Genomic DNA, 269,479 nt, shown 5'->3' on the forward strand with positions numbered 1-269,479 from the left:
CATCCCTGCACACCCCCATCCCTGCACACCCCCATCCCTGCACACCCCCCATCCCTGATCCCTGCACACCCCATCCCTGCACACCCCATCCCTGCACACCCCATCCCCGCACACCCCCATCCCTGCACACCCCCATCCCTGCACACCCCCATCCCTGATCCCTGCACACCCCATCCCTGCACACCCCATCCCCACACACCCCATCCCCACACACCCCCATCCCTGCACACCCCATCCCCGCACACCCCATCCCTGCACACCCCCATCCCTGCACACCCCATCCCCGCACACCCCATCCCCACACACCCCATCCCCACACACCCCCATCCCTGCACATGCACATGCTCTGCACCTTCTGCCGCATGCCCAGCCCACCACACGTTCCCCCCACACTCCTGTGCCTCACTGGGAGCCCCCCTGAGCCCCCCTGAGCCCCTGCCCGGGTACGGGCACGGCCGCCCCAGGCACACAGCACCCCCACACAGACACCCCTGTGTGTGCAGCCTGGGCAACCCCCAACACCCAGCCCCTGCTCGCTGCCCTCTAGGACCCCCATTCACCCTCCCCCAGCATGAGCCCACTCTCCTCTTCCCTCCCCACTCCCACTGAGGCATTAGGTGAGTCTTTGCTGGCGGGTCTGGGCAATGCAGTGCTTTCCCCTTGCCCCAGGATAACATTTTTCTGCCCCATTTCCATGTCTGCTGACATCCTCCTGGTGGAAAGAGACCCTTAATCCCCTGCAAATACTGCAGGAAGATTTCAGATGCCGGATAAAAAGCTTAAAGATGAAACGTTGTGAGGGTTGAAAATGCTTATAAGCATCACCAAAACAGTTATTAGCTGGGGGACAGTGCCGGGTCACTCCTGCCCAGCCTGGGGACTGACACTGGGTCCTCCAGGGTTCCAGGCCAGCCTTCACCACAGAAGAGGCTGGGCAAGAGGAGCTGGGGAGGAAGGAGGGAATTAACCCAGCTGTCCCCTCCAGGCCAGGGCAGAGAGAGATCAGATTGGCTCTCTGTGATGGCACTTTCATAAAATCCTCCATTTTAGAGGAACTCTGACTTTTAGCACCTGTGGGTTCATTGGCCCGGTGGCATCTGACAGCAGAGCCAAGTGTGAGGCATCCCTTGGATTCTGGGTCAGTCCCCAGGACCCGGGTCAGTCCCTGGGACTGTGGATCAGCCCCAGGACACCACAGCCCCGGGATCCTCTGCTGTGGCAGAGAGGATTATGCCTTTGCATAACCTGGTCCTAGGGCCACGCTACCTTCCCATCCCTCCTTTTACCTGTGCATCCATCCCTGGGCTGGGGACACGTGTGGGGCCCAAAGCCCCCGTGCCCCTGTAACTCTGCAGTGCCCAAATCCCCTGTGCCCCTCTAACTCTGTGGGGCCCAAAGCCCCCGTGCCCCTCTAACTCTGCAGGGCCCAAAGCCCCTGTGCCCCTCTAACTCTGCAGCGCCCAAAGCCCCCGTGCCCCTCTAACTCTGCGGTGCCCAAAGCCCCTGTGCCCCTCTAACTCTGCAGGGCCCAAATCCCCTGTGCCCCTCTAACTCTGCAGTGCCCAAAGCCCCTGTGCCCCTCTAACTCTGCAGTGCCCAAAGCCCCCGTGCCCCTCTAACTCTGTGGGGCCCAAAGCTCCTGTGCCCCTCTAACTCTGCGGTGCCCAAAGCCCCCGTGCCCCTCTAACTCTGCAGGGCCCAAATCCCCTGTGCCCCTCTAACTCTGCAGTGCCCAAAGCCCCCGTGCCCCTCTAACTCTGCAGTGCCCAAATCCCCTGTGCCCCTCTAACTCTGCAGTGCCCAAAGCCCCCGTGCCCCTCTAACTCTGCGGTGCCCCTTCAGGTGCCACCATGTTCCTGAATAAGTGCGAGGGGGACCTGGGTGACCTGCGGAAGCCGGGGGACGGCGAGAGCACCCCGCCGGCCGCCGCCGAGGAGGAGCAGCCCAAGAAGAAGCACCGGCGGAACCGCACCACCTTCACCACGTACCAGCTGCACGAGCTGGAGCGCGCCTTCGAGAAGTCCCACTACCCCGACGTGTACAGCCGCGAGGAGCTGGCCATGAAGGTCAACCTGCCAGAGGTCCGCGTGCAGGTAGGGAGGACAACGCCTCGGCCCCCTGGATCCGTCCCTGAGTGGCGGCAGAGGGACCCCAAGGTGCCGGAGAGCTCCGCTCAGCTCTGAGCTCTAGTGCCAATGCCTCCCTCTGTGCCTCAGTTTCCCCACAGCTTCTGATGGGAGCGGCATCTCTGCAGAGCCAGCTGCTCCCAGCAAAGCCAGGGAAAGGGTTTAATGGCTGAGCCTTGCTCCTCCACGGGGTCCCAGTTTGATGTACAAGGTCTCAGTTGGGCCCATGGGCCAGAGACTCCATTAGGGCACAGAGATGGTTTTCAGAAATTTTCCCCCCTTCTGGTGGTGGCTGCTCCCATCCCTCCTGCTGCTCGCGTGGGAAAGTGTGCACAAAGCCCACCTTGGCTGACTGTAGCTCCTTCCAGGATTTTGGGAAAGCACAAGATCCTCTTGGATTTGAGGGTTTTAAGCCTGTTGGAGCAGGGCAGATTGGCAAGGCAGTGGGGCTGGGGAGGCTCATGCAGGGACAGCAGAGCCAGGGAAGAGCCTGGGGTCCCACAAGTCTTCTTCTCACCATGCCTGGACTGATGGGGGGAGATGCAGGAGGCAGAAAGGGTCAGGGAGCTGAAGTAACAAACCCACTGTGAATGAAAGCAGTAACCCCCAAACAAATGAACTGAATTTTCCAGGCCTCAGCCCCAGTGCAGCCTTTTTTGTGGGGGTCCAAACCATAAAAATACCTCTGCTGAGCTCTCTGAGCAACAACCAGTTTCATAGAATCACAGAATCATTCAGGCTGGAAAAGTGCTCTGAGTCCATAGAGTCCAACAGCTCCCACAGCACTGCCAAGGCCACCACCAATCCATGTCCCCAAGTGCAGTGCACATCTACATGTCTTAGAAGTCCCTCCAGGAATGAGGACTCCACCACTGCCCTAGGGAAGAAGTTTCCACTAATCTCCAACCTAACCCTCCCCTGGCACAGCTTGATGCTGTTTCCTCCTCTGCTCTCCCTTCCTCCCTGGGAGCAGAGCATGACCCACCCTGAGGCTGTCCCCTCCTGTCAGGGAGTTGTGCAGAGCCAGAAGGTCCCCCCTGAGTCTCCTCTTCTCCAGGTTGAGCTCTGCAGCTCAGTGTCCACCAACAGCTGTGAGCAGCCCGTGGAACCCTCCCCTTTCCCACCCAGCCATTCATCTTTCCTCCCCTTTGCCTCCTGCAGCAGACCCCCGTGCCCTGTGCTGCTCTGGGAACATGGGGACCAGCACTTTAATGAGCAGTTCCCACAGGGCCAGACGTCCCCGCCGGATCTGGGTCGCCGGTCCCTGTTGTTCCTGCTGGTTTTGGCACAACTGTGGCTGTTTAACTTATAAAAGCTGTGACCAAGGGGCTGGGAAGGTCAGATAACATTGTCCCATGGGCTGCTGGGAGTCTGCAGCGCTGGGGTGCAGCTTCCCATGGAGCAAAAGGGGCTGTGTGCTTAGACCTCTCACTTCCACACCTTGGGATGTCCCTGGTCTCTGGGGCTTGTAAAGAGGTCTGGCAGAGGTGCTGGGGTTGCAGGAACCCTGTAGGACAGCCCTGGTGGGATGGGGTACCTCATATGGGACACCCCCACCTCGAGTGCTCCCTGTGGGGTGCCCCACATGGGACACTGCAGAATGGGGCAACCTGCATGGGGGCAGAGACATGGGGCACCCTGCATGGGACCCAGCACGTGGGGCAGACTGCAGGGGTCCAACTGGGCACAATGAGCTCACCTTGGCTCTCACCTCGCAGGTCTGGTTCCAGAACCGACGAGCCAAGTGGAGGAGGCAGGAGAAGATGGAGGCCAGTTCCATGAAGCTCCACGACACCCCTGTGCTGTCCTTCAACCGGCCCCCCATGACCCCCAACGTGGGGCCCATGAGCAACTCCCTCCCGCTCGACCCATGGCTGACATCCCCCATCTCCAGTGCCACCACGGTCCACAGCATCCCTGGCTTCATGGGAGCCCCCCAGGCCCTGCAGCCCCCCTATGCTGGGCACTCCTTCCTCAACACGCCCCCGCCGATGGCGCAGGGCATGCAGCCCATGGCCCCCGCGCCCTACCAGTGCAGCACCCCCTTTGTGGACAAGTACCCGCTGGAGGAGGTGGACCAGAGGAGCTCCAGCATCGCCTCGCTCCGCATGAAAGCCAAGGAGCACATTCAGACCATTGACAAGACCTGGCAGCCCATTTGATGAACGCTCCCCTCCGAGCTCCCCAGCCGCCGTCCTGGCTCGGCCCCGCGGCGGGCGAGGGGGGACAGCGGGTGCTCAGCAGGACCGAGGCTGGCACCGGGCAGGGATGCTGGGCTGCCTCTTCCCCACGCTGACCCAGCACCCGTGGGGTCAGGGGAGCCACTCGCTGTGCTGGCAGGACCCCACGGCTGGGGGAAGCACTCCAGGAGAGCTCCTTTGCCTCTCTGAGGCACCAAGATCAGCTGAGGACCTGGCTGAGACTCAGGCATTCCACTGTGCCACCTGGCTACCCACCACACCCCAGCTGGACACCTCCTTTCTCCACACCCCCTCCCCTTTCCATTATTATTAATTTTTTTTTAATGCTGCAGATTTAAACAAAACTGAACAGAAAGCTCTAGTTTTGTAGGGAGTACTTGGGGGGATGTTTTAGCTGCGTTGGGGCACGCTGCTGTCGTGCCAGGAGATGCGCCGAGAGCACGGGTGTATTGTGAGTAAAGAGATAAGCTGGACGGCTGCTGCATGCTGGAGTCGGGTGCTGCGGGGCCTCGGTCGTGCAGGGTGGCTGCCAAGCCTCTGCCAGAAAGGAGCTTTCCATGGGGCCACAGGAGCACCATCCCTGCCACCCTCCTGCCCTGCTCCCTCGGGATGCTGCGTGCAGGGCTGGGCCAGGTCCAGGCACAGGTGATCTGGGACTGGCTTGTGCTGCTCCGTGGCCTCAACAGCTTGTCACAGGTCCCTTGGGGGCTGTGCCCACTGCCCCCCGCCTTAACACCCCCAGAGGCGCCAGTGGCAGAGGGCTGCTGGAATTGTGCTGATGGGAGGATGGGTAGCAGTGGGACCCCCGAGGGCCCATGGTGAGAGGAGGCGGCCAGTTGTGAGCCCTGGGGTCACCACAACAGGGTTCTTGGGGCACACCACACCTGGCTTACCCCTTGCCAGTGTTCCTTGCTGGGTGGGAGCTGGGGTGGTGTCAAGGTGCCATGTCCTCAAGGCGTCTTTGCAGCTCTGTCCCATCTGCCCACCCGCTGGAGCTCAGGGCACAGCCAGTGGCACCAGCACCCTCACCATGGCAAAGGCCAGCAGAGCCCCAGCACACGGCTGAGTCCGCAGTGGATTTAAGGGGCTTAAACACAGCTGGGACGACAAGACAGGGGGGCTTATCCCTGGGTGAGTGGGTGCCCCGGGTCCCTGGGATGCCCTGAAATGTCCTAGGTTCCTGGGGAGCCCCAGTCCCTGGAGGAGCCAGACGAGGGACAACCCGCCCCCCACCAAAACTTTTCAAGGTTTTCCCCAGAAAATCTTCCCACTCCGGACCTGACAAGAGCCGCCAGCCGGGGCTGTGCTGGGGCAGCCCCATCCCCACCGCGTCCCCCGGCCCAGACCCTGCTCAGTGCCAGCGCCGCCGCCTGCAGCCCCCCCAGCCGGGGTCTGACCCGCTCCAAACCCCCCGGGCCGGACTTTGACGTCTCCAGAGCCGCGGGGTCGGGCGGGTCTGGCCGGGATGCCAGGGGGCCAGGCGAGGCACTGACCCCGGCGAGACCCTTCTCCTTGTGCCCCGTCCCCCGGCTGCTGCTGCTCCTCCGTTTCGTTAGCGACAATTAAACCTCTAACAAGCCATTAAACGCATAATCGATGCTCCCCGGCTCCCCGGCCCGCCTAATGGGGTGAAGCGCCCCGGCCGAGGCGCGCTCCGGCCGGCAGATAATGAAGGCAGGGCTGCGGAAGTAATGGGGTTTGATCCGGGGGACGGGACGCGCTCAATGGGGCTGCGCTTTTCACATGACATAATTGCCGAGGCTGGCGCCAGCCCGGGCGCCCCTCGCCTCCCGAGCGCCGACAAAGCGCGGCCGGCGCGGGAGCGGCCGCGCCCGGCCCGTTTGATCCCGGACTAATTGGGGCGCGGGTGCTCCCGGGCCGCGCCGAGGGGCCCCGCGGGGAGGATGCGCCGCCCCGGCCCCTTGGCGCTGGGGCTTGTGTCAATTATGGAATTGAGCTGTTTTCCTTGGGGTGGCACGGGGAATGTCGGGGTACCCGCGCTGGGTACCCCTCTTCCCTCCCGTGGGTGCGCCCGGTTCAGTGCCGCACCTCCTGCAGGGACGGGCAAGATTTCTGGCCCCGAAAATGTCATGTAAACGCAGGGAGGGCGCAGAAGCGCCGATCTGCCTGGCCGGACCACTTTATTGGTGCTTTCCTCGGTGGACACCCACTGGAGCCTGCCCCAGCATGTGGGAGTTTGTGTGGGAAAAATTCAAGCAAAAAGGCAATTTTTTCCCCGCTTAGATCCCAATCCTGTCCTGAAATCGCTCACTGCCCAGCTGGGGCTGGTTGCTGGGGCTGTACTGTGAGCAGTGGGTGCTGCTGGGAGCGCTGGGGGTACCAGGGGATGCTCCCACCCCCTCGTGGCCGAGCAGGAGCCCTCCCGCTCCCACCCCCTGTAATCTCCTCCCGCAGGATTTGCCCCCTAAGCTGCTTATTTCTCTCTGTTTCTCCCAGGCCTGAACGAACCTAGCCCTGCCCAGGCATGACGCCTCGAGCCTGCTGAGCCGTGGTCTCCGGGCACTCTGCCCCTGGCACTGCCTGGTGGTGGCCTGGCATGTGGGGCGGGCACTGCCCAGGGACATGAGGGTGGCACTGCCATGCCAGGGATGTGGGACTGGCCCTGCTCAGGGATGTGGGGGTGGCACTGCCATGCCCAGGGACGTGGGACTGGCACTGCCCAGGGACATGGGACTGGCATTGCCATGCCCAGGGATGTGGGACTGGCCCTGCTCAGAGATGTGGGGGTGGCACTGCCATGCCCAGGGATGTGGGACTGGCCCTGCTCAGGGATGTGGGGGTGGCACTGCCATGCCCAGGGACGTGTGGCTGGGGCCCACAATCCCAGTCATGCTGTGCTGTGAGACCTGCACCCCTTGGCACAAGCCAGGACGAAGGCCAGCCTCTGTGCATGTCACCTGCACCCCCTCCATCCCCTGGCCTCCCAGCAGGACAGGCGTGGCACCAGGGGACTGCGGTGATGGGGATGGGATCTCCCTGTCCTCTATGGGGTGTGGGAGCTGGGGCCCTCGGGGCTCAGGTTCTCCTCAGGGGTGTTGACCCATGAGCTCTCCCCTACCCCCCAGCTCCCGGGGGCAGAGGGGCAGAGGGGGCTGTGGGCTGGTGACGGGGGGGCTGCCCACTGCAGGTTGAGCTTGGCGATGAGCGGCCGCCCCACGTTCACCCGCTGCCGCTCCTCCACAAAGTCATCCATGCCCTGGTAGCGGTACTGCAGGCACACGGTGAAGGCCAGCTCCTGCTGCAGGAACAGCAGCACCGTGGGCTCCTGTCCTGGCACGGCTGTCACAGCGTGCCCCTGACACCAGCCCCGCTCGCCATGGCTCTTACCCGCAGCTTCTGCAAGCCACAGATCCGGCTGTAGAGGCAGCAGGAGGGGCAGCTGAGGCTCCAGACGGGCGCCAGCGGGCTGCCCAGCTCCTCTGGGCTCTCCTTGTTGGCGCACTTGAGGTCCACATCCAGCTCCTGCCATGACAGCATCCACGTGAAGAGCAGCACGGTTCCCCCCCGTTCCCCAGCGCTGCCCTGGCGGGGGCTTCGGCAGCTGCTCCCACCTCGGGAATATCAGTGAGCCGGGCCTCACACTGGGCGATGTCCTTGGGGGCAGCCACCACACGCGTGTAGATGATCATAATGTTGGAGAACTCGGCAGCGAAGCCCAGCTGGACGGTGACACCGCAGTCAAAGCGGAGGTGCCGGCTCTCCGGCAGGACTGGGGAGGGGACACGGAGCACAGGGCTGGGACCTGCAGGGCCTCAGGGCCGGAACTGTGCCCACAGGCAGGGCTGCCAACTCATTGTTCCTGTCTCCAGGCTGGTGGCTCTGTGCTGGCAGTTTCTCCTCCAGGTGGGAGGAACCCAGCGGATGTTCACAGCCTCTTTCTGCTCCTGGGACTGTCCCCCCCTCTCGATGCCAGCTTGGGACAGGGTGGCCGTGACTCACCATGAGCCTTGGCCCACTGCAGGTTCCTGGCAGAGGACTCATCCTGGCCCGGGGGGCAGATGGGGTCTGTCAGAGCCCGTCTCTCTGAGAGGTTGCTGCGAAGCTCCAGTGCCTGTCGGCCCCGTGTGATCTCCAGAGTGCCCATGTCTGCAGGGGCACAGGGGTTGGCAGGGGCCACCAGGGGGGTCATTGTTCCCCACTGCCCCTCACTCACCCTCAGCCACCTTGTCCAGCAGCACCGTGATCTTCTCATCCTCCAGCAGCCAGCGCTTGAGGAAGGTGACGAAGATGCCGTTGGAGAGCTCACCCTGGCTCAGCTCATAGGCTTCGGCATCCGCACACCTGCGGGGACAGGGCAGTGGTTGGATCTGTCATGGGGTCTGGCACTCCCTGGGAACTGGCCCTCAACAGGGTGACAGCTCTAAGGAAGCCAGAGCTGGGTGCCCAGCACTCTTCCTGTTCTTATCACACCATCTGGCCACTGTGCTGGGCACAGGCGAGAGCATGGCCAGATCCTGAATGCTTAAAGCATCACCAGCCCAATCCCCTGTGCTCTGGAGGAGTCTTGGAGCTTCATGCAGGTGCTGCACAAAGCCAAGCAGTGCCATTGGCACCTCCCTACCCGGTGAGGGACTGCCCAACTTGCCCAACTTGCCCAGCCCCTCCAGCATCAAGGGTGAGGGATGCAGCCGTGGGGGTCTGAGCCCCTGAGCTAGGCAGGGAGACTCAGTCCCACTGCCTGTGCCAGGGGATGGTGGGAGGGGACCCACGTGGCATAGCCAAAGACGATGTTGGCCGTGACCTCCAGCACCCCAACCTGCGGGATGATGTCATCATTGAGGTTCCTGCAAGAGAAGAGAAGCTGGACAGAGTGAGAACCTGTCCCCCCACCAAAACCCACCCCAAAGCACACCAAACCTTGAGGGTTGCTCTGTGCCCCTCTGCCCCCCCATTACAGCATGTGCTAGCTCACAGGGGCAGTGAAGTCTTGGGGCATTTAGACAAAGACAGTGGGTTTAGATGGGACCCTGGGGGTGCCCTGCTACCCGCCCCCAGGAGCCACCACCAACAGCCCCTGTCCTGGCTCTCCCCGAGTGGCAGCTTGTCCCAGGCGGGTGGCAGGGCTGGGTCACCTCTTGCGGCACATGTCAAGCAGGAAGATGTTGAGGCCGGTGCGGCGCTGCTGCATCTCCTGCAGCACCCGCTGCACGCACAGGCAGTGCTCTGACGTGTAGGCGCTGGGCGCATCGATGGGCACCATGAAGCTGTTGCCAAAATTCTCATAGCCGTGGCCAGCATAGTAGAGCAAACCTGCTGGGGGAAAGGAGGGCAGGTGAAATGGTGACACCCCCCGACCTGCCAGCACCTGCTTCTTGCCTGGCTGCACCCCAAGACTCCACCAGCATTAGACCACCCAGCTCCCCCCGGGCTGGAGCCACCCTGGCGGGTGCTGTCGCACCATAGACGCCCTTGTCAAGGAGCAGGAGGAACTCATCGACGGCCATCTGCATCTCAGCCTTGCACAGGTCCAGCAGTGACACCACCTTGAAGTTGAGCTGGCAGAGGAGGGCTCCGAGGGCGTGAACATCCATGATGGGCGCCTGCAGCTGCTTGTGGTGCAGGTAGTGCATGTTGCCGATCAGCAGCGCCACTTTGTCTGTGGCTGCAGGGACAGGAGAGGGAGGTGCTGTTACAGAGTGGGACACACCTGCGCTCCATGCTGCCCCCAGCACACAGAGGTCACACCCAGCTCTGGCCAGCATCACGGTCCCTGGGTACCAACATGCCCTATGGCATCCCTGCCTTGCTGATCCCTGAACCCTCAGGTTATGGGTAAGGGTTAGGGTTGGGGATTTGGGTTGAGGGTTAAGCTGCTGATCTGCTCTCCTAATTCGGGTTGGGGCTGGGTCGCTGTTTCACTCTTCCAGTATGCTGCACCCAAAGCATTCCCGGCCAGGTAAAGCCTTATGGGGTGACAATGGTGACACTGGCAACAGACAGAACCCCCCCCGGGCCACCAGCCCCTCCTGGGCAGGCTCTTACCATACAGCTGTCCAGGGCTGCCATGCTCTAGGGAGCCTGGGAAGAGAGAAATGCTGCGCCATGGTCCTCCAGTGCCAGGGGAGCAGAGCAGGCAGAGCAGCACAGATCTGTCCACTTTGCCCCCACCTACCTCCATCCCCCTCCTGCCAGGAGCCTCCAGAGGTGAAGAGCCGTGGACCTGTGGCAGAGGGGACATCAGGAACCCTATGTTTGGCATCACCTCCCAGCATGGGAGCATGCACAGCTCCCAGCATGCACAAAACTGCACAGCCATGAGGGCTTTATTGGGAACAGAGCAGGTGGGGAGTCACAGAGGTCTGCCAGGGGCCCTCACCAATCTCCACGTCCACCTCCTGGCTCCACACCTCGTGGAAGAGGTTGAACACGTGGCAGGAGTAGCTGCCCCGCTCAGCTGTTGTCACCAGCTTCACCTGCCAGCAGGACAGAGCAGGAGGCTGGGGCAGTGTGCCAGACCACACTGCACTGGGGCACACTGTGCCATGCTATACCATGTTGTGCCATGCCAGAGGTCCCTCCATACCTGAAACTGGGGTGCCTGTGCCCCTTCCACGGGGCGCCGGTTCCTGAACCACTGGTACTGGGGTGGGGGGTTGCCAATGGCTCTGCACTCCAGCGCCAGCGTGTCCCCCTCGGACAGGCGGCACGGCCGCGGCTGCCGCAGGATCTGCAGCCCTGCCATGCTCGGGCAGTAGCCACTGGCTGGGGAAGGGACGGGGTGGCAAATTAGGTACCCAGCCATGGCAGCACTCTGCAGTGCTGCTCCAGGCCCAGGTTCTGCACCCACAGGCCGTGGCACCCATGGATGGCATGAGGCAGCAGGCACGAGAAGGACATAGGACATGTGGCTCCTCTGTGGGCACCATCACCCCAGCAAGCCCAGAGACCTTCACAGTTGAGCCAGGGCCTTACATGGCAAATGATACCACTCAGGACCCATCCCTGTCCTGATGGGGCGAGAGGTGTCCTGCAGGAGATGTCCCAATTAGGTAAGTGGTGCCCAAAGCTGCCAGCCCAGGGACAGAGATCTCAAGACCCACCTGAGCTGGGGCTGCTGCTCTTCTCCACCTGCACCTGAGCCCACCTGGAGAAAGTGAAGGTGGCCCCACAGTTCACCCGGCAGATGTACCACTCAGGCTGGCCCGCAGGAGTGGCTGTGTCGATCACCAGCTCTGGGGATGTGGCTCCAGGCAACTACAAGACAGGAGGAGGCCAAGGAGTAATGTGCTCCCTCTTACCCATGTGGTCCCTCACCATGGGCAGGGTGTGGGGACCCTGCTCAGCGTGGCACAGCGGGACCTCACCTCCTGCCTCCCACAGAACCACTGGTACGCGAGGCCTGGTGGGCCAGTCGCACAGCAGGTCAGGGACACCTGTGTCCCCTCCACCACCACCTGTGACTCTGGCTGCACCGTGATGCGAATCACATCCTGGACTGTGGGAGAGGAGAAACCAGCCTGGGTTGGCTGAGCTCCCTGTCCTGCACCACCCCATACCATCTAGTCCCATCTATCCTGCCCCACCCTCACCCACCACAGATTTTCCTCTCCCAGCCCAGCCCATCCTATCACATCCCACACCTCTGTCCTATCCCAACCATCTCATCCTACCTTGTCCCATTGGCACATTCAGTGCTATCCCATCTATGCATCTCATCTTGTTTCAGCCTATCCCATCCCACTCTGCTCTGCCCTATCCTATGTTGTCCAAATCTGTCCTGTCCCGTCCAATGAGACCACATCCCACCCTATCTCATCCTCTTGCATGCATCCCGCTCCACCCTGCCTGCCCAGCACCTCACTACTAGAGCAAGACCCCAACAGGAATTGCTGATCTTCACCCCCATGCCCATTTCCTCTTGCTGAGCCCCTGCCCGGTGCTCCCCTCCAGCCCCCGGCTCCGCCGCCCGTCCGTACCGGCGGCGCTGAGGACGCGGCAGGCCTGGTGGTGCCCCATGCGCTCCAGGCAGCCCAGCAGGTAGCGCAGGCTGCAGTCGCGCTCGGCCAGGAGCTGCAGCAGGCACTGCGTGGGGCTGCCACGGGGCTCCAGCACCTTCAGCGAGCACATCTCCAGCTCCTCCGCGCTGCAAGCGTCCGCAGCCGTCACAGACACAGCCACGGCCATGGGCACAGCCACAGCACAGCCACAGCCACAGCCACAGCCATGGCCCTGGTCACGGCCACGGCCACAGCACAGCCACAGCCACGGCCACGGCCACAGCCACAGCCACAGCCACAGCACAGCCACAGCCACGGCCACAGCCACAGCCACAGCACAGCCACAGCCACGGCCACGGCCACAGCCACAGCCACGGCCACAGCCACAGCCACGGCCACAGCCACAGCCACAGCCATAGCCACAGCCACGGCCACGGCCACAGCCACAGCACAACCACAGCCACGGCCACAGCCACGGCCACGGCCACAGCCACAGCCACAGCCACAGCCACGGCCACAGCCACAGCACAACCACAGCCACGGCCACGGCCACAGCCACGGCTACAGCCCCTTCTCTCGGGGCGCACGGGAGCCCAGCCCGGGGGAATTGACCCGTCCTCGCTCAGCCCCCGGCAGAGCTGTGCCCGTGGTAACCCGGTCGGGGACAGCCCCTGGCAGGGCTCCGCCAGCCCTACCTGCACCTGAAGCGTTTCTCGGCCCCGGCCAGCTCGGCCAGCTTGCGCCAGCCCCGGCCGGCGTTGTCCAGCAGCTCACACAGCCGGGCCACCACGTCCTCGCCCAGCGAGCCGATGGGCATGCTCCAGTCCCCCATCGCTCCTGGGGACGCCGAGGGGACGGGCTGTCAGTGGGTGGTGGGGTGACAGGCCCCCGTGCCCCACCGGACCCTCTGGCACAGGGTGATTCAGAGGGCAGAACAATGCGATCCCGGTGTCAGGAGCCTGAGGAGGTGCTGGGACCTGGCTGGGCAGCGCTGCTGGATCTGCCCACCGGCAGGAATGACACGCATTGCCATCCTGCGAGCTGGGTGGCACAGGGGACCCCGCTCACCCCCCGCCTTGGGCGAGGAGCCAGGGTACTTTAGCCTGGCCCCAGGAAAGGGACCTTCATGGATTGGGGTACACAGAACTAGAAGGAGGGGATAGCCCCCGTCACCTTCCCTGTCCTTTCAGGTGACACAGAGAAGGTGGCCTCAGTACCCCTCTCCTTCTGGCAGAGGCCCCAGTGGGGCAGCAGCAGCCCCCTTGCTGTTACCAGGCCTGTGCATGGTGGCTCTGGAGCCACCATGAGGGGCCTACAGGGGGGTCAGCATAAGGTCCATGGGGGTCCTGGGACTGGGACCCAGGTCAGCTTGCCCTGAGTCCTGGGAAAGGTTTGTGTGACACCAATCACCTGGACATGGACAGCTCCCTCCTCCTCTCAGGTCCCTTCCCAACAACCCACCCCAGAAGGGCCCTTGTCTCCAGGACTGAGCTGCCCTGAGCAGCTGGGTGACACTCACCCAAGCAGGGTGCTCCAGGACAGAGGACAGGGACCCAGGTGCTCCGTCTGCTCACCTGCTGCTGGATTCGGGATCTGGACACACTGGGGGTGATGAGGGGAGGGTGAGCTGCAGGCTGGGCAGGGATGGGCACTCACCACGGGGTATGGCCAAGCCCCACCAGCTCTGAAGCTGTGCACTGAGCCCCACACAGAGAAAATGAGGGTTCAGCCCAAAATCTCCCCAAAAATCGCCCCCGCGCAGCAGCACAGCACTTCTGCTTCCCTCCCTCTTCCTTCCTGTTGTGCAGCACGTGGGCGTAGAGCTGTCACAGGGCACGCGGCCCCGGCGTGCCCAGCCAGGCAGAGGCGGCACTGTCCCTTCCTCCCTGCAGGAACCCACAGGCACCTCTTTTCCCCAGAGCCCAGCTTGAGCCCAGAAGGAGCTGCAGGGCAGTGAGTCCAAGGTGGAGGTGAGTTGAGGTGACAGAGGCACCTCTCAGCCAGGTGTGCCTAACACAGGCCGAACTGGGGCCAGGGGAGGCTGCTGGGCTTTGCCAGGCTGAAGCTGCCCAAGGAGAAGCAGAGATAAGGCAGTGAGGCCCCATTGCCAAGCCCTGGCATCCCAGCACCACTGCTCCTGCTGCTGGAGGAGCAAAGGAGCGCATGGTGTTGGGGTGGCACTGCAGCAGGCCACGTTTCTCCCTCACCTTGCCTGCTGTCCCAACCGCACTGCCAAAGCCTGGCCCCTGTCCTTCCAGCCCCAGGCACAGGCTGCTCAGGCCCCGAGATCCACTGGCCAGGGACGCAGTGACACGGGTGGGTCATTCCCCACCCCACAGCCCCACGGAGCCCTCACCCCAGCTGCCATGGTACAGCTGGTGATGAAGCAGCACCCATGGGCAGTGTGGGCTCTCTCTGTGACCAAAAACCTGAGACTGTGTGGCCTGTGTTGCCTCAGCCCTTGGCATGGAGGGGACCTGCACCGAGCTTGCCAAGGGTCTGTCACAGACTTTATTACAGAAATCAGCCTCACCAGAGATTTATTTCTTATTTACAGCAAAGAGAAGAGACCAAAAGCCAGGGCAGGTTCCAGTGCCACTTGAGCTGGCACACTGGGAAGCCCCAAGCTCAGCAGCACCTACATCTTCTTGCCCTTCTTCAGCTTGTTGCGCTGCCATGTGTTGTACTTCCGCAGGCGCCTCCAGTACTCAAGTGAGTTGGGGTCCAGCTCCTCCAGCTTCTTGGGGGGCCCGAGGTGGATCTTAAAGAGCCTGGGGGTGAATGCAGAGGATGTGAGGCCGCAGGAAGGACAAAGAAACAAGCACGGGATGGAGCAAAGGACATGAGTGACCAGGATGTGCAGATCCCTCACCCCACAGTCCTGACCCTGGGGAAGGTGTCTGCGTTGCAGAGGGGCAGTCTGCCTCCTCGCAGAACACCTCCCTGTCCCTCTTACACAGCTCTGAGCCCCTGGGATGGCACCTCTGGGACAGAGGGGAGCAGGGCAGCACGCACCAGTCGGGGTACTCGGACTCGGGCTTCAGGGCCACCTCCGGACCCTCCTTGAAGTAGTTGACCCCCATGGCGTGGGTGGCGAGCATGGTGGGGTCGGTGCACACCTCCGGCCCCTTCAACACCTCCTTTGGCACACCCTTGCCTTTGGACTTGGCGGCTGTGGGGAGAAGGGCAGGGTGAGGGCAGGGCGAGGGCAGGGTGAGGGATGCAGGCAGGGGAAGGGATGGGGACTCGAGGGCAAGGGCATCGCGGGGCGCTAACAGGGCCGGGCCGGGTGAAAGTGGGGGGCACGAGGAATGGAGCTGGGGCGGCGGCACCACCGGGGAGGGCCCTGGGACCGGGGCAGGGCAGGGCCGGTACCAGGGGCGAGAAGCGCAGGACCGGGGCAAGCAGGGACGGAGAGACGGATGGGGGGACGGACGGGGGACACAGGGGCACACACGGGGGGACACACGGGGGAACACATGGGGGACACACGGGGTGGACACACGGGGGACACACGGGGGACACAGTGGGGACACACGGGGGACACACGGGGGACACACGGGGGACACAGGGGCACACTCGGGGGGACACACGGGGACACGTGGGGGAACACATGGGGGACACACGGGGTGGACACACGGGGACACACGGGGGTACACGGGGGGACACACGGGGGACACACGGGGACACACGGGGGGGACACGGGGGGACACACGGGGGACACACAGGGACACACGGGGGGACACACGGGGACACACGGGGACACGGGGGACACACGGGGCCGGGCCGAGCAGCGCGGGCCGGGCCGGTGCCCGTGCGGGCCTCACCGGGTTTCTTGGCGTAGCCGCGGGCCGGGGCGCGCAGCGCGGCCGCCGCCGCCCGCAGCAGCCCCCGGGCGGCCATGGGAGCGGGGCACGGCGGGGCCGGGCGGGGCCGGGCCGCGCCTGCGCGGGGCGAGCGGAAACGGCGGCGGGGCCGGCCCGTCCCGGCCGGAGGTGCCGGTAGTGAGCGAGCCCGCCCGGCCCGGGCCCCTGCCGGGCCGCCGGCCCCATGGACGCCGGCATCACCATGGACTTCCAGGCCGCGCTCCCTGCCGCCGGCTGCGGCAGCGATGAGAGCGCGGAGCCGCGGGCCATGGACACGGAGGAGGGACCGGCCGCCCCTGGGCGCCGTGGGGATGGCGGGCGGCCGGAGGAGCTCTCCCGTACCGGCCCGCAGCCCGGCAGCGGCTCCGGGCCGGAGGGGCCGGGGCCCGGCGCTGCCCCGGCGCTCGCGGGAGGCGCGGGCGGCCGGACCGAGCCGTGCCGGGGCTCGGGAAGGGCGATGGGAGCGGAGGCGCTGCCCGAGGCGCCGCAGGGCTCTGCCCGCTGGGAGCCCGGCGCCGGGAGCGCCCCTCGGACGCCCAGCAGCGCCGAGCCCGCGGGCATGGAGCTGGACGAGACCCCCGAGCCCCGCGCCGCGCCCAGCGCCGAGTGGACCGAGGATGTGGAGGACGAGCCCTCGGAGATCCAAGGGCTGCTGGCTCAGCTTGAGACCCTCGACCCCAAGCTCCGCGACTGCCCGTCCGCCCCCGAGCAGGGCTCGCCGTCCCCCTCGGGCGCTGGTGGCCGGCGGGGCCGCGGGCAGTGCCCGGGCCGGTGCCGGCCGTGCCCGCTGCACGTGGCCACGGGCCGGGGCCTGGCCACGCGTCCCTGCTGCCCGCGGCACTCCGCCTGCGACCGGCCCTGCCACGGGCTGCTCTTCGCCGAGGCTGACCGGGAGGACTTGCTGAACCTCCTGTGCTATGAGGGGGGGCTGCCTGAGGCTGCTGCCGAGACCCCCCTGGCCCACTCCGATGTCCTGGCTGGGACCAACCTGGAGATAATGCAGGCTCGGGAGGAACCGGCTACTGTGGAGAAGCCTGAAGGGCTGGGGAGGCCAGAGAGCTCAGAGGAAGAACCTTCTGGCAGCTGGTGTTACGAAGAAGGGCTTTGCGAGGACAATTCTGCCTGCGAGGGTGCTCGGGAAGGTTCGCCAGAGCCGGCATGGGCAGCCCTGCCTTCTTCTCTGGTCCCCGGCACAGAGCAGCCTCCTCAGGGCGCTGTGACTGTGAGTGCACTGTGCTGCGGTGGGGCAGCAGGAGCCAGGACTTGCCCCTTGGCTCTGATCCCTCCTGGGGTCTGGGATGGGGGCAAAGGAGAGCCAGGAATGACTTTCCTCGGGTCTTGCAGGGCCTTGCGCTGCAAGATTGCCTAGACAAGACCCTCAGTTCCAGCTTTGGCCCTGAATGCATACTTGCGTGCCTGGCTGATTCATGTGTATCCTGGGGCAGAGGCTGGTGGGTCTGAGCAGCTCCTCTGGTCCTGGGATCCTGGACCATCCTCCCCTCCTGCCCCAGGACCCTGCTCCTCCCTGTCCAACCCTGGAGCCCTATGCCATTTCCCCCATACCCAGGGATGCTCTGCCCTTGCTCCAGGGCCCACTGTCCCACTGCTCCAGGGTCAGGCAGAATTCCTGAGGTCCCAGCCACAGCCTCACTTGCTCTCATTGCTTTGCAGAACAGGGAATCCGCATCATCCTGTCCAGCCTTCAAAGAGGGTGAGTTGCTTCTGTGCTTGAGCAGCAAGAGCATCCAGGAGTCCTGCCCCACCTGCTCTGACCCTGAATGGGCATGATCTGGGGTCCCGGCTGGGGAGGGAACAGCCAGCTCTGCACCCATCCAGAGTGGGTGTACCAGGCTCTACGTGGCTTGTTTGAGCCTTTGCTGAGGAAATGGAGGTGTGTCAGGGATCAGGGAGGGGTTATCCTTGGGGGAAAAGGGGCACCATGTATTCCCAAGGGAAGAGGGAAACAGCCCTGGTCCCCCGGTGATGCCATGTGCCCATGTACCAAGCACTGAGCTGCTTCATTGTGTGTAGGAACACAGCTAACAAGGCAGCAGGAGTTGGTACCCCCCAGTTTCAGAGGTGGGGGAGCAGCCTCTGCTCAGTCCCTCCCAACGCCTCAGTTCCAGGCCCTTGTGACCCAGAGGACTTGCTGGATGGTGTGATTTTTGGGGCCAAGTACCTGGGCTCCACACAACTGGCCTCGGAGAGGAACCCCCCGACCAGCGTCCGCATGGCGCAGGCCCAGGAGGCGGTGGACAGGATCAAGGTGCAGGGGGGATGGGGGACACGGCTGCCTTGCCCCCTGTGGGTGCGGGGTAGCACTCAGGATATACCTGAGGGCACCTGGCTGTGGGGCTGGGTCCCAGCAGGGTCCTGTGACCTCTCCATCGCTCTGCAGGCACCCGAGGGAGAGTCCCAGCCCATGACGGAAGTGGATCTGTTTGTCTCCACACAGAGGATCAAGGTGCTCACTGCTGACACTCAGGTGAGCAGGAACAGCAGTAACCACATGGCTCCATGGCTGCTTAAATATTTCTGTTTGGTCTCAGGATCTCAGCTTTGCTCCCACGCCAGCAGGTGCCCAGTGATAGCCTATGGATGAGAACACATGTCTGGGGGGGGCATGTCACTTCATAGCCATCCTTGTAATGTCCTTGCCTCTCTGGCTGCATAAGGCTTCCCATGCAGCCTGCACCCTGTGGAGCTGCTGGGATCCCAGGCTTGAAATCTGGAGAACTCTTTGCCTCAGGATGAGTTTCTGAATTATAGCAAGAGGGAAGAGCTGTCCTGTCCCCTGGCAATACCCAGGGACACAATTGAGTCCTCGATGAAGGATCTGTTTGTACCTTTTGGCACAGACATGGTTTCTGGCCAGCGTGTACTGGGCAGCTGTACCACATCCCAGCACCGCAGCCAAACCCTTCCTGCTCACACTGCCAGCAGGCTTGGGGTGTGCACAGGGTCTGACAGCCCCAAGGGGGCTGAACTCTGCCTGTTCCCCTTGCCAGGAGGCCATGATGGACCACTCCCTCCAGACCATCTCCTACATTGCCGACATTGGCTCCCTGGTGGTGCTCATGGCGCGCCGGAAGCTGCCGCGGCGCTCGGAGATGGCAGAGGAGAAGCGGCTCTACAAGATGATCTGCCACGTCTTCCACTCACCTGATGTGAGGCAGCACATGGGTCTCTGTTGTGGGCGGGTGGCCCTGGGGACCTGAGTCCCATCCCACTGTAATAACTGGATGTTCTTGGCTGGGGCTGCAGCAAAGACGCCCTTCCTTCTCATCAGGGAGAGGGCAGAAGCCCAGCCTGAGCATCTCTGTCACACGCAGAGCCCCAGCGAGCAAAGTGGAGGGGAGGGTTGGCTCCACACAGGGGCCCATTCCGGCAGGGAAGGAGCCAGGACACCCTGGAGCTCCCAAGGATGGTTCCTGTGCTGGGCACTGCAGGGCACTGGGAGCTGTTGGCTCCAGCCCTGAGCTGTAGGCAGGAACAGCCCCTGTGGTTCTCCAGGCCCAGGTGATCGCCCAGGCCATCGGGCAGGCGTTCGGCGTGGCCTACCAGCGCTTCCTGGAGGCCAACAGCATCGACCCCCACGAGCTGAGCCCGCGCCAGTACAGCCGTGCCCTGGAGGACCAGGAGCAGTACAACACAGAGCTGACCCACTTCTCCCGGCAGGAGAACTGCAAGGACGTAAGACCTGCTCCGAGGGGTGGGGACAATGTGGGGAAGCCACTCCATGGCTCCCTGTTCAGCTGAGGTGCTCCCTACAAAACCAGACCCATCCCAGCCAGCTGCGAGTGCAGCTGTGGGCTGGGACACGTGCTCCACAGCTCTGGAGGTTATGACTGTAACCCACCTTTCTCCCCCCAGGTGTGCATCCGGAAGCAGAAGGGGGAGATCTTGGGCATCGCCATTGTGGAGTCGGGCTGGGGCTCCATCCTGCCCACCGTGGTCATCGCCAACCTGATGCACGGGGGCCCCGCAGAGCGGTCGGGCGAGCTGAGCATCGGGGACCGCCTCATGTCGGTCAACGGGACCAGCCTGGTGGGGCTGCCCCTGGGCACCTGCCAGAGCATCATCCGGGTGAGCCAGGCCACGGTGACCTCCTGCCTCACCCCAAGAGGGAGGTGGGGACTGGTGTGAGTGATCTGGGAGTGTGTGTGACACCAGGAGTCCCTTGGGGCTCCCAGCTTTGGAGGCAGGTGTGCAGAGGTCATACCTGTCCTGCAAGCTGTGGCAGTTCCTGCTTGGAGTGCTTGGAGGAAGGCAGGGACAAAGCTGGGGAGTGTACTTGCTGTGGCCCTGTCTGAAAAGGAGGGTGGAGGAGGAGGCAGGCACCTGTCCTGAAGGGAACTTGTTGCATCATCTACCTCTCAGTAGGATGGGAAGGAGCTGAAAGCAAGGACAACATAGCCTCAGGGTCAGGGATGTCTTGGGCTGGGTTTGTAAATTCTTGTCCCTGGATTTGTATTTGCAGTCTCCCTTTGTGTGCCTCAGTTTCCCCATTGCATACAAGTTGCTAATCCTCAGCCCTCCCATGAACAACATGGCTGCATCGCCCCTCATCCAGTCTGAATAGCTCTCCAAAATCTGACCAAGCCCCATCCCACCTTCCAGGACCTGAAGCACCAGACCGAGGTGACACTGAACATTGTGCGCTGTCCCCCTGTCACCACGGCTATCATCCGCCGTCCTGACTCCAAGTACCAGCTGGGCTTCTGTGTTGAGAATGGTGTGGTGAGTGCCCGTGGGATGGGAGCTGGGCCAGGGCCTACTGAGGGGCAGCAGAGCTGGTTGTGTCCAGGGACCGGTGCTCAGCTCCCACACTGCATGTGCCTGCCCAGGCCAAGGGGTCACAGAGCTCTGCTGTGCACAGCAAAAAGCTCCTCACAGCCTTTCTGCAGCACTGGTAGTTGTATCCCTCTCCCTGGTGCTCTGTAGCTGTTTGCTTTCAGGGTGGTGGCTTCTTCCTGGCTTTCTGGGCATGATCTCAGTGACAGTTGTTGCTGTCCCCTGTGCCTGAGCTACTCCCTGCCATGGGCTCTCCTGTGGCTTTGTTGGGAAGGCAGAGAGGGGCATTCCTGGGCTCAGTGGGAGCTGGGTGGGTGGATGGCACAGCCACTTTGCACACCAACTGGTACTCCCCCTAGGAGTTGTAGGTCTCTCCTGTTGCCCCAGGGAGCAGCTCAGTCTTTGCAGCCCCAGCCTGAGGGGAGCAGGAGGGTTCAGTGACTCAGCTGGGGGACAAAATCCTGGGGGCTGCACTGGCCCCAGCTCAGCACCTCACTCTGGTGGCAGCAATGCACAGGAACATCCCTGCCTGCCTGTGTGCCCAGGGGCTGGAGCAGGTGTGCACCCCAGGCAGAGCTCCGGCCGGAGCCTCCGGGGCTGTGAGGGTTTGGAGCAGCGGTGACAGGGCTGGGCTGTGGGCACAGCCCTGCTCTCACAGCGCTCCCCGCTCCCAGATCTGCAGCCTGATGCGCGGGGGCATCGCGGAGCGGGGTGGCATCCGCGTGGGGCACCGCATCATCGAGATCAACGGGCAGAGCGTGGTGGCCACGCCACATGAGAAAATCATCCAGATCCTCAGCGAGGCGGTCAGCGAGGTGAGCCGGGCCCCCACGGAGCCGCTGGGCTCAGAGCTGTGCACCAGCACCTTCCAGCCCGGGCTGGGGTCTCTAATCTGTGCCTCTCTGCTTAGGTGCACATCAAGACCATGCCAGCCTCCACGTACCGTCTGCTGACGGGGCAGGAGCAGCCCCTCTTCCTCTGAGCCACCATGCCTGGGGCAGGCAGGAGCGAGCCTGGGGCTGCAGGGGCAGGACTGGCTCTGCCTTCTGCCCCAGCCCTGCATCAGAGCCCTCAGCAGGGCCTAAGTCTGCACCTCTTTTGTTTTACACAGGACACAGTGGGACACTGGGGACTGATACCCAGTCTGAGCAGCATCAAGGCCTGAGGCGCCATGCTTTGGGTACCTCTTGCCCTCCAATTACCTCTTCCCACCTCACAGTGCCTGCATAGTGGCTGTCCTGCTGCTGCACAGGGTCCCTCACCTTGGCCTTGTGCTGGTGGGAGGAGAGGGGGCCCTATGTGAAAGTTCCACCATCCAGTCACTCACTATTGTACTTTGACACTCACCAATGGTGCCTTTCCCAAGCTGGGGATGGTGCTGGAAGCACATCTCAACTCCAGAGCTCAGCCAGCACAGCCCCAGAGTAGCACTGACCCTGCACAGCCTTGTGTGGGTGCACACTGGCATCCCTGAGTGATACCCAGCAACTCCCAGACTTGGCCTTAAGGGCAGAAGCACTCTTGGCACCTCCTCTGCTCCTGTGGCTTGGCCAGAGGCCTGTTGGTGTGCAAACTCTCCGTTAGACACATTGCACCAAGCTGGGAACCTGCTTCAGCTTTTCCCTGGTGCTGCCTTGAATCACTCTGCATGCACAGCCCAGCCCGGAGCCACAGCCCTTGGAGCAGCAAAAGGGAACATGGCATTGCCCAGCCCCTGGGGCTGTGAGCCTTTTGTGAACAGCTCTGTGGGCCCCCAGGGCTGCAGCAGTGCTGACCTGGCTGTGCCTGTGTGCTTGGTTGCCCTAAAAATAAAAATTTTGGGAAATATGGGAGGCTGCATTTGAGGAGCTGCAGAGGGACTGCAGCAGAGGAGGCTCAGCTCTGGGGAGCACATCCCTGGCCTGCAGTGGTTCCAGGCCCCAGTTCCCCCTGTGATGCCTCATTGTACACAGGGCCACTGGCCAGGAGGTGCCTGGGTCCCAGCAGGACCACCCTGCTGCACAGTATCCCCTGTATGCTGTCACCCAGCACCCCCAGAAACAGCCCATCCAGATCCAAATACCCCTTTTATTCCAGTAGCAGTGGCTGTGGCCAAAAGGGAGGGAGGCACGCGGTAGTGCAGGCACTTGGTGATGCAGGGTAAAGCAGGATTGGGCCCAGCCCAGCCTGGCCACAGGGTCACCACCTGAGCTGTCACCTGCACCCAGTTGTGCCCGGCTGTGGGAGGGCTGGTCTGGAGGGACAGGCCAGCAGTGCCACTAAACATCTGTGGCTGGGCCCCACTCGTAGCCTTCATCCTGGTCCGAGTCATCCCTGGCCCGTGTGAACCTCCTCCTCACCGCCTCGTGCTCGTATTCCCTGGGGGACAGAAGGGTGGTGATGGCTCTGCATGGCAGGGACAGTGCCCTTCTGGGACTGTCCCCAGCCCTGGGCAGCTGCCATCCCCACCCCGGGGCACAGGGTACCTGATGCTGTCATGGTGCCTGCTCTGCCGTGGCCGTTCGGGCACCTGGGGAAGAAGAGGTGGGAGGGGTCAGGGGCAGGGCAGGGGCTGTGCCCCAGCCTGGGGCGTTTGCTCCTGGACACCCATAGCTGGGCATAGACACACAGCTGGACCCTGCAGCAGCCAAAGGCACACCCTGCACCGTGAAGAATGGCAATTACGCTCCAGAGCCAGGCGCTGTGCCGCACTGTTCTGCCCCACCCGGCTCTTGTACCAGTCTGGGACAACCCACCTGTTGACTCTGGCTGTGGCTTGGGGCCGGCTGTGTTGGCTCAGGGGAGTCCAGGCCCTGGCTTGGGGCCAGCTGTGCTGGCTCAGAGGAACGGGCCAGCCCAGGCTGGTCATAGGCATCCTCCGCCTCGCCGTCGGTGTAGGCGCCCGCCTCCCCGTCCGTGTCGTCGTAGTCGCTGTTGGCGTGGCTGTCACACGTCAGGTAGCCTGAGGCCACTGTGTTCGGTGGGTTCAGCAGGTCCAGGCTGTCCTCGGCTGCTATATCTGCCTGAGGGGTGGGGATGATGGAGACCTCAGCCGTGGAGGTCCATGTTCAGCCCAGTCACCTGCCTGGCTGCAGCCCCAGGAGGCCAAGCCCGTGCCCTGTACCTGCTCTGCTGTTGTCCAGACTGGCTGGCTTTGCTGAGTCCTTACGATGTCCTGGATCTGCTCGTACCATGCATTGCCGCTGCCACTGAGGCTGATGGTGGCTGTGAAGAGGTGGCTGCAATACTTCTTCATCTTGTTGGCCTGGGCATAGAGGCGCCGGGAGCTCTTCCTGGAGTCGGGTGCCAGCCACTGTCGCATGGCCTTGATGCCCTGGCGGCTCTCGGGCTCACAGAACACCACCACGGGGTAGTACTGCATGTAATTGAGGCGCTCTACAGCCGAGGGCGTGATGTCCAGCAAGGCGTGTTTGTTCTGGGGCAGGGCACAGCCATCAGCCCTGCTGGGAGCAGGGGTGAGGGCCGTGGGCTTTCCACAGGCCCCAGCTGGCTCCAAGGACATGGGAAAGGTCTCACCTTTTCTGCAATCTGCCGCACCGAGTCCAGCTTGATGACCTTGGACGATGCCCCATCTCGGGGCACGCTCGCTGCAGGACACAGAGATGGGGCATGAGAGGGGCTGCACCTCCGACAGCCCCGGGGCTGTGTCCCTCAGGGAGAGGAGGGGAAAGGGTGAATGAGCCTAGGAAGGTTGGGTTGTCACAGGGAGGGAGCCAAAGGTAAAGAACTCTCACAAGGTCTGGCTGCTGGATATCATTTTCTCCCCAGTGTGGGGGCACTTACGTGCAATTTCGAACAGCTCGGGCAGCTCCCTGCTCAGTTTCTGCACAGCGATGTCTGCAATGGGGCCCAGGATCACCACTGGCCGCTTGAAGCTGGCTGTGGGAGGACAGAGGTGCTCAGGGTGGCTGGGGGCAAGGGCAGAGCTCCCAGCACCCAAACACCCAGCCCTGCTCCCCATGGTGCCCACAGGCCTGCAATGCGCCCTTGCTCCTCTCAGGAGAGGAGGGCCCATCAGCAGGGCAGCCCCAGGAGCAATGTTCCCAAGGTAGGTCAGGCTGTCCTGGTGCCCACCTTCCTTCAGGACCACCTTTTCATAGGGTGGGTAGTGCCCCTGCTTTGTGAGGGCAGACAGGTCCTCCCGGCTCTTCCGCAGCATCTTCTTGGCTCCCCGCAAGCCCCGCAGCTTCCAAAACTCAGCCCTTGCCCCGGAGGGGTTGGCACCAGACGTGGCTTTCAGCACCGACTCCAGGCTGGCAATCTGCTCGGCCCTGGGAGAGGAGAGGGTTCAGGACCTGCAGCCTCTGGGTTTAAGGAGTAGGTCAGGAGAAGCTGGTACCCCTGCTCGGTGGCACAACCAGGTGAGGCTGTGCTAGACTTCTCTCTCTGGGACTTTGGACAACCTGATCGTCAGCTGCCTCACCACCCTGAGAAGGGATTTTACCAGCTCACGCTTCCCACCACTGTCCCACCAGCCCTGGCCCTGCCTCTCACTGAGCCCACCATCCATGGCCTCAGCTCACTTAGGAGCCTTCTCTGGCTCTGCTTGTCTAGGGGCTGTTCCTGGCTCCATCCCTACCTGCTCCGGTTGGGGATGATGCCCTTTTCCTGCTCCTGCAGGTCCCTGCCCATGCGCACGGCCAGCCAGCTCCCCAGCCTGCCCCGGTACATGGTGTCCAGCACGTGGAACACGTCCCCACGGACAAAGCTGAGCCCTGATGGCGTGTCCTTCTCAAAGTCAAAGTGTGTCCGGATGTAGAACGAGTCACCCACATTGGACGAGACCATCTTCCTGTAAACTGAAGCACAAGGGCAAGAGGGACCATCAGGGGAGGAGATGGTTGAGGAAGAAGATGCTGGAAAGATTTGGGAGGGCACTAGGCGGGCTGGGAGGCTCTACAGTAGGCCTTGCTGCTAAGGAGGGTATTAGGAACACCTTTTCCTCCCATGGCACTCTCAGGCATGCTGGGGACAGTAGGATCTGACTTGCCAGCATATACTGGCCTCTCCAGGCTGAGCCATAGTCCCAGAAAGCCCTTGTGCTCCAGGAAGCCAAGGCACAAACAGGGCTGGGATGGTCTGGCCCCCTCCCATCAGCACACTGGAGGAGGAGGAGGAGGGGAAGGACCCTGCAGGGACAGGAAGGGCCATGGCAAGTCCAGCAGGTCTGATGCTTGCCCAGAAGAGACAGAGGATGGAGAGGCACAAGCCCAGGATGAGCCTGGTCACCACTCACTGTCCTGCTTGCTCTGGATGAGCAGCGTGACCTCCTCGCCTGGCGGCAGGGCCATGAGATATTCCACAGCCTCCTCACGGGTCAGGTTCTGGAAACTGGTGCCATTCACCTGCCACAGAAAAGCACTTGGACATGGTCCTGCCAGCAGGACAGAGGGCATGGGCACCAGCAGGGGACCAGGGACAGCAGTTCCCAGGGCAGAGTGGGAGAGGGAAGTGGTCTCTGTCACCCTGGAGATGATACCCTGGGGAGATAATGGACCCAAAAGAGCTGGGGCCACTGCAGGTGCAGCAGCATATGGAGCATTTTCAGCCTCAGGTACCTGCAGGATCTGGTCACCTTCCCGAACACCCTGGCTGTCAGCTAGGCTCCCCTCCTGCACGCTTGACACGAAGATGCCCACATCGTTCCCACCCGTCAGCCGCAGCCCCACACTCTTGGCCTTCACAAACTGCACAACCCTGGAGCTGGTGCTGTACCTGCCACAGGGAAGTACAGTCAGCCCAGTGGTGACATGCAAAGACAGGACAGGGAGGCGCTGACCCTGTCACTCCAACCCTGTGACACAGCAGCTCCTCATGTCCCCCAGCCATTCCTCCCTGCCTCTTGCAGACATACCCATCCTTGTGGGCAGCTCGGGCAGTGAGGCTGGTGTGGGGGCTGTGCCCATCCCGCTCCACGGCTTCCAGAAGGTCTGCAGGAAGGAGAGCTGGTCTAGGAGAAGCAGTGGCTGTGCCAAGGCACAGGGAGCCCTGGCAAGGCTCTACCAGGGCTTTGGGCAGTGGAGATGCACAGGAGCCTGGAGCCCCCTCAGTGCCCAGTCTACTCACCTGGACCCTGAGCATCAGCTACAGTTACCTTGGCCACAGGCTCCCTGTTTGATCGTCTCCTCTCCCTGGAACAAAGTCAAGCAGGATTTAGGCATGTGGGCAGTGGAGACAGCAGAGCAAACTGGGTATGGCAGTACCACCTCCAGAGATATTGGCTTAGGAACAGAGAACCAGCATCCCCAGACAGGTGGAGAACACAGAAGGATCTGCCAGGGGACAGAGGGGCTCATGGGGACAGTGTGGGCCTTACCGTGATTTTGTCCTGGCAGCAGCTGGAGGTCGTGGGGAGGCCTCTGGAGATGGTGGATCGGACAGCTCCGAGTTGATGTCTGAGATATCTGCAGCCACAGGAAGGGAGAGGCAGCAGTGGCTATGTAGCCCCTGTGCTGTGTGTATCTGACCCTGGCCCTGTCACCGTGTCCCCTCACCGTCCATCTGGGAGCTGTCGCTCTGGCTGTCAATGTCAGGGATGTTGACCAGGAACTGCCGGTGGTCACGGAGGATGAGCAGGGTCAGGATCCCCTCTGTCTGCTCAATGAGCTGTTGGGTTTCAGCCAAGGACATGTCCTGGCTGGCTACCCCATTGACCTGGAGGGGCAGAGTAGGAGGTCTTGGGGCACCTGCTCCTAGGAAAGCCACCCTCAGGAACACCCCATAGGGATGGGATACTCTGACTGCCATCTTCCTGGTCCCTTCCCAGCTCCTCCAGCCCAGCCCCAGCTCCTGCAGCTTCACCTATTCTGTGTCCTTGTTCCTGGCTGCTTCCCAGCGTGATCACATTTTGTACAGAGGAAGCATTAGCATAGTTTGTTAACACACACTGTGGGCAGAGCCCCAGGCAGGATTGCACAGACCCCTCAGATACCTGAAGCTCAGTTTTCCTTTGCCCTGGGCCCAGCACTATCCTTCCATGCCCTAGCCTAGTGCAGGGAGTCAGGCCCCAGGGCTGAGATTTCCCTGAGTGGTAGCTGCTTTTCCCAACAGACTGTGGGATGTAATCCCTCCTGTTTACCCTATAGTCACTTTGGCACCAGTTCCTAGCAGCCACGTGTGCAAACAAAGGGTCTCCCTCCCTTCTATTTCCCCAAACACTTTAAGCATTGTTTTATCTGACAAACACCTATGACTGTCATCCAGTGGAGACACAGACACACAGTGGGGGACCACACATCGTGGGGACAGTGGGATGGACACAACTCCACTGTGCCAGCAGGACATGCCACCAGCCCTGGCAGCAGGGAGCTGGGCCCTGAGAGCCCCTGCAGGGTCCCTGGGACAGCCGGGGGGGCTGGGCAGGGAGCAGGCACAGGCAGAACCAGCTCCAGCACGGCCATGGCTGGACCCTGGCAGTGAGTGACACCAGCCAGGGACGAGCCTTCCAAAGAGGGGCAGATGAGACTCCCAGCGAGTACCCTGCACCCCAGGGTGCATACCTTCAGGATGAGGTCTCCCTCCTGCAAGGAGTTTCCCTTGGCCGCCAGCCCGCTCTCCACTATGTGTTTGATGAAAAGCTGACTGCCCAGCTTCAGGCCATACTCTGCACCAGAGAGAGCCGTGATGGTAGCAGTGCCAGGCAGATGCAAGACCCCCTCCAGGTCCCCAGTCAGCACCATCCCAGCCAGCCCCAGCTCCCCTTGGGGTACTGGCAAGCCACAAAGCTGAGCTCTGTAGCCCCCAGCTGAGGGCAGGAGGTGGTTTAGTGCACCCAGCATGGCATGCACTGTCCCCTTGCTGGCACCCACCCAACTATCATCTCCTCCCTGGGAAAAGGCATGGCCAGAAATCAGGCAACAAGAACCAGGGACAGCAGGAACAGGCGGGGGCTCACCCTCATTCTGCTTCTGCTTCACCAGGACCGATGTGATGGGCTTCATGGGCACATCCTGGTACGGCAGCCGCTTGAAGCCTGACACCAGGGTCAGCCCGTTGGTGTCCCCATCCTGACCAAAGGAGCAATGTCGGCCCTGGCCTCTCCGATCTGAGTTACTCTGCATCCGGTGGCTGCTGTCCTGGCTTCGCCTCCGGCTCCGTGACACCAGCTTGTGGTGGCGATGGTCATCGTGCTGGTGACCAGAGCTCCTCTCGCTGGATGAGTCCCCATCGTAGCCCTGGCTGTGAGCCAGGTCGTCCCGGGAGCAGTGCAGCCTGTACTCCTCATCTGAGTCCAAGTGCCGGGGCACAGCAGGGGACCCAGGGCTGCTCTTGCTCACAGGGAGGTGAATCTTCTTTGGTCTTTTCAGTGTCTGCAGGTGCAAAGCAAGCAGAAGAGGATGGTGGGTGCCAGGAGGTGTCTCTGCACCAATTGCCAAGCCTCAAACCCTGGGCATGTGTGAACAGGGGATCTGGGATGGAGACAGGCACAGTGTGAGCATGACACCAGCCCCCATCCCAGCACAGAGCACACTCACAATGTTGACGATCTTGCCACAGGTTTTAAGTGCCTGGATGGCAACAGAGGATGGGACGTTTTCCATGGAAAGGCCATTCACCATCACAATGTGATCCTTCTTCCTGGGAGGGAAAATGCAGCTCAGACTCTGTCCCATGCACAGCTCCCAGCCCAGGGAGCTGGTGGGGTGGTGAGTGTACCCCAAGGGATCCCATTCCAGCCAGGCAGGGCAACAGTGGTGCTGGCTCTGTCCCAGCAGGAGTGATTCTCCATCCTTCCCACCCTTGCTGGCAGCAAGCACCCCCTCTGGCGCCATGTCCCCGTGCACTCACTGGAGCTGACCCATTGCTGGTCCCCCAGACACCACATCTGAAACAAACACTGCTGTGTCCCCCGTTGTCCTGTTGGGACGGTCACGGCCTCCAGAGACAGCAAATCCAAAGCCCCGGTGAGGGTCCTGGTGGGCATGGGCAGAAGGGGGATCAGGCAGAGTTGACCCCACAGACCCCATCCCCTCCCGTGGTGGGGCCACCCCAGGAGACACTCACCTTGCTCAGTGTCACCGTGTGCTGCTCCCAGATCACCATCTCCTCCATGGTGGGCTCCCACCAGCACAAGCTGGGAAGAGTGATGGTGGCAGCCGGATGGCTGGGGGGCTCTGACTGGCTCCGGCTCCTCTTCACAGCTGCTGGCCCCTTCCTCAATCCAACATCAGGCTGCAACAAAGAGCAGCAGCAAACCTGAGCCATAAGCACCAGGGACTGTGAGGCTGCAGGGGACAGAGCCCCATGGTGCCAGGACACTGGGACTGGCAGCTATGTCACACCCCAGCTAACCCTGCATGGCTCCAAACCCAGAGCTGCCTCTGTGCACCATGAAATCACCCCCTGGGGATCCATCTCCATCCCCTCAAACATGGGTCCATGCAAGAGGGGGTTTTACACAAGGCAAGGACAGGACTCATCTCCATGTCTGGAACCCGCTGTCCATGCCATCCCCGTGGTCTGACTCCCCTCTGTCCTCCTGGAGCTGGCAGGCCTTGGGGTACTGCTCTGGATGGTGTTTCAGTGCCTGTCCACCCACTCCAGGCTTCAGCAGTTCTACCAGCTGGTTTGGTAGCACCACTGCCCCAGTTTCACCATTGGTTTCTCTGGGTTTTCCCCAGATTCAATGTTTTCCACCTAAGGCAGACAAGCCTGACTGACTCCCTTTGAGTCTGAAACTTCTGGGGTGGGCCAAGGGATCTCCACCAGCTCCTGGTTCCCTGTAGGTAAAGTCAGCATGAACCCAGAGAGACATGGGTTCCCAAGATGGTGGGAGACAGCAGGACCAGAGCCTCCCACCAGCTCCCACGGGGTGGGACAGGGACAGGCCACTTTGATCAGGGCCAGAATGATAAAATCATCAAGGCAGAGAGAGGCCTTCAAGATCATCAAATCCAACTGTCACTCCAATACCACCATAATCACCCCTAAACCATGTCCCCAAGTGCCACATCCAGATGCCTCTTGAATGCTTTCAGGGATGATGTCTCCAGCACCTCTCTGGACAATTTATTCCATTGCCTGACCACTCTTTCAGTGAAAAAAAAAAAAATCTACTATCTAATCTGAACCTCCGTTGGTGCAGTTTGAGGCCATTTCCTCTGGTCCTGACACTTGGCAGAAGAGGCTGATCCCCACCTCACTACAATCTCCTTTTGGGAGAGCAATGAGGTCCCCTGAGCACCCTTCTCCAAACTGCACACCCTCAGTTCCCATGGCACCTCACAGCTGTGGTGTCTGAGGGCTCTGGAGTGGCTGTGCCAGGGCTGTGCTCAGTCCTAACAGCCCCCAGCGCAACTCAGCCACCCTCAGCCCTGCCAGGGATGCCCACATTGGTGCCACAGGGAGCTCAAAACCTCCACAAGCCCTTTGGGAATTGGCCACAGGGCAACTTTGGTGGGACAGAGACACCTCGTGGGCAATGCCTGGGTGATGCCACAGCAGGGATCTGGCAGTGGGCAGCCAGCCCTGGGCAAGTGAGGCAGCACAGCCCTGGCACAAGGACATTCTTGGGCAGCCCCAGCTGGAGCGGTGCTGAGGCAGCCGGGGCTGCACCCAAAATGAGGCCAGCCTGACCCCTGAAAGGAGACCCAGCTCACTGCAGCCCTGGGGAGGGCTGGGGGTGGCCTGGGGTAATCATTCACCCGACAGGCAGGCTGCAGCCACGGGTGTGGAGGGCAGAGTCCCCTCTGCGTCAGCAGCTGCTGAAACCAGCCTGAGTGCCTCCCTGCCACCCAGGGACACGTGGGACCAGGGGGCAGCTGGGGCTGGGCAGGACTCCAGTGTGGCAGCACCCACTGTCCTGGCACTGGGAAAGCTGATAAGGAACAGGAACTCCCAGAGTGGCATTGGGGTGTTTTCAGCTGTGTCACCAGTGTTGTGCTCCCTGGACACCTACAGGTGACACGGTGTGAGCTATAAGTCCAAGAGACACCAAACTGGAGCAGCCAGATCATCCCCCTCCCTAGGGTGGTGACAGCTGCTGTGCCAGAGCCACCCCGATGCCACCCAAAACAGCGCCTCACTGTCCCCAGCTGGCTCCCACTATTGTCCCACCACTCTGGTGCCACAAACTGGCTGCAAACTTGTGTGCCACTGCTGCCCATTGCTCTCCCCAGGCAGTGGCTGCAGCAGCATGGGGATGGCAGCAGCTCCAGTGGCCCAGGCAGTGCGCCTACGGTGCCACCAAGCCCTGTCCCTGTCCCCAGTCTCCCCCCAAGACCTGGCGCAGGGCCCGCACCAGCCAAAGGCCGAGGCTGGCAGCAGGAGGAGCCGGCTGAGCCGGTTTCCGACAGAAACCAGCCCGCACCTGGAATGGCCCCGCAGGGAGAGGCAGTATCTGGGCAGAGCTGACCATGGCCCAGCGCGACACACCCAGCACCGGACACCAGCAGCACTGGCAGCCCCACACCGCCCCACACATGTACCGAAGCAGCACTTCCCAGGGGTTCTGAAGCCAAACAAAGCCAAGCTGTGCTGGGGCAGCTCATCCCACAGCCAGGTCCCCAGTTCAGGGCTGTTCCTGGCCCCCGGGTGATGCCACCAACAATGCCCACCATGGGGACACAACGGGTCGGGGGATCCCCTCCCCTGATAGGGCTCCTCATCCTGAGAACCTCAAAGCCTTCCTGGGATCAGTGAGGTACCTGCCCTCAGCCAGTGCTACAAAATCACCCGTCCCTTGTCTGGTTCTGGCCATGCAGCACTGAGGTCCCAGATCCCTCCAGAGGCTGCTCTATCCCAACCCCACCCAAAGAGTGATGGGCTGATCGCGACCCTCCGCTCTGGGAAAAGGTCTCTGGAAGGGCTGCCCCGGACCGAGCGTAAACCAGCAGCAGAGACGCACGTCCTCCAGCCCTGGGGCGTGGAGCTCCGATCCTCCGGGCTGTCCCCCTGCCGTGGGGCAGAGCTCCAGGAGGGTCACTACGTCCTGGAGCCAGCCAGAGACGGACAAAGCATGGCCAGTTCCCCAGGTGTAAGCACAGCTGAAAGCCAGAAAGCAGGGCTGACAGATCCCGGGGGACAGAATTAGGCACTCACCGAGCCTGGGATCCGACCAGGAAGGAGCTGAGCTCCCGGGCTGGTGGCAGTGGTGTCACTCCAGGGTGCCTTGCGTAACCCTTTGTGGCCCAGACTCTGCCTGCAGTGGGGAAGGAGCAGGAAGGGGGTTCCGGGGGCAGCTTCCCGGGCACAGCAGGTCTCCCGGAGGGCTGTCCCCGGTGTTCTCCACCGTGATGTTGGCTCAGCCACCTGCACTGATCGCCCTCCCAGTGCTGCACCGGGACAGGCTCACAGGATGCCGGTGGCGTTGGTGCCTGCAGATAGGGGTTCCTCCGCCCCAATCCTTGTCCTGTCCAGAGAAGCGGTGGGACTCTGCCCCAGACTCCCAAAGCCTCCCAGCGTTACCCATTGTCCCCAGAGGGGACAGACACGGGGGCCAGCCTTGGGATCCCTGTCCTGGGAGGTGCGGGAGAAGCTGGTGATGGCTGCTGCCCCCTTTCCTCCCCTTCCCTTGCCCCTGTCCGCACCTGAGGACCAGGTCCCCGTCATCCCTCGTCCTGTGGGGCCGCTTTCCGGCGGTGACAGCGACCAGGTCCACGCCGCGCTTCTCCGCCTCCCGCCGGGGCCGGTACCGCTCCCAGCCCAGCGCCGAGGCGGCGTGGGGGCACCAGTTTCTGCGGAAGCGCCCGGCTCGCAGCCGCCAGCCCGGAGCCGGAGCCATGCCGCCGCCGGCCCCTCCGCTCGCTCCTCGGCACCGGCTGCTCCCGGCCGAGCCCCGCGGGGAGCCCGGAGCGGCTCCCGCCGCTCCCCGGGACCAGCCGCAGTCGGGAGCCCCTCTGGCGGAGGCCGGCGCCGCCGAGCAGTCTCATCAGTGCCGGTGGCCCCAGCGTTGCCTCCCAGCAGCGGTACCTATCCGGGACACGCGTGGCCCCGGGGCTCCGAGAACCGGCGGGGCCGGCCCGGGCTGACCCGAGCCCCGGGGCTGACCCGGGCCCGGCGCCGCCACTAGATGGTGCCGCGGGGCCGGGAGGAGCCGGGCCCCGGCTTGGGCTGGGAGCCGGCGGCGCTGAACGGGGCCGGGGCCGGGGCCGCGAAGCGGGGGAGGGAGCGCGTCCGGGTCCCGGTGCACGGCTGGCTGGTCCAGCCCGGCGTGTTGTGCGGCTACCGGGAGCTTCGAAGAAGACTGGGGGGGTAGGGGGGAGGCGCGGGGCGGGTAGGCAGCGCCTGGCACCGGGATGGCTCCTGGGGGGCCCCGGTCCGGCGGGGGCAGCGCTGTGGGAACCGAGCCGCGACAGGGAAAGGGGGCGCGGGCTCGGCCGCGCGGACCGGCCAATGCCCCGCCCCGCCGGAGCCCCGCCCCGCCGGAGCCCCGCCCCGCCGGAGCCCCGCCCCGCCGGAGCCTCGCCCCGCCGGAGCCCCGCCCCGCCGGAGCCCCGCCCCGCCGCCAGCGGCACCCACAGGCCACGCCCCCGCTGCCATGGCGACCGGCAGCCTCCCCGCCCCGGGAGCCCCGCCCCCGTTGCCATAGCAACTGGCCGGCCGGCCCCGCCCCCCGCGGAGCCCCGCCCCGCTGCCATGGTGACCGCAGGCCCCGCCCCCCGACCCTGTGGTGTTTCCCCCTCAGCCGGAGGTGTCGCGGCCGCCGCACCGTGAGGGATCGGCGGGACTGGCTGCGGCCTCCCTTGTCCCTCCCCGCCCCCGTCGAATCCCACAGCCCGCCGGTTATCGCGACAGCCCTCCGCCGCATCGCAATTAACTCCGGCGGAAAAGCCCCGCTGTGCTTCCGGCGCTGTTCGGGGCGTGTCTGGCCGCGGCGCCACCCGCGTTCTATGGTCCGCGGCGTTCCCAGGGTCCCCCGCGCCGCGGCCGGTACCCGGGAGAAGCGCGGCGGCGGGCGCCGGCCTGTCCGGGGCCTGTCTTGCCCCGGGGCTGCGCCTGCCCGCGGCCGCCATGGAGCTGGAGGTGCCTGAGGAGGCGGAGGGCTCGGCCGCGGCGGGTGCCGGTGCCATCACTCCGGAGGCCGGCGTAGGGGGACCGGACGCGTCAGGAGGTAACGCGCCGCGAGCACCGGGGGCCGTCCCTGGCTGTCCCCACCCGGGCGGGCCCCGGCGTGTCCCGTGTCCCGTGTCCCGCCGGCTCGCAGTGGTTCAGCCCCGCCGGGCCCCCCCGCGGGGCGCTCGGAGTGGTTCGGTCCAGCCCCCCCCACCCCCCCCAGACACCGCGTGGTCCCGTCCAGCTGCTGCTTCCCTCCCCCCTTCCCCCCGGAGCCGGGGTGGTTCTGCCCCGGGGGGAGACGGGGGAACACCGGGGGCACCGGGGGGACACCGGGGGCACCGGGATGGGGCTGCCCCGCCGCTGTCCTCGGGAGGCTCGGAGCTGCGAGGGGTAAAGGCGACGCCTTCCCCCCGGAGCCGGGGTGGTTCTGCCCCGGGGGGAGACGGGGGGACACCGGGGGGACACCGGGGGCACCGGGATGGGGCTGCCCCGCCGCTGTCCTCGGGAGGCTCGGAGCTGCGAGGGGTAAAGGCGACGCCCGGACCACGGTGCGAGGCACAGGCCGCCCACCGTCCAGCACTACTCGCAGCCCCGCAACCGGCCCCCGCTGGGCCTGGGAGGCCGTGGCGGGGCCGTCCTGGCCTGTCCCTTCTCGGGGGTGGCTCCCCGGAGAACACAGGGTCGGGGTGGAGGAGTTGTCGGGAGGTCAGGCAGACCCTGTCAGCGGGGCCCGGGGGCTTTGTCGCCGGCCGGGGTCCCTCCCGCCGGAGAGGGCCCAGAGCGAAGCGAGCCCGGCAGCGGCATTACTAGAAGGTTTGGGGTTCCTAAGTGGCAGGATGGATCCATGGGGTTGTGCCTGTGCACCTGCCTCCGTCTCCACCGCTGCCTAATTATTTCTAGTTCATTAACAGCCTCAGGATTGCTGGCTGAGCCGTGCTCGTGATGTTCAGCCCTGCAGCTCCTGCGCAGGCCCGACACGAGCTCCGGACACCTGCCGGAGTCCGAGGTGCTCAGAGCGTTTGGCTGTGTGATGACAGCGATCTCTGTGTCGTCAGGCCTTTCAATGAGCATCATTAGATCTTCTTAGAACCAGCTAATTACGGTGGAAGTGGTGCTTGTTTTGCAGATGTTATCTGCTGGGGCTGTGGGTGTAGCATGTAGCTTTGGGTGAGGTGCTGAGGTTTGGGCTGAGGGAAGCTGTCCCCAGCCATCCTGCTGCGGTTCCTCGGTGCTGCAGAGAAATGCAGGGGCTGGCAGCCTGCAGCCTGCCTTTCCAAGGCTGCTTGCTCTGCTCCCACACACCCTTGGACCTCTTTTTGGGAGTGTTCTCCCAGTGCAGGCAGGGCTGGCAGTTGATGCCAAAGGAGTGAGAGAGAACTTGCTGATCAGAGTCACAGAACACTTTGGTCTGGAAGGGACCTTAAAGCCCATCTTGTTCCACCCTTCTGCCATGGGGAGGGACACCAATGAACAATTAAAATATAATTTGTCCTGATTTCTCTGTCACATACCTGGTTTTTGGGGAGGATAGAAGGTTCTTGCTCAGGACTAGGCAAAGTGTTCATGGAGACTGTTGCTCAGAAAGGGTTTAAGCAGGGAGCATGTATTTTTCTTCTTCCATGAGCAAGTAAATCTGAATTTTTTAACCTGTAGGCTGTCTTACCTTATGCTGATAGTAAAAAAGATGAAACTGAGCCAATAATCTCACCAATGCTTTGATTTCTCAAGTCAAGTTGCTTACTCCTCACTTGGGTAGTGTCCAAATTGTGTCACTTGGCCTCAGCTGCTCTTGCAGCTGGAGCTCCTGGGGGCTGGAGACAATGTGCGCAACAGCAAATGAGTTTTTGCTGGAGAAGAGCAAACCCGGGGAGATGGAGGTGGCCTTTGGTGGGCTGTGGGAGGACAGGGCTGCACCCGCACAGGGTAGGCTGTGCTGTGGGTCTGGGCTTGGCTTGTCACTGTGCTCCATGTCTGGACTGGGTGACAGATCCCCGTAAGGCTGGTGCCTTTGCTGCTGTGTGGAGGTGTTGAAGTGCCCATGATCTACTTACATGGGTGCTTTGCACTGCTCCCCTTGTGCTCACTGTTCTGCATGTGCTGTTGATGAAGGGTCACCAGCATGGCTGAAACCTGCTGCCTGGTTCCTGGCTGGAGAGGAGGCACCTGGGTGCTGTGCTCTGCCTGAACAACATGGCAGGGTTAATCCAGGCCGTGGGTCAGGCCAGAAAAGACCTTGCCCAAGCCCTCAGTAATTTTTGAAAAATTGCCAGTTAGTCTGGTACAGGAGTAAAACTGCCTGGAGAAGGGCTGGAAGCTGGGGAGGTCTTGGCAGTAGGGTGTCTTAAGGTACAGAGTGTTCTGAAGGGAATTTTTGGTAATCTCATGCTTTGAGGGAGAAAACCTCACTGCCAGCAGCAGGGCTCATTCATGAACACACAGGCCCAATTCGTTCATTCCTGACACCTTGGCTTTGAAGTTTTTAAACGTTTCTGACCAGCTAGTTGAAAGGGAGTTTCAAAATCTAATGGGTGCAGATGCTTGCTGTGCCTTCTCTCTGAATCTGTACCCTCATGCCCTGGGGAGGGACTCCAGGCTGCTCCAGGGTTCTGGTGAGCTGTAGGCAAGAGCAGAGGTGGTGTGGAGAGGTACGGAGCTGTGGGGTGACAGGTGAGTACTGGACTTGTTTAGGCTGGGGTGCCCCGATCCCAGGGATGGTGGGGTAAGCAAAGGGTGCATCACTGTTCCTCTAGCCAGGTGCAGTCTGGAGACACAGGGTCTGGAAAACTTTTATTCAAGGGTGGTTGAATTATGGGAGAGCTGTTGTTACAAAATCCTGGCACTGTCCAAGTATTGGACAGCAGAATTGTCCTTTCTACTGTCCACCATCTCCTTCTAAAGTGGAAATTCTCTGTCTAATGGGGAAGTAGAGTTGACTTTAGATTTATTTCCACTGGTCAGGTCTTCTCTTACACACATTTCAGTCTGCCCATCACTTATAGTCCAGAGCTGGAGCAGAAGCCTCCAATGTGTTCTTCAAGGTTGGATTCTAATGCTTTAGGGAACTGAAATGATTTAATGAGGTTTAATGTTGGATGAGTGTCTTGCTGTACCTCTGGCTGAAGGAGCACGATGAAGATCCTGGCCCCAGCCAGGGCAGAGCTAGGTGTGCTGCGTGCTGGTGGCACCTGTGTGACTGTCTCCAAAAATCACTGGAGAGCATTGATTGCGACAGCCCAGGAACAGTATTGCAGCTCTTCCCTCTTAGCAGTGATAACTTTGAAGTGACTTTTGAAGGGTTGCTGGAAGCAATTTTTTCAGTGAGCAGATTAGAGATAAGAGAAGAATTCCACCCTGTGGGGCATAAGCAGTTCAATTCATACCAACTCGATGGAGAGGGGAAATTGAAGAGAGCTTATCAGCTTGAGGAAAAATCAAATGTAAACATCATCTCCAGCATGATTATGGTTCACAGCTTAGTTGGATGTCACATGCCTCTGTGGCGTGAAATGGTGCTGGCGAGGATGATTACAGAGGGAGTCAGCCAGGCAGGAACAGGCAGAAAAACACCCTGTGCCTTGAACTCTTAAAGACCCTGCAGTCACTTCACAGTCAATAAGTCACAGCTCAGCTGCAGGGAAGGAGGAAGGCAATGAAAATAGAATTCAGGCTGCTCTGGCAAATTAATTGTTCTTTAAGATATGAATTTGCTGGAAGCACGAAGGGAAGCTGGGATGATGGAGCCTGGGAGCTGGGAAGGGCAGTGTGCACAGCAGGCAGATGTGGGCACTGCCCCGAGGATGCTGAGCCTGCCTGTATTGGTGTCAGGGTAGGCTGGAACGAGTTTCCGAGAACACGCAGGACAGGGACTGATTAGTCTCATTTTTATTAACCAGCACTTGGCATTGACCTGTATATAACAGCCCGTTCCACCACGGCTGGGGCTGGCAGAGCTGCCACTGCCGCATCCCACTTGGGAGGCACATGAGCCTCCCTGGAAGAGCTCCTCGGGGAATGACCTCAGTGGATTCAGTATGAACAGTGTATAATTTGGGAACTATTATTGAAGTGATTCACTGACATGACCATTATGGGCTCTTGCCAGATGCACAGTCTTAAGAAATATGGCCTTCCCATATAAGGCGGTTATAGCCTGAAAAGCAGCAGCAGGAATTCCAGCATTCTCTTCCTTCATGGACACATCTTTCAGTTAGCACCAGTTGACTCCAGAAATAGTTCTGCCATGGCTGTGTGATACCCTGATAAAGACTTGAGAGCTCTTCTCATCACTTGCTGTTCAGCTTTGTCAGTGTTTGGTTATTCCCATCCATGCTTTTGGGCTGCCAAGCTTATTCCCACGTACCATAATTAATCTCTAGAAGCCTGGCAGGTTCCTCACTCCCGACATGGATGCGGTACCATGTGCTTGCTGGGACCTACTGATACGAGATCTGTTCATCTCTGTATGTGGGAGCTGCAGGTGTTATGTGGGACTCATTAACTTGTGACTCAAAAAGCAGAAATCGCTGCACCTTTTGCACTGCACTGGGGAATGTCAGAGGCAGAGTGGGAGGGGGAAATATTTACTAACCCCAGTGCAAGGAGGGTTGGCTTTGTTTAGGTGGAATTGAATGCTCAGTGCTCCCATCCTCAGCATGGGGAGGGAGCTGCTGACCATGTCGCTAGCAGGAGATGCTCCCTCTGGCATCTTGGCTGCAGGAAAGTGGGAGCCAAAGCAGACCTCCCAAGATGGTCTGATCCCATGGATGCAGTCTCACAGATCTCCTCTGGATCCCAGGAAAGACAATGGGAGCAGCAGGTGTTGGAGTAGGCTGCCAGTTTTGGGACACACTCTCTGGTTTAACACAGAGGCCTTGGCACCTCCTTTTCTCCAAGATGCTTATGATGAGAGAGAAGTGACTCAGAATGTTTGAATCATAGAATGAAAGAATAGCTTGGGTGGGAAGGGACTATCTCATTCCAACCCCCTACTATAGGCAGGAACACCTTCCAGTACACCAGGGTGCTCCAAGCCCAGTCCAGATTGGCCTTGAATCATAAATAGCAGCAGAACAGCAGGTGGCAAGGTGGGGTATTTCCTTTCCCATTAAGTCTTTCCAAGTCTCTAAGATCTCTGATGGTCTCCTTTGATTTGTTTAATAACCAGTGACAGTGTTGCTGTCCTTCACCCATCTCCCAGGCCTACAAGCTGGATCACCTCATGAATGTGCCCAACAACATAATTTTTTAGTCACATCAAACTGATTGTCTGATTATTTGTGTGGGACCAGGCAGAAGCATTGTGCAGATGCAAAGCCCTAGTTGCTTGGTGTGGATTCCCTGTAAATACTTACTGTAAGATAGATAGACACACCTCTGTGGTATTTCACCATTTCTAAATCCATGGTGAGTGCAGGAACTCAAAGGAGAGAAGTACTTTCATGTTCTGTAAGTCTTTGGCAAAGCAGAATTCCTGGCCAAGCATGGTCTGGTTGTTTACTGCTGGCTGAGGGTGCCTGTGCAGCCACTTGTGTTTTCCTCGAATGCTGGGATGAGGACACACGCCATGCTGAGCCCCTGCTGCCAGCTGTTCTGCCATGGGAATACACTCACCAACAGGAAAAGACATGAGCACAGCAGAGGAAAATCAAGGCACTGTGAAGGCCTGGGAGCCAAAGACTGTTCAATGCTTAAATGAAACAAAATCACAAGAAGAAAGAAGGCCACGTAAAAAACCAAACTTGTGGCGTGTGTGAAGTTGATTTGGTCTTGATTCCCCATCAGCACAAACCTCAGCAGAGCCCAGTGTTGCTCACCTGCCTGCCTGGGGAGCATGTGCCAAGTGGAAAGCAGCTGCTGGCTCTGCCAGGCTCTCCACCTCCTCTGGGCAGAACTGGCAGACTTAGTCTGTGGACAGGATCCTGGCTTCTCCAAGAGCCTGCACAAGCCAGTGATCGTACAGTGCTGTTGAGGCTTTTCCTTCTTAGGTAGGTCTTAGAAATACTCACTTCCTAAGCAGCCTGGCACTTGTTTGTTTGACCTTTTCAGTGATGCCAACAGCTGGGTTAACCTCCAGACTTTCTGGAAAGCATTTTTTATAATTAAAAAGCTTAAAGTGATTAGAGCAGCTTTTCTATTACTTCGTCTTCTCACCCACATGTTTAGCAGAAAATGCTGTCAACCCCTAATTAAGCGTCATCGTCTTCCATGGTGTGTTCTTGTGGCTTCCCCAGCTTACATGTGGGTTTTGGCACTGGCTTGTGGTGAATTACCAGGCTGAGTCAGGGGACATGCTGTGGTGGGGAGGAAATCTGAAGCTGACAATGTGCTGGGTTGCCTCAGCCCTGCCCATGCCGCTGGTCACCAGTTACCCTGACACGTTTTTATCTCATAGCTCTGGGGAGAGGCTGCGAGTCCCTTTGCTTCTCTTCCAGCTTTCTTTGAAAGCTGCAAGCTTTCAGCTGTAGCAAGCCTATTGCTCTTTTCCATTCTATTGAAAAAACACAAATGTCAGTGTGTGATGTGAAGGTTTCTCTTCAATATTTATTGTAACAGAAGCAGGCTGGAATAATCCACATGTGTAGAAGAGCTCTGTTCTTTTATAGAGTGGAGCTGGCATGTTCTTTACAGTTGCACTTCTGGCAGAGGCCTATGGGAAGTCTTGTCCCTCTGGATAACTGCTTGACTTTGGATCTGGAGTTGCAGGAAACAAAGTTTGCTGTGTCCAGCCACTGCCTGTGCAGTTTGCATTCAGTGTGAGGAGTGTAAATGCTTTGCAGACTCATCAAGGCGGCCCAGTCCTCATCCCCTTTGTAATCAGCAGACCCTGCATGTTGTCTTTGCAGAAATTGCTACTGGAGAGGGTGGGGAAGACTTCCTGGGAGAAAAGAGAAGTTGTAAACTAGCTGTTTGCCTTCATCGTTGAAGACTTGCCTGTTGCATGAAGAGTGTTTGAAAGGCAAGGCTCACATTCCAGGAGCACAACTGTAGCTGCTCCTGCTGCCCAAGGCACTCCTTGATCCAGGAGAGGGAACGAGGTCATGGCCAGGGTTTGTCACAAGACCAGCCCGGGCAGATCCATGTCCGTGACTGAAAGGGCCTGGAGATTAGCTGAGCATGGGAACAGCACAGGCAGCAGCTCCTGTCTTTGTTCTGAGTGAAACAGCTCAGTCTCCTGAACTGGGAGGAATTAATGGATTATAAGACAAGGGCAGCTTTGCCTTGTTTGTGGTCATTAAAACGCAGTAGCGCTGCTGGGACGGTGCCACTGGTGGCATGGCTGGTGGGGGGCTCGGTCAGACTGGTCAGGCTCCACTGAGCTCAAACGCTGCTTTTCCCTTCACTGCATAATGTTCACCTCTCCAGCCACACCAGGGAACGAGGCTTGATTCAGCTTCTGCCGTGTGCTCCGGCTGCTGCTGTTGAAGCTTTCCTGCTTCTGCTCTCCTGTGGGAGCTCTTGCATGGGTCTTGGTGGCTCCTGCAAAATGAGTTTTCATGCTCTGAGGGCCTGTTCAGGCACAGCAGCTGTTAACTCTTCAGTTAAACTCAGTAATGCTTTTTCGGCCAAAGCTCTGTCAAACTGCTGACTCTTCACATTCAAGTTGTCTGTGTTCCTGTATTGTGGCAGACACCTCCTAATTTCTTTTCCAGAAGATCTGGTAGCACTTTGACCTCAGCCATCTCCTGGAGAAAATGCAGCTCATCAGAGGAAGGGAGTGCTGGGCTGGGAGCCAGTCGGGTCTCTACTCCTTCACTGAATTTAGTAAATCAGAGTAATTCCCCAGCTGTTTCATGTTTTTTGCCATAGGAGAAGTGTTCTGCTGCTTTTGGGGCCAGGGACCTGAGTTCACAGTCATTTAGCAGGGCTGGTGTTAGAAGCATGTCCTTAGTGTAACCCAAACTTTGGGCACATCAGGATGCTGCCCTTCAAAATGTGTGTCTTGGATGTGTCAGACTGTACTGATGACCATGTTGTGCTTCTGCAACAGTAGAATTAGTCAAGACTGTTTTGCCTGCTCATTTACTGCCTGACAAGATGTTGTTTAAATTGCTTGTTAGACTTTTCTTTCCCTTGGCATTTGCTGTTCTCAGTTGCAGCTTTATATTCTGTCACCCCAAGTAAGTGAAGGTCCAGATTTCCAGTGCCTGAGACAACCATTGGGACCAGTGAAGTGCAACCAGATGGAGTTGAGGACTAACACAGAAACGTGTCATCTCCATTGAAAGAGTGTTGTTTGCAAAGTCAGTCTCGTGGGAATTCAAGCTTGATGCCCGAACTTGCTCTCTGCCTCCCTGCTTTATCCCACCTGGGCAGAGGGCTCTTGCCAACCTTATGTGGGACAGAAAGGCCAGGGAGGAATGATGGAGGTAGAATAAAAGCAATTCTCCTGTGTATTTAAAGCAGGAGTAATGTAGGTCACCTTAATCTGCTCTCCCTCCTCCCTTTCCTGTGGGATGGGAGAGTATCCCAGCCATGTGTGCTGCAGGGTGATGATGAGGGGAGACCACCTTGTCTTGCTGCTGTTGACCTGTGGAGCATCCTGTGGCCTTGAGAGGCTTCTCTGCCTGTTTATTACCTACCAAAAAGTCAAATATAGCTCTCCAACAGTACAGCAAAAGAGTGTTGTTTCTGTGAATGAGATTAATGACTTCAAGGTGATTTAATTCAATTATTTCATTTTTTTTGGGGTCGAATTTGTGATTTGTAGATGGAGATGTGATTCTGTTTTAAGGGCAAGTTAACAGCATCCTCCTGAAATCTAGGAATTTACCTGATTTTTCACCAGTTATAGTTGGGCAGCAGTACATTCACAGCATTGCTCCAGGTGCTGTTCAGTGCTGGTCCTGTCAGCCCTCCAGTGATGGAGTTGGCTCAGAATGGCTGCATATGGATTTTTATCTAATTCAAGGCTGTCTGAGCTCAGGTGATTCAGGCCACTTGGCACCAATTTGAGTAACTTGAGTGGGAGCAATTTGGGTTGGTGCATTGATACAGCTCACAAAGGGTTCAGAGCATTTGAGTACTTTTATGTAACTGGCAAGTTTTGAGACGTTTCATGAAGTCCTTTCAAAGCTCAAGACTCATCTCCTAAGTCCTGTGAGGCTCCCAGCTGACTACAGTGCCAGAAACCATAGAGTCTCCTGAGTTGGAAAGGACCCACGAGGATCATTGGGTCCAGCTCATGGCCCTGAACAGGAGAACCCCAAGAATCCCACCAAGTGTCTGAAAGCATTGCCCAAACGCTTGGGAACTCTGGCACCAGAGTTCAGGCTCAGCCACCAGCAGTGGTGCATCCTGCTTTGTCCAACATGGTTGATAAAATTTTGGGAGTCACAATAGCTGAGATGGGACATGGCTGGTTTTTGCCCTTGGAGCCTGCTTGGTTTTGTTACCACTTTGTCCACAGTGGATCCCACAGAGGCGACAGCCCAGCTTAAGTCAGTTGTTACCTCTGGTGCCCATTGATTTTACTTGAGGTCTTGAAAAACTGGGAGATTTAAGAAAAATCTTCAGGCTTTGCATAAGGCCTAGAAACACACGTGTGCATTGTACAAAGTAAAGGGAAGGTGATGAGCTGGAGCTTGCTGTGGCCACTGGTTGGGTCTTTAGAATGTGCAACTCTCTTCCCAGTGTAGGGCTGCGAACTGGAGCTCACCCTTGCTTTGTGACACTGATGGCATTTGCCACGTGGGTTAATGGGGGGAGAGGGAAGAGTCCTCTGCCAGGCAAAAGTGATGGACTTTGTTAAATGCTCTAAAATACCAGGGAAGATCTGCCTGTCTTTGTGCTGCCTTGTCATGTTTGGCACATTCTGTGACCTGGGCCAAGACACAAGGAATTACTGCCAAAGCCTCTGTTTTGAGCAGGATGCAGCAGCTGAGGACAAAGATGCTGCAGTAGTTTTTCTTTCTGTAGTTTCTCTGCACATCTGATGGACCAGATTTTGTGGATTTTTCAGTATAAAATTGTCTATTACTGCATTTTTCAAAGGGAGGGAGTTGGCTAAAATCCTCCTCTGGCTGAGTGCTCCTTCCTTGAATGTGCTGATGGCACTTCAGCAGTCACAGTCCCTCCACTTGGATGCTGATGTGGAACTTGGTTGTCTCTCTGTGTTCTTGATTCCACAGTTTCTGTCAGCGTAGCTGGTTCTGCATCCTTGTGCCAGGATGAAGGGGTGGTGTGCTCAGTCCCACATGCAGCTGAGAGGGCAGATGTGATACCTGAAACCATTTGTCTTCTCTTTAAATGTCACTTTTAACTGGGTGTTGTCTGCAAAGTGACAGTTTTCCTCCTCTCTGTACGTGTTGGGTGCTGCTCTCTCCATCTGGCTGGCTGTGTGTTGACGGGGGCAGTGTACAAAACGCAGAGCATTTGCTGGCAGAAATGCAAACTGTAGAGATGTGAAATACTCCCTGACTTCAAAGCTGGAATAGAGCAGAAAATGAAGTCTCAAAGCTGTGCTTGTCACTGTTAATGACATGCTCAGTTACAGACACTTGCTGAGGTGGAATTCAGAAATAAGGCCTTGGGTTTCACTCTTGCCTGACAGGTGGGGATTATTTGGGGGTTTAAATAACACATGTTATGGGGTGGTTTTTGTGGTTGGTGAGGACTGTTTGTTCAGTGATTAGAGCTGAAATCCGGAAGGTTAACGATTGCCTTTGCTTAATGGAATGGTTTTTTCCCCTGTAATTCTGACTGACATTACAAGACAATGAAGTTTTCCAGGAGGTGGATAGTGTGTTGCATTTTGTAGCTTTTCATAGAATCCTGGAATATCCTGAGCTGGAAGGGACCCCCAGGGATCATCAGCCCAGCCCCTGTCCCTGCCCAGACCCCCCAACAGCCCCACCCTGAGCAGCCCTGAGAGCGCTGTCCAAACGCTCCTGCAGCTCTGGCAGCCTCGGGGCCGGGACCATTCCCTGGGGAGCCTGGGCAGTGCCAGCACCCTCGGGGGGAAGAACCTTTCCCTGAGCTCCATGCCAAGGCCTGGCACAGCTCCAGCCCTCGCTGGGCTCCAGGAGCTGTCCCAGAGCAGAGCTCAGCCCCTGCCCCTCTGCCTCCCCTCGGGAGGAGCTGCAGCCCCGAGGAGCCTCCCCTCATCTCCTGTGCTCCAGCTGAACGAGCCAAGTGCCCTCAGCCGCTCCTCAGACCTTCCCCAGCTCCGTGTCCCTCCTTGGGACACTCCAACAGCTTTAGATCCTTCTGACTGTGTAGTACCTAAACTGCCTTCAGAATTCAAGGTGAGGCTGCAGCCTCATACTGATTGATATGCATATGGATTTTTTAAATTCCAAGATACTTCTTCTCAACCCAGCATCTCTTCAGGCTTGAATTAATTTTGATGGTAGAGAACTGCTGACAGTCTTTCTCCTCTGTAGTCTCAGAGGGTTGGATGTTTGTTTTCATTTCAGTTTTGGGCAGGAGTCACTGGTGGATTAACTATCTGGGACACTTTTTTAAGCAAGTGGCTTCTGGACTGATAATTCCAGAAAATGCTTATTAAAGAAAATGAGAAACGTGGCAATTTGGGAGGAACTTGGTTTAATATGTGCAGGCTCTGTTTTTGCATGGATGGGATGGCAATGAGCTTCCACAGGGGATGAGATTTAAGGTTTTTAACAATCTCAGAGACATGAATTCTCAGGTTTTAAAACTCAAAGATTAGATTTATTTTTAATCTTTTCTAAACTGAAAACTGGGAGTGAAAGGAGGCTGGAAGTGCCCAGCATTAGGAACAAACTGAGACCCAGAGAAACAAGGTGGGTTTTTTACAGCAGCTGAAGAAATTAAATTTAAATGCTGAGTTTTGCTGTGAAGTGGGTTAAAAACTTAATCTGTAAGGGTGAGGTGGTTTGATAAATGACTTAATTGAAGGCCTGTGGGAGGGAGGGATAAGATGTGTCTGAATGGCAGCTGCTCATCTAAAGGAGAAAGGAGTGTGTTGCAGGCAGAAGTAGCAAGTGCTGCCTAGTACTTAATGTTTTCTATTAGAGCTCCTGCTTTTGACTTGACAAGAAAACAGTCTCCAAACCTCCTTTGCCCCATGACTCACCTTTAAGTGCAGGCAAAACCAATGCTCCCATTTTGGTGGGAAGAGGAATGAAGAGGAAGCCAAGAAGCTGCTGTAGTTTGGTCAGTTTTGGGTCATCCTTAAAAGGGGCTGTGATACCTGCAGGATGGTTCTGTTTCATCACAGCTGCCTTCTCTTCCCAGAGACAGCCTTCCTTCAGAGCAGCCTCCCTGCTGCTCTGAGCCTCAGCTGCCCCTCTGCTGTGCTTTGTGCAAGGAGCTCAACCTGCTTGGCTTCCTCAGTGCAGCTGGGGAGCTCCACTGCTTGGTGGGACAGAGCTCTGGAGGCTGAAGCCATCTGGTTTGGAAGGAGACTACTGGATTGGGATTAGGAGCCAGGAAATGTAGACCTTAAGCCATGAGACTGCCCATGTCAGCCTGCAGAATCTTTTATTCCACACTGAAAACTGCTCTGTGTGTGTTGGCCAGTGTCACTACACACCTCTGTCTCTTCCTGCATCCCCACAACCACCACCATAAACCAGAGAGCTGGTGGCTGGGAGGAGAAGCCTGAGCAGACAGCTAGGTTGTCCTCCTGGAGATGCTTTTCGGAGGGAATATTTGATGTCAGTGTGCCTGGAGGAGCAGATTGTGCTGTTCCCCCTCTCTTTTGCAGGTGAGTGGTAGTGTGTGTTTGGCTGATCCAAACTTGTAGTGTTCTAGTTCAAGGGAATGAATTTATTTGTTGTTTTATTCAAGTTTTAGCAAACAGTGTTAAAGAACTCATGAAATTCTACTGTGTAGTTCAGAAATGCTAAGCTGAAGTTCACTCCATGCTGCTGGATTGAGTTGTGTGGCCAGCAGGACCAGGGCAGTGACTGCTTCACTGCCCTGCAGTGCTGGGCACTGCTGAGGCCCCACCTCAAATCCAGGGGTCAGTTTTGGGCCCCTCATGACAAGAGAGACATTGAGAGGCTGGATTGTGTCCAGAGAAGGGAACAGAGCTGGGGAAGGGGCTGGAGGACCAGGAGCAACTGGAGGAGCTGAAGGGGCTCAGCCTGGAGAAAAGGAGGCTCAGGGGGCTTGTGGCTCTGCAGAACTCCTGACAGGAGGGGACAGCTGGGGGAGGGGGGGAGTCAGGCTCTGTTCAAGGGAACAGGGACAGGAGGAGAGGAAATAGCCTCAAGGTGACCTAGGGGAAGTTCAGGTTGGACAGTGGAAAAATTTCCTCACTGAAAGAGCGGTCAGGCCTTGACAAGCTACCCAGGACAGTGGTGGTAATGATATCCCTGAAAGTGTTCAGAAAACAGGTAGAAATGGCACTTGGCTGATGGTTTAGTGGGCATGATGAGTTTCAGTCAGAGGTTGGGCTTGATGACCTTGGGGGTCTTTTCCAACCTTAATGATTCTATGATTCATATGGCATCCCAAGTTTTTCCTTGTGTTGGGCAGATGCTGAGTAGAGCCCTGAGAAGGGTAGAAGTTGTTCAGGGCTTTGTTTGAGAACCTGAGAGACCAGAAGTTATTCCCAGTTGCATCTGGAGTTTACAAAGTGATTTCAGTGCACATTTATCAGTTGTGTAGGCAGCCAGCCTGAGCTCTTCCTGAGGTGATCACTTGTGTTTTTGCAAAGTCAGTCTCTTGGGAATTCAAGCCTGATGCCCAAACTTGCTTTCTGCCTCCCTGGTTAAGATTGGTTTCACCCCACCTGCACATCCCACCTGGGCAGAGTGGTCTTACCAACCCTACGTGGGACAGGAATATTCTTAGTTGTAGTCAGTCAATATTCTTTAGTTGTAGTTCTCTCTGTTTAAGGCATTCCTTTCCTCCTCCTCCTCCTCACTGAAGAAGAGCTGCCCTGAAACCCACAGCACAAGATCTGGAGGCTCTGGAAAGCTGGGAAGAGAGCTGACCCAGCTGGCTGGGGTTCAACTCCAAGGTAACTTGTTGTCTTTCACCTGTTAAGGGTTGTCTATCAGACACATCCTAGAAACCACAACATCACTTCAGAGAGACCTTGTTTCCTCCTCTGTCCTGTGCAAGTGCAGGAATACCAAGGGTGAGGCACATCTCATGGCCTGTGCAAACTCAGCCCAAACTGGTGCTGCTCCCAGAGGTGTTTGTGGCCATGCAGGGTACAAGTGTGTGCTCAGCCTCGGGGAAAACAGTGCCAGAAAGCTGCAGGGTTCCCAGCACCTGCAGGAGTTTAGGAGAACAAGCTCAGCAACAGCCTCAGTTCTGCCTGAGCAGCACCTTGGGAGCCTGAGTGCTGTTTTGGATTTTGCTTTTTCTTCTTTTGAATCTTTGTTCGGGCACATACCTGTGCAGAGTCTGGAGATCTGGTTCCCAAATGAATAAATAAATGGGCATTGCTGCACTTGGTTAAATAGAAGTAATAAATTCCTGGCTCAGCCTCTTTAAGTGCAAGTCCTCCAGGCCAGGCTGGAGAAGCTGCTTTTCTGCCCCAGCTTTGATCAGGCTGCAGGTCTGTGCCAGAGCCAGCCTGTCCTTCAGCTCGTGGCTGCCTGCACTGTAGGAGGTTGTCCCTGATGGTTGGTGTAACACAACTGAGACATCCCTATAGCCCAGCATGGGCAGCAGGCTATCTCTTTATGCCCTCTTTGTGTGTTTCACCTGTTTGAATTTCCTAGTAAGAGCTCTAGAAGTATTTTTTGAAACATCATTATTTTTTAGGTGTCTTCTTTTCAGCTCCTGGCTGAGTCACTGGCTACCGTGCTACAGCCAGGATCCCAGGGAGAGGAGAGACTTGCTGAAACTTTGAGTTACGATTTTTGGCAGCACACTCCATCTTTGGAGCTTATTCTGCAGTGGCTTGTTTTCTTCCATCTGTTCAGGTGCCTTTGTGAGAGCAGAGCAGGAGCACCTGACCAAAACACTTGAGTCACAGAGAGCAGAAGGCCTTAGTAGGCCAGTGGGAAAAGAAGATGGTAATGACCAATAACATAAATTTATTCTTAACCTCCAACTCCCCACACCTTGTGTCAGTAGCTTTTGCCCTGGAGATGATTCCTGAGTCTCACAGCACAGTGATCTGTCTGTCCAGAGCTGCTGTGGCTCTGGGGGATGTTTGCTCACAGAGCCCCAGCTGGGGCAAAGACTGGAGGCTCAGGACCCCTCCTGGCTACCAGCTCCCTCAGTCTGGGGAAGGGAGAAGCTGTTGGCATGTCCAGGGAGGGGAGGGATCATGGAATCACAGAACAGTTTGGGTTGGAAGGGACCTTAATGCTCATCTTGTTCCACCACCTGCCATTGGCAGGGACGCCTTCCGCTAGATCAAAGTTGCTCCAAGCCCCTTCCAACCTGAGCTTGAACATTGCCAGGGCTGGGATAGCCACAGCTCCTGAGGACATCCTGTGCCAGGGTCTCATCACCCTCATAGCCAAGAATTTCTTCCCAGTAGCCCATCTAACCCTGTGCTCTGGCAGTGGGAAGCCATTCCCCCTTGTCCTGTCCTTCTACAGCCTTGTCCAAAGCTCCTCTCTGGCTCTCTTGGAGCACCTTTAGGCCCTGCAAGGGGCTCTGAGGTCTCCCTGGAGCCTTGTCCAGGTGAACACCCTCAGCTTCAGAGCAGAGGGCCTCCTAGCTTTGCTGCAGAGGTCCTCTGGACTTGCTCCAGTAGCTCCATATCTTGTTGATGTTGGACCCCAGACCTGGAGGTAGCTCTGCAGGTGGAATCTCACCCAAGTGGTGTGGAGGGGCAGAATCCCCTTCCTCAACCTGCTAGTCACAATTCTTTCAATGCAACCCAGGATCCATCTGAATCTACCTGGAGGAAAGTATTTGCAGTAGCTGGGATGGATTAAGCAGAATTTGCTGCTAAAGAGCCAGCCCTTGCTTTGTTGTGCTGTGGGGTCTGGATGGGTGGTGCAGGAGAGGCACAGGCAGGTGGTGAGGTGCTGCCAGGCAGGCATGCTGATGGGAAGCAGTAGAGTTAGAAGAGTGAGTTTTGAATGAGGCCAAGAAACCAGCTCAGATGAGCTGTATCTGCAGCCTGGAGAGCTTGGGTTTCTCCTTTTTTGCATCAGCAAAAACTCAGGTTTATTTAGAAATAGGTCATGGACTCATGGAACTGTTATAGTTGGAAAAGACCTGCAAGATTATCAAGTCAAACCTTGACTGGATGTGTCACTGCTCTGCTTTTTTAAGCATGTTTTCTTAACTGTGTGTTTTCATTGGTACCTGGTCAACTTGAAAACCATGTCTGAGTTGTGCAGAAGATGTGCCCTTTGAGGGCTGTATCACAAATTCACACTCTAAAAACTGGAAATGCAACCTAATGCTGTTTCTGAGACAGGTAGAAGGTAGAGATGTCCCTGCCTCCTTTCCCACCCAGGCCTTGTCCTCAGCGTTGGGATGCAGAGCTCCACACTGCAGTGTTGTCAGCAGCACCTGCAGCAACCTAGAAGTGTTTGGTGAAGGAGTTTGTTGGCTGCTCCCATCAGGCTGGGTACAAGGACTTTTATCTCCAGTGACGCATGTTGTATGTAACCTTGCTCTGAAATCCCCTTTCAAGTCTCCAGTGCTTGAGCACCCTCAGAAAATCTCTGTCAGGTGATGTTAGCCAGAGTGGAATTAAATCTTACAGGATTTAGCCAAGCAGCTTTGGCTACAGAGTAAATCAGGAAATGCCCCACTAGGTAAAAATCCAGGTGCATCTTTGGGATGTCTTGTGAAGGGTGGCCTGCAGTCAGAACAGCTGCTTTCCCTTTGGAGACTGCTGTTGGTTGGGATGCTGGGATCCCACGGGTTTAAAGCTGTGGTGACATCTCTGTATCCTGGTGTCGTGGTAGGTGATTATTGGGAAACTTCAAATAGATTTCCTTGCCTTCTTTGACTGTAGTAACTGGACTTCAACACGTTTTTTAAGAATGTCAGAAAATGGTAGGTATCTTTTGTGGATTGCATTCCTGTATTCTCAGGCTAAATTAGATTAGAATAATTCCTGTTGGTGAGTGAGTAAGGGGGCCAGACTTGTTTGAGGAAGACACTTTTAAGTAGTGGAAGTTACAAATTATCTGACCAGTCCCTCCTGGAGGGAGACAGGGCTGCGAGATAAAGTCGGGGTAGTTTGTCACTGTCTCATGCAGCCTGCTATCCAGCTCTCCTAGTGTCTGCTGTGCTGCTGCTCCTGCAGGCTGCTGGAATAATTCCTTTGCATTGCCACTGCTCCCCCCAGACAGACTGAGATCCTTTGCAGGATACCCAGAGAAGGAATGTTGGAAAGGGAGCCAAGCTGATGTGCAAAGGCATCCCCCTGCTCTAGGTGAAGGGGGTTTGTCCTCTCAATAACAGTATCCTGTGCTATTTATTAGCATAAGAAATTTTGGTATTGACCACAGTGAATATATTTTTTTCCAGCTAGCAGTTCCCTGTCCTTTGCCTGGCACCTGCCTTGAAGTATCCTCACAGAGCCAATGAGTTCCAAAAGGAACTGGTGAAGAGGCTCCAGTAACACTAATCCCTACCTGGCTGGGAGGTGCTATGAGCTGACACTAAGCCCCAAGCAGCCAAAGCCCTGAGCTGTGCCACGATGGAAACCCTGGGTATTTGGGACAGAGCAACTGTTTCTGGCTGTGGCAGGCAGAGTGTAACCTCAGATTAGTCAGCTCAAGCTTCTCCCTCTTTATTAGTGGCACTGGGAGAGCAGCATATTGGAGGATGGAGGTGAGCCTCCTTCCCTGCACTTAGGTAGGACACGTTAAAGGTCCTGGATCGTGCTTCTCAGCAGGAGTCTGCGGGCAGGGGGATGAGGATGCTTGGAAAATGAAGGAGGGAAGTGTATTCCTTCAGTGCCTTGTGCTTCTCTGACCTTGGTTAGAGAAATGACTCTTGGGGACCTTGTGGCAGCTGGAAACTCCATCTGAACACACAGAATATGGTCCCAGTGCTGCCTGGGGTCATGTGCTACATTCAGGTCCCCGGTTGCGACACAGCTAGAAAGGCAGCAGGAGGTTCTGTGTCCTCTTCTTGCCAAACCACAGTTCTGGGCAGGCAGGAGATGCTGGAGTGAGCAGAGTCAGTGGGTTGTAACCTACTAGTAGGGGATTTGAAGCTTATCCTACCCTTGAAAAAAGGTAAGGGCAACTGAATGTTGCTCTGGCTCTTCTGGATGATTGTGAGGAATGTGGCTTCAAAGTCCTTCAGCCTTTTATGGCCCAGCTCTAAATTGGCGTCGTGGTTTTAGTGCAGCACCTCTGTGCCTGGGTGTCATCACAGGCACAGAACTGGCTCATTCCTGCAGAGGTGACACTTCCTGCTCCATGTTTGCTGTCTCTAATCCTGATCAAGCTTTTTTGTGAGTGCCGGTAGGCAGATCGGGCTTGCAGGTTGTAATAAACAGAGGAGCCAGAAGGTGGGAAGAGGCCGGCGTTCCCAGCGCCGCTGCTGGGTGTCTGACCTTGGGAGCCTCTCGCCTTCCTGCCCCCGCTGCCCGCGGGGGACGTGCTGGGGAGCATGTGTTCTTCCACTCACAATCCTCCTGTGGCCGGCGTGTGGAAGGGAGCAGGAACACGGTGTTCAGATAAGGCTGCACCTTTCCCATGGAGCAGATGTTTGCCCGAACATCCCACTGGATTGCATAATTACTGAGCCGAGCGGCTGCAGCCTGTTCCGCTGCTGGGTGGCAGCTATTGTCTGCTGCTTTTGATGAGATTTTTGTTTTGCTTTTTGTCACTGTGTCACACGCTTTGGGCTCAGCACTCCAAATTTGTCCTTTTTCTACATGCAGCTGATCCAAAACAAGAAAACAAATCAGTTCTTTTTGAATTTCATTTCCCTGGTCTTGTCCTGCTCGTTCCTCACTGTAATTGGGCTTTGGTGCTGTCAGTGCTTTTCCGGGGGGTTGTTAAGGAAACGTTCCAGCGTGGTGATGTCCTGGCTCAGCTCCCTGAGGAGGGCTGCACCCGGGATGCTGCACCCCGGATGTGGTGGCACCTGCAGCTGACGATGAGTGGACACGAGGAAGGGACGTGTTAACTCCCTGCAGCTTCTGCCTTGCCTCTTGAGCTGGGATAAATGGATTTATTTTTGAGGCAGAAAGAGTTTCTGCATAAACCCAAAAATAAACCAGGCTGGTAGATGCCTTTACTGCAGAACATCCTTTTGTGGCAGTCCCTGGCAGTGCTGATGCTCCATAAGCTGGAAGTTTGCTTTGATCAGCTGAGCTGGGCTGTAAAATACAGGTTCAGTGCTGATCCCTAAGAGTTAGCAGGGGAGCAGCTTCTGGAGTCTGGGGGTCAAAAACCTGAGGGGGTGGCTGGGACAGGACTGGGGCTCCGTGTGCCTGTCTGTCTCCACTTAATGGAAGAGCATGTCCATGCCCGGGGTGGAAAGGAGGGGTCAGCCATGTCACTGCTCTCAGCAGGTAGCACAGCAGTGCCCCGAGGCCCAGCCTGCACATTAAGCTCTTTCCCGTCATTTGTACAAGCCATTTATTTGTACAAGCCTTGCTGTTCCTATCCCCAGCGTTTCTGCTGAGAAAAACAAGACAAAGGCCATGGGAAGAGTGCAGCACACGGAGCTGGGGCAGCAGATCATGGTGTGTATAAAATGTCATTTTATGTGAAGGTGGCTCCTGTGTGCTTCAAACAAGGCACAGAGCCCACATGGGTGACAAGAAGGAGCAGAGGACAGGGAGGAGGTCAAGGTGACTAAGGTGAGATTAAACAGGATTATTTATCTCTGGCTACCCTTGATAGCTTAGTTTGGATACTGCCTGGTGCTGCCATCATTTCTGCTGCAAATAGCTGCTGGACTTTGATGCTGGCTAAAATGTCCTGAGGAATGTTGAGCTACCTGTGCTGCAGGTACATCAGAGCCAGGTCTCTCCTCCCTGTATACACTTGCCCATAGGGATGGAACCAGCCTTGCCCGAACACTGGGATGAATAATGGGGTGAACCAGGCAGTAGAGAGGGTTGGCTGGGTTTGACCAGCACCAGTTTTGTGTGGATGATCCCAAAAATCAGTCAGTCTGGCAGTGCTGCAGGGAAAGATAGATACATTTAGATGATAAACTTTATGTAGGTTCTACATAACAAGCAGAATTTCTCTCAGGTTGCTTTATTTCTGTGTTATTTCTCCAAGCTCTCAGATGGCAGGAGCATTGATCCATACCCAGGGTGCTGAGCAGCTACAGCCCTTTCTGCTGAGAGATGGCACATATAAGGGGAAAAAAAAATCCCAAAATTTTAGTTTAATTTTGTGCCTTACTTGATTCTCATCTGAATCAAATTGTGTTGAATTATGGGAAGAAAATACGTTTAATGATCAGAAGTAGGTGCTTGGGAAGGGCAGGTTGTTCTCAGCTGCCTTCTCTGGGGGGTGGCTCAGCCAGCTCCTGCTCCCTGTGGTGTCTCCTCGCTCCCAGGACTGCCCTGGGCTGCTGCTCCATGTGCTGGGAGCTGGAGCCACACGTGTGGCATGTGAGAAGAAATTCAGGGATTGCCTTTGCCTGTGCCTTGAGACACAGCCTGATGGTTCTGCTGGCTACTTGGGAAGCCCAGCTGGCTGCTGCTCTGGCTCAGGGGCTGCTTCCCAGCTCAGGAATGTTTTCTGCCTTACAAGAGAGCTGGAGAGGGACTCTGGACAAGGGCCTGAAGGGACAGAACAAGGGGGTATGCCCTGTCAGAGGACAGGGTTAGATGGGATATTGAAAAGAAATTCTTCCCTGTGAGGTGCTGAGGCCCTGGCACAGGGTGCCCCGAGCAGCTGTGGCTCCCTGGAAGTGTCCAAGGGAGGTGTGTCCCTTGAGTGTCCCTGGGAGTGTCCAAGGAGGGGGCTCAGAGCACCCTGGTCTTAGTGGAAAGTGTCCTTACCCATGGCAAGGAGTGGAATGAGATGAACTTTAAGGTCTCTTCCAACACACACCATTCCATTATTTGCTGAATCACCTTCCCCCACTCTCCCTTAATTTTAATTTGTTTTTACAAGCAATCTCTTACAGGTAGTAACAGCCATCTCTTTTGATGTCTGTGTTTAATTTCCATCCTTTCTGCCTCTATTTCAATAGAAATACTCGTGTAGGGACTTTAACTTCCACAGCTCCTGTCTTGGCATTCTTGTTTTTGACTTTGCCTGTAAGGCATTGACTGAGCAAGTCTATATTGGGGTCTGATGCAGCAGGGAATCATGTCCTGGTTACAGACTCCACATCCCCTTGTTGTCCAAATGGGCTGCTCATGTATGTCACATTGTCTTTTCTCAATGGAGAAAGTGAAAAAGAAGATAGGCATGCTCCTTTGTGACACCTTCCACCAGACCAGGCTGGGTGCAAATGGCAAACTGAAGGTCTCTGGTGTGCTGGATTTCTGGGAGAGTCATGCTGTTGCAGCCTCCAGCCAAGGAGCTTATGTAGCATTTATATTTTCACATATTTTTAGTTCCAGTCACTTTGTATGTCCTTATAAACCCTTAAATAAAGTGAAGATTTTAGTAAAGATGCAGCAGCAGTTCTGATCAGAGAAAGGAAGTCCACTGGTTATTCAGATTTGTTTTGACTTCTCTAGGACAATCATAAAGCATCAAATACTTACAATTTATAAATATATGCCTGTGTGTATTGACCTGTCTTATAAAGAAAACTTGTTATTAGATCATGTGGGCACTGCCCAGGCTCCCCAGGGAATGGTCCCGGCCCCGAGGCTGCCAGAGCTGCAGGAGCGTTTGGACAGCGCTCTCAGGGCTGCTCAGGGTGGGGTGTTGGGGTGGCTGGGCAGGGACAGGGGCTGGACTCAGTGGTCCTTGTGGGTGCCTTCCTACTCAGGATATTCTAGGATTCTGTGATCTTAAATCAGACTTCTGCTGGATTTTTGTAAACCTTTTAAGAAATTCCTTTCCGGTGGACAGAACCCTCTAATGCCTGTTGTGATGATGAAGGGTTTTGGCAAATCAGCCTGCCTCAGCTGGTTTGGGGGGAGTGGAGGGGACACCTTCCAATATCCCAGGTTGCTCTGAGCCTCATCCAACCTGGCCTGGAATACTTCCAGGGAATCAGGGGCAGCCACAGCTTCTCTGAGCAACCTGTGCCAGGCCCTTCCCACCCTTACCTTGTGGAGGTTTTGCTCCTCTGGCTGATAGAGCTGAAACTTGAGCCCTTTTCTGTGCAGAGGCTTTCCAGGAGGAAATCCCTACCTGTCCTGCAGGTTGTCAGCTTAGTGGTGGCGATGTCCAGTGTGACTGTGAATATGGAAAAAACACAAGTCTGAGATGGAAATTGCTGAATGCCACAACTGAAGTGTTTATTTCAGAAGCTCCATGGAAGCTCAAGCACTGGGACAGGGTCCCTCAAAGACCTGAACAGATGGGAACAGAACTGAAGGCAGCAGTTCAAGCATGCATGAAGTGCCTGGCAGAGCCCAGGCACAGACTGGAGGCAGGGCAGAAAGTTGGGGTTTCATCTCAGGGTTTCCCCTTCAAGAGCCTCTCATCACATTTCTGAGCATGGCCTGGTAAGCCACACCAAATCGGATAAGAATCATTTCAATTAGCTTGTTAAGTGTTGGAACTTCCAACAGCAGTGCTCCTGCAAACCCCAGCGCTGCCTCGTGGCTCAATAACCCCTGGAGCTGGAGTTAAATCAGATTTTGCCAGACCATCTGTCAGCTTGTTTGAGCCGAGCACAGCCATGTGACATGCACAGAGGAGTCAGTGGAAGATTTCTATATTTTCTGACTAGACAAGTTGATTTTATAAAGCCTTTTATTAGTGGTGGGGTCAGAGGGAAGTTTTGCTGGGGCTGCTCTCGCCACATCAGGCATCATTTCTCCCAGAGATCTGTGCTTTCTTGCCTCTAATACCTTTCCTTTGTGTGGACGGTTGGTGTTGATTCCACATTTGGTACGTGTACAGCAGCAGACACTTAAAAGCTGGGAATGAAAGTGACTTGTAATTATCACAAAATTAAAGATAATCTCCTGCTCTGGAATTGTGACAAAGTGCAGAAACGAGATTAGTGCAGCAGGAGACCAGTGGCAGCCGTGCAGGGACAGCACATTCCCCTGGCCCAGGGCTCTCAGCTGTGCTGCATTCCCAGCGATTTCCAGTGCTCAAGCTGGAGCAGCATTTGCTCCTTTGGATTCCCCCGTGGTCTGGAAGTGCTGCTTCAGCTTGTGCCCTGCAAGTTCGTTAGCCAAATGCTCACTCAGAGCCATATTTCCTGCTCTCTGGGCCATTGCAGGGTGTTTTATTCAATGATCACAAAATTGTGTTGGCTTAGGCTAAAGAATGATTTTTCAGCACAGTTTGAGCTCACAGTGGTCCTGAGCCATGTGGTGCTTCAGTCCAAGAGCTGGAGGAGTGACATGTTCATGTCACTCGTGGTGTGTGTCACCTGCCTGTCAGTGACACCCCCTCACCTGAGGGCCTGAGTGCGTGACAGAGGGGAGCTGCTCTGCACCCTTCAGGGTGCCACTCTGCTCACCTCTCTCTGCCTCTTTGCAATGGCATTGTGTGGCACAGGGAGTGGCATTTCAGTGGCTGTTCCTGAGGCAGGAGTTGGGCACTGTTTAAAAGAGAATAACAAGAAGTGACTCTGCCCATGCTGCCCTGGCTCTGCCCTGCAGGCTGGGCTGCAGCCCAGGGGTGCTCTGCAGACTGCTCCAAATGCCATGGGACAAGACCTGTTTCACATGAGGAGCTGCCCAGTTTGTGGAGATCAGGGTGGTGAGACACCTGCAGCACTTCTGAGTCAGAGCAGCTTCATCTCCCCTATGATCACCAAGGGTTTTTTGCTGGGTTTGTTTTTTATTTGCTTTCCAGAATCTGAAATATTTTCCAAAATGTAACTGAGTCACACACTTCCCTAGTGTTGTCATCCCATTATGGAATCTTGGAATGTTTTGAGTTGGAAGGGACCTTACAGCTCATCTTGTTCTACCCCCTGCCATGGGCAGAGACACCTTCCACTGTCCCAGGTTGCTCCAAGCCCCATCCAACCTGGCCTTGGGCACTGCCAGGGATCCAGGGACAGCCACAGCTGCTCTGGGCACCCTGTGCCAGGGCCTCACCATCCTCACGGGGGAGAATTTCTTTTCAATATCCCATCCAACCCTGCCCTCTGGCAGTGGGAGCCATTTCCTCTTGTTCTGTTCTTCCAAGCCCTTGTCCAAAGTCCCTTTCCAGCTCTCTTGGGGGTGCTTCAGGTACTGATGCCCAGATTCTTGCTCAGGCCCCTTCTGAAGCAAGCAGCATCACTGCTTCTCTTTGAGGGAGTTGAGCAGGTACCATGGGTAAACCATGAAGTTCTTCCTTCACCAATGGGGGGAGATGCTGCAGCAGCAGGAGTTGGGTTGGGTGCTCTTGGGCTTTTCCTGCTCTCCAGCCAGGAGACAGAGGACAGAGGACATCCACTCTCTCCCAGAGATGATCACCCCCTAATTTGAGTGTAGATGAACTCAAAACTGCACTCAATGGTCTTTTGCATAATTAAGCCCTTTCTGAAGGATTATGGATTGATAAGGATCTGTGCCTGTAGGAGCACTGTAGGACAGGAGCAGGGAAACTCATACATGGAAGTAAGGCCTTAAAGCTGTCCCTTGAGTTGGGGTTCTGTGCAGGAGACTCCCCAGTGAGAACTGGTCTGTGCACACAGAGGTGCTGGGGGCTGCTGGAATGGTGTGAGGAGCTCCTCTCCAGCAGCTCTTGATCCTTCCTGGTCACTCTCAGGAGCCAGCTGGGCTGGATCTCACAGTCCCACGTTCCACGCAGGAGCCTGTGCTCCCCACTGTCTGAAATTAAGGAGTTTCTTGCAAACTTGGGCTCGGAAAAACTCAGAAAAACAAATTCCGGCTAGGAACTGGGAGATGGCCTCATGCCAGAAAGTCTGGGGCCTGTGTTTCCAGCTCTGATTATATACCTGAAAGCTTGAGACAAAACCCTGATTTCTACTGTTGGCTGTTAGGAGCAGCAGTGGCTTCTCCTGAGACAGCAATAAAGATAAATGATGCGTTCATTTGTGTGATATATTTGGACATAGGATTCTATAAATATATTCAATTATCAATATAGTTTGTCAAGTGCCTTCTGAGTGGCTAGAAAACAGCTTCAGGGGTGTCTCTCTGGGTTTCTGTGTGGATCCAGCTCTTCAGTATAGTGTGGACCCATTGCTTAATGGGGCAGAAGAGACTCCCAAGACCTCTCTGCTGAAGCCTCTAGGAAATAGTATGGCTGGGAAAAAATGTACACTTTTGTGCTTCTGAATATGAAATTGTTCAGGTGACTCCTGTATCATCAGATTCCTGCACTAGTGAAGCTGGACACCAAGTAAAACCAGCTGGTCTAAAGGCTGTCTGCTGTACTTGAAAAGACAAACATTGAGCTGTTTTCTGAGAGTTTTGGTGGTTGGGTTGGGGGTTTTTACTGGATAACCCTACTTTTCCTGATGCTCTTCTCTTTTGTCTGCAGGTCTGGGCCCAAAGAAAACAGCCATCACTGAGGTGAGATGTGTAAAGCTGGGTTGGACAATCCTGTGCTGAGAAATGAGAACACAGAGCTCTATGCAACTCTTCTGCCTGCCTTTTTTGAGCAAAACTGCATTTCAAAATACTGACAAGATTACTATTAAAATCTGTATCTGTTATTTGGGAGAAATAAAATTAGTGGTAGGTCTCTGGGGTCCCTTCATTGGCACTTCTGCAGCCACAGGAGTGATGTGGAGGGATTGTGCCCATCATGTGGCTGGTTTTGGCTATGTGATCCATGGCTCCTCCACATTGGTGACTGAGGTCACTTCTTCCACACCAGGACCTGGAGGTGGCAACTGGAGAGTGCATGTATTGGGCATCCCCAGGCCTCTGTGGTGGGTCTTACCTATCATTGTCACTGCTTTTAATGAAGGGATGGGACTACTTTCAGGCTAAGAATGATTTATTGCTCAGATAAACATCAATTTCAGAGGCCATCAGATTTAGAGGAGCAGGCAGTCAGCCGTAGCACAAAGCAGTCACAAGTTCTTTGTTACATAACAATACATAACTTCCTAACCAACAGACAGTTGCCACAAGGTTTATTTTGCTTTTCTAACCTATCATCTTTGCTTCTGCTGCACTAGCCAATGGATTATTATCGTATGTATACACATATGCTTCTATTATAACTTCTAAACTCTTAGCTTATTCTATACAACCACAGCCCTACATTATAAACCCTTCATCATCTTATTAATACAGTTTCTCACTTACTTAAGGTATATTCTTACTTACAATTATAGAAACATAAGTTTATGATTTTTCTGCTTAATGTCTGTGTACTGTATTTTTGCATCAGTCCAAGCTTCTCCCAAGGCTGCAAATCAAACCCTTCCGTGTCTGTGGAAGTTTCTGTTTTTCTGATTCCCACACGTAGTGAGTGAGTTAGGGAGGCTGTGATTTGTGAAGCCCTAAAACAGGGGAACATCTCCAGGGACTCATCTTCTCTTGTAGATATTCCAGGTCACAGGTTCTGAGTCACTGTTACCTTCTGGAGCAAAATTTCACAGTTGGCAGCAGGGAATCTAGTGGGAGGCTCTGTGCCTGAAAGCTGTTCCCTGAAACCCACACCCATGGTTTAGGGCATCATGTTCAAATTTGTTTGATCAAATTTTCTTACATTCCTCCTCCCATTCTTCACCTGGGATGATGAGCACTTGTGTCCATGAACAGCAAAATCTTCCCATAAAATTGCATGGAATGCAACACTTGATTCTTTTGTACCTGCACAGCAATATGCATAGTAGGAAGCTCAGCTTCTGTGGCTGCATCATTCAGTACACAAATAGGGCCACTTTTTCTTGCCCTGGAAACAGCCACAGGCAGAGCAGGAGACTGGAAGAGCCTTGTGTCACTGCAGTTCCTAGGATGGCAGTCCCTTCCCCTGCCTGTGTCTGCTCATCGCACTGGGAGGATGATGGTGAGCCATTGGCAAGGCAGGTCAGCACAGCTTGGGCTTGTGTGGAGTGAGATCCAACAGGCTGGTAGAAAGAGAGACTGAGTTGAGCTGCTGCTCACAGCTGCTGGGAGAGGAGTGCTGAGAAGCGAGGCTGGCCCTGCTAAGAAAATAGGGTAGGAAATAGGATTTTTGAAGGAGAGCTCTGGCTGCCCCTTAGTATGAGAAGTACGAGTAGATTGACCAGAAATAACTGCAAGCTCTTGATCAAAAGCTAAAGTACAAAGAGCTTCTTCGTCTGGGCAAAATTATCCATTGTCTGCTGGAGCTATTGGTTCGGAGCTGGGTCTGTGCAGCACTCAAGAGGGACAGGGATAGAACAGTGTCACTTGGGAAGTGACCTTGAGTCTCTCTGCATGTTGTTCAGAGGAACATCCAAAGCTGTTCTGCAATGTAGCAAACCCCAAAATGGTGCTGGTTTCTCATCAACATTTCTAACTGTCTGGTGGGCTCCAGGATCCATGGAGAGAACTTGGGTGTGGGTGCAGTGTTAACTGGTGGTGGAATAGAGTCCCTAGGGCTGCAAAAGGAGCTGCAGGGAACTTCCCAACACCTGGTTACACTGGGCTGTTAAAGGAGTAGCCACAACCTGCTACCTTCTGGGTTGGCAAAGAAGGGCCGAGGCAGACTCAGAGGTAGGAGAGGAGAAGGGGACAGGAGCAGGTTTGTCACCCTGAAGTGCTGGCAGTCTATAGCATTTCTGTAAGCTCCAAAACCTGTGGGAGAGACATTCCTGTGGCTCAGCCCTGGAATTGTAAACAGATGAGATCTTGCTTAAATGGATTATCTCAGTGTGAGTGGGGCTGGGCTGTCCCTGATCTCTCCAGCAAAACCCAAGGTGTCAGTGTGACACCTGAGGGCGTGGGATTTTAAGAATAAGTCTCTGGCTGTTTGATTTAATACATCAGTGTTTAAAATCAATGGGATTTTAAATCAATGGGAAACTGCACTCAAGCACCAGGGGAATCTTGGCAGCCGGATCTTTTCCGAGCTTGGCATCTTTGCTGGGGGCTCTGCAGCAAGCAGTGGGGGTGTCAGGTGGAGCGTTGCTATTCTAATCTTCATCTTCAGGGGTGGAAGTATAATTCAAAGAGCTTCAGTTTCACCTATTGGCACTCTGCAGGGTATTCTCCAGCAGTACCATGATCTCTGTGTGCACTACAGTGTGGGAATGTGGCCGTGCTGCTCAGTATGTGCTTGGTGGCAGCTCAGCCTGTGCCCTGACTGTCCCTGTGCTCTCCTTGCAGGGCCCCTCACTGCCAGGACAGCCGGGCCAGGGAAGGAAGATTGGCCATCGAAGCGTGGATGCTTCTGGGGAAACCACCTATAAAAAGGTTTGGGTCTGGGGAGTGGGGGAAGGCACCCAAGTATGGGTGAGACTGAGAGAAGTTATGACCCAGTAGTTATTAATCTGGTTGAGATTTTATGCAGCACTCTTGGACAGCACAATCCTGTAAATAGCAAATCTGAAGCCCTAATTCATCTCTTCAGCAGCTGGGTAAACTTGATTAGCAGCATGTGGTGCCTGAGATGACCCCACAGAAACACAGACATGACTGTGTTGTAATGCAAGGGATGTTATTGTGATTATCTGCTGTGAAATGCTCACCAACTGCTCTTTTCCTTTTGCCAGACCACCTCATCCACTCTGAAGGGGGCCATCCAGCTGGGGATTGGATACACTGTGGGAAATCTGAGCTCCAAGCCAGAGAGAGATGTCCTGATGCAGGACTTCTACGTGGTGGAGAGCATTTTTTTCCCAAGGTAAAGGAGAAGGGGAAAAAATGAATGCACAAATTACTTCTTTTCTTGTCCTCTCACTGATTTTCCAAGAGAGCTTCCATCTGTCTTTAGATCAGAGTTGCATGTTCTGAATGCTTTAAATCTGCTCCATGATATACAAACAGAACAGTGGGAAGTGTTGGAATCTGCAGTGCACTGGCTTGCAGGGGAGCACAGTGAAAGATGCAGTACTGTGTACTCCAGTTTGTTACCCTTCCTATGTGTTTGTCTTTCTAGCTGTCCATCTAGAGTTTCTTCCACAAAATCATACCATGTTTTGGAAGCAACTCCTTCTGGGAGCTCTCTAACTGTGAATAAACAAAGCTCATAAAAGTTATGTTCTCTGTGTAAATATATTATGCTTGGCAAGTTCCTTTAATCTCTGGAAATAGATTTTGGCAGATAGTTTGAAACCTGTTTTCCTGTTTTCCTACCACAGAAGAAAGGTGGTGGTGGTTGTTCCAAAGATGTCTTTTTAGCAAGGCTCAGTGCATGTGAAACACACAGTAGCTTTGGTGTGACTGCCCATGCCTGGTGAGTGGTAACAGGCCGTGCCCATGTGTGTGTTCTGTGCAGTGAAGGCAGTAACCTCACCCCGGCTCACCACTACGCCGACTTCAGGTTCAAGACCTATGCCCCAGTGGCGTTCCGGTACTTCCGAGAACTCTTCGGCATTCGTCCAGATGATTATTTGGTATGGATATATTTTTAGATTTTTCTATCGTGTCCTCCTTTATTTACCTTTACCATGAGGGTGGGCAGGCCCTGGCACAGGGTGCCCAGAGCAGCTGTGGCTGCTCCATCCCTGGGAGTGTTCCAGGCCGGGTTGGATGGGGCTTGGAGCTCGCTGTTGTAGTGGAAGGTGCACATGCCCATGGTAGGGGGTGGAATGAGATGGGCTTCAAGATCACTTCCATCCCAAAACATTCCATGATTCCAAGTCTGAGTTTGCTGAATGGCAGCTGCCAGCCTGTACTGGAGGGAGGCCACAACCTGCACACAGTGTGAGCTGTGTAAGCCCTGCAATGGGCTTGCCTCACTGGTCCTTCTGGTAACAATAACTTACTGTGTTTACAAGCCAAAGGAGTTGTGTTCTGCTGGGTGCGACCCTGTAATGTCCCCTGCAGCTCTAAGGACAAAGATGGGAATTTTTTCTTGTGTACTCAGTGGAGAGCTATGTGAGTGTGTAGTTATGTTAATCATCTTAAAAAGACAGAATAAACCACAGCTTGTTCTTGTGCTTCAAAAGCTCTTCAGAGCTGGAAAGGCTGGTTTTCAAATACCTTGGAGAACAAGCTGTTGGAGCTTTGAGTGCACTGTGGTTGAATTTGGGCCCTTGCTTTTATGTGATATCCTGTTCTGTGTGAACTGGGGAAGGAAACACATCCATGAGTGCACATCCTCCCCTTTTGGAACAGCCCTTTTTGTGTGCCTTCACCTGTAGATCGGGGTGGTCACAGCTGAACACCTGCCAGTGAAACAAACCTGTGCCAGTGCCTGGTAGGAGGGTAACAGTGATCTCCTCCTGTGCCAGGCAAGGAGTTTGCCTCAGTTGCAAAGGTCATGGCTCTGATTTGTTGTTTCTGCGTCTCCTGACTGTCTCTTGCCTGCCACAGCAGCAAATGCTTTTAATTATGCATGAGATGATTAGCTTGATCAAGTCTGGGATTGTTAATCTGTGCAGAGCTGAAAGCCATTTTCATTACATGATGAGCATTTAATTTCTTGTTCTGATCACCTCCCTCTCTCCATCTCACCTCTCACTGGGCAGTTCTGTGATCCTGCCCTGAACCCACCTGACCCCTGCACTATCTGAGTGGGCACTGAGCTAAAAAGTGCATCTGCCTGCTTTGCTTTCTCCTTTTTTTCCTCTGCTCCTGGGCAAGTCCTTATTTGAGGACCTGCTGTTTGTGTCCTGATGACCAGATGTGCTCTCCCAGTTCAGGTCCCAGTGCAGAACTCTTTGCTGTGTTTGAGGAGGGCTCATCTCTTTTGATTGCACACCTGGGATAAGACTTGTCATGTGTTTTTAGCAGGACTGATGGAGCAAGGTGTAGCTGTAAAAATAGAGCCAGGTTGGATGGAGCTTGGAGCAACCTAGTCTAGTGGAAGGTGTCCCTGCCCAAGTATGAAATGAGACGAGTTTAAGGTCATTTCCAGCCCAAACCATTCTGGGATTCTGTGAATCAGGCACTGACTTTTGCAGGGAAGAAGGAGCACAAGACCAGGGGAGGCTGCTGAGAACAGGCTGTGTGTTGTGTTCCCTCCAGCACAGTGATATGTGGTTCCCCGAGCAGGCTGTGGTGTCTCCTGGAATCTCTGTGCTCGTCAGCATGTGCTGGGCTCTGCTCAAAGAGCCTGAATGTGATACGTGCGTGCAGGCACAATGGGAACAGATAAGATGTCATTATAAAGGCTGGATGTTCCTGAAAGCAGATGATTAGTTGGATACTGAGCAGTTGGGATGCTCTGAACTGTAATCTTAGTCTCTAATTATAAATTGTCCATCAGTTTGGTTGCTCAGACCAAACCTATAATGAAAATAGTTCTCACTTGAGCTTTGCTACCCCTTAATCTCCCAGGGAGACGACATAATAGGGAAAGCCCTTGAGGGCATAGAACTCAAATCTGCAATAACTGGCGGATAGAATGTCACCTTCTTTTCTTTTTCTTGCCAGTATTCGTTATGTAACGAGCCTCTGATCGAACTGTCCAACCCTGGGGCCAGCGGCTCCCTCTTCTATGTCACCAGCGACGATGAATTCATCATCAAAACTGTGATGCACAAGGAAGCTGAATTCCTGCAGAAGCTCCTTCCTGGATACTACATGGTGTGTATCACCCAGGACCTCGGACCCAGCTCAGCTTTGTCATGGCAGCTTTTCTGTCATGGCAGGGCATGTCCTCCACCTGGGTGTCTTGTGGCCTGCCTCCCACACCAGGAACGGTGTTAACAGCATGTCATTAAGCCAGTCCCAGAAGCACAAATCCTACTGATTATTTGCAAACTGTGGGTAAACATGAGGCAGATAATTGTGCTGTAGTTTGGAGGCATTTATGGCCTCAGAATGGCTTCCCAGATGCGTGCTTCTGAGTGTCCTTTTCCCAGAACTAGTTCATTCCTCTTCACTTGGCAGTGTGCATCTGCCACAGCCTGCATTTGAGGATGGTTGCTAATTGCAGTCATAGAATAGGAAAACTCTTAAGATTGGAAAAGACCACCAAGATCATCAGGTACAGCCTTCAACTCAGCACCATGATGGTCACCACTAAACATTGTCCTCAAATACCACACCCACACATTATTTGAATGCTTCCAGGAATGGCAACTCCATCACTGCCCTGGACAGCCTGTTCTAATCCTTTACAACCCTTTCCATGAAGAAATTTCCCCTAATATCCAACCCAAACCTCCCCTGGCACAACTTGAGGTTATTTCCTCTCATCCTATCCCTTATTCCTTGAGAGCAGAGCCTGACCCCCACCTGGCTGCATCTTCCTGTCAGGGACTTGTGGAGAGCAAAAGGTCCCCCCCTGAGCCTCCTTTTCTCCAGGCAATAATGCAACCACCCTGGTTTTGTGGGGAAAGCACTGCTGTCCCTGAATCTCTCCCATTCCTGCTGTTTGACCATTACTTTGAGGATTGTCCTGACTCCCACTGGCAGCAATTCCAAGCTGCAGGCCCCCAAGGTACCAGCCAGCTTTGCGTATCAGTCTGGCAAGGCAGGATATTGAGACCTAGAGACTTGCATTGGGTCAAGTAAATTGGACCCAAACTTGCTGTTTTGGTGTAAAAACCAGGAGCTGGTCTCCCTGCACAACCATGCTGGAGGCTCCAGATTTATGGATGAGGACTCTTGACATTCAGTTACAATGACCAGGGATTTGTTTGTTGTGAAGATGCCAGGGAGAAGGTGATGTGAAGCAATGCTGCTGTCCCATCTGTGTGCCTGGTGCATTGGGGTTATGTGATCCTACACTGGTTCTGTGAAAATCCTTTCTTTGCTCAATACTTACTGGGGAAAATTTACCAAGAGAGGCAGGTTATGGGATGTTTGTGTGTTAGTGACAGCCAGGCCAGGAAGAAATTCTTCCCTGTGAAGATGGGGGCACAGGTTGCTCAGAGCAGCTGTGGTTGCTTCATCCCTGGGAGTGTTCCAGGCCAGTTTGGACTGGGGTTTGGAGTGCCCTGGGATAGTGGAAGGTGTTCCCTGCCCATGGCACAGGTGAAACCAAATGGTCTTTACAGTCCCTTCCAACCCAGACCATCCTGAGATTGTGTAAATCACTTGCTTTTGCAAAGGACACTCACATTCCTGGACAGGATGAGTTTTCTTGGAAAGCACTGCCTGTTGCCTAATGTGTGTAGTAAATCAGGTGTGGACTTTTGAGTGGGAATGGAGTTGCGCTGTTAATCCTGCCATCATCAGTCAGTGAATTAAACAGAACTTACCTGTGTGATGCAGAGTTCTGAGTGACCTGTTTCAGCTTTCCACTGTCTTTGGGTTCTTTGGTGCTATCCCTGATCACCCTGCTGCTCCTGGGAAACCACTCATAACAAAGGAGTCAGGGAAAGGAAGCAGGGTGGACTCATCCTGAGTTACTTCAAAGCTGTTTCCATATACCTGCCTCTATTACTTTTGGCACTCTCCAAGAGGGCTCACTGCTGTGCCCAGGTGAGCTAAGGGGATGAAATTTTAATACAGTCACGTTTCTGCTGTCTGTCAGAACCTGTCAGGTCTGTCTTTCCTGCCACAGCAAGCAGATAAGTTCTCTTTCCTTCCCAAATGTGCCCAAAGCTGAACAAGCAAATCCTGCCTGTCATGTCATTCCTAATTATTCTGCAGGCTAAAAAAAGGAGATGACAGCAGAACAGGATATCCGTGCTTTCTGGTTGACTGCTTTATAAAGCGACTCTGCAACAGGAGGAAAACATTTATGTTGTTTTGTTTAAAAAATAACCCTGTCCGTGTTTTATTCTGGGCTGGAGAACGGCTCTTGATTCTGACATGGTGGAGAGATAAAGAGAGCTGTTATTTTTAAGCTTGAAGTTCCCACTTACTGTGTTTATTTCTCAGTTTGGTTTCCTTTTTTTAGCTGCTGTACTTGGGGAAAGCAGGGGATTTCTGGACTTGGTTATTTGCCCAGAGAGTGCTGAACATCTCAATCCCTATATTTTCAGGTCCTAAAGCCACTGAAATGCAGGACTTTGTCAAATGCATACACTGAGCTCCTGTTAAGTTTCTAGTCCCACTGTTGACATGTTTTGTGGTGAACACAGCAGGAATATTCTGCTCAAATGACCCTTCTCCATGCTTCTTTCCACCCTTGCTACAGAATCTGAACCAGAACCCCCGGACACTGCTGCCCAAGTTTTATGGACTGTACTGTGTGCAGTCCGGGGGCAAAAACATCCGCGTGGTCGTGATGAACAACATCCTGCCTCGAGTGGTGAAAATGCACCTGAAATTCGACCTCAAAGGTTCAACCTACAAACGCCGGGCATCCAAGAAGGAAAAAGAAAAGTCCAGCCCTACATACAAGGATCTGGACTTCATCCAAGATATGCCTGAGGGCCTGATGTTGGATGCAGACACCTTCAGTGCTTTGGTGAAGACGTTGCAGCGAGACTGTCTGGTAAGGAGGGGGCAGCTCAGGGACAGGGTAAGGAACTCCCGGGCATGAGGAAGAGCAATTCCCAATTGAGAACCTTGCTAATCTGCTGACCCCAGAGTAGGATCAGTCCTTTCCCCTGCCCTTTTCCCTGGAAGCCAAGCAGTAGAGTTGGATCTCATGGCAGCCTCTGAGGACTGAGGCTGTGCTCCTTTGCCTGGTGCATCACACTTCGGCAGCCTGCTCCCCTTGTAGCTGCTTTGCTGGAGCATTTTCCCAATCACTGTGCAGCAGATACAGTGGTGTTGTTTGCAAGCCGTCGGGCCTTTGCTGTGACTGTGGGATGGCCAAACTCTGTGCAGTCAAGCCCAGAGATGACTGTTGGTTTAGAAACTTTCAGGCTCTGTCAACGAGTTAGTGGGGATGTGGATGGGATGCTTTGCTTTGATTTCATGCTTTGGGGACTGTACTTCTGCTGCTGGCTTGATATTTTGTCCTTGTTCTTGAACTCAATATTAACCTGTAGGTATTGGAAAGCTTTAAAATCATGGACTACAGCCTCCTGCTTGGGGTTCATAACATAGACCAGCACGAGCGGGAGCAGCTGTCGGAGGGAGCGCACAGCACGTCGGATGAGAAGCGCCCTGTGGGCCAGAAAGCCCTGTACTCCACAGCCATGGAGTCCATCCAGGGAGGGGCTGCCCGGGGGGAGGCCATAGACACGGATGACACGTAGGTGAAACCTGGGCTCACTCGTGCTGCTGGGAGGGGCACAGGTGGAGGCTGCAGTGGGAAATCCCTCATGAGGCCAACAGAACTGTTCAAGGGAGCAGCTCTCCTGGGGTTTTGGTTGTGCTGCCATTGTGGTGGGAAAGGGGGAAGCTAGGGTGGAAAATAGTTCTGTAAGGCTCTGGCCTCACAGCACTTGCATGTCTTAGGCCAGGCTGTAAACTGTCAGCTTGTGTAACAGCCTCTAAACATCCACCCATTCCCTGGGGAGGAGACACTAGCTCAGTTCTAGCTCAGCACCCAAACACTGGAGCAGAAGTAGGGATCAGCCTGTCCCTAGGAGCTTGGAGTTCTCCATCACTCCTGCCTCTGGAATCCCTGGCAGTTCCCTGAGGCCATCCCAGTGGGGTTAGCAGACAGCAGTGTAGCCAAGTGCTGGAGTCACTGCTGGAGCTGGAGGCTGGGGGTTGCCCCAAGCCTGTGCTGTGCTTGACCTGGGATGCTGCCTGGCTCCCTGGCTCTTGGGCTAAGGAATGGTGGGGTTTGCTGCTTGCTGCTGTCTGAAACCAGCTGCTGTGGGTTTGATGGAGGGTCACTCCTGAGAACTGAGATAATACTGTGGTGTTTCCAGTCCTTCAGGCATCAATAATTGCAGCAGCAGCCTGAAGGAGTGTCTGGCACTCCTGTGCTTTGGTTGTGTGCTGGTGCCAATGCTGCACTTTGGCAGAATGGCATTAGTATGGATGGGACTGGGAATACCTCTGTCCTTAAGGATTTACTGCCCTAATGGCAGACAGCTCTCGCTGACCCAATAAATAACCTGATCCCCAGAGCTTGGGTGTTACTGAGCTGAGGCTGCACTTGCTGAAGTTCTGCTTTACCTGCAGGATGGGAGGGATCCCAGCAGTGAATGGCAAAGGAGAGCGTCTCCTGCTGCACGTAGGAATCATTGATATCCTGCAGTCATACAGGTAGGTAACCTGGCAGTGTGTGTTGGTTTTGTATTTAATTGATATTTGGTGAGGAGAAAAACCTCTAGCTGATAACATCTCTTTTAGTACCAAGTGAAAGCAGGGGGCATGTTCTCTCCTGGAGACTGTGAGGATGAGTAGATATGGCTGCCCCAAGCTGGCTGTTGGTTTCCATCATGTCCTTAGAACAGCTGGGGATACACAGACCTTTGTCCAGGATGATGAGCTGCTCATAAAGAAGTAGTTTCCCACTTCAGTGTGGGAAGCAAATCTCTAGGAGTGGAAGGGTCACCTCTTCCAGCCCAGCTCCTCCTTTCCTGTGGTGTTCCCAGGCAGTCCTGACCTCCTGAGGGAGATGCTGGAGAAAGCTCAGTCCTGGTGACATTGGCAGCTCAGGGATCTCACCTATAGGGTATGAAAGGGGGTTGGTACAAGTGCATGCCTGAATCCGTATCTTTATTTCTCTCTCCACTTCTTGGAATTAGGTTCATCAAGAAGTTAGAACACACCTGGAAGGCCCTTGTCCATGATGGGGTGAGTGCCTGTGCAGAGGCAGGAGTCGTCCAAGCCTTGCAGGATTACTTGGTGGCTATTTCTGGAACCTGACCTGGCACAGCTGCAGCTGATGCAAGGAGCAGTATTTGCTCCCCATTCCTGCTCAGCAGGGTGGTGCCATTTATTCCCAGCCAGGTTTTCTTGCTCAGTCCAGCTCCTCACATGTTGAGCTGTTGTGCTCACAGCTTTCCTCCCTTGCTCCTGTCTCCCATGACACCAGGATTCCTGGGCTGTCAGGAGCCCTGTGCTGTTCTCTCTGGTGACTGGCTGTTTCTACCTCAGCAAGCTCTCTGCCAGCAAATCCCTTTCCATGTTTCCATGCTGGCTTCATTCCTGCAGCAGCCAGGTGTGTGTTTCTGAAAGAACAACCTTGGATGTGGAAACCATTTTTCAGCCTTGCATTTTGTGGCTTCCCTTAAAGTGGCAAAGAAAATGTGGAGATGCCAAGTCATGGAAGCACAGTCAAACATCAGAAGCAGAAAGAGCTTCAGTTTTACTATGTTAAACAAGAACATTTGAAATGTTTGGAGACCCTTGGCTGAATTTGGGTATCTGTGTGACATGCAAAGGTATCCAGGTTTGATTGGAATGGCAGCCAGCAAAGCCAGAAGAAATTTCATGTATGCAATCAGGCCAGCGTTTAAAAAAAATCCAGGAAGTCTACAAAGGACTAAAATCACCAAAATCCATTATAAAATCACAGCAAGAATATAATCAAATGCAATCAGAGGCAATGCTTCAGGGTTATTTATAGCATTAATTAGAGTGTTTCAGTTAAGCCTTTCCATTTTAAGGCTCTGTCAGTGCTAAATGTTGGAATAAAAAAGACTGTGTTGGTTCTTAAAGAAATTCTGCCTTGAGGGATCATTTTAAAATTAAACAATTGCTTCTTGCTGTTGTAGGACACGGTGTCAGTACACAGACCCAGCTTTTATGCAGAGAGATTCTTCAAATTCATGACCAACACGGTGTTTCGCAAGAATTCCTGTAAGTACCAAGTTCAGGGATTGCTGTGCTCTGAGGTTTTACCTTGGTCTTGCTGTTGCAGGCTTCACAAGGAGTCTGGGGTGAAGCCTGAGCAGGATTTTGCAGTGGTACAGTTGTGAAAGCTGGGGGTGTACAGCCCGGAGAAGGCTCTTAGGAGACTTTGGAGCCCCTTCCAGTGCTTAAAGGGGGCTTAGAAAAAGGAGAGGGAAGGATATTTTATACAGGCAGATAGTGGCAGGCAAGGGGCAATTGTTTTGAGCAGTCAGGATTAGATTAGAAGTTAGGAGATCTGAGGGTGGGGAGGCCCTGGTACAGGTTGCCCAGAGCAGCTGTGGCTGCCCCATGCCTGGAAGTGTCCAAGGCCAGGTTGGGCAGGGCTTGCAGCAACCTGTCTAGTTGCTGGGCTCTGTCTCATTGCATGGGCTCTAGTGCCTATGTCCCTGCCCATAGAGGGGGTGGAATGAGATGGGTTTTTAAGGTCCCTTCCAACCCAAAACATTCCATGATACGGAGCAAAGCTGAGAACTGCAGAGCCCTCAGATTGTCACAGCTTGCCTTGGTTTGCTCAGGCTCTCACCCAATCCATGCAGCCGACCTGGGTTCAGTCCGGAAGGGATGTGTGAGGGCAGAGCCTCTCCTTGTGAAGGGAGAAATGCCTTCAGTGTGCCAGTAGCTGGTGGTGGTACTTTGACCTTCTCTGCCCGGCTCCCTCTGCCAGCCCTGAAGTCGTCCCCCTCGAAGAAAGGGCGCAGTGCCTTGCTGGCCGTGAAGACGGCGGGTCCCACGGCGGCGTTCTCGGCCAGCCAGCTGGCCTCCGACAAGGACGACACCCAGTACGACCTGCGGGCGGCCAGGAGCTACCCCACGCTCGATGATGAAGGTGACAGCCACCCTCAGGGTATTGCCTCTGTGGTTACCCTCTCTTTCCTAGCAGTTCTTTAGGATCCTCCCTTGTTCTCATCAAGTTCCCCACTGTGCACCAACTGCAGATCTTTCCTCATGGATAGCTCTTCATTGCATGTCTTGCTGTGCTTTGCAGGTGCTAAACCTAACCAGGACAGGGAAGAAGGTAAGAGTGCATTGTTTTGTCGCAGCACCAGCAGGTACTTGATGCAACAGCTCTGCATCAAAGGAGACCAACCTTGTGGGGTTCTGCAGTAAAAATGGTTGCCTGCATCACTGCTGCAAGACATTACTGGTGCCAAGGAGCACCATAAGCCATATCCCAAAGCCAACAGAAAGTTGCATTTTCTACCCTTTTAAAAAACGATTTTACAGGGTGTGACTGGGAACTGCAGCACTCCAATGACAGTGTTTGGGCAGTTATAACAGGCAGGATCTTGCCACTGGAAAACAGAGGAATGGCCTGGTTCTGTGCTGCCTTTCCTTCACTTCCGTCTGGCTGCATTTACAGCTCTTCCAGTGCATGGGTGTTGGATTGCTCCCTGTGCAAAGCACTGAACACTCAGTTCATCTCTTAATTCACTTGGATATTTATCCCTGATGATCCAAGCCTTTAATCCAGCTTTGGTCACCAGTGAGAAATCTTCACTGGCATTCTGTTCCCTGCCTGTTGTGCTGGAAGTGGTGCTGACTGGCTCTCTCCAGAGGATGCCTTGGGAGAGGCAGTCATGACCCAGCTAAACTTCTGCCTGTCTGTGGTTTGAGTGCCCAGTCCCAGTGTGGGTGTGCAGGTTCATGGTGGAACAGCCTCGCATGAGGCTGGTGTAGGTGAAGTGTTGGTGTTTGACTTAATCATCTCTTCTTCCTGCCTCTCCCCTGCCCTGCTGTGGGCCAGCAGGCAGGCCAGACCTGCTCCCTTGCACTCCTCCTTCCTTTGAAGAAGCTACCACAGCCTCCATAGCCACAACACTATCGTCAACATCTCTCTCTGTTCCCGAGCGATCCCCCTCGGAGACCTCTGAGCAGCCCAGGTACAGGTGAGGAGACTTTCCTGCTCCCACTGCTGTCGAGTGGCTGCTGTTGCTCTCCGTGCTGCAGATCCGCACTCTAGAATGCTAATGACCGATTTTAATTAAATCTCTCATGGGAGCAAGCAGACACAGCTTTGATGGGATTAATTATTGCTGGAAGAAGTGTCAGCTGTTAAGTAGAACATCTCCCTCATGGGATGTAGAGGTATAGGGACAATGCAGGATTTCTGGCTTAAATTGCTCCTCCAAACTCTTCTGTTTTTTTTCCACAGGAGGCGTACACACTCCTCAGGGCAGGATGGCAGGTGAGAAATGTGTCTCCTGTCTTCTTGTCTTGTATTCTCTCTGCTGCACAGAGACCTCATGTTTATCCCTGTGCAAAGGTCGCTTAGAAGGCTGAGTGGGAATTTCAGCAGCTCCAGGATTTTGGCATGGATGCTGAGCTGTTTCTCCAATCAGATGATCCCCACTTCTTACAGAATTTTCCTTGTAAAGCATATTTCTTAGTGCTTTGAAAATACCAATTATTTGATAGGAAATGGTCCAACAGTGTTGTCCAAATTTACCCACTCACCTAGCACTAGAGTCAAGGAAGGTCATTTAAGTTCCTTTAAGCAAGAAAGTGAGCCCTGACAGCAGGAACATTCCTCCTCTGAGCATCTGCTTGTGGCTTGGGCAAAGGGAAAGGGCTTTGACTTTGTGAGGCACTGAGCACCTTCAGTCCCCTCAGAAGTAGCTTCCAGTGTTTTCAGAAATCTGTGAGGCTTTTCCCCTCCTGTGGTGTTTCAGAGCCAAGGGCAAAGTAGGACAGAAATGCTGTGCTGCAGAGAGGTGTCTGATTTTAGAGGCTCTTACCATTAAATTATTGTGCATTATTGTGGAATTATTTTGCATCGGTAAAAATTACCCCAGGATCTGCACGAGGAGCCAGTGGATGCTGCTGGCTCTGCCCTCGCTTTCCAGGACATTGTGTAGGTGTGATAGGCTTTGAAATGACATCAGAGACTCAATCCTAGGATGTGCCATAGCCAGAGGAGCCTGACAGCCTGATGTCCTCTCTCCCTGCAATGTTTGGTGCTTGGAAGGAAAGGCCTTTGGAAGATGAGGGTTTGCCCCATGTTACAGGCATCTGCTGTTGTTCTGAACTTTGAGTGATTTGCTGAGTTCAGTTGACAAGCACTGTGAAAAAATCCCTTTCTATGGTATTTCCTAATGAAAATACCTCTGGATGCTGCATGTTGCTGAATCTTGGTAAATTCCTATCCCTGGAAGACAGGGACCCGCTCACTGTGAGAAGTGTCAGGGACTTAAGAAGCACCTCATATCCTGCAGAATCCAGTGTTAAAAATTGCTGAAAATTGGAGACTTGCACCCAGGCCTCAGTGGTGGGGCCCATGAGCCAAATGCAGTGACTTCATCCAAAAGAGTTCAGGCTCAGTGGTACCTCCTGGAGGGAGGGAGCTGCTGTAGTGTGTGACTGCTCATCCAGAAATAGGTCAGGTGAATCAGAGTGACCTGGGAGAGTTCAGGGAGCTCAGTGGCTTGGTCAGAGTAGATCTGTCTGTCACAGATTTGCCAGAGCTACACTGATTGTCTGCAGGTGTGGCCACCTTTGCTGTTTTTTGCCTTATTGGTCCCTTTCTAATGTCAGTGCCTCCATGTGCCCTTCCTGGGAGAGTAGGGACCTGTGCACTTGTGGAACTCTCTGGGATCCCCTGGTAAAAACCAGGCAGACACAAATTTATTAAAGGAAGAATTTACATTCCCGTACTGAGCTGGTAAAAACCTTACCCAATTTGCTCAAGAATGTGTCACGCCTCTGGTTATTCTGGTCTGCTGGGGAATTCAGTCCAGGTTTGAAGTCCAGCCCTGTGAGGAAGAGTGTAGCAAATTCCATGCATGGAGCTGGACAGAAGTGTTGCCCACTGGCCCCAGCTCTGGTCAGAGCCAGCCTGGAGCAGGGCAATGCTGTCAGTGAACCCAGAGCTCAGCCCTTCTCTGACAGCTGCCCCTCAGCTGGGCAGACTCCTGCTTCTCCTTCCCATGTGGACAGTGCAGCCAGCCTGCTAGCACAAGTAATTACTTTAATAGCATGAGGTATTAAAGTGAAGATTGTCAGAAACAGTTCCAGAGTGTGCAGATAAATCTGATCTCAACCCTGGAGCAGCTTTGGTGTGCTGAGTCTTCGAAGAGGTCAGAAGCTCTGGCCTGGTGCCAGGCTAACTCTGGAAAGAGGTTTTCCCTTGAGGCCAGTTCTTTGCTCCCATTCTCCATCTGACGCTGCCCATCTTTCCTGCTGCACTGGCTGTTTAACTCCTTTTCTCTTGTCCTCTTTTCCCACCTTTTCCCACCTCTTTATTCCTGAATGCTGCAATCTTCCAGAACTGACTCTTTTTCCTGGGAGTTTTGGTTATCCAAATCCTCAGTCCTGGGAGGTGTGAGTGCTCCCTCTGAGCTGAGATCAGCCACTGAGTCTGTTCTGGTAGCCCAGTGCCATGATAGCAGCAGCAGCAGCTGTGTGCTGGGGCAGAGCTGCACAAGAGGCTTGGCTGGCTCTGGACTGATTCAGGCCAATCTAAAATTGAGGGCTTTGTGTAATTCGTGTCCAGCTGAGTCTTTGGACCTGTCTCCCCTTTGGTTTCCAGGTCACATGAGGAGGTGCGAGTCCAGGAGGAGGTTCAGCAAATCAGTGTCGAGCTGGAGCCCAAGTGTGACGTTGAGATTGTAGCTCCTGAAGAAGAAGTCAAAGAGTGAGTGTTTCGAGTGTTGAGCAGAGCCCATACAGTGGGTTTTGAGCTATGGCTGCTTCTGCTGGAGGCTTTGCTGGAGCTATGGGTTTTCAGTGGCGCTGAGCACAGTACTGACCTGCCCTGCCCTGACGTGACCCTTCAGGATGTGATAGCACAGCATCTTCAGAAGCTCCTCTAACAAACCCATTTTGCTTGCTCCTGTCCTGACTGCAGTGACTAGACTGTCATTTCTTTCCCTTCTGCAGAGAGGCAGCTTCTTCAGCCTGTGCCATTGTCACATCCACAGCCACCGTAGAGGTGGAGACAGCCAGCCAGGCCTCGGAGCCAGCCAGCCAGGCCTCGGATGAAGACGATGTGCCAGTCACAGACATATACTTTGTAAGAGACCTTCTCCACCTGACCCTTGGGGGGTGATGGGAAGGGTTGGACACGGCTGTCAGTATCCATTCCACGCAGTCGGGTGGGCAGTGGCTGCCTTGCACCACCTTGGTGTGGAGCACCTTGAGACCACGGTGCTGGGTGAGTTTTTGAATGCAGGGAACTGGATTAAACTTGGAGAACTCAGAACAGCATCTAGTGGGGCTCACACAGGTGGCACTCCTGCTGTGGATGTAGCTGTAGCTGTGCGGCTGTACTTCCAAATACAAGTGTTTATCTGGGCCAGCACATTTGCTCCTGGGACAAGCCAAGGTGATGTGGGTGCAACAGAGAGGTTCATCCTTCCTCAGCCAGAGATCTTGGCTGCTTTCCTGACACAAACATGGCCTAGACCCAGAGGGAGGTGGTTGCAGAGGGTGACCCTGGGCTCTGGTGAACTCCGGCTTTTCCTTTCCCTGCAGGCTGCATTAGGTGATGCAGTGGGAGTCTAGTGCTGAGCCAGGGAGTAAGTTGGTGGTTGGCAGCAGAGTGCCGTGAAGCCTGGCGCTGGTCCTCACTCAGCTCCCACAATGGCTGAGCAACTTCTGCAGACCAGAGAAGAAGTTTTTTAGCAACGTGTACCTGTCCCATGGATTCCCAGAGCACAGCTGAGTGCCTGTCCTGTGAGAGCTGAGCTCTCTCTCATGCCTGGGCACTGGAACCCTCATTAAAAGAGGTGCCTGGCTCCTCTCTGCTCTGACTTGTTGTTGTTGGTTCTGTGGTGCTGGACACGACCTGAACCCGTGCAATGGGCTCCTTTCTAAACTAAAATGCAGCATTGGCCTTTCGCTGGGCTCTTGTGACCCTGCTGCAGAGCTGCTCACTCATTGCCAAGTCACTCTGAGGCTTGTGGGAGCTGTGGAAAGAATCAGCCCTGTTTTACAGCTTGTTTGGGGTTGGATGCATGCTGTTCAAAATGCAAATGGCTCCTCTAACACTGCCCCCTCCTTGCCTGTGGATGGCAGCTGTGTGCAGGCAGATCCTGCCTGCTCCCCTGGCAAGTGTCTTCTAGTGAGGGTCAGCTGCTCTTCCTCCCTGTCCCTGGGCATATGAACTGCCCACAGCTTGAGGGACACCTCTATCCAAGAGAAAATTCTGCAGAGTGTGTTCACAGTGTGACTGACTGCTCATCAGCATTTCATACTTCATCTGAGTCTGAGTTTTGCATTAAATGTGTGTCGTGTGCTGTGGAGTGTTTATTACTGCTGGGATGAAGGGAAAAGCTGATCTGAGTTCCCATGGGTGCACTCCTTGGAAAACCACTTGAGCTGGAGCTCAGGTGAGGCTGCACGCGTGCACTCAAGTAGCACCACAGCTGCTCCTGCAGGAGTGCTCAGGGGCAGTGGTGGGTGAAGGGATGGTGTGTGTGCAGAGGAGGATTTGGCCAGTCCCAGGAGACCGTGATCTGATGACTGGAAGTCTGCTCCTGGAGAGCACTTCATTCTCCTGTTTATCCCCAGGGAATTAAAGTGCAGAGTTGTGGCAGGGCATGGGCGCCGCTCTTCCCTGCACGGCTTTCCCACCTGCTCACTGTTCAGGCCTGGAGTTGCCCAACCCCTTGTTTTTTGCTTTCTCTTTCATCCTCTCTTTCACATCACCCTTTTTCTCCTCTGTTTCCTTTCTCACCTCACTTGTCCTGGGGCCACTCAGTTCACAGATGGGAGGTACTGGATTTATTCTCCCCGCCAGCGCAGACTCCGAACTACCTCGCATTCCTCTGGGATTGTAAGTGACCACGCCAGCACAACACGTAGGGGAGCAGAGCTGCAGCTTTGAAACACTGGAGCCAGCATCCCATTTCTCTCAACAGCTGGGGCTCTGGATTGAGTGGGAATTAGGAACCAGCCCAGCAGAAATTGAAATGACACCAGTGGATCTCCTTGTAGAATCTGAGAGAATAATGAGTTCTGTCCCTTTTCTGCAGGGATGGGCTGTAGTGTCACCCTGCCCTTGTGAAAACTGAGAGCAGTGAGGCCCAGGTTACCCAGAAAACCTGTGGTTGTCCTCTCTCCGGAAATGTCCAAGGTCAGATTGGATGGGCTTGAAGCAGCCTGGGATAGTGGAAGATGTCCCTGCCTGTGGCAAGGGGGGAATATTTGGTGATCTTCCAACCCAAACTGTTCTGTGATTCTTAGTACCAGATCTGGCCAGAGAGGCAATGGGGCCTCTATAGGTGATGCAAGCTCAGCTCCCTCAGCCCAGGAAGAGGGTTTTAAAGGCACTATTAAGATGTTTTGAAGGTCCTAAAACTCCAATAGCACACAGAACTGTTTTGGCTTGTGGGGAGCAGCTCATAAACTAAATGAGGCAGGAGCTGGTGCTGGGTTAGGGCTAGTTTCAGCTCTCCAGCCCTTCTCAGCATCACCAGTGTGCTCCCTCCTCACTGACTATGTTCTATGAGCAGGGAGGATTTTCCTTTCCAAAAGATGCAGGGAGGCATTTGAGCATTTAGGGGCTGAATCTAGAGCTGAGATTGTTCTGGAGTTTAGCATTTACCTTCTTGTGCTTTGGGAGAGCTGCTGTCCCCAGGGTGTGGTGGCAGTGCTGCCAGAGCCTCGGTGGTGCAGCCTGGTGCTCCCATTTAGGTTACAGGCAGGGTGCATGGGGAAACAGGGGCAGGAATGTGCCTCTGGCTGTTGCTGATTGGCATGAGGAAGGTGCTGCTGGGCAAACAGGCAACACCTCCTGCAGCCCCTCCTGCCCCAGCTGGGTTTGGCTGCTCTGGCACCGGGAGCGATAATGCCAAGCAATGGGTGCTCCTTTATCTCCCGCAGCTCCCCGCATGCATCAAAGCTCCTAAAAGGCTCTCAAAGAGACTGGCTGGAGCATGTGATTCAGTCAGGATGGATGAACCTTCATGAATGAAAAAGGATGTGGGACAAGTTTGATGTGGTGGGAAGGTTTCCTGTACCTCTGACAGAGCCCTGTGAGAAGCTCCAGACAGGGGCTTCTCAGCCTTTCTCCCAGCAGTCTCTGCTAATGGAGCTGCAGTTACTGGGGGCTTCAGCATGTGGAGCCCAGTGCTTCAAAGCTTCTCTGGCTTCTTGTAGTTCCTTGTACATTGTAGACTGTCACGCTCAGTTCCTGGGCTGGGAACACTGCAGGCTTCTTCCAAACACCCAGTTCTGCTTCTCTTCCTTTGCAGTGCCAGGCTGGGTCAAAGGGGGCAGTTTCTTATCTGTGGGAGCTCCTCTGGAGACAAAAGAGCCTATTTGCAGTGTAAATGGGGCCCCACTAGGAACAATGGAAGCAGAGACCAGCCCTTGAATCTGTGCTTTGTAGGCAGCAGTGTGTCTTGTCACAGCAAAGCCCAGTGCTATGATAACTGTCCCTCAAGGCACACCTCCTTCCTCTCATTCTTTCCAGGGTCCAGTTGTGTTTTGCCTTCTGTGTTGTACTTGTTCCCATCACTCCACTGTCCCCAAGATCTCAGCAATAATTGTTTCCTTTCTGTGGCCACCATGCTCCATGGTTTCACCCCAGCTCTGCTGCCTTCTGCAGAGAAGGAGGAACTCATAACAAACAAATCCAGTTTCCCTGTAAAAGACCTCCTGGACATCGGTTTGTAGCTTGCACAGGGCTCTGGAAATGGAAGGGTGAGAGCTGGTAGCAGGTAGCAGGAAAACAGAGCTGTCACTACTCTTAGGTAAGTCACTTCCCAAATCTCTCCGTTTCTATGGAGCCAGGATGATGCCATGGCCAGGAGCTGAGGTTTCCCTGACATCTCAAAAGCTCTAAAACTCTGTCCCTACAAGAGGAGAAGGTGTGCCACCCCCACTGCAGCTGGCACAGGTCCCGTGTCCCAGTTGGCAGGGAGCCAGTACGTGCTGAGGATGAGGAGGGCTCCTCTGCTGAGAGCTGGCTCTGGGCTCAGTGCTCTCCCTCCACGTGGACAGCTGTTCTTACTGTATTGTTTCCTGCTCTTTTTATTTTCTCCTTTTATTTTTTCCTCTTCTCTCCTTTGCTCCCTGCTCTGCTGCTGCTCTCCCTGCATTCTCCCTGCCGTCTCTGGCCACTCTGGCAGCCGACAGACGAGAGGAGTTGGGTTTACTCCCCGCTCCACTATAGCACTCAGCTCCACTCTGTCTCCGATGAGGAGAGCGATACAGTAAGTGTCCAACAGCCGTGTGCCGGGTGCCCGCTGGGTCGAGGTCGGAGTTTATGCTCCTTCTGCAAGGTCAGCTTGGCCTCTGGCAGCGTGGGGCTCGTGCATGGCTGCAGCAGAGTCCAGCTGCCTCTCAGGTCAGCTCTGTGCTGGCAGAGCCCTGGCCTGCTCAGCAAGGGCTGTGGCTTATTCCAGTTGTTTGGTGCAGGAAAAACTTTGGGGAGTTCAGGTTTCCCAGACATGTTGCTGTTTCTGGAGGATGTAGAACATCCTCTGATTGTGCTGGGCAGCTGGCAGGACACAGACCTGACAGATGTGGTCAACGGTGCTCAGGGGTTTATCCTCTTTCCTCTCATGACCAGAAAGACATTGAGGGGCTGGGGCATGTCCTGAGAAGTGAGTGGATATGGGGAAGGGCTGTAACACAAGTGAGATGAGGAGGGTCTCAGCCTGGAGAAAAGGAAGCTCAGGGGAGACCTCACTCTCCGTAACTCCCTGACAGGAAGGTGCAGCCAGGTGGGGGTCAGATTCTGCTCCCAGGGAACAAGGGACAGAATAGGAGGAAACAGCCTCAAGCTGTGCTAGGGGAGGTTTAGGTTGGATATTTGGTAAAATCTTGAGTGAAAGGGAATTGTCAGGTATTGGAACAGGCTGCCTAGGCATCACTGTCCCTGGAAGTGTTCAAATGATGTGTGGTTGTGGCACTTGGGGACACGGGTTGGTGGTGGTGCTGGGCTGATGGCTGAATTTGGTATTCTTGGAGGTCTTTTCCCACCTTAACAATTCCATGATTCTGTGACTCTGTTCTCTCTGCCTCTTGCAGTAATCTCTATGCAGACACAGAAGTCCCAGAGAGCAGCGATTCCCTCTGCAGGTCGATGTGTTCCCTTTTCGTTGATGCAGCCATTCCAGTGGGAAGGGGAAGAGCTTGCTGACACCAGTATTGCTGCACTGCAGGATCCCAGGCACTGCGTTTCAGAATGGAGCAAAACTATAACCATGTATTTCTACTTACCCCAGACGTGGGCAGCAAAGAAACCACCCGCTCACCCGCAGCTCCCAGCAGAGAATTCTAGCTGGGTGTAGAGAATCCTGGGTAGTAACACAGTGTTTTCCAGATGTGCACTACCATAGCTACCTATCCATGTGTGATACTGTGAACCTTTTTAATTTTTTAATCATGTATTTATTTCTTTTATCTTTGCACAGAGACAGCACAAATGTGCTTTTTTAAACATTTAGTTTACTGCACTTTTTTTTTTTCCTTTTTCTTTTTTTTTTTTTTTCTTTGTCATATATTTGTGCATCAAAAAGGAGCATGAGACTTCACCGAAGAATGGGTAGGAGCACGTTGCTGGGGAGGGCAGGGAGCGGAGTGGCTTCATGTGAGGCAGCAGTGTGGTCTCACCAACTGAGGGAGTCAGGAGGTTTAAGGCTGTCCAGACACTGCCACAGTTTTTCCAAGTGGCCCAAGGCGAATCACTAAACCACTCTGTGCCTCGGTTTCCCCCATGCTAATGGGTGCACAGTACCTGCTTCCGTTATAGCACTTAAACCCTGGGATGAAAGGTGCTATGAAAATGAAATGTATTAAAGGCCATGGAATAGAATTGCTCCCATGTTACCATAGTCCAAAGTAGCCATGCCAATTCACTTGGATCCAAACTCTCTAGTGACTTCTCCTGTCTGTGACACTGTGCGGGACAGCACACAGTGCACACAGCTCCTGGTGCCAGCGACGTGGACTCCTCAGCTCTCCTCAAAGTCGTGATGGGTTCCACCTTCACCCTGTGCTGTACTGCTGCGCCTCCCTTCCCTCTGTGCTTGGAGTCACACCTCATCCAACTGGCCACCGCCTGCTCCAGCCCCGCAGGCACGGACAGAAGGGAACTGGGCGCCTGCCAAGCCTGGCCACGTTGGAGGGCAAGTTCCCCACTCTGCCCAGCCCACGTGGGGCTTGTCCAGACCCTGCATCCTCGTGGAGCCACTCAGCCCCTCACGTGCTCCTGGGTGTACCCTGGGGTCACGGACACTGGGTTCACACGTCCCCTGCGCCCCTCAGGGCAGGCAGGGACACGAGGGCACGTCCACTCACTGGAGGCAGGAATGGGAGCCTGGCTCTGCCATGGAATTGTGCCAGCACTGCTGTGCTCACGGACTCTTGGACAGAAAGCTGGGTGACTGGTTGTTGCCTGGGGTCTGCTGGTGGAAATCCCTGCTGCCGGTGTCTGAGAGGGTTTGTTTTGCAAGGGCTGTGGGCTATAGGTGAGAGAATTTGATGTCACGGGGTGGTGTTCAGGCTCATCCATCAGCAGCACACATATCATAGCATAGTCTGGAATCCAGCAATCCTGTCTCCATCTCCCAGAGAGAACACAGGAAATCCTTTAGACCAGAGGGAGACAGGTCTTGTTCGTTTGCTTTATGAACCTTGCTTGAGAAAGAGTCTCTTTATTCCCTTTACAATCTTCACTGTCCTTGGGATTCCAGGTAGAAGGGTGGGGAAGCGGGACCCTGCTCTCAGGCCTCAGTCCCCAGTCCCCACAATCTCTTCACAGCAGCACTCAGGAGCAGTTAATGTTGGGTCCCAGAAGGTAGCTGGGCTGATGGGAAGCTCTTGATTTTGTACTGTACTGAAGTTAGAATCTTCAGGAATTGATGTTTTTTTCTTGCCCAGAATACAGGACCTGGACTTCCCTTCCCTGCCTGTAGATGAAAAAGGCTGTGAGTTGTGCTTCTTGGGAGCACAGTCTGGGGATTGTGCAAGTTGCTGCTGTTCATGTATCCATGTATTTACCAAATAGTCTATCAAAAGTCTCTCCAGAAACTCTCCCCTTTCTGTTGCTGCTTGGCAGCTCATTCTCCCAGCTGCAGCTCCTGTCCCATCCCACCTTCCTGTACCACCCGGGGGGCTCTGCAGGCTGGGGGGGCTCAGGGGTTGGTGGAGGGGAATGGGAGCCATGCAATGCCTACAGCCTCACCTGCCTTTGGGCTCAAGGCAAGGAGCGTCAAAAAGCTGAAATTCAACCGCTTTTTCCTCTAGCAATGTGTGTAGAATGGCCAGAGGAAGGCACATGCCTGCTGCTGCAGCTGCTGCTGTTGGGTGCTGTGCTGGTTGAGGGGGCTCTGGGGGGAACCAGGGTGGGCTGGAGCTGTTCTGACCCAGGCCCCTGCTCTGGGACCACATCAGTCAGGGGTTAGAGGGTTTGGCCTCATCAGGACTTTCCAGCCACCTGAAATCAAACATCTTTTTTGAGGTGGTTCAGGCATCATTGATGGAGATTTTATTCCTTCCCCTCATTTCTAGGGAGTCTCTAAAGCTGCTTGGTGTGTGTGTGCTGGGAGTGTCCCAGAGAAAGCTTTGTGAGCTGGAGCTGTGCTTGGGTCCCGAGAGAGGGGTTGAACCCAGAGCTCCTGCAGCATGTTCATTCAATTCAAAGAATTGTCTTCCCTTTTTGATATGATCCTTGTGCAGTTCTGAAATGCTTGACCCTTTGGAGGAGGTCTGGATGGGCTGGGGTGGTCCTGTAAGAGCAGAGGCAAACAGCTTTGTCAAGGGGACAAGGAGTTCCTGTAAGGTAGATGTTGATCTAAAGGAAACTGCCCCTGTTCAGGCTGGCACAATCCCTGCCGTGTCACCTCCTGTCCCAGCAATTCCAGTGCTGGGGAAACTGCTTCCCACAGAGGCTGAAAGGCCCTTGGATTTTAGAGCTCATTCTTGGCCCCTTCTGCATGGCCAAGGGAGCAGCAGAAGCTCTGGAGCATATCACAGGCACAGCCAGTGCTGCCTGGGCAGGAACAGCACTTGCCCATGGCAAAGAGCATCCTTGTTCGCAATGTTCCTCCATCTGCACTTCAGCTCATGCTGGACTTGCGGTGTTGTTCTCTGCCAGGCTCCCTTTAGTGACCCAGCAGGTGCTGTCCATGCTCTCCACCATTAAAGGAGGCACCAGGAGTCTTGTACGCTGAGCTTTGACCCCGCAGGACAGCCCCTTCGCACACAGGTCTGTGCCAGCGCTGTCCTTCATCCCCAAGGTCCCAGCTAGGATCTCAGACTCTGTGACCATTGCCTGGTGCTGGGGCTGCAGGTGAGCTCTCCCTGACAGGTATGAGGCTGGCAGGAGAAAATGGGATCTCTGTCCTTGAGTTTGCAGTCAGGCTCCTGTAAAGGCTCTGGGGCAAACCCAGGAGCCCGTAGAGACCCTCAACACACGCAGAGAGGATGCAGCTTTGGGTTGCCGCTGCCTCTCCAGCCACGTGTCCTGGAATTGCACGTTGGGGAGTTTTTCAGTGAAGGCAGAGCACTCACAGGCCTTGGTCCAAGGCAGGCAGAGGCGTTTGCAGGGCTCCATCGCCCCTGCATTCCCCTTCTCGTTCCCAGCCACTGCTCCAGAGCCTCCCGAATGGACAAGGAGAAAGCCAGGGCTGAGGCGGCGTCTTGGGTCATGCCTGAGGGGTTTTCTGGCCATGCCAACCCGCGCCAAGTCTGTCCTGGTGGCTGTCCCTGTTCCCACCCCAGTCTGTCCTGGTGGCTGTCCCCGCGGATGTCGCTGTTCCCACGCGTGTCCGTGTGCCGAAAGGCGGGGACGCCGATGTTGGGGTGTGACCCCATCTGTGCTCCGGGGGCTCGAGGCCTGGGCGCCGTTTTTCTTTCCTCGGTGGTTTTGAGGGTTTTTCCCCTCCTCCTCCGGGAAGCCCCTTTGCCAGAGCTCTGTACCCGCTCCGGTGCAGCGTTCCCAGCGCTGCTCTGTGCCGAGCACACAGCTCCGTGCCGCTCCGGTGCAGCGTTCCCAGCACACAGCTCCGTGCCGCTCCGGTGCAGCGTTCCCGGCACACGGCACACAGCTCCGTGCCGCTCCAGTGCAGCGTTCCCGGCACACAGCTCCGTGCCGCTCTGTCCCGGTCTCTCCGCCGCGGGCGCGCCCGGCCCGGGCAGGGCGGGGATCGGGACAGGCCCCGCCCCCGGCGCGGGGCTGCCCGCCGCCCGCCTGTGTGCGCCGGGGCCGCTGCTGGGGCGGGGCGGGCGCAGGCGGGCGGCGGGGCAGCCCGGTGAGCTGAGGCCCCGCGAGGCCCCGGGGCGGGGCCGCCGCTGCCGATGGGCTCCGGGCCGCGCAGCCCGGGCCGGGGCGGCCGCTCCGAGCGGGACCGGGAGCGGGAAAGGGACCGGGAAAAGGAGCGGGACCGGGAAAGGGAAAAGGAACGGGACCGGGAGCGGGATCGCGGGCGCTCGCGCTCTGGGAGCCACGGGCGGCGACACCGCAGCCGGAGCCGGGGCCGACGCCGGGAGCCGAGCTCGGGGTGAGTGCGCGCCTGGCCCCGAGCGGCTGTGGGGAGGGAGCGGGCCGGGGCAGCGGGGCCCCTCCCGGCGCCGCCCGCACCGCCGGGCCCGGTGGGGCCGCGAGGGGCGGCTCGGGCCCGCCGGTCGCGGGGAGGGACCCGGGGCGGGCAGGGCCGGGCCGCGGGTGCCGCTCGCTGTCCCGGCGCTGCCGGTGGCGCCGGTGCCGGGCCGGCCTCGCCTGCGGCGGGAGACGCTCCGTGCCCTCCTCCCGCTGAAGGCCGGCTGTGCCCCCCCAGCTCGGACTCCGGCGATGAGAGACAGAAATGGAAAAAGAAGAAAAGAAGCCGCAGCCGGGACCGCCACCGTAAGGACCGGAGGAAACAGCGCTCCCGGTCCCGGGGCCGCTCCTCCGGCTCCAGCCCGGAGCGCGGGCGGGACAGGGCAGCGCGGAGCCGGGAGCGGCGCCGCAGGAGAGATGGATCCAAGTCCTCCGTGTCCTCCGTCAGCTCCCCCTCCCCGCCGCGGCCCCGGGAGGAGCCGGGGCAGCAGCTGAGCCTGCAGGAGCGGCTGAGGCTGAGGGAGGAGAAGAAGAAACAGGCGGCTCTGATGAAGGCCCTGGAAACGCCCGAGGAGAAGCGGGCACGGAGGCTGGCCAAAAAGGAAGCCAAGGAGAGAAAGAAGCGGGAGAAGATGGGCTGGGGTGAGGAGTACATGGGCTACACCAACACGGACAATCCCTTCGGGGACAACAACCTGCTGGGCACCTTCATCTGGAGCAAGGTGAGCTCTGCCCTGGCCCTGCAGCCAAATGGAACAGGCAGGGGGAGGCAGGGGGATCTGTGCCTCAGGTGGGGTCTGTATCCAGGGCGGTGAGATAAGATGGGTCAAGGGCAGGAGAGGGTCTGGGAGCTGCAGGCTGAGTGCTGGGTGACATTTATTGAGTCAGGGACATGACAATGGTCACGGGAATGCTGCACTTCTGCTGTAGGAATGGCAGAGAGCTGGGGGTGTTCAGGGTTAAGGAGAAGAGAAGGCTCTGGGAAGACCTTAGAGCTCCTTCCAGTGGCTACAGAGGCCCCAGGAGAGCAGGAGAAGAACTTGACAAGGACCTGGAGGGACAGGACACAGCGAATGGCTCCCACTGCCAGAGGGCAGGGCTGGATGGGAGATTGGGCAGGAATTGTTCCCTGGCAGGGTGGGCAGGCCCTGGCACAGGGTGCCCAGAGCAGCTGTGGCTGCCCCTGGATCCCTGGCAGTGCCCAAGGCCAGGCTGGATGGGTTTTGGAGCAGCCTGGGACAGTGGGAGGTGTCCCTGCCATGGCAGGAGGTAGAACAAGATGACCTTTAAGGTACCTTCCCTCATGACACCGTGATGCTGTTGTGCTGGCACTCACCTCACCAAGCCAGGTGGGCTATATGGGCTGAGCCTGGGTTTGCTGAGGGGCTTCAGGAGCAGCATTTGAGTGATTTAGAGACTTTCAACAGGATCAGACCTCACTCGAGCAGCAGAAATGGGTGAAGGGAGTAGCAGTTGCTGGCCAGTGAGGGGCTGTGTTGGTCCTTGGGTCCTTTCACAGCTTCCCTCGGTTATTCTGTTTAAGGCACTGGAAAAGAAAGGCATCAGCCATCTGGATGAGAAGGACCTGAAGGAGAGGAACAAGCGAATCCAGGAGGACAATCGTCTGGAGCTGCAGAAGGTGGGATAAGATGTTCTTTTCCATGTCACTGAGAACCCTGTTTACAGCCTGGTTTGAGGAAAATGCCACGCTCCGGCATGGTGTGGGTGAAAGGAGGCAGAGATCTCTGAAGTTTGCTCTTGGGGAAAGAGGTTTATTGGGGGTGCAGGAGGGTCCTGCCTCGTGCTCCCAGACACAGCACGTGGCTGGGCCTGAGAGGGTGGGGGAGGAGAGAGACAAAAGGAGGGTTTGGGAGAGGGGAAGCTCCAAGGGAGGGAAGGAGGTTCCAGGAGGGGAGGAAGTTCCAAGATGGGGGAAGAGGTTCCAAGAGGGCGCGTGGCCCCTCAGAGACCCCTTATCAGGAGAGCTTTGAGGTGGGTTGGGATGAGGCATATCCAATGGGGTTACAGACACTGATGTTTTAGGGGAGGGTACAGAGGTGTGGGATGAGCCATACATCTTTTGGGGGTGGGATGGAACAGTCCGTTTCACCCCAGGACTCATCTAAAGGCAGGGCTGTCATCCAGCTAGCTGGGAGAACTGTTCTCATCCTAGATGTATTATTTATGAACAATTATATTTATCTATCATCTGCAACACTAGCTCTCACTGGGAAGTCCCCATTTTCTTCTCCTGTGTGTGTCTAGTCTGTAGGATTGTGGGAGTCATAGAACCCTGGCTCCTGCTGTTCCAGGATGAGAAACTTCTTGCCTTAGGTTTGAGCCCAGGAGCTCAGGAGGTGCTGAGGAAGACAGTGCCAGGTCATGACACTGAGGCACTCAGCTGTGCCTGTGTCCCCTGTCTCCCACAGGGCTGGCAGGAGCCAAGGCAACTCAGGGATGGCTCATGGCATGGCTGTGTCCTGGAGCAGGTGCCGGTGGTGCCTGCACAGGCACCCACCCGCAGTGGCCTCACAGCTCTGTCACCCTGGGCAGGTGAAGCAGCTGCGCCTGGAGCGGGAGCGGGAAAAAGCCATGCGGGAGCAGGAGCTGGAGATGCTGCAGCGGGAGAAGGAGGCTGAGCACTTCAAAACCTGGGAAGAGCAGGAGGACAACTTCCACTTGCAGCAGGCCAAGCTGCGGTAGGTGTGCACCTGCTCAGAGCCAGGCCTGGCAGGGAGCAGAGGATGGCACTGCTCAGTGTCCCCCATGTCCCTCTGTTCCTGCACCTTCGCCAGGTCCAAGATCCGGATTCGGGATGGGAGGGCAAAACCCATTGATCTTCTGGCCAAGTACATCAGCGCAGAGGACGATGACCTGGCGGTGGAGATGCACGAACCCTACACCTTCCTCAACGGCTTGACCGTGTCCGACATGGAGGACCTGGTGGAGGACATCCAGGTGCCTGCTCTGCTGCCCTTCTGCCTGGGCTCAGAGCTTCTCTACTAGCTCTGCTCTCCTGTCCCTGGTGTGGAGCAGGTGCCTGATGTGTCTTCTGCCTGCAGGTGTACATGGAGCTGGAGCAAGGAAAGAACGTGGACTTCTGGAGGGACATGACCATCATCACGGAGGATGAGATCGCCAAGCTCCGCAAGCTGGAGGCCTCCGGGAAAGGAGGACCAGGTGAGCAGGAGAGCAGAGCCTGGTGTGGGTGTCGGGGTGAGGGGTGGGTCACGTAGGGCACTGTGTGTGCTCAGGCTCAGAGGGGCTCTCTTGGACCTGCTGGATGGAGGCTGTGGAGCTGTCCCTGGCCAGGGTGCGCTGGCTGCTGTCAGAGAACCGGGGTGAGCGCAGCTGAGAGCCCCGAGCCCGACCGGCTGCCCTCACCTGTCCAGGGGAGCGTCGGGATGGCGTCAATGCCTCGGTCAGCTCAGACGTGCAGTCCGTGTTCAAGGGGAAGACGTACAACCAGCTGCAAGCCCTGTACCAGGGCATTGAGAGCAAGATCCGGGCAGGAGGGCCCAACCTGGACATCGGGTACTGGGAGAGCCTCCTGCAGCAGCTGAAGGCTTACATGGCTCGGGCCAGGTGAGAGCAGAGAGTGGGGGCAGTGCAGACACTGCCGTGGGCAGAGCTGGGGAGGCATAAACCCAGTTGGAGGGGGGAATGGGGGAGGGTGTTCTGCCTTCTCTGAGATGGCTGATTTCCAAGAGGGGAGCAGGGTGGGACACCCAGTCCGTTATGCAGCGGTGATGTTTAGTGAGGTCTCCAAGAGAACTGAACTGGGGCTTTTTCAGCCCAAAGCCATCCAAGCCCAACAGGCTTCTGCCCATGGAGGTGGGTGTCAAAGCTTTTGGCAGTGGGAGTGAGGTGGTTCTGCTGGCTGGGACCCAACAGCTCCTCTCCTCCTCAGGCTGCGGGAGCGGCACCAGGACGTGCTGCGTCAGAAGTTGTACAAGCTGAAGCAGGAGCAGGGTGTGGAGAGCGAACCGCTCTTCCCCATCATCAAGCGGGAGCCAGCTTCCCCCAGTGACAGGTGAGCAAACTCCTGGGCCTGTCCCTGGGCACAAAGGCAGTCCTGTGCCCTCGCCCTTCCCCAGGCAGAGCTCAGGTGAGCAGCCAACGAGGGTACCATCCCCGTCCCAGTCCTCTCTTCTCCCTTCCATGCAGGCTGGATCCCGAGGAGAGCCTTGAGGCACAGCCAGGGCCATCCTCAGAGCCAGAGGCAGAGCAGGACACAGAGGCCAAAGGAGAGGCAGAGGGGGAGGCTGTGCTGATGGAGGAGGATCTGATCCAGCAGAGCCTGGATGACTACGACGCGGGCAAGTACAGCCCCCGGCTGCTGGGCCCCAGCGAGCTGCCCTTCGATGCCCACGTGCTGGAGGCCGAGGAGGACACGCACCGGCTGCTGCTCCTGCGCCAGCAGCTCCAGGTGACAGGTGAGCCCCAGGGCAGGCCCTGCACCCGCCACCTTTGCAGCCTGCCCAGCATGGGGGACATGCAGAGATTCGGGGTGCAGGACTGGAGGGGACACTGCCCTCAGGAAAGGGCAAGAACTTCATCTGGGTCAGGCACCCAGAGCTGACCTGGCAGAGGGGTGCTGGAGCAAAGGGCACTGTGGCCTGGGCAGGAGCCCGGAGATGGTGTTCAGGCTGCTGGTGCTCCCTGGGGGACCTGCCTCACTACCGCCAAGATGTTTGGGTGCAGACAGGCAGGAGGGGTGTTTTGGTTGAGTTTTCCAGCACAATTCTGCTCAGAGCCTGCAGGGCAGCCCGTGCATTCCTGTATCCAGTTCTGCATCCTCTGCACAGCATCTCCTTCTCTACATGCCTTGGAGCAGTGTCTCACAGCCCAGGCCTGGCTGGCACTGCAGAACCTGATGTCACCTCTCCTCCCCTATAGGTGACGCTTCCGAGAGCACCGACGACATCTTCTTCCGCAAGGCCAAGGAGGGCATGGGCGCGGACGAGGCGCAGTTCAGCGTGGAGATGCCGCTCACGGGCAAGGCCTATCTGTGGGCTGACAAGTACCGGCCCCGCAAGCCCCGCTTCTTCAACCGTGTGCACACAGGCTTCGAGTGGAACAAGTACAACCAGACCCACTACGACTTTGACAACCCTCCCCCCAAGATCGTGCAGGGCTATAAGTTCAACATCTTCTACCCCGACCTCATTGACAAGCGCTCGACGCCCGAGTACTTCCTGGAGGCCTGCCAGGACAACAAGGACTTTGCCATCCTGCGCTTCCATGCCGGGCCACCCTATGAGGACATCGCCTTCAAGATTGTCAACAGGGAGTGGGAGTACTCCCACCGCCACGGCTTCCGCTGCCAGTTTGCCAATGGCATCTTCCAGCTCTGGTTCCACTTCAAGCGTTACCGGTACCGCCGGTGAGGCCTCGGCGCCCTCGGACTCCTGGCAGGGGCGGGCAGGAGCTCTCGTCCCACGGCACAGACACTGTTCTATGCATGGCCCCAAGGCCTGGCCCAGCACTGGCCATGTTCCTGAGGCTTTTCTCTGTCTTTGCATTTATCATGAAGGACCGTGAGTCTTTGGTGTAAATAAAATAAGGGTTGTTTTAGCCATGAGATCCTGGGCATGGGCATCCCCATTGCTCCTGCCTGACATCACCAGCCAGTACTATACCGGGCCAGCATGGGGAGCTCCCCTGGGTAGTGCTTGGGCTGGGTGTCCTCACCCCTGTGTCTCTGGGGCTGTTACCCCATCCCCACATGTGCTCCTTGCCCTTCTCCAGCCTCCTCCCACTCCCAACACTTTCCCCTTTTCAGTGCCAGACCAGTCCAGCTGCTGCTTCCCAGCTGGAGTCACAGGGCCCTTGACTGCACCAGCTCAGCACTGCCCTGTGTCCTGCTTCATAGAGGGCCCCCTCACCCTCCCCCAGGCCCCATTCCTGGCACGTCGTCCCCTGGGATCTGCCTTCCCCAGCCTGGGAGCAGTGCCACATCTCTCAGTCCTGGCTGGGGCATGGGAGCCTTTAGTGCTGCTCTGGTGGAGCAGAGAGAGGGATGCTGCTTGGGATATTTCCTTACAGGGGAAAATCCGGATTCCAGAGCCTGCAGTCCCTCCCACACGATGCCTGTGAGGCTCTCCCTGCCCTGGACAAGAAGCAGTTGCACTCTCCAGTATCCTGTTGATGAAGTAGGGGTTCCCAAGGGCCTCTATTGATGTTGAGACAGGTTTTGTCACCTTAGGGACACTTCAGCATTGAGGTGGGACTGGCTGGTGTTGGTCCCACCAGATGATGACCATGGGCACAGCTACATTCCTCTGGGATCACCCCACATGGCTCCATTCCCCACAAGCCTCCTAAGCCCAGGGTATGCCCATTCAGGCAGGCAGGATGAGGTGCTGGTGAGTAGTGCCTGGGGGTGCAGGAAGCCTCTGCCCTGGCTTCACCAAGAGGCCATTTCCTACCTGCATCCAGCCCCTCCCAGTACAGGCCCATGGTGCAGGGACTTAGGGGGCTGTCCTGGTTCCCCAGCACTAGGGCAGAGCCAAGCCTGCTGTGCAGGGCTCTCCAAGCCCTTGGGGGCTGCCCCATGGCTCAGGGGTGTTGCCTTGTCCTGGCTCTGCGGGCGGGATCCAGCTGCAGAGCCACCGTGGGAGCTGGTGCTCAGGAGGCTTCCATTCCTGCCCTGGTCACCCACACTTGTGGGGCTTGGCCTGCCTGCAGATGGGGGTGGGGGACCCCAACTGCCTTGGTCCTGCACATGGGTACCGCCTCCCATCCTGCCAGACATCCCCAGGGCCAGCAGCTGCGCCGGACACGTTCCCTGGCCTCTCCTTCCTGGCAGTTATTTCCAGCTGCTGCCTGTGCAGGGGGGTTTCAGGGCTCAGCACAGGAAGTGAGTGAAGGCCTGGCCAGGGAGGAGGAAACGGGGAAAAAAACCCAAACCCCAAAGCTGGTGATTGGTGCCCTCCCTGTTCAGCTGCCAGGCAAAGCCTCCCTTCCCATAGCCCTTCTCTTTCCCTCCTGGGCACACGCAGAGGTGGGAGAACTCTCCCAACAACGTCCCACTGTATCTCCAGCCAGAACAGGGTCCATATTATCCTCTTCAAGGCACGGCGTTTCCCTGCATGTCTGACTGCATGGGGGTCACTGAGCAGGCACAGGAACCTGGGCCCCGAGAGCTGCTGCAGCCCCTGGGCATGTGCCAGGGCCAGATCAGCGTCTGTGTTCGGCTGAAGCCCCTGACGGCTTTTCCCTGACCTGGCTGCTCTCAGTGCTCCTCCTAGTCCACATCTCCCTGAGCTGTGCCGAGGACACAGCGGCTCGGCCGGGCCACGCCCGGGCGGGGCGGGCGGTGGAGCTGCCCCGTGTCCCATCATCCGTGATGGGCTCAGCTGCTCCCGGGCACACCCCGGCCCCAGCTGGGACAGCAGCGGCGCCCGAGCCTGCGGGCTGGCCCTGCCTTCCACCGGGGCTTTCGCCGCGACCGTCTTTGCTCCAAACCTGGCGGGATGCTGCGCTCTGCATCCTCAGTGCCGAGCCGGTGCTGGGGAAACCTGCCTGGGCACTCACCTGAGCGCCGAGCCGCTGTGCCCCTTGCTCGCCTTGACGGGATGTCCCGCGGACTCCGGCGCTCCAGCGCCGAGGCCAGAGCCGAGCTGTGCCCTCCTCGGCGGAGCACGAGGAGCAGCCCCCGAGGCTATCGCGTCCTGAGACCGGGGGAGGGAACGCTGCCTGGGGACGTGCCACCGCTGCTGGTCTCGGGTTTGGACAGCGCAGCGACATCCCGAGCTCGGAGCTGCCGGGCTGGGAAAACCCCCGGGAGGCGAATCCCCCCAGGGCAGGGACGGCCGGGGCTGCGGGAGCACCCTGGGACCTCCCCCCAGCGCCGGAGCCGCAGCTGCCTCTCCCCTCTCGGGTCCCGGGGTCGCTGCGGGGCTCGGCGGGGACGCCGCCTCTGTGGGACCCCACCGCGGTGCGGGTCCCGCTGGGGGAGCGGCACGGCCGGAGCGCCCGCCTCAAGCCCGCCCGGGCAGGGACTGGCTCGGGTAAACAAGTGAGTAACGGGGCGGGAGCGCAGCCCCGAACGGACCCAGCCGCGGCTGCCTCCGCCAGGGGGGCTCTGGGCACCGGCCCCGCGGGGGCTGCACCGGAGGGACGCTGCCGGGTCCCCGGGGCGCTGCCCGGACCGGGGGCGATGGGGCCGGGGGCCACCCCCGCCTGAAGGCCCGACCCGAGCAGGGAGGGAGCGGAGAGGGACGGGGCCGGTTCCGGGGGGCGCGGCGAGCCCGGCCTTCCCCCGCCCCGCGGCGGAGCCGAGCCGAGCCGGGCTGAGCCGAGCCGGGCTGAGCCCAGCCGGGCTGAGCCGAGACGGGCTGAGCCGAGCCGGGCTGAGCCGAGCCCAGCCGGGCTGAGCCGAGCCGGGCTGAGCCGAGCCGGGCTGAGCCGAGCCCAGCCGGGCTGAGCCGAGCCCAGCCGAGCCGGGTGGGTCCCGCCGGCAGCGAGGTAGGGCTCGGGTCTGTGCGGGGAGGGAGGCGTTGGAGGGGAGCGAGAGATGCGGGGCCAACGGACAAAGAGGCCGGAAGGCTGGGATGGACGGACAGAGACGGGGACGGGCGGACAGACCGCCGGGCTGGGACGGGCGGAGCGGCTGTGCGGGGCTCGTGGGGCTGTGTAGGACGGTCGGGTCTCCAGCGGCTCCCAAGGCTCCCGGGGCTCCGCCGCCGGCTTCGCGCACAGCCCCGAGGATCCGGGGCGTTTCGAGGGAGGGGAAGCGGAGACCCCATAGAGGGAGACGGAGACATGGTGTCCCCGCTCCCCCCGCTGTCTGTCTGTCCCCGGGACCGAGGGTCCGTGACAGGAATATCTTGAGCGTCCCGTCGGAACCAGGATTTGCTGTCGGGGCTCTCCCGCCGGGACGGGCTCGGGTTCCCCCCCCGCCCCCATGTGCCGCTGGCTCCTCTGGGAAGAGCCGGAGAAGGAGGAGGAAAGGCTCAGGAAAGGGTCGGGAAAGGAAGGGTCTATTTCGGGCTGTCGGGGCGGGCGGCCCAGCAGCCTTGAAGCTCTCGAGATGCCGCGACGCTGCGGGCGGAGGCAGCCGCGGGACGGGGGGCTCTGGTCCCCAGGGCTGCCGAGCCCCAGCTTCTGCACTCCAGGGCACTCGGGTTGATCCTCCCGCCTGCCCGGCTCCGGGGCCCTGGAGATTGTAATGGGGACGGTGCCAGTGGTTTCTCAGTCAGACGAGAGGCTGGAGACCTCTGCCCTGGGCCACAGCAGGGACAGGGAAAACCCCGGCGAGGACAGTTATCATGCCTGAAATGTCCTCTGGCCTGGGTGTTCTAGGGATCTCCCTGGCAGAGACGAGGCCAACTTCTTCAGGAGCAGATCCTAGTGATGGTTGTGGGTCCAGGAAGGAACACTCAGCCCTGCCTCATCTCCATGGCCTTTCCTGTCCTAGCTGATGAACTCGACCTGATTTGATCCCCCAGAGCCCCAGGCTGGAGGGAGGTGGCAGTGGGACCACACCCATCCCTGACAGGTGACACAGTGTCCCATGGGACCACCTGCACTAGGGGCTTCAGGCTGTGGAGACAGAAGAGATCATGAAGGAAGGTCATTGTCCTGGAGAGCTCCAGCAAGCAGAGTGGCCACACAAGGGATAAATGCAAACACCCTGCAGCATCGCTGCACGGCTGCCCTGTGGCTAAGCACCAGGGGCAGACCCCGGGTCGAGGGTAGCATGGGGTGTGGGGGAGTCACTGCTGTCTGCTTTGGGGGTCCCTTTGCAGGTGTGTGGTGCCTCTCCCAGCCCCCACCCCAGCGTGATGTTGCAAGCCCTCTCCAGACCCCATGCCCAGTCCTGCCTGGGGAAGCCTGGGGAAGCAGTGGGCTGGGGCAGAAGCTGATAAGGAGCAGCTTCCCACACTCCCCATCTGCCTTTCCCTCACTCCCCTCGGATGTGGCCAGGGCAGGAAGCAGTGCCCAGCAGAGGCAGGGCAGCCTTGGTGCATCTGCAGCAGGACCCAAACCTGCGGTGCTGCCAGGAGCCCCCCCCACCCCACTGCCAGTGCCTCACAGCCTCCAATAGAACATTTCAGAGCTAGCTCCCTTCCTCTGGAATTTTACCCCAGCACCCCTTGCCAAACCCTTGCTCCCATGGCATGTCCATTTTGATGGGTCCAGAACCCCATACCCGAGCACAGGGGGTCAGTGGGGGCAGTCCCTGGACTCTGCTGTCCCCACGTGTCCGTCCTCCTGCATCCCCCTGTGATGGGGGGAATGGCAGGGGGCGACCCCCCACCCCCACACGAGCCCCTTCCTGGAGGCAGCACTGGTGTGTCCTGGCACAGCAGAGGTTCCCTCGCTCCCAGCCCTGCAGCTGCTGAGTGGCCCTTTGTAAATATTAGATTTTCTCTAAATGTGGTGCCCAGCTGAGGCAGCTCTGCACAGGGGTCCCAGCTGCTCAGCCCCTGGGCCCAGCTCAGAGTCCTCTGAGCCCCGGGGTCCCTGTCCAGGCTGCAGTGGGGTCCAGGCTGTGCTCGTGTCAGGAGGTGAAGGGAGGACAGGGAGGGGATGTAGGTAATGGTGGGATTTGGAGCTTCTGGGGCTGCTGCCTCCTTGCCTGGCCACGGTACCTCTGCAAGGAGACCCCCCCCACCACTGGACACGGTAGGGAGGGGTCATACCCTGCCACAGTGAGCCAGGGACAGCCAGGAGCAGCCTGTGGCTGTGAGCACCCAGCTGACAGGGACAGCAGGGCAGCGTCGCCCCAGGGACTCTTGAAGCCCAGTGAGCCGAGGGAGCCCCCTGGGACACGGGGCACATGTCTGGGGACAGTCCCTGAACAGTGTGGGCAGGTACATGGCAAGGGACAACTGGAGTGGGACTGGCACACCAGGCACTCGCGTGGCATCGCTGTGGGGCAGGGGTGACTTTGTCACCTCTCAGAGGACATGGGAAAGGCTGGTGGCTCCTTAGGGTCTTAGAATGTCACGCTGAGGCCTCAGCACGTGTCTGCAGGGCCGACGCCTCTGGGGCTGACGCGGTCCCTCGGGGACCAGTGAGAACAAACAGCAGCGAGTTTTCGCTCTTGGCTCATGGAAAAAGCCGGGCCCACCCTCACGGTGATTCACCACCAAGCGCCGCCAGCCCCCCACGCAGGACAGGAGAGGGACGGGGCCGAGCCGCCGCCACCGTGCCGGGCCCTTTCCCCGCTGCCTGGGCTGCCGGTCCGGGGCACGGCCGGTCCGGGGCACGGCCGGCGCCCTCGTCCCCCGTGTCACCGGGATGAGGCCCAGGGGGTGTTGCAATGCCTGGCCCCATCCCAGCCCACCCGGGCTGTGGGATCGGCGCGTGCCTCGGGTGCGTGCCGGGGCTCCCAACCCTGCGGCCACCCTCGCACCAGGGGCCGGAGCGGGGCTGGCAGTGAGGGGTGTCTGGGTGGGGCACAGGGCGTGGGGACCCAGAGCCGGGCCAGTGATGGACAAAGAGCCACGATCAGAGCTGGGGTGAGGTTTAACTTCAATGAGGGACAGAGGACAGGTGGCAGTGCCACCCTGCACGAGAGAGGAGCACTGCATGGGGGCTTTGCAGGGGTGACGTGCTGGGGTAGGGCATCTCACTGGGCGTTCTACTGGGGCCACTGGGCTGAGGACCGTGTCAGCCAGGAGGGTGGGCTGGGGGAAGTGGGGTGGTAAGAGCATCCACAGCCTGGAGAACTGGCTCCCAGGAGAAGAGGGGGGGTGTGGTCCCTGTGGGAGTCTGTGCCCCAGAGTATCCAGTCCCCACCGTTGCCAGATCTCTGTCCTGTCCCACATCATCCCATTTGCAACTGGACTAATTTGCAATGAAGGGCCACGTAGGACCCAGAGTTGGACTTGATGAACCTTGGGATCCCTTCCAGCACAGGATATTCCACGAGTCTATGATTTCCAGATGATTCCCAGCCCAAGTGAGGCAGAGTGATGCTGACTGGGCTGTCCATCACCATGGCCATCCCTGTCACAGCCACTGTCCTGGTGACAAACCCACAGCTCCCAATCTGAGGGGTGCCAGGAAAGCAGAGCAGGTCTGTCACCCTCATTGGCTATGGTTTGGATATGGTGCCAGGGTTGCAGCACAGGTTTGAAGCTGTACCTCAGGTTTCCCCAGCACACTGGAGGAATGGGACATCTTCACAATGAGCCAGGGGTTTACACACAGGGACAGGCAGAGTGTCAGGATCGTGCCATGGTGCAGCCACTCTGCACCTTCAGACTGTGTCCCCCAGCATGATGGAGGGTGATGGCCCAGGGATCTCTGGCTATGTCCCCCTGGGGCAGGAGGGAGCCAGGCTGTCAAAGCTGAGTTTCCCCCAGCACCCGCTGTGGGGACTCAGCCTCATGGCTGCAGCCCCACGTGGCTTCTGGCCCGGGACAGTTAATCCCAGCAGCTGTGGGGCTGCAGCCCTTGGCACCCTCTGCAGCTGTGCCTGGGGACAGCACGAGCCAGGTCCCACCCTGGTGTCCCTCTCCATGGGCTGTGGTCCCACCCTGGTGTCCCTCTCCGCAGACCCTGGAGGACCCCGTATGTGCAGGCTCAGGATGGATGATGGGTGGGCTTGGCCATAGGGAGCAGCCCTAAATTCCCTCTGTTCCCCCCACAGGGCGAGGTGGGATTGGTGCTGGCAGCAGCGGGGGGCTCCTGCCATGGAGCAGAGCCAGGTGGGTGCCTGAGGCTGCTGGAAGGAGCAGGAGGGGGTGTGAGACATGGAGCCCCCCAACAGCAGCACGGCCAGGCAGGCAGACTCGTGCTTCGGTGTGTTCAATGCCAGCGATGGCCGTGCCGGCACACAGAACAGCATCACTTCACCCTGGTTCTCCACAACCTTCGGCCTCATCGGCCTCTGTTCCAACCTCTTTGCCCTCTGTGTCCTGGTCAGCTCCTCCCGCAAGCTCTCCAGCCAGGCCCGCTCCTCCTTCCTCATCTTCCTCTGTGGGCTGGTGGTCACAGACTTCATGGGGCTGCTGGTGACAGCCTCGGTCATCATCCCCTACCACTTCACCAAGTTCTCCTGGGCCAAGGTCGACCCTGGCTGCCACCTCTGCAACTTCCTTGGCTTCTCCATGGTCTTCTTCGGGCAGTGCCCGCTGCTGCTGGGAGCCACCATGGCCGGGGAGCGCTTCTTGGGCATCAACCGCCCCTTCTCCCGCTCCACCAGCCTCTCCAAGCGCCGCGCCTGGGCCATCGTGGGGCTGGTGTGGGGCTTCTCCTGCTTGCTGGGACTGCTGCCGGTGTTCGGCCTGGGGCGCTACACGCTGCAGTTCCCGGGCTCCTGGTGCTTCCTCACCCTCCTGCCCGACACTGGCAACGTCATCTTCTGCCTGCTCTTCGCACTGCTGGGCATCCTCTCCGTGCTGCTCTCCTTCGTCCTCAACACCGTCAGCGTGGTCACGCTCTGCCGCGTCTACCACGACCGCGAGTCGGTGCAGCGGCGCCGTGACAGTGAGGTGGAGATGATGGTGCAGCTCGTGGGCATCATGATCATCGCCACCATCTGCTGGATGCCCCTTCTGGTGAGGCCTCTGTCCTGGCGTGCCCCATCACCACCCCTCCGTGTCCCTCCTGGGTCTTTATGTTCTTTATGTCCCCCGTTCCTCCTTGTGAGGGTCTTTGTGTCACCTGTTCCACCTTGTTGGGTCTCAGTCTTGGTGTGTTCCCCCTACCTCCCTCCAATGTCCCTCCTGGGCCTTGGTGTCCCCCACCCTTCACAGTGAGGTGCCAGCTTTCATTGTGTCCCCTCCATGTCCCTGCTAGGGAGGTCCCAGGTCTGGGGGTGTCCCCTTGGTAAGACCTCCCCTGCCACCTCTCTACACCCTGAGTTGGCCCCTGGTGACAGGCAGAGCAGTGCCCCAGACTGGGGCAGACTCCTCCAAGGGACTCTGTGCCTCGACCTTCATCACTTCCCCATCCTGGAGCAGCTCATGGATCCTCCACTGTCATTTTTGTCCCCTTCTCCCTCCAGATCTTCATTGTCCAGACGGTCCTACAGCACTTGCCTGGCCAGGCGCAGGTGCTGCCCACGGACACGCAGGAGATGCTGCTGATCTACATCCGCATGGTCACCTGGAACCAGATCCTGGACCCCTGGGTGTACATCCTGTTCCGCCGGGCCGTGCTGCAGCGTGTGTACCCCCGGCTGCCCCCCCGGCCCTCCATCGTCTCCCTCAGCCCCTCCCTGCCCCGCAAGCTCACCGCTGGCTCTGTCCTGCAGTAGCACCCTGGGGACGGGCGCTGAGCAGGGGGACATGGCCATGCCCCATCCCACACCCACAGGGGATCCTCATTACCCGCACCCAGGGGCTTCCCTCCTCACAAGCCCGACAGCCAAGGGGCTGTCAGAGGGCACAGGGCTGCATCCCCCTCCCTCTCCCAAATAAAGCACAGCTCGTGCAGCTCTTGGTGCCCGCTGGGGGTGACCATCAGGGGCCCCAGGGAGGGTACCTGGGAGGAACCCACCCTGCTGACAATCAGAGCAACAGCCCTTCTCCTCCAGTCTCTCCTTTAATAAGCCACAGCCGCTGCCCACCACACTGGGTGATGTGCAAGGAGGATCCTCAGGAAGGTGGGTGGGTTGGGTGCCTTCTGCCCCCCAAGCCAAGGGGACAGATCTAGGTGCTGATCAGGAGGGTGTGGGGGACAGGATGGGGACCCCCATCAGCACCTCAGTCCCAGATGGGGTGGGGAAGAGGTGGGGGCATGAGGAGAGGACAAAAGTGACCCAGCTACTTCTTATCCCCCTTGGGGTGGCAGACGGCTGCCCACACCTCAGCCACGAACTCCGGGGGGAAGGCGAACTCGCCCAGCACCGAGTCTAGCCCCTGGGCAAGCTGGGCCACGCTGGGGCTGCCCTTGGCAGCCTCCACCATCGTCGAGGCTGTTGGGGAGAAGAGGGAGGTCAGGGCCAGTGGGAGGGGCTGGGACAGGAGCAGGGGCTGAGTCAGGGTCTGGGGGCAGGAGCTGGGTCAGCGCAGGGGCTGGGGCAGGGTTGGGGTGAGGGTCAGGACAGGGGCAGGTCAGTGGTAGGGGTAGGGGCAGGGTCAGTTACAGGTGAGGGTCTGGGCCCCCTCCTCACCCAGCTCACTGTCTCGGATGCCCATGTAACTCTCCAGCAGATCATCCACCCGCCGGGCATCCTCTTCCTCGGAGGGGCTGGGCTGGGGGCGAGGCACCCGGGGGTGAGTGCCGGGCAGCGCATGGAGCACCCAGGGGCAGGGGGATGCTTATCTCCACCCTGGCACAGGGTGAGCCACCACAGGCTCGGGATGGGGGACTCGGGTGGGCCTTACCCCCTCCTCCAGCACGGCTGGACCCTGTGTCCGCAGCCGCAGCGTTTCCTTCCCGCTGGCCACTCTGCCTTCGCCTGGGGATTTGCCTGTCCGTGTCCGCTGCCCAATCATGTCTGTGCCCCGGGGCGGGGGGTGAGGCACAGGCAGGACCGGGCACCCCCTGCCCCTCGCTGCTCACTGCCCGGCCATCCCCCTGCTGCCCAGGGGCACTGCAGAGTGAGCCGTGTGTGGGACAGGGTGGGGTGTCAGGGGCACCCAGGGGTGCAGGGCGGGGGATGCTCGTGGTTATGGGGTGTTCATGGATGCTCTGGGCAATGCTCACAGAGCAAGGGGGTGCCCAAGGGGTGGGCAGGTGTGGGGGTCCCCATGTGGGTGCCCCAGGGCAGTGGTGTACACACACATAGTGGGGGTCCAGAGGGGTACACAGAGGGGGCAGTAAACCCTGGGAGGCACTCAGTCACTGGGGAGGGGCTGCAGGGCCTGGGGGACAATCCCAGGGTCCCCAGGGCAAGAGCAGAGAGACCTTCCCAACTCACCAAAGGCCTTTTTCGGCTGGACCAGGCGGAGGGTGAAGGGCTGAGCCCGCGGCAGCTCCCGCAGCATCCGGGCCACCTCGTAGTGCCGGCAGCCCACAATGGTGTGGTCGTTGATGGCCTCGATGCTGTCCCCCACACACACTGTCTGCAGCCGGTTGATGATGCTCCCCTCCTTGATCCTCTGGGGACCACGGTGGGACAGGGACACAGCGACCACGCAGCACAAGGGGACAGTCAGACACAGCCCCCATCCCAACCCACACACAACCACCTCAGTGGTCCCACGCCCTTCGGTAGCCAGGTCAGGCAGCGAAGCCCTTCCAAACATCCCCATGGCAGGGAAGATCCCCAGGACCAGGGTGGACCCAGGGAAGGACTGATGTGGGGAGTCAGGGAGGAGCCTGGTGCCAGGAAAGAGATGCACAGGAGATGTCACCTGCAGGGCCACAGTGCCCAGGGCTGCCCCAGCCACGGGTTGCTCCCTGGGGGTTCACCTTGATGAAGGCGTAGCCAGCACCGTTGTCTGTGATGGTGAGGCCAAGAGCGTCCTCTGTCTTGGTCACCTCCACCTCCTTGGTCTCACCCCGGACGTGGGCGAAGATGAAATCCTCCAGGCCAATCTGTCCCCCCAGCAGCTTCTGCATGTCCACTTTGTGCGTGTTGAGCGTGCAGAAGAGGATCTGCCCCGGGGAACCCCATCAGCAGGGACTGGGGATGCCCCAGTAGGGCAAGAGGTGTCAGGGGAGCCACAGCCAGTTCAGGGGGATTCAGTCAGATCTGGGCACTGCTAGAATAGAGGGGCCCAGCGACCCCCAGCCTGTGGGGACCCTGCACTGCCTCATCCCTGTGCACCTTCCCCCAGCTCCGGGCAGCTGGAATCAGACAGGGACTGGCAGCCACAGCTCCCTGCCCACATGCTGGGGGGAAAGTGAAGCACAGAGCCCCCAAGCCCTCCCCAGAAGAGCCAATACAACCCTGAGGCCATAACACTCTTCCAGAAAATTTTGGCGGCTACATTTGCAAGCATCTGGGGACTCGGGGGAGCACAGGCCACAGACAGTGCCTCAGGGTGGGTGTCCCTGCCTGGGGCATGAAGATCCCGCCCCAGGCCACAGCCCCTCACCTCGGTAGGCGAGATATTGAAGACCTCGGCGATTTTGGCGTAGAGCTCCTTGACGTTGGTGAAGCCCTCGATGCGCCCCGTGGGGCTGCCGTGGGCCAGCTGCGTGTGGAACACCAGCCTGGGCCGGGCACGGGAAGCCCGGGGGGCTGCGGGGCCGGGCGGCTCGGGGGTCCCCGGCTCCTGCCCCACGCCGTTCTCCATGGGGCCGCCCTCGGGGGGCTGCCGGCCGTGCCTGCCCGCCCGCTGCATCCCTGCGGCGCTGCTGAATTATGGATGGGGCTGGCTCCCCGCCGGCCGTAAGGTGATCCCCGCAGCCGGGAACCTGAGCCGGTGGCGCAGGTCACCCGAGGGGATCGGGTGAGCTCTGCCACGTAGGAAGAGCCCAGGCGCCGAGCCAGCACCATCACCTCCTCCCCAGCTGGAGCTGGGGGCTGCAGTGACGGGCTCAGGGCTGTCACCCACAGAACCACCCCAACAATCAAGCCCAGGATCAGCTCCAGAGCTCCCACTGAGCACAAACACAAAGGGACCAGAGCGGTTTTCTCCCACATTTATTTGCTCCCACCTCCATCCCCAGCCCAGCGGCAGCAGGAGATGGCAAATGGCAGATGCACAGCGCAGGCCCGGCAAGCGAGGGAGGGGTGGGAACACCCCAGTCCCCGTCAGACCCAGGGCCAGGGCCAGGCCCATGTAGTGCTAAGTAAGAAAATAAGACACTCTCTAATTACAGTCTGAGATTAATGACAGGCAGTCCCGGGGACACAAAGCCTGACCCCGGTTGCCAGCACAGTGGTCCCACAAGAGCAGGGGGGCTCAGGCAAAAGGGGCAGGAGGCAAAAGCCAGTGCAGCACACCCAGGGTCCATGCAAGCAGGAAAGGGTGGGTCACAACTCCCCTGCTACAGGAGTCCCCACCCTAGGACAAGGTGGGTCCCAGCTCCCCTCTTCCAGGGGTCCCCACTATGGGAGGGGGGTCAGTCCCAGCTCTCCTCTGCTCCCTTCCCCAGGAGGGGGCCACCGTTCCAGCTCCCCTCTGGCCTAAAGAGTTTTATTGCTTTCAGAAGCTCACTGCCTGGTCCCAGATATGGAAGAGAAGAAGGGTGACAGGGGCAGGGACTGAAGGCACCCATCAAATAAAAGCTGAGGCAGGTGGTGGAAAGGAGCTGCCCTCATGCCCTTGCTGGGATGGGACCAAGGGGCTCCCAAGCTGGCCAGGGGACAGGAGGCAGCACCAGCACCAAAGGGGTCTCGGTCACCCACAATTCCCCACAGCCCCAGTTCACCCTAAAGGAGTGTGTTCACTCCAGGCCAAAACCCACCAAAGCCTCCCTGCCTCAGTCAGGCTTCAGGGAGCCCCTGGCTGGCAAGGCAGGGCTGGGGGACCCAGGGGAAAACCAGGAGTGCTCACACCAATGCTGACCCTCTCTCAGCACTGCCCCAGCTGGGCTCTCAGCCCTGTCACCACTTGTCCCCTGAAGCTCAAGGTCCCTGGAGTTTGTGCAGCCGTGGCTCAGGCGGTCAGGGCTGGGGGTCCTGGCTGCAGGAAGGTGCAAGGGGCAGGGGGAGCAGCCAGAGCCCCTGCAGAGACTGTCCCTTGAGTGAGCTCCAAGGGACAGGCCCAGGGCCCAGCCAGGTCCGGGGTCTGGAAGGACTGGTCCTCTCACAAGTGTTCACTGAGAAGGGAGAAAAGCACAGCTGAGTCACAGCATCCTACAATGGTTTGGATTGGAAGGAGTCCTAAAGCTCATCCAGCTCCTCCCTCTGCCATGGCAAGGACACCTTCCACTGTCCCAGGCTGCTCCAAGTCCTGTCCAACCTGGCCTTGGGCACTGCCAGGGATCCAGGGTGGGCACCCTGTGCCAGGGCCTGCCCACCCTGCCAGGGAACAATTCCTGCCCAATCTCCCATCCAGCCCTGCCCTCTGGCACTGGGAGCCATTCCCTGTGTCCTGTCCCTCCATCCTTGTCCCCAGTCCCTCTCCAGCTCTCCTGGAGCCCCTTCAGGCCCTGCCAGGGGCTCTGAGCTCTCCCTGGAGCTTCTCCTCTCCAGGGGAGCACCCCCAGCTCTCCCAGACTGGCTTCAGAGCAGAGGGGATCCAGCCCCTTCGTGGAGCATCTCTGTGGGCTTCCCTGGGCTTGCTACAACAGATCAGCACCTTTGGACACGGAGACACCTCCTGAATTCAGGGACTTGGGCTTCCCTCTCCCACAGCTCCCTGGAGCAGCTGCACCATCTCTGCCCATCTCTGTCCACACCTCTCCTGCTCAGCTCCCATCGCCACCAGCTGGAGCTCAGCCCTGCAGTGCCCTGGCAACACCTGTGCCACGGCCCCAGCCCTGCACTCACCTGGCAATCCGGGACAGGATCTCCTTGACACGCAGCACCAGCGGCTCATGCTGCAGCGGGTTGCTCTCAATGGCACTGTGCAGTTTGGCCATGTAGAAGTCCAGGGTGCTCAGCGTGGGGGTCTCCCCAGTGCCTGTGAGGTGACAGCCCAGTGAGCAGGGCCAGCAGGGCCCCAGCCCAACCTGCTCATGCGCTGGGGACTGCAGAAAGGATCCCAGCACCAGATGCCATCTCCTGCAGTGGCACAAGCCCAGGAACACAAGGATTTGGGCCAATGTGGGGTGCAGCTGTGTGTGGCTCCAGAGAAGGAAGAATCCCAGCCTGCCCTATCCCAGGACAGGAAAGCCAGCTGGCTGTCACATCCCTGGGCTTCTCGGACAGCTTCCCAAGTGCTGCAGGATCCCACCCCAGCAGCAGATGGGCACTTATCACCACCCCACTGCTCGACAGTGCTGCCCTGCATGGGATGGGGGGCCCCTCAGTGCCCCTCTGCCCAGGCAGGGGTCCCAGCAGCTGGGGGGCTCCACAGTTGCCCCCAACTCACCGGGAATGGGGAGGGAGGCGAAGCTGGCAGTGAGGGCCTGCCGCACGGACTGGAGCTGCTGCTGCAGGGCCAGGGTCTGCCGCTCCTCCTGCACCAGCTCCTGCTCCAGCTTCTCCTTGGCGCAGTTCATGCTCTCCGTGTGCTTCTGCAGGATGGCATTCTGCTCCTCGAACTCCGTGTTCATCTTGCGCAGGCGCCGCAGCTCGGCCTCCCGGGCTGCAGGACAGCACCGTGTCCATGGGGACAGACCCTGGACAACCCCCTCATCCCAAACCCAAAGCCAGGCCCACACACAGCTCTTCCAAGCAGCTCTGTGTCACCAACGCCCAGGCTCCAGCCAGGACCTTGTCCCTCCACAGAGGCTTCCCAAGGACCCTCCACAGCCCCTACCCTTGTTTTGGTCCAAGAACTCCTCGGTGAAGATGGGCACATCGAAGGTGGAGAAGGTGTCGCTGCACTCACCAGCCTGAGACAAGAGGGAGGGGTTGGGCAGGGCTGAGCCCACCAGAGAGGACCCCAACACCTTGGGGTCGGGCTGATGAGGGCATTGGGACAGGGTGAGGCCTGGCCCTGTCTGGCAAGTGAGGACGGAGGACAGCTGTGCTGTGCCTCCCACCCCTCCAGGAACCAGGGACTCGCAGACTTAGAACTCCCTCTGCCCACCCACAACTGCAGCCAGCCCAGCAGTGCGAGTGCCTCAGTTTCCCCACACACAGGTAGACCAGACAGTGCCTTACCTTGTGTGGGTGCCCGTTGAGTAGGGTGTTCACGGCCACCGCACCATCCTCTGCAGGGGAGGAAGGAGGTCACCCCAGGGCCCAGCCTCGCGTCCCCAAAAGGTTCTGGCAGCACCTGGCTGGATTCTGAAGCCATTGCTCCCACAACCCACCTTTTTTGATCTTTTTCTCCTGGATCTTCTCCGTGCACATTTTGTAGGCCTCTGACTGCTGGTATTCCCGCAGCTCCTTCATGTACTGCTGCTTCTCTCGCTCTGCCTCGTCCAGGTACCGCTGTGGTGGGTCACAGAGGGGCCTCAGCCTGACCCAACCCAGCCTGCCGGGAGCTGCTGACCTCTCCCTGCCCAGCTCCCACTCCCCAGTACTGGGCCCAGCACCTTTCTTCAAGCAAGCTCAGGGGTTTGGGGGAGCAGGCTCTGGAGCTGCCCAGCCCTGGGGGTCTCCACTGGGGGCCAGTACCTGCTTCTCTGAGAGCTGCAGTTTGCTCCACTCTGCTCCCAGCATCTTTGTGATCTCTGGGAAGGGCAGGTCGGGATGCTGCGTGCGAATCTGCTCACGCCGCTCATTCAGGAAGCGCACGTAGCCTGTCACGGGGGCTTTGGGGCCATTGGGAAGGATCTTCTTCCTCTTCTTGCCCTTGGGCCAGCCCCTCTTCTTCACCGGCTGGCACCCATGGGGAAGGGACAGCCCATCAGGGATCAGAGCCATTGCATCGGTGGGACACAGGAGCAGCCCCTAGGCCCACCTGGGCCACACAGCCCTCAAGGCAAAGTCTGAGCCCCTCCCTGGCCCATGGCAACAGCCACTGACTCATTGGGCTGCTGCAGGGCAGGTGGAGGGGCAGGGGCAGCCCCAGGCCAGGCACCTTGGGCCCCACTCCCAGGGATGGTGTGAGATGGGACACGGGCTCTGGGACTCACCTCCTCCTCCGGCTTCTCGCCGCCCACCCGTGCTGACTCTCCCTTCTCCTGTTTGATGGCCACCAGGAAGTTCCCATGCTGAGCCTTGCCCGTGGCATGTCTGCAACCAGAGCACTGTCAGAGAGGGCCGGGACACCACGGGGACCAACAACGACATGTGCCCCAGCAGCATGACCTCGCACCCCCTGAGTCACACAGCCCCAAACCCTGCACTGGCCATGGAGCCCTTCTTCCCATGAGGGGAGCACTGTGAGCAGGGCAGCCCTGCACACTAAAGCTGCCCTGAAGTCTGGTGACAGCCCTGGGACTCGTCAGGGACATTTGGATGGGGGCTGGCTCTTGGGGTCAGGGAACATTGACAATCACATCCCTGCCTGTCACCTGGGCTTGGGACACACCTTGGTGGGGTGTGCTAGCAGACTCCACAAGGGAGCAGGAGCCACAGGGGTTTGGATCGTGGTGCCAGGGGCACCACCTGGAAGCATCATCCACATCCCAGGAACCCTGGAGGCAGAGGGTGAGGGCAAGGCACTGGCTTGAGCTGCTCTGGCCACAAGTACCCCAGCAGGTTTGTGTTGTCTGTGACACCTCCCTGACACCTTGAGCAGCAGCACTGCAGGGCCCAGCCCCTCTCCCCAGGTCACTGCCATGGCTTCATGGATCAGCTGCTGCTTTGGGGAGAGCCTTCCTGCCCTACTGAGCACCCTGGGTGGGTAGAGCCTCTGTGTCCCACCACAGCATCACCCTGGGGCACGCTAACCCCCGGGCACCTCCTCCAGCTGGCTCCATCCCCCAGCCCTGTCCCATTCACACCCCAGGGTCCTCAAGGCAGCTCCTGCTCTGCTGGAAATGTTTCACCACATCAGAGGAGCCACAAAGGGCTCCTAAGTATAACCAAATGATGCTTGCTTGGGTTCCAACCACGTCTCCAGACTTGGGAACCAGCCCAGGGCCAAACACAAGTCCTGGCACAGACATGTGCCAAAAGTCACAGCGATCCCAGCCTACTCAGGATGTACCTTGGAATTTCCCCTGTGTTTGCCATATCATCTACCTGGAGCAAACCCCAATCCCTGCAGAGACCCCAAGCTATTGCTCTCCATTTATCGTCCAGACAAGCCATCCTTGCAGTTAACTTAGGGGGCACCTTCTGTAAGCCCCCAGCACAGAGCCTGACACTGCAGTGGCCCTTGTAGAAAAAGTGGGACAAGTCCTTCCACCAGGATCAGAGGCCAACCAGTGCCCTGAATGTGGGCCAACACCCCCACATTCACAAAAAACCTTACAGAAAGGTGTGAGACCATCTCTTCTCCCAGCTCCTGGGGAAAAAGAACTCTCTGAGGTTGTGTAGGGTCATGGCCAGCCTTTGCCTTTATCAGCTCCAAGAGCAATGTTCCCAGTGATGTCCACAGCATCACTGTGTTTGCCAGGAACACACTGATACCCTCCAGCACCAAAAGGATCACCCTCCCGCCTCGTGATACAGATTCCTCTAATGCCTAAGGATGCTTTGAAAAGCAATCTCAGACAAGATTCCTCTTTAGCCAGTTCATTCTGGCATCCACATCCCTCCACCTCTGAGGCGCTTCCCCATCTGCCAGTCAGGAAGGCCAAGGACAACTCAGGACAGCACAAATCTCAGAGGAATTCAGCCCTTGCTGGTTTTGATCTCCCAATATGCTTAGAATCACAGAATCCTGGAATATCCTGAGCTGGAAGGGACCCCCAGGGATCATCAGCCCAGCTCCTGTCCCTGCCCAGACCCCCCAACAGCCCCACCCTGAGCAGCCCTGAGAGCGCTGTCCAAACGCTCCTGCAGCTCTGGCAGCCTCGGGGCCGGGACCATTCCCTGGGGAGCCTGGGCAGTGCCAGCACCCTCGGGGGGAAGAACCTTTCCCTGAGCTCCATGCCAAGGCCTGGCACAGCTCCAGCCCTCGCTGGGCTCCAGGAGCTGTCCCAGAGCAGAGCTCAGCCCCTGCCCCTCTGCCTCCCCTCGGGAGGAGCTGCAGCCCCGAGGAGCCTCCCCTCATCTCCTGTGCTCCAGCTGAACGAGCCAAGTGCCCTCAGCCGCTCCTCAGACCTTCCCCAGCTCCGTGTCCCTCCCTGGGACACTCTCCAACAGCTTTGGATCCTTCTGACCTTGTGGTGCCCAAAGTGCCCCCAGCACTGGAGCTGAGGCTGCCCCAGTGCAGAGCAGAGTGGGACAATCCTTCCTCAGCACACACAGACCACCCCCAAGGCTTGGAAGGGGGTGAGTTTCTGCTGCTCTTTCACCAAGGGCGCTGATGTACAGCAGGGTGGCCAGAGGAGGTTGTGGCAGGTGGTGGCACTTACAGCAGGGCGGCAGGCGGCTGCTTGGTGCTGTGGGCCATGGGCAGAAGTCTCAGTCAGCACCCTGGGGACAGAGCACAGTTGGCACTGTCATCAAGCTATGGTGCCCACCGGGGTCGCCCTGCTGAAACCCCCCTCGGAGGTGTCTCCCTCGTGGGGAAATCACAGGACCCCTCCCCAAATGGCATTTCCTCCCCAGCCAGCTCCTTATGGGCATCCCCACCCACCCTAGCCCCCAGGATCCTGGCACAAGCTCCAGCCTGCTCCCACTGACCCAACCCTTCCTGGGGGTGCCATTGCAGCTCCCACCGGCTCATTCCCCTGGTCCCCTTCTCAGCATGATCCCCAGTGACCCCTGAGCTCTCCCCCGCAGAACTCCCCTTTCCGAGACCCATCGCAGTCCAACAGCTTCATTCTCAAAACACTCTGCGCCCCTCACCCCCCCTGGCACCCCTCACTGGCCCTCCCCTTCCTGCCCTCCCTCTTGGAGTCCCACCACAGCGCCCCAGTGGGCTCGCCCTCATAACCCACCCTGATAACCCACCCTCACAACCCGCGACTCGCCGAGCCCCCCAGGGGTCCCCTCCCAGAGGATGCCCCACAGGATTCCCCCGCAGGAGCCCCCCCAGGAACACCCTTCCCACAGGAGCCTCCCCAGGATCTCCCCTCAGGAGCGCCCCTCCCAGAGGATTCCTCACAGGATCCCCCCAGAGGATCCTCCCACAGGAGCCCCCCAAGGAACGCCCCTCCCAGAGGATTCCCCACATGCTCTCCCCCCAAGATACCCCCCCAGGATCCCCCCACACAGGATCCCACCCCAGGATTCCCTCACACGCTCTCCCCAGGATTCCCCCACACACTCCCCACCCCAGGATCCCCCCACACGCTCCCACCCCAGGATCCCCTCACACGCTCCCCCCAGGATTCCCCACCCCAGGATCCCCCCACACGCTCTCCCCAGGATTCCCCACACACAGGATCCCACCCCAGGATCCCCCCACACGCTCCCCCCCACGATCCCCACACACAGGATCCCCCCCAACACGCTCCTCACCCCAGGATCCCACCCCAGGATCCCCACCCCAGGATCCCCACACACAGGATCCCACCCCAGGATTCCCCACACGCTCCCCACCCCAGGATCCCCCCACACGCTCTCCCCAGGATTCCCCACACACAGGATCCCACCCCAGGATTCCCCACACACAGGATCCCACCCCAGGATCCCCCCACACGCTCTCCCCAGGATCCCCCCACACGCTCCCCACCCCAGGATTCCCCACACACAGGATCCCACCCCAGGATCCCCCACACGCTCTCCCCAGGATTCCCCACACACAGGATCCCACCCCAGGATCCCCCCACTCGCTCCCCCCCGGCTCCCCCCTCACAGGTCCCCCCGTCCGGACCCGCCGCCGCCGCCGCTCACCTGACCACGCCCCTCTATTATTATGCAAACGAGGCTCCCGCCGCAGCGCCGCCGATTGGCCGCTCGGCGCCGACTCGCCGAGCGGAGCCAGACGCGGGTTGGCTGGATGAGATTACGTCAGAGGGAAGCGGCGGAAGGGGGATCGGGGCTGGCGGGCGCGGCGCGCGCGCGCTGCTGGCGGCCCGACCAATCAGCAGCCAGCGTGGGGACGAGGAAGTGTTGTGGACGGGGCAGCGCCTTAAAGGGGCAACGACAAACAGGTGGGGACGCAGCTCCTATGGCCCTCTGTGGGCAGCGCTTTAAAGGGGCAACGCCATGGCGGCGTCCCAGCGCGCCGCCCCATTCCGGTGACTCCAGTGTCTTCCCACCGCTCCCAGTAACCTCGGTACCCACCGCGGGGCTGGGCCACTGGTTCAGCTACCCTGCTCCACTGCTCCCTCAATCTCAGTACCCACCCAGCGGGGGGTACCCATGACACCAGTACTTATCCTAGAGTCCCAGTGATCCCAGTACACCCCCAACACTGCTTCCTGTCACCCCAGTACAGCCCATACTAGTTCCAGTGACCCCATTAAATACACAAGGGGAGGTCCCCCACGACCTCCAGTCTGCTCCCAGTGTCTCCAGTATTCACACAGCTGGGGATCCCTACGATGTCTGTAGTCACCACAGAGTCCCAGTGGCCCTAATACTCTTGTCTAGAGGGTCTCAGTGCCTCCAGTACTGTTCATACTGGTCCCAGTGACAACAGTAGCTACTCAACAGGAGCTCCCAGCTGCCCAAGTAAGCCCACGCTACTCTCAGTCACACCAGTATTCACCCTACAGGGGTGTCCCACGACTCCAGTAACCACCCCAGAGTCCCAGCGACCCCACACTGTCCCCAGCAACCCCAGTGGGGACCATAATGGCCCCAGGCACATCATTACCCAGAAGGTCCCAGTCACCCCAGTACCCCCACATGACTCCTACTAACCCCAGTGCCCATCCAAGCAGAGGGTCCCTATGACATCTGTAGTCATCCCAGTGTCCCAGTGACTCCCAGCTGACTGGTTCCAGTGCCCACAATCCTTGTACCCTCACTCCTGTAGTCTGACACTCCCCACGAGGTGCATACTGGAGTATTGGGGTGACTGGGAGCAGTGTGACGGCGGACTGGGATCCCTGGAACTCTGGCAACTGCAGGCATCATGGGGATCCCTCACTTGGATAACCAGGGTTGCTGGAGCAGTGAGGATGTACTGGTGTCACTGGAATTCTGGGGTGCCTAACGGCAGCACAGGGACCATCCTCTTGCTAAGGTGGGCATTGAGGTCACTGAGAGCAGTGTGGATGTACTGGAGTGACTGGGACATTCCCTCGTGGGTAATGGGACTGTTACAGGCAGCACTGGTGTGACTGGGAGCTGTGTGAGGGTTCTGGGCTCTGCGGGACTGCTGTGGGCAGGGCAGGAGTGACTGGGAGTGTGGGAGAAATGCTGGGAACAGCACTGGTGTGACTGGGAGCAGTACAGGGCCAGTACTGGTGTGACTGGGAGCACTGTGGGGACAGCGCTGATGTGACTGGGAGCAGTGTGAGAGTAACATTGCTGCAACTGGGAGTAGCATGGGGACATTACTGGTTTGACTGGGAGCACTAAGGGGACAGCATTGATGTCACTGGAGCAGTGCAGGGGTGATACTGGTGTGACTGGGAGCAGTATGGGGGCAACAATGGTGTGACTGGGAGCAGTGCCATGGTACTGGTGTGACTGGGAGCAATACAGGGCCTCTACTGGTGTGACTGGGAATGGCGTGGAGTAGCTATCATGTGTCTGGGAACAGTGTGGGAACAGCAGTGGAGTGCCATGGGATTGGAGTGGGGATGGTACTGGTGTAACTGGGCACTCACCGGCTGTGCGGGCATCCCTGGTGTAACTGGTGTAACTGGGCACTCACCCACTGTGCGGGCATCCCTGGTGTAACTGGTGTAACTGGTGTAACTGGGCACTCACCCACTGTGCGGGCATCCCTGGTGTAACTGGTGTAGCTGGGCGCTCCCCGGCTGTGCGGGCATCCCCGGTGGAGCCGGGCGCTCCCCGGTGGGCGGACATCCCCGGTGGAGCCGGGGATCCCGTCCCGCCTCCCGCTGCCCGGGCCGCCCCGCCCAGCACGGATCTCCGGGGGATGCGGGGGATCAGCGGAGCCGGCCGGTCCCTCCCTGTCCCTGCCATCTCCTCCCTCCGCGTCCCTCCCCGTTCCCTCCCATTCCCGGCGGTCCCTCCCGCCGGGCCCGTGCCGCCGCCGTCCCCGCGGGCTCAGGCCGGGCCATGGCGGAGCCGCCGCGGTCGCCGCCGTCCCCGGGCCCGGCGCTGCCGCTGCGGGCGCGGCTCAGCTTCGCGTGCGGCCACTTCCTGAACGACGCGTGCTCGGCGCTGTGGTTCACCTACCTGCTGCCCTTCCTGCACGCCGTGCTCGGCTACGGGCACGGCGCGGCCGGCGGGCTGCTCCTGGCCGGGCAGGCGGCCGACGGGCTCTGCACGCCCCTGCTCGGCTTCGAGGCCGACCGCGCCCACGGCTGCGGCCGCTGCGGGCGCAGGAAGGGCTGGCACCTGGCCGGTGGGTGCGGGGACCGGAGGGACCGGAGACACCTGGGCGGAGGGCGCGGGGAGCGGGAGCTCTGATGGGGGGAGCCGGGTGGAGAGAGCTGACCCCGGGAGAGCCTTTCTAGGGTGTCTTGAGTGGGCGACATCCGAGGGGGGAACTTTACTGCGGTGCTGTAAGTAGAGCGGGATGACGCCGGGGGAGCTTTCCGTGTGTCGGTGCTGCGGAACAACCGGCAGAGCCTTTCTGGGATGCTCTAAGGGAAGAGGGATGGCCTCGGGGGAGACTTGCTGGGGTGTCCTTCTAGGGTGCTCTAAGTGGAGAGCCCTTCTAGGGTGCTCTAAGTGGAGAGCGGTGGCCCCGAGGGACCCTACTTTGTTGCTGTGTGTTGAAGGACACACGGGGGAACCTTAGGGTGGCCCAAGGGTACCTATCCAAGGTATCTCGGGTGAAAATGGGTGGCCCCGGGGTGGCCTTTCTGCGCTGGCCCAGATGGAAATGAATGGCCATAGGGAGCCTTTCTGGGGTGCCTTGGGTGGGACACACTGCTGGGGTGCCAAAGATAAGAGATGGGTAACCCTGAGGGGCTTCGGTTGCGGGAGGGGAGGAGTATGGCTGTGAGGGAGACCTTCTGGGGTGCTCTGGGTTGGGGGCACCTGGGGGAGCCTTTTTGGGACGCTCTAAGTGGAGAGGATGGCTCTGGGGGTGCCTTTCTAGGGTGTTCTGAGGATGTGACCGAGGGTGCCTATCTAAGGTGACATGTGAAAATGGGTGACCCTGGGGGATATTTTCGGGGATGCCGGGGATGGGAGACACCCTCCTGGGGTGCCCAGAAGGGAGAAGTTTGGCCACAGGCAGCATTTCTGAGTTTCCCTGAGTTGGGGCTACCCAGGGGAACCTTTCTGGGATGCCCTAAGAAGGGATGACCATGGAGAAACCTTTCTAGGATGCCCAGGGTGGGGGACAGTGGGAGATGCTGGGTGGAGGGGTTGGCCCCAAGCAGCTCTGCTGGGGGGACATGGGGGTGGACACTCTGCTGGGGGACCCTGTGGGGACATGGAGGAGCCCCTCTGGGATACAGGATCAGCCCCAGGGTACCTTTCTGGGGTGCCCTGGAAGAGGGGGAGCAAGTCCAAGGGTGCCTTGGGGGATCAGCCTTGGGAGTTCCCTGGAGCAGGGAGGAACCAGGGTGCCTTGTGGCATGGAGGTCTCCCTGAAGATGTGGGAGCCTTTCCGGGGAGGGGGACCATCATGTGGCAGTGAGGTGGGGACAGGGTCTCCCCAGCCGGAGAGGGGCAGCCCCAGGGGTGAGCAGAAGGGAGGCCTTGAGTGGAAGGGAGCAGCTCTTCCATGGAAGGGAGGGCTGCCCTGGGGGCTCTTGGGGCTCTGCCCCTGTGGAAGGTGAAGGGGCTCTGGTGTGTGCCCTGGGTGACAGGATATGGGTCTGGGGTGCCTTGTGAGGAGGGGATAGCCTGGGGAGGTGCCTTTCTGGGATCCCCAGCAGCAGCGAGGTGGGGACAGAGTTGCTCCATGTCTAGGGGACAGTGAGATGCTGAGCCTGGATGGGGAAGGTGCACCATGGTATCCCTGTCCTGTCTGGGCACCATCCCACCCCAGCAGGCTCGCCACTGTCCCTCAGGTTTTGTGTGTGTGGGTGGCAGTGAGCTGAGGCAAGAGCCATGTGCTCAGACCTTGGAGATACAGCAAAACCAAGTAAAAACCATCAGTAAAATCTGGGCTTTCCCAAAAGCCCAGGTGCTTCCTGAGCAGCTCTCAGTGTCCCCGGGGCGGGGGACCCTATGGTGCGGGGCCTTTGGCTGTGCTGGGGCTGTGCACCCCGGGGGCCAGCAGTGGGGTACAGCTATGGGATGCACAGGAGGCTCTGGCTCACAGGAATTATTGACAGGTTTGTCTTGCATTCTGCCCTAGGTCAAAAAATGCAATGGAGTGCAGGGGCTGGTGGGGACCCATCTGTTGAGGTCCCTCTCTGAGGGGACAGTGTGGTGTAGAGAGAGGTCCTCGGTTCCTCTCTGAGGGGACAGCATGGCCTGAAGAGGGGTCCTTGGTGCCGTGACTAGTGCAGGAGCCTGCACATCCTGCTTAGCTGGTATTGGGGACGGGGCAGTTGATGGAAAAAACGGCCATTGATAACAACCCTCGGTAACATCGGGCACTGCCTCGCCCAGAGCACACCCGTGGGGAGGGAGGACGGTTGCAGTGTGGCTCCTCTTATCTTGATCCCAAATTTATCTCGACCAATGCTTTGTGCAACTCAACGGCAGCCTGATAAGGCGTCTGACCCCGCCGGAGCTTGGCTTGGTGAGTCAGGGAGAGTGCTGGCGGGGCAGCTTCACCCCTGCCCCAGCCCCAGCCGCATCGGCAGCCTGGATTTAGGGAAGTGGCCGGAGCTGTTTCCTCCCCCTGCTCCAGCCGGCTGCTGCCCAGCGAGCAGAGGAGAAATGCTAACTCAGGCTGTGCAGGGAGCAGAGCACAGCCCGGGGCAGGCTGCAGCAGGCACCAGGCTGTTTTCCAGACCTGTTTTCCTTCTTCCCAAGGCGGGGGGATTCCCCGGCGCCCACCTTGGCTGACCACAGAGTGACAGCGGTGGTGGCAAACCCACCGGATCCGGCTGCGCCGGGGCCACCGGGCTCCCTCGATCACGCTGCAGCGAGGGCTGTTGTGTCTCGTCCGGTGGCAAACCCGTGCTCAGATCAGAGGAAACGTTGTGTAACCGCAGCCTCGGGGCGGGGGAGACACCACGAGTTGCTATCGTGGCATCTTCCCACCGCCCCGGGGGTTCCCACAGGCGCTCCCGGCTGTCCCTGCCTGCTCGCCGGCTCTTTCATGGGGTCCGGCCTCCTGAAGCAGGGGGAGGAAGGGTGAGCGGCTCTTTGCTGCCTGTCTCAGCCTGTCTGGCAGTGCTGTTCCAAAATACCTGCCCCGGGCGCCTGTGCTGAGCAGCTGGTGTTCTCATGACCTGCCCCGCAGGGCCAGAGATGAGAAGCTGGGCCTTTGCTGCCATGGGGTGCTGCAGGCAGGGCAGAATGGTCTCGGCTGCGCTCCCTTGGCCCTGCATGGGAGAGCAGGGGGTCCCCAGGACCCCCCTGACCCAGTGCAGACACTCCTGGGCACTTGGGGTACATGGCTATTGGGGTGCAGCCCTGTGCCAGACGGGCACAGCTCCTTGGGGTGGCCAGTGGGGTGACCCTGGTGGTGGACACTGCCTGTCCCAAGGGGCCACGAGGAGGAGGTGACACTCCTGTGGTTGTGTAGGTGGCGATGGCTCAAGGGTGGGCACAGGAGCAGCCCTGGAGGCTGCAGCAGCCGGGTCCCACAGCTCCTGCCCCAGTGCTCCCCTGGGAGCCCTCACAGCCCAACAGCATTGCAGAGCCTGACCCTGTGGGGCCCTGGCACCCTCACCCCGCATCTGGGCCCAGCTAAAACCCAGGGAACAGAGAGGATCTGGGCTGGTTTGAGCCCTCATGGACCTTTCCATGCCTGTGGTTTGGGGCACAGGCACCACATGTGCCTGAGTCCCCTGTCCTCCAGAGGTCCTGGAGCACCAAAGCTGAGCACTGTGAGCCAGTGTGGGGACCCAGCACCCTTGGTGGGATGGATGGGGCTGGGTGGGATTGTCACTGCTACCCTTGGCTTTGCCCTGGCCTGCATGGCTGTGCTGTGTAGGAGCGAGGAGGAGGAGGAGGAGGAGGAGGAGGAGGAGGAATTCCCCTTCATGTGTGGGAGGAAGAGGAATCACTCATGAGGAAGAGAGGTTCTTGCAAAGTGGAGAGGGTACCCTGGGGGCCTGGCAAAGCAGGTTCCCCTCAGCTGTAGGCACGGCTCTTCATCAGCACACAGTGAAGCTGAGGATATGTAGGACAGTACAGGGGGACGTGGGACAGGATACCAGGCTCTGCATTGGGGCCTGGGGGTCTGTGGAGCCGCTTGGCAGATAGATTCTGTAACTCTGGGAAAGGGGAGGGTGAGGCCAAGCTGGCCTGTGTGCCCCACGCAGGGCCCCTATGTGCAGCGTCCCCAGGCTGCGTCCCTGTGGCTGTCCCGCCACAGCAGAGGGAGGAGCCTGGCTCTGATGTCCCTGACTCAGTGGGCCCTTCCTGGAGCCCCCGTGGCTCTGTGTCACCCTGTCATGCTGCGGGTGATGTCTGTAAGTGAGGTGGAAGCACAGCTCTCTCTGCCAGCCCCACTCTGCCAGCCCCATGGGAGAGGGGACATGGAGACAGGCGGGGTGCCAGTGCTCGTGGGACAACCAGAGCCCTCCCAGTCTAGGGGTGCCTTATCATCATGGGCAGGCAGCAGGGAGGGGTTATCTGACTGGATATCTGCACTGGGGACAGCCAGAACCTCCTGGTGTCTGTGGGTGTGACACTGAGGGTCTGTCGTGGGGTGTCTTGAGGAGACAGAGCAGTGCTAGTGCTGTGCTGGGGAAGGACCTTGATTAGGGGGTGTCTGTCTGGGCTGGGTGCCACATTTCCTGTGCAGGATGGGCTGAGGGGGTGTCTGGAGCTCCACGTGTCTCATCTGTCTGGGGAAGAAGCTTACCTCTCTCCCCAGCTCTGGGGTAGAACCTGTCCTGGAGAGGGCTGTGTGTGTCACATTGGAGTCCCAGCCAGGTGTGCAGCCTCTCACTGCTCCACTCTCTCCCCAGGCACCACCTGTGTCCTCGTGTCCTTTCCCTTTGTCTTCAGCCCCTGCCTGGCCTGCAGAGACAGCACTCCACAATGGGCAGCCTTCATCTACTACCTCCCCTTCATCATCATCTTTCAGTTTGGGTGGGCAGCCACACAGGTGTCCCACCTGGCCCTCATCCCTGAGCTGGTGAGCAGTGACCATGGGAAGGTGGAGCTCACGGCTTTCAGGTGAGCACAGCCACACCTGGAGGTCACCTGAGCGTGGGGGAGCTGCCCTGGGTCCCATCACTGTGTGACAGGAGGACTCTGGGTGCTGTGACACACCAGACACTCTTGGCCTGGCAGGACAAGGACTTGGCCATGTGGGTGTCCTGTGGGATTTGCCAAAGGACTCTGGTCCTGCATTGGTGACCCAAAGCCTTTGGTGGCAGGAGGGAATGTCTTGATGGCAGGGATGTCAATGACACATCCCGTGGGACACTTCCCTGAGCTGGGGACACTTCTCCTTTGGGAATGGACGGTGGCATTTAGGGTGGCATCTGGGAGGGACTGTCCCTCCCAGATGCCCTCAAGGAGAGTTGGACACAGCTCTGGATACTGTTCTGGAGGTGAGATGTCTCCAGGGCCAGGTGGGCAGTGCACTTGGCTCATCTCTGTCAGGACTGGGATATGGGATGGGATGTTTATTCCATGGAGCAGGGTGAGCAGGGAGGATGTGGGGTAACCGTGGGTCCAAGTGGTCCCATTCTGGGGTACTGGGTCAGGCAGCTCCTGGCACTCTTGAAGCAGAGGTGAGCTGTGCCTGCGGGGGGAACAGACTGACCTGTAGGGATCTTGGTTTCCTCCCAGTCGTGCCCCGAGGCTTGGACTGGGCACACTGGGAATTGCAGCATTAAGGCTGAGGCCTGGCCAGGTGCCATGTCACCTCAGCCATGACACTGGGGTGCAGAGGCTGTAGCACGTCTGGCTCGGAGGGCAGCTGTGGGCAGTGGTGTCCTGCTGTGCTGTCCCCATGCTTATCCCTCTGCATCACCCCAAGGTTTCCTTCTGCTCAGGTATGCCTTCACTGTCATGGCCAACATCACTGTGTACGGCCTGACCTGGCTCCTGCTGAACTTCCAGACCGACCAGCCCGACCACATGGAGCACCTGGGCCCACAGGACATCCCTGTGTTTCGGGTGAGTGGCAAGGCATAGTCCCTGGGCTTCCCTCTTCCCATGGCTCAGCTGGGGAGGTACTGGAGGCAGTCAGGGGGCAGTGCCATAAAACCTCACCAACTGGGCCAGAGCCACACTGAGCCCTCCGTGGGGTTTGGACATGCCTCCTTACCCTCCAGACTGCTGGGGGGCTGATGGTGGGCTGCTCCCACTGCTGTGCTCACCCCCACTACCTCACCAGAACTTGGCCCTCATTGTGGTGGGGCTGGGGGCCGTGTTCTCCCTCATCTTCCACCTGGGCACCAAGGAGAAGCCGTACCCACCAGGGGTGCTACCCGAGTCAGAGGAGAGCACCCCACTGCTGCACAAGGAGCCCTCGGGCCCCCCACGCCCACTGCTGCTCTGGAAGGACTGGCTGCTGGAGCCCTCCTTCTACCAGGTATGGCCTGGGCTGCTGCCACGGGACTTGCCTAGGAATGGGTGGGGATGGAGAGGGGAGCTGTTCTGGGCACCCATCCACCCCCTCAGAGGGGCCATCCTCTTGCTGCTGGGCACCTGTGCCATGACAGCTGGGCAGGGCAGGTCCTTCCCACAGGCTGAGCCCTGGCCCTGTCCCCTCCCAGGTCGCGGTGCTCTACATGGCCACCCGCCTCATCGTCAACCTTTCCCAGACCTACATCGCCATGTATCTGACCAACTCGCTGCTGCTCTCCAAGGTGGGCCAGGGCAGGTCCAGGGGTGCGTGAGAAGGTGTCCCGGTGTGGCCTGGGGCTCATCTCCCTGTCCTTGTCCCTTGCAGAAGTACATTGCCACCATTCCCCTAGTGATGTACGTCAGTGGGTTCCTCTCCTCATTCCTCATGAAACCTGTGAACAAATGGATTGGTCGGAATGTGAGTCCAGGGTGCTGGAGAGGTTGGAGTTTGACCCCAGGAGAGCACCAGGGGCCAAATCCTGGCTGTGAGCAAAGCTCCTGGCACACCTGAGCTGGAGAGCAGAGACTCCTCATGGACCCTCTGTCAGCAACCACCTACTGCAGCATAAATCCTGGGACTGGGTGTGGTGGGCAGGGATGGGATCTGGGTCCTGCTGGGACTGGGGGTAGTGGGCAGGGATGGTGGCAGGGGCCTGTCTTGTACATCTCTCAGGCTGGGGAAAGCAATGCTGGCCCAGAGTTACCATGTCCATGCAGGCCTGACTGGGCTGCAGAGCCCTGTGGTGCCCATCAGGGACAGAGCGGGGGTCTGGTTACACTGGCCAGGGTGGGCACACAGTCTGCAATGCCAGCAGGAGGGACCTGCTTCCCTAGTGTGTCCCCTCTGTGCTGTTGGGTGCCAGTGGAGTGTCCCCTGCCCTCACAAACACACTTCCACAACTTTGCCTGGGCTTAACCCTTGGGCTGCAGAACAGCCTGGAGCACAGCAAGGACCTGCTTTTGGGGTCTCCTTGTTTAAATACAGCTGGGACAGAGCCAGGGCTATCCCTCATGGGTCCTGGGCAATCTGGCCTCATGCCCTCCCTGCTTGCTCCTCCCTCACCAAGTGCCAGCTGATGTTTGAACTTCCTCTTCTCCCTCTGCCCGTCCCCATCACAGCTGACTTACTTTGTGGGCATCCTGGTGGTCCTGGCCTTTGCCTCCTGGGTGGCCCTGGCCAGGCCAATAGGAGATGAGATCTACGGGCTGGCGGTGCTGCTCGGGGCCGGCTCAGCCACCATCCTGGTCACGTCCCTGTCTATGACTGCAGATCTCATCGGCACCAACACGGTACGGCCACTGCTCCTGCTGGGATGGAGTGGGGGTCATGGCAGGCACAGCACCCACGGTCTGGAGTGGGCAGTGCTCAGGGTTAGGGGATGGAGACGCGGGGAGGGGGCTCTGCTGGCCCCGTGTGCTGGGCCCCGTGAGTGTTGTGCCCATGCTCTGCTGCTGTGCTGCAGTGAGGGCTCTGCCCATGAGAGGGCACACGGCGCGGCTCAGCGCGGCACAGCGCGGCACAGAGCGGCTCAGCGCGGCACAGAGCGGCTCAGCGCGGCTCAGTGCGGCTCAGCGCGCTTCCCTCTCCTCCCGCAGCACAGCAGCGCGTTTGTCTACGGTGCCATGAGCTTCACAGACAAGATGGCCAATGGCCTGGCTGTGATGTTGATCCAGAACCTGCACCCCTGCCCGTAAGTGTCTCTGCAGAGCTGGGACCCCCATCGCTTGGGGGCCATGAGGAAATATTCCAGGGTTGGAGCAAGAGACATGGGAGGGAACCAGCTTGGATTTGTAGACTCCCACAATGGTTTGGATTGGAAGGGACCTTAAAGTTCATCTCCTTCCACCTCCTGCCATGGGCAGGGACACTTTCCACTACACCTGGTTGCTCCAAGCTCTGTCCAGCCTGGACTAGAAGACTTCCAGGGATGGGGCAGCCACAGCTGCTCTGGGCAACCTGTGCCAGGGCTTTCTCACCCTCAAAGGGAAGAATTCTTTCCCAATATCCCATTTAACCCTGCCCTGTGGTAGAAAGCAGCCATTCCTCCATGTCCTGCACCCCATCTCTTGTCCCAAGTCCCTCTCCAGCTCTCATGGAGCCCCTTTAGGCACTGGAAGGGTCTCTGAGGTCTCCCTGGAGGCTTCTTTTGTCCAGCTCTAATTTGCCTTAAACCCTTCTTCACCTTCTCTCCTGGCCGTGGATGAGGGCCGAAGCCATACCCTGAGGATATCCTTGCCCTGGGCCTTCCCCTCACATCCCAGTGGAAACCAGTCCTGAGTCTGACTGAGGATGTGGGACCATTGCCCATAGCCTGGGACCCCAGTCCTGGCCTCCAACCACATTCCTGCCTGTCCTCGCAGGACTGAGCTGTGCTGCCCTGCCTGTGTCGAGTTCTACCGCTGGGTGATGGTGCTGGTCACTGGTGGCATTGCTGTCACCGCTGTCACCACACTGTGCTCCATCATGGTGTGGCCCATCCGGATCCGCTGCCGTGAGTGGGGCTGAGGGCTTGGGGGCAGCCCAAGGTGTGTGGGGCTGGGAGCACTGGGAACCCTGTGGTCAGTGCTAGCCTGGACTAACGCCACAGTGTCTTTGCAGATGGCCCCAGTGGGGCAGCGGTGGGAGCACTGTTGTTACTGGGCTGGCTTGTGGCCATGCTTGCAGGGGAACCCTCACAGTAGGACACAGGGCAGGGTCACTGTCTCAGTTCCCTGCTGCCTATAGAGAGGGGCTGTGTTTGCTTGCTGTGCCCTTCTGGAGGGCAGCACCCCCCTGGCCTGGTTATGGCCATGCTGGCCCTGGGGCTCCAAGGGGTGGCAGCAAATGTGGGGGACTATGGGCTGACCCTTGACAGGCTGAGTAGCCAGCAGTCCTGCTCAGTGCCTGCTCTGCCCCTCGGGGTGCCAGTGCCTTGCTGTGGTTGGGGGAACAGGACAGACCCCTCATGCTGCGTGGGGCCATGTTGGGTCATGCCCTTGGTGCTAGCAGAAGAGTCCAGGAGGACCAGGCCAGCACGTGAGGGTCACTCCACACTGCCATCTCTCCTGACCTGTCCCTCCTCTTCCTCCAGGTGCTGTCAGCCTGCAGGGGCTGAGCAGCGCAATGACCCCTGAAAGCGGCAGCACTGAGGGAGAGAGCCAGAGCGGCACCGTCAACGTCAACTGAACGGGGCTGTGTCCTCAGGGCTGTGTCCTCAGCCACCGTGTCCTCAGGGCTGTGTCCTCAGGGCTGTATTCTCGGCCACCATGCCCTGGGCCACCGCGGCGCCACACTCCGAGCCTGGAGGGTGCCCTGCACTGGGGGCACCGGACTCTGGGGAGGGGGTGACCCCCGTCTCCTCGCACTGGACTCACATTCCCACCCTGACCCCCTGTCCCCGCCCTGGGCTCTGGTGTCCCGACCCCGCCGGGCCGATGAAGGCTGTCCCAGGTGCGGTGTCACCGGTGCAGGGTCACCTGTCACCTCTCTCCTGCACAATGAACACTAGAAGGGCCTAGGCCAGGCCGGGGCAGCCTCACAAGAGGGCGGCGCTGGGCCCGAGGTTTTAACCTGCTTTTGTAAGGTCAATACGTACAAACGGCACTTTATAAAGAAGAAGGAGAGAAAAAGCCAAGCGCAGCTGACGGCCCCGGACGGGGGGCGGGCTCCGCTGCGGGGTGCGGAGGGCACGGCTGGGCTGGGAGCAGGGTAGGGGTGCCCGGGCCGGGGGGCGCCCCGGGGGCCGGGGGGCGGCACCGCCCCCAGCGGCCATGGCGGGCAGCGCTGCGGAACGCGATTGGTCCGTGCGCGGCACCGCCCCCCGCCGGACAGCCAATGGGAGCGGCCCGCGCGCGGCGGGGGCGGGGACTGCGAGGGAGGGAGGGAGAGTGAGAGTGAATGTGAGTGTGAATGTGAGAGTGACAGTGAATGTGTGAGTGAGTGTGTGTGCGAGAGTGTGTGGGAGTGTGAGAGTGAGCGTGTGTGACTGATTGTGTGACAGTGAGAGTGTGTGTCTGTGTGTGCCTGAGTGTGTGATTGTGTGTGTGACAGATTGTGTGTGTGTGACAGTGTGAGTATGTGTGTGAGTGTGTGTGAAAGAGTGAGTGTGTGTGAGTGTGTGTGAGAGTGAGAGTGTGAGTGTGTCTGAGTGTGTGTGCCTGAGTGTGATTGTGTGTGACAGTGAGAGTGTGTGTGTCAGTGTGTGAGAGTGAATGTGACAGTGATAGTGTGTGTGTGACAGTGAGTGTGTGTGTGTCAGTGTGTGAGTGTGAGAGTGAGTGTGAAAGAGTGTGTGTGAATGGGTGTGTGAGAGTGAGTGCGAGTGTGTGTGACTCCGTGTGTGTGTGTGTGTGAACAGTGTGTCCATAGCTGACACGTATGTGATCCTGTGTTTGTGTCCCTGTGTGCCTGTGCTGCGTGTGCCCCGCGTGTGTGCAGGGATGTGCTGGGTGCACGCGGGCTGTGAGCGGGAGGGTGCCGGGGGTTATCCCATATCCCGTGGGATGCTTTGGGCTGGGAGGGACCTCAAAGGGACCCAGTGCCACCCTGCCATGGCAGGGACACCTCCACTGTCCCAGGCTGCTCCCAGCCCTGTCCAGCCTGGCCTTGGGCACTGCCAGGGATCCAGGGTGGGCACCCTGTGCCAGGGCCTGCCCACCCTGCCAGGGAACAATTCCTGCCCAATCTCACATCCAGCCCTGCCCTCTGGCAGTGGGAGCCATTCCCTGTGTCCTGTCCCTCCATCCTTGTCCCCAGTCCCTCTCCAGCTCTCCTGGAGCCCCTTCAGGCCCTGCCAGGGGCTCTGAGCTCTCCCTGGAGCTTCTCCTTTCCAGGGGAGCACCCCCAGCTCTCCTAGCCTGGCTCCATGGCAGGGGCTCTCCATGGTCCGTGCCCTGTTCCTGCACACTCAGCTCCGTGTGTGCCCTCTGGGTGGGCTGGCACGGAGCCTCTGTGGGGCTCCCATGGGGGCTGTGGGGTCGTGCGTGCACAGAGGACACGAGTGTGGGCTGAGGGGGGTGCAGGGGCTGGGGTGTGACAGGGTGTGGCCAAGGGCAGGGAGGGACACGCGCGTGTGGCCGGGAATGGAACGGGATCCGGCGGATGGAGCGGCAGCCCGGGGTGCGGGGTGCAGCCCCCGGGCCGCGCCGTGTCCCTCCGGGGGCCGGCCCGGCTCTCTGGCGTGTCCCGCAGCGGGAAGGGCGTTTCCAGCCCCGGTGCAGAGAGCAGGGCCCGAGCCGGGCTGGCTCCGCGGCTTTCGCACCTGCCCAGGCCCGCGGCGGGAGCGCTGCCCCGGCTCTGCCGGCGCCCCCGGCCCGGCCGTGCCCGCTCCCCGCCTGCCCCTGGGGGTCCCACGGCAGCGACCCCCGGGGCGAGGGGCGGGCGGGCCCCCAGCACTGCCCGGCCTTGGGGGCCGGGGCAGGAGGGAGGGGAGCGAGCACCGGGCGGAGTCCCGGCACCGCGGGACGTCCCGGGATTGCGGGGTGCCCACGGATTGCGGGGTGCCCACTGTGGAACGCCGCAGGACTGCCGGGTGCCGCGGGTCTGGGGCTGTGCCGCGCTGGCTCTCAGCACTGCTGAGACTGGAGTGCGGTTGCAGCTGGTCTGGGGGGCAGCTGGCCGGTCCCGCATTCCCCGGGGCCGGGCTGGGGCTCACCCCGCGCAGCCCCGGGGTGTTTCGGGCTGGGGCTGCCCCGGCCGCTCCCGACGAACCTGCCGCGGCCGCCCGGCCCCGCCCGCTGCCCTTCCTCGGGAGAAGGAGGAGGAAGAGGAGGAGGAGGTGGCAGCGGAGCAGGAACGGCGCTGGAAGCAGCGGGAGCGGGACAGCTCCGACGGGACGGGGGACCCCGCTGTGCCCCCAGCAGGTACCGCGCGGGGCCTGCCCGGGACGGGGTTGTGGGGCCGCGCGTGGGTCTGGGGCCGCGGCCGCCTTCCCGTCCGCTCCGGAGCCAGACCGGCTACGCGGTGCCAGCACCGGCCGTGACCCGCGCCGGCACCCCCAGTCCGGGGAGCGCTTTCCCCGTCACCCGCCGGGACAGGGGTCACCCCTTCCCCGGCACCCCAGCCCCTGCTGCCCACGCGGGTCGCAGCCAGGACAAACCATGGGACGGGAAAAGGGGTCATGGAAGCAGGTGAGCTCTGCTGTCCCGGTCCCGGCGTGGCCTGAGCCCCGGCCCCGTGTCCTCCCTGGGGTGGGTGGGTCACTCACCACCACCTGTGGGTGACACAGTGGGTCAGGTCCTGCCCATGTCCCTGTGGAGGGACAGGTTGGTGACACTGGGATCTGCTGTGCTGCAGCAATAGACCGTTCCCACAACCTGCCCCCTCTCTCCCAGCTCTCGGACTCATCCCTCATGCCGGGGAAGCTGAGGCGCAGCAGGCGGGAGGTGCTGGGGGAGAAGCAGTGGCGGAGCCTGGAGGAGAGGGGAAGTGCCCAGCTGGAGCAGCCCAAGCTCACCAGGTGGGTGCTGCCCCTCATGGGGGCGCATCCCAGCCCCACATCACACCTGTGCCCCTCCAGTCACCCCCTCCGATGCCTCCTTCCAGATCCAGAACCTATGAGTCCTCCTGCAAAGAGACAGAGCAGGCGGCCATGGGCAGGCAGGGACCTCCATCCCCCTCGGTGAGTCTTGGGGTACCAGAGCTGAGGAGCAGGACCCCAGCCCCGGCCTCATGGGCTCGGCTGGACGCTCTTTTGGGGAACCGAGGCTCGTCCCGGTTCTGATGCAGACGTGGTGATGGAGCAAGGGGCTGCAGGGTGCCCGCAGTGCCAGGGCCGCCCCAAGCACCAACCCCCCGACCTCCCGCAGCTGAGCAAGCAGGACAGCAGCTACCGCCGGGCCTTCGGGGAGCTCGCCGAGCAGGACGCGCTGCTGGGCTGCTTCTCGTGCGCCTGGCAGAGAGAAATGCCCTACCACGGCCGCCTCTACGTGTCCTCCCGCCACATCTGCTTCCACTCCAGCCTCCTGCTCAAGGACATCAAGGTGGGGCTGGAGTGGCCGTGGGGCCAGCGGGGCGGGCAGGGGCGCAGGTGGCAGCCGGGAACACGGTGACACAGCCTGTCCCCCCCTCCCCCGGCACAGGCCGTGGTCCCTGTCGCCTCCATCTCGGCCCTCAAGAAGACCAACACGGCTCTGCTGGTGCCCAATGCAATCAGCATCCGCACGGCCAAGGGGGAAAAGGTGAGCGTGGGGACAGCGCTGGGGCAGCCTCACCTGGGGCTATCTGGAGTGTCTCGGTCCCCGTGGGCTCTGGGCCGTGACCGAGGGGGCAGCTCTGGCACAAATCCCCTTCTCGCTCCCCGGCAGTTCCTCTTTGTGTCGCTGCGCCAGCGAGAGGCCACGTACCAGCTCCTGAGGTCAGTGTGCAAACACCTGCAGGTACGTGGGGACTGGATGGGCAGGGGGGCTCCATCCATCCATTGCAGGACACCTCCCTTCCTCTCTCCTTGTCCAGGACAGCGGCCAGAGCCCTCGAGACTCAGTGAGCTGTGAGGAAACGCTTGAGAAGTCTCAGGTAAGGCCAGGGAATGGAGGGCAGGAGGGTACAATGGGAGTGGTCCTAGCCCCCTGGATGGGGTGGGCTGGGTGCAGTGGCCCCTGGGAAGACGTGGGGGGGAACATGAAAAGCCCCAGCCCGAGGCAACACAAACCCCAGGACCCTCCCTGGGGTGGGTGGGTCACTCACCACCACCTGTGGGTGACACAGTGGGTCAGGTCCTGCCCATGTCCCCATGGCAGTGGGGCAGGTGCCTTGAGGGCACACATCATGCCCGGGGCTTGTCCTCTTCCAGATGTCGAGCCAGTCAGCCCTGGAGCAGAGCACCCCGGAGCCCAACAGCCTCCAGGAAGCCCTGGGTGAGCGGCTACCCCGGTGCTCTCCTCGCCTGCTCACGGCCCTGCCCGTGTCCCTGCCCGCATCCGTGCCCCACTGGCAGCTCTGGGCTCCACTCCTTCCCCACAGACACGCGTGGTCTGGGACCGCGTGGCCCTCGCCCCCGCATCCAGCATCCCCAGAGCTCCAGGGAGTGCAGGATCGACACTTTGTGACCCCGTGTGCCCGCAGGACACCTAGACCCCTCCCTGGGGCATTCATCGAGCGTCTCCCGGTCACCTGCAGATGAGCCAAACCTGAGATCAAGGCAAGCGGAGGATGAGGATGGCGAGGTGGCCCTGCTGGTTCCCCGCAGCAGTGAATGGGTGCCCTCAGCAGAGACACGTGGCCTCTGGGGTGGGTAAGGGGGTTCGGGATGGAGGAGAATGATCCTGGGGGTTTACACCCTGGCAGAGCTGAGCACGGACTCTCAGTGCCACTAGCACTGCTTTGTCCTGACAGGGGGCCCCCACGCCGTGCTCTGTGCCTGGGCCACCGCACTTTGGTCCCGGATAAACCCCCAGCTGAGCTCTCTCAACATCATCATCATCATCTACCTGCTGCTGTGAGTCCCCAGGACCTGCTCACAGCCCCAGGCCCCATCCCTACTGACACAGCCGCTCTAGGGTGGCACGGGCAGGCTGGGGTCCCCTCAGACCCCATCCCCAGGGCGAGCACACAGGGGCCTGCCCATGGCACTGTTCCTTGCCCCATGTGGCCACCCTGTGCCCCCTGGCTGACGCTGGCCTGTCCCCAGCATGGTGGCCTTGCTGCTGTCCTCGGGGTACATCGGCCTGCGCATCGCGGAGCTGGAGCAGCAGTTGTCCTTCGCAGGGGCCGGGCCAGACCTCAACCTGTCACAGCAGTGAGTGGGGGGCATGGGGGGGTCTCTGTCCCCAGCAGAGACTCCTCCTCACCCTGCCTCCCCCCAGGTACAAGACAACGTGAGGCCACTGAGGACAATGACCAGAGCTCCAGCCAGGGCTCAGGGGCTGCTCTGAGCCCTTCCTTGGCCTCTCGGGGGGGCTGTCACCAAGTGCCTTCCAGCTCCCCACGATGCCTGGGAAACCCACAGGCTGAGGCTCCATCTCTCCCTGTCTGCCCACCCTGAGCAGCAGCAGAAGAGACCCAGGGAGCTCCTGATGGGGCAGAGAGCAGGGAAGTCAGCTGGAGTCAGCACCAACCCCCAACCAGCCCTCCCTTGCCAAGAGGGAGCAAGCAGAGAGAGGGGGCTAAGCCCCAGGCAAGGCAGGGGCATAGAGAATAATCTATTAATAAAGATTAATAAAAATCACTATTATATTAATACTTATTATTTGCTGGGCCAGATGCCATAGGATGAGCATGAACCAGCCCCCCATGCATCCCCTGCTTCCCAGAACAGACCAGGGGCTTTGACTCTGACTGGTGTGGGGAGGCAGCTCCAGGTGCTGATGTCCCAGGGGTCCGGAGAGCAGCAGAAGACCCCGAGCAGCTCCCGGGGGCACTGGCTGCTGGTGACAGTGGGAGACAGAGGGGAAGGGAGTCGTGGGCAGCACCAGGGAGCCCCAGGGCCCTGCAGCTGGCCAGGCCCTGGCTCTTACCCTGCTCCTTCCCTAGCACGGGGCTCACCTGCCAGAGGAAGGGGTTCCAGCAGGTGTAGAGTCACAGGTACACAGTGGGGACAATGGTTCCCACAGGTTCTGAGCATAAGCTGGGGGTGGAAGCAGAGCTGGGGGCACAGCAGAACCTGCACCCCAAAGGATTTACCTAGCGCAAAGCCCTGGAGCTTAACCCCATTCTAGGCCAGTTAAGGGGCCCTGGGGCTTCCCTCAAGCACCAAGATGGGGAAACTGAGGCACTGACAACTCTTCTCTGTGCCATTTCCTGAGCCATCCCTTCCTCAGACCCACAGCTCAGCTCGATGCCTGGGGCAGCAGCAGTGGGTGATGCCAAGGTCAGGACTCCTCCCTCTCCTCACCCTGCTGCTCAGCCCCATGGAGCAGCTCTGCCCCACACCGCCCAGCCCAGGGGGGTCTTCCAGCAGCAGGACTGGTCCTCACAGCATCACTCACCAGTCACTGGGGGAGGGAGCTGCAGGGTTCCATGTCCCTCCCAAGGACTGGAACATGGCACAGGGCTGTGGGCACAGGGCTGTACCCCACTGGAGAGGTGCCCCCCCTGTGAGGGTCCCACCTGCATGGAGACAGCAGGACCGAGGGGCTCTGCACCCCCAGCCTGCTGCAGCTATACCCTGGCAACTGCCCCACACCAATGAGGGGCTGTGCCAGGCCAGGGAAAGAGGCTGTGCCCTTTCCCAGCAGCAGGAAAGCAAACAAGAGTGGGAAGCTGGGAGCAATAAACCGCAGGTGAGATCTGTGCCAAAAAAGCTGGTACTTGCAGAGGTGGGGTGGGGACCTGCTGCACCCTTCGCTGTGGAGAAGCAAAGTGGAGCCATGGAGACCAAACCCAGTAAATTCACAACCCATTTAATGCCAGTTCAATTGCTTTACATGAAAAAGTTACAGCGTGCCCCATGTTTGTTTTCCATCACATGACACCTGGGATACGATGCCACAGACTTTGTCACCCAGCTCTGGGAGGACCCTGTGCCCGAGCCAGTGCCCAGAGGTCACACACACTGACACATCACCTCAGTTCTGCCCTTTTCTCTCTTCAGCAGCCGGTGACAGTGACAGTAACACCCTGAGACACTTGCACACACTCACCTCCATATAGATACAACTGGGAGCCCCTGCCTGGCAGCTGGCAGCAGGGCAGAGAAGGTGGCAGTACTGGGCTGACAGCAAGGTCAGGGTGAGCAGCCTGATCCTCCCCTGCTCTGTCACCAATGTGCGTGGCCACACAACAGTCTGGCGTGGCAATCACTAATCCCAGCCTGGCAATCACTAACCCTGGCCTGGCAATCACCAGCCTCCCTGCCAAGTGCAGTAGGAGAAGCCACCACGAGCTGATCTTCTCCCAAGGCAGACAGAAAAGTGAGATGTAGACACAAGATGTAGTTTAGGAAAGTCCTTGGCAAGAGGGGACAATGGTGGGAGACAAAGCAATGAGGAGCTATCCCTGCTCTGCAGCTGGGAGCACTGGGCAGTGGCTGCAGTGCCCACCCCACAGCACTGCCACTCCCCCCACCATCTTCAGGGACTCTTTGAGGAAGTTCCCCCATCACAGGTTGAGAGGCAATTCTACTCCTGTGGATCCCCAGGGCACTGTGGAGCCCAAACATCACCACACATTCCAGCCAGGTGTCCTGCTCCAGAATGGGCTGACACCTCCTGTGTGCCTCCAGCCCAAGCACCTACACCCTCCCAGAGGAGAAAGTGGTGTGTCCTGGGGGTCTGCACAATGCTATTTAGCAGGAGGCAACCCTCAACAGGAAAATCCACAGCACAGCCACCAACCTCCCTGAATGGCCCTTTCCTCAGATGATGACACCCACAACAGACCACCTCTTCCTACAGGTGACCCTTTACTTCAAACTCATTCCCCAGCTGAATGATCCAACTCAATTTAACACCTCCTGGGTGCTTTAGGATGCTCCCAACCCACAGTGATGTGGAACAGTGCCAACAAGTGGAACAAAAAACACAAGACAGGCTTGGGGATGACTTCAAACCATGCCACACATCCCACAGCTAGAGCTACACTAAAGCAGTTGCACTCAGTGTTTCAAAAACTCCATGGCAATTCCATTTTGGTGGCAAGTGAGACTGTGAGATGACAAAGTGGCCTGTGGGCCTGGGAGACTCAGAGCTGCCAGGGGGCTCCCAGCACCAGCTTCTCACCAGTGACTCCCAGTATGTGTGATGCAGGTGCACCACCATCAGCCTGATCCAGGCACTGGGGTGATGGCACATGTGGTCAAGGCTGTATTGGCCTTCTCACACCTTGGCTCACCCTAAGGATACTGGTGGTACCGAGGACAGGCAATCATATTCCTACCACCTGGTTTTAGGGGAAGAAGGGAGAAGAGACAAAACAACGAAGAAAAAAAAGAAAGGAAAAGCATTACCTATGCAATCTACAGAGAGAAGACAAGTCTATATACACAGCCAGGGAATTCCACATGGGAACAGGAAGCAACACTGGGAGAGGGCAGGAGGCAGGCAGGGACTGGGCAGGCACAGGCACAGGTCAGATGAACAGGCTGTGCAGCCTCACAGATTCTCTTAAATTAAAAGCACCACACACACACAGAGCATTTGTGTTACACCCCATGGGCTCCAATACCAACCAGAGCTGTGTGTCCCACACAACCTAAAAACCCCAAACCACACACCAAAACTCAACAGCATGGCCCTGTGTGGGACTGGGAGATAACGAAAAAGCAATGCTTCAGCCCTACTTCAGAACCCCTCTTCCAGCCAGAAGAGGCCCTGCTCACCCCAAAAATCAGATCTTTAGGATTTTTTTTTCCTCAAACACATCCCAACTGCTTTTGGACTCAGGGAGACTCCAGAACAAGGCGCCCACACAGTGGCACTGAAGGAAGCTCCACATGCACAGGTGGTTGGGTGGGTTTCTTTATCTTCTGCTCTCTGGTAACTCCCAGGATCAGCCCAGAACATGAAACAGCAACTGCAGAACTTCCCATATCTGCTCCCTTTGAGGTGAAGCTTTTTCAAGTCTCCTCCAAAGTCCAGAGCCCCAAAGCGTATTTGTTCAGAGGCAGCTGTCAAGCATGCCTAAAAAAATCAAGCTGTCTTATGGAATGATCATGTCAAGTACTACAGTACCTGTCTGAGGGGAAAAATAAAGAAAAAAAAAAGGAAAATAGGCAGTTCTCCAGTTTCTTCCTGGAATGGGGATGCCAGGCTATGAACAAAGCCCTTAGATGCTCAGCCTGGAGCTGTGCCCCTCGCAGCAGCTGTACCGGACCAGTCTGGCTGGCTCCTGTCTCCAGAGATGTCACTCTAGGACACAGAGCAGCACGTCAAACCCCTTCCCACAGCAGCAAGGATATGCTCCTCTCTTGCAGGAGGCACACCATGGCAGTGGGGATGGCCTCGGCCCAGTCTCAATGGTCCATGTCACTCGAGTCCTCCCCAGTACCATCCTGACAGCCGGAGGATGCTGGGTTAACGCTTCTCTTGTACCCGTTTCCCTTTATGAAGGATGAATCCAATAACCTTTGGCAGTTCCCTCCCCTTCCCACCCCATCCCAAATACTGCCCAGCCCTGTGGGTCACAAGCACATGTTTAATGAGCTGGGTCCTCCTGCAGTCCCACAGCTCTCCCTCCCTTTGGCTGGGCTCCGGAGGTCCATGCACGCCGAGGGAGTGGTCTGATCCTGGAATGTCAGGCTGTAGGTTCCCGGGGCACAGGGAGGGGGTTTATCGTATCCTGGTGAAGAGGTTGAGCACAGATACAGACTCCTGACAAGGGAAGACAAAGCAGGGGGTAAACAGCTGTTACTCCACGTGCTTCTGGGTTGGTTTGTTTTTAATCTGGTATCTCTAGCTCAGGGCATGATCCCAGCTCACAAATCAAAGTCCAACACCATAAATATTCCCATGGGTTTCTTCCAAATGGTAACAAGTGCAAAGCTGGCCAGAGTGATATCTGCACAGCTCTGCAGGCAGCTGCACCCCAGAGACAGCAGGAACTGGGGGACTCCCAGGAGCAATGCCAGCTCACCCCAGTCTCCTCCTCCAAATCCCTCTGCTAGGCACCCAAGAAAGCTCTGAGAGCATCAGACACAATCTGTTTTTGGTGATGCCAAGTTGTCACTATCAGAATCCATGATCCCATCTTCATCCAAACCCCCATTTTAAGCAGTTTTGTAAAGAGGTAGAGGATAATCATGGAATCACAGAATGGTTTGGGCTTCAAGGGACTTTAAAGTTCATCTCCTTTAAGCCCCTGCCATGGGTTGCTCCAAGCCCTATCCAATCAGGCCTTGGACATTTCCAGGGATCCAGGGGCAGCCACAGCTACTCTGGGAAATCCATTCCAGCCCCTTCCCACCCTCACAGGGAAAAATTCCTTCCCAATATCCCATCTAACCCTACCCCCTGGCAGCGGGAAGCCATTCCCTCCTGTTCTGTCCCTCCAGGCCTTTGTCCCAAGTCCCTCTACAGCTCTACTGAAGCCCCTTTAGTCACTAGAAGGGGCTGTGAGTTCTCCCTGGAGCCTTCTCTTCTTCAGCTGGACACCCCCAGCTCTCCCAGCCTGCTGTCACCTGAGGGCTCAGCTGCTCTGCTCAGCAGCCCTGGATCAGCCTGGAGAGGGATGTTGTGCCACACCTGCCTTGTGCACACAGGGCGACCTTTTACTTAAATCTCAGCAAAGCTGAATCCTTCACTGCCCCAGCCCTTGATCTGCAGGAGGGGATCACAGAGGAGGCAGCAGAGCAGAGCCAACTTGGCCTGAGTTGCCCCAGGCAGCTGCCCTCATGCCTGTCCTTACCTTTGTCGAGCGAGTTTTACTGAAGACGTTCCAGAAGCGTAAGGTTTCGTCTCCAGCTCCTGTGACAATGGCCTCCCCATCAGGGGACATTGCCTAAGGACAAGACAACAACCTTTAGCACCTGTCACATTTTTGAGGCTGAAAACAAGTTTCTGTTGGAATGCAGGAGATATTCAACTGTCCTTCCTACTCATGGTGAGAAGCCAGCTACTTCTGCCTCCAGGTGCCTCATGAAGCCTCAGAGGCAATCTGGGCATGAGCACCTTATGGTGCAGCTACGGATCACATGCAGGGAGTGTTGTGGAAAGAATACTTGTGTTAAGAAATCCAAGCCATGTGTAACTGAGGTTGTTCCTTCCAGGATTATCAACATGCCTGAAGGCAAGAAGATGATATGACTGGATTTTCTGGCTGAATTGGTTGCTTACATTGGGATCTACCTCCCAAAAGATTATCAGTATTTGTCAGCTCTGTTGTGAACTGCTGACACCCCCATGTAACAGTAACAGCAGATATGAGATGAATCAGGATTACCCGCAAAAAATGTTTAATTCCCTGGGCAGCAGTCATCAGTGAAGAGTTGCGTCTTCTGGGAGCAAGGAGAGAACCTTGTGTTTCATAAAATCCCAGAATCCCAGAATGCTTTGGCTTGGAAGGGACCTTAAAGCTCAGCTCATTCCACTCCCTTCCACTACCCCAGGTTGCTCCAAGCCCTGTCCAGCCTGGCCTTGGACACTTCCAGGGATCCAGGGAAGCCACAGCTGCTCTGGGCACCCTGTGCCAGGGCCTCACCACCCTCACAGGAAGTATTTCTTCCCAATATTCCATCTAACTCTCCCCTGTGGGAGTCTAAAGCTATTTCCCCTTGTCCTGTTATTCCAGATCCTTTTCCAAAGTCTACAGCTCTCTTGGAGTCTAATAGGCACTGGTAGGTCTCCCTGGAGCCTTCTCTTTTCCAGGCTCAGAAGAATTTTCTTAGAAGAAAACTCTGATGTTTCCTCAGCAGAGTTTGGCAGGCTTTGCTATCATTAACAAAGCCTCACATTCCCATAGCAGCGAATCCAAGCATCCCCTGCAGGCACAGAAATGCAATGGAGTTTTCCACTGCTCATGGGCAGCGCTCACACTCTCGCCCAGGCAGCTTACGGTGCCACTGGCACTGCTGCTTTGGGTGCCATCTGAGCACCCCTACAGCCAGGTGAGCAGCCAGGGCCACAGCCATCACTCACCAGATACAGGACTCGGTAGGAGTGCCCCGTGAGCTTTGCTACTTGAGTTAGCGAGGGGTATTTCCAGACGAGGATCTGGTTCTGGGAGTATCCGTGGGTGCTCACCTGAAAGGGGAGAGGGAACATGCATCACAGAATCATGCAATTGTTAAGGCTGTAAAAGATCTCCAAGATCATCAAGTCCAACAACCTACAGACTACACCACTGCCCTGGGCAGTCCATTCCAGTGCCTGATCACCATGAAGAAATTTTCCCAACATCCAATCTAAACCTCCCCTGGTATAACTTGAGGCCATTTCTTGTGCTGTTGTTTGTTACCTGAAAGAAGAGCCTGAATTCCACCTGGCTCCACCCTCCTGTCAGAGGGAGAGAAGGTCCCCCCTGAGCCTCTTTCTTTCCAGGCTGGAGTCCCTCAGCTGCTCCTCAACAGACTTGTGCTCCAGCTCCTTCCCCAGCTTTGTTCCCTTCTCCAGACATGCTCCAGCCCCTCACTGTCTTCCTTGTTGTGAGGGGCCCAAAACGGACCCCAGCACTTGAGGTGCCTCAGCAGGGAACAGTCACTGCCCTCGTCCTGCTGGCAACACCCTTGTTGGTACAAGCCAGGATGCCCTTGGCCTCCTTGCCCACTGGGTACACCTGGCTCATGCTCAGCCACGCTTCCCACCACAGGGCAGGACTCACCAGCTCGTTGGCGTGTTTGGACCAGGCCAGGTTGCACACCTGGGAGCCGGTGTCGATGCACTGCAGGGGCTGCCCCGTGAGCGTGTTCCAGAAGCGGATGCAGCGGTCGGCTGTGCCCCCACCCGAGGCCAGCAGCCCGTGCTGGTGCGGGGACCAGGCGATGGCTTTGACTGCTGCCAGGTGCTCTGTGTATTGCTGGACAGGACTCAGGCTGGAGTGATTCCAGACAAGGAGCTGGCAGAGAGAGGAGACATGATCAAACTTGTGCCTCAGTCCTGTGTCCACTACACCCACAAGGCACAATGGGACTGATGAGGGCCACTGGGAAATAAGGTGATTTCCCACAGCTCTGCTCAAACATCCACAGCTCCACTCTGCACTTCACAGGATCATGGAACGGTTTGGGTTGGTTAAAGCTCATTCAGTTCAAATCCCTGCCACGGGCAGACACCTTTTAGTAGACCAGGTTGCTCTTAGCCCCATCTGACCTGGCTTTGAATACTTCCAATGATGGAGCAGTCACAACCACCCTGGCTCCACACTCAGCAGAGGAGCTGTCCCACCCCCAGGCCACATGGCAGGAACAGGCCCTAAGATAAAGGAAAAAATCTAAAGAAACAGTATCACTGAAGGGGCCTCAGACCCTGCAGCTGCCTTTCTGGCTGTGTCATTCCAGAATACATCCAGAAATCTGCTCAGTTCATTAGGAGTTATTCTGAGCAGGAGGAACTCAGTCCAACCATGCTGTTACACAGGCACTGGGCACACTCCCTACCTAGCAACCCTCTCCAAAGGGCTTGGAACACCACTTTTTTGTGACAGATGCTTCTCCCATATGGTGCACAGTGAGCTGCGAGCCTGTGCTACAGGTATGAGAACTCACAGAGCTCTACCTCAGCTTCCTGCTGCATACAAACATTACTGCAACAAACGTGACCATACACTACCCAAACAAAGCCAGGAAGGGCAGCTTTGCAGTGGCTTTGTTGAACTCAACGCCCTGAACCAAGCTAGAGATTTAATTAGCCAAATACAGAAGCAAAATTAAATTTACCTTTTTCATTTTATTAGGAAGAGAAGACTGAGTGGAAGCTTAGCATGATTTATGTTTGGTCATAGTCCAACAACCAAAACAAAAGTCCTTTTCAGAGAGGCCAAACATCCTTAAAGAATCACTGAACCATTAAGGTTGGAAAAGACCTTTAAGATCAAGTCCAACCTTTGACCTAATCCTCTCATGCCCAGTAAACAATACTGCAAAGTGCCCTATCCACTTGTTTTTTGAACACTTCCAGGAATGGCAACTCCCCCACTGCCCTGGGCAGCCTGTTCCAATGCTTAACCACTCTTTCAGCAAATAAATTTTTCCCTAATCACAGAATCATACAATGGTTTGGGTTGGAGGGGACCTCAAAGCCTATCTAGTTCCATCCCCTGCAATGGGCAGGAACACCATCCACTAGACCAGGCTGCTGCACATCCTGTCCAGCCTGACCTTGAACGCCTCCAGCAATATAACAACATCGAACCTGAACCACCCCTGGTGCAACCCGGTAACATTTCCCCTCGCCCTAGAAAGAAAGGGGGTCTGACAGTTCCTGTGAGCCCTGGAAGGAATGTACCTTATTATCGTTCCCTCCAGAGGCCAGGAGCTGGTGGTCCGTGGACCACTTGAGCCCACAGACCTCCTGCCTGTGTCCCTGGAGCCGCCGCTCGGACTGCAGGGGTGGGGTGCGGATGTCCCGCTGCAGGATCATCCTGTCCCGGCTCCCGGACGACAGCTGGTCCGCGTTCCACGCCAAGGCACCTGCAACGGGGCACAGCCTCAGAGCCTGCCTGAGCAGTCACTGAGGCTGCAAAAGACCTCCAAAGTCACCAAGTCCAACCCTCAACTCAGCACCACCTCCACGTTCACCACCAAACCATGTCCTCAGGTGCCACATCCATGTGTCTTTTAAACACTTTTCAGGCATGGTGACTCCACCACTGCCCTAGGCAGTCAGTTCCAATGATTTACAATCCCTTCTGAAAAGAAATTTTCCCAATATCCAATCTAAACCTCCTTTAGCACAGCTTGAGGCATGTCCTCTCATCCTGTGCCTTGCTCCTTGCTCACAGCCCGACCCCCACCGGGTTCCATCCTCTCGTCAGAGTTGTGCAGAGCCACAAGGTTCCCCCTGAGCCTCCTTTTCTCCAGGTTGAGCCCCCCCCAGCTCCTTCAGCTGCTTATGGTGCTTCAGTTCCATCCCCAGCTGTTCCCGTCTATGGACACACTCCATCCCTCTCCTCAATGTCTTCCTTGCTAAGGCAGATCTAAAACTGACTCCAGGATTTGAGGTGGGACCTCAGCAGTGCTCAGCACAGAGGGATGGTCACTGCCCTGCTCCTGCTGGCCACATTATCAAATCCAACCCTTCCAGTCCTGCAGCAGTTGCTAAGCAAAATGCAGCCATCAGAGCTGTCACGGTTCAAAAAAAAAAAAAAAACCAAAAAACAAACAAAACAAAACAAAACAAAAACAAAAAAACCCCCTAAACCCTAACAAACCTCAAACCACTCCTTACAGAACTCTCTTACATTCACTCTCCTAGATTAGTGGCACAAATAGAGGTTCCACTGAACAGGTGACTGCAGGTATTACCAACTTCACTTCACAGTGCAATAAAGCACAGGAAGAGATCTTGGGAGGTGCATGGATTTCCCAAATCTCACCCCAGAGTTTAGATTCACAACATCTCTGAGCAGAAAAAAGCAGCCCTCCAAAAAAGGGAAGTTGAAATCTCAGTGTAAAGCTGCCAGCAGGGCTGAAACTGGAAGCCAGCAGCAGTGAAGAGATGTTGCAACCAAAGCCAAAAAGCCTCAAGCAAGGAGGAAACACCTGCTGCAACACCCAACCACCACCACACTCAGATCAGAACACCAGAGTTACAAGATGATAATATTTTGAACCTGCTCAAGACAGGGATAAATATCAATCCTGGACAGCAGGGGATAAATATAAATCCTGGTGCTCTGAGTTCTCTATTTCCAGCAGATCACTGACTAACAAAGTTCCATCAGGAAGAAGAGACTCCTTAGAGCCCTCTGCTTCCCCACTGCTTACCGACTCTGGCTGTGTGCCCCTCCAGCATGGAGAGCTTCTTTCCTGCAGCTGCATCCCAGATCTGTACAAAGCCCTTGTGAGTGCCAACAGCCACCAAGTTTCCCTGGACAAACAGAGAGCCAGGATCAGTACAGCCAGGAAGTACAGTCAGAAAACTGAAAGTGGAGAAGACTTGACATAAATCCCACGAGATGGAAAGCATCCAAAGCTCTTCCACCTGACATGTTTTTCCATACTGAGAGGCCCAAGCAGCCTGTCTGGAATATATTTATTGTAACATTTTATTGTCAAGAGCTGAAGAAGCAAACTGGCTTCTTCTCCTCCTGTTCCTCTTAGCAACACCTCGAGAACCTCAAGATGCAAGAGGCTGCTCTCTATCCCCTCTCTTTTAGCAGAGAAAAACCAGCTCAGGGAGTTAATTACAGCTACGATGACAATGACTAAGAGACCCATGTCTCAGCTGTCCTTGCCAACAGTGTCATACTGACCCGCTCTGACCAGCCCACGGATGTCACGGAATCACCTTCCACAGAGAGGTCACAGAGCCGCGTTACCTTCAGAGAGAAGAACGGGGTAAGAAATGTGGTTTTGTCACACCGGCTGTCTCACAAACCAGTGCTGTGTTTGGGGTAGTGTGACAAGTGTTGAAGCCCTCACATAGCACATTCCATAGCCCTGGAAAGTTAGAAAAACCCTACATCAATGGGCAATTCAATCTTCAGACACTTGTGACTATTTACCTGACTCGTACAAGCACTCCACAGGTAAACACAAGTCCCAAGGCCAACACTGAGGACGTTAAGAGAGGACCAGTCCACCAGGTTCAGGTAGAAGTCGTCCTGCAGCTCTGGGGCATCCAGCACTTTGAAAGGAATCTTGGAGATTTTTCGAGTTGGTTTTCGAGGTGATCTTAGCAGCTTCTGACTGTTTACAAAAACAGATAAAAAAACAACTACAGGAATCTGCACATCATAGCAGATGAAAGGCACAGGTGTAGCTACTCTTTATAGAGCACTCTGAAGATTCTATATAAATGCAGAGACAAAAAGGCTGCACAACCCTTTTTCAGCAGCAAGACTGGAAGGAATTAGGCTCTGCTTCTACAAAGGAGCTGTGAAGCAGAAAGTAAACTGATTACTAAGAGCTGATCAAGCCATGTCAAACACATAGACAGGCTGGGCACCTGACAAAATTCTTGGAACTTGACTGTTTTATTTACTATCTCTCCAGATTTCCAAACCAAATTCACATTTATTTTAGAGTTTTAGAAAGAAGTCCTAGAGAACCTCATTGACACCTCTGTCCCCTCTGTCCCAGCCCTTCCCTTCTTTTAGTTTGCAGAGGATCAGTGTTACCTTTTGTTGCTGACAGGAGACAGGGAATAGGGTGAGACTTCATTGCCATCATCTGGGCTGGAGCGTTTTGTGCTGAGTGAATACTGCATAAAGAAAAACCTTGTGAGGACCCTGGTATGCCCGAGGCCTAGAGCATCACTCCCAGCATGCACTGGTGTAAAGCTAATTTCAACACCCAGTTTTTCCTTTCCCAGGTGCTCTAAAACCATACAAAACCCTTCAGCAACACTCAGGTTCCCTTTGCAGGCCACCACATTTGTTCTCAACAGCTTATCTCAGCCAAGCCCCAACACCGACTCACTGCAGGGGCAGCCTGGCAGAGCCCTGCCAGACAGAACCTCCACTGGTCTAATACAAGTAACCAACTTACAGTGAAGAGAGATTTCTTCTCTGGGGTGGATGGCTGCAGCCTCCTGTCCTCTGTCTGGGGGTCCTGCACCTTCTCGATCCCTGCTCCCAAGAGTTCATTCTTCAGCAAGGCAGAGTAGGCAAGGCCATCTGTAAAGCCAAACAGGCACTCAGCAGAGAGCTCAGAGCAGGAACAGCAGGGAGAATCAGGACCATGTGTGCCTGACCTGGAGAAGGGAGGGCTCCAGGGAGACCTCAGAGCCTCTTCCAGTGCCTAAAGGGGCTCCAGGAGAGCTGGAGAGAGACTTGGGACAAGAGCCTGGAGGGACAGGACAAGGGGAAATGGTTTCCCACTGCCACAGGGCAGGGTTAGACGGGCTAATAGGAGGGAATTGTTCTCTGTGAGAGTGAGTGGGCCCTGGTACAGGGTGCCCAGAGCAGCCTGGATCCCTGGAAGTGTCCAAGGCCAGGCATGACAGGGCTTGTAGGGAGTGTCCCTGCCCATGGCAGGGGTGGAAGGAGATGGACTTTAAGGTCCCTTCCAGCACAAACCAGTCTGGGATTCTACAACTTGTACTCTCACAAAGTCTCTTAATAAGCCTGGAGCCCCATTTAGAATCAAGATTAGTAGTAAGTTTCCCCTCCTTCCACTCCGTCAGGAAAGTGCTTTCATGACACAATAAACCAAGGCATAGAGACAGCCTCTTGCATCTAGACACCCACCAAATATCCACATCATGACCTGGTACTCACTCATTATGTTGGCATTTCCCAAAACACCAGCATGAGTTTTGGCATAAGTATGAAAGTACCAGCATGGCCCTAACTTCCCCAGCAGTTTGCAATAAGAGCTCTGGGCACTGCCAAACAGTAGAAGAGTGGTCTCACCTTTGCCAGTGTCTGATGTAGCATCCTTTGCTTTTCTGTTTTGGCTTGGTGATTTTTCATTTTCCTGAAGTGGAGAAACACGCCATGACCATATAGAAACCTCAGGGTATATGGTGAAATAGCAAATGCAGAGAGCATAGGGTTTGAGGACACACACTCAGTGGAACTCTTCTGGGGCAGCAGAAGAGCATGGTGCAGAAGGTAAGCAGAGCAATCATGCCAGCCAAAACAAAAGGTACCACTTCCTCAGTTCCAAGGCTGAGCTGCAGGAGAAAACTTACATTTATTCTGTGGAAGTTGATGCTCCAGTTGGCCCCAGCTCTCGAGGGAATGAATCTGTCACCATGCTTACTAGGAGAAGACATTGGAGAATTGGAAGGTGTCAAGGTTCTTCTCATCTCTGCTACCTGAATTAAAGAAAAAAAGACACAGAACTTACTCTTGTCAAGCCTTACAGCTGGTTAGTTTGTTAGCCCTCAATTTTTTATGTTACATGAGTAGTTGCTGAGATTAGGTATTAAAAAGGTATTACTGAACTCCACAAAATTATCTTCACCCCTTTTTGCAACCTGAACTGAGGTTATATATTCAAAAGCTCTCTTAAAGTCAAGCTATTTGGGTATTCATAGAACAGCTGAGGAGTTCACACCTGCTCACAACCCAACAAGACTGTGGTTTGCTTTGAGGAGGTCCCAGGTCTTTCAAAAGCTCAAGGGAAACAGTCACAAGTGAGACAGACAACATAACAGAGCCTGAGCCCATGTGTACTCACACAAGGCATTGTGTTCTCATTCTGTATGTTGATTTGGCGTAGGAGACGTCTCTCATAGTCCTGATCCATGGTGGGAAGCCGGCTGCAGAGATCAGCCAGCTCAGGAATTTATGTTTGCAACGTCCAAGCAGTAACTAGTGTGCTGCAACAGACAGAGGAAGAACAACAAAATGTTACCCTTCTCCATGCTGAAACAGCCTCTTCAAAGTCTCCTAAACCTGTGTTTGAACTTGAGACCACTTTCCCTATCCAGAGCATTGGTACCAAACTTGTGTGACACTGAAGAATGCAGGCAGCTTTTTGTAGGTATTTTCTGTCTACCAGGACCTCAGCCAGTCCCCACCCCACCTGGAGCAGGGACTGCCCATGGCCCTGCAGCCTGTCATGTCCAGGCACTGGCACCAGTTGCACTGAGAGGTGTGTCTGCCCTATTCATAAAAGTGTTCAAGGCCAGGTTGGACTGGGCTTGGAGCAACCTGGTGTACTGAAGGTGTCCCTGCCCATAGCAGGGGATGGAATGAGATGGGTTTTAAGGTCATTTCCAACCCAAAACACTGAGGGATTCTGTGATCCCACTACAGCGTGTCCCACTGCTCAGGTCAGCAGCACAGGAACAGTGCTGAAGGTCGGATGCTTCTAGCCATGTCAGAAATACTGCAGACTTTTAACACCACCCACTGGAGGAACACACCAGGGATCTAGTAGTCCCAGTGAACATTCCACGTCTGATGCCTGCACTATCCCAAATACTCCTCCTGGCTGGCACAAAGCTTGCTCACTCATATAGCTATACAGTCTATCAGCAACGTTAACATCATTTAAGCATATGTTTTAAGCATATATTTTAGGACAGGGCTGCTTCATAGCTGAGATTTGCCTGGTAAATTAACATGTGCATCAATAAAAAAGAAATGAGCTGACACTTGTGTGAGAATACAGTCACAGCCCTTGCCAAGCCCCAAGGGCAGACAGCAGCACCCCCAGGGTCCAGCCTCACCCATTACACACTCGTGTGCCTTGTCTGCAGCTGATGTGGGCACAAAAACACCAGAGGAGACATCAAGTTGGTCTTTCAACCCAAGATAAACATGACCAAAGGCAAAGGTACAACTAACACATAAGCAAATCCCCGTAACACACAGGCATCTCGAGGCTGTGCAGAACATAAAGGGATTTTCATTCCTGTTATTGCATAAACATTTATGGCACCTGGCCAGAGTCCCAGCTGCACAAATGGAGTCGCCTCAAGACACAAACTTGCGGTTTGGAGGCAACTGCACACAAAGGCTGTGCTGGGAGGAGACTGCCCAGGGAGCAGCTGCACAGTGCCCCACTCAGGGACAGCTCTGCACTGCCTCCCACTCCCCCCTGAGAAGAGGCTGCCTCCAGGAACCACAGACCTGCCCAGGGCTTTACAGTTAAAAACTGGGGCAAGTTACCAAGCTATAAGGGGTTCAGCAATACACGCTGCAATTCAGTAAGATGTGATGAAATTTTACAATACTCTGAAAAATAAGCTTGAAAACAAGGCAAAGCACAGAGACTCTGCACTGCAGAGCTGATGGCCTTGCACCTCAGAAAGTTACAGGAAATGGGGTGACATCAAGGTGGTGACCACTGGGGTTGCACAGAGCTCCATCTTAGGGACAGTTCTCTCAAATGTCTTCATAAGAGACCTGGGGGCTGGACGGTCCTGAGTGGGTCTCGTGAGGCCACTCGGGAGGAACTGCTGACATTCTCAAGGACAGAGAGGCCCCACAGGGAGACCCTGACAAGTGTGAGGATTGGGAAATCCCCAGCCATGTGATGTTTAACAAGGGCAAGTGTCGGATCCTGCTCTGGGATGGGGAAGCCCGGGATGCAGGGACAGGCTGGGAATGAGAGGCTGGAGAGCAGCACCGTGGGAAGGGACCTGGGGGTCCTGGTCAGCGGCAAGTTGGATCTGAGGCACCGCTGAGTCCTGGCAGCCCAAAGGGCCGCCCTGTCCTGGGGGCAGCAGGCCAGGGAGGGATTGTCCCACTCTGCTCTGCCCTGGGGCAGCCTCAGCTCCAGTGCTGGGGGCACTTTGGGCACCACAAGGTCAGAAGGAGCCAAAGCTGTTGGAAAGTGTCCCAAGGAGGGACACGGAGCAGGGAAGGTCTGAGGAGCGGCTGAGGGCACTTGGCTCGTTCAGCTGGAGCACAGGAGATGAGGGGAGGCTCCTGGGGGCTGCAGCTCCTCCCGAGGGGAGGCAGAGGGGCAGGGGCTGAGCTCTGCTCTGGGACAGCTCCTGGAGCCCAGCGAGGGCTGGAGCTGTGCCAGGCCTTGGCATGGAGCTCAGGGAAAGGTTCTTCCCCCCGAGGGTGCTGGCACTGCCCAGGCTCCCCAGGGAATGGTCCCGGCCCCGAGGCTGCCAGAGCCGCAGGAGCGTTTGGACAGCGCTCTCAGGGCTGCTCAGGGTGGGGCTGTTGGGGGGTCTGGGCAGGGACAGGGGCTGGGCTGATGATCCCTGGGGGTCCCTTCCAGCTCAGGAGATCCGTAGTTCTTTGAGCTTCGCCATTTTTCAGTACCAAAACTTGGACTTCTTACAAATGCTGAAATGCTCTTCTTCCTTAACATTAAGCATGCCAACACTTTTACAGAAGCATCCCTGAAATAGACAGTGCCAAGCTGGTTCTGATCACACCTGCTTACCTCTACCACCTCCTCCCCCAAGCTTTTCTCTTTTTTAATTTAACACATTACTCCCATATGTTCTTTCAGTGTCAAAACTGAAGAAAGCTCCCAAATTTAACAGAGATCAGCTTCTACCAAATGAAGCAGAGTCAGAGACTACATAATTGCAGTGAAAAGTTAGAAAAGTCTGTGATGCTATTAATAAAGCAGATTTAGAAAATAAAAATTAGTGCATGCCATATCAAACACTCTCCCTTGCTTTGAAGTTTACTTACCACCGCCCTTACCGACCCACAAGCTACCAAATGTGTGTATCAAATGAAACAGTTCAAAAAAATGCCCCCTCCCCCCTTTTTCTTTTTTCGGGGTGTTGTTGTTTTAACACCATGAGTAAGAGAGCTCAGCCTGCAGAACCCACACGAGGAGCGTGATGAGCCAGGGAACACCACACATTTTAAGTGTCCTCCCAAAATGGCTCAGCACAGTATTCGTGAGATCCAGATCCAGTTACACAGCAGAGACATTTTAAATTCTGCATCTGAAACACATTTGACTGTCGAGCTTTTCAGTTCCCATCTGCCCAAATTTCACCTACAACTTTCACTCAGAAACACAGCACAGATTGTTCAACAGAACAGTTGAGAGACCGCAGAGGCAGAACACAGCAGTGAATGTTCAGCACCTGAATAGTGACATGTTTTTACCCTAAAACCTGTGCCACTAACAAGCCCAGGCAGCAAACAGCACCTCTGGTTTGTGGTATGCTCTTGCTGTCTCTAAATTTGTCTGTGGAAGTGAGTCCATTTCCCGCAAAGTAAGTGAAATAAAAATGGCTTTGCCAGAAGGATCTGGGGGTGCTGGTGACTGCGCTGAACATGAAGTGGTGTGCGCCCAGGTGGACAAGGCAGCCAATGGTACATGGCTTGTATCAACCACAGTGTAGCCAGCAGGACCAGGGCAGTGGCCATTCCCATGTGCTGGCACTGATGAGCCCCCACCTCGAATCCCAGTGAGGGTGGGAACATGTCTGGAGAAGAATGGAGGTGGGGAAGGGGCTGGAGCACCAGGAGCAGCTGAGGGGAAGCTCAGCCTGAAGAAAAAAGAGGTTCAGGGAAGACATTCTTGCTCTCCACAACTCCCTGACAGGAGAGTGCAGCCAGGGGGGGGGTCAGGCTCTGTTCCCAGGGAACAAGGGACAGAACAGGAGAAATAGCCTCGAGCTGTGCTAGGGGAGGTTTAGGTGGGACATAGGAGGAATTTCTTCATGGAGAGCATAAGCCAACACTGGCATAGGCTGCCCAGGGCAGTGGTGGAATCCCCATGCCTGCAGGGATTTAACAGCTGTGTGGATGTGGCATTTGGGGACATGGCTTAGGGGTGGCCTTGGCATGCTGGGGGAATGGTTTGAGTTGATGTTAGAGGGCTTTTCCAGGCTGAATGATTCTATGATTCTACAGTATGTGGGCTTCAAGTCCCCTTTTAAGTTGAAGAAATAAAAGATTTTGAGGAGCTACATGTGCTACATATTCTTCAGGCACTATTTTGTCACTAATTATGCAGTCCACGCTTGGAGAAGAAAGGTGGGATTTGGTGGAAGGGTTTGGATTCCGTGAGAAGAATTTGTATTCTGACTTTATGTTTTTCATGCACCTTCTGTCCTGTCTCTGGATTGTCTGGATTCTCTCACAGCTCATTACCTTCAGAACAATACTTACAGGCAGAGCTATGGTGCTGAACAAGTGCCTTTTGTTCTTGTTATTGACCCAACCTTCGTGTATTCAAACACAAAAGTGTTTTTTCTTGGAATGGACATGTTTTTAATAAGCCAGCATGCAGAACACCAGGCCTGGCAGGGAAACAAGGGCAGTAACTTTGCAAAATTATTTCTGTGGTTTGAGGCAGGCTGTACCTGTTTGGATTTCCCAGCACACACTGAAGGCGGTATAAGAGATGCAGGTTGGTTCTGTCAATTCAGACACGTTCTGCTCAAGCAGTTCAAGAGCTGGATGATTCCTGACCCTTTTTTATTACAGAAATTGTTTGTCTTTTCTGGAAGGTATTTGGGTGGGTAAGCATTTAACACAAAGAGGTTCTTACAAAAGTGAGAGACTCGGAATACCAAAGACAGGATGTAAATGCAAATGTAAATCTGAATATATTTCCTATTTTACACAGTGCCAAAGGGGGTAAAGGATGTCTTGGTAACTTAAATACCACCGATGTTATGCTGATGCTTTATTTTGAAGCATATCAAATCTGAAAAAGGTTGTCTGGAGCTCTTCTTACTACTAAGTCCTAAACAGACCCCAAATTTGTAGTCAGCAAGTGCCTACCCACACCCAGAGATGCCATGTGCTCTTCGGGCCTGTATTAAATGGCACAGGCTTTAAGGTAAAAACATGTCACTACTCAGGTGTTGAATGTTTCCAAGCTCTCTCGAATAGCCCAATCATTTGCTAAGAGGAAAAGTACACAAGTACTTAGTCCTTCAAGTCATGACCAGTAGGGTTTGAAATCAAACCTAAATGTCCTGCTTCCCCAAATCCAAATTTTTCATCTTCTATTGATTTGACTAAACCAAATCACAGCACTTGCAAATCAACAAGGCAAAGCCCTCAGCTAGCAGCAGAAGTGGCAGTTCCTCTATCCCTGGCAGCTGCAGTGTCCTGCCCCTCCTCATGCCAGCTCCAGGTACTGACCACATCACATAAAAAAACTAACTTAGCCCCAAAGAGCTGATGTTTTTGGCTGGTTTAGTAAGCATCTCCTCCTCCTCAGCCTGGAGTACTGCAGAGTATTACCAGTTAGAGATTCCTTTACAGGCTCTTGAACAAGCTGTAAGAGAAAAGAGGAAACAAATGCTAAGCCATAGGTTTTAGCTATGTATTAGTCAAGACTATTAGGAATGCATTCAGAATGCCAAGGCTTCACAGGGTAGCCATTAGGAACGAGTAAGATACTCTGTGCTTGGCCGAGCTCAAGCAGAACTTGTCCACATTTAACCCACAGGAACACTACACCAACCAAGCAAACCTTTTCAGGAACTGGCCTCCTTTCAAACCAGCAATAGCACAAAAAGTTAAAGTTGTGTGTTTTACCAATATTCACCTTTTTAAAGTTACAAGGATATAATCTGTTACTCAGCAATTTAATAGGGCATAGTGTGAGAAGCATTTATAAAATCAGCCATTTACCCCTATGCAATGGGAGCAGATAAAGCTTTATTTGAAAACAAACTACAACCTTTACTGCCTTGCCCTCATCAGAGAAGCATGTTCACAGCATTGTATGACAGAGATCACACTAATGACAAGTAAAAAATTACTCCAGTGCTATGATGTCAGGTGGGATCTTCACCATTAGTCCTCACACTCCTGAAGATTTGATACTCCACCAAAATCCAAGATGCCGGACTATGGCAAGAGCCATCACACCACAGCATTGTATTTCAGAGCATAAGAGGTAGATGACTGCTGCTCACTGAAGGTCCTACAAAATTCCATGTTTTTCTGCTTTTCCAAAGTATCTTGCTAAGCACCTCCTGCCCTGGGCACTCAGAAACACCTTGATGCGCTCACTGCCACCAGCCTTACAACGCCCCTGTTCCAAAAGTGCCAACTTCTAGTGACCAGCAATACTCACAAACTGAACTCTAGTTTCATTTGAAGGCAGAGTGGTTCAAGGGCAGAGTCAGAACAGTCTCCAGTGACTGCATCTCCTGCCTGCACTCAGCCACCCAGTCTGGAACAGGAGCCTAGAAGCTGGAGATGTAAGTGAAATGCACAGTGATCTGTGCCTCCCTTCACTTCCCATAGCAGAAAACATTTCTCCTTCCTCTCTCCTTTCCTCACAGGCACAGGCCCAACCTGCAATCCAGATCAGAGGTGACAAACACTTGACCTTCTGTATCTCCACCTGCACTCACAGACAAGCCTCAAGACTTCCCACAGTCCTCCATAACACCTTCAGAAACTCAGGTAAAGCTTCATGTACACCATCCCAAAGTGATGCACAATCCCACCACAATGACAGAGAAACTCTGACTAGCAAACCACAAAAATTTAGGGCACTCTGATGACCAAGGCTGCAGGAAGCCTGCAGAAGCCAAGGATGTAAAGCTCATGACACAGAGCCTGGACTGTCACGAGCCAGAAGAAACTCAGGGTTGTAAGACCTTCAGGACACAGCAAAATCTCTGTCTTTGGAAGGGTCTTTACCAAAGATAAACACTGTCAGCACTAATCACAGAATCCCAGAATGGTTTGGGCTTGAAGGCACCTTAAACCTCATCTTGTTTGCCATGGGCAGAGACACCTTCCACTACCCCTCCTGTTGCTCCAAGCCCTGTCCAGCCTGGCCTTGGGCACTGCCAGGGATCCAGGGGCAGCCACAGCTGCTCTGGGCACCCTGTGCCAGGGCCTGCCCACCCTGCCAGGGAACAATTTGTTCCTCATGTCTAATAAATCTTCTCAGTACACCATTACAAGCCCCAAAGATTTTTACCAGGATTTTTATGTATACAACAGTTGCTCTTAAATGCAAGTGCTCCTCGAAGAGGACACTCCAGAAAGCCCACCAGGAACATCACTCTTGCTGCCTCTCACACAGATGATGCTCAGGTACCACCACTGCTTTCAGCATAGATGCTTTTCCTAAATCCCGTTTTTTATCCACAACTAAAGGAAAAAAGGGAAGATGACAGTCAAGCCTGTACTCCAAAAACCAGGCTATTTTCAACCATTCAGCTGAAACTCAAATACTGGGCAACCACAGTGATCAGAACCAGCAGCCACCCCACTGATGCAGCCACACAGCAGCCAGGCCCCTTGCTGAGGGGTTCCAAATTTGCCTCAGCCTGTTTTTAATAAGTCAGGAGAATTGTAGGGTTGTTATTTTACCTTTGTAGATGACGTTTTCATTCAATACACACCCCACTGCAGTGTACCATTGTCTCTTGGCAGTGCAGAGCTTATCCAAGCAGACGTGACAACCACGCATTCAGCAGGGGATTTCTCAGAAAATCACCACTATTAAGCCCCTTCTTTATTGCTTGCAGGTGATGATAATTTCACCTTTTCACCACGATGCTCCATAAATAAGAGGGACACACTTGTTCCCAAGGAATACAAAATACAGCATGAAGCCCTCAGCAGTGCAGGAAGCCTTGCACTGGGAAACAAAGCACAACACACGGGGTCACTTTGATGGTACCCCTTGCCCATGGGCCAAAAGGCCCTCATTGACAGGAAGTCTCCTTAAAGAGCTTTATCTGCTACAACAGCAAAGCAAACAAGAGGCAGCAGCAGGAACACTCCAGTTGCAGAGATGCAGTAATTGGCCGAGGCACCTGGTGAAGCAGCCCCTGCACCCTGGGCTGTGCTGGCTGTCACCTGGCTCAGGGATGCTCCAAGGGCTCAGTGAAGAGCAGGTTCAGTCCCAACATGTCTTGCCTGAGAAACACCAAGTGCTGAGCAAGTTCTGCTGCTCCCATTTGCTAATGGAAGAGGCTCCCACTGATTCCCACTGGTTCCCCTGTGCTCAGGCAGCACAGCACAGAACCCCATCCCTTCTGCAGGTAGATGCTGGAGGCTAATTCCTGCACTGAGGAAGGGGCTGGGTATGATTCCCCCAAGGTACCTCTTGGCAAGGAGAGGACATGCACTAGCCTTCCAATGTTCTGCTTTGAGATTTTATCTCAGTCCAGGACATAACCAGTGCCAAACATGTGCCTCTCACAAGGCAGGGCCCAATCAAACCCCACAGTTCTCTCCACACTGCCTGGCCCCCAGAACTCCCCTTGGATACAGGAGCTGAGCTCTGGGTAGTCACTGGCCTCCACAGAGGGCCAGTTACAGCCACAGCACTTCAGTTTCCACCCTCACTTGGTGGCAGTTTTCCACACACAAATATGTTTTGTACAAGTCACTGAACAGACAGAAGAAACAAAGGTTCTGCTTTCAACCAGCATATAATGGCACCAATTTTGGTAATCACCTAGAATACACTGAGTTGTTTAATTATTCTGTGTAAAATCAAAGACTCATTTAGGTTGGAAAAGCCCTCTAAGATCAGAGTCCAACTGTTCCCCCAGCATTGTCAAGGCCACCACTAATCATGTCCCAGGTGCCAGATCCACATCTGTTAAATCCCTGCAGGGATGGGAACTCCACCACTGCCCTGCATATCCCAGTGTTACAGGGAATCACAGGGTGGGGCAGGTTGGAAGGAACACAGAGATCATCTGGTGCCACCTCCCTGCTTAAGCAGGGTCATCCCTGAACACATGGCACAGGATTGTGTCCAGACACTTCTGGAATATCTCCAGTGAGGGAGACTGCACACCTTCCCTGGGCAGCCTGTTCCACTGCTCAGTCACTGCACAGGGAAGTTCTTCCTCATGTTCAGGTGGAACTTCCTGGTTATCAGTTCCTGCCCCTTCCTCTTGTCCCATTGCTGGGCCCCATGGAGCAGAGCCTGGTCTCTACTCTGAGCCCTCCCTACAGACACCAAGAGAGAGGATGAGGGCTGAACAGTTGTGTCTCCTCTCAAGGCTGAACAGACACAGCTCACTGAGCCTTTCCTGATGAGAGAGATGTTCCAGTCCCTTCAGCATCTCCACAGCATCCACTGGACCCACTTCAGGAGCTCCATGTCCCTCCTGTCCAGAACTGGACACAGCACTCCAGATTTGCTTCACCAGGGCCAAGCAGAGGAGCAGGACCACATCCCTCAACCTGCTGGCAATGCTCTTCCCACTGCACACCAGGATTTCACTGGCCCCTTGGCCCTGGGACACACGGCTGCTCAGAACAGTCTCCTGTTCACCAGGACACCCAGGGCTCCCTGCAGCTGCTCCCCAGCAGGCCAGCCCCCAGCCTGGACCGGGGTTACCCCTCCTCAGGTGGAGGATCCTGCACTTGCCCTTGTTGACGTTCTGACAGTTCCTTCCTGCCCACCCCTCCAGCCTGCCCAGGCCCTTCTGCAGGGCTGCAGAGCTCTGGGAGGGATTGGCCACTGCTCTCACTCTGTGTCAGAGCTGAGGAGGCATCAACCCTTCATCCAACCACTGATGGATGAGTTAAACAACACTGAACACAGGATTGAATCTGGGGGCCTAAAAGTGGGGTAGAAAGAGTGAAGTACTTGGCTCTTAGGGACACAGGTCCTTAGAAGATTTTTTGAAAGTTTTTACATGTTGCTCATTCCAAACTCAGAGGATTGACTTACAAGCAGAAAAGAAGGACAAGAAAAGGCTACAGAGTCTGCATTTTACAACAGCTTACAGAACCTTCAGGGCTTTTTGTTTGCTTCTGTTTAGTAGTTTCTATTGTCTGTCTAAGCACGTTTTTCATACGGGTACTGACTTTAATAACATTCAATTTCCCTTCAAAAAATCCACAGAAGATAGTTGTCCAATTATCTTGTACTTCCAAGTGGGTAAAGACAGCTAAAAGCAGCAGCTTTATAGATACATGCTCAGTAAAGGAGAAGTCAGTACACTAAAAGCAAAGATTAAAAATTCACCAGCAGCCTGTCCTTGAGCTTTACTGAAAGGTCAAGCATCCTAAACTCTGCTTCACCATAACACCTAAGGTACTGAAGATGCAATGGTGCCCCTGGACAAACTATGAAAAGAAACCACACAATTTACAAAACATGACAGCCTCAGTCAACAGCCCGAGAAAACTCTGTTTCTGTATTAATTATAATAATAATAAAAAAACAAATTCAGACTAATACAAGATCATAGAATCCCATAATGGGATTTGGACTGAAGGTACTTTAAAGCTCATCCCATTCCACCCCTGCCATGGCAGGGACACCTTCCACAGTCCCAGGGTGCTCCCAGCCCTGTCCAGCCTGGCCTTGGGCACTGCCAGGGATCCAGGGGCAGCCACAGCTGCTCTGGGCACCCTGTGCCAGGGCCTGCCCACCCTGCCAGGAACAATTCCTGCCCAGTATCCCATCCATCCCTGCCCTCTGACAGTGGGAAGCCATTCCCTCTTCTCCTGTCCTTCCAAGGTCTTGTACATAGTCTGTCCATCTTTTTTGTTGGCTCCTTCAGGTTCTAGAAGTCTGCAATGAGGATTTGTTGCTCTCTGAAGAACCCTCAGCACCAAATACTGGGGTGTTATCATTACATACATGCAGGAAGAATCAGGACCTCAAAATAAAATGAACACAAAGCCTTCAAGAGAGCTACAAATCAAGAGGAAACAATCCTGCATGGCATGAATCCAACAATATTTTCCCGAGGTGACGCCAGTGTGACCTGACAAACCTCCCTGCCCCAGCAGAACCTGGAGGACCTTCGGCTCAGGCTGATCCTGCACACAAATCCCAGGTGCGAAACGTCAACAACAGGTTACAAACACCCTGATGAAACACACAGCGATAGCGAGCTCCCTCAGACCCCAGAGCCATCGGGTGGCCAGGGCCACATTCACTCGTGCTGTACATACACAGACTGCTAGGCAAAGTGTCTGCTGCCGCTTGGCAGATCCACACCACTGAAATCTCTGTTACCGTCTGTGTTATCAACTTGATCAAGAACTCAGAGTTAAACCAGGCTCCGTTTTTTTGCGTCTTTCCCCAGCGGGCGAGGGCACACGAACCGAGCGACGGGGTCACACCGCGATCTTCCAGCTGCTCTGCACTGCCCCGGCCCCGGGGGCAGGTGCGAGGTGCCCGTTACCAAACACCCCGGAGCGTTGGGGCTCACCGGCCCCGTCGTGACGGGGCACAGCCCGCCTGGGCCCGCAGGAACCGGCACGACTGGGCCCATCCCCGGCCGCAACGGGCGGGCAGGGACAAGCGGGGCTGCTCGGTGCCCGGTGCCGAGGGAGAGAGGAAGGAAGAAAGGGGCCAAAAGAGGCAAGGCACCACCAGCCCAGCCCAGCCCAGCCCAGCCCAGCCCGGCCCAGCCCACAGGCCCGTGCCCCCAGGGGAAAGCGCGGCGCCCAAGCCTGCCGCAGCCGCCCCGCCCCGCCTCGCCACGCCGTGCGGCGCCATGCCGTGCTGCGGCGCCATGCCGTGCTGCGCTGCCCGGCCGTACCTGCTCCGGTGCCGGTGCCCGCGGCCGGCCCGGCCCGGCCCCGCTCCGCCTCCTCTGTCAGCGCCCGCCGGCCCCGCCGCGCCACAACATGGCGGCCGCCCCCGCCCCCGCGCGCGGCACCACGGGAGCGCGCCCCGCCCGCCGCCTCCAGCACGCGCAGGAAGCGGCGGCGCGCGGCGCCATGGCAACGCGCCCGTGACGTCACCACCGGGGCGTGACGTCACGGCCGGGCTCCGGTGCCTGTGTCCCTCCCGAGGGCACCGGGCCGCGACCTGCTGCGTCTGTGAGGGACCCTTTGAGCCCTTAAAAGGCCCCGGGGGGCAGTTCCGGGGTCCTTAAGGGAATTGTCTGGGCCTTGGCGGGTTCTTAGGAGGGCGTCTTGATCCCGGGAGGGGTCTCCTCATGTCCCTGAGGGGCTCCCTGAGTCCTTCAGGGGGTGCTTGGGTCTTTGGGGGGCTCCTTAGCAGGAGGTTCTTGGTCCCTGAAGGGGTTCTTGGGTCCTTAAGGGGGCTCCTCAGGTCCTTGGAGGGCCTCTCGGGCTCTGGGGGTTGTTCCTGGCCCCTCCAGAGGGTGTGGGGTTCCTGCGGCCCCCCCCAGAGTTTGCTGTGACTCAGTGTAGGACCCCCCCCCCGACCCCACAGAGTGTCTGTGTCTCCCCCATTCCTGGGCTCTGATCCCCATTGCTCCTCCCAGTGAGTTGTGGGGTGGGTGGGGGAAGCCAGCTGTGTGTGGCCACCCCCTCTTGGGAGGGCACTGGGGCGGGGGCTGCTGCTCCCCCAGAGCTCAGCCCCACATGGCCTGGGAGGAGCCGGGGCAGGGGCTGCCGGAGGACTCACAGCCCCGTGCCCTGCAGCGCTGGTGTGTGCTGCAACCCCCCAGTTCCTGCCCGTGCCCACAGAGGGGCTGCTGCCGGGGCCCGGGGTGCCTGTTGGCAGCAGCCTCTCCCCAGGCTGTCCATCTGCCATGCTCTGGTGACCCCAGTGACCACCTCACTGTTACCCTGCCCAGCACAGCCACCCATTCTGGCCCTACTGCAGCCATGCAGCGAGCTGCATGCAAGCCCTGATATTAATCTTGGACGGCTGGGTTATCGGTCCTGCAGCTCAGCATCCCATAATAATCAAGTCTCTCTTTAAGGCTCCCTTGTATGTTATTTTCAACAAGAAACAGCTGATAACTTCAGTCTTGAGAAGGAACAGATTCATTAATGAACTCCTGGAATATCCTGAGCTGGAAGGGACCCCCAGGGATCATCAGCCCAGCCCTGTCCCTGCCAGACCCCCCAACAGCCCCACCCTGAGCAGCCCTGAGAGCACTGTCCAAACGCTCCTGCAGCTCTGGCAGCCTCGGGGCCGGGACCATTCCCTGGGGAGCCTGGGCAGTGCCAGCACCCTCGGGGGGAAGAACCTTTCCCTGAGCTCCATGCCAAGGCCTGGCACAGCTCCAGCCCTCGCTGGGCTCCAGGAGCTGTCCCAGAGCAGAGCTCAGCCCCTGCCCCTCTGCCTCCCCTCGGGAGGAGCTGCAGCCCCGAGGAGCCTCCCCTCATCTCCTGTGCTCCAGCTGAACGAGCCAAGTGCCCTCAGCCGCTCCTCAGACCTTCCCCAGCTCCATGTCCCTCCTTGGGACACTCTCCAACTCCCTTATGGGTGATGGATCCTTTGGATCCTTTTGATCTTATGGTGCCCAAATTGCCTCCAGAACTCAAGCTGATTCCCTCTAATAGATCCCGGGGTCGAGGAACCCAGCAATTTCCCTGCAGGCATCCCCATGTTCTCCATTGTCTCAGGAGATCTATGGGATCTGCTCTGCCATGGCACGTCCAAAAACCAAACAGACTTTGGGAGAGTAGGCACCACTTTTGGGGTACCATCCATGCCCTGGCGTTACTCCCGGCCATACAGAAAAATTCAAGATACCACAGGTTTATGTCCAAAAAGGAGACAGAGGAGTCCTGTAACTTTATTCATGAACAAAGGGAGAGGCCGTGGGGCATTTCCCATGGGGCCTCTCAAATTGTTGGGGGATTCAGCCTCCTTTTTATCCTAATTTTCATGGCCCCATCACCCTCTCCATTTCTCCACTGGCTGACGTGTAGAACCTTCTAACTTCCTGTATTGCCTACTGTATGTCCCCCTCTAATATGCATCCCTCCTTTGTTTAACATATAATATTCATAGTTCTATTGTCTTTGTTCTTCTCCAAGTTCAGGAATTTAGCATGACCTTGGCTGAGCAGCAGTCCTTGTGAATTAGTAACACTTTCTGAAACTGATGATTTCTCCAGTTACTTCCTTATCTACAAATCCATGGCCCTCTCTACAAAGAGATTCACACAGTCTCTTTGTAAAGACACATTCATCTTATTCCTTTCACCAGGCACTGTCAGGGCACTGGCACTGCCTGTCTGTGGTTGGTCCTTTAGTCACTCTGCTGCCAGTCCTTGCCCATGCTGAACCCCGTGAGCTTTGTTCAGTCTTTTCCAGACTTTTTCGCCTTCCTGCAAATCCAAGGCAGATTTAGGATTTTGTTGTTGCGGTTTTCCTTGTTTCTGTAGTGCCAGTCCTTGCTGCAGCTGAACCCGGTGACCAGCCCAGCCCAGCCTGGAGGCAGGAGGGGAAGGGTTGGGATGGGGATGGTGGTGACTGGGCATGGGGATGATGGTGCCATGGGGATGAGGATGGTGGTGCTGTGGGGATGGGGATGATGGTGCTGTGGGGATGATGGTGCTATGGGGATGGTGGTGCTGTGGGGATAGGGGTGCTGTGGGGATGGGTATGGTGGTGCTGTGGGCATGGGGACGATGGTGCTGTGGGGATGGTGGTGCTGTGGGCATGGGGACGATTGTGCTGTGGGGATGGTGGTGCTGTGGGGATGGGGATGGTGGTGCTGTGGGGATGGTGGTGCTGTGGGCATGGGGACGATTGTGCTGTGGGGATGGTGGTGCTGTGGGGATGGGGATGGTGGTACTGTGGGGATGGTGGTGCTGTGGGGATGGGGATGGTGGTGCTGTGGGGATGGTGGTGCTGTGGGGATGGGGATGGTGGTGCTGTGGGCATGGGGATGGTGGTGCTGTGGGGATGGGGATGATGGTGCTGTGGGGATGGTGGTGTTGTGGGGATGGGCATGGTGGTGCCGTGGGGATGGGCATGGTGGTGCCGTGGGGATGGGGATGGTGGTGCTGTGGGGATGGGGATGGTGGTGCTGTGGGGATGGTGGTGCTGTGGGGATGGGGATGGGCAGGACGGTGCGGTGAGGTGTGGATGGAGATGTCTGTACGGTGAGATGCAGGCAGCAATGGGGATATCCGTACGCCACCGTGCAGAGCCGTGCCGCGAGGAGCGGAGCGGCGCCACCCCGTCCCGCCCCCGGTGCCGCCGTGACCCCGCCGCCGATCACTTCCAGGGCGGCCCCGGCTCCCGATTTGAAAATGCGGGAGCGGCTGCTGGTGCTCCTGTGCGCGCTGGCGCGGCGGCGGCGGCGGCGGCGCGCCGGGGCCATGGCCGGGAACGGCACCGGGAACGGGAGCGGCGGCGGCGGCAGGAGCGGCGGCGGCGGCTGGGACGGGCCGCAGCGGCGCGCCTGGCTCCGGCACTACTACAGCCAGCGGCAGAAGCGGCTCATGACGGTGACCGGGCGGGGCCGCCGGCGGGACTGGACGGGACGTGGGGACAGCCGCACACGGGGACGCGGGCACGGGGGACGGAGGGTGCGGGGATGCAGGGGATACGTGGGGATGGCGGGGACACAAAGGATGGGGGGGTCGCGGGGGATGCGCTGGAGTAACGGGGACACAAGGGGTGGGGGATACGGGAGACGAGCGGAGGTCACGGCGACACGGAGGATGGGGGATGCGGCACCGATCACGGGGACACAGGACGGGGGACGTAAGACACGGAACACATGGGCATGGGGGATTTGGGGCACGGGGCACACAGGTCACAGGAACACAAAAAAATTGTCGGGGGGGCGGGGCAGGATATAAAGGATAGCGGTGGGAAGGATGGGGAGCACCGGGAAGTCACAAGAGGGACATAAAGGGTGGGGGACATGTCCCAAAACACGGGATGTGGGACTGGAAGGACACATGGACACAGAGATCACAAAGGATGGGGAATGTGGGGTTTCTGTGGGACACAAAGACAGGGACACAAAGGACAGGACTTGATGGACACGGGATATGATCCTGGACACAAAAGATGGTGGATGCAGCAGACATGGGAATGCGAAGGAGGGGGTGACTTCAAAGGTGGGGAATGCATTGGGGGATACAAAGGATCCCTGGCAAGGACAAGCCGGGGGGGAACACGAGGAAAGGGAACACGAGGAACCTGCTGGCCTGGGCAGTGGCTGAAGAAGGTGACTAAAGCCTCTTTAGTTTAAAGTTGCATTGTGGAATTTAATCATAGAAAAACAATTCCTGTGGAGAGGCCAGAAGCTTCCCCTTCCAAATCATGATTCCCACCTTTGAGGAATGCTCTCTCCCCCTTCCAAATCAGGACTTGGCCCACTGTTCTCTCAGCAGCTGGAAATCCAGTAATGCTCACTAAAATACAAACCCCCAGAGGGAATGGCCACCCCAAACAAGGGCTTTTCCAGAAAACTCTGTCTGCAACAACTGAGCATCTTGTCTAGAGTCACATCTACTGACTGATGGGTTTGCAGTGAGCTTTCCCAGGAACAGGAAGATTTGATTGGTGTTAGACCAGTCAGGACCACTGGCCACCCAGGGCTGGCCATCCTCCTACCTTGAGCAAGTCTCTTGAGCTGGGTGGTCTTCAGCAGGGGGTCCCAGTGAAGTGCAGGGAAGCGTTGTCTCACATTGCTGTTGTCTCTCCCCTGCACTGCAGCTCCTCATTGCTCACCGGAGGAGAACCAGCTGCTGCTTCTACCCCCGTGCCTGGCCCAGCCTCAGGAGTACGGACTGGTGGGAGCAGGTGGTCCTGAAGGAGTTTGGGCCCCAGGACTGGCTGGAGAAGTTTCGTATGTCCAAGGAGACTTTCTTCTATATCTGCAACCAGCTGCGGCCTGGGCTGGCTCCGCACAGCGCCCACTTCCACCCCACCCTGCCACTGGAGAAGAGGGTGGCTGTGGCCCTGTGGCACTTGGCCACCAACGTGGAGTACCAGACTCTGAGTCCTCTCTTTGGCGTGGGGCCCTCCACAGTGCAGAGCTGTGTCCGGGAGGTGAGCTATGCGGTCGTCTTGCTGTTGAAGCCGCTTTACCTCCGGCTGCCTGACGAGAAGGAGCTGGAAAACATGGTGCGCATCTTCTGCACACGCTGGGGCTTCCCGCACTGCATCGGGGCGCTGGACAGCCTGCACATCCCCATCCACCCGCCCCTGCGCCTCACCGCCGACTACTGCAACGGCCAGGGCTGGCACTCCATCCTCACACAGGCCACCGTGGATGGGCTGGGGCAGTTCTGGGACGTCTCCACTGCCTTTCCAGGCAGCATGGAGAACAGCGCTGTCCTGGAGAGCTCCAGCCTGTGGGTGCTGGCCAAGGAGGGCCGGCTGTGCCCCAACCCTCCCAAGCATTTCATGGGGAAGGCGCAGAAGTACGTGCTGCTGGGCGATGCCACGTACCCCCTGCAAGACTGGATCCTCAAGCCCTACCAGGAGGACGAGAACCTCACCCAGCGCCAGCTGCAGTTCAACTACCGCCTGAAGCGGGCCCACAGCGTGATCGAGAACGCCTTCCTGCGCCTCAAGGCGCGCTGGCAGATCCTCCTCAAGTGTGACGATTGCAGCCTGGAGCTGCTGCCCACCCTCGTCCTTGCCTGCTGCATCCTGCACAACGTCTGCGAGGCCCACGACAACCCCTTCAACGAGGAGTGGCTGGAGGGCACCGAGCCCACTGAACTGCCCAAGCCCTGCCAACCCGCGCCGGCCGCCATGGAGGACGACCGGGCTGAGCAAGTGCGGGAGCTCATGTGCCAGTACTTCGAGAGCTGCGGGGAGGGCTGATGGCCCGGGAGCAGCTGCCCTGCACATCTCTGCTTGCACACTCACCGTGGACTCTGGCAGACTGGCCCAGAGCTACCAGCTGTACCAGGCGGGCCCAGGGCGGGGAGGGGTGGCCGTGTCACGCTCGTGCTGGGTATGCTGTGCAGGTTTCAGGCAGTGGAATGTATTTTGTGCCCATTCTCTCCCCCAGGATCTAAACTGTTTGGTGTGTGTTGTGTGCTGCAGGAGTACAGTGGGGATTAGGGCTGGGAGGGGGCAGCTGCTGGGATCTCTCCTCTGTCTCAAGGCCTCTCCATTAGACCAAAATCAGCAAGAGCCTTGAAATAAGGCAAAACTCCTTTGGAGGTTTGAAACTTGCTGTGTAAACACACATGGAAAGAAGAGGGAAGGAAGAGGCAGAGCAGTGACTTGCAAATGCACACCAGCCTGGAATGAAACTGCATCTACAAACTCAGGGATATGCTGCCCTGAGGGTTTGTCCAGTCTAGCACTGCCCAGCCCCTCTCCAGAGAGGTTTACCCAGCCTGGAACACCCTGAGCCCCTCTCGGGAGATGTTTGCCCAGCCTGGCACCCCTGGTTCTTCTGCAGTTTGATTTTGCCCAACCTGGCACCCCTGATCCATTTCCTGATGGATTTTGTCCAGTCTCTCACCCTGGGTCCCTCTCAGGGTTGGGTTTGCCTAGCCTGGCACTGCCCAAAATCTCTCCAGTGGGATTTCTCCCAGCCTGGAACATTCCCAGGTTCCTCTCAGGGTGGGCCTTGCCCAGCCTTGCACCCTCTCCTGAGAAATGTTGCCCTCCTTGGAGCACCCCAGCCCCTCTCAGGGTGGGTTTGCCCAGCCTGGCAGCCCCAACGCCTCTCCAGAGGGTCTGTGACAAATTCTTGAGTCCCTATGGCCCATTCCTGAGTCCCTGTGTTCATTCCCAAGCCCCTGTGGTCCATTCCCGGTCCATGTGGTCATTCCCAGTCCCTGTGGCCCATTCCCGATCCCTCTGGCCCATTCCCAGTCCCTGTGGCCCATTCCCGGTCCCTGTGGCCCATTCCTGGTCCCCGTGTTCATTCCCCGTCCCCGTGTTCATTCCCTGTTCATTCCCGGTCCCCGTGTTTATTCCCGGTCTCCGTGTTCATTCCCGGTCCTGGTGTTCATTCCCGGTCCCCGTGTTCATTCCCGGTCCCCGTGTTCAGTCCCCGTGTTCATTCCCAGTCCCCGTGTTTATTCCCGGTCCCCGTGTTCATTCCCGGTCCTGTGTCCATTCCCGGTCCCCGTGTTCATTCCCGGTCCTGTGTCCATTCCCGGTCCCCGTGTTCATTCCCTTTTCATTCCCGGTCCCGGTGTTCATTCCCGGTCCTGTGTCCATTCCCGGTCCCCGTGTTCATTCCCTGTTCATTCCCGGTCCCCGTGTTCATTCCCGGTCCCCGTGTTCATTCCCTTTTCATTCCCGGTCCCGGTGTTCATTCCCGGTCCCCGTGTCCATTCCCGGTCCCCGTGTTCATTCCCTTTTCATTCCCGGTCCCGGTGTTCATTCCCGGTCCCGGTGTTCATTCCCGGTCCCCGTGTTCATTCCCGGTCCCCGTGTTCATTCCCGGTTCTGCGGTCCCTGAGGGTCCGGCCGCGCTCGCAGCGCCCCCTGGCGGCCGCAGCGCCTCAGGCGCAGGGCGGCAGCGCCCCCTCGTGGCTGGCCCCGCCCGTGCGAGTTGCGCAGGCGCGGTCGCCGCGCGGTCACGTGGCGGAGCAGCAAGATGGCGGCGCGCGGTGAGTGCGGAACCGGCGGCGCCGGGCGCTCCCCGAGCCCTCGGGACTCCCCGGGACCCCCGAGCTCCCCGGGGTGCCCCGGCGCTCCCCGAGCTCCCCAGGATCCCCCGGCCCTCCCCGAGCCCCCCGGGGTGCCCCGGCGCTCCCCGAGCCCCCCGGGGTGCCCCGGCCCTCCCCGAGTCCCCCGGGATGTCCCGGCCCGGCGGCTCCTCTCGGGCCCCGCTGCCGCCGGCCCGGCGGCTCCGTCCGTCGCGGTCGCGGCGGGCGGTCTGTGTCCACCTCGGGTATCCGGTGAAACCGAGCGTGCGAGGACGCGCGCTGTGGGGTCAGCCCCGGCCCCGGGGTCCGGTTCTTTGGCACAAGCCGGGCCGCGGCCCTTCCCGCCCGCCCTGCCCCCGGCCACGGGACCCGCTGGCGGCTGAGGCCGCGCCTTGACTGCCTTTCCCGGACGCAGGAGTGTGACCGAGAAGCCCCCGAGCTCGCCCGCGCCATGGTGACGGAGCAGGAGGTGGAGGCCATCGGCCGCACGCTGCTGGATGCGGCGCAGCCCCTGCCCGCCCGGTTCCGGGCCCTCTTCACCCTGCGCAACCTGGGCGGCCGCGCGGCCGTGGAGTGGATCAGCCGCGCCTTTGGGGACGGCTCGGCGCTGCTGAAGCACGAGCTGGCCTTCTGCCTGGGCCAGATGCAGGACGAGGCGGCCATCCCGGTGCTCATCCGCGTGCTGGAGGACACGGCCCAGGAGCCCATGGTCAGGCACGAGGCAGGTACGGCAGCAGCTCCTGCGGCTCTGGGGGCAGGGCAGGGGCTGGCTGGCAAGTGGGGCTTGAGGTGCTCACCCCACTGTACAGAGCAGCTCGTGGGGGCCTGATCCGGCTTGGATGTCAAACCCTGAGTCACCTAACATCTCACCACCTTCCCTGGCCACACCTGACAGGACAGGTTGGCCAGGCTCCGCTGATCCTGCTGGTCAGGCTTCTCCCATCGTGTTTGTCCTGTTTGGAATTGGTCAGTCTGGCCTGTGCTCGCATTTGCCCCATTTGGGATGGGTCAGTTGAACTTGTGCTTTAGAGCAGGGCAAGGCATTGCCAGAGGACACAGCAGGGTTCTTCTCACACAGCCACCTTCATTACATCCTGGTACATCCTTCAGGTGAAGCCCTGGGTGCTATTGGGAACCCTGACGTGCTGGATATCCTGAAACGCTATTCCCAGGATCCTGTGGTCGAGGTGAGGTTCCTGAGGGGTCATTTCCTCTGGGTGCAGCTCTGCTGGCCTCGGAGGCAGGTCCCACGCTGGCCAGGTGGGTGGGGACATCCCAGTGCCATCCTGCTGCCACTGGGCTTCTCCTGGCGCTGTCCAGTGCTGTCCTGCAGCCCGGGCTGTGTCCCTGTCCCCACAGGTGGCAGAGACGTGTCAGCTGGCCGTGAGGAGGCTGGAGTGGCTGCAGAACAACAAGGAGAAGCCAGGCAGCAGCCTGTACCTCTCTGTAGATCCTGCTCCCCCCGCTGAGGAGACGGATGTTGCCAAGCTCCGGGAGATCCTCCTGGATGAGTCCCAGGAACTGTTTGAGCGCTACCGGGCCATGTTTGCTCTACGGAATGTGGGGGGCCAGGCTGCAGTGCTGGCACTGGCAGAAGGTGAGGGCCTTTCCTTGCTGCGGGTCTATCCAGGCTAATCTGGGACAAGCCCTTCCCAAATCCAGGACTGCCAGAGCTGCTCTCCAATGTTTGTATCTAGGGCTGCTGTTCCCTGCTACATTACAGAGTGCTGGGTGGTCTCTGGTGTTCCAGAGTCCCCTTGCCACCCTCCAGACCCCCTTCCCTGAGGGAGGGAGGGCACTGGCTGTGATGGTGGTCTAGGACCAGCTGGTCTGACCCATTGTCAGACCTGGCCTGGGGTTTTTGGGGTCATGCTCTCCTGGCCTGGAAGGTCAGGGGCTGCTGGTGTTTGGGAATAGTTCTGGAGAGGGGAATGTCCCTGATTGGGAAAGGGGCAGATCACAGCCCAGGAACTGTTTGGACCATCCCCAGCGTGAAGGAAATGGGTCAAGCTCTCCAGCCATCTGGGACTGTTGAGGTCCATAAGATGGGATCTGTCAGCTCCTGCTCCAGCTGCTTGATCTCAGAGGGCTGGAGTCCCTGACCATGGAGTCCCTGCCATCCCCTGGAACATTATTTGGTGGGGCAGAACCGGGGCGGCGGGGGGCAGCAGCTCTGCTGGGGGGTGGGCACTGGGACGTGGCTGCGATCAGAGATTGGGTGGGATCGGGGAGCAGGGTGGGACGCCCCTTCCTGCACGTGGGGCTGGGGCGGTGACCCTTGGCATCGCCAGCTTTCAGGCGGGGGCTCCATCCAGGCGTCCCGGTGTGTTTTGGGGCATCCTGGTGAATTTTGGGGCATCCCAGCTCGCTGTCCCACCCCCGCAGGGCTGCGCTGCGGCAGCGCGCTGTTCCGCCACGAGATCGGCTACGTGCTGGGGCAGCTGCAGGACGAGGCGAGCGTGCCGCAGCTGACGGCGGCGCTGCGCAGCCGCGCCGAGAGCCCCATGGTGCGGCACGAGTGCGCCGAGGCGCTGGGCGCCATCGCCCGGCCCTCCTGCCTGCGGGCCCTGCGCGCCTTCGCCGGCGACGAGGAGCGCGTGGTGCGCGAGAGCTGCCAGGTGGCCCTGGACATGTACGACTACGAGAACGGCGCCCAGTTCCAGTACGCTGACGGGCTCTGCAAGCTGCACGCCTCCTCCTGAGCTGCACTGGGGGCACTCAGGTGGGTGTGCTGCCTCCCAGCCCCTCCGCTGCCAAAGGCGGATCTGTGCCTTGCCACGCAGAGCTGGAGGAGGGACTGGGTTTGCTCTCTGGCACAATTACAACCACCTTTTCCCTCCAAATCCGGGCTGAGCTGCTACTTGCCTCCCCACTCCTCCTCGCCAGCCACTGTTTCCTGGATCTGCTGCTTTTCTCTGCCAGGATCAGCGCTGCCTGCCCGCAGCATGGCTTGGGGCTTGGACCAGGTGGGCTCTGCTTGGCACGTCAGAGCCTGCTGAGGCTCTGCAGGGCTTGGGCCTGCCCTGGGTTGGTGCTGCGGTGTTGGCAGCTCAATTCTCCCCAGCTGAGCTTTGCTGGGGGCTAGGATGGGCTTTGGGCACCCGCTCTTGTGGGCTGTGGTGTTAGGATGCTTCGAAATTGCTCTCAGTGATGTTGCTGAGCCGGGGCCCTCCTCGCCCGCGCAGTGGGTTTGGCTTCTCCTGTTGGGACAAGCTGGAGCTGAGCCTGTGGCAGCCTCTGCCCCAGCATGGCAAAGTTGGGAAGATACGGCTGGGTTTTTTTCTGCAGGGAAGGGCGCTGCCATTAGGGTGGACAGGGTGAGGCAGAGCCTGCCTGGGCTTTCCCCCGTGTTTAACCAGGGCCAGGAGGGCTGAGGCTGCTGCTGGCACCCAAATACCTCAGTCAGCCCAGCCTGGGCGCTGGGGTTTGGGGTTTGGCATGGAATAAAGCATTGGCCCAGGAAGCTGGAGTGAGTCGAGCTGTGATTTACCTGTGCCCAGGTGTGGAGTGCACCCAGTGTCATGGGGTCAAGCAATGGGCAGGAGCCTCGGAGCTGCCAAAATTAAGTTATAGAACCATTGAGATTGGAAAGGACCTTTAAAATCGATCAGCTACATTGGGGAGGAGCAGGGAGGGGGGTCTCTGATGGCATGAGGTGAAACCCCAGGCCTGGGGAGGAGGATGATCTGTCTGAGGTGCCCTGGTAGGTCCCACTGCCCTGCAGGGCCTGGCATCCTGCTGGGAATACCTTTTCCCTTTGTCCAAGGGCTCCCTGTGAGTCACTCCCGGGCTCAATCCTCTTAGTCCCTGAAGCCAGGTCAGCATCCCTAGGCTCTGGTGCTCAGGGCCACAGCCAAGGGGCAGCAGTGGCTATGGCCCAGTCCTACCCATTTCAGAACCCCATGAAAAGGGCTCTTAGTGAAGATGTGACCAGTTTTGGTCACCTGTACACACTAGGAGTCAGTGACAAGTACCTGAGTGCTGTGGGGGGTAGGGCCACCTGTATGTGATGGGGAGGGTGAGGGGCTCCAGACTGCACTTCCCCAGCACTGGGGACAAACATCTGATGCTTTCACACTGTTTGGAGCCAGCAGCTGTTATGGATTGCTTGTCCTCTTTCCCTCACTCTCCATAGCCCCTGGATGATGGGCAGGACCCAGCTGGAACTTTGGGCTCTGGGCTGTCCCTGTGTCATATCAATCCCCAGCACAGTGAGATGGGTGACTTCCCCCAGGCCACGTTATCATTTCCACTGTTCCCTTCTTGGCACTGGGCTCCAGCACCCTGGAGTTTGCCAGGCTGTTTGTCCCCACTTATCACCAGGCTGGATCCCTGTGCCCCCACCTTTGCTCTCCAGCTTTTCCACAGGTGACTCACTCAGACCTTGCAGGATTGTTTCCCAATTGTTCTGTGCCAACATTTGTCTCTGCTCCCCTAACACCTTTTAAGACAAAATTGGAACAAAAAGCATTTCTGAGGCTGGGGTCTGGGCAGGGGTGACCTGGTGCAGCAGAGCTGGGAGGTGCTGGACTGGAGCAGGGCTCAGCCTTGAGCCTTGACTTGGCACTGAATTCCACCAGCATCTTCAGGGTGTGTTGGGAAGTGTTTGGGATTTCTTCAAAGCTGCTGCTGGTCTGGGCTAAAACCTCCACCCTCTTGGTGTGGGGGGGAATTGCTTTTGGGGGAAGTGTGGACTCAGCACCCCTCTGCAGGCTGCTGTGCCCTGGGGAGGTGATACTGGGTGCTGGGGTGACACGTGGCAGCCTCTTGCCATGGGCTGCTCCCCTGTACAGCAGAGGGGGCCCCGTGGGAGCCCCGTGGCTGAGGCTGCATCCCCCTCCCCTCTGCCCATCGCCTCCGGCTCCAAGGGTGCTGTGTCCTCTGGGATCTCAGCCATCTGCTCCAGGGATCCGGGGCCTGCTGAGGGATTTAACCCAGCCCAGGGGAGGGAGGAAAGACCTCGGGCATCCCTCCCCATTCCTGTCTTTGGGAGTACTCCAGCTGCAGGTGACTCCCCACTCCCAGGGGACAGGGGTACCAGTGGTGCTCCCAGAAGGGCAGGATTTGGGGACCGTGACCCACATTGGAGCCCACTGGTCACCTCCCATGCTGAGGCAGCCAGGCTGTGCCTGGATTAGCAGGTGCTAAGCTCCTTCTCAGCAACACAGCTCTGTCGGCGGGTGAGTGGCACTGCCACCGGCCATGGGGACACCACTGTCCCTGTGAGCTGCCAGCACCGAGGAGCCTTGATGCCACATTCCCTCCTGCAGTCTCCTGCAGGAAAAGGCTTCAGTGGCTTGAGGTGGGGTGCAGGGATAGCTGGCCATGGCCCTGGCGGGGGGTTTTCCCCTCCCTGGCACCGAGGGGGCACGGGGGCCACGGCACTTGCTGCAGTCCCCCCCTGAGGAGGACGGGGTGCTGTACGTGGATTACAAACCCCCTGCCCTGGACAGCATCCACTTGCCCCGCCACGTCCTGTACCTGACGATGGCAGCAACGCTGGTGCTGGTGGTGGCATATGCCATCGTGGGGCACCTCATCAAGGACCTGGTGCACGACTTCGCCGGTGAGTGCTACCCCCAGCGGGGTCGGGCTTTGGGGTGGGGCCAGGGGCGTCCCCCCGCCTGAGACTGTGCTGTGGCAGGGCTGGTGCTGCTGACAGCTCCGTCTCTGCCCCTGCAGACTGGGCCTTTGGGCCCAAGCCGGAGGAGAAGGCAGGGACGGCCGAAGGCCCCGTGCCAGAGGCAGAGTGGCTGGAGAAGGACGAGGTGCTGGTGGAGCAGAAGGTGGAGGATGAAGGCAGCAGCATCCTGCCCAGCATGGACATCCCGCTGCAGCTGCTCGCTCCACGCAGCTCCGTCTCCTTTGCTGACTCCCCCAAGAAGAAGAGGTTCTTCTAGGGTCAGGGCACACCCCTGCCACCAGCTGGACCCTGCAGCCCTGCCTGACCGTTGGGTCACGGCATGGCCCTGGCCATGGGCACTGCCGAGCGCTGGCACACAGCCTCCCCCTCCCTGCCCAGCCCTAGCGCTGCTCTCGGGGCTCCTCTTGGGCTGTCACGCCAATAAAGCCACTTGCCCCAGCCCTGCTCGCCCCTTGGCCCAGCACAGTGCGGGGGTGGCAGGGCTGGGGCATCCCAACTTTGCCTGGGGTAAGAGCATCCCTTGGCGCAGCCATGCCGCCCCTGGGCATGGGTGTATAAAGGGGGGTGCTTGGGGTGCAAAGCCATGGTGTGGGGACACAGCCCGCGGTGGCAGGGGGCACGGACACAGGTGCACGCGTGCACATGGGAAAATGGATCCCCCTCTGGACGGGCCGAGTCAGCGTGGGCACATGGCCAGGGACTGACGGATGGACAGCTGGATGCTGAGGCTGGCGGTGCCCCCACCACCAGCAGTGCCTTGGCACTGCCAGACCATGCTCAGTGGCACCCAGAGATGGCCCCAAACCAGTCTGGGGGGGACAAAGCACCCTGAAGCCTCATTTGAGTTCTGAGTGAGGGCACTGGGCATGGGGGCTTTTTATGGACCTGCAGCCCCTGTCTTTAACCCAGGCTGAGGCTGGATCCCTGTGCCCCCAGTCTCCTTCTTCACCCCTTGAAGAATTGCCACAGGCAGGGTGGCCCTGCCAAAGTCCACTGTACCTCCCTGGGGTGCTGGTGGCCACCCTCTGCCTCAGTTTTCCTTGTGCCCTGGTGGGTGGTCACCCTGCCATGGTCTCCCTGAGCTAATCCTGTGAGTATTTCACTCTTGACAGTATGTAGGCACACACTCCCTGAGGACGTGAGGGGTCCCACCTGGGATTGTCTGGGGGCAGCTGGCTCGTGCCCAGGGGAGGGCTGGGGGTGGCCTGGCATTGCTCACCCCTCTGTGCCACCCCATCCCCATGGGATCTGCCCCTGCCCTGCCAGCAGGGAACAGGGGGAACCAGGCAGGGTGGGTACTTCTCCAGCCATCTGTTCTTCACCTGTGCACCCACCCACCCACTGCCCACCTGTCTGTTTGTCTCTGCCTCCATCCACCTGCCTGCCCTGGGGGTTGTCCCCAGTCCTGGGCACAGGGACATGCCTGTCCTTTGCCGCTGTGCTCCTGGAAGTGGTGGCCACTGGGTGCGGTGGGGTGTGGGTGCCTGAGCCAGGGGAGTGGTACCACGTGCCGGGGTGACGGGAGTCACGTTGCCATGGTGCTTGGTGCCACTTTGTCCTCTTGGGGCCAATAAAGGCGCCTGTTGCCTTGGGTGCAGAGTGCAGGCACCATAGCAGCAGGTGGCAGAAGCTCACCTCCGGGAGCAGGATCCAGACGTGCCCAAGCCCTCCGCCCAAAAATGCCAAAGCTCTTGCAGCCCCTCTCGCTCCTGGTCCTGCTCGTCCTCGCTTCCACCGCCCAGGGACAGGCTGGTAGGTGCCCCTGTGATCCTCTGTGCCCTGGGGTGCTTGGGGAGGTGGCCAGGCCCCCTCCCCCAGGCATCAGATCAACTCCTGGGAGACCTTTCTAGTGGGACCAGACTGTCCCAGTGCTCCGACAGTAACTTTTAAGGGCAGAGCAGAAAGATCTGGAGACAGCCACCTGCTGTCCCAGTGCTCCCCACTGCACTGGGGACAGGTGAGCTGTGTCGGGAGTGGTTTCCTTGGTACCCAAGGGACACTGGGAAGAGGGAACAGTGAGTGCCAATGTCCCATCCCATGGGGGGGGTCCCATCTCCTGGAGGACGGAGCTCCCCTGAAGCTGTCTCCATCCCTGTCTTTTCCTTTGCCTGTTCCCCGGCCATGCAGGCACGGGCCCCAAGGTGCTGCAGCCGTGGCTCATTGGCCTCACGACCGTCGTTGTCTTCCTCTTCGTGGTTTTCGTGGTGCTGCTCATTAACCGGCTCTGGAGCCTCAGGAAGAAGAGGTTGGATTGGTGTGGGGGGCGGGGGGTGCTGGCCAGGGGAGAACTGCGTGGAAGATTGCCATGGGCTGGGGCAGGGTTGTCCCCGGGCACCGTTCAGCCTCTCTCCCCTCGCAGGAAGGAGAACGACCACGCGGAGGCCCTGGGGACTGACAGGTACCACAGCCCGGCTGCCGCGAGGATCGGATTCCCTGGAGGGGGCCACGTTCCGCCTGTGCTATCAGCACGGCTGGAGGCGGCCGTGCCGCGGTGCCCTGCACGGGGCACGGCCGCGGTGCCGGTGCAGTGCCCGGTGCAGTGCTCGGTGCAGTGCTCGGTGCATTGCCCGGTGCAGTGCCCGGTGCAGTGCCCGGTGCAGTGCCCGGTGCAGTGCCCGGTGCAGTGCCCGGTGCAGTGCCCGGCTGACCGACGTTCCCTTCCTCCCGCAGGCTGGGGCACTCCGGCCACGTCAGCCGGGCGGCTGAGGACTGGGAGGAGCTGAGCTGCGACAGGCAGCAGAGCAAGGCCACGTCCTTCTGAGCCCCCCGCACCCCTCACCCGCTCCGGAGCGCCTCTGACGGGCACCGCACCCTCATCCCGTCCGCGGGACGGAGATCCGCGCCGGGTTTCGGCGACAGCCGCGGCCACAGCGCCATCTCCCGCCCGCGGCCGGCCCGGCTGGGACCAAGACCCGGCGCGGATCAGCCGCTCGCCGGAGCTGAGCGGGGAGGGCGGCGGCAGCGGCGCCTCCCCTGCCCCCCAGCCCCGGGCCGGCGGGGGTCCCGGCCCGGGGGGACAAGGACAGTCCCCTCCCCAGACGTGCCCACTAAAGGTTTCCCCAGCCTACCCCGGCTCGAGCGTGTCGTGTCACCGTGCGGGGGAGGGGCTGTCCGGCGCCCCTGGGCGCCACTCGGGCAGGGGACGAGGCAAGTTCCGAGCTGCCAGACCCCAGCGAGCTCGGCAGGGCGAGAGGCAGTGTCCAGCCCGGACCGAGGGGGCACTGAGGGGACACGGGGGGGGACCTCGTCCTGAGCAGTTCTTGGGGACAGGGACCGTGGGCACCGCGGGGGTGAAGCGCAGCTTCGGCCAACGCTGACCACCGGGTGACGACAGTGACGTCACACCGCCAGACGGTGACGTCAGGCGCATGAGGTGGTGACGTCCCGTGGCCAAGGCCTGAAGCAGAGGAAGTGGCAGCAGCTCTGAACTCCCCGTGAACAGCGGCTGCCGCCACCCACGTCCTGCCCCTCATGTCCATTCCCTGTCCCAATGTCCATTCCCTGTCCCAATGTCCATTCCCTGTCCCCTCATGTCCATTCCCTGCCCCAATGTCCATTCCCTGCCCCAATGTCCATTCCCTGTCCCCTCATGTCCATTCCCTGTCCCAATGTTCATTCCCTGTCCCAATGTCCATTCCCTGTCCCACATGTCCATTCCTTGTCCCACATGTCCATTCCCTGTCCCAATGTCCATTCCCTGTCCCAATGTTCATTCCCTGTCCCAATGTCCATTCCCTGTCCCACATGTCCATTCCTTGTCCCACATGTCCATTCCCTGTCCCAATGTCCATTCCCTGCCCCAATGTCCATTCCCTGTCCCCTCATGTCCATTCCTTGTCCCAATGTTCATTCCCTGTCCCATTGTCCATTCCCTGTCCCAATGTCCATTCCCTGTCCCAATGTCCATTCCCTGTCCCAATGTCCATTCCCTGTCCCCTCATGTCCATTCCCTGCCCCAATGTCCATTCCCTGCCCCAATGTCCATTCCCTGTCCCCTCATGTCCATTCCCTGTTCCAATGTTCATTCCCTGTCCCAATGTCCATTCCCTGTCCCACATGTCCATTCCTTGTCCCACATGTCCATTCCCTGTCCCATTGTCCATTCCCTGTCCCAATGTTCATTCCCTGTCCCAATGTCCATTCCCTGTCCCACATGTCCATTCCTTGTCCCACATGTCCATTCCCTGTCCCAATGTCCATTCCCTGCCCCAATGTCCATTCCCTGTCCCCTCATGTCCATTCCCTGTCCCCTCATGTCCATTCCTTGTCCCACATGTCCATTCCCTGTCCCAATGTTCATTCCCTGTCCCAATGTCCATTCCCTGCCCCAATGTCCATTCCCTGTCCCAATGTCCATTCCCTGCCCCAATGTCCATTCCCTGTCCCCTCATGTCCATTCCTTGTCCCAATGTCCATTCCCTGTCCCATTGTCCTCTCCCTGCCACCTGCGGCTGGGGCTGTGCCCTGTGGGCTCCCAGCTCTGTCACCCTCCTCTCCAGGCCAAGGGCACCCATGGGTGGGGTCCCTCCTCTGGGCGCTGGGTGCCCGCTGTGGGGCACTGCACGTGCCCTCCTCCTCCGCTGGGACACCCGCGTTCTCCCCGCTTGGGCACCGTGCCTCAGTTCCCCCGGGGCAGCGAAGGAAGGGCGGAGGCGAGCTGGAGTTGAAGCATAGCTTGTTTAATTTTTATACATTTTTTTTTTGGTCTTTTTTTTGTTTGTTTTTATTTTTAATCTTTTTTTGTGTGTCAGTTTTTTCTTTTTTGTTTTTTTCTTCTTTTTTGTCTCTTTTTTCTCTTTTTTGCATAGGGGAGGGGGGGGAAACAACAACAACAAGAACAAAAAAAAAAAAAAAACAAAAAAAAAAAAACGGGAAAAAAAACCCAAAACAAAACAAAAGAAACAAAACGAAAAAGAAAACCAAAAAAAAAACCCCCAAAATCCGTATCAGGGTCAGTAAGTGTATGTAGGCAGGAGCGGCGCTATCGGTAATGGCTGCGTACAATGGTATAATCAAATATCGTGAAGCACCAGGGAGGCGAGCGGGGGCTCGGGGGGTCATGCGGGGCCGGGGGGCGCGGGGGGCCCGGCCCCGGCCCGCGGCCCTGGTGCGCTCGCGGTGTGTATCGGCTGCGGCGAAGCGAAAGCGAGAATCCGGCGAACGAGTAAAATATAACTGCTAGGAGGGCGCGCCCCCGGCCCGGGGGAGCGGGACCCCCGAAAAGGCGGGCGGGCAGCCGGCGGCGCGGAGGCACTGCGGCGGGATTTTTGGTTTGGGTTAGAGGCGCGGTCCGGCCGGCTGCCGCCTCGGCGCCTTTTTGGGGCGGTTTCTCTCCTTTTGCCGCTCTTGGCCCAGGGGTGGGATTTCCCCTAAGCCCGGCTCCACCTCCCGCCGGCCCCGGGGCATCGCACGGGGCGCCCAGCGGGGCACGCGGGTGCCCAGAGCGGCACCCGTGGCCCGGGACACCCGTGGGCATCGCCTGGGGCACCCGGAGGGGCATCGGTGCGGATTGCTCGGGGCACCGTGAGCACCACTCGGGGCACCCAGAGAGGCCCCCGTGGGCATCACCTGGAGCATCCAGAGGGGCACCCATGGGCATCATCTGGCGCGCCCAGGGGACACCCAGAGGAGCACCCATGGGCGCCCAGTGGGGCACCCGCGGGTATCACCTGGAGCACCCACAGTGATACCCACGGGCACCGCACAGGGGACCCAGAGGGTCACCCATGGGCCTCTCCCGGGGCACCCATCACCGGGGGCACCCATCCCAGCCAGTGGCGGGATACCCGGGGGGGGCAGAAAGCAGCAAATTCCAAACTCCGAGTACAAAAAAAAAACCAAAAAAAACCCCCAAAAAACCAAAACAAAAAAAAAAACAAACAACAAAAAAACCCCAACAAGAACAACAACAACAAAAAAAAACCCAACCAAAGTAAAACAAAACCAGAACCAAACAAAAACAAAATAAAAAAATGAAAAAGACCAAACCCACCAAACAAGACATACATATATATATATATATATATATGTATGTATGTATGAGATTATATATATATATATATATATTCCTTTGTGATTTAAAGTACCTTAACTGTGTGGGGGCCCGCGCCCCCCCCCCCCCCGGCCCTGCAGCCCCATATATATATATGTGGAGATATATATATATATATATATATGTACAGGTTATTTGTTTTATTTATAGGTCACAAGGACTATTTTTAATTAAATTTTTTAAGCCGACGAGCCCGACTAAAAACCCTCTAGGAGAGACTGTAGTGCATGAAACCCCCGCGGTGATTGTCGAGCGGAGCCCCCTCGTATCCCCATCCTGCGGGGGACTCCCCCCAGAGCTTCCCCAGGGATGGGGTGGTCTCCACCCCGCCTTTGCGCTCACCCCGACCGTGGCCATCGAGGCCGCCAGAAGATAAAAAAAAAAAGAAGGGGAATGATTAAAAAAATAGAAATAATAAAAATGAGTGGTGCCCCCTTCCCCCGCGGAGGGAGCGGGGGTGTTGCATATTCCCTTTGGGCAGAGGCGGGGCGCGGCCCCGGGGGTGTCGGGGGAGCAGTGCAAAGACCCCGGGGGCACGGGGGGCTCCCGGCCCCGCAAGGGGAAGCCCCCGGCGCGCCCCCCCCAGTGCCGCCCTACGTGCTGGGGGGCGTCGAGTCGATTCTTTTTTGCCTTTTTAAATTCGGTTTAAGGTGCTTTTCTTGCCGAGGGCGGGTTTTGGGGGGCTGCGGCCGCAGCCCGGCCGGACTTGCAGCCGGCCCGGGGGTGGGAGGCAGCAAAGAGGGGGCAGGGAACGGCCCCGGCGGGGTCCCCGCGGGGACAGGGGGCTCCGGGGCTTCCTCGGGGCGGCGGACCCAGGCCCGAGGGGCGCCAGCGCCCCTCGCCTCCCCGGGGCTGGCCGAAGGGGCTGCCCGGTGCCCCCGCTCCCTCCCTCCGCTGTCACTGTCACCGTTTAGAAATGCTTTTTTTTTTTTTTTTTTTTATATTTTTTGCTTTGAGCTGAGCCTTTTCCAGCCTTAACGCCCCTTCTTTTTTTTTTTTTTTTTTTTGTTTTTCTACTTAAAAAAAGTCTCCCCCTTTTTTAAAAGTTTTGTGTTTTTTCCCCCTTTTTTTTTTAATTCTATTTTTCATTCCTGCCCCCCACTCCCCGCCCTCCCCAGCTGGACGCCGCCCCCACTCCCTCCTTGCATTGTCCTTGCAGAAATCAATACTGCACCTTGCATAAAGAAGCGTCTCCCAAGGCTCCCCCCAGGGGTCTGGGACCCTCAAGCCAGCCTCAACTGTGGGCGAAACCCGGCGGGACGCGACCACCCCGTCATCCCCCATTAATACTTTTGGACACCAAAAAAACAAAGAAAATAAAAATAATAAAAAAAAAAAAAGAACAAAACCAAACCAAACAAACAAAAATTAAAAACTGTTGACGACGACGTTTCTTCATGCCCGAGCAGCAGCGATGCCAGTGCCACCCGCCCACCGGTGTCACAACCCGCGTCAGTTCTCAGCCTCAGCGAGCTCGGGGGTCTCTCCAGCCGGCAGAACGCGGGGGTTTTAAGGCAAATTCAGGGTTTTTAGGGGGTGTCGGGCCCCTGCTTGGCAGCGGGCACAGCAGGGAAAGGCGGCAAGAAGGCACCTCCTGCCGCTCCCTGCCGCGCCAGCCGGACCCCGGGGATGAAGCCGATGGGGTGGAGGTGGGGGGGAGGCTGTGACCCCCCGACACCAGCCCGGGGGGCACAGCTACATTCACACGGTTCCATTCCTGTCACGAGAGCAGCCGGGCTCAGCCCTCCTGGCCCTGCGCTCCGTTAAACACCAATTAAAAAGCGGGGGTGCCCAAAGTGGGAGCCTGCAGCCCGCCCGAGGGATCAGCCCCGCGGGTCTCCATCCCGGGGGTCTCCATCCCGGGGTCTCCACCCCGCGGTCTCCACCCCGCGGTCTCCATCCCGGGGTCTCCATCCCGGGGTCTCCATCCCGGGGGTCTCCACCCCGCGGTCTCCACCCCGCGGGTCTCCACCCCGCGGTCTCCACCCCGCGGTCTCCATCCCGGGGTCTCCATCCCGCGGGTCTCCATCCCGGGACTCTCCACCCCGCGGTCTCCATCCCGGGGTCTCCATCCCGGGGTCTCCACCCCGCGGTCTCCATCCCGGGGCTCTCCATCCCGGGACTCTCCACCCCGCGGTCTCCATCCCGGGGTCTCCATCCCGGGGTCTCCACCCCGCGGTCTCCATCCCTGCTCCTCCCGCACGGAGCCCAGCTCTCCCCGCTCAGCCCCGCCGCCCCCGGCCGCTGCGTCCCCCCGAGCTCTGGGGCTCTCTGGCCCGGGGGTTCCTGCCGCCTCCCGCCTCGTTGCCTTTGGTTGCTGGAAGCAGAAAAAACAAATCAAAACCCCCCAAAAGGGAAGGAAAACAAAACCAAGAGAGGCAAAGCAAAGGGGTGGCCGCCCCCCCGGCCGGCCCCCCCAACAGCTATTGCATATTCCGGTGTGTTGGCGCAGAGGATGCATCGGTATTACCAACTGGAAGACGTTTCTGAGGGGGAAAATCGGCTAAAAAAGAAGAAGAATAGAGAGAAAAAGGGACTTTTCCGGCCGAGAAGAAGCCATGCAGGAGGCGGGGGGGGGCAGCGGCCCCCGGCCCCCCCGGCCCCCCGGGAGCCCCGGGCATGCAGCGACTCCCTCGCACTGATATCGGGTCCAGTAATACTTAGGCTTCGAAGGCAAGGCACATCATGTGGTATAAAATTTCGTGCAAATTAGGAAAACATGGATTTTTTTTTTCTTGTGTAGCTTTTTTACGGCTTTTTTTTCTTTTATACAGATTTTTTTTTGTTTTTTTTTCCTCTTTTTTTTTTCTCTTTTGCTGAAGGGGAAGGTAGAGCCGGTTAATAAGAGTCTGCCATGCACAGCATCAGCCAGCCGCGGCTGGGTTGAGCCAGGTCACCAGATCCTGTTAAAGCACCATGCAGTTTATTTGTCTTTTTTTTTTTTTTTTTTTGTCTTTTTGTCATTTTTTATGTGTTTCTTTTCTCAGATCTTTTTTAAAAAAACAGGTTTCCCTCTCCGCCAAGCGCTTTTTTATTGTTGTTTTTCCTTTTCTTTTTTCTTTTTTTTTTTTTTTTTTTTTGGGTGGGTTTTCTCCTTTTCTTGTCCTTTTTTATTATTTTTCTGTCTCCCGGGATTTCCTGCGTCAGCCCTTTCCCCGGTGTCTCGTTGTGCCGTCCCGGGGGGATGGGAAGCGGGGGGGCAGCGGGAGCCACTGGGATGCGGGATGCGATGCCGGCGGTCCTCGGGGCGGCTCTGGGTGCCGGGGGACGGGGCCAGGCGGGTGGCGACGGTGGCCTCGGTGACATTCCCAGCTCCTGGACATCCCACGGCGGCTTCTCTCCATCACCACCCATCGGGTGCTCCCGGGCCGGAGATCCTTTGGGTACCAGACTCCTCCTCTCGCTGGGGACTACGGGCACCTTCATCCTCTTCCTCCTCCTCGCCTCGGCCGTCGCGGGGGTCCCTCTGCTCTAAGGCACTGCCACGTCCCCGCGTCCCCTTCCCGGCCACGCTGTCACGCACGGGACGGGGCCGAGCGCTTCCTGCCGCGCTGCCCCGGCCGGGGGCTCCTCCGGGGAGGCCGGGACCCCTCCCCGCCGCAGTTCAGGCACTTGACGCGGGGCCGGGGGCTCCGGGGGGCTCCGGGGGGCTCCGGGGGACTCCAGGGGACTTCGAGGGGCTCCGGGGGGCTGGCTTTGCCCTCACCATCGCTCGGGCTTCTTTGCTCCATCCTTTTGTATCCAAAAAAAAAAAAAAAAAAAACAAAACCAAAACCAAAAAACCAAACCCAAAAAAAACAAAACCACCAAACCCAAAAACCCCAAACTAGCCATCCCGGCAAGCCGGTGCCGGGGACTCCACCTCCTCGTCCTCCTCTTCCTCTTCTTCCTTTTTTTGTGATTTTGTTTTCTTTTCTTTTCTCTTCTTCTTTTTCTTTTCTTTCTTTTTTTTTTTTTTTTTCTTTTGATGATTCCCTCTTAAAAGTGCATTTCCTACAAAATGTGCAACACGAGCGCACCCTGCCTCCCACCTGGTACCTGTCCACAGGAATGCATAGCTCAAACACACGGACGCACGCCCCCCACTCCCCCGAGCCCCGCGAACCCCCCGGGCGCGGGGACACGCGGGGGACACAGGGACACGGGTGGGGACACACGGGGCCCGGCCCGGCGCAGGCTGGGGGAGAAAGGCGACCAGAGAGATGGTGACCAGTGGCCGCCGGGCTGCGACAGTCCCCGTGCCGCGTCCCCGATGGAATCGGGGTGCCACCGCCGCTGTGACATTTGGAGCCGTGGTGGGAGAGTCCCGACACCGTGTCCGTGCGGGAACCTAGGTGCCACCGCCGCCGCGACCACCTCTGGCCGTGCCCACGCACCCCCTGCGGTCACAAACCCCCTCCTCCTGTGCCACCCGCTCGGTCCGCTGTGCCACCGCGGGACCGTCACCGTGTCCCCGCAGCACGACGCCCCCGTCCCCGGGGCGCTCGCACAGCGCGGGGCGCCACCCGCCGCGGCCGCCAGCGCGCCCGGGCCGCGGAGCCGCGGCAGCCGAGCGGCTCCCACCCCGCCCCGCCGCGCCCCACCCCGGCCCCGGGCCCCCACAGTCGGGGCCGGGGGGGTCGGCGGGGGAGGTTTGATCTTTTTTACTCACATAGAGGCAAGAACGAGAGAGTCAAAGCCGTTTGCATATTCGGCGAGCGGCGCTGCGGCCGCTCCGGGAGGCATTGCTGGCACCGCTTGTGTCAGGTCTCAGCGCGGCGCCGGCCGACGGGGTAAATAATAGTGTTTTTTTCTTTCTTTTCTCTTTTTTTTCCTGTTTCTTTGTTTTCTGGCGCATCGCCGGGGTGGGGGGGAAAGGTCCTCCTTGGATGGGTTGTTGGTTTGTTTGTTTTTTGTTTGTGGGTTTGTTTTTTTTTTGTTGGTTTTTTTTTTTTTTCCATTTTAAAACAGTTTGACCCTTTTCCTTCTTCCTTTCCCTTGCTCTTTCCTTCGGATGTGGGTTTTGCTTGTCGTCGTCGTCGTTGTCGTCGTCGTCGTCGTCGTGAGGCCGCGCTCTCCGTCGTCACCGCAAGGCTGGGCCTGGTGCTCGGGGACGGGGATGTTCCTCTGGGGGTGCCTAAAGCAGAGGAGAAGGGAGGCGAAGGGGCGGCACGGCGGCGGTTATCCCAGGTACCAGGACTGCCGGGAGAGAGGAGAGAGGCGGCGTTAGTGCTCTGCCCCCGAGCTGCCCCGTCCTCCCGCCGGTCCCCAGAGCCCGAGACAGCTGTCCCCGCGCTGTCCCCGCGCTGTCCCCGCGCTGTTCCCGCGCTGTCCCCTGCTCGGCGCACGGGGCTGGCATCCCCACTCCTGCACTGAGTTTGTCCGTCCTCCGCCACCCGCGTTCCCCTGGGGCCGGTGGCTCTGCACCTTCACGGCAAAGGGAGACCCTCCCCAAGGAATGGTGCCGCCTGGGGACAGGTAGGGGGGTGCACGGCTGGGGACCCCGCGAGGTGGCCCCCTGCCACCCTCCCATTGTTTCCCCCCCAGCCCCAAGTTCAAGTTCATTCCCGATTACCTCATGTCTGGTTTCCGTTGGAAACGAGACAGCTCGGGGCCGCTGCTTCCCTTAACCCTTCCAGGCCCCGCCACACATGACCAGAGCGTGGCAGGTCTCAGCTGGCCCTTCTGGGACACCACCTCCTTCCCCCGTGCCTCAGTTTTCCCAGGCAGAGCATCCTCGAACGTCCCCACGCATGACTAGGAACACCCATTCACAGGGACCTTGGGGGTCCTGGGACTGCAAGTGGCTTTGACCCCTATCTCTGAACAGGGACTCTGGCCCCCTGCTCCTCCAAGGTTCTCCTGGTGCTGCCCCAGGTCTCCTCTTTAGGGACCCAAGGCTCTTGGGGTGCTGCCCACCCCATGTGCAGAAATGGGGAAACTGAAGCAGAGTGGGGGGTGTGATCAGAGCCGGGTCCCCCGTGTTTTTCTTCTGGAACGGCACAGCACCCTCAGGTATCCCAGCTCGTGATTCCCAAATCTCACAGCCTGGCACAGCACAGCACCCCCAGGTACCCTGTGTCACTACTCACAGCCCCAAGTGCCCACACACGGGCACAGCAAGCACCCTGAGTACTCCCCCCAGCCAGGGCAGCACCCCAGGGTGTCCCAACATGGCACCGTCCACACCCCATCCCTCTGTCCTGTCACCCATGTCACCTGCCAGGCAAGGCTGCAGCTGCCCCTGCAGGGAATGCTGAGGCCAGAGCACTCATGTCACAAGTGAGGCCAGAAGCTGCCACTCCTGTCTTGGCACTGTGGCACTGCCTGCAGCATCAGTGCCAGTTCAAGGATCCAGGACTAATGGAAAGCCCCTGGAAGGGCACACACAACCTCCCACTGCAGCTGGAGTGGCCACGGGCACAGCCAAGCGAGAGCAGAGCCCGTGGTCACACACAGAGGGACCCGTGGCCCCGGTGCTGCTCCTTTGGTGATGTTCTGGGCACCTAGGCAGGGTGGTGCCAGGTGGTGCCAGGCAGGACGCAGCCAGAGCAGGGCAGTGATCTCCCTCTATGATGGAGGACTCGTGATGGCCCTGAGCCACCAGCAGTGCCTAAAGGCCTGGCACTGGGTGCCCATAGTGAGGATGCCACAGCAGCAATGCCCATGGGCCGCAGCAGTGATGCCAAGGCAGTGATGCTCACAGCAGCAAAGCTGGCAGTGGCAGTGCCAGAGCTGCAATGCCATGGTGGTGATGCCATGGATTGCACATGGAACTAACCCCACAGTGGTGACGTACACAGCAGTGGTGCCCAAAGTGGCATTGCCCACAGCAGCAACAGCCATGGCAGTAGTGCCATGGCGCGGATGTCCACAACATCTGCAGTGGCCAGGCCAGTGGTGGCAATGCCCACAGTGGTGATGCCACTGCTGTGGTGATACTCCTCGTGGCCTCAGACATGGTGGCAAGGCCACAGCACCAATGGCCACAGAGGTTACATCCACAGCAGCAATGTCCCACGGCAGCGATGCCACAGTGGCGATACCCATGATAGTGCCCACAGCAGCAATGCCCAGAGGAGCAATAAACATGGCAGCAATGTCATGGCGGTGATGCCATGGTGGCAATGCCCACGGCAGTGATGCCATGGTGGCAATGCCCTCAGCAGTGATGCCACGGCAGTGATGCCACAGCAGCGATGCCACAGCAGTGGCACCATGGCGGGGAGCCCACACCAGCAATGTCATGTCAGTGACAGCCACAATGGCAATGCCAGCACATGCCCACGGCAATGCCCACGGTGATGCCATGGCGAGGGTGCCCGGGGCAAGGGCAGGAGGGTCCCCCCAGCAGCATCCCCGCTCTCACCTGTGCCTGATAGATACTCCCAGGATCCCTTGGTCCTAATCCCACGAAGGAACGGTTCGCAGGGGGCGTGCCTGGTGCAGAGTAGGCTGGGGAACAAATGAGAGCTCATTAACGGGGCTGTGGGTGGCACTGCCATTGTCCCCCCAGGGGCCAGGCCCGGCCCTCTCCCTGGCACTGCTGGGATGGAGCTCCCTGGCACCCGGTGCTGGCGACCAGGCAACGTCCCTGGCTGTGACCTGCTGGCAGGCGAATGGAGCCCAGGGGTGCTGCAGCCAGGGCTGCTGTGCTCGGACGGTACCACCCGTGCTTTCGGGGCGATCGCTGACACTGGAGGGGCGAGGTGCCCCGGGGTGCAGGCGCAGATGGTGCCCCTGGCTGTGCCCGCGCTGTGGCTTCTGGAGCTGAGCTGCCACGGGGAGAACAATGGCAGCCACCACATCCACTTGGCCACGTCTCCCTGCTGCCACCTCCATCCCTCAGCTGGGGATCCAGCAGTGGGACCTTCAGTCCTGCTGAGCTTCTGGGTTCAGCCCTGGGTTCAGCTGGAAGCAGAGTGCTGCCAAGGGGAATGGGGGTTTGAAGCCAGCTGCACCCCTTGGGGACAGCCTGTGTCCTCCTTCCCTGAGCCTGCAGGAACTTGCACTCCTCTGTCCCTCCCTAAGGCTGTGACCCCATTATCAGCCAGGCCATCCCATGCTGTCCCCTCCAGATTGTCCAGGCTTTGGCTTCTCCATGCCATGGGATCTCCACACCTGCTGACCAGCTGCTAGCAATCAGCCATGGCCCATTACCCAGGGACAATGGCTCAATCAGGCAGGGTTTGACCGTGTGGGGACACAGCAGACACTTGGGGTACCATGTCCCATGGGTACAGCAGGAGGGGAACAGGAACAAGCCCCTCGCAGAGTGTGGCGACGGCACAGTGTCCCACCACTGCAGCACACACCCCCGTGCCAGTCTGGGGTGACACCAGCTCCCCTCTGGCTGTTGGGCCCAGCACCCAAAACCCTCCTGGCCAAGGCACTTATGGCCCCTGAGGTGGAGGGGACGGCAAAGAACTTGTCAGCCACCGTGGTAACGAACTCCCAGGTGCCACCTGCCAAGGGCTCTGGGGGACCCACGCACCGTCCCTGCTCTGGTGTCACCTCACACCCCCAACAAGAGCAGAATCCCCGGCGCCAAGGACCCAGGACCCCCATGGCAACAAGAGCACGACAGCCCACACAATACACCAGGCACACTGTCCCTAGTCCCAGTGCCACCCGCGTGCCAGCTGCTCCCCGTTCCTGGCAGCACAGCCATGCTGGGATAAACGGAGGTGGAGAGGCCATGGCCTCCCCCACGGCACTGCCCACACCGAGGGTCTGGGCAGGACACTGGTTTGGAGAGCCCTGCCACGGCTCCGCTCATGCTCAGAGGGACAAGGGGCTCGAGCTGGTCCCCAGGACCAGCACACAACCCCTTGGCTCAGTGGTCACAGCAGCCACTTGCCCAAACCCTGTCCGCTCCGACCTGCCTGAGACCCAGCAAACTCATGGCGTGCCAGCTGCCGCCCTCTCCCCGGCTGCGGGGAGGCCACCTCCGCCAACATCCCCCCAGCCCCGGGACAGGGGGACACCCTGGGGGGCTGCGAGAGGAGGGGGCCAGCCGGGCCGGGGAGCAGGGTGGGCGCCGCGGGTGCTTACTGGGTGATGTCGGCGAGGTCGTCCCTCCCTCGGAAGTTGTCGTGGTGGATTTGGTGTCAGGAGAGACGGCCAAGCGGGGCATGCCGGGGGGAGGTGGCGGCGCCAGCATCTGCGTGGGCAGGTAGTGGCTGGGCACTTTCACTTGACCACTTCCATTTAACTGGGGACAACACAGACAAAAAACAAACAGCACAAGCCATTAGGATGCACGCGCACACCAGCACGGCCGGGGAGCCCCGGGGACACCCCTGACACAGGCACGGGGTGTCCCTCACTGCAGACATGAGTTTGGTAGGTCTCAGAGCAGCCCTGAACGGTCGGCGGTGGCAGCAGGCAGGAAATGACGGCGGGACAGGAGGGATTTGGGGGACTGTGGAGGCCATGCTCCATGGGGGACATTACCCACAGCGGCGCACGCTGGAGCTGGGACCCCTCTCTACAATGACAGGGGGGTCTCTGAAGCACTCCCTGGAGGGGTAGGGGCACCCAGAGCCTCCAAAGGCTCCTGCACCAGTGCTCCATGCCCGTGGGCTGTTCCTGTTCTGGTGTCCATTGGGCCAGCACTGAGCCACTGCACAGGGAACAGTGGCCATGCCCTTCACCCTGGCATCAGCCCCTGCTGGTGAGGGGAAACAGGAAAGTGGTGGGCAGAGGTCAGAGGGGCTCCCCAAGAGCTCTGCAACTGGGAGGACAGAGAGGGGCACAGGACAGTATGCGAGCAGGAACACACCCAGGCTCTGGCTTTGGGTATGAAGGGTGCCCTTCATGGGGTGTGTGAGGTGCTGGTGGTGTGGGGTGTGTTGTGTGTTGGGGGCTCTGAGTGTTTGAGGTGATGGTTTGGATGCGCTCTGGGTGTATGAGGTGATGGTTTGGGTGCTGCACACACTGGGTGCTGTGTGTGCATGGTGCTGGTGACAGAGGTTGGTTGGTGATGGAAGCATGGGGCGTGGGGTGATGGGTGTGTGGGGGGTGTGGGGTACCATGTCTGTGGGGTGCACTGGGTGCGTGGGGGTGCAGGGCACTGTGGCAGGGGAAGGCCCACAGCAGCACAGTGTGTCTCTGCCACCTCTGTGGAGACACTGGGGATACGGGTACAGTTCCAGAGGAGCTGACGGGTCACCCGTGGACTCTGTAGGTGGATGGGGCACATCAAGCCCATCACTCTCCCAGACACACTGGTGGGTGGTGACTCCAGGAGATAGTCACACACCCCTGGCAGACACCTTGCTCTCCCCCAATGCCCTGACACCGGCTGACGGCTCATCCCCAGCACCCCAACACCCGCAGTGCCTCATGCTGGGCCGGGGCACAGCACCTCCATCACTGCAGACACGAGGTGCCAACGCCAGCAGGCACAGCAGCGCTCCCGAACCGACGCACGGCACGGCTGGAGCTCAGCCCCAGAGAACATCGGTGCCCCCAGAAAACCCCGACCCCCGTGCGGCGGCAGAGGTGACAGCGACGGCGCCGGTCCACGGGACTCTCCTCGGGCAGCCCGGCTGGCAGCAGCCCCCGGTGCCCACAGACAAGGCTGCGTCCTTACCGGTCCGGGCTGCTGGTTGGACGGGTCGCAGGCCAGCGAGACGAGATCTTTGAGCGGGTCCTGCGGGTTGAGATGAGGCGGGTACCGGATGGCCGTGTGCGGGAAGTAGGTGGAGGCCGTCTGGGGAAGGATGGAGGTGGTGGGGAAATGCAGCGCAGACGATGGGTGCGGGCTTCGGGCGATACCTGTGGGTGGCAGCAAAAGGGGACATGCACCTGTGTCACTAGCTAGTGGCTGCCCCAGCCTCCCGACCGCGCAGGGCTCACTCTGTGCCTCAGTTTCCGTGGCAGGACACTCACCACTGTGCACAGCGATGACGGGACGGTGGTGCTGCGTGAAGCTGCTCAGGCGGGGTGAGGAGTCCTGGGGTGATGGGCTGTTGAAGGGGGACTTGTCCATCTCTGTCTTCTTCACAGTGGGGGAGATGCCTGGGGAAAGCAGGGTCCAATGTCAGGACCTGCCGTGGGACCCCACATCCCATGGCTGCTGCCGTCTCAGTGCAGTGTTGGGGGAGCTCATTCTGGGGGCAAGGGGCACCCCGAGGTCAGGGTGGGTAAGGGGAGTGTGGTGCTGTGAGCATGTGTCTTTGTGCCGGCAGGAGGGTGGGCACCTGTGTGGGCACCTCTAGGGGCACACCTGTGTGCATGTGTGTAAGTGTTGCACCAGCACAGCTCTGTAGCTGTGTGTGTACACACACAGCCGTGCACACATGTGTGCTCCTGCAGGTGTGTGCACGTGAGTGCACGCAGCTCTGTGCGTGTGTGTCCCACCCTGGTGGCAGATGTGGGGGCCCTCATGGATGCCCTGTGACCCTGCAGCCTCCACACGGCACCCACCTCCCCTGGCACATGGGGCTGGGGGCTACAGGAGCTCCTAGGGAGGCAGAGAGGTGCCAGCATGGGGGTGACCACCCCAGAGACCCCTGGCAGCAATGGCTGCCCAGGTTCCCGAGGCCACCCCAGGGCATGGGGCTGAGCTGAGGGCTGGCAGGCACGTTAATCCCCTGCCGCCGTGGCTTTAGCTCTGGCCATTTGGCCTGGGCCTGGTAATGGGTTTAGTCCTTTCTCAGTCAGGCGTTAGGAGGATTTCCCAGAACATCCTGTACAGGATTGCCAAGCCCCCCTTCCCCGCCACCAAGCCTGAGCCCCCTCACCAACCACCCTCATCCCTGCCCGCGTCAGGCCACTGGCAGGGCACAGATGCCCTGGCACAGCTTCCTCCTTGCCTCCATGCACCATTCTGGGGAGGGGGCTGCACCTTCCCCAGGACCTCCCCTGCACCAGCCCCATGGGGCAGGATGGGGTACAGTCACTGGACCTGCATCCCTCAAACCCCCTTCCAACAGGATTGGTGCTTCCAGCCCTCCAGCCGGGCACCCCCAGGCTCTGGCAGGGCTAGGGGGCTGGTGTGGAGCCCACCCCACTGCTGCAGGAGGCAGGAGAAGAGCCAAGGGAGGAGGAAGAGAAGCAGCTTCTTTGCTTGCACCTCAGGGTGTGGGAGCTGCTGTGCCAGCCCTGCAGCATCGCTTTAATTAGCCCAGCCCCCCCTTTCTTAATGAACAGCTAATTGGGGCTTGTCTAGACAGGAAGGGGAAAAAAACCACCAAGCCAGAAAGCTGTCCACAGTGATGTGGGGCTGGGGGAGCCAACCTGGGGCTCGGAGAGGTTGGTGTGGGGCTGCTAGACCAGGCATGGGGCTGGAGACTCGGCTGGCCCTACAGAGAGAGCCTGTGTTGAAATGGGGGTCCCTGTAGCACCACCACAGCCCCCACAGAGTCCTGCCCAAAGTGGGGGGTACAGAAACACCTATGGAAAGCCTGTGCCTAAATCAGGGGGGTTTGACAGCAACCCCACAGACTCCATGGAAAAGCAACAGGGACGTTCTGCAGGACTTGGGGGTGGCACCGCAGCCCCCATGGCCTGTGTGTCCTGTGACCTTAAGGCCCGTATGGACACTGGGGCATGGGCAGTGCCCAGATGGTCACAGGGGGTTCTGGCAGTGCTTTGCAGAATGCTGGGAGGAGGATGGGGGCCCCAGGGCACTGGAGGGGCACTGGAAAGGAGGTGGCACCTACCCCCTTCCATGTCTTCTGTCCAGTTGCGGCTGCTGCTGGTGGGGGAGTTGGAGGAGGTGTAGTACTCGCCCCCAGGGCTGGTGTCAATGTCGTCCTCCATGGACCCTGACTTGTGCCGTTTGCTCCTGGGGACAAAGAAGGGTCACAGGATCACGGAATGGTTTGGGTTGGAAAGGACCTTAAAGTTCAGCCAGTCCCACCCCTGCCATGGGCAGGGACATCTTCCACTATCCCAGGTCACTCCGAGCCCCATCCAACCTGGCCTTGGACACTGCCAGGGATCTAGGGGCAGCTGCAGCTGCTCTGGGCACCCTGTGCCAGGGCCTGCCCACCCTCACAGGAAAGTGAATGCATCTAGCCCTGCCCTTTGGCAGCAGGAAGCTATTCCCCCTTGTCCTGGCACTCCATCCCTTGTCTAAGCTTCCTCTCCAGATCTCTTGGAGCCCCTTTGAGCACTGGAAGGGACTCTGAGGTCTCCCTGGAGTTTTCTTGTCTGCAGGCTAAACAGCCCCAGCTCTCCCAGCTTGTCATGGGTCAGTGCCAGCCCATGGCAGGACCTGGCTGCCCCTTGCCTTCCCCACGGCCGTGCTCGGGCTGGCCCCGGCACCACCCTGGCACAGCCCCAGTGGCACCTACCCGCTGGAGGAGGTGCTGGGCAGTGTCCTCCTCATGCCGGTGCTGGAGGGGTTCAGGTCATAGGCCAGGTGGCCCTGCAGCTCTCCCAGGGAGAAGTTAGGCCCTGTGCCTGTCACCACCGGTGCTGCAGGGAGAGAGAGGGGGGTCACTGGGGCTCGGTGGGGAGGGGAGCCCCAGCCCACTGTGGGGTGGGGGAGCTGTTGGGACGCTGCTGTGCCCAGGCAGCCGAGAGTTGGGCTGTGGCATCACAGTCACACTCACTTCGGGACACCTGGATGAGCTCGGTGACACTGAACACCCCGGAGGTGACGAAGCTTTCCTGGAAGTCTGTCGAATCTGTGTGGGAGAAAGGAGGGCGTGCTGAGGGGGCAACAGGACCACCCCTCCCATCCTGCACTGCCTTGTGGCAATGCTTGAGGGCACCCCAAATCCCATCTGTCCCCCTCCTTAGCCTCCACTCTGCTCCCTGCTCCAGCAAGAGACCACCGCAATTGGTTCCCTCTGCTGAAGATGCCCTGGACCTGCTCAGTGCCTCAGTTTCTCTGTGGCTGAGAGTACTGTCAGGGCTTGGGGCTGCACCCCCATCGTGGGACCTCCATGGCAGCTGCTGTCCCCAAGGGCTGTGGCCTCTGTGGGACTCTTCTGGCTGTAGGTCAAGGCTAAGGCCATGCCCAGCTCATTGCAGGGGCCAGGCAGTGGCTGGCAGTGGCTGGCAGCTTGACTGTATGTCATAGGCCCCCCTCCCCCGCTATGGCAGGGACCCTGGGGACAGGCTGGGGTGTCCCTTGTCCTTTGCCCAAGCCCTGCCTGCTGCACTCACCCAGCGTGATGGGTTTGCTGTCTTCCTGGTCTGAGCCAATGCCTGTCCGGGGGCTGCTGCTCTGCTCTGCATCTGCAAGAGGCAAAGCCCCAGGGTGAGCCCCCCGTGCCAGTGGCAGCCTCCGTGCCAGTGTGAGCCAGGGTTGCCACCAGCTGACTGCCCCCCCATTGCCCCACTGGGGGAAACTGAGGCGTAGGCTGCCCAGCAGCTTTCGCCACACAGCAGGGCCACCACCAAGCTGGCATGTCCCCAGCCACAGAGGAACAGTCACCAACCAGCCGCCCCTGCCCTCCCTGCTAGCAAGAGGAGCCCCACACGCAGGACCTGGGCAGTGCTCCTGGCAGGAGAAGCCCCGTGCTGGGCTGGGTGATGGTCACCTGGCCCTGCTCCAGCCTCCTGCCTCCTCTCCTCTCTCCAGCCACAGCTGTGACCCAGTGCTGCCCCACCAGGCAGTGTCACCACAGTATGGCACAACCTGTGGCACCTTGTCCTGCCTCTGCCCAGCTCCTGCAGGGCAGCAGGGCTTGGGACAGCACCTGTTCTGACCCCTGGAGCCCTGTCCAGCCTTGCTCCCCCTTGGCTAAAAATATCCCGGCTCAGACACTGAGTTCAGTGGCCCTGGCACAGCCCAGACACGGCACTCAGGAGCATCCTTCCTCACCTGGCTGCTCCCAAAGCCCTGCCATAACTTTTGCCATTTATTTCTCCCCCATAGTCCTTCTTCTCCCTGCTTCTCCATCCTCCTCCTTCTCCTCCCACCCCTTGGCCTCCAGCATTTCTCTCTGGCAGCCTTGGCAGACATCAGGAAAGGGCTGAGACAATCCAAAAACACCAACAAAACCACACAGCTGCAACTGCCAGCCCATGTGCCCGCCTTGGGATTTTTCCCTTTCTCCCTGTTTTTCTCCTTTTTCTCCCCTCAAGTCCCTCGCACTCACATGTGGCTCCCAGACTGGTTGTCCTTGGCTGGGCAAGTTATACATGTGGGCCCCATGCCACCTCCCACCCCGACACCCCTGTGTGCTGCCCACAGGGCAGTGGGACTGTGCCACCTCCCAGCCTGACACCCCCAAGTGCCCCAGCCCCCTGGGACTGCTCAAGGCCGATGCCAAATCAGCCATTTTGTCTCCCTGCCCAGCTGCCGTGATCCCCTCCACCCATCCCGTGCCAGCCTGGCACCACGCTGGCAGCGCCATGGCATCCTGCCCTGATGCTGCTCACCACCACCGTGCCCGCACCCCTGCCTCCCTCCAGGCAGCCATTTTAGGGAGCAGAAACTCCCCCTGGAGACGGGCGCAGGGTTTTTTTTTCCTTTCTCTTCTCTCCATTTCTCTTTTTCTAACCCTATTCCCCCATTTTGAAGTGGCTGTGTGCCCAAGTACTGGGTGTGGGTGGTGGGAGTGAGTGGGGCACAAACCAGCTGGGATGGGGGAGTGGCTGGGGACCCCCCCGCTCAGCCATGGGCACCGCGTGGCCGGACACAGCCCCTCCTCGCCTCTAAAAACAACAAATCTGGCTGTGGCTCTGGAAGTGGTTAGCGTGGAGCCCAGCCAAGGTGCGGGATGGAGGCTGGCGGTCACAGCCTGAGCCCGGCCTGGCTCCCCACAGCCCCCCAGGTCTCAGGGCTCCCTGGGACCCCAATTGCCTTCCATAGGGCCCCGCTTGCCCAGTCCTGGGGTGCTCGGCCTCTGGATAGCTCCCCAGGCCATGCCCCAGCCTGGTGCCTCTGCAGTGCCCACGCAGCCTTTGGCTCAGCCCAGGGACCCCCACCACTCGTCCTGAGGTGCCCCACATGGACCTTTGAGTGCACAAAACCACTGCAGCCCAGTCCCTGTTCACCCAGGGCACCCGGGGGCCATCACTAGCCCTGGGTGCCGCAGGTGGACCCCACATCCCTGTACCCCACACCTGTACCCCCACACAGTCCCACGGCACCACCCTGACCCAGCGCTGCCAGTGCCACCCCACCGGCCCCGCTGAGGGACCCCACCGGCCCCACTACTGAGGGACCCCACTAACCCTGCTCTGAGGGACCCCACCAGCCCCGCTCTGAGGGACCCCACCGGCCCCGCTCTGAGGGACCCCACCGGCCCCGCTCTGAGGGACCCCACCGGCCCCGCTCTGAGGGACCCTACTAAACCCGCTCTGAGGGACCCCACCGGCCCCGCTCTGAGGGACCCCACTAACCCTGCTCTGAGGGACCCCACCGGCCCCGCTCTGAGGGACCCCACCGGCCCCGCTGCTGAGGGACCCCATCAGCCCTGCTCTGAGGGACCCCACTAACCCTGCTCTGAGGGACCCCACTAACCCCGCTCTGAGGGACCCCACCGGCCCCGCTCTGAGGGACCCCACCGGCCCCGCTCTGAGGGACCCCACCGGCCCCGCTCTGAGGGACCCCACTGGCCCCACTACTGAGGGACCCCACCGGCCCCGCTCTGAGGGACCCTGGGGATGTGCCCGAACCGAGCGCTGCGCTCCCCCCGCCGCAGCCCAGCCCGGCCGGGACTTTCCCGAGCTCGCAGGGCTGGCAGCAGGGCCGGCGCCTCCCCGGCCCCTCGTGCCGGGCCGATGGAGGCGCTGGGTGCGAGGCCGGGCCGGGCTCGGCACCACCGGCGCTCCCGAGGCTGGGCGGGCGAGCTCGCCAGCAGATTTCTGGCTGCCTGCTCGGCGCGGGCGGCCGGGCCAAGCGCTGCTCTCACCGCCATGTGACGGCCGCCTGCGCCGGCTGGCGCTAAAATGGCGAAGGGAGCCCCGGGCTCACGGGCCGCGCTCCCCACAGGGGCTGTTTTGGGGACACTCCAAATCCAGGACCCAACAAGTGGCTCGACTGCACTAGAACGAAGCCTGTAAAGCTCCCCCATGCCCCCGCTGCTTCGCTGATCCTGTGCCTTTTACTCCCCGGGAGGCCGGGATGGGGGATGGAGGTGGGATGGGGGTGGTCCTGCTGCCAAATTGTGGGGAGCTCCGGGGGGAGGGGGTTCAGTGCCGGGGTCGTCTGCGGCGAGGCACAGGAGAGTGCTCAGTGCCCAAACAGGTCGATCCGATCTCTTTTAAAAATAGCCAAGTGTGCGTCCGGGGGGGCGCGGGCTGCCCGGGCTCCGGGCCGCGCTGGCAGCCTGGCGCCGTGCCACCCATTGAATTACGGATCCCGCACCCCGGCCCCGCTGGCTGGCACGGTGCCCCCGGGCCCCGAGCGACACCCGCCCGCGGTCTCAGCGCGTGGGAACGACCCCCGGGCAGCAGGGCGGGCCCCGGGGGGTGTCCCTGCAGGCCGGGTGCCCCCCGGGGCTGGCGCAGCTGCGGGAGAGCCCTGGCTCGGTGCCCGAGCGCTGACGGTAACAGGGCACGGTGTTACCGGCAGCGGCGCGGGCGCAGGCGCAGACGCTGGAGGATGCCGGGGGCTGGGGGAGCTGCTGGCGCCGGTGTGGGCAGTCCCAGCCCCACATCGAGGGCAGCAGCCTTCCCCCTTTTCCCAGCCGAGGACAGGGGATGGGAGAGGGTTCAGCAGGTTTCTGCCCCGTGCCTCAGTTTCCCTTGGGGCTGGCTGGGGTGGCGGAGGGAACTGCCCTCCTGCCTCATGTTCCGTGGCCACACAGCCCTAGCGCGTCTTCAGGTGTCACTGCACTCCTCCGGCTGGCCGTGGCGACAGCGTGGACCAGTAGGACCCGGAGTGAACAGCCTGGTCAGGATGGAAGACCCCTGGAGACCAGAGGGAGCCAATGTGCCGTGGGGCAGATCCCACTGCAAGGGCTGGGGCGAGCGAGGCTGCGGGAGGGTGTGATCTGGGGGTCCTGACCTGTCAGACCCCCAGAACTCCTCATCCCAGTCTCACAGTGACCCCCAGGTCCGAGCGCCACCGCACGTCCCGCTGCCCGTCCCACTGTCCATCCCTCTGCCGCCGGGCTGGGGTGGCCCTTACATAAACCCGGAACAGTCCTGCTTGTGTAACCTCCTTTATATAATACCCTGAACCGCCGCGTGTGCCGGGTAAATCCTGGCTGAGCCGGGCCGGCCGGGGCGCGGGACCCCCCTCCCCGCTCCTCCCAACGCCCCGCCATGCCCGGAGCGCTGCGGGGCCGCGGGGCGAGGCGGCTCCGCTGGGCCTGGGCCACCAGCGCTGCGGGGGCGGCAGCTTCTCCTCCCCCTGCCGAGCGGAGCCCCGGGGAGGTCCTGGCCGGAGGCATCCCCCGAGGCGGCGGGGCGGTGGCGGGGGGGACGGACGCGCCCCGCTGCCACGTACGCCGGCCGCGGCCAGCTGGCCCGGGCGGGAGCCGGGGAGGCGCGAGCGCCTTGGCCGGCGGCTGCGAGCGAGCGGCGCTGGGAGCGAGCGGGTTTGTCCTCGGCCGACCCCGGCCGGCACGGGGAGATGGCAGCGGCCGGGGGGAACCCCCCAGGAGGGCGGCGCGGCCGCCCCCTCGCTCAGCCCTGCCAGGCCTGGGCTCCATCCAGGGCTGCCGGCGTCCGCGGAGGCGAGCGGGGACAGATGGCAGCAGGGAAAGGGATGGGGAGAGCGGGACAGACAAAGGGAAGGCTGAGCCCACCCTTCCCCGGGACTTTCCCCTGCGGGGTGCTGGCATCCAGCTCCTGCGCCCTGGGCTGGGGGTACCTGGGCTAGGAGCACAGCTGCAGGGAGGGGGTGGGAGAGTGGAGAGACGGATGGGAGAGGGAAAGGACAGAAAGGAAGGGAGGGAGGGAGAAAGGAAGGAAGAAATTAAGGTGGAGAGAAAGGGAAAGGAAAAGGGACAGGGACAGGGACAGGGACATATACTGCCACTATCTTGCTGCCCCACCAATTCCAGCCCCGTGGCAGACAGAGCTTCACAGCACAGCCAGCCTCCCCGCCCCGAAGTCTGATGGTCCCCCAAAACCAGCCCCTGCGCCACCACCACCACGCAGGGCTGAGGCAGCAGTTTTCGAGCCCTTCCCCAGGACTGGCCAAAACCCCCGTGTAGGAGCCAGTGTGACAGGGAACCATCCCCATGCCCCAGCTGGCAGTGCCAACCCTAATCGGGGGTGTAGGGGCACACCGGGGGCTTGCCGGCGTCTGTTCTCTCCCTCCCGCGGCCACGGGCGGGAGGGAGCACCGTGGGCATCTGCCGCCCCAGCTGTCCCTTGCCAGCGCAGCACGAAGCCGGGCACCCGGCCAGGATGGCAACTGCGGCCCCGGGGAGGCCACGGCGCTTGCCAGCGCGGGGGGACGGCGGGTGGCGAGGGCGGGGGACAGCAGGTGCTCGTGAGAGGAGCTCGCTCATCTTTTATTCATCGGGTGCCTAACGGTGCGCGGAACCGCTCTGGCCCCTTGTCCCCTCCGGCGGCACAGGACGTGGCACCCCGTGCCAGGTCCCCGGCAGGCACCGCTGACGCTGCCGCCGGGCTGAGCACGGCGCAGCTCGCTTCAGCGGTGACGCGAGGCCGGGGCTGGCAGCGGGCACTGCGGGGAAGCCGTCCGGCTCCGGCACGCCGCCGGCTCGGCGCACTGCGGGAGAGCCGGGGAAGCCCTGACCTCCCCAAGGTCGCCGGCACATCGATCCGGAGAGCTCGAGCACATGGAAACCGCTCCGGCTGTGCCAGCGCCAGGCTCGCAGCGGGGCCGGGCCCAGGAGCGGCGGCACCCCGGGCAGTGACGCTGCAGAAGACGGGGGTGGCGGGGGGGTGGCACCCTGGGGAGCCCCCTCCCATCCCACTTCTGCAGCACGAAGCCCTGGGGCTCGGAGCCCAGCCCCTACGGATTCTCTCATACCCATGTGCCCTTTTCCGGGGGGGTCTCCTGGACTTGCTGGGCTCTGCCTACCTCGTTCCCCTCAATTCCGGCCTCCCTGGCTGTTTGGCTGGGAGTAGAGACACCAGGAACAGGGGGAGGATTTGCTCGTGTTCAGCTGTGTGCTGGGGGGCTCTCCAGCCTGCCTGCCTGCCGGTGCCCAGCTCTGCAAATGACAGATCCCAAATATTGTGAACCCCATCAATCTTCTCATGACCCTGGCGATAAATATTTGCGCGGGGGCTGGTAGAGCGGCAGTGCCCGGGGAAACGCCTGCCCCTCCATCTGGAGGGGCTGAGCAGACGCTTGGCACGGACGGCCTGGCACGGCCGCAGCGCGCCTGGGACGAGAGCCCTGGCACGGGCTCCCCGGCAGATTGGTGCCATCTGCCTCGCGCCGCACCCAGCGGTGAGGCTGGTGAGGGGAGATAAGGGGCTGCCAGGTGGTGGGAGACGCAGATGCTGGCACAGCGCGGGGGTCCCTGACTCCCCCCAGGTCCTGTCCACTGGCAGCGGCATGGCTGGGGCCAGGAGCTCAATGCCACCCTGGGGCCCACTGCCTGCTTGCCCTGGGCACCCATCTGCTCCCACCCCGCTTGGCCTGGGGGCTCAGCCAAGGGGCACTGCCAGGAAAAGCTCACTGCAGGACAGAGCCTGGACCCCCTGCCCTGCTGAGCATGACGGCTGGGGAGGGGGCTGCAGAGAACCTCAGAGAGTGTGAGAGGCCAGCACTGCCCCTGTTCTGCCTCTCCCGGCTCTGGAAGCCTGGCTGGGAGTAGGGTGGGGTCCAAGGATGGTGTCTACCAGCATGGGGATACAAGGATGCATAGATGGGGCTGCAGGGATGGAGCCACCATGGCGAGAGCGCAGCAAGGGAGCCCATGGAGGTGGGGAGCACTAGTGGGAGGGTGCAGGGAGGGGGGCACTGTTCCACCCTCCCACCCCAGACTGGCTGCTGCCGACAGGAGCTGCTAGGAGGAATCTCTCCGTAATGCTCCGAAGGTCCTGGCACCATCGGCTGGGGAGATTGATTACCATTTTACTGCAATGCTTTTGACTTTCACCAGCGACCTCCGAGCTCCCCCCAGCCCCCCCGCCGCCCCCCCCCCCCCCCGCCGCACACCCAGCTCTGGGCTGCAGCGCCGTCCCCTCCCCCACTGCGGTGTGCACAGCCCAGCCCTCACCCAGCCCCGCACTCATCCCGCACCCATCCTGCATCCAGCCCTGCTTGCATCCTGCATCCAGCCCTGCTTCCATCCTGCATCCAGCCCTGCTCCTGTCCTGTATCCATCCTGCATCCAGCCCTGCTCACATCCAGCAGTCATCCTTCAGCAAACCCTGCTCCAATCCCGCACCCATCCTGCTCCTATCCTGCCCAAAAGGTACCGGGGGTGGCGGTCGCAGGGCTAGGTGCAGGATGGGAGCAGGGCCGGTGCTGCTCTGGGGAGAACCCAGGCGCAGGGCACTCCTTGCACCCCACGGCCACCCCCGGGGCCAGCAGGGCTGGGACGGCACCTCCCCACAGCCTGGCACAAGTCCTGCCTCAGTTTGCCCAGCCGGGGGCACGGAAAGCCGAGGACAGGGGGAATAGTCGAGGGGCAGAGCTCGCCTTTGACATGGGCCCGGAGGGGTCCGTCCGGACGCTCAGCCCCTGCCAAGGCTGCCCCAGACCGCGGGAGGAGAGCGCAGGGCCGGGGGCTCCTCCATCCCCCCTCCCCGGCGTTGCCAGAGCAGCGGCTGGGAAATTGTGCTGACACCGGCAAAACCGGGCGGCGGGGGCGGGGGAGCGCGGGCGCACGTGCTCGGGCTGATAACGGGGCTGCGGGGGCTGCGGGGAGCCCGGGCCGCCCGGCCGGGGGGGCCCTGCGCGGTCAGACCCCCGGCCCCCTGCCCTTGGGGCTGGGATGGAGCGGGCGGGTGAGGGGAGGCCGAGCGGGCAGGAGGGGACAGGCGGGAGGGAGCAGGAAGGAGGGAGGAGGCGGAATCCGGCAGGAGGGGGCAGGTAAGAACGGGCAGTGTGCCGGGCAGGAGCAGGTAGGAGGGGGCGGGAGGGCAGCATGTCGGGCGGGGAGAAGCTCCCTGAGCCCGCAAAGGCTGTGGTACAGTGATCCCCTAGCACCCCTCGAGTGCTGTCAGCAGCCCGGCGACGCTATGCAGGGTCCCATCGATGCGGTGGCTTCTTCCCTGCCTCAGTTTCTCCACCAAGGTGAGAGGCTGGAGACCCCTCCCATCAGCCACAGCCTGATCATGCCCACCTTGGGCTGGGACCAGGCCATGCCGATCACCCAGCACACTGCAGCACCCCAGGGGTCCCACGCTATTGCTCCTGGCCCATGCTGGTCCCCCTTAACCAGGGCCAGAGCGACCTTAACAGTGAAAGTGAGAGGCTGCCAGGCCTTATCAGAGAGTATTTACAGCCGCTGTGTTCCCAATTAGACAGTCAGGTGACTGCGGCTGCTGGGGACCCAGACACTGGGGTCAAGGTCGCCGGTGGAGGGGCGGGGGGTGGGAGAGGGGCAGCCACCTCCTGGGGACAGCAGCTGGACACAGCATGGCCAGGGAGGCTGCCAGCACAGCACCCCAGTGAGGCACACCAGGGCAATGGGGACCCCGTTGCAGAGGCTGTGGGGGTTCTGGTTCCTGCCTTCAGCTTGGCCACTGTAGGGCTCCCAGTCCGGCATCAGGGTGCTCCCAGTTCAGCCCAGTCCAGGGTATACTCCAGCCCAGTGTGGCACTACACCTCCAGTTGAGCCAGCACAAGACAAGGTGCCCCCAGTCCAGCCCAGTATGCAGCAACCCCATCCCAGTCAGTACAGGGTGCCCCCATTCCAGCATGCAGCACCCCAGGTCAGCCTGGCACGGCCACGTCTCAGCCCGGTACATGCCACCCCATTCCCTGCCCAGGTGCACAGACACCCACACCCCCAGCCTGCGCCCTGGGCGCCCATTCCCAGCAGAGCACCCCCCTTTCCCAGTGCCCCGCTGGGTCCCTTGGTGCCACGGAGCGGGCGAGTCACGTGCGTGGGCACAGGTGCTGGCAGCACACGTGCTCACACACAGGGACACGGCTGGGCAGGCAGGTCCTGGCTGCACACGTGTGTGCAACCACAGATGTGCCCCACGCCAGCCCAGGGTCCCACCTGGGCCCTGGGTAGGGTCTGGCCCTGGCTACTCCCTGCTCGAGGCTGTACCCCATTTTCCCCAAAGCCACGAGGGCCTAGTAGTCCTGCCAAACCCCTTCCCTGGGTAGTGGGGGAGGTCACATGCCCGCTCTGCCTCAGTTTCCCCAGTGACACCCAGCATAGCCCACGAATGGCTGGGCAGAGTGTGTGCCCACCATGATTCACAACACTGGCACCTGATTTGCTGGCACTGCTGGCACCACAGTGGCCTCTGTGGTATCACTGTCTGTCCCTGGGCTCTGGCCAGTACCATGCAAAGAGCCACAGCCCACGTTCCCCCTGCCATGGTGCTGATGAAGGTGGGCTCAGGGGGCCAGGGGACATCAGCTCGTGCTGTGGGCATGGGCAGGAGGTGCTGCCAGGAGGGGCCCAATGTCCTGCTACCCCCACACACCTGGGTAGCCTGGCCTGGCCAGAGGTGGCCGAGACCCTTGATCGCCCCTAGGGCTGCAAGTCACAGATCCTGCTGTCTGTGAATCCACCTGTGCAGCAGCCCGGCCCTCAGCTGGGCTCACACAGCATCTCCCCTGGCTCCTCACACACCTGGGGGTGCTGGCAGAGGGCAGGGTCTGCGGGGGACCCCAAGCTGCTGGCAGCATTTCTGTGCCAGCATGTCACCAGCCAGGGACAACAAACCTGCCCAGGTAAAATCCCTACATATGAGCTTCCCCTTCCCAGCATGCGGGGCGGTGACGTGAGGTGGTGGTGAGGACAATGGCTCAGGGACACAAACTGCGGCCTGCTGCCTGTGCTGCATGCCGTGACTCAGTTTCCCCCTTTTGACTGACGGCTTTTAGAGGAGATTTGACCATCCTTGCTGCAATGAAAGCAGCCAGTTCTCCCTGCAAGTCCTTGGCACGCCCAGGCAGGTGAAGGGCCAGGACCAGCATCCCCTCAGGGCACAGCAGGAGCTGCCCCCACCAATGTTTTTGCTGTGCCCTGCCCAGCCAGCCTCGCTGCCCCGTCCCTGCTCTGGTATCGAGGGGTTGGCACCATAGTCCATGGCAAATGGGCACTGCTGGACCTCTTCCAGCTCCAGCCCTTGGGGATGCACCAGGAACAGGCTGCCCCTTCCCTGCCCGGGCTGCCCAGCCACTCCTCTCAGCTAGGCACAGGATGTGCGGTTAGCTCTGGGTTTAACCCCCAAAACTCCATGCTGGGAATGCTCAGAGACAGGAGCATCCTCAGGGACCTTTGTGTGCTCCTGCTCCTGGGCAGCTGGGATCAGTCCTGGCTGGGGGAGAGGGGCCAGGGGGCACCCACCCAAGAAGCAGTCTGGGGAGGGAAGCACTGCAAGGTCTGCAATGGGAAAGGTGTTGGGGAGCAGTGTCCCCAGCTGGAGATGGGCGTGGGACAGATGGGGAGGGAAAGCTAAAACAAACCCCCCAGAGCTGGCTGTGGCAGGGCACAGCCAGGCTCTGCTCTGCAGGCAGACGAGCACCCACCTCTCTCACGGACGAAGTAGGCCAGGTAGAGGTCGAGCTCCTTGACAGAGACGCTGATGTGGTGGGGCTGGACGCAGAGGATGGGGTTGGTGCACTGGCCCGACTTGACCAGGCGCTCGCCGTCGGTGCTCTCCAGCGGGATCCCTTTGAAGAGGATGACCATGACCAGGTCCAGCCGCCACACCTTGTCCGCCTGCCGCAGGCAGTCGATGCGGCGCATCTTGCCTTTCTGGTCGGGGTTGGAGAGGACACAGCACGAGGGCTTCTTGCCCGTGATGGAGAGCACGAAGTCCTCGCGGCACTCGGGCCGGATGTCCTTGCGCAGCTTGGCCAGGAGGCGCGAGGCCCATTTCTGTTTCACCTCCGGCTTCTCGCTCAGCAGCTCGTCCTTCACCGCCCTCTCCTCATCCTTCGTCATCCTCTTCTCATGCTTCTTGAAATACTTGCGCTTGCGGGCCTGCAGGTTGAACCAGGTGTAGGCAAAGGCCCTGACGTGGGGGAGCAGCGCCTCGATGAAGGGGTGGAACTCATCCTGTGGGAGCAGAGGAACAGGGGGTCACTCCTGGCCGAGTCCCTCCAAGCTCCCTCCCGAGGTGGCTGTGGAGCCCTGGGGACCTGCCAGGCTCATTCCCACTGGGCTGCATTCCAGTGCAACCAGAAAAAAAGCTGTGGCAGAGGCACGGGCCTACCAGGGCTGGGGGTCCTCTCACCACAGAGCGAGGTTATTCCCATTCCAGCAGACCTCCATAAATCCCACCCGCTGCAGTTTTCCCAGGCCAACAACCTGCAGGGAGTGGCTGGGCAATACTGGAACCAGTGCCGTAAAGGCACAGGCCTGTACAAGGCTGGCCACCTCAGCAGAACCTGGACCCTCTCCCCTTGGCAGGATCTGCTACCTCCAGGTGCAGAAATCCCACCTGAAATCCCAGCTGACACTGTGCCCACCACTGTGCTGGCGTCAGGCGCTGCCAGACCACAACACCCCAGTGTCGGGTCCCCCATGCCTGCAGCATGCTGGGTGCTCTCTCTCAAGCTGTGGGTGCCTTGGACCTCTCCACTCCCTCTGGACCAGTGAGAAACTCCCCCAGTTTGCCCCAGTTGCAGCTAGCCCGGCAGCTGGCGCCTGGCCCGGCACACAAGACGTGCTCTGACTGCCTTTTTCCATTTGGTGAGCGCTGCTGGATGAGTCCAGCCCCAAAAAGAAAACAAGGAAAATGCATCCCCATCCCTGGCCCCTCCTTCCCGCATCCCATTTTTTTTTCCAATTTGGAAAATCACTGCTTCCTGGCTGGGGGCCCACAACCCCACCATGGGATGGAAAGGTGTTGAGAGCCTTCCTGGTGAGGAGCAGCACAGCTTGGAAAGCAGCAGGCAGAGGGTTGAACATCCCTGTGTCTAGCCAGGGCAGCACCAAGCTGGTCCCCAAGGACAGGATTTGGCCCTTGGGGTCCCTCATGACTGTGGGGAGGAGAAGGAGGAGGATGAAGGAGTCCAGCTGGATTCCTGCTGCAGGGTGTCAGGGCTGAGAGGGGTTGGCTGGTGACAACTGACACCGCCATGCCACAGGGTCATGCCTGGGGAGGGTGCCAAGGGCAAGTGCTGCTCTGAGGTGAGGAGGTGGCCACGGGCAGGAGCTGGGAAAGGACAGAGCTGTGGCTGGGGGATGGGGTGAGCGCTCCAGATCCGGCCCCACTCGTCGCGGAGCAGCGATGCCATTCCCTGGCAAAGCAGCTGTGTCCCAGAGTAACCCTGCCTGGAGGGAACAATGTCCCCTGAAACAGTTTCCCAGCAAGGATCAGCCCCATACAGACCCTGCTAACTCCCACTTGTTCCCAAGATCAGCACAGATCCCATTAACCCTAAATCTACTCCCTCAGCACAAACCCTGACAACAGCAAGTGTGAGTCCCTGGGTGTCCCCTGAACCAGTGACCCCTACACGGACCCTGCTGTGACCTGGCACAGACATCCCAGTGCAGACCCCACTGTCCCTGAACCCAGCACAGACACCAGGAACTGCCAGCCCCAACCCCTGGCACAGCCCCACTAACCCCCCAAAAGTCCCTGAACACACAGATCCTTCCTCATGGGACAGACCCTGCCACCTCTGGGGGCCACCAGCCCCTCTCTGGACAAAAAGCTGTGGCCCCACAGGTGTCCCTCCCATGCCCAACAAGGGACAGGGGACTGTGCCCTCACTGTCCCCATTGTACCTATAGGGACCCAAATCTGCAGGCAAACCCATCCCAACCCTGGGGAGCCGTCCCTGCCCAGGGGGCTCATCCTGCCAGAGGAATCGCTCTTTGCGTGGAGGACCCGATTCTGCCTGGGGAACCTGTCCCCACCGGCTGCTCCCGGGACCGCCACAGGGTCTGGTTCCCTCTTCCCTCCCCAGCAGCAGCCGCTAATTCAGTGCAGCTGGGCAAGGGCTGGGCATGTGTCTTAAATCAGGGAAGAAGGTCAAAGAAAAGTAAGACAGGAGCCGAAAAAAGCAGCAGTGAGTTCCAAAAACAATACTTGGCCGGGGCGGTGGGCGGCTGATCTTCCTTGGTGGCCGGTTATTCAGACGAGCCCGACAAATTGCTGCCATCCCCTGGCCCCGCCACCCTCCGCAGGCAGCCGGCGGCAGGGCTGGCCGCAGGGCCGGGGGGACACCGCGCATTGTCCCCATCCCCGCTCTCCCGCCTGGGGAGTGCCACCCCAGGCACCACTGCAGGGAAGCGTGGCAGGAACCAGGTTATCCGGGTTGGGTTGGGTGAGGCAGCACCCTCGGGTGCTGCTCGGCGCTCTCCTCGGCACGGCAGCAGCAAACCCCAGGCTCTGCCCTCCGCCGCCACGGTGCCGAGAATTCGCAGTTCTCACTTGGACCCACAACCGAGCCCCTCCAGAAACGCGCTGCGTGCAGAAGCCCCTGCAGCCCTCGGTGACCCCGAAGCCATCGCAGCCCCCACGAGCTGCCGGGGATTAGGGCAGGCCGGGAGCTGCGCCCGAAGCCGATGAGCCGCTCGCCAACTTTCCCTCCCGCCCGGCTTAACCCGCGCCGCGATGCCGCGGTTAAGCCGCTTTAGCGGGGCAGGCGAGGGCGGCTGGGGGGCACCAGGACAAGCACACGGCAAGGGCTGTGGGCGGCTGAGGGGACACGCTAAAGGACGCGGGGACCGTCCCCTGCCGCGCAGGCACTGAGCCCCGCGGCCAGGCACGCCGTCCCGGCGGGCACCGGCCGGCTTCGCACCGGATCCACTCGGGAGGGCAGAGGCAGGGATGTGTCTGTCTGTCCGTCCCAGTCCCACGTTCCCAGCCCAGCAGCCCGAGTGCCGGCAAAAGACTGGTTAAGTGTTTCTCCTGCTGTTTTTCCTTTGCGGGGCTGGGAAGCAGAGACGTGCTGCAATACCCCAGACGAGGCTGCTCCCGGGGCATTTCCGGATGGGAATCTGGCAGCAGAGCTTGCGCTTGGGCCTCATCCAACCCAGGCTTGTAAAGCCCTGCAACCCAGGCAGGAGCACGCCTGTGCCTGGTGCTGCCGGCCCCACTCCGGGCCCCCCTGCACCCCCTTTCCAGGGGCTGCTGGAGCGCTGGTTTTCCATGCCATGTGCTGTGATGGGAAACTGAGGCACGGGTCAAGTCTGGCTGTTTTGCGACGGAGTGGGAAGAGGAAGGACGGACACTCTGTGTGGAGCTGGGCATGCATGGAGGATTAACTCCTGTGCAGCTCAGAGTTTGGCAGTGCCAGGGATTGGGAAGGGGCACAGCTGAGGCGCTGTCTCTTCTGGGGCTCTGCACTCCGGGGACAGAGGGATGCTCCGTGCCACGCAGGGACACAGCACCTGGCACGGGCACCGCGGCATGGGCTGGCCACCCTCCGAGCATCCTCTGCTCCAGCGCCTTGTCCAAACAGGTCGCACTCAGCGAAACAGCCTGAATTTTCCTATGAAAAAAAAACCGTTTCCTCAGGAAATTCCCGAGCAGTTTTCACGGGGGAGGCGCTGGGGTGAGGGGCGGAGGAGGAGGAGGAGCGGGACGGGAGGGGTCAGACACCTCGGCAGTCGGTTTTGCTCCCCAGCAGCACGGCCTCGGCTGCGGGGAGGAGCGGGATGCCATCCCCACCGCGGGCAGGGCGCGATGCGGGACAGCCTCGCTGCGTGGCAGCCCTGCAGGGACCACACAGGGTTTACTCCTTGACAGGATGCTCAGCCGCCCCTCCAGCAGCCGCACACCTCCGAAGCGCTGCCGGCTCGCACAGCCGCCGCTCCTGCCAGGTCCCGCTCCCCGCGGCCCTGCGAGCCCGGGCAGGGGCTGGCAAGTCGGGCACCGGGCTCCGTGCCCCCATGAGAAGCCTTGGCATGGTGGCAGGGGGGGATGCGACTACAGAGGTTCCAATAACCCTGAAAATCCCAGTACCTTAAAAGGGCACAGCGGGAACTTGCTTTCTCCTCATCAGAGCCCGCAGATGCCCTTAGCACGGACCGGAGCCTCCGGTAGCCGCTTATAACTGTTCGCCGAAGCGGCTCTGGGTAATGAGTTAACCTGGTAATGAGACCTGTTGCCGAGACAGATGCAAATGATTGGGAAGTGCTCATTAGAGGGGATGGAAGGAGGCACTTAGGCCCTGAAAGGCACCCAGCCCTTCCCGGGGCCGCCCTGCACCCTATTAGAGCCCATTTTGCAATAATTGCTCCAGAGGAGGAAATCTATTTGGATTCATCATAAAGTATTTATTAACAAGAGCTTATTCATAATTTTTGCTGCTCGCCGGTGTGGCGCGGCCGGGCGTCCCAGCCTGCTCTGCATCGGAACGCGTTTCCCCGGCCCGGAAAAGAGAGCGGCAGCGCTGCGCTGGGGCGGGGCAGCGAGGGGGCACGGGGGCAGCTGAGGCTCCCGGGGCAGGTACGAGCTGTGCAGGCCCTGCTGTGCACACAGCTGCCCGTGGGGCAGAACACTCTGTTACAGCCATGTTCCCCCCTAGCTCCTGGCTGACCCAGCCCCTCACTTGCAAAACCCCTCCTGCAGCCCACACTGGGGCACGGAGCCTGGGTGCCCAGGGCACCTGGCTGGCAACACTGGCACAGGTGGGGGTGCAGCCTCCTCACAGTTTCTCTCTCCAGATCCTGCCATTCTTTTCCCCCCAGAGCCAAGAGCATCCCCCAGCCAGCACCCACACGTGGCCGGGGACTGTGGGTGGGCTGGGGTGTTCCCATTTTGGGTTCTGGTGGAAGGGTCAGCACATATGGGGCAGAGAGGGGCTCCCCCCCTCATTTGCTGCCGTGATGCTCAGCCCCGCTCAGGATCAGCCCCGGAGGGGATGGGTGGGCTCGTACAGCCCCCGGTGCTCACCACGCACCCGGGACCACGGTGACCGTGCACCCCTCGCTGAGCCGCCCTGGGGTCCCCACACCTGCCCAAAACTGCCCCGCCTGGTCCTCTGAGCCCCCCCGGAGCAGGCAGGTGCCCGCCGCCCCCGGGGCCGGGCCGGTGCCCACCTGCCCGTGCTACGTGCCGGGGCGGGAGCGGTGCCGGCGCTCGCCCTCGCAGGTGCTGCGGCTGCGAGCGGGGGCGCGGGGAGCGCGCCGAGGCCGCGGGTCACAGGAGGCCGCGGCGGCAGGGAACCTGCCAGTTGCTTTGGAAAACATCAGGAAGAAAAGCAGCTCTCTTGGCAGCCCCGGGCTCCGGTGCCAGCGCTGCCTGGGCCCCCGCCAGCCAGCGCAGCCCGCCCCGCAGACGGCAGCTGGGGGTGGCCCAGGTGGGATGGAGCCGGAGGGGGCTCTCCGGCAGCAGGGTACGTGCCCCGACACCGTGCCCAGCACCGCCTCTGGTCTGCCTGCGTGCACCCCCAGCCCAGCAACAACTGGCATTGCCGGTCCCCGGGTTTCCTAAATGCACCCCAAACGGGGGAGCAGCGTGCCCAGCATGCAGGGAGGGGTACGGATGCCCCAGGGATGTACATGGTAGCAACACGGCTAGCACTGGGTGGTGGAGGAGCCAGGAGGTTCTGCTGAGGGAGACTGGATTGTGTGAGAGCCCAAAGCCACTCACTGCCTTCCTGGAGACTCACTTTGACTTTCCAGGTGCCTCAGTTTCCTCAGGGGCCGTCTCTGTGCGTCCCCTTTGGGGTTTGGGAGCCGACGGCGCAGCCACTTTCCCAGGGTGACCCCACCTGCCCCCAGGGTGAGGCGCTGCCTTTCCAAAAATACGGAAACTGAGGCATGTCACCTGCCAGGCCAGCCCACAGAAGAGGCAGGATGCGATGGTGACTGCTGAGACCTGGAGAGGTCTGGAAGCAGCACTAGGGGACCCAGCCCATGGCCAAGGAGATGCCACCTCGTCCTGGGAAGCATCGCGTGGCCAGCAGCACCAGAGCCACGTGGCTTCCCAGCCAAACCCCCCCCTGGGCTCCAAGGAAGGGAAATGTTTTATGGAACTGGAAAAAAAAAAGGCTTTGCCAGTGGGTCCTGGCGTTGCTGGTTCCTCCGCCCTGCCCTGCGTCAGCGCAGGGCCCTGGGGTGGCCTGTCCCCACCATCCCTGCTCCTGGCACACGCAGGAGCTGCAGTGCCCAAGACCCAGCGCTTTGCCCATCGCAGATCCCAGGGTCTTAGCCTGGGAGCTGCCAGGATGTGACCTGGGGATAGAATTTGGTCCCAGGAGCACAGAGGGCAACTGAGGCAGGAGATGTGTTGGGGCTGGCAGCACCCTGTTTGCTCTGGGGAGGGGGCACCTCCAGAAAGGGTCCCTCCAGCCTCCCGCAGCAGGCCCAGGGCCCTGAGCCTGGCTTTAGCCCCTGACGCAGGAGGTTTTAGTTCCCTCCCAACGTATTTTTAGCCCTGCCTGCTTTGTCCTGGCCTTCCCGAGGGGGATTAATCGCACACCACTAAAGGTGTGGGGGTGCAGAGAGGTGTCCCCAGCTCCCTCCTGGGGGTGCCTGTGGGGGGGATTGGCACAGGGGGCATCTCTGCACCCCATGATGGGCAGCGCTGTGATGGGTTTCCGGGGCTCACTCCGCTGCAAATCCAGCCCTTGGAGCAGGTCAGTGGTTAAAAATAGCCCCGGCCTTTTGCTGCGGAATCGGCGACCTCGCAGGAGGATCAGCCACCCCGGGGCCCAGGAGGTGAAGAGTTCATGGCCTCCTCACAGCCCCAGTGCCATGGATGTGCCAAAGGCTCAGCCCCTCCTCCAGCACCTCATCGGCTCCCTGGGTGCTCGGGACAGCCTGCCAGGACCCTCCACAGAGAGACGGAGAAACTGAGGCACGGGTGGCGCCTGGAGATCAAAGGGGCTGGGCGTGTCCCCAGAGGGTCAGCTCTGATCCTGGCCAGACCCTGCAAGCCGAGCGCTGAAGGATGGGACTAGTTTAACGGGGTGGAAGGGGAACGTTCATCCGCTTTCGGCAGCTCAGCAGAGCCTTCCTGGGCAAATTCAAAGGCTGAGCCCGGCTGGGTCCTATTTCGGGAGGGTTTTGGACGCCTCCCAAGCGACAGAAGTGGGTGGGGGCTGACCTGCACAAAGGCACTCTGTTCGGGCCCCGGGCTCGGCGCTGCCGGCGCGGAGGCCGGTGGCTGTGGCCGGTCCCCTCGTGTCCCACGAGATGGGTCAGCAGCCCGGCCTGGGCAGGGGGCGAGTGCCCTCCTCCCGTGCCGGGCACTGCTCCCCACCTGGATGTAAACTGAGGCCCGGGGCGGGACTGCCCTTGCCTCCCGGTGCTGCTGTAACCGCTAAGTGACACTGCCATACCGCGGAGACGGCCGTGCCAACCTGCCTCGTGACGTGGGCTCCAACAGCCACCCGCCCTGGGCTACTTGCCCAGGCTGGCCCCGAGCCACCCTCTAGGGGAGTCCAAGGTCCCGCCGTGGGGTCGGCGCTTTGAGAGCCAATACCCCTGTCACAACTCCACGACGGAACAGGAAAAAACCCTCAACAGGCCGGATCCCACCAGCTCGATGCCACCACGGGGCACACTGGGGTACCAGCACCACTGGCCCTGGGACTGGGAGCCCTCCTGCATCACCTCACCGCCCCCCCGCTGGCCACCTCAGGGCCTGGGGTGCTCCAGAGAGCTCACGGGGCCGCGGTGCCACGAGCAACCCAAGCACATCTGCACGCTGCCAGCACAGCTGTGAGCGCCCATGGGCACGGGCAACAGAGACCCGGGATGGGGTCTGGGGTCCTCACCAAGGTCATGCTGGGCAAGCTCCTGTCCCTGTCCCCACGTGGGACACAGCAGTCACGGCTCGGCCCCGGCTGCTGCTGGTGACTCCTCTCTCCAACCAATTCCCCACCGCAAGGCGAGGAAGCTGGTGAGCGCGGCCCGGTTCCCTCCGGCGGTACCTCAGGATGCGATGCAGTCATCGTTAATGCATCTGGACTCATTTATGGGGATGAGAAAATGTTTCCAGGTTTCCCACAAAGTCCCATTAAGATCCCAGTCCCACTCTATTTTTAGTGCCCTCATCAACAACGCCTTTCCCAGCCACCCCGGCGCTCCAGAGCCCCATGGGGCTGGCGGGGGCACCCTGGGCACACACCTGCCTGGCTCTGCGGGGAGCTGAGCTGCACCCAGACTGGGCAGCTGGAGGGGGCAAACCCTAGCCCTGCACCCCTGACCCAGCAGCTTTGCACCCAGGGGTGTACCCTGGGGGTGGGGGTGCCCCAGCCTGGCATTTGCTTGGGAGCAGAGAAAAAAAGAAACACGGTGGGAAGCAACAGAAAAAGCCACCCCAGGTCACTGCATCAGCGGAGGCTGCAGGACCGCACTCACCACGGAAGATGGAGAGTGGCTGGGTCTGAGCATCGCTGCAGGTGTAGGGTCACACCCTGCAGCACCAGATTGTCACCTGGCGACGGCCACTGGCTGTCCCAGCCAACCGCTCATCTGCAACCCCCAGCGCCCTGGCACGTCTCCTCCCGGGTGCCCACAGGGCTCTCGGTGCAGCTGGCAAGGGCGCGAGGATCCTGCCCTCGGCGCTGCGCCCTCCCGGCCTATCTATAGCCATGACCTCAGCGAGAACCAGGGCAGGACCCGGCCGCGCATCGTCCCTTCTTGGCAGGGCCACCGCCTCAGCCCCCACCCGGCACAGAACTGCCGCCAAGCCGAGGCTTTTATCCCGTACGTTCGCTAATCCGGCGGGATTCGATGTCAGGGGCTGCCCACGGGAGGCTCACAAAGGCCGTTTCCAGGGGTGCTCAGCCAAGCGATGGAGAACGCCAGCCGGGAAGGGCAGGCGGCGGTGCTGGGTGTCACCGCGTTAGGTGACAGGCTCTGACCCCGGGGGCTGGACGGGAGGGAATGTGCGTAACCCGGCTGCGAAGAGGTCGAGCAGGGGACGTCCTTGCGTAGGCAGGGGTGACATGAGGACATCCCGCAGCTGCGCCCCGCAGGCGTCGGGGTCACAGCCTCCCGCAGAGCCGGGGGTCGCGGGGAGGACCTGCTCCCTCTGCGCCGGCTGCCCCGGGGGAAGCGGGAAAGGGGTGGCCCAGAGGAGGGGAATTTCCCCAGCTTTTTTTCTCCAACAAACTCCTTGGCTTGTGCAATTAGAGAAATTTGTTTAACAAACTCCCGGGGGAGCGGAGCGGGAAGGTGGGGTGGCGCACGGCCAGGGCGCTGCTCACACAGGCCCGCTCCCTCCCCGCCTGCGCCTTTGATCAGCAGCGCGCTGCGCAGGGGACGGGAGCCGCTCCCTGCGGCCGGGGCCACGATGTGCCACGGAAGTGCCCCGGACCCTGCGGACACCCTGCCCGTGGCAACCCTTTGCCACGTGTCCCCGCAGCTGCTGCTCCGCAGCCCCCTCCGCTCGTCACCCCCATTCCCATCTCCCTCGTGCTCGCCAGGGTGGCACGACCCTGGCACCCTGCCGCGCTCAGCCTCCAGCCCCGCGGCCGCAGGTGCGCACACGTGCGTGCCCCGCCGTGCCCGCGCCCCGCGCAGGCTCCGGGCGCGCTCCCGCCCGCTCGCTCCCGCTCTCTTTCTCATGCGATGCCATTTCCATCAAAAACTCTTTACTCGGCACTTTTCCCCTCATTGGTATTCACGCCGCGCGCTCGCTGTCCTGGCGCACAGGTTACTAAAGGAGATTTTGCGGCGCAGCGTGGCGGGGGTCACATTTCAGCCTGCGCCGTCTCGCTTTCCCAAATCGCTGGGCAGCAGCCAGGGACGGCGGGAGGGGGTGCAGGATCCGGCACATCGCAGCTCCGCCAGGCAACCGTGGGACCGAGAGGCCTCGTCGGCTGTGGCAGCGGGGCGAGGCGGGCTGGCGGCGGCGGCTCTGCAGCACACGGTGATGGGTGGCTCCCTGGGGACAGCCGGCAGGTCACCGGCGCTCGCCGTCCTCCCGGCAGCCCCACATGCCTGTGGGAGCTGCGGGAGCACCTGGAAAAGGGGGTCTGAGCAGAGAGAGGGGCACACACTTGGCGTTGCCCCCACCCACCAGCACCCAGATGAGCCCTGAGTGACACCCACTGTGGGACTGTACCCCCAGAATGATATGCTGGGGTGTGGAGGGGGCAGTGGTGCCTCTCTTTTTCAGGGCTGGTTTGGGGAAAGGGGAAATGTCTGTGTGGAAAATCAACATTTCTCTCTCATGGGCTTTTTTTTTTTCCTTTGAAAGCAAAAAATATTTCTTGGTTTTTCATGATCAGAAACATGTTGGGGGTTTTTTTGGACAACAGCCGGTCAAATACCATTTTCCCGTGAAGGGAATGCAGGGGCCCTTTGCAAGGAGAGCGAAAGCCTTCTTAAAAACAAAATAAAACCCCAGTTTAAAAAAAAAAATCCACCCGGCTATGGACTTGAATAAGCTCCCAGGGAAGAGGGGTCAGCAGGAGGGCTGGATCCCGGTGTTCCCGTGCCAGGCAGTGCTGCTGGAGTGGTGCTGGTGGTGGGAAAGGCAACGTCCACGGCCGGCAGCCCAAAGCCCAGACCTGGGGATTTCACCCAAAACGCTGCCCAGCCCTGGCTGCTGGCCGGGGAAGGAGGATTAATGCGCTTTCAGAGCAGTGGTGAGTTAACTGAGAAATCAATCCTTGGCAGTGGCTGGCCCCAGGTCCCCCAGCGCGTGAGCGCTGCCGCACCTGAGCCACGGGATCCTTTCCCAGCTCCTCTCCAGGACTTGGGAAGCTCCGGGTCTTGGCGGCGGGCGCAGGGCGTTGGGTCCCGGCCAAGCTGGCACAGAGCGCCCGGCCGCGGGGGATGCCTGCCCAGGGCCGACGTGACGGATGGCGAGCTCAGCCGCCCGCCCGGGCGCGAGCCAGGCCCCGGGATGCCCGGGGGTACCCTGTGCATCCCCTCCCTGCAGCTGGCACGTCTCAGGGGTCTGCACACCCCGCCTCGAGGGTGAGAGCTCAGGGTGTCTGGCTGCCAGGGCAGGAGGGAGGCTGAGCTCAGGCTTTTGCCTGCACCAATTTGTTGCATCCAATAGTATCTTGGTACCAAAAATACATGAGGATTTGGCACTGGGCACTACTGGCCCACCATGAAGCTTTGCCCCACTCAGACTCAGCCCTACCAGCAGCCCTCAGCTGTGTGGACGTCACCAGTGATGCCACATGATTCTGGCAGGGCTTGGCACCCACTGATGCCCCGGCTGCTCCCGTCACCTTCGCCACCCTGCCTCGACCTGCCCGGCACACCCGAAGGTGCTGTGGGAGAAATTCTCTCCCCATGGGTCCCTAAGGAGCCATCCCAGGGCCCTGCCTGCGCTTCCCAGCTTGGGTGCAAGGACTGATGGGGACAGCAGCCCCCCCAGCCCCCTCCCATGGCCAGCCAGGCCCCTCGGAGGTGCTCTGTGCTGGCAGCACCATCCCTGCGCTGAGGAGCCACAAGCACGGCCGGGGGTGGCAGGCAGTGTGCCAGCTTCACAGGGAGGGACTGTACCTCCCCGACAACTCTCCTTCTTCCCCTCCAGTCAGGGACTCTGGGGATGCTCCCCACCGTCACCATCCCCAGCCTGCCATCAAGGGCTTGGCTTGTGGCAGGAGCAGGTGCAGGCACAACGGCAGTGATGAGGGGAAAACAGGCACCCCTTGGGCTGCAGGGATGTGTCCAGGGGCCAGGCTCAGGGATGGCTGGCACAGGCACCATCGGGCAAGGAAGGTGGGTGAGCAGACAGGGCAAGCTGTCCCTGTCTCTGGGGCCATTCCCAGAGAGCTCTGCCTGGCTGGGACCTGCCTGCACCACCTCCAAAGGTGGGACCCTCCCTTTCCCTGTGAGTACCAAGCCCCTATTCAGGCCCTCCTTGCCTTTCTCAGCCGGGGTTGGGACGGATGCCTCGGGGCCACTGTGGCAGTTCTCCCCCAGGCCCTTGAGCTCCCCATTCCAGGGCTGCCCAGAGCTCCTCAGGGAGCCGCCTTCCTCGCTCTTTGCTGTGCCCTGATAAGGTCTGCCTGGGCCAGCCCTTGCCATGGTTCCTCTGCCCGGCGAGCCTTGCCACGCCAGCACTGCCTTGGCCACACCGTCCATGACACAGCTCCCCCTGCAAGGGATCAGAACAGGATCAGGCTCCAGCTCCTAACATCCATCCCCAGCCCTGCCAGGCTCAGGGGAATAGAAAAGGGAGCTAATCCCAATTGCTCCAAGAGCTCCGGGCAGGGCTCTGGGCTCTGGCAGCTGGGCTTTGTTCAGCAGTCTGCAAAGGCGTGCGCACACCCGCGGCGCTGGGCACACGGGGGGATCACTCCCTGCCCCGCTACGAGAGAGCCATGGGCATGACGGGCCTGAACCATGGTCAGGGAGGGAACCGTGGGCAGAGCGAAGCTGCCCAGGGAAGGGAGAAATCGGCAGGTACCTGGAAAAAGGGCAGCTGATTTACTGCACCAGGCCCCAGACAAGTTCAAGGTGATGAGGGGGAGAGCGGCACAGCATGAGCGCCAGCCAGCAGCCCCTCACGCAGCTGGCTTTACCCCGTCCCTCCCTGCACGCCCGTTCCAGCCCTCCGATCCAGCATCAGAAACCTCCCTGAAAACAGGATCTGTTTTTCCCGGGCGAGGATTTAAGATGGGATCAAGCAGGAGCAGCGGGGCAGGGCTCGCCAGGGCAGGCGGGCACGGCGGACGCCGCGGGGAAAGCGAGGATCTCCTGAAGGTTGCGTTTAAAGAACAGCCTCATTGTTTTTCCCAAACAATACTCAGCAGATGGGAGAATTGAAAGTGTGTTGCAACCTTCCCTCTCTTCCCCCGCCATGCCCGGCTTGCTGCTCCCATCCTTTGGCAGCCGATCTGAGCTCCCGGCTGGAAACCAGTTCTCCGGAGCTACTGGTGGAGGAGGCGAGCACCGGTGCTGAAAAGAAGCTTTTGGGAAGGGGGCTTGCCAAAGGATGCCCCATGGGATGTGCCCAGCAGGCAGCTCCCCGCTCCAGCCACATGCCTGCAGCAGTGGTGGCAGCCCAGTGATGTGTGGAGCCCGGCCGGGGAGAGGTGGGACCCCCTCGGATGCCTGGAGATGTGGCTGTGACCATGCCACGTGGCTGCAATGCTTCTGGCAGCCCAGCTCCACCCCCCAGGCCCCGAGTTGTGCCCGTTTGCTGGCACCAAGGTTTGTGCCAGGCCAGCTTAGCCAGGTGCTCCCCGACGCCCCTCGGATCCCGAGCCGCTGACTGTGGCACACACGGGGGTCCGTGCCTGGCCACTGGCTCTTTGTCGGGCAGTGTGGGTGCATCGCCTTTGCCACCCAAAATCAGCTCTGCACCCCTGGGCATGGAGCCTGGCAGAGGGAAGAGGGTCTCTGACCAGACCCTGGTGGGATGCCCAGTTTCCAACATTGCAGTGGCCTTGGAGGATGGCGCCAATCTCACTTCATTCCCATCCTGCAGGAACCAGGGTGGGGGGCTGGGCTGTGTTGGGGGCACTGCCAGGTACCAGGCGTGAGCCAGAGGTGTAGGAGCATCACCAGTCATAAAATTTACAATATTCCCCCACAAGAAGTATCCCAAATATCCCCCCACTGTGGATCCAGGAGCCAAGGATAACTGTTACCCTTTGGAAATCCCTTTGGCTTCTGGGCAGCAGCTCCCAGGGGACACACGTGCAGGTCCCTGGCAGGTGCTCAGCTCCAGGGTTATTTTGGAGCCTGGGCAGCCGGACACCCCCGGGCCCCCGCCCCGCTTCCCCGTGGGCAGGGTGAGGCCTCGTGCGTGGCGGCGGTTCCGGCGCTGCTTCCCTGCTAATCTCGGCAGCTCCCTCTTGACTTCCCGGCCTGGCCCCGAGGGGGAACAGAGGTGAGCTGCGGAAGCGGGAGGAAGTCCCCAAGCAGGGACACAGAGCCGGGCAGGGCACAGAGCCACCCTCCAGCCTGGCGGGACACACGGCCAGGAGCGTGTCCCGGGCCATTAGCCCTGTGCCAGGGCTGTTTCGGTGCCGCCGGGCTCTCCAGCTCGGGCCCGCTCCGGCTGGGGAGGGCGGCCGCCCGCCTGCGGGGTGCCGCGGGGCCGCGCCGGCTCCGGGGGCTGCTGGCGGGGCGATGCGCAAAGGCCAAGGCAGGGCGGCTCCCGCGCACGTTCCAATGTATCCACATCACCATCCGCAGCTCCCGAGCCCGGGCGAGCCTGCCCGCCGCGCGGGTGCGATGGGAACGGCAGCGGCAACGGGAGCGGCTGGGCCGGAGCTGGGGACCATGGCTGCTCCCATCCGAGCCGGGCTGGGCCGGAGCTGAGCCCGTGTCGGGGTGACGGGGAGGACACCGGAGCCTTCCCGTGCCTGGGCAGCGGCGCAGAGGATCCGCGGAGGAAAAGCCAGCTCCCTTCTGTCGGCCAGGAGGAGTGCAGGGAACAGCCCGGGTCTGTGAGGAGAAGGGCTCCTGGCAGCCCCGACCCCGCCAGCGACCGCACGGCTTCCCACATCACACCAGCGCTGTGAGCTGGCAACAACAGGCGCTGCCAACCCAGCACCAGCTGGAGATTGGGAGGGTTGGGACGTGGTGGGACCCCTGAGAGAGATGAAGTCAGGGTGGGAAAGGCCGGATGGCAAGGAAAGGGAAAAACAGAAAGAAAAAAAGGGAGGGAAAAATGGAGAAAAAAGCAAGCAAGAAAGCGAGCAATAAAGAAACAGAGCAAGGAAAAAATTAAAAAGAAAAATTAGAAGGGGAAAAAAAAAGTACAAATAAAAAAAAAACAGAAAGAGAAAAAGAAAGAAAAAGAGTTAAAAAAAAAAAAAAGAAAAAGGAAGAAAGAGAAGTAAATAAGCCAGATTGAGGTGTGACCCTTGCCAAGTCAACCACACAACAGGGAGCACCACCTCAGGGTCATCTGAGCAGCCCTGGCGCTGCCCACCCTGCCCGTGTCCCCAGCAGCCTCACGCTGCGGCCGGGGGGAGCCGGGGCCGGCCCCGCGGACCCCGCGGCCCCGGGGCAGAGCCGGCCCCGGCCCGCAGCTCCGTGCCCGGGGGGGGCTGGCAGGGCGGGGGTCCTGCAGCAGCCCCCCGCCCCGAGCAGAGCCCGTGGGGCAGCACGAGGCCGGGCCCGGAGCGGGCAGCGCCTGCCAGCAGGGAGCAGGTTCCGAGGCAGAGAAAGCTGCCTGCTCAATAATTAAATAAATATCAGCGATCGATAAGCACAATGCACAGGCAGAGCCGCAGTGGTCGTGCTGCGGGCAGGGGGGGTCCCGAATCTCCCCTGCGGCCGTCCCGGCTCTGGGGGGGCTTGCAGGGCCGCCCCGCTCGCCGCCGCCCTGCCGCGTGCCACCGGCCCACGGCGGCGTGGCCTGCGGTGACACCAGTGTCCCCAGCACGGCGTGGGGCTGTCCCTCGACACCCTGGCGGGGGCTGGCATCGCCCCTCGCCCGGCGCGCTGAGGGGGTGCCCCCACATCCTGCCGCGCACGGCCCCCCTGCCCGCCAGCGCGGCGTGGCACGGCGGGGAGCGCATTGTCCCGAGGCTGGGGGGCTCTGAGCAAAGTGCCCGTGCCCCCCAACCCCTTGCACCCCACCGTGTGCAGCCCGGCTGCGGGGAGGGAAGGAAAAAGTTTCACGCTACGCAAGAGCAGCACGGCCGAGCCCGAGCCTGCAGCGCCGACCCCCCCCAGGCTCCCCGAGCCCCCCGAGGACCCCCCGCGCCCCACGGTGTCCCCCTCACCCCCAGAGCCGGCGGCTTCCCCGCACCACCCACCTCTGCACGCAGCGAACAAAAAATAAAACCCAAACCACAACGCAATCTTCCAACCCCCCCACGCCCCAAGTGAAAGTGAAGGCTGAAAAAACCCAAAAAGCACCAGAAACACCATAAAAAAACCCTGCAAAAGGCGAGGGAGGGGGACAGGAGGGGAACGCGGCTCCTCTGAGCAGCCCTGCACGGCCCCAACCCGCCTTTATCTGTTACGATTATTTTTAGGGAGGGAGGTGTTGCATTTTCTTGGGTTTTCTTTTTTTTTTTCTTTCTTTTTTTTTTTTTTTTTTTTTTTTTTTTTGGAATTGCAACTGCTGAAGTCTGTTGCGGCGAAAGGAGCAAAATGAGGGGAGGGGGACGCGGGGGGGTCCCGGTTACCTGGGTCAGGCAGAGAGGAGACGAATACATCCCGAGCCGTGCTGGGAAAGTGCCTAATTGCAGGGCTGAGACTCGAGGCGTAAAAGTTACTGAGTCATTTCGGAGGCTGGAGCAGTCCGGGCGTTTTTTCTCTCTCTCTCCTCCGGAGCGGCTCTGCGGGGCCCGGGGGGGGGCAGCCGGGCACGGGGGGGCGGCCCCGCGGGAGGGGGGGCCGAGGAGGAAATAAAAAGATTCCAACTTCCACCCCACCGCCAAAAAAACTAAAAAAAAAAAAAAGAAAAAAAAAAAGAAACCAAACCAAAACAAACCAACCCTTAAAAAAATTAAAAATAAAAAGCAAAATTTCCCCCCCCCGCTTGGAAAATAAAGCGCTTTTTTGTTGTTGTTGTTTGTTTGGGGCTTTGGGGGGGGCGGTTTAAAGAGGCAGAAGGGTCATCCTCGCCCCGGGGGGGGTCGGGGGTCCGCACCCAGCCTGCAGGCACGGGTGGCGGGGAAGTTAGAAGGGAAGCGGCTCCATCCGAGACCCAGGCAGCGGAGAGAGAGAGGAAAGAAAGAATGAGAAAATGAAAAAAAAAAAAAAAGACAAAAAAAAAAAAAAAAAAAAAAAAAAGCGAGGAATGAAGTGACGTTATGAAAAAAGCCCATCCCAAAATATTACATCCCATTTAAAGATGTAGGAACCCCCTTTGGCTCGCAGGGCCGAGGCGCTGCGGGGCAGGGGGGGCGGGGGAGGGACGGGGCCCCCGCGGACGGCGAATCCCCCCTCGGCCCGGCGCGGCCAGCGCGGAGCGCCCGGCTTTGCTTCTTTTGGGGGCTTTATTTTTTATTTTTTTCTTTTCTTTTTTTTTTTTAACTAAACGGAGCCAATCCGGCGATGGGAGAGAAAAAAACCCTGCAGATTCATGTGCAACTTCTGAGCAGCGGCCCCGGCGCGGGGGGGTGGTGGTGTCGTTACTGCCCGCACCCAGCCCCGGTGCGGGGGGGCCGCCCCGCCGGCCCCGCGCTGCCCCCGCCGCATCCCGCTCATCCCGCGGAGACGCTGATCCCCCCCCCCCCCGCGTTATTTAACCACCGGCAGCATCACGGTGCCACGGGGGAAGAAAGCGCCACTGGCAGCCCCGCGCTCCCCCCGCGCCCCGGGGAGCCCCGCAACCCCCCCGCACAAAGAGCGGGAGGTGGAAAAAGCGGAGCCCGCACCCGGCAAACTCCAAACCGCAAGTTCTCGCTCCGCAAGCCCCCGGCCCCGGCCGATCGCGGCCGCTAATGACGCTAATTAGAGAGCGCGCGGGGAGCGCCACGGGCGCAACACAAAGGGGATCCCCGGGCACCTCCCGGCCGGGGGGGCCGCGCCCCGCGCCCCTCCCGCACCGGGGGTCGCCGGTCCCTTCAGAGACCTGACCCGCGGCGCGGCCGCTCCCGGCGCGGGGCCGCGGCTTCAGCGCTGCTTCTTTCCCCCACAAAAATAAGAAAACCGCTTTTTTTGGCCTTTTTTTTTTTTTTTTTTTTTTTCTTCCCTCTGCGGGGACGAGCCCCCGCATTGCCTCTTCCCGCACAACTAATTTCCACTCTTAACTTCTGCCGACCCCCGCGGCCGATCCCCGCCCGCGGTTGGGGTTCACCCCGCACACTCCCCGCAGGGACATCCCCGTCCCCGCGGGATGCGGCGGCTCCGCGCAAACTTGGCCAGGCGGGCCCGGTCCCCGCATCCTCCCGGGGCGGCTCGGGCCGCGCCGCCGCGCTGCCCCCGTGGCCTGGCAGGAGGAGAAAGCGGCCGAAACCCCGCACAGCGGGGCCGGGGGCAATGTTTTTATCCCCACATCGAGCACGGTGATTCCCTTCTCCCACCCCAGCACGGGCAGGGCGGCCCCGCGCAGCGCGGACTTGAGCGCGACCCTCCCGGGCGTCACTTCCAAGTTCAAGTCGGTGCGGCTGGCGGCCTCTCCGCCCCTTTTTTAGCGGCCATTTTCAGCTCCATCCAGTCCTCCGCTGGCTGCGGAGGCTCCCCCCGCGCCGCGCCGCGACCTCCCCGCCGGGCGGCTCCCGCCGCCGCCTCCGCCCCCCGGTACCGCGGGGCGGGTGGGCAGGGGAGGAGAGACGGCGGCAGCTCCCCCCGCCCGCCCCCGCCGCCCCGCTCCCCCCCGCCCCGACACCGTATTAAACTCGGCCCGCCGCCCCCTCCCCGGCAGCAACTTTTGCTCGTGGGGGCACCCGCAAACACACGCACACGGGGGGGTGAAGGGGAGAGGGGGGAAGTAGAAGAGAAAACGAAAGTGTCATGGGACCTACCATCGCCAAGTGCAATTAACGGGCTCCAAGTTGCTGCGAAGCGCAAAGCAAAGAGGATGGATGGGCTGGTTTGGGATTTTGGTCTAAAACGTGTGTTTTCCACCGCGCCGAAGGAGGAGGAAAAAACCGCTGCCCCGCGAAAGAATTAAAAAAATTAAAACCCCAATAATAATAATAATAATAACAATGATGGTAATTGTAGCAAAAGTCCTCCGAGGCCAGCGGCACAGCCCAGTGTCCCCCGCGGGCGGTCACCCTCGCTCCGGCTCCGTCGCGCTGCCGGGGGCCATGCTCCGGGCGGGGGGCCGGGCTGCGGGCGGGGGGCGCGGGGCGGCGGTGACGGGAGCGCGGAGCCCGCGCCCGGCCGGCCTTGTGCGCTGCGGGGGTGGCGGGGCTGGGGGGTGGCGGGGGGTTGCGATAGGTATTTTTGGGAGGTAAGCAAAAAGAAAAATATTTTTTTCTAAAAATTAAAAAAAAAAAAAATTAAAAAAAAAATTAAAAATAAATCCCGGGAGCGGGGCGGGCGGGCGGCGCCTACGGCAGAGCAAGGCGGGCATCCCCCCCGCGCCCCCCCGGCGCAGCCCCACTCCGGCCGGGCACGGCTCCTCCTCGCAGCCCGCAGCGCCCCGGCCCCATCGCCGCCGCCCCCGCCTCCTCCTCCTCCTCTGCCTCCTCCCCTCGCCCGGGGCACCGGCGGCGTTGCGGCGGGGACGCTCCCGGTGCGGGGGCGGGGAGGGAGGAGGAGGGAGAGAAGGAGGTGGAGGAGGAGGAGGAGGAGGAAGGCTCCGGCCCCGCTCGGCCGGCAGCGCGACGGCGGCCCCCGGATGGTGCGGGTAGGTGGCGGGGGCTGCGGCGCGGCCCCCCCGGGGCCGGTGGCTGCGGGGCCGCCCCTCCGGCCCTGCCCGGCGCGGGGGAGGCGGGGGGCGCGGCCCCGGTGCGGAGCTACCGCAGCGCGGGGAGGAGCCGCGGGCAGCGCCGGGCCCACCGCCCGCCCCCGCCCCGGGCATCCCCCGGGCACCCCCGGCCCCGCTCGGCCCAGCTCCCGGCCCGGGCATCCCCCGGGCACGGCCGCGGGGCTCTCCCTCGCCCTCACCCCACCCCGCACACGGACACCCCCCGTCCCACGGACCCCCGCCACCCCGCCCCGGGTGCAGACACCTGCCCTGGCCGCCCTGCCGGCCACCCCCTGTCCCCGGCGGCACACAGCCCCTGGCAGTGTCCGCCAGCCCCTCGAGCATCCTCCGTCCCCCAGGGCTCCCCACCCATCCTGTCCCCCCGCGCTCCCGCGTTGCTCCCTCGCCCCTTCCCCAGGAGCAGCCCCGCTTTCCCCGGCTCGAAGCCCCGGGCTGCGCTGCCCCCTCCCCAGTCCCACTCAAAGTTGGCAGCGACCCGGGCGCTGGGTTTGGTGCCGCTGTGGGGAAGGGCTTGTGGGGGGGAGAGCGATTCCCTCCTTTCTATCGACCCCTTTTGTGTCTGGACCTGGATTTTTAACCCTTGTTATCGAGTAATCCTTTAATCTCTTAATCCTTTCAAATAACCATATTTTTCTATAGGAAGGCAACAAAAATTAGATATTTTTTCAGTTTGCTGAGGGCCGAAGCGTGCATCGTGTGCCTGGATTTTTCGGCACGCTCTGTAGTCCTGAACAAACAGGAACATAATCTCCGTCTGCCTTGAGCTCAAATGGTTTCAGTGTGATAAATAATATGCTAAATAATTTATTGTATATTTTAAAAATAAAATTAAAGCAAACTACTCAGTCATTTCACTAGTTTTTATTCCATACATTTTCTCCTCTTTTTTTTATATGTATTTTTTTTAGGGGAGTACTCTGAGCCTGATAATTTTTACAAGGGCTCAGCTCAAATTTAGCAGGGATTTTGGATACACGGGAGGTTTATTTTATCCATCCCCCATATCCCCATTGCCTGTTAAACCCACCACATGCATACCAAGATACTGGACATTAATTTGTACATTCACAGGGTATTGTATTATATTATATATATATATATAATATATATGTATATATTAACTGAGTTATTTGTCAAACACAAGTACGGCCATCGGCCTTATGGAAATGAGATCTAATTTTATTCCAGCTGTCTATAAAAAAAAAAAAAAATTCTTTAAATTTAAAACCTCTAGAACCTTTTCCACGTTGTTTTCTGGGTTTTTTTTTTAATCACCATCTGCTCCCCCCCAAAAAAGCCACTTCCCTGTTTTAAAGCTGAAAAAAAAAAAAAAAAAAAAAGGCTGAAATGAGCAGTTCCCTCGCCTCGTCCCAGCTCCAGAAGCCTCGAGGAATGTAAACTCGGCGGTAACTCCACTCGCAGAGCACAGTTTGCATTTTCTGCCCGGCTCTGAGCGCGATACGGCGCAAAAATAAACCCTGGGAAGAATTTGCCAATTTTTAACCGCTTCCAAGGCCGCCGTGGTGCCCGCTGGCAGCTCCCTCTCCCCTGCCAGCTTTTTATTTTTCTCCAGCGATTCCTCGTCTCCCCTGGCCGGGTGCGTTTTGGGGGGGACGTGGATATTTGGGTTCAGATTTGGGTTCAGGCCGTGGGAGTTTGCGGGGCCGTGCCAGGCTGGCAGTGCCAGGGCGGGCGAAGAGGGAAAATGGGAGAGAAAGGCAGGGCTGGGATTTTATTTTCCCTTCTGCGAGGCCCTGGGGTGCAGGCTGATGGGAAGGGGTTATTTATTTCTTCATGATAAAGAAGTTATTATTTATAATAAATAATTGTTTATATTTATTTATTATAAATAAACAACTGCCGTGGTTATTTATTTTTGTAATGCTGTTAAAATATTTCCTGGGTGATTCAAAGCTGGGGCTGAAGGGCTGCTGGCATTTGGTTTTGAGACGTCCCCGTGGGCTTCCAGTGGCCCAGGGGCACACCTTGTGTCACCCCAAATTCATCCTGCAGTCTGTCCCCCAAAAATGATCCCATTTCTCCTCTGTCGGGGGGAACTCATCCTGCAGGAACCGTAGCAGCCCTGGCCGAGGGTGGAAATAATTTCAGTGCAGAGAGTGGCACCTGTCCCTGGCACTGGCAGGGCTGAAGGCAGAGCAAAGGGCACCCCAAATCCTGACCCCTGATCCAGGGGTCGCTCGGGCCCGGGGGTGCTGCAGGATTTGGGGTGCCGTGGGCTGTGCTGCCCATGGGCCCAGAGCTGCCACCAGACCCTGTGGCCACCATCCCCACTCCCCCTGCTCCCTGCACCCCTCAGCCTGAACCCCAATTCCTGGTGGAACTCCTAGGCAGAAAAACACTAAAAATACAAAAATCCTAATTTTTTTTTTTGTGTTTCCAAGCTGCCTGTAAACAGTGTTTTGAGGATGGGGGTGGAATCCAAACCAAATTTAATTTTCCCGTGCAGGCCATCCCTGTTGCCTCAAATAAAACAAAAAGAGTGGGGTGGATTTGGGGCGCAGTTCTGTTCCTCCAAGTGGTTTTTCGAAAGGATTGAAGGCTGGAGGTGGAAGCTGAGTTACCCCGATTTCAGGGAGTGGCTGGATCAGGCCCTTTGTTCATTCCATGGGTTTTTATCCCAGCCTGTTTGTGAGCTCACGACCCCCCGTCTATAAAACCAGTGCTTGGAACAAGTGGAAATTTGTGGGGCCCCCCCTCAAAGCTGGATTTTATTTCTAAAGGGCATTTCATGGTTGATTTGTGCTGCTAAGACACCTCGGTGCCAACTTTTGGGCTCAGCCAAGGGGATGCAGATACCCATGGAGCAGCACAGGGCTGGATGCACCCCCATCGCCACAGAAAAACATCCCCAGCCTCATTAACCCTTTTCTGGGACTCATTTTTAGCATTTTTACAGGGTTTTTTCCAAGGTCCCATTCGGCTGGGCGCAGCAGCACAGCCGAGCCACGTCCCCCTCTGGAAAGAGGGAGAGAAAGGGAAATAATCTATGTTGGGATAGTTTTGTTGCTGCCTTTCTTTGCTTTTAAAATAACTTTTAAGGAGAATATTCTGGTTTTGACCAGAATTTATTTACTTTATTCCTGCATATGGCTCTTGGCCTGAGTCCCAAACAGGCAGAGGTCTGGCCTGGCTCGATTCAAAGCCAAAACGTGCAATGAAAAGAGATTTTTTTTTTCCCTTTTCTCTTTCTTTCTAAAGCAGGTTTTTAACTAGTGAAATTGTTGCTGACAAGGAGGGGATTTCAGTTTAAAAATTGCTAGCAGATTTCAGGGAATTATTCTGCAGGAATTTCAAGGGGTTTTAGGATTTTTGCTGTGGCTTTTTATTGTTTTTTTGGCTGCAAGTTAGATGTAAAAAAAAAAAATAATATGAATCCCTAATTTTTCCCCCCACTCTGCATTTTTTTCCATTGGCTCAAACATCACCTTTTCCCCCTGGATTTGTTGGAACCAGCCCTCAAAGAACTTGTGCAGCCCTTTGCCTGCTCTCACACAGTGTGGCACAGGGAACTGTGAGCTCACCGGAGCAAAGCTTCCCCAAAATGACCCTAAAACTCAGTTTTACATCAAAAAGGGGCTTTGGGGGGGTTGCCAAATAGCTTCAAACACCACCATGGACCCGTGGTGCTGCTGCCCTCCCTGTGCTGGGGCTTGGACCACGAATTTTGCAGCCACATGTGGATGGAGGCACCAGGAATTCTTGTAAACACCAAAATTTCACTTGTTAAAAAAATAAATTCCCAACAACAACCAAACCCCAAATGCAAAATGCAACCAGGAAATGTTTCCTCACTTTTTTTTTTTTTAACTTTTTTTTTTTTTTTTTTTTTTGTCCACAAAAAGACATAAATCAAATCTGGCCACTCTCCCAGGGCTGGTTTGCCGTGTTGGTGTTGGGGAATTTGGGGGAATTTCTGGAGTGGGAGGAATGGGGAGGAATATGGCCCTGACTCTTTGTTTGGAGTGAGTGAATCCCAGTTTGGTTTTTGTCTCCTCCCTGCAGACACAGCTGGCAGAGGGGGTCCTGCCATTGTCCCCATGTCACAGTCACGCTGCCGTGGCAGCCCTCGGCCCTGCAGCTCAGTTTGGGGAGCAGGAGCACCCCAGTGCCACGACCTTGGTGACATCCTCAGCACGGGGACGTGGCTCTGCACCACCACACCGAGCCCAGCAGCTCCCAGTGCCGGGCGGGCTCCCCAAAACGTTTGTGTGCCAAGGGGAGCAGCACCCAGGGGTGAGGGGAGGACAAAAATCCCCCCAAATACGGCTCTGCTGGAGGAGAGGGCAGGGGGGCAGGGAAGCTTGGGGAGCTGAAAGTGAAAGTGGAGGGCAGTGGGTGCGGCGAGCACGGCGAGTGTTTTGGGGACCCGGCTGGCACCCTGTCCCCCGGGGGATTCAGTCCCCAGGAGCTGGGCCTGGCGAGGACAAAAGCAGCTGCTGCTGGTGTTTTGGAGCCCCAACAAAGAGGTGGGAAGGAATCCTGGGGGAATTTTAATCAGTTGCCAAAGCAAACAGAAGCGCGGGGAGGTAACGAGGTACCTGCTCCCGCTCCGGATCCAGCACCTCCGGCTCAGCCCCCACCCAGCCCCTTCCCACGGTGTGTGCCCGGGGCGATGCCAGGGCAAACACCCGGCAGCAGCGATGGAAAACCACCACGGCCCCTTGCACCAGTCCCACACCGGGGCCAGGTGTGGGGCTCACACTCCCAGCACAGCCCTGGAGCCCAGAGCTGGCCTCGGACCCTCCAGCGGCCCTTAGATGAGGCCTTTGCTGTGGTAGGAAATGGCTTCTCGGAGGATTTCGTTTGCCAGAGGAGAAAACTGGGCTGGAATTTGCAAGAAGAAAGTTTGAGGGGAACGGCAAAGAATTATTATATTAGTTTTCCAGAAGGAGCTTCCAGTTGTGCCGGCACACAGCGACGTGTCCCGGAGCGACACAAACGGGGAGAATACCCGAAAGTGATATTAGGTGAAGGGTCTCTTTCTCAGGAAAAGTTTGGCAACTCGCAGACTCTGTTGCCAGCCTCTGTCTGCAGCTAAACCAATTACTGCAGACAAATTGGCATGGACATTCGCCTCACTGAGCTCTCGGCCGCACAAAGGGCTCGCCTTCCCTCCTCACCATCCCTCCTCGCCATCCCTCCTCACCATCCCTCCTTGTTTCCCTCCTCACCTTCCCTCCTCACCTTCCCTCCTCACCATCCCTCCTTGCCTTCCCTCCTCGTTTCCCTCCTTGCTTTCCCTCATTTTCCCTCCCTTTCCCCCTTCCCTGACAAGATTTTACGAGAGAGGAAAATTACTCGGATGCTGAGCGTACTGTAAGTAATAAGGGCTTTGAAAATAGGCTCCTAATTAAAAATGATACCACTGCTCGTTTGTTTTTAAGCACATATTAAACTTTTTTCCCTTTCCTGCTGCATTCAAATGTTGGGGTTGCTGGCTTGAGTCTTTTTTTGTGAAAACTGGCTTTCCATGCCGTGATTCTGGTTTGATTTGATTCCCCCCTTCTGCCCCCCCCGGGGTCTGCTTCGAATTAACGAAAGCCAAATCCAAGAAGCTGGAAAGGGATATTATAGAATTTTCCATGTCCTTATTATTTTTTTTATTAGCGGGACCAGGCAGCTCAGCAGAGCAGAGTTTGTGATTGGGGGGGCTGCGTGAGGCACTGGTGGGGGGACAGCAGCCCCCACCTGCAGCTCGAGGACCTCAGGCTTGGGGGGCACACGGCCCAGGTGTGCAGCAGAGGGCACTGAGCGGCACCAGGGGATGGGATGTTCTGTCTGAACACGGGGTTTGCAGGGTCACCCCCTGCAGCACCCCAGGCTGGTGGCAGGGGACCCCCAGGCTGGTGGCAGGGGACCCCCAGAGCTGGCGTGACAACCCGCACCGTGGTGTCCTGGCATGCGCCAGCCTGGGCGCACGGAGCAGGCACCGAGGGATGCTGCGAGGTGCCAGGGGCTCCTGGGGGATGTGGTGGCACTCGGGGACGTGGGTGCTGCTGGCTGTGAAAGTGCCCCAAGGCCGGGCATTGCCCCCGGGCAGGTGCCCAGTGGGCGGTGAGCACTGTGAGACCCCGCGGGGTCAGTGCCAGGGCCAGGCACCCTCTGCAGGGTGGGGGGCCTTGCATAGCCCTGGGAAGAGGGCACAGGGGCTGTTTCCTGGTCCTGGCCCAGCCTTGGCTCACAAACCCCAAATGATCTCCGGGCCAGGGGCTGGGGGCATTAAGGAGCAGCGTTGGGGCAAACCCCTCACCTTGCCCACCGCGCCGCGTGCCAGGGCGAGGGAATTCGGTGGGGTCGGGTTTGTTCCCCGCCTGTTTCGCACCCAGAGCAGGGCCTGGAGAGTTAACACCAGCCACGCCAGCTCCTGGCCGCCGGCACATGCTCTGCCCGGCCCTGAACCGCCGCCAGCTCCCGCTCCGGCAACAACAGCCCCCATTGTGTGCCAGGCGCCCTGCGCCAGCACCCAGCTGCCGCCCGGGCCCAGGGTGCAGCGCAGGGCCACAAGCGGACTTTGTATCCCCGCTTTGGGCTGCTGGCTGGTGCTTTGCTGCTTGCTTTTTTTTTTTTTTTTTTTTAAATAGGAAGCGAGGAAAACAGGGCGTTCGGCTCCCGGCGTTTCGCCCAGCCGCTCTGCAGCGAGCCGGGAGGAAAATATTTTTTTAAAGACAATTGCTTGGCTCTTTTTGCCTTTTATTTTTTTTTTTTTTTGGCCTTTATTTTTCCTTTTTTTGGCCTTTCATTTTGCTTTTTTCCCTTTAATTTTCCTTTTTTTGCCTTTTTTCCCCTTCTTTTTTTTTTTCACCTTTCCCCCCTGTTATTCCTCCAGCTTTTTTGCCTTTTTTTTTTAATTATTTTTTTTTTTTATTTTCAGCTTTTTTCCTGGTTTCTTGGGTTCCTCCCTAGGGTGGCCCCGGGTGCATCGCCTCCGAGGGGCTGTGTTTACCCAAGTGGCACCATGTTTGTCACCAGGGCTGGCTTGCTCCGGTGTCTAAATATGTGGTGCAGGCACGTGATAGTGGGAGCAAACATCCTCTGCTGGCTGCCAGCGTCGGGGCTGCTCCTTCTCCTCCAGGACTGGGGCTGGAGCCTCCCAGCTGCTGCACCCAAGCGCTGCCTTGGGGCTCGGCCCAGCCCTTCAGCAGTTTTGGGGTGAAGAAGGGATCTGTGCTCCGCAGCCCAGGCTGCCTCGCGGGGCCCAAGGCAGCATCTCTCCCTGCTGTCCCCTTCCCGAGGAGCTGCAGAAGAAGCTCCTCGTCCCTCTGTGTTCCAAGAGGGGAAACTGAGGCACAGCGCCTCACTTGCAGGGGCAAATCAGACCCGTGGGCGAGGATTTTCCTGCTGGAGTTTGAATCTTTTAAAATCAACATTTTGGGGCCTTTTGGGGTGCAGGCTGTTGTCATGGCAGAGATGGGGGTCTCGCACACCGCTCCTGCTCCCGTGGCACGTAGGACATGGGTGAACTCTGTGCAGGGGCATCCCTGGCCGAGCAGGGGGGTGGAGGGGAAGGTGCCCAGCCCAGGTGTGCAGCACAGAGCCAGCAGGACCCACGGCTCTCACAGAAATGCCCGTGCTGGCACTCCCCACCTGCCCGGCCATGCTGGCAGCGCTCCCAGAGCGGGGAGGAGGGGAAGGCAGTGCCACGGGCCAGGAAGCCGAGCCAAATCTCAGCCCAGTGATAATGTTGAACATTGATTTCTGTATTCCCCTTCCTCCGGCCTGGCAGGACTGTGGGATGTGTGGAGCCAACAGCTCCTGCAGCCGGAGCCTCCATCGTGGGCATCCTGCGTCCGTGTGTGCCCTGCATCCCAGCCAGCTCTGAGGCCAGACCTGCCAGGGCGAGCTTCAAGGCAGAAAGAGCCTCCAAAAAAAGGGTATTTTGGAGGCATGGAGGCACTGTTTCTGAATCCAGGGGGGTTTTGGGTGCGAGCAGGCCCTTCTGGGTGCTCTGCTGTGTCCAGCATGTGCCAAACTGAGTCCTGAATCCCAGCCCTGCCGTGGGCTCTGAATATCCCTGACACCCCACACACACCAACACCCCCTGAATCCCCCATGCTGCACCTGTGTCTGACACTGAGATGGGAGCAGGGCTGAGGGGAGTGCAGTGCAATCCCTGGGCTGCAAGGTGTCTCAGAAATGTGGGTTTCAGGTCACATTCCCAAACCTCTGCAGCCCGAACCTCCTGCACAGAGCATGGGTGTCTCCAGCTTGGTGCATCCCGGACCTGCCAAGGTGTAACCCCGCTCCTGCCCCATCCTTCCACCAGCCGTGGAGGGGCCACGGCAGCACTGGCACCCCACAGCAGCCCCGCAGCACCATAAACCCAGCTCCAGCCTTGGAACTGGGAAGTCTGTCTCGAAACCAGTCCGACTAGAATAACTGGGAAGGCAACTGTGGTTTCTTTTCAGGAAAAAAGAGATCTCGAAAAAGAACTGAAACTGTTTTCATTTGGACAAAAATATTCCTAGACATTTTTCCACATTTTGCCAAAAAGAAAGCGCATTTGCTTTTCATTTTTCAATGGAAACCCAGAGAAATGTAATTGAAAATGATGTTTTCCCTGAGAAAGAAGAAAAAGGCAATTACTGTTAAAAATCCATTTTGGTAAAAACAAAGCAACTTGGTGAAAGAAAACCCTCCCCAAAGCAGGCCTGGCCTGTGCTGACACAGTTCCCCCTGAGCTCTGGTCCCGCCGTGTGCCGCACGCCGGGGCCGGCCGATGGCCTCTGGTCACTCTGAGTCCCTCGTGCCCAGAATGGCCAGAGCTGGGAATGGCCAGGAGCCAGGACAGGACTGACAGCAGGAATGGGACACAGCAGGACACCCCCACCACGTCCCACCACGTCCCCACAGCCCGCCTGCATTTTGGAGCGGGGTGTGAAGCAAACATGAGACGACCTCAAACACTCAGTCCCATGGTGCTTTTTGGAATAGTGATAATTAAATTCAGACTTTTTTCCTTTCAAAATGCCCTGGAAAAATCCAATCACTTTGCAAATCAAAATAAGCATTTCCAATTAATCCTCTAACTTGAACCACATGGCTTTTAGGGAACGCGGTTGCACTCTGCTGAGACGCTATTTTTAAACCGGTGACGACTCCGGCGATGTTCCGAGCGTGCTGCAGACAGGCACGGCACGGCCCGGGCCGCCGGGGCTCCGAGGGAGCTCGGGGGTTTTGCTCCCCTCGCTGTCCCCCAGGCGTGCAGGCGGTGCCCAGCACGAGGGCAGGTGACAGCTCTCGCTGCAGGGACGCGGCTTGAGGCTCCCTGAGCTCTGCTTTCCTCCGCCAGCGGTGGTGGCCGCTGTGGCAGAGGGGACAGGCAGCCACAGCCTCCTGCTCCCTCCAGCCGAGGGCTCCAGCAGCAGCACCGCCACGTTCCTCCCCTGGCTGGGGGCTGAGGCTGCACAAACTCATCACAGGCTGTGCCAGGGACCAGGGTGGCTGGGGGTGTGAGGACAGCGCCCGTGTCACAGGTGGTGCATGAGGACACTGAAGTGTCCCCCCAAACTCCTTGCTGGATTACTGCAGAGACTCTGCCAGCAGGGAAAAGCCTCACTTGCAAGGCCACTATACCTAGCACCACTCCCAGTTGTGCCAGTGGGAGGAACTGGTGGCATACTGGGTCACCTTCCCCTCCGACACCTCTTTTGTCCCTGGAGACAGGAGCTTTGAGCCCGTGGTGGACAAAGGCACCCAGGTGAGGGATGGGGCCAGCTCCTGCCTGCCGGTCCCTGTCCCTGCCCCACTCCAGCCGGGGCATTTCCAGGCCCCTCCATGGCGGTGCTGAGCGGTGCCAGCTGCCACCCGCGGGCCTGGGGGCTATTTTTAGCCCTGGCTGGGGATTTGGGTGCTAAGCAGCCGGCACCTCACAAGCTGATTTGAGCACTAAGCTGAAAAGCTGGGGACGTGGCCAAGGCAGGCAGGGATCCGGCCCCGGCCCGCACCTGCCCCCGGTGCTGGGGAAAGGGGAGCCGAGCCCCTGGGGAGGGGGCGATGGGCGAGCCTGAGGGGCTGTGGGCTGGTACCCCCATCCTGTGCCAGTGCCAGTCCCCCCGGTGCCCAGGGTGCCGGGGCAGTGCCATGGGGGGAATGGGGCTCTTGGATCTCCTCCAGGCTGCGGGGGCTGGCGCTGGGAAATGCCGCCGTGGGCTGGGCGAGGCGGGAGCAGGCCCCAGCCAAAGTCAACTCAGGCACCGACATTCCCAGGCTCCGTGTGCTGACGGACACCCCAGTGCCCGGGGCCAGGGCAAACGGGGTGCTACCCACACCCCAAATCCTCCTCTTCCTCACACGTGTGCTCCTGCACGTGTTTTTCCTCTGGGACTGTTTTGGGAGCAGCCAGGAGCCTGCAGCATCCCCTTTCCTCAGAGGCTGAGGCTGCGGCGGGGCCAGGGATGGGTTTGGCACTGCTTTGGGCACGGAGCCAGCACCTGGAGCTGGAGCCATGGAGATGCTTGGAGCCCGGTTCATCCCACTGTGGGGATACTGTGGAGCACCCACATCATCTATGCAGGGAAAAATTAGGGTGCTGAGCTGCTCTGGGAGCTGTGGCAAAGGAGGGATGGCAGGGTGAGACACTGGAGTGCTGAGAGTGTCCTTGGCCTCAGCCCAAAACTTCTCACTTTGTCCCCTAACCAGCTCCTTGTCACCTTCATCCCCTCCTGCCCGTTCCTGGTCCCCCATGCTGGGATCCCCAGCAGCCAGGCTGCTGCCTGGGAAGGAGCCATTCCCCTGGGGACACCAGCACGGTGACATGCTGTGGGTGGCTCATCCCAGCAGCTGAACGGCAGGAGGGCTGACCTGCGCCTGTCCCCCCGTTGCCCCTCACCAGCTCCAGGGTGGTGCCCGCTGCTCGCAGAGCCCGCAGCCTCCCCGCCGTGCCAGCTGGCTGCCAGCCCTGCCTGGCACCGGGGCCTGCCCGCTCCTGCCCGCACATGCCAGCGGCAGAGCCGGGCCCAGCCCCGGTGCTCAGCCCCTGTGCCAAGGAGCGCGGCCTGAGCCTGCGGGCACCGCGTCTGGCCCCGCACGGCGCCCTTCGCCCTCGCGCCGTGACGGGCTCGCTGCCCGCACCGTCCCGTGGCACCCGCACCCGCCGTGCCCGGCGTGGGCAGCGCGGACCCAGCCGGCTCCGCTCCCCCTCCCGAGGGAGCCGCAGCACCTCCGGCTGCGCCCGGGCTGGTGGGTGTTTGGCAGACGGGCGTGGAGGCGGCTCTTGGCACTGAACCTGTGCCAAGCGGGCGGCTCCGAAATGCTGCCGGTGCCAGCGGGGCACAGCCAGAGCCCAGCGGTGGCCGGGGCTCCTGGGGGAGCTGATGGGGGTGAGAGCGGGGAGCAGCCCCAGCCCTGGGGGAGAAGGGCCCTTCCCTGGTTCTGCCAGGCAGGCTCGGGGGGCTCTGCCGGAGGAAGGAGGCGGCTGCGTGCCGCGTCCGGCCCTGCCGTGTGGGCTTCCCAAGCTGCTCGCCGCTCATTTTGGAGCTTATTAAGAGCTGGGCTTTGTCAATAAGGCACCATATAAAGCACATTGTTGTCTCTTAGCAACCTTAACTAGTTTAAGAAGAATTTTGTTTGGTTTTTTTTTTTTTTTTTTTTTTGAATATAGAAGAAATCACCAGGAAACGGCTGCGCCAGCCGGGTTCATCCGGGAGCACCCGCTCTTCCCGCACGAGTCAGCGGCACAGCACAATGGCTTGGCCACAGCTCCAGCCCCAGCTCCCGGCGAGCAGGGCCTGCTCCCAGCTACAGAATGGGAGTGCAGGGAGCACTGAGAGGCTGCTGGGGAAGGACACGGATCCAGGGGTGGCGATGCTGGTGACAGGGAGATCGCCAGGCTCTGCCAGACCCCATCTGGGCAGCCGGCAGGAAAGGGGGGGAGGGTGTGGAGCAACCCCATAACCGGTTTGGAGACAGGAGGGAGCCTAGGCCATGGCCCATTATTCCCCGTGTCCCCAGCCCTGGGGGGATGCCATGGCCAAGGTGGCTGAACCGCAGGTCCTCCACTCCTGCCAGACTGGGACCAGAATGGGTGGAGACAAGGCTCCCACCACATCCCTGCCTGCGTTGGACTGGGATAAGCGGGCCCCAGCCTCTCACTCTGCATGGTGCTGGAGCTGGTTAATGGCAAACGGCGCCTGGGAGCATTAACCCAGGAGGGGGGGCGGGAAGGGGGGGCACAAACAGGCGCTGAGGGTGAATCTGCAACCGCAGGAAGTCAGTTATTAATTCGAGGGAGACGTTTTGCCCCTTGATTTACTGTCACCAGGCCTTTATGTAACGGCAGGGCAAGGATGGGCGATGCTGTGGGGAGGGGGTGGATGAGGCAGGCTGCAGTCCAGCACCCCCCCAGTGCTCCCTTCTGCTGCTTCCTGAGCCCCTCCATGTGAAAGGAAAAGGGGATCAGGGTGGGAGCCCACTGGCTCAGTGTGCTCAGTGTGCCACGGGAACATGGGGGACCCCGAGAGAGTTCCGTGCCTTCCCCATGGGACTTCCTCCTCGCCGCCCCCCCAGTGCTCAGGCTGGGCCCCTGCAGGCTGTTGACATGGCTGGGGCCTCGTGTCCTCATGTCACCCCCTGGGTCGGGGGACAGGAGCTGGCAGAGCAGCTGCCGCCTGCGTGGTGCTAGTGTGCAAACACGGGGGTGTTTGTGCACGGATGCACTTGCACATGTGGACGGAGGTGCACGTGCGGCCACGTGGGCACGTGCACACGGCTGTGCGTGTGCAGATGCGTGTGCACATGTGGGTGGGCTAGCACGCGTGTTCAGGTGTGTGTGCACACACCGCTGGCCTCTCGGCGCACAGCACCACGCACACGCTGAGGAACACGCGTGCACGCGTGGCGGGGACAGGGGACACGCAGGGTGGGACCCACGGCAACCCTGTGGCAGAGGGGACACGGTGTGTCAGAACCCCAGGCCTTGTGGCAGGGGGACACGTGGGGCTCCAGGGGACACAGCAGCCCTGTGGCAGAGGGGACACGGCGTGTCAGAACCCCAGGCCCTGTGGCAGGGGGACACGTGGGGCTCCAGGGGACACAGCAGCCCTGTGGCAGAGGGGACACGGCGTGTCAGAACCCCAGGCCCTGTGGCAGGGGGACACGTGGGGCTCCAGGGGACTCAGCAGCCTTCGGTGCTGGCTGGCGGGTGGCCCGGGCGGGAGAGGGCTGGGGGATGCAACACTCCCCTGCCTTCAATTGGCTGAGCGATAAATAAATAAAAGGGAATTAAATAAATAGAGGCGAGTCGGTTTATATAATCGCTGGTACAGTTTGTCCTGAACCTCTGCACGGATTAGAGAGCTGGCACCGGCCGTGGGTCATTAGCAGCTGGGCTGAGCCCCCCCAGCGCGGCTGCCCTGGCCCCGGCCCCGCCCGCGGCCCCCAGCCTTGCCCCCTATTTACCTATGCGGGTACTTTTTAACGAGAAACCTTGGGAAGGGCTGTGCATGTGTGTGTGCATGTGTGAGCTCTGCAAATGTGCACAGAAGGGCACATGGCTGCGTGCGGGCACCTGCCTGTGCCCAGGTGTGCCAGAGCAGGTTGGTGTGTGTGCAAGGAGCTGTGCGTGTGCCTGTGTCCACTCTGTGTGCGTGTGTGGGGGGTTGTGCATGGGCGTGTGTGCATGCACATGTGTTTTCAAGTTAGTGTGCATGGGGGCCAAGCACACACATGTGCCTCTGCACGTGGTGTGCATGTGCAGACGTGTGTGTGGGCACCTCACACCTCTGTGTACAAGCACGTGTGGCTTTCCCCCTCTGCTCAGGAAAGCACCTTTCTCCCACAGTTCCAGTTTCTTCCTGGGTGCTGGGGCGTTCCTGCAAACCCATTTGGTTTCTTCCCTGACTTTTGGAGCAGCACCTGGGAGGTGTGTTTGCTGGGGTGTGTGGGGAGCCCCCTCAGAAACTGTGGCACCCAGGGCAGGAGGCATCAGAGTGCCCCAGAACACACTGGGTGCCAGCTGGCCAGGGTGCCCATCTCCCCTCGCCCCTTCCCAAACACCCCCACAGCCCCCGGGCCCACCCTCACCCACAAACCTCGACTCCCCTCCTCAGCTGCCCCAAATTCTGCGAGTGGGCTGTGGCAGAGTGCCCCTGGTGAGGATGGCCAGCAGGAACCCCCGATGTCCCCGTGCTCATCCCAAACTGTCCCCGTGGTGCCCGAGTGGTGCCCCGAGCCTGGCGCTGCCGCCCGGTGCTGCTGCCCGGGGCCGAGTGTGCCCGTGACGTGTTTGTGCCCGTGCCCGTGCCCGTGCCGGTGCCGGTGTTCGTCCTACACGTGTTCGTCTGTGCCCATTTCCATGCCAGTGCCGGTTCCCGTGCCCATTCCCGTGCCGGTGCCCGTGCCGTTGCCGTGCCAGCGCCAGTGCAGATGCCAGTGCCCTTTCCCGTTCCCGTTTCCATTCCCATTCCCGTGCCCGTGCCTGTTGCCGTGCCCGTTCCCGTTCCCGTGCCCATTCTCGTTCTCATTGCCATTCCCGTTCCCGTGCCCGTTCCCGTGCCCGTTGCCGTTCCCATTCCCGTTCCCGTGCCCGTTCCCGTTCCCATTCCCATGCCCGTGCCCGTTCCCGTTGCCGTGTCTGTTCCCATTCCCATTCCCGTGCTCGTGCCCGTTCCCGTTCCCTTGCCCATTCCCGTTCTTATTGCCATTCCCGTTGCCGTCCCCGTGCCCATTCTCGTTCTTATTGCCATTCCCGTTCCCGTGCCCATTCCCGTTCCTATCGCCATTCCCGTTCCCATTGCCATTCCCGTTGCCGTGCCCGTTGCCGTGCGCGCTCTTCTGCTGCCATCTAGTGCCCCCGCATCCCATCTGGAGTCCCCGCAGGGTGCGGACCGCTCGTGGCCCTCCCCGCCCGGGCAGTGCCTCGGCCCCGGAGAAGCCACCTGTACCTTGGGGACACCTTGGTGCCCTCTCTGGGGGCGCCGGTGGGCCGGGCCCCTTGGCCTTGGAGCCTGAGGTGGTGGCGGCCCCTTGGCTCGGGGGGTGGGGAGCAGCACTCCCCCTGGAACCGGGGAGAAAGGCGGCAGGACCACGGTGCCCGGGAAGAGCTCAATGGCACGGGCTGCTGCAGTGGCACTTGGATGTGCCACCACACCCTTCCCTGCAGCCACCCCCGTCTCACCGGGCACGGGCTGTGCTGAGGGGTGCAGGATCCTGGTTTTACCCACCAGAGACCATCGTGGTGCTCTTTGTCCCTGGGAGGGACAGCGGCACGGAGGGGCCACGGGTGGCACCAACCCCTCGCTGGCAGCACCAGCCAGCTGCCAGCTGTGAGTGCCCAACCCGCAGACGCCACCACAGCGTCCCTGACAGAGGCATTCAATGCAGGACGGTGGAGAGCAGCTCTCCTGCCCGTCTCCCGAGCCCCTGAGAGGGATGGGCTCGATACCTGCTGACTCAGGGCTCGTGGGCAGCGCTGCCGGATCCAGCTCTGCGCGGCTGCGGGGCCGGCAGTGAAGCGGCTGCGCCGAGCCAGCCGAGCCCTCGTGCGGGATGCTGGCCCGGCCCAGCGAGGAGAGCGTGATCGATGGGGTGTCAGCAGAGGTTCAGGCTCCCCGGGGCTTTGCTCAGGGACATCTCAGCAGGACATGCCGCAGAGGTATTTTTAGCCACGTAATTCATAGCTACCTCCAGCCTGATTAATTTTTTTCTCCCTTGGTCAATCCATCACACACTCTGCCCCAGTGAAGGATGCGTGCTGGGAGCTGGGCATGCTGGGAGGGGCTGAGGCAAAACCTGGACCCTGGGTCCATTTCAGAAAGCTTCATTTGATTCTGTTTGCAAGGGAGTAAAACAAAGCACACACACAGGGATCCCAAATGCTGATAAAACCCCAGTCTCAGGTGCCCCCCAGCAGGCCAGAGTGGGTGCAGTGGTGGACACCTGTGAGGCAAAATTGGATCTGGGACTGTGTGCTGACGTGGAGCAGCTCCTGGGGTGCTCCAGCCTTTCCCAGGATGCTTTCCCAGCCATAGATGGCAAAATGGGAGCTGTGAGAGGCTGCAGCATCACACATCTGTTGTCTCTGGTGAAAGCATTTCCACTTAGGCCTGATTCAGCAAAACTGCGTTTTCCCAATTTCTGCTGCACCCAAGATGAGGACACACAGTCCTGCGGGCTGCTGGCATCTCCCAGGGGTGCAGGCACAGAAGGCAGATCAGGCAGCTGATGTGCTTCTCCCCTCGTTGGGAAATGTGATCTTGGGGAGCTCAAAGGATAGCTGTGATTTGGGCTGTCGGCTCCCCTTTGTGCTTGCACCCACCCCCCTTCTGCACCCTCACAAACTCTGTGAGCGCCACGGCACCGGCTGCCTGGGTGGGACCCAGCATTTGTGGGTGCACCGCAGGGCTCGCAGCAGTGGGGTCACCCTGACACCCCCCAGAGGCCCTGGGCTCCTGCCAGTCCCTCTTCCGGCCGGCCGAGCGTCACCCACCGCCCCCGTGTCCTGGCGCGACCCAGCGTCCCTGCGCCAGCGCGGGCTGCGGGGGCTGCCTCAAAGGAGCGATTTTCCTGCTCTGAAGCCCCGGCTCTGTTTGGCGTCAGGCAGGGCAGGGGGATGCTGGGGCAGCGTGGGTGCTCCCGAGGGAAGGGGCACCGCGCTCCCGCTGGGCACGGGCGCTGCCAGTGCCCCCCACCTCCAGCCCTTTGATTCTGGCCCGGCCTCTTGCCCTGGAAACTGCAGCTGCCCACGGCAGGGTCGTGCAGGGCAGGATCTGATCTCCTCTCCCTGTGCTCTGTGCCTGAGCCACAGCAGAGCTGGCATGCATGATGCCAGGCACTATACCTGCATGAGGAGGGGGACACCCCAGTGTCCCCAGGGGTTGGCTCTGACTGGGTTTTCGGGGTTCCTGTAAGTCTGAGTGGCAGTGGCTCATGCTTCCTAGCAGGAATCTGCTCAGCCTGTCTGCTTCCCAGTTATCCTGTCCTGGGAGATCTGTGGGGTCCCTTGCAAAGGGTGATGGGCCCTAGGGAGCTTGGGGACTGCATCCCCTGGCTGAACATTTTGCTGTGAAGCTGCAGAGAAGTTCTGCTTCCCAAAACCAGTTCAAGCTTGTGCCCAAAGCAGTCTAAAATCCAGTTTAAGGCAATTCACAGCTGCTGCAGGGGAGCAGGTGCTGGGGGATGGACAGACTGACAGACACCCAGGCCCCCTCACTGGCGCTGTCTCAGGGACAGGAGCTGAAGGGATTGGACAGGGCTGGCAGAGGTGGGATGGGGCTCACACCAGCAGAGAGCTTCACTGCCAAGAAGGGAGATGCTGTTTCTTGCCAGCAGCAAAGATTTCTCCAAAACCATGTGAGTAAAGCACCTGGAGTGAGCTGGGCCAAGGACACTCAGGTTGGGACCCAGGGCAAGGCTGGGATCAGTGGGAAACAATAGAAATCCAAACCCCTGGAGCAGCGAGATGACCACTGAGTGCTCATGGGTCAGGGGTTCCACCCCAAGCCTCCCTCCTGCCTTGGTCCCAGCCAGGGCCGTGCCACAACCTTCCTGTCCTTGGCCCCAAGTCCCTCTTTTGCCCACGATCACCTTCCCCCCTCCAAAATCAAACAGCCAAGCGGTGCCCCTGCACCCCTGACCCTCACTCACCATCCACCAGGTCTTGGCCCTCACGTCGTAGCAGAGCTGCCACCTCACTGAGCCCCCGGCCGCCGGCGCCGCCGCCCCGCCGGCCGCCTCCATCCCACGGCTACTCCGGGAGGCGGCTGGCATGATGCCCTGCTCCCGGTGCCATCGCAGACACTTTGCCCCGTCCAAAAGCACCCAGGCAGCTCCCGGCCCTGGGAAAAAGCGGCTGGATGGAGGCGCGGAACAATCCCAGTCCGGGCGTTCCTGGGCTGCCCCCGGGGAGGCGGGCCGGCTGCTCTGGGTGGGCTGGTGGGTGGCCACTGCCGGGCAGAGGCTGTGCCAGCGGCTGGGCACGCCAGAGGGGCAGTGCCCACGTCAGCGGGACAGGGGGACTTCGGTGGGTGGAACAGCAAAGGGATGGCCTGCGTCTTGGAGGGTTTGGGAGTTGCTTTGGCTTTGTCTGCCCAGGGAAGGGGCTGCTGCAGGTACCACCTACAGCCCGCCAGCCTCCGCTCCAGGGACCCCGACATGTCCCCATGTGGGTGGTGGGCTCCCATGCCACATGCTCCAGAGCTGTCCTGTGTCCCCCAGCACACGTGCTCAGATGGGGGCACCCTTCCTTCTCCTTCTCCTTCTCCTTCTCCTTCTCCTTCTCCTTCTCCTTCTCCTTCTCCTTCTCCTTCTCCTTCTCCTTCTCCTTCTCCTTCTCCTTCTCCTTCTCCTTCTCCTTCTCCTTCTCCTTCTCCTTCTCCTTCTTCTCCTCCTCCTTCTCCTTCCCTTCTCCTTCTCTTCTCCTTCTTTCTCCTTCTCCTTCTCCTCCTTCCCTTTCTCACTCTCCCTCTCCCTAGCTCTGTAGAAACTCAGGGAGGAAAAGGGGATGTGTGGGAGTTTCACCCGAGGATCTGGGCACCAGCAGAGCTGTGGGGGCTGATCTCTGCTCCCAGTGTGGGGGCAGGATCTGGTCACTGGGGATTCCTGGCCCTGCCACCCCGGTCCGAGGAGGTCAGAGGTGCCTCAGGGATGACATCCTTCTGGCCCCACTGTTCCCACGTGCACTGTGGGGTTCCCCAAAGCATCGCAGTGGGGGTCACATCTGTCCCCTTTCCTCTGAGACTGCTCCCTGCTCCCCACCCAGGGATGAGCCATCCTGGATTTTGGGCTTTGCCACAGGGACTCTGACCCCAGTGAGTGCTCAGTGCTCTCAGTTGTGCATGTCACCATATCCATTTAGCATTCCTTCTCCCAGTAACTATGATTTCATTTGGAGTTTGGGGGTTGTGGGCTGACCCCCCATGCATGGCTGAACAGCTGGCTCTGGCTTTGTTCTTCTCAGGGACAATCAAATCCTTCCCAGTGCTGCCTCCTGGGACAAACTGGTCCCTGCCGGGTGCCCAGCCTTCCTCTGTGCCCCCTGTGCCCCCTGTGCCCCCTGTGCCCCCTGTGCCCCCTGTTCCCCCTGTGCCCCCTGCCCTCCTGCCTGCTGCTGGCAGACTTTCCAACCCCAGGGTTTTGCTGCAGGGATTGATAAAGTTTTTGAGGAAGTTTGGGGGTTTGGGTTTTTTTGCTTTTAAGGCCCAGGAGTCAGAGGAGAAGCTGAGTTTATGCTGGGCTGGAGATTTGATGACATTTGGGGATATTGAGACAAGAAGCTTTGGGGAGGGGCCATGCTGCTGCCTGGGGCCCAGGGGGCTTGGGCACCACCACAGGCACAGTGCCAGAGGATTTTGGGGTGGATGGGATGGCTGTGTGGGAAGGGAAGAAGCACAAGGGGCAGGTGCAGGAATTCAGCTTGTGGAAATAATTAATTTCCAGGCATGCAGATTACTTCCTGATTTATTTTTTTCCAAAACATTATTTTTTTTTAATCCTTAATTTTGATCAAAAGCTAGGCCTTTCCTTGGGAAAAGAACTCTGGAGATTCTCAGGAACAATTTCCTTTCCAATGAGACTTTTTTTATCCAAACAGGGGTTTGGGGCAGAAAATAAACCTGAAGGTGAGCCACGGTTGCAGCTCAGAGCTGGGTACCAAGGTAGGAGGGTGGCAGTGGCTCCTGGGAGGGCTGGGTCAGGCAGATTGAGATGAATGATGAAAATCTTCCTCTTCGGAATCTTCCAGAATTGCTGCTTGGCTTGGAAAAGGTGGTTTGAAAGTGGTGTGTGATCAGGCGAATGTGTGTGTGTGCACCAGCAGGCAAGGGTGTGCGTGACATGAGTGTGTGTGTGTGTGACACAAGCCTGTGTGATACGAGTGTGTGTGACATGAGTGTGTGTGTGACATGAGTGTGTATGTGACAGGAGTGTGTGTATGTGACAGAAGTGTGTGTGACATGAGTGTGTGTGTGACATGAGTGTGTGTGTGTGACACAAGCCTGTGTGATACGAGTGTGTGTGACATGAGTGTGTGTGACATGAGTGTGTATGTGACAGGAGTGTGTGTGTGACAGGAGTGTGTCTGTGTGACATGAGTGTGTGTGTGACACAAGCCTGTGTGATACGAGTATGTGTGACATAAGTGTGTATGTGACAGGAGTAGGTGTGTGACACGAGTGTGTGTGACAGGAGTGTGTGACATAAGTGTGTGTGTAACACAAGTGTGTGTGATGAGTGTGTGCGGGGTGTGACAGGAGGTTGTGTATGTGACAGGAATGTGTGACAGGAGTGTGTGTGTGACAGCAGTGTGTGTGTGACAGGAATGTATGACAGGAGTGTGTGTGTGACAGGAGTGTGTGTGTGACAGGAGTGTGTGTGTGACAGGAATGTGTGACAGGAGTGTGTGTGTGACAGGCAGGAATGTGTGACAGGAGTGTGTGTGTGTGATGGGTGTGTGTGTGACACGAGTGTGTGTGTGACAGGAGTATGTGTGTGACAGGAGTGTGTGTGGCAGGAGTGTGTGTGGCAGGAGTGTGTGTGACACGAGTGTGTGACAGGAGTGTGTGTGTGACAGGAGTGTGTCTGTGGCAGGAGTGTGTGTGACAGGAGTGTGTGTGTGGCAGGAGTGTGTGTGGCAGGAGTGTGTGTGTGACACGAGTGTGTCTGTGCCACACGTGTGCCAGCACGCGGGCGATGCGCTGACGTGAGTGGAGCAGACACGTCCCGCTAGAGGCAGCTCTGCTGCCCCAGGGCTGGCAGGGAGGAGATGCCATGAGACAGCACCAAAAATCCAAAAATCCATCGAGAGGCCGTGCTGGGGCTGGGAAGAGCCTGTGGCACGTGGCTGGCTGTGGGAAGGGCTCTGGGGGTGTCCGGGGGGACCCCGAAGCTCCTGCCAGGATGGTGGTTGTGGGGGGCAGTGCTGTGGAAATGCCGTGCCAGAGCTGGGCTGGCACACGCTCCTGGTCCATCCCCAGGGGCATCACCCGGGCTTGGTGGGGGTCTGGAAGTGCTTTGACAGGCAATGGGGGGCAGAAGGGGGTGAGAGCCCCCAGAGTGAGGAGTGGGGGTGGGGGTGGCCTCGGTGCTGACACCCACCCTGGCGTGGGCCCACTCTGCCATCCTGGGGCAGGGCTGTTGGGAAGCAGAGGGCAGAAGAAGGGGTGTGCTGGGCAAGGGGCTGCTGCTGAGCCAGCTGGACCTGGGGGCTTGCCTTGGCATCTCAGCACGGCCCAGGGTGCTGCTGCCTCCTCTGGCTCGTCACTGGTGCAAAGGCCAGCTCTCTATGCCTCAGTTTCCCTGGCAGGAAGGGCTGTGCCCACTGCTGCCCACCGTACGGGCTCCTGGGCTGTCCCTGCAGGGCCTTATCCCTGGAGAAGGGAGGGAGAAGGCAGTGGGGCTGCTCACAGCTGGGCCTCCCTGCTGCCCAAACTGGGTCCCCCTGCCTGGGCTGTCACCTCACGGGGCTCTGTGTGCGCGTGTGGGGGGAACGGGGGGCGTGCGCTGTGTGAGGGCACACGTGGGTGTCCAGCTGCCACATCTCCTGCCACCCGTGGCTCCAGCACTGCGCTGTCAGGGGCCTGGGGCTGCTCTGGGAGGGTCAGGCCCTGCTGCTCCTTTGGGACCACTCATTAGCGAAGATGGACCAGTTGGAGGGTCAGGCCAGGGCACTCACTCCCACAGGTACTCTTGTGTGCCTCAGTTTCCCTTGGCATCTCTTTTTCCCCCTGGTGTTCCTGATGCCGCTTTCTGCTGGTCTCTGCAAGATGCAATGATCCCGTGGGAGTGACGTGGTGCCACCTTTGTGCCACAGAGCCACCAGGATCAGCAGCACGGCAGCACGAGCCCACCACCGGGCTCCGCGGCAGGAGGAGGCAGACGGGCACAGGAGGAAGCCCCGTCTGAGCTCGTGTCCCCAGTGATGGAGGGGGAGGTCTCTGCTTCACTCTCATGTGGGACCCCTTCCACCGGGCCAGCACCTGAGCTGGGGTCACTGCCAGATCCGAGCATGTTCTGGGTGTCACATTTGGTGGCCCAGAGGAGAGAGGGGACAGCAATGGGGGGTGACAAGGACCGTGTGCCCCCACCTGCTCCGGTCCATCTCTGAACATGTGCAGCACGCCCGGAGGGGGGTATTCCTGGGGTGGGCTAAATTCTGCACCCCAAGAGCACCGCCCTTCCAGGCTGTGCAGCAGCACACAGCTGCCCCAGCCAGCCAGGCGACCCCGGCTCCGGGGACAGGAGGGCGCCGCGGCCGCCGGGGCTGGGCGAGCCGGCCGGGCGCCCCGGACAGCTCCGACCCCTCCTCCGGCGGGATCCCCGCCCGTGCCGCGGGGAGGGGCGGCCGTGCCGTGCCGTGCCGTGCCTGTGTGCCGTGCGAAGCGGTACGGCTGTGCCGTGCGAGGCGGTACGGGGGTGACGTGCCGTGCCGTGCCGCTGTGCCGGTGCGCCGTGCCGCTGTACTGTACCGTACCGTGCCGTGCCGTGTCGTACGGTACCGTACCATACTGTACCATACCGTACCATACCGTGCTGTACCGTACTGTACCGTGCTGTACCGTACTGTACTGTGCCATACCGTACCGTACCGTACCATACCGTACTGTACCATACTGTACTGTACCATACTGTGCCATACCGTACCGTGCCATGCCGTACCGTACCGCACCGTGCCGTACCGTGCCGTACCCTGCCGTGCCGTACCCTACCGTACCGTGCCGCACAGTACCGTATCGTACCGTACCGTGCCGTACCGTACCATACCGTGCCGTACCGTACCGTACCGTGCCGTGCCGTGCCGTGCCGTACCGTGCCGTGCCGTACCGTGCCGTGCCGTGCCGTGCCGTGCCGTGCCGTACCGTACCGTGCCGTGCCGTGCCGTGCCGTGCCGTGCCGTACCGTGCCGTGCCGTGCCGTGCCGTGCCGTGCCGTACCGTGCCGTGCCGTGCCGTGCCGTGCCGTGCCGTGCCGTGCCGTGCCGTACCGTGCCGTGCCGTGTCCCCCCGTGCCGTGCCGTACCGTACCGTACCGTACCGTGCCGTGCCGTGTCCCCCCGTGCCGTGCCGTACCGTACCGTGCCGTACCGTGCCGTACCGTACCGTACCGTACCGTACCGTACCGTACCGTGCCGTACCGTGCCGTACCGTGCCGTGCCGTACCGTGCCGTACCGTACCGTGCCGTGCCGTACCGTACCGTACCGTACCGTGCCGTGCCCCCCGTGCCCCCCCGTGCCCCCCCGTGCCCCAGAGCCGCCGCGGCCCCGCGCCGGGCGGGGCTCGGGGGCGGCGCCGCGCGGGCGGGGGCGGCGGTGACGTCAGGCGCTGTCCGCGGTGCTGAGGGAAGATGGCGGCGCGCTAGAGCCGGGCGGCGGCCAGGGCCCCCCGCGCCCCCGCGCCCCCGCGCCCCCGGCCCCCGGCCCCCGGCCCCCGGCACCCGCACCGGCGCCATGTCGCTGCTCTGCGTCGGAGGTACCGGGGCACGGGGCACGGGCCGGGCGGGGGGCGCGTCCCGCAGCCCGTGTGCGCGGGGCGGGGCGGGGGCAGCGCGGGGCTGAGGGGACGTGGGCAGGAGGGCGGCGGTGGGGGGGGTCGTGGGAACGGCTCCATTCACGAGCGGCCGGCGCGCGGATTTATGAATGAACCGGGGGGGGCGCGCGCGGCGCGGGAGCCGGCGCGGGGTGGGGGAGGGGCGCGGGGTGGGCGCGCCCGGCCGCGCCGGGATCCCCCGGAGCCCCCCGGGATCCCCCCGAGCGCTGCTCCTGACCCCGAAACCCCCCGGGAGGGACGGGGCTCCCTCCGCGCCTCCCCCCGCCCCATGGGCACGGGACTCCCCCGAACCCTCCCGGGCTCCCCCCGCGGCTCCCCTCCCGCCGTGGGAAGGGGGCTCCCCGCGGAACGACCCCCGGGCTTCCCTCATAACGCCCCAGCGCCGTGGGGCGGGAGCTGCCCCCATAGCTTCGCACTGCCGGGGAGGGAGGGGGCTCCCCTGTAAACGCCCCCGGGCTCCCTCCGTGTCCCTGCCCCGCCGTGGGGAGGGGGCCTCTCCCAGCCTCTCCAGCTTGCCGCCCCCTCGAAGCCCCCTTCTTCCCGTCCTGCCCCCTTCACGTCTCTTCCCACACCCCCCTCAAGCTCAGACCTCCATGTGCTCAGCCCCCAGACACCCCTGCCCGTACACCCCGTGCCACCATCGCATATACCCCATATACCCCCATACCCAACCCCCCCAGGACCGCACCCCTCACGCCTATCCTCAGGCATCCCCATCTGCAGATACAGCCCTCTGCATTCCCAAACACCCCCTCATCACAAACACCAAGATCCCACATCGATCCCCAACCCCCCAGTTACACCCTGAAGCACCCTGACCCCTAAAATCCCTCCAGTTCCAAAACCATCAATCCCTATCTATGTATCTCTACATTCTCACTCCCCCGAACAGACCCCATGCACCCCAAATCCCACACTCTCCCCACTTCCCTCTGTGAACCCCTAAATACTCCCCTCAAACTACAGCCTGAGCCCCAGCCCCACCTCCTGCAGCCCCCTGTGCCCCTGCAGGTGTTGTCTGCCCTGGCATGGGGGTGCTGGTGGGAGTCGGGGCAGCTGGGGGGGGTCAGGGTAGGAGCCTGGGGGTCTGGTGTGGTGTGTGCCCAGTTAGGGGATCTGGTGCTGGTCAGCCCATACTGGGATGAGCTGATGGGAGTGCACAGGTAGGAAATCCCTGCATCCAGCACGCTGAGCCCTGCCCAGCTTGGTGCCCAAATGAGTCCTGCAGGCTTGGCCTCAGCCTCACTGGTCAGTCTGGATTGCTCAGTAATGGGAGACAGAAGTCGGTGGGGGGCCCCTTTACCCCCTTCTCAAGGCCCTTTGACATCCTGATGGGGACAGGGTAGCACTTGTATGTCTCGGAGTCATAGGATGGAGGTGGCAGGGTGACAGCTGGGACAAGGTGGGGCATACAGTGTCTGGGATTCCCCCATCCCAGGCGAAATCTGGAGGAAAAGGGGGCTCTCCTGGTGCTGCGTGAGTTGGTCAGGATGGGGGCTGTGCCCCCTCCACTGCCTGACATGTCCTTGTCCTTGAGGTTGTCACAGGCCCCTCTCTGGTGGCAGTGCCACAGCCAGTGTGCCCCTGTCTGCCCCCGAGCCAGCCCCAGATTTCGGTACTCTCTCCTGGCAGCGTGCTTCTTTATTGCCACTCAAAGGATTGTCACATGTGGTGACACCCTCGGTGGCGCTGGGGGTGGCTGCTGAGGAACAGCTCCGAGTGGGTTGGGGCTTCCCCCGGTGCCCTGTCACCCCTCGCTGGTCACGCTTCTCATGCTATTTTTGGGGGTCCCGGGGGTGGGGGTGCCACCCCAAAGCCTCCCCCAGGCTTTCCCTGCCCCTCCTGGGGGGCTTTGTGCCAGGGGGTGTCCCTGTGTGACAGGCACTGGAGTGACCTGGGAGTGTGGGGTGAGCGGGGACAGGAGGGGGTGTCTGCAGTGGCGGGAGGCAGACGGACAGATGGACAGGCGGGCGGATGGGCATCTGGAGAGACAGATGGAGAGACGGAGGGACAGATGGATGAAGGGGATGGGAGACATGATCACGGAGGCTGAGGGGTGGGTGGGTGGACTGGCAGAGGGAGAGGAAGGACAGAGGGGTGGGTGGATGGATGGAAGGATGGATGGAGGGTTGGACAGAGGGTTGGATGAAGGACAGAGGGATGGACAGATAGATGTATGGGGGATAGACACAGGGATGGGTGTGTGGAGACACCAGTGAGTGGACAGATAGTGGGGTGGACAGGCAGAGGCATGGGTGGGTGAACAGAGAGGGGAGTGCACAGAGAGACAGGTAAATGGATGGACACAGGAGATGGACAAATGCAGGGTGGTGGGGTGAATGGGTGGACTCAGGCAAGTGGATGGATAGACAGAAGGATGGGTGAATGGAGAGACAGGAAAATGGACAGAGGGGTGGGTGGATGGACAGAAGGATGGGTGAATGGAGAGACAGGAAAATGGACAGAGGGGTGGGTGGATGGACAGAAGGATGGGTGAATGGAGAGAGAGGAAAATGGACAGAGGGTTGGATGGATGGATAGAGGGGTGGGAGAATGGATGGGTGGATGGCTGGAGGGATGGGTGGGCGGAGAGAAGGGTAAATGGACAGACAGCTGGATGGATGTACAGAGGGATGTGTGGACAGGCAGAGGGATGGACAGACAGACAGGCCTGTTGGGGCATGCCAACAGCCCAGCCCAGTTTTCATACCATTCCCAGTCCAATCTCTGCCAGCTGCCTACTGCCTCAATTTCCCCAACTGGTCAACATCTGAGAGGAGCCAGATCACCCCAGCCTGGGAAGATCCATGAGTGTCACACTGTTCTTGGCTCCTTGCCTGGGGCCTCAGGTTGAATTTAGCCCCAGGATGGCACCCCAGGTCTTGCCACCCCTGTGCCAGCTTTGGGGACCCTTTGATGGTTGTGAGGGCATCACATCCCGCAGATGGTGACAGCAGGACTTCTCCCTGGCAGGAGATGACAGCCAGGAAAGCCACGTGTTCCCTGGGTAATTGTTTGTTCCTGTCAGCTCGGGTATTTTTGGAGCTTTTCCTTCCTCTGCTCTCCCATTCCTTTTTGGAAGCAGCAGCTGGTGAAGAGTAGTGGGTGCCCCTGGGCCCGGGGGAAGGGGGATCCCTGTCAGCCACAGGCAGGTTCTGGCTCCAAATGCTCTATTAGAATAGAATAATATCCATTTATAATATGTATAATATAATGTATAAATACATTATATTTAATTTACATAATTATTACACACAGCGGTGCCAGCCATCCCCAGCCAGCCCCTAGGCTCCCAACCTGGTGTCACTCGAGGATCTTTGGGATCCCGGAGCCTTGTGCCAACCCCCCAAGTGTGAATTCCCCATCTCTAGTGAAGCTGCAGCTCCCGCAGCCCTGTGATTCCCTGGGAACATGGCTGCCAGTGACGTGGGTGGTGACCTTCCTTCGGGTAAAAAGCCACCCAACGTGTCACCCTTTCAGTGACAGGGCAGGCAGCCGAGTCAAAGGGTCCCCGGCTGTTTTGCGAGGCGATGATTTCCCCTGCCTCAGTTTCCCCGGGGTTTCTGGTTGCCTCCTCCCAGCCCTGCGAGGCACGTGGCGCTGGCGGCAGCCTCGCGTCCCCTCCGGCGCTGGTGGCGGGTGATAAGCGGCTGGCGAGTGGCACGTCTCCGAAATCAAATTACCTTTGATGTCGCCAGGGCTATTTTCATCCCTGCTCGGTCACGTTGGTCCTGCACCCGCTGGCACCCGCGTCATTTAAGCGTTCTCCGGGTGCTGTGTCATTCCCTCCCCGCCTGGTCCCCTCCCGACAGCCCCGAGGACACCCCCGGCCCCGCCGCCGCCCCGGCACGGGCAGCGTCGGTACCTGGCTGTGCTCGGCTCCGTTTGCCCCCGCCACTGCAGCCGAAAGCTGGGGACCGACCCCCACCCAGCGGGGTAAAGCTGGGGGCTGTCAGCCAGAACTGGGGCAGCTTTCCCATGGAGCTGAGCAGGATCAGAGGGCTCCCTGCACCCCGCAATGGGCAGGATGGGAGCCAGCCCCACTGTGCCCCCATGGGGGAGACAGGGCTGCGATGCAATGGGGGTGTTTTGGGGCTGTATAGGACTTTGGGGGGGAGTCTCCTCCACCCCTGGGGCTGTTTTGGGTCAGGGAGGGTTACAAGCCCCTGACCCACCCTGCGGTTTTCCTGCGGTTTGGGTTTCCTCTTCCAGTGGTTTGGGAGAGCCTTAACCCTGGTCCTGGTGGGCTGGTACCACCTGGATGGGACTCAAGTGGGGAACAGCATCCCCCAGACCACAGATTTTCCTCTGGATATGGATGCTAACATCATCTGTTTCTCCAAATAAATCCCCAATCAAAAGGGGGGGCAACAGAGGAAGGCTGGTTATTTGGGGTTGCAAGCTGTCCCAGAGTAGCAGGTTTTTTGGGGGAGCATTTTCTCTTCATTGATGCCCACCTCCAACTCATATCTGATCCCTCACTCTCACTTGGCATGGGGGATCCTCCCAGCACTTTTCCCACCTGGCAGCTGTGGGGAGCATGGGGGTCAACCAGGACTGGGGTCCTCCAACCCCCTTGACACCCTGGTGGGGATCCCCTGCCTTTCCCCAGGGTCTCATCCTGATTTTCTTCCCTCCCTTTGTCCCTGCAGTTAAAAAGGCCAAGTATGATGGGCCCCAAGGTAAGTGAGACCCCACCTGCCTGCCCACCTGAGGGGAGAGGGTGGGGGGCTCTTGGGCTGGTTGGGTGTGGCAGAATCAGAGGAAGGGCTGGGGAAGAGGGTGGAGGGGACCCTTAGCTCTGGAGGCAGCATTTGGCAAGTTGGGGACACACACACACAAATGGGGGTGTCCTGGACAGAGCAGGGGGCTCACATCCTGCTAGCCCTGGCAGATGTAGGATCCCTCCTGGGACTGGGGTGCTGAGGGAAGTGTGCGTGGGGGTGGCAGGGGGTGGTGTCAGGGAGTAGGGACACACTGAGGGTCATTTCACCCTCTGCTTGTTCCCACAGAGAAGTTTAACACCTACGTAACCCTGAAGGTGCAAAATGTCAAGAGCACGACCATTGCAGTGCGGGGCAACTTGCCCTCCTGGGAGCAGGACTTCATGTTGTGAGTGTCCAGGGGTCCCCTAAGTTCCCCCATCCCTGCTCCCCCCCATAAATAACACGGGGAGTGCCCCACTGCCCTGACCCCAGATCTGAGGGACTCATCTGAGTCCTGGGCCCGAGGGGACCGGTGGAAGATGGGGTGATCCCAGGAGGCTGCTGAGATCTGAGGGGGGTTAACTTCATGGCAGTAACCTGATACCTTTCCTGTCCCCAGTGAGATCAATCGGCTGGACTTGGGTCTGACTGTGGAGGTGTGGAACAAGGGGCTCATCTGGGACACCATGGTGGGCACGGTGTGGATCCCCCTCCGGACCATCAGGCAGTCCAATGAGGTAGGGAGGCAGGCACAGGCTGAACCCCAAGGGACATGTGTTGTCCTTTGGGCCAGGCCGGGCCTTCCCCATCCTGCCTGGGGCCACACCCTGTGTGCTGGGGTTGTGGGGAAGCTAAAGGGAGGTCTGGGAGCTCTCCTCACCCCATTTTTACCTGGCAGGAGGGCCCTGGGGAATGGCTCACACTCGACTCCCAGGTCATCATGACTGACAATGAGATTTCAGGCACCAAGGATCCGACTTTCCACCGCATCCTCCTTGACACGCGCTTTGAGCTGCCGCTGGGTGGGTGCCCCATCCCCGGCCCCCAGGCCCAGGCTGTGTCTTTCCTTGCCCTCAGCCCCAGGGCTGCTCATGTGCTTTGGAGCTGAGGCTGAGGGTCTGATCCTGTGGCCCCAAAAGCTTGAGGGCTGTTTTGGGGGAGGTCTGTGCACCAGCTGGGGTCTTTGCCCTCACAGATATTCCTGAGGAGGAAGCCAGGTACTGGGCCAAGAAACTGGAGCAGCTCAACGCGATGCGGGACCAGGATGATGTGAGTGCTGCCAGGCCTGGGGTGAGGGGGCAGGGGCAGTGCTGCCAGCAGGAGACCTCACCAGCCCCTCTCTCCCCAGTATGCCTTCCAGGAGGAGCAGGAAAAGCCTCTGCCTGTGCATGGCTCACAGTGCTGTAAGTGCTGCCCTGTCCCTGCCCCGCTGTGGCACCCCCACACCCTCTTTTCTCCCCACTCCCACACTGAGGAATTTTAAGGGGTGGGCTCCACGTCTGCTTTGGGGCATTGTACTCCAACCCAAGTGGGGTTCAACTTCACCCCATACCTGGTCCCCATCCCCTTTCCTGTTGTCCTTCCTGTGTTTGCCAGTGTTTCTCTGCTGTCTCCCAGCTCCACAGTGGCTGAGCCTTCCTGTGGGTGGAAGGGAGCAGGGCATAGGAGCTATGGGGCTGATGAGGATAGTTCCTCTGGGACAAGGGGTAGCAGGCTGGTGTTGAGGGCTGTTGGATGGGGGCCCTGCAGAGGCATTTGGGATGGCAGCTCAGTTTGTCCCAGCACATGCCTCAATCCCCTTCTGTAACCACCCCAGGGGCATGCATCATTCAGTGCCTCTGTGCCCAACCCCAGGTCCTGTCCCCTGCCAGTGCCACCATGCCTGGCCATAGCATTGTCCCCAGCCTGGGTCAGTGGCACCATGCCCATCCCAGGCACTGTCTCCAGTCCAGCTTGGTGTCTTCATGTTCAGGCCCAGGCAGTGTCCCAGTGCCGGTGTGCCCCGTCCTGGAGGCTGTCCCCAGGGCAGTGTCCCCAACCCAGTGTGCCCTCTGGGGAGATGCTGGTTCCTCCCAGCCAGCTGCTTCCATCTTTATTGTCTTTGCCCCTTTCTTTGTAGGCAACTGGAATTATTTTGGCTGGGGAGAACAGCAGAGTAAGTATCCTGTCCACTCCTCTCTTCCCAGCCTGGGGGTCCCCAGCACAGCCCTCTTTGCCTGGCCCAGGGCTCAGAGGACCTGGAATTTGGATCTAGCCTGTGGCCTTGTGCCATGACTCTCTACTGGGTGAGGGCAGTGTCACCAAGTGCCCTGTCCTGGGCAGGGCTGTCCCATGGGCTGGTGGGGTCGTGGCACTATTGGGCTTTGTGCCCTTGGGGTGTCCTAGTGGCAATGAGCAGCTCGGGCTTTGCCTCTGTGGTGGAACATTGGTGGGACAGAGGGAGGGTCCCTGCCCCCATCCTCTCCCCCCTTCTGTATGTTCCAAATCCCCCTTCCACCTTCCCCTCATCCCCCCAAACCCTTCCTGTGCTGATAACATGTCAGCTCGCCCCTCATCCTGCCCTGGGCCCACCTCCCCAGCATGGTCCCACAGTGGTGGGGACACAGTGGTGGCACTAAAGAGCCTGTGCAGGGTCTGGGGCAGATTTGGGCCATCCTCTGCCCCACTCACTGTGGCCCCTTGCAGATGATGACCCCGACAGTACCGTGGATGACCGGGACAGTGACTACCGCAGCGAGACCAGCAACAGCATCCCCCCACCCTACTACACCACGTCCCAGCCCAACGCCTCCGTGCACCAGTACCCCATGAGGCACCAGCAGCAGAGCTCCCGCGACTCCTACACTGACTCCATGCAGAGCTACGAGATGGACTACTCGGACCAGGCTCCCATCAGGTAGAGTGGCCACAGCCAGCTCACCCTGGGCCCGTCTCTCTCAACCTCCCCCGCAGGTGACAGAAGCCAGCAGGTCCCCAGGGTGACGCCAGGGATGGCATTCCCAGTGCGGTGGGTGACAGGGAAGGATGAGGTGAGGAAGAGTGGGGTGGTGCTGGCCTCATCCAAGCCTTTCCTTCTCACTGGGAAGTTTTCAAACTCTTTTGGGTCACTGCCCTCCTCTGTCCTCACTGGGTTTGGGATCCCCCACCCTTGGCTGTCCCTGCTGGGAGCTGGGCAGTGGAGTGTGGGGTGGCTGGGGACACAGACGTGCCAGAGCTCAGCCCAAAGTGCCAGCCCCATCCAGGTGGACAAAGCCTCCCTGCCAGTGTCCCCGTGGCAGCAGGGGGTGGCGGGTGGTGGTGGGACCTCGCTGACCATGTTCCTCTCCTCCCCTGGCAGACGCTATGGTAGCGTAGACTCTGCCGCAAACGGACGCAGCGACGCTGAGTCCGGTTCTGAGTCGAGCAGGCGGACCAGCCGCCAGCCTTCCCTTGAGAGCAGGCGGTCCCTAGACCTATCGGATAGGTGGGTCGCTACCTGTGCCGTGTGCCGTGTGCCGTCGCAGAGTGCTGTGGTCGGTCCTTGCAGCCATGGTGAGGCCAACACCAGTCCTGGCAAGGGCGGCCTTGTGCCACCCTCCCCGTCCCGAATCGGCCTTGCGCAGGGACAGCTTTGGGATGCTCCAGGTGTCCCCCCAGCCCCTCTTGCTGCTGCACACCAGGTCATGGGGTGACATCCCAGCATCCTGGTCCCATTTGCTGGCACTGCGACTGTCTGGCAGCACTGCTGCCTGTTCCCTGTCAGGTCAGCGGGTGTGGCACCGGGCCCTTGGGGACTCAAATGCCACCCCCTGTTGCTGGTCAACTGCTAGGGTGTGCCTGTCTGGGCAAAAGCTTCATGCAGTGATTTGGGATCCTGTGATGTGCCAAGAGCACCTCTCTCATTTCTGGCCAGGATCAGGATAGGGAGGTGTGGGGCTTCCAGGCGTGAGCTGTCTCCTGCATCCCTGTGCCCCAAGTGCTCCTTCCCAAGGCACCTGGATGATACCAGTACCCCTTCCAGCTGCGACCACCCTGAGCCATCCCCCAGCACCCTCTTCCCTGTGGTATTCCCTGGCTTTCCACGGCCTGGCTCAGCCACCGTGGGCTCTGCCCAGCCCAACCCCTCACCTTTGTCCCCTCACACACCCCCTGAGCCCTGGCTGCCAGTGCTGGAGACGTGGTGTCGGCCTCTTCCTCGGCATGTCCCTGTCCTGTCTGCATGTCTGCTTCTGTCAGCCTGTCCCCACGGAGCTGTGGGGCTGCCCTGTCCCTGGCAGCCTCCTGGGGCACAGGGCCCCTGTGGGCCTCCCAGTGCAGGCAGCTGTGAGAGGAGGGGGCTGGAAGGGCCTGGGGGGCAGATGGGGTGGGGGAAGGAGTCTGGCCTGGCAGCAAGAGCAGAGGGGACCCCCTGAGTAGGCATGGTGTCAAGAGGATTGAGGGGGTTGCAGGGGTGTCCTGGGGTGGGGTTCCTGGGAGGGCTGCGTGGAGCACTGGTGACAGATCTGTGTGTCAGGGCAGGACAGGTTGTCTGGCAGCAGCAGGAGGCAGGATCTGGCTGGGGGTGCTGCTGCCCCCACCCCTGGCTGGGCTGAGCCTAGGGGACAGACGCTGTCAGCCCCATCCCCGCTCTCAGCCCAGGCACAGGCAGGGAGCTCAGAGTGCCCCTGCCTGGGGGGCTGGTTCCAGCCGATGGAGTTTCCTGGTTCTGTGCCTTTGGCTCCCAGGACGAGGAGCCCAATGCTCCCGATGGGAGCTGCACATCCTCCCGCCCCTGGTGCAGGGCCCCGGGGCTCTGCCTGGGGTGCCACGGACCCACGGGAGCCCTGTCCTTGTGTCCCCTCACCCCTCAGCCCCACAGGGAGCAGCCGCTACGCCTCGTCGGCCGAGCTGAGCCAGGGCAGCTCCCAGCTGAGCGAGGACTTCGAGAACGAGAGCCTGAGGGACTCAGAGCTGGACGAGAGGGACGGGGACTCCTACCACTCCTGCCACAGCTCCGTCAGCTACCGCAAGGACTCGCCGCGCTGGGAGGAGGAGGATGATGATGATCTCTACCTGGAGGAGGAGGAGGAAGAGTTCATTGAGGACTACAGTGAGACTGAGGAAGGCTACCCCAAGGAAGAGGAGTTGGAAGAGGAGGAGGAGGAGGAACTGCGGGAGCAGGACACCTATGAACCCCCTGAGCATGAAGCATACCCACCACCACAGAAACCCCTGCCACAGCAGCAGCAGCAGCAGCAGCAGGTCCTGCAGCAGCAGCAGCAGCAGCAGCAGCAACCCCAGCTGGTCCCACAGCAAAAGCCTCAGCAGCAGGAAAGGAAGGAGGAGAGGAAAGAGGAGAGGAAAGAGGAAAGGAAGGAAGAGAAGGACATCTCTGCTCCCCAGGAAGCCCCTGAGGCCCTCCAGGCCCAGCAGGCAGAAGAAGAAGTTCCCATGCAAGAGGCAGCCCTGGAGACTGAGTCCCCAAAACCAGCTGAGAGGTAGGAGGGGAAGCTGACCTGTGGTGTCCTTGGCATGGCACTGTGCCTGGAGGCACTGAGGAGATGGCTCAGGGATGGTGCTGGTGCTTGGCACAGGACCAGGGACCTTCTGTTGTGTCTGGAACTTTTCCAGGTGCCTGAGCCATCGAGGTGGGGGAAGCCCACCTTGTGGCACCCAGGCAAGAGCCAGCACCCTGGGCACGCTGCCCGGGCCCAGCCACCCCTGTGCTAAGTGTGGCTCAAGGTGTTCAAGAATCTGCTGAGGCTGCAGGGCTGCAGGTTTAGAACCTGGCACAAACACGGGGCTGGGGCAATGGGATCTCAGGGCTATGAGTCCTCTCCTCTGGCACAGGCTCTTGGCACCCCTCTCCCTAGGCCTGGTAAAAGCTCATCCATAGCCTCCTGTGCAGTACAAGTGAATTAATTAGTAGTCAGCTTCCTGGTGCAGCATGTGAATAATTCATGTCTTGGGGACAGAATATTCAAATATCATTATTGACCATTTCCATTTTCAGTGAGTGACACTCCTCTGTGCAGGGGTGAACTACTGTGATGGGCTTTCTCAGCCTTTTATTTAGTTTAAATTACACACCAGGAATTTGGAATCTCTAATTTAAACCAATGTGTAATAAGCTGTTTTTAAAAAAACTGGATATTTACCCCAAGACCTGGCAGGAAACTGAAGGCCTCAGTCATGTCTGCTTGCAGTGCTCACTGGACAGGGGGTTTAGGGGTCCTGTGCTAGGTTATGGGGACTGTGGATTAGTGCTGGGCACTATGGATTGTGCTGAGAACTCCAGATTGTGTTGAGACCCCCAGAAATAGTGCTGAGGAACTCAAATTAGCACTGATGACCCCAATTAACTTTTGGGACCCCAGAGTAGCAGTGGGGACTGTGGATTAGTGCTGAGAACCACAGGTTAATGCTGAAGATCCCAGGTTAGTATGGACAGAGCCTCCCAGGTCTCAGCAGTTTCATCTCCTGAGCACCCCATGGCCTCTTCCCAGAGTGGTTCTGGGTTCCTCTCTCCAGTGCTGCATCACACCAGGTTCTCCAGGAGACTGGTATGTTTGGAGGATTTCTTTTCTTTTCCTCCACATCTTGATTTTGTAGGAGAGGAGAAAAAGCCCCACAGTACTCAGCACATCCAGGCAGACACTTTTCCCTGGGCTTGGAACCACTGGGGTGTTGGGTGCTCTTTATCCAGGAAGCTGTGGTGGGAAGTGGCCAGAGAACATTGTGCTGTGGAGATAGGGTCAAAAGATGTTTTAATTCACATGCTTGTGTCACCAGCTGTCCCTGTGTGTCACCTGGGTGCCCAGGGCAGGGTCTCTTGAAGGTGGGGAAGCTTCTGGCTTCTCCCCAGAAGAAGGATTGTGGCTGCCCTTTGCAGTGAGTCCTGCTGCTTTTTCAGTCCTTCTTGGTACCAAGAGGCAGTTTTGCCATGGCCACGCTGTCTCAAGGCACATCAGGATCCCCAGGTGGCAGCCTCAGACCTGCTGGGGGTGTGAGGCTGCTCTGCCCTCCCTGGTGCTGTGCTGGGAGGTGACAGGGGATGTGTGTTCTTGCAGGGAGCCGGCAGAAGAGGAGGTGCAGGACCCCAAAGCACGAGCCAAGGCCAACTGGCTGAGAGCCTTCAACAAGGTCTGCATGCAGCTGCAGGAGGTGAGGACCCCCTGGCCACTGCCACAGCTCAGGACTGAGGTCAAGGCCCCTTTCCACACCTGGGCAGCTTCCAGGGACATCCATGGACTTGGTGGTGCCAACAGTGGTGCCCACAACCCCATTCCCACCGAGGGGGACGCCCCAGAGGGGCCGGGAGTGCTGAGGATCCCCCGTGTGTGCTGCATGCGTGTGCTGGTGCAAGACCCTCTCCCTCTCCCCTCTGTTGAGTTGACAATATTTTGTTTTGTTTTTAGACTCCATCCTCCATCTTTTCTTTTTGTTTTGGCTCTGGATTCGCTCCCTGGGGACTCGATCCCCCTCCCCACCGCTTCTCTTTTCAGTTGTCCACCACCATGGCCCTTGCACCCGCGTCTCCCCTTCCTGCAGGGAAGGGATGTAGCCTGCCTGCAGGTAAGCATGTCCACCTGGAACCTCCCAGCCATGTGTGTGCCTTCCCTGTGTGTGTGTATGCTCAGGGATTGCCCATGAAGGAAGGGTAATGGTCTCTCTCTGCCCTTCTCCTCCAAAATAATCCCCTGCCTGCAGGGGTAGGTGGCACTGCTGGATGATCCCTGCACACACACTCTCTTCTATGTGCTCTGGCTTTTCCCTGCTCTTCTTTCCAACTGCTGTGGGGTCCCTGAGGACCTGCTGAGCCTTTGTGATGCTTCTTCACTCCCCCAAGCCCTGAATTTTCACACAATGTAGCCATGTCCTCTGCACTGCCAGCCTCATCCCCTTTGCTGAAGCCCACCCACTTGCTCATCCAGGTCAGCCTCCTAAAGAGATTTATTCCCAGTGCTGGCTCTTTACTGGGAAGAACCCCCTTGGTTTTGGAGCACACTTTTTTCTGCCCACCCTGCTCATCCTTCCATGCTCCCCCAGTGCTGTGGGCATTCACTGCCCTGGGGGGGGCTGTTCCCATGCTGGTGGCTCTTGCTGTGCCCTGACCCTGTTCCTTGTTTTCCAGGCCCGCGGGGAAGGTGATGGAGAAAAATCCCTGTGGTTCAAAGGCGGGTGAGTACAAGGGGAAGCTGAGTACACTCTGCCCCCCGGGATCTCAGCCCCACTCCTCATTAGGATGTGATTAATGAGCTCAGCATTAATGGGCTTGTGTGGGGAAGGGTTGCCAAGCTGAGCATGCAGGGAGGCCAGTCTTTTGGAGCTGAATGTTGGGGCTGGTCAGCACTTTTGGAGCAGCCAGCAGACATGACATTGCTCTGTGACCCCAAGAGCTGCTGCTGAAGGGGAGAGTGAGGAGGTGAGTTGAGATGGGGATGAGGAGGGGCGGCAACTCCTGCTTCCCTCATGGAGTGGTGTCATGGGGAATCCTGAGCCTCTCACCTGGACGGGCTGGAGGCCTCAGTCCTGTCTTGCCCTCACAGACAGCCCTGCCGTGGACCTGGGCAGAATGTGGTAGGTTGCCTAAGAACCCCCAGGTCACTCCAGGGATTTCTTTCCAACAGGGTTTTGAAGTTCCATTCCTGCCTTGGGTTCTCTTGCAGCAAAAGTTGAGGCTCACCTGCTCAGTGCTCCCCTTTGGGGTTCCAGAGGGAACCCTAGTTCTCCAGCTTCACACTGCAAAGACAAAGCTGACTAAGCCAAATGGGCACGTTTTCCCCCGAGTTTCACCGTTAAGCTTCATGTGGGGAAAAATCACTGTTTTTGCCAAAATCCCATTCTCCTTAGTTTTTAGTCCAGTGATCCCTACCCTGGCTGGGGTGGTGGTGGGGATGGAAATCCCATGGGTGGGTCCCTGGCCACACAGGGGTTGCTTTGCAGTCATATTCACCAAGTCCTAGATATTGAGAAGAATTCCTTTCCTGTGACAGTGGTGAAGCTCTGGCACAGGTTGTTCAGAGCAGCTGTGGCTGCCCCTGGATCGCTGGAAGTATCCAAGGCCAGGTTGGCAATCTGATCTAGTGGAAGGTGTCCCTGCCCTTAGCAGGGTACAGAATGCGATGAGCTTCAAGGTTCCTTCCAATCCAAAGCATTCCATGGTTCTCTGAGGTGCTGAGTGACCATGGGGCAACAACAGGGGGCCCCTTCCTGCCTCAGTTTCCCCTTGCCCTCTGACTCTCCTCTCTCTTGCAGGCCTGGTGGTGGGCTGATCATTATAGACAGCATGCCGGACATTCGCAAGCGAAAACCCATCCCCCTAGTTAGCGATTTGGTGAGGTTCCTCCCAAGGCACCCCCCCACAGCTGCCAGCTTTGCTCCTGCTGCGCCCCACCGGACTGCGCCGCCCGTGCCCCGCTCCCCAGCTGCCTCTAACATGGCTTGTGTTCTCTGTTTTCTTTCCTGTGGCCTGGCTGGGCCTTCCCTGCGGCAGGGGGGCGGCTGTAAGGTTTCTGCGCTGCATTAACAGCATGCCCGACATTAAGCCTGGACGCAAATCTCTCCCTCTAGTCAGCGATCTGGTGAGCGCGGTGCAAGGGGTTAAAGAGACAGCGCCCTTGGGGCTGCCGGCCAGCCCTGGTGCCCCCAGCCCTGCCAAAGAGGGCCGGGGGGGTCCCACACTGCCTGGGGGGCTCCGGCCCTCCTTGCAGTGGGGAGCTGGGCTCTCCCTTCCCCAAGGGTGCTTCTCTTTAACGGAGCTCTGGTCCCTACCCCAAGCATCAGCCTGAGGTTGCCCAGGGCCATATTTGGTTTCCCATTTTTTTAGTGGTGCTGTATCCCTGGTCCCTTCCTGTCCCAGCTGCCATGCCAAGCTGTCCACAGCCATGGAGCTTGGACCACACTGGTGTTGGACAGACAGACCCCCGTAGCAGGGGAGGGCTGGCAGTGGCTTTTCCAAGTTGCCCAGACCCTGTGCTCCTGTCCCCACTGCCCCAGTGTATGGGGCTGGAGACCCCCAATGTATGGGCCCCCCATGATGGCGTCCCCTCCAGTCCCTAGGCTCTTGCACAGGGTCACTCTGCTGGTCCCCTCTTGCTCCTGATGACAAGAGACAGCGATTTTGGAAACAAGACACCCTTGTCCCCCAGAATTAGGTGCCCTTCCCCCTCTCTTTACACCTTGTCAGCTCCACTGTGTGCCTCCCTGGGGTGCCACCTTCCTGTTCCCAACCTGCTTCTCCCCATCCCCCCACCCCCTTGCTGTCCCCAACTTGGTGCCCCCACCCCAGCCCTCTTGGGCAGCTGCTGATGCTTCTGCACTGTGCTGTGTTGGTGTTTTGGGGGTGGGGGGTGATGGTGTGGGCAATGTTCGGGGTTTGGGGGTCTGCTGCCTTTCCCTGCTGGGATTTGCAGGCTGTAACCAGTGCTGTGGCTTGGGGACACAGTGCCCCCACCACAGACTGCTCAGTGCTGGATGAGGGGGTATTTCCCCAATTCCCACTGGTTCTGGCAGGGAAGGGGCTTTCCTGGGAAATGTTTGCACTAATGCCTTTTTATTCCCCCCTCGCTGGCCCTGGCTGCCCACAGGCCATGGTAAGTGCCCCCCACCCCGTCTCCCCAGGGGCCTCAGACACATGGCGAGAGGCTCTGCCCCACTGGGGCTGAACTGGGAGTGTTATAGGCACTGGTTCCAGTCCCACTGCACAGCAGTACTGGCAGCAATGGGGGCTGCACTGTCCCCACTGCTCACATGCAGCCAGGACCCTTCCCTGTCTGGGATCAGGGTCTGTCCTGGGTGTTTCACAGCCACTGGGGGTGTAGGAAGGAGCTCTCATGTTCTGCTGGATCTGGGAACTCACTTTCTTTCCCACAGTCCCTGGTCCAGTCCAGGAAAGCGGGAATCACATCTGCGCTGGCCTCGAGCACCTTGAACAATGAGGAGCTGGTAGGTGCTGGGATGGGCTGGGTTGGGGATGGCTGGGAGGAGGAAACTGAGTCTCAGGGGCCAGGCCAGCAACAGAGGTGCAGAGTCTGTGCCCCACCAGCATCCTCTGGTGATGTCTGAGCATCTGAGATGCTCATGGCAGCACCTGAGGATAGAATCGTGGGATCATTAGGGTTGGAAAGGACTTAGGAGATCATCAAGTCCAACTGTCAACCCAGCACCACCACCAATAAATCAATGTCCTCAAGTACATCCTCTGCCCTGCTTCAGAGTTTCTCCCGGTCTCTCCCCTGTCCCTGCACAGAAAAACCATGTTTACAAGAAGACCCTGCAAGCCTTAGTGTACCCCATCTCCTGCACAACGCCCCACAACTTTGAGGTGTGGACCGCCACCACCCCCACCTACTGCTACGAGTGTGAGGGGCTGCTGTGGGGCATTGCCCGCCAGGGCATGCGCTGTGCCGAGTGCGGCGTCAAGTGCCACGAGAAGTGCCAGGACCTGCTCAACGCTGACTGCCTGCAGAGTAAGGACGTGGGGCCCTCAGCCTTGTCCCTTCCCACCTTGCAGAGGGAGGAGGGAGCAGCCCCAGAGAGCTCCGCTCCTGACCTGGGCATGGGAAGAGTGGTGGGCAGAGCAGACTCATCCTGGGCAGGGGATAGATCCCTCCAGCTTTGAATTAATTCATGCATGGAATTGTAGAACCATGAAATTGTTAAGGCTGGAAAGGACCTTTAAGATTATCAGGTCCAACCAACAACTCAGCACCCTTAGCAGTCACCACTAAACAATGTCCTCAAGTGCCACAGCCACTTGTTTTTTGCACACATCCAGGGGTGACACCATCACTGCCTGGGCAGCCTGACCCAGGGCTGGACAACACTTTTGGGGAAGAAGTTTCCCCTGATACCCAACATAAACCTTCCCTGGTGCAACTTGAGGCCATTTCCTCCTGTCCCTGTCCCCAAGCCCACCATGCCAAGCTGTGCAGCTCTTGTCTCTGTCCTGGGTACCACCAGCCCCCCAGCCCATCTCACCCATGCCTGTCCTCTCCCAGGAGCAGCAGAGAAGAGCTCCAAGCATGGAGCAGAGGACCGGACCCAGAACATCATCATGGTGCTCAAGGACCGCATGAAGATCCGGGAGCGCAACAAGCCAGAGATATTTGAGCTGATCCAGGAGGTGTTTGGGGTCAACAAGACCACACACACACAGCAGATGAAGGCAGTCAAGCAGAGTGTCCTGGATGGCACCTCCAAATGGTCAGCCAAGATCAGCATCACGGGTAAGCAGCTTGTCACCTTCAGCACTGGGGACCCTGGGAATGTCCCCAGTGCCCAACCCCTCATTCTGCCAGGCAGCTTCAGCCCCTGGGGGGACACAGGTGCCTGTTTCAGGGATCTTCGTGTGGCTGTGGCACTGACTTCTCTCTCTCTGTTCTCTCTGCTGTGCTGTGCTGTGCTGCAGTGGTCTGTGCCCAAGGCCTGCAAGCAAAAGATAAGACAGGTTCCAGTGACCCCTATGTCACTGTCCAGGTTGGAAAGACCAAAAAAAGGACTAAAACTATCTACGGCAATCTCAACCCAGTCTGGGAGGAGAATTTCCATTTGTAAGTTCACCCCTGGTCTCCCCCATTCACATTCACAACCACAGCCTGGTTGTGCCAGCCTGTGCTGGCTCTTGCCATGTCCCAGTAGGGTGGGGGGAGCCAGCTGGGCCTCATCCTGCCTCCATTGAGGTTCTGGGGTCCCTTGGAATTCTGTTTTATGCCATGAGCATGTGACTCCAGGGGCTGGTCCAGGCTGTGCTGGGGCTGCCTGGGTGTGGCACAGAGCCCACTAGGAGGAGGTTGGTGCCCTTGCATCTGCTCTCTTCCCCAGTTTCTGCTTTGTGCTAGTCCCTTTTGTTTAGGGAAGCAGTGATGGGGAGTAGCTGGAAAGGTTTCACTGCTCGTGCTGGAGCTTGCCTTTGTCACCTTCCCAGCGAGTGCCATAACTCCTCTGACCGCATCAAGGTCCGTGTGTGGGACGAGGATGATGACATCAAGTCCCGCGTCAAGCAGCGCTTCAAGAGGGAATCCGATGACTTCCTGGGCCAGACCATCATCGAGGTCCGGACCCTGAGCGGGGAGATGGACGTCTGGTACAACCTCGGTAAGCAGCACAGCCTGGGGCCCTCGCCCTGGGCTCAGGGCTGACACATCCTGACCGTGCTGGGAACCCCTGCCCTGGACTCCAAGGGGAGTGCTGCCAGCCATAGGCTGAAGGCTATTGCAGCAGGGTCTGCTCTTAGAAACAATTTAATATCAAAAGCCATCAGGATAAAGTGTTTTCGGGGTCATTTTGAAAACCCTCTACCCGGAAGGTTCTAGAGCACCAGTCGCCTGCAGAAGGGAAACCAAGGCCCAGAAAGGCCATGTCTGTAGTGGCTGGAAATGTGGCCAAATCCCACCTCAGCCTGGCTGCACGTGGTGCTGGTGTCCCCTCAACCCTGGCCCTGTGCGAGAGCATTGTACTTCCCTTTGGGGCTGGCAGTGAGCAGGGTTGCCCCCGGGGAAGCCTCACACCTTGTCCCTCTCCCTGCACCCACAGACAAGCGCACAGACAAGTCTGCAGTGTCGGGAGCCATCCGGCTGCACATCAGCGTGGAGATCAAGGGCGAGGAGAAGGTGGCTCCTTACCACGTTCAGTACACCTGCCTGCATGAGGTGAGCAGCCCAGACAGGCACAGGGGGCACGGCCCCCTCCCCAGCAGTGCCACCCCGCCACCACCTGCCCTGGGGAGCTGACAGGACTCATGTGTACCTCCAGAACCTATTCCACTTTGTGACGGATTTGCAAAACAACGGGGTGGTGAAGATCCCCGATGCCAAGGGGGATGATGCATGGAAGGTGTACTTTGATGAGACAGCACAGGAGATCGTGGATGAGTTTGCCATGCGCTATGGGGTGGAGTCCATCTACCAGGCCATGACGTGAGTCCTCTGCCCCCATCTGGTTCAGAGGGGCTGCACCCAGCCTCCAAGTGGAGGGTTACTGTTCCCATCTGCCTCTCCTGCTGCCATTGGCACTCATCTCCCTGCCATGGGTGCAGACTGGCCCCAAACCTGTGCACCCATCTTTCCCCTTCCCAATGCACTCTGGCACAGCCTCATCTCAGATCCTGTGTCTAGTTTGGGCACCACAAAATCAGAAGGACGCAAAGCTGTTGGAGAGTGTCCCAAGGAGGGACACGGAGCTGGGGAAGGTCTGAGGAGCGGCTGAGGGCACTTGGCTCGTTCAGCTGGAGCACAGGAGATGAGGGGAGGCTCCTCGGGGGCTGCAGCTCCTCCCGAGGGGAGGCAGAGGGGCAGGGGCTGAGCTCTGCTCTGGGACAGCTCCTGGAGCCCAGCGAGGGCTGGAGCTGTGCCAGGCCTTGGCATGGAGCTCAGGGAAAGGTTCTTCCCCCCGAGGGTGCTGGCACTGCCCAGGCTCCCCAGGGAATGGTCCCGGCCCCGAGGCTGCCAGAGCTGCAGGAGCGTTTGGACAGCGCTCTCAGGGCTGCTCAGGGTGGGGCTGTTGGGGGGTCTGGGCAGGGACAGGGGCTGGGCTGATGATCCCTGGGGGTCCCTTCCAATTCGGGATGCTCTGGGATTCAATGACTTATGCACCCCAAACCCTGCATCCCATCCCATGGCCCTAAACCCTCAGCTGACCCTTCTCTCTGTAGGCATTTTGCCTGCCTCTCCTCCAAGTACATGTGCCCCGGTGTGCCAGCAGTGATGAGCACCCTGCTGGCCAACATCAACGCCTACTATGCCCACACCACCGCCTCCAGCAATGCCAATGCCTCCGACCGCTTTGCCGCCTCCAATTTCGGGGTAAGTCCCATGGTACGTAAACGCTCTTTTCTTTTTCTCTCCTTTCTTTGGGAGGGGGTGGGGGGCTTGAGAAGCAAAACGAGCTGTGCAAAACACCCCGCTCCAACCTGCAGCCAGGCAGCAGTGGGGTCAGCCCCTGCTTGCCCCAAAAATCATCCCACTCCTGTGTTTCAGGAAGGAAAAAGAGCCACCACCTTCCCAGGAGAAGGGCTAAATTTGCTCCCCAAATTATTATGGGAGCCTGAGCAAACTGGGACCCTGTGTGGCAGTGTGCCAGGAGGGGGGGCCACCTTGGTGGCAAAATCAGAAGCGTGTGGCCACGACCTACCCCTGCACTTCCTGGGGGGTCTTGCACAGCCTCGTGTGCTTTGGGGGACCCTGGCCTGCTGCAAACTCAGCCAGTTGTGCCAGCACCACTGGGTGCCAAGTTGGGCGAGTTTGTGGTAGGGCTGGGTGCCCCTTGGGGATGTGGGTGAGGAGGGGCCGAGCCCTCACCTCGGCTGCCCCACCCGTGCCATCCCAGAGGCAGGAAATGGTCGCTCTGGGTGTGCATGGGTCGAGCCGGGGTCAGTGCCCAGCCCCGGGTGCAGCAAGGTGCCGGGTAGCCAGGGACACAGCCAGGGCCGAGCTCAGCTCGGGCAGCTTTGGCTCACCTCCACGTGCCTGTTGCAGGGGGTAGCTAGAGCCGAGTGAGCTGTGCCTCCGGATCACGCAAGAGAAGGAAACCAAAAACCCGCCTTTTCTCTAACATGGAGGATTTTAAAAACTTGTCTCTTTCTCTTTTTTTAGAGAGCCTAAGGTTGGGTCTAAAGTGCCCGGCCGTGTCGCTTTAACCCTGAGTACCCGTCGTGTCCCGTGTTAGAGTGCTGCGGCCGCTCCTTGGGTGTTGGGGACGCACGGCCCGGCCCAGGGCCCGGCTGGGCCATCCCCGCGAGCGCCGAAGGTTTGCGGTGGCCAGCACAGGCTGTGGGCATGGCCGAGCCAAGGACTCGCTGCCCCTCCCACCCCTGTGCTCTTACCCAGGACTCAGACTCTGCTCCAGAGCCCTGCGGGTCAGCCCTGACCCCGCACAGCCAGGGGGGTGCCCAGGGCTCTCATGGGAGGCCCACATGGCTGTCCAGAGCCTCTCCACCAGCAGGAGCACAAAGGAAAATGCTCCCCAATGACATTTTGGGGCCAATATTGGGAAGAAATTCTTCCCTGTGAGGGAGTGAGGACTGAGGTTGCCCTGAGAGCAGCTGTGGCTGCCTCATCCCTGGAAGTGGTCAACACTAGATTGGATGGGGCTTGGAGCAACCTGGAATAGTGGAAGGTGTCCTTGCTCATGGCAGGGAGTAGAATAAGGTGGTCCTTAAGGTTACTTCCGAACCAAACCAGTCTGGGATTCTATGATTGCTTTGTCTCTGACCCTTGATCCAATCCACAACCCAAGATGGGATTTGCATCCTGCCCTGTGCTCTCTGGATGGGAGCTGGGCTGAGCTGAACTACAGCCCCTCAGCCCCAGTGGAGACCCCCTACATGGGGTGTTTCTTGCTCATGTCCCTTGATGCAGCCCAGTGGAGTGAGTGAGGAGTCCATGGAAATGTCCAACTCCTGGGACCACCCTGAAGATGGGCAACCACTGCATATCCTTTCCCTGCCCTTTTTCTTGAGCTCTTGGAAAGCCCCAATTGAGGGGCTACTGATCCTGCAGCCCCTCTCCCAACTCTTGTCCAAGCCCAGGCTCAGAGGTGTTCCAGTGGGCAGGGCAGACAGATCAGCCTGTCAGCCTTCCAGGAATGACAGGGGACACGTGGTGTCACCTCTCCGTCCTGAACAGCACCTGGCATGGCCACATGTGCCCCAGGAGCTGCTGAGGGCTTTGAGTGAGCCCCAGCCACCAGCAAGGAGATGCTCTTCTCTGCAGGCATGTCCTGCCCATTCAGGGCTCAGAAGGCAGGAAGGCAGGCAGGAAGGCAGGAAGGAAGGAAGGCAAGAAGGAAGGAAGGAAGGAAGGAGAGGGCTGAGCTGAGAGCAGAGAGATACAAGGGCAGGGGGGTGGGGTCGGTGCCTGCCGCCTTTGCCCTGTTCACCTGCCCCCGGGGCGTTTCTCCACAGAAAGATCGCTTTGTCAAGCTCCTGGACCAGCTGCACAACTCCCTGCGCATCGACCTCTCCATGTACCGGGTAAGGTGCCTGCCCTGCCTCAGTATCCCCACCTGAAGCAGCAGGTGACTGCTCCCTCACCCTCACCTGCCCTTGTGAATTTTGAGGGCAACTCCCCTCTTTCCTTTCCAGAACAACTTCCCTGCCAGCAGCCCCGAACGGCTGCAGGACCTGAAGTCCACAGTGGATTTGCTGACCAGCATCACCTTCTTTCGGATGAAGGTACTGCTGGGCGCCCCACTCACCCTACCCCTCAGGGGATCCGGCTCTCTTTGGCCCTGGTTCTCTGTGGGTTGGGGCTGTGCTGGCCTCTGCTGCTCCTGGGTGGGTGTCTGGGGGTGCTCCAAAAACCATGCTCTCCCTGCACACCAGGTCCAGGAGCTGCAGAGCCCCCCACGAGCCAGCCAGGTGGTGAAGGACTGCGTGAAGGCCTGTCTCAACTCCACCTACGAGTACATCTTCAACAACTGCCACGAGCTCTACAGCCGCGAGTACCAGACAGACCCGGTGTGTGGGGCAGGGGGAATGCTGGGCACTGACCTCCTCATCCCATGCCCTCCTCCTTTTCCTCATACTCCTGCTCCCTCTCCAGAGTGCTCAGTGTGCAGAATGATCCCCAGGCCTTGGAGTTGGAGCTTTGGGGTTGAGATCAGGACAGATGAGGGGGTTGCATGGGTCCTCCAGGGTATTCCCTCCTGCTCCCTTGTTAGCCCTAACACAAAGTTGAGCCCTGTACTGGGTGACCAAATTCTTCACTGTCTCCCTGCACCTCCAGACTAAGAAAGGCGAAGTGCCCCCCGAGGAGCAGGGCCCCAGCATCAAAAACCTGGATTTTTGGTCGAAGCTCATCACCCTGATTGTCTCCATTATTGAGGAAGACAAGAACTCCTACACGCCCTGCCTGAACCAGTGAGTAGATGCTGGGGAAAGAAACACTGCTGTGCCCATGTGGAGGCAGTGGGATCTTGAGGCCTTTGGAAGTGATTATCACATCCATTCTGCAGATAGGAAGGCTGAGACTGCTGGGAGGTGTGTGAGGGATGTCTGTCCACATGGAGGGCTAATTCACCCTATGTTCGTAGCCTCAAGCTGTGCCAGGGGAGGTTCAGGTTGAACATCAGGAAGAATTCATGGAAAGGATGGTCAGGCATTGGATGGGGCTGCCCAGGGAAGTTTGAAGTCCCTACCCCTGCAGGTGTCCAAGGAAGGCCTGGATCTGGCACTCAGTGCTTTGGGCTGGGTGACAAGGGGGGATCATTCACAGGTTGGACTCAATGACCTTGGAGGCCTTTTCCACCCTAAAGGATTCTGTGATTCACACTCTCCCCTCGCCCCAGGTTCCCCCAGGAACTGAACGTGGGGAAGATCAGTGCTGAGGTGATGTGGAACCTCTTTGCTCAGGACATGAAGTATGCGATGGAGGGTGAGTCCCACCTGCCACCCTCTGCCAGAGAGGGAGGACCCAGGCAGGAGCTGTCCTCACACCTCCCCTGTTCCTGGGCAAACCCATTTCATCTCCTCATCAACACCATGCATAGCTTAACCCCCCACAAAAGCACTTCCACCTTTTAACCCTGGAGCTGCCCCTGGGGAGCCACACCCCAGATTTGGGGCTCAGAGTAAGCCCCAGGCCCTTTCCCCGTGCAGAGCACGAGAAGCACCGCCTGTGCAAGAGCGCAGACTACATGAACCTGCACTTCAAGGTGAAGTGGCTGTACAACGAGTACGTCACCGAGCTGCCCTCCTTCAAGAGCCGCGTGCCCGAGTACCCCGCGTGAGTGCAGCCCTGCCGGGGAGGGGGAGTGCTGGGCACTGACCTCCGTGGGGTCTGCTGGCCACCACGAGGGCTGCTGGCCTCACCACGGACGGGTCTCTCTTCCAGCTGGTTTGAGCCCTTCGTCATCCAGTGGCTGGATGAGAATGAAGAGGTGTCACGGGATTTCCTGCACGGAGCACTGGAGAGGGACAAGAAGGATGGGGTATGAACAGGACTAGGGACGCAGTCTCGGGGGCGAGGGGCTTGTCCCTTGATGCCCAGTATGTCCTGACCGGGGCCAAAATGTCCCCCACACATCCTGCTGACACCTCGTCTCACTCCTGCAGTTCCAGCAGACCTCGGAGCACGCGCTCTTCTCCTGCTCCGTGGTGGACGTTTTCTCCCAGCTCAACCAGAGCTTTGAGATCATCAAGAAGCTGGAGTGCCCTGATCCCCAGATTGTGGGGCACTACATGCGACGCTTTGCCAAGGTGGGCACCTGCCAGGGCAGGGGTCAGCACCACCCCTGGGACCCCAGTGCCAGCCTGGCTGGGACTGCTGGGCTCTCTGTGCCCTCTCCATCCAGCTGTGGGCAGCCAATATGCTACCAACACACCCTGGGGCACTCCCAGCTCTGCTAGCATAGGATATTAATTAATTAGTTATGAGCTAATTGATGAGTTATTTTCTTAATTAATATAGATTAATTAGAACTGGCTTGCAACATAGGAGGGAGTTACGTGCAAGCTTGGTGGCTGTTGCCTTCGCAGCTGTGCTGGAGCTGCCCATGGAGACCAGTTGTGCTGGATCTGCCTTCCAGTGGCTGTGCCCATGTTGCTCCTGGTGCATGAACATGAGCCAGGTGTGCCCAGGTGGGCAAGGAGGCCAATGGCACCTGGCTTGTACTAGCAATGATGTGGCCAGTAGGACCAGGGCAGTGACTGTTCCCTGTGCTGGGCACTGCTGAGGTCCCACCTCAAATCCTGGGGTCAGTTTGGGGCCCTCACGACAAGAAGGATGTTGAAGGGCTGGAGTGTGTCCAGAGACTGGAACAGAGCTGGAGAAGGGTCTGGAGTACCAGGAGCAGCTGAGGGAGCTGGGAAGGGGCTCAGCCTGGAGAAAAGGAGGCTCAGGGGGGACCTTGTGGCTCTGCACAGCTCCTGACAGGAGGGGACAGCTGGGGGGGTCGTGTTCTGCTCCAGGGAACAGGGACAGGAGGAGAGGAAATGGCCTCAAGTTGTGCCAGGGGAGATGTGGGTTGGATATTGGTAAAATGTCTTCACTGAAAGGTTTTTCCAGCCCTGGCACAGGCTGTGCAGGGCGATGGTGAAGTCACCATCCCTGAAAGTGCCTAAAAAACATGTGGATGTGTCACTTGAGGATATGGTTTAGTGGTGAACATGGTGGTGTGCTGAGTTGATGGTTGGACTTGAATTTATAGGGCTTTTCCAACCTTAATGATTCCATGATCCTGTGATCCATGAAGCCAGAGGGGATGTGTCCAGATATGAGTTTTTTTCACTGTTGTTGGACTCATGATTTCCTTTTCTCCCTCCTTACCCCTTGTTGCTGCTGTCTGGGTGTCTTCCTTGGTGCGCTCTTTGGCTGCAGACCATCAGCAATGTGCTGCTCCAGTATGCTGAGATCATCTCCAAGGATTTTGCCTCGTACTGCTCCAAGGAGAAGGAGAAAGTGGTGATGTATCTCCCTTTTGCTGTCCTCACTTGGTGGCCCCAGCTGTCACCTCAACCCCAGGGTGGTTGGGTCCCTTCCTGATGCCAGGGTGGCTTCTGTCACACTATGACATGAAATAACTCATGCACACCTCTAAGATCAAAAGAGCAAAAGGAAGCAACTTTTATTTTTGACCTCGCAATATATAGAATTCCAAAAGTGACAGGGGATTGGAGGAAGAAATTGCTACTTTACCAACCACACTGATCAAACTAACAATTGATCAATTCTCTCCTCCCACAAAAAATGCAAAACAATCATTATTTACTTGACAGTGCATGAGAAACTCCAGTAGAAATATGTAAACATCAGAAGGTATAGAAAACTTTTAAAGAACTTTAAAACTTTTAAAAGAGCAGGGTGACAGGATTCCATGCCATCCCTGTCCTCATGTCCAAGGTGGGAGTGTCCTGGGGCTGGGGGCAGCTGTCCCAGCCATATTTATTGGTGCTGATCCTCCTCTCCATCCCACTCCTCCAGCCCTGCATCCTGATGAACAACATCCAGCAGCTCCGTGTCCAGCTTGAGAAGATGTTTGAAGCCATGGGTGGGAAGGATGTGAGTATGGGGGGGTTCCAGCAAGGAGCCTTGTTGGGGGTGGGATCATTCCCTTCCCAGTTCCCCAGTGCTGGGAGCAGACCCCTTCCTCAGTGCTGTGTGGGGTCACACTGTCCTGCCCCATGGCACCCTGCTGTCCCACCACGTCAGACTGGGAAGGGCTTCGCCCTGCCCAGGGATGCATTTGGGATGCAGAAACTTCCCTGCGGGCTTGTTCAGGAGCCCTGTTGGCTTCAACAACCTCTTCCTCCTGCAGCTGGACACAGAAGCCAGTGATATCCTCAAGGAACTGCAGGTGAAACTTAACAACGTCCTGGATGATCTGAGCCGAGTCTTTGCCACCAGGTACAGCTGGGTGAGAGGGCAGGGCCGTGGGCAGAGGAGAGGTCTGGGGGTCCCACAGCTGTGGCTGGCCTCAGGCTGGGGGCTCTGGGGGGATATGCTGAGCTGCCTGCATGTTGTGGTCCCCAGTTTCCAGCCACACATCGAGGAGTGTGTGAAGCAGATGGGTGACATCCTGAGCCAGGTGAAGGGCACCGGCAACGTCCCCGCCAGCACCTGCAGCAGCGTTGCACAGGATGCTGACAACGTCCTGCAGCCCATCATGGACCTGCTGGACAGCAAGTGAGTGTGGGGGCAGCTGGAACTCCCACCCTGCCCCTCCTGGCCTGGTCAGGCAGTGCGAGGGACACGCGGAGGGGACACGGGAGGGGTGACACGTGGGATCTCCTCTGCGCAGCCTGACGCTCTTTGCCAAGATCTGCGAGAAGACGGTGCTGAAGCGGGTGCTGAAGGAGCTCTGGAAGCTGGTGATGAACACCATGGAGAAGACCATTGTCCTACCCCCACTCACGGACCAGACGGTGAGTGATGGGCAGAAGGACCAGGGACCCTGAGACACTGGGGACTGACTGGGGCCAGTGTGGGACGTGGCTGGCCAGGTGCCCTCACTGGCATGTGACAGGGTGGGGACTTCACTGAAATCTCCAAAGCCTTGTCCAGCTCATGGCCAGGAGAAGGATGGAAGAGAGATCCTTGCTCCAGAACCTTCTTGGTTGGCTTTGGCAAAGGACCTTCCTGCCACCTCCATTGTGGCATCAAGAGGGGACACTAGCCCTTTCTTATCCATCCTTCCCTCAGAGCTGGAACAGCATCCCATGCCACACTGATCCACACTGGCTCTGGGTGTG

The 269,479-nt window shown here is 59.0% G+C and overlaps 18 protein-coding genes across 27 annotated transcripts in view; 11 read left to right on the forward strand and 7 right to left on the reverse strand.

Moving 5' to 3' along the window:
* Window positions 1-1,850: 1,850 nt before the first annotated feature.
* On the forward strand, window positions 1,851-4,288 carry RAX2 (retina and anterior neural fold homeobox 2). Its single transcript, XM_021528293.2, has 2 exons — window positions 1,851-2,093; window positions 3,845-4,288. Exons 1-2 carry the CDS (start codon window positions 1,851-1,853, stop codon window positions 4,286-4,288), a joined length of 687 nt encoding a protein of 228 aa, XP_021383968.2.
* Window positions 4,289-7,237: 2,949 nt separating this feature from the next.
* On the reverse strand, window positions 7,238-13,826 carry LOC110469493 (mucosa-associated lymphoid tissue lymphoma translocation protein 1). The gene is made up of 17 exons (XM_021528270.3): window positions 13,805-13,826; window positions 12,981-13,122; window positions 12,265-12,431; window positions 11,653-11,783; window positions 11,389-11,542; window positions 10,872-11,050; window positions 10,665-10,761; window positions 10,461-10,508; window positions 10,331-10,366; window positions 9,747-9,950; window positions 9,421-9,598; window positions 9,058-9,132; window positions 8,502-8,629; window positions 8,288-8,434; window positions 7,900-8,057; window positions 7,676-7,810; window positions 7,238-7,586 (listed from the first exon to the last, which is right to left on the reverse strand). Exons 2-17 carry the CDS (start codon window positions 13,115-13,117, stop codon window positions 7,332-7,334), a joined length of 2,229 nt encoding a protein of 742 aa, XP_021383945.1. The 5' UTR covers window positions 13,118-13,122; window positions 13,805-13,826; the 3' UTR covers window positions 7,238-7,331.
* Window positions 13,827-14,808: 982 nt separating this feature from the next.
* On the reverse strand, window positions 14,809-16,204 carry MRPL54 (mitochondrial ribosomal protein L54). Its single transcript, XM_021528294.2, has 3 exons — window positions 16,113-16,204; window positions 15,301-15,457; window positions 14,809-15,056 (listed from the first exon to the last, which is right to left on the reverse strand). Exons 1-3 carry the CDS (start codon window positions 16,186-16,188, stop codon window positions 14,924-14,926), a joined length of 366 nt encoding a protein of 121 aa, XP_021383969.1. The 5' UTR covers window positions 16,189-16,204; the 3' UTR covers window positions 14,809-14,923.
* Window positions 16,205-16,650: 446 nt separating this feature from the next.
* APBA3 (amyloid beta precursor protein binding family A member 3) lies at window positions 16,651-22,771 on the forward strand. Its single transcript, XM_021528271.3, has 10 exons — window positions 16,651-17,373; window positions 17,823-17,862; window positions 18,272-18,417; window positions 18,550-18,636; window positions 19,160-19,318; window positions 19,665-19,844; window positions 20,025-20,237; window positions 20,772-20,891; window positions 21,620-21,760; window positions 21,856-22,771. Exons 1-10 carry the CDS (start codon window positions 16,711-16,713, stop codon window positions 21,925-21,927), a joined length of 1,821 nt encoding a protein of 606 aa, XP_021383946.3. The 5' UTR covers window positions 16,651-16,710; the 3' UTR covers window positions 21,928-22,771.
* A 221-nt stretch (window positions 22,772-22,992) lies between these two features.
* TJP3 (tight junction protein 3) lies at window positions 22,993-33,539 on the reverse strand. Its single transcript, XM_031507149.2, has 21 exons — window positions 33,473-33,539; window positions 32,985-33,084; window positions 29,949-30,116; window positions 29,733-29,857; window positions 29,420-29,522; window positions 28,840-29,254; window positions 28,445-28,548; window positions 27,440-27,599; window positions 27,262-27,349; window positions 27,012-27,076; window positions 26,800-26,875; window positions 26,504-26,660; window positions 26,182-26,290; window positions 25,525-25,744; window positions 25,020-25,216; window positions 24,729-24,824; window positions 24,462-24,532; window positions 24,049-24,360; window positions 23,681-23,947; window positions 23,411-23,454; window positions 22,993-23,303 (listed from the first exon to the last, which is right to left on the reverse strand). Exons 3-21 carry the CDS (start codon window positions 29,994-29,996, stop codon window positions 23,204-23,206), a joined length of 2,757 nt encoding a protein of 918 aa, XP_031363009.2. The 5' UTR covers window positions 29,997-30,116; window positions 32,985-33,084; window positions 33,473-33,539; the 3' UTR covers window positions 22,993-23,203.
* Window positions 33,540-34,599: 1,060 nt separating this feature from the next.
* On the forward strand, window positions 34,600-84,561 carry PIP5K1C (phosphatidylinositol-4-phosphate 5-kinase type 1 gamma). 5 transcript variants are annotated; one of them, XM_021528215.3, is made up of 19 exons: window positions 34,600-34,995; window positions 60,374-60,405; window positions 63,139-63,225; window positions 63,525-63,655; window positions 64,250-64,367; window positions 66,352-66,504; window positions 69,011-69,310; window positions 69,813-70,018; window positions 70,903-70,986; window positions 71,472-71,520; window positions 72,444-72,528; window positions 73,247-73,408; window positions 73,568-73,597; window positions 74,330-74,468; window positions 74,735-74,767; window positions 77,108-77,212; window positions 77,458-77,590; window positions 81,654-81,737; window positions 82,558-84,561. In XM_021528215.3, exons 1-19 carry the CDS (start codon window positions 34,896-34,898, stop codon window positions 82,558-82,560), a joined length of 2,034 nt encoding a protein of 677 aa, XP_021383890.1. In that variant the 5' UTR covers window positions 34,600-34,895; the 3' UTR covers window positions 82,561-84,561. The 5 variants fall into 5 exon arrangements, with proteins under 5 accessions (XP_021383890.1, XP_021383894.1, XP_021383891.1 ...); XM_021528214.3 differs by having other exon boundaries at window positions 34,729-34,995; window positions 74,327-74,468; XM_021528219.3 differs by lacking the exon at window positions 81,654-81,737 and having other exon boundaries at window positions 74,327-74,468.
* A 2,250-nt stretch (window positions 84,562-86,811) lies between these two features.
* CACTIN (cactin, spliceosome C complex subunit) lies at window positions 86,812-92,654 on the forward strand. 2 transcript variants are annotated; one of them, XM_021528295.2, is made up of 10 exons: window positions 86,812-87,032; window positions 87,309-87,792; window positions 88,614-88,709; window positions 89,624-89,769; window positions 89,866-90,028; window positions 90,133-90,250; window positions 90,463-90,655; window positions 90,981-91,103; window positions 91,214-91,506; window positions 91,970-92,654. In XM_021528295.2, exons 1-10 carry the CDS (start codon window positions 86,830-86,832, stop codon window positions 92,458-92,460), a joined length of 2,310 nt encoding a protein of 769 aa, XP_021383970.1. In that variant the 5' UTR covers window positions 86,812-86,829; the 3' UTR covers window positions 92,461-92,654. The 2 variants fall into 2 exon arrangements, with proteins under 2 accessions (XP_021383970.1, XP_021383971.1); XM_021528296.2 differs by having other exon boundaries at window positions 91,238-91,506.
* A 7,114-nt stretch (window positions 92,655-99,768) lies between these two features.
* Window positions 99,769-101,469, forward strand: TBXA2R (thromboxane A2 receptor). The gene is made up of 2 exons (XM_021528274.3): window positions 99,769-100,590; window positions 101,040-101,469. Exons 1-2 carry the CDS (start codon window positions 99,784-99,786, stop codon window positions 101,289-101,291), a joined length of 1,059 nt encoding a protein of 352 aa, XP_021383949.2. The 5' UTR covers window positions 99,769-99,783; the 3' UTR covers window positions 101,292-101,469.
* A 100-nt stretch (window positions 101,470-101,569) lies between these two features.
* Window positions 101,570-104,271, reverse strand: GIPC3 (GIPC PDZ domain containing family member 3). The gene is made up of 6 exons (XM_021528275.3): window positions 104,023-104,271; window positions 103,394-103,579; window positions 102,900-103,080; window positions 102,364-102,476; window positions 102,150-102,231; window positions 101,570-101,951 (listed from the first exon to the last, which is right to left on the reverse strand). Exons 1-6 carry the CDS (start codon window positions 104,269-104,271, stop codon window positions 101,800-101,802), a joined length of 963 nt encoding a protein of 320 aa, XP_021383950.1. The 3' UTR covers window positions 101,570-101,799.
* Window positions 104,272-104,556: 285 nt separating this feature from the next.
* HMG20B (high mobility group 20B) lies at window positions 104,557-112,321 on the reverse strand. 2 transcript variants are annotated; one of them, XM_021528297.2, is made up of 10 exons: window positions 112,291-112,321; window positions 110,903-110,963; window positions 108,569-108,668; window positions 108,108-108,311; window positions 107,801-107,921; window positions 107,649-107,698; window positions 107,302-107,377; window positions 106,912-107,127; window positions 106,368-106,500; window positions 104,557-105,694 (listed from the first exon to the last, which is right to left on the reverse strand). In XM_021528297.2, exons 2-10 carry the CDS (start codon window positions 110,938-110,940, stop codon window positions 105,682-105,684), a joined length of 951 nt encoding a protein of 316 aa, XP_021383972.1. In that variant the 5' UTR covers window positions 110,941-110,963; window positions 112,291-112,321; the 3' UTR covers window positions 104,557-105,681. The 2 variants fall into 2 exon arrangements, with proteins under 2 accessions (XP_021383972.1, XP_077644898.1); XM_077788772.1 differs by lacking the exon at window positions 104,557-105,694 and having other exon boundaries at window positions 106,073-106,500.
* Window positions 112,322-114,635: 2,314 nt separating this feature from the next.
* On the forward strand, window positions 114,636-124,804 carry MFSD12 (major facilitator superfamily domain containing 12). Its single transcript, XM_021528276.2, has 10 exons — window positions 114,636-114,924; window positions 119,576-119,786; window positions 120,614-120,737; window positions 120,958-121,155; window positions 121,340-121,432; window positions 121,516-121,608; window positions 122,310-122,480; window positions 122,787-122,881; window positions 123,552-123,682; window positions 124,262-124,804. Exons 1-10 carry the CDS (start codon window positions 114,636-114,638, stop codon window positions 124,354-124,356), a joined length of 1,500 nt encoding a protein of 499 aa, XP_021383951.1. The 3' UTR covers window positions 124,357-124,804.
* Window positions 124,805-124,940: 136 nt separating this feature from the next.
* On the forward strand, window positions 124,941-130,333 carry LOC110469499 (uncharacterized). Its single transcript, XM_077788722.1, has 14 exons — window positions 124,941-125,101; window positions 125,528-125,643; window positions 126,361-127,031; window positions 127,503-127,627; window positions 127,714-127,789; window positions 127,977-128,150; window positions 128,250-128,348; window positions 128,475-128,546; window positions 128,623-128,682; window positions 128,960-129,023; window positions 129,232-129,396; window positions 129,502-129,604; window positions 129,797-129,904; window positions 129,972-130,333. Exons 1-14 carry the CDS (start codon window positions 124,941-124,943, stop codon window positions 129,985-129,987), a joined length of 2,010 nt encoding a protein of 669 aa, XP_077644848.1. The 3' UTR covers window positions 129,988-130,333.
* Window positions 130,334-131,486: 1,153 nt separating this feature from the next.
* Window positions 131,487-155,639, reverse strand: FZR1 (fizzy and cell division cycle 20 related 1). Of its 2 annotated transcripts, XM_021528222.2 has the most exons (14): window positions 155,535-155,639; window positions 143,825-143,966; window positions 143,334-143,459; window positions 143,053-143,116; window positions 142,187-142,314; window positions 141,817-141,899; window positions 141,202-141,385; window positions 140,950-141,015; window positions 140,462-140,564; window positions 138,981-139,165; window positions 137,359-137,592; window positions 136,677-136,781; window positions 135,448-135,540; window positions 131,487-134,414 (listed from the first exon to the last, which is right to left on the reverse strand). In XM_021528222.2, the coding sequence occupies exons 2-14, from the start codon at window positions 143,891-143,893 to the stop codon at window positions 134,373-134,375; spliced, it is 1,482 nt and encodes a 493-aa protein (XP_021383897.1). In that variant the 5' UTR covers window positions 143,894-143,966; window positions 155,535-155,639; the 3' UTR covers window positions 131,487-134,372. The 2 variants fall into 2 exon arrangements, with proteins under 2 accessions (XP_021383897.1, XP_077644900.1); XM_077788774.1 differs by lacking the exon at window positions 131,487-134,414 and having other exon boundaries at window positions 134,573-135,540.
* A 3,321-nt stretch (window positions 155,640-158,960) lies between these two features.
* On the forward strand, window positions 158,961-161,691 carry LOC110469500 (uncharacterized). Its single transcript, XM_021528278.2, has 2 exons — window positions 158,961-159,158; window positions 160,381-161,691. Exons 1-2 carry the CDS (start codon window positions 158,961-158,963, stop codon window positions 161,497-161,499), a joined length of 1,317 nt encoding a protein of 438 aa, XP_021383953.1. The 3' UTR covers window positions 161,500-161,691.
* Window positions 161,692-163,229: 1,538 nt separating this feature from the next.
* Window positions 163,230-166,755, forward strand: DOHH (deoxyhypusine hydroxylase). Its single transcript, XM_021528234.2, has 5 exons — window positions 163,230-163,253; window positions 163,708-164,017; window positions 164,403-164,479; window positions 164,652-164,889; window positions 165,678-166,755. The coding sequence occupies exons 2-5, from the start codon at window positions 163,744-163,746 to the stop codon at window positions 165,992-165,994; spliced, it is 906 nt and encodes a 301-aa protein (XP_021383909.2). The 5' UTR covers window positions 163,230-163,253; window positions 163,708-163,743; the 3' UTR covers window positions 165,995-166,755.
* Window positions 166,756-168,617: 1,862 nt separating this feature from the next.
* Window positions 168,618-169,192, forward strand: SMIM44 (small integral membrane protein 44). The gene is made up of 2 exons (XM_077788723.1): window positions 168,618-168,858; window positions 168,975-169,192. Exons 1-2 carry the CDS (start codon window positions 168,618-168,620, stop codon window positions 169,190-169,192), a joined length of 459 nt encoding a protein of 152 aa, XP_077644849.1.
* A 10,463-nt stretch (window positions 169,193-179,655) lies between these two features.
* Window positions 179,656-218,493, reverse strand: NFIC (nuclear factor I C). Of its 3 annotated transcripts, XM_031507092.2 has the most exons (12): window positions 218,217-218,493; window positions 215,931-216,190; window positions 199,479-200,010; window positions 189,095-189,166; window positions 188,536-188,610; window positions 188,275-188,398; window positions 187,639-187,763; window positions 185,864-185,992; window positions 185,565-185,749; window positions 184,022-184,181; window positions 182,337-182,422; window positions 179,656-180,166 (listed from the first exon to the last, which is right to left on the reverse strand). In XM_031507092.2, the coding sequence occupies exons 2-12, from the start codon at window positions 215,958-215,960 to the stop codon at window positions 180,149-180,151; spliced, it is 1,536 nt and encodes a 511-aa protein (XP_031362952.1). In that variant the 5' UTR covers window positions 215,961-216,190; window positions 218,217-218,493; the 3' UTR covers window positions 179,656-180,148. The 3 variants fall into 3 exon arrangements, with proteins under 3 accessions (XP_031362952.1, XP_021383904.1, XP_021383905.1); XM_021528229.3 differs by lacking the exon at window positions 215,931-216,190; XM_021528230.3 differs by lacking the exon at window positions 184,022-184,181 and having other exon boundaries at window positions 218,217-218,490.
* Window positions 218,494-242,488: 23,995 nt separating this feature from the next.
* Window positions 242,489-269,479, forward strand: part of UNC13A (unc-13 homolog A) — a 37,365-nt gene continuing 10,374 nt past the window's right edge. Inside the window, exons 1-34 of the mRNA XM_077788776.1 lie at window positions 242,489-242,548; window positions 247,279-247,308; window positions 247,639-247,738; window positions 247,952-248,069; window positions 248,231-248,354; window positions 248,528-248,601; window positions 248,681-248,735; window positions 249,452-249,487; window positions 250,018-250,228; window positions 252,162-252,788; window positions 254,361-254,454; window positions 255,425-255,471; window positions 256,549-256,627; window positions 258,166-258,237; window positions 258,542-258,761; window positions 259,293-259,520; window positions 259,703-259,844; window positions 260,219-260,388; window positions 260,827-260,942; window positions 261,046-261,209; window positions 261,944-262,094; window positions 264,194-264,262; window positions 264,374-264,463; window positions 264,614-264,748; window positions 265,017-265,150; window positions 265,579-265,664; window positions 265,889-266,015; window positions 266,124-266,220; window positions 266,345-266,488; window positions 267,609-267,692; window positions 268,212-268,289; window positions 268,546-268,634; window positions 268,761-268,913; window positions 269,029-269,152. Coding sequence (XP_077644902.1) covers window positions 242,527-242,548; window positions 247,279-247,308; window positions 247,639-247,738; window positions 247,952-248,069; window positions 248,231-248,354; window positions 248,528-248,601; window positions 248,681-248,735; window positions 249,452-249,487; window positions 250,018-250,228; window positions 252,162-252,788; window positions 254,361-254,454; window positions 255,425-255,471; window positions 256,549-256,627; window positions 258,166-258,237; window positions 258,542-258,761; window positions 259,293-259,520; window positions 259,703-259,844; window positions 260,219-260,388; window positions 260,827-260,942; window positions 261,046-261,209; window positions 261,944-262,094; window positions 264,194-264,262; window positions 264,374-264,463; window positions 264,614-264,748; window positions 265,017-265,150; window positions 265,579-265,664; window positions 265,889-266,015; window positions 266,124-266,220; window positions 266,345-266,488; window positions 267,609-267,692; window positions 268,212-268,289; window positions 268,546-268,634; window positions 268,761-268,913; window positions 269,029-269,152 — 4,290 coding nt within the window. The 5' untranslated portion in view covers window positions 242,489-242,526. The remainder of the gene's footprint in view (window positions 242,549-247,278; window positions 247,309-247,638; window positions 247,739-247,951; window positions 248,070-248,230; window positions 248,355-248,527; window positions 248,602-248,680; window positions 248,736-249,451; window positions 249,488-250,017; window positions 250,229-252,161; window positions 252,789-254,360; window positions 254,455-255,424; window positions 255,472-256,548; window positions 256,628-258,165; window positions 258,238-258,541; window positions 258,762-259,292; window positions 259,521-259,702; window positions 259,845-260,218; window positions 260,389-260,826; window positions 260,943-261,045; window positions 261,210-261,943; window positions 262,095-264,193; window positions 264,263-264,373; window positions 264,464-264,613; window positions 264,749-265,016; window positions 265,151-265,578; window positions 265,665-265,888; window positions 266,016-266,123; window positions 266,221-266,344; window positions 266,489-267,608; window positions 267,693-268,211; window positions 268,290-268,545; window positions 268,635-268,760; window positions 268,914-269,028; window positions 269,153-269,479) is intronic.

The sequence above is a fragment of the Lonchura striata genome, chromosome 28 (assembly GCF_046129695.1).
Source record: "Lonchura striata isolate bLonStr1 chromosome 28, bLonStr1.mat, whole genome shotgun sequence".
In the NCBI taxonomy this organism is placed as follows: Eukaryota; Metazoa; Chordata; class Aves; order Passeriformes; family Estrildidae; genus Lonchura; species Lonchura striata.

Coding starts and splice junctions, on each gene's coding strand:
- RAX2 (XM_021528293.2), top strand. CDS start 1,851: ATGTTCCTGAATAAGTGCGAGGGGGACCTGGGTGACCTGCGGAAGCCG. Junction 2,094..3,844: donor TGCCAGAGGTCCGCGTGCAG/GTAGGGAGGACA, acceptor CTCACCTCGCAG/GTCTGGTTCCAGAACCGACG.
- LOC110469493 (XM_021528270.3), bottom strand. CDS start 13,117: ATGGGGGACTGGAGCATGCCCATCGGCTCGCTGGGCGAGGACGTGGTG. Junction 9,133..9,420: donor CTTGACATGTGCCGCAAGAG/GTGACCCAGCCC, acceptor CTTCTCTTGCAG/GAACCTCAATGATGACATCA. Junction 8,630..9,057: donor ATCGTCTTTGGCTATGCCAC/GTGGGTCCCCTC, acceptor CTGTCCCCGCAG/GTGTGCGGATGCCGAAGCCT.
- MRPL54 (XM_021528294.2), bottom strand. CDS start 16,188: ATGGCCGCCCGGGGGCTGCTGCGGGCGGCGGCGGCCGCGCTGCGCGCC. Junction 15,458..16,112: donor CGGCTACGCCAAGAAACCCG/GTGAGGCCCGCA, acceptor TTCTCCCCACAG/CCGCCAAGTCCAAAGGCAAG. Junction 15,057..15,300: donor GAGTCCGAGTACCCCGACTG/GTGCGTGCTGCC, acceptor ATTCACCCCCAG/GCTCTTTAAGATCCACCTCG.
- APBA3 (XM_021528271.3), top strand. CDS start 16,711: ATGGAGCTGGACGAGACCCCCGAGCCCCGCGCCGCGCCCAGCGCCGAG. Junction 17,863..18,271: donor CTGTCCAGCCTTCAAAGAGG/GTGAGTTGCTTC, acceptor CCAACGCCTCAG/TTCCAGGCCCTTGTGACCCA. Junction 20,238..20,771: donor CCTGCCAGAGCATCATCCGG/GTGAGCCAGGCC, acceptor CCCACCTTCCAG/GACCTGAAGCACCAGACCGA.
- TJP3 (XM_031507149.2), bottom strand. CDS start 29,996: ATGGAGGAGATGGTGATCTGGGAGCAGCACACGGTGACACTGAGCAAG. Junction 29,858..29,948: donor ACACGGTGACACTGAGCAAG/GTGAGTGTCTCC, acceptor CATGCCCACCAG/GACCCTCACCGGGGCTTTGG. Junction 23,948..24,048: donor TCTGGACAACAGCAGAGCAG/GTACAGGGCACG, acceptor CCCACCCCTCAG/GCAGATATAGCAGCCGAGGA.
- PIP5K1C (XM_021528214.3), top strand. CDS start 34,896: ATGGAGCTGGAGGTGCCTGAGGAGGCGGAGGGCTCGGCCGCGGCGGGT. Junction 74,768..77,107: donor TCCTCAGGGCAGGATGGCAG/GTGAGAAATGTG, acceptor TTTGGTTTCCAG/GTCACATGAGGAGGTGCGAG. Junction 77,591..81,653: donor CAGTCACAGACATATACTTT/GTAAGAGACCTT, acceptor CCACTCTGGCAG/CCGACAGACGAGAGGAGTTG.
- CACTIN (XM_021528295.2), top strand. CDS start 86,830: ATGGGCTCCGGGCCGCGCAGCCCGGGCCGGGGCGGCCGCTCCGAGCGG. Junction 87,033..87,308: donor CGCCGGGAGCCGAGCTCGGG/GTGAGTGCGCGC, acceptor GTGCCCCCCCAG/CTCGGACTCCGGCGATGAGA. Junction 87,793..88,613: donor GCACCTTCATCTGGAGCAAG/GTGAGCTCTGCC, acceptor ATTCTGTTTAAG/GCACTGGAAAAGAAAGGCAT.
- TBXA2R (XM_021528274.3), top strand. CDS start 99,784: ATGGAGCCCCCCAACAGCAGCACGGCCAGGCAGGCAGACTCGTGCTTC. Junction 100,591..101,039: donor TCTGCTGGATGCCCCTTCTG/GTGAGGCCTCTG, acceptor TTCTCCCTCCAG/ATCTTCATTGTCCAGACGGT.
- GIPC3 (XM_021528275.3), bottom strand. CDS start 104,271: ATGCAGCGGGCGGGCAGGCACGGCCGGCAGCCCCCCGAGGGCGGCCCC. Junction 103,580..104,022: donor TCAATATCTCGCCTACCGAG/GTGAGGGGCTGT, acceptor TCCCCGGGGCAG/ATCCTCTTCTGCACGCTCAA. Junction 102,477..102,899: donor CCAGCCGAAAAAGGCCTTTG/GTGAGTTGGGAA, acceptor CCCGGGGCACAG/ACATGATTGGGCAGCGGACA.
- HMG20B (XM_021528297.2), bottom strand. CDS start 110,940: ATGGCCCACAGCACCAAGCAGCCGCCTGCCGCCCTGCT. Junction 107,699..107,800: donor GGAGAAAAAGATCAAAAAAG/GTGGGTTGTGGG, acceptor CCTCCCCTGCAG/AGGATGGTGCGGTGGCCGTG. Junction 107,378..107,648: donor TCAACGGGCACCCACACAAG/GTAAGGCACTGT, acceptor CTCTTGTCTCAG/GCTGGTGAGTGCAGCGACAC.
- MFSD12 (XM_021528276.2), top strand. CDS start 114,636: ATGGCGGAGCCGCCGCGGTCGCCGCCGTCCCCGGGCCCGGCGCTGCCG. Junction 120,738..120,957: donor AGGACATCCCTGTGTTTCGG/GTGAGTGGCAAG, acceptor CTACCTCACCAG/AACTTGGCCCTCATTGTGGT. Junction 123,683..124,261: donor GCCCATCCGGATCCGCTGCC/GTGAGTGGGGCT, acceptor CTCTTCCTCCAG/GTGCTGTCAGCCTGCAGGGG.
- LOC110469499 (XM_077788722.1), top strand. CDS start 124,941: ATGGCGGGCAGCGCTGCGGAACGCGATTGGTCCGTGCGCGGCACCGCC. Junction 127,790..127,976: donor AGGGACCTCCATCCCCCTCG/GTGAGTCTTGGG, acceptor GACCTCCCGCAG/CTGAGCAAGCAGGACAGCAG. Junction 128,151..128,249: donor TCCTGCTCAAGGACATCAAG/GTGGGGCTGGAG, acceptor CCCCCGGCACAG/GCCGTGGTCCCTGTCGCCTC.
- FZR1 (XM_077788774.1), bottom strand. CDS start 143,893: ATGGATCAGGACTATGAGAGACGTCTCCTACGCCAAATCAACATACAG. Junction 139,166..140,461: donor GGGGCACACAGCCAGAGTCG/GTAAGCAGTGGG, acceptor GCCCCGTTGCAG/GTGCCTTGGCGTGGAACGCG. Junction 135,541..136,676: donor CCTACCGAGTCCTGTATCTG/GTGAGTGATGGC, acceptor TCTTGTCCTTAG/GCAATGTCCCCTGATGGGGA.
- LOC110469500 (XM_021528278.2), top strand. CDS start 158,961: ATGCGGGAGCGGCTGCTGGTGCTCCTGTGCGCGCTGGCGCGGCGGCGG. Junction 159,159..160,380: donor GGCAGAAGCGGCTCATGACG/GTGACCGGGCGG, acceptor CCTGCACTGCAG/CTCCTCATTGCTCACCGGAG.
- DOHH (XM_021528234.2), top strand. CDS start 163,744: ATGGTGACGGAGCAGGAGGTGGAGGCCATCGGCCGCACGCTGCTGGAT. Junction 164,480..164,651: donor CCCAGGATCCTGTGGTCGAG/GTGAGGTTCCTG, acceptor CTGTCCCCACAG/GTGGCAGAGACGTGTCAGCT. Junction 164,890..165,677: donor AGTGCTGGCACTGGCAGAAG/GTGAGGGCCTTT, acceptor CCACCCCCGCAG/GGCTGCGCTGCGGCAGCGCG.
- SMIM44 (XM_077788723.1), top strand. CDS start 168,618: ATGGCCCTGGCGGGGGGTTTTCCCCTCCCTGGCACCGAGGGGGCACGG. Junction 168,859..168,974: donor CCTGGTGCACGACTTCGCCG/GTGAGTGCTACC, acceptor CTGCCCCTGCAG/ACTGGGCCTTTGGGCCCAAG.
- NFIC (XM_031507092.2), bottom strand. CDS start 215,960: ATGTATTCGTCTCCTCTCTGCCTGACCCAG. Junction 187,764..188,274: donor CCCAGCACCTCCTCCAGCGG/GTAGGTGCCACT, acceptor CTTTGTCCCCAG/GAGCAAACGGCACAAGTCAG. Junction 182,423..184,021: donor GACCTCGCCGACATCACCCA/GTAAGCACCCGC, acceptor TTTGTTCCCCAG/CCTACTCTGCACCAGGCACG.